This window comes from Bos indicus x Bos taurus, chromosome 18 (genome assembly GCF_003369695.1).
Source record: "Bos indicus x Bos taurus breed Angus x Brahman F1 hybrid chromosome 18, Bos_hybrid_MaternalHap_v2.0, whole genome shotgun sequence".
Lineage (NCBI taxonomy): Eukaryota > Metazoa > Chordata > Mammalia > Artiodactyla > Bovidae > Bos > Bos indicus x Bos taurus.
The window spans coordinates 39,383,799-39,671,343 of record NC_040093.1 but is presented as its reverse complement, the minus strand read 5'-3'; the positions used below and the strand labels follow the sequence as shown (position 1 = coordinate 39,671,343).

At 45.0% G+C, this 287,545-nt stretch overlaps 6 protein-coding genes, 3 non-coding genes and 1 pseudogene across 26 annotated transcripts in view; 4 read left to right on the top strand and 6 right to left on the bottom strand.

Annotated features, from left to right (window-relative positions):
* Positions 1 to 22,313: 22,313 nt before the first annotated feature.
* On the bottom strand, positions 22,314 to 22,414 carry LOC113876900 (annotated as a pseudogene).
* Positions 22,415 to 32,350: 9,936 nt separating this feature from the next.
* On the top strand, positions 32,351 to 39,030 carry GINS3 (GINS complex subunit 3). The gene is made up of 3 exons (XM_027516415.1): positions 32,351 to 32,880; positions 36,900 to 37,133; positions 37,521 to 39,030. Exons 1-3 carry the CDS (start codon positions 32,695 to 32,697, stop codon positions 37,749 to 37,751), a joined length of 651 nt encoding a protein of 216 aa, XP_027372216.1. The 5' UTR covers positions 32,351 to 32,694; the 3' UTR covers positions 37,752 to 39,030.
* Positions 39,031 to 89,734: 50,704 nt separating this feature from the next.
* NDRG4 (NDRG family member 4) lies at positions 89,735 to 132,506 on the top strand. Of its 6 annotated transcripts, none has more exons than XM_027516412.1 (16): positions 89,735 to 89,871; positions 109,028 to 109,122; positions 114,925 to 114,969; positions 122,652 to 122,757; positions 123,029 to 123,149; positions 123,238 to 123,300; positions 123,461 to 123,521; positions 124,828 to 124,914; positions 125,032 to 125,088; positions 125,456 to 125,559; positions 126,368 to 126,424; positions 126,527 to 126,578; positions 127,548 to 127,595; positions 127,763 to 127,798; positions 127,933 to 127,984; positions 130,391 to 132,506. In XM_027516412.1, exons 2-16 carry the CDS (start codon positions 109,051 to 109,053, stop codon positions 130,543 to 130,545), a joined length of 1,116 nt encoding a protein of 371 aa, XP_027372213.1. In that variant the 5' UTR covers positions 89,735 to 89,871; positions 109,028 to 109,050; the 3' UTR covers positions 130,546 to 132,506. The 6 variants fall into 6 exon arrangements, with proteins under 6 accessions (XP_027372213.1, XP_027372212.1, XP_027372210.1 ...); XM_027516411.1 differs by lacking the exon at positions 89,735 to 89,871 and adding an exon at positions 90,377 to 90,565; XM_027516409.1 differs by lacking the exon at positions 89,735 to 89,871 and adding an exon at positions 129,576 to 129,614.
* TRNAG-CCC lies at positions 96,617 to 96,689 on the top strand. Its single transcript has one exon. It is a non-coding gene; the product is annotated as a tRNA-Gly (tRNA).
* A 1,143-nt stretch (positions 132,507 to 133,649) lies between the features above and the next one.
* Positions 133,650 to 140,161, top strand: SETD6 (SET domain containing 6, protein lysine methyltransferase). 6 transcript variants are annotated; one of them, XM_027516403.1, is made up of 9 exons: positions 133,653 to 133,839; positions 134,043 to 134,135; positions 134,216 to 134,360; positions 134,434 to 134,575; positions 134,712 to 134,906; positions 135,027 to 135,147; positions 136,186 to 136,366; positions 136,481 to 136,623; positions 136,782 to 140,161. In XM_027516403.1, the coding sequence occupies exons 1-9, from the start codon at positions 133,813 to 133,815 to the stop codon at positions 137,085 to 137,087; spliced, it is 1,353 nt and encodes a 450-aa protein (XP_027372204.1). In that variant the 5' UTR covers positions 133,653 to 133,812; the 3' UTR covers positions 137,088 to 140,161. The 6 variants fall into 6 exon arrangements, with proteins under 6 accessions (XP_027372205.1, XP_027372204.1, XP_027372208.1 ...); XM_027516406.1 differs by having other exon boundaries at positions 133,733 to 133,839; positions 134,847 to 134,906; positions 136,782 to 138,499; XM_027516405.1 differs by lacking the exon at positions 135,027 to 135,147 and having other exon boundaries at positions 133,770 to 133,839; positions 133,997 to 134,135; positions 136,782 to 137,826.
* CNOT1 (CCR4-NOT transcription complex subunit 1) lies at positions 138,805 to 221,954 on the bottom strand. 6 transcript variants are annotated; one of them, XM_027516400.1, is made up of 49 exons: positions 221,832 to 221,948; positions 196,396 to 196,671; positions 190,044 to 190,151; positions 189,363 to 189,461; positions 188,949 to 189,017; positions 188,807 to 188,861; positions 188,137 to 188,340; positions 186,115 to 186,283; positions 184,980 to 185,106; positions 184,727 to 184,837; positions 182,008 to 182,178; positions 181,476 to 181,603; positions 179,058 to 179,298; positions 177,052 to 177,171; positions 176,186 to 176,308; positions 175,867 to 176,018; positions 171,140 to 171,290; positions 169,763 to 169,964; positions 168,613 to 168,759; positions 167,425 to 167,549; positions 166,721 to 167,007; positions 165,755 to 165,833; positions 163,437 to 163,667; positions 162,977 to 163,117; positions 161,494 to 161,673; positions 159,933 to 160,049; positions 159,493 to 159,603; positions 159,071 to 159,148; positions 158,715 to 158,892; positions 157,814 to 157,944; positions 156,896 to 157,192; positions 156,080 to 156,220; positions 155,880 to 155,984; positions 155,175 to 155,294; positions 153,673 to 153,864; positions 152,962 to 153,104; positions 152,500 to 152,608; positions 152,232 to 152,401; positions 151,358 to 151,589; positions 149,159 to 149,407; positions 148,047 to 148,210; positions 147,740 to 147,857; positions 146,514 to 146,615; positions 144,435 to 144,608; positions 143,450 to 143,599; positions 142,563 to 142,743; positions 140,834 to 140,966; positions 139,336 to 139,470; positions 138,805 to 139,159 (listed from the first exon to the last, which is right to left on the bottom strand). In XM_027516400.1, exons 2-49 carry the CDS (start codon positions 196,495 to 196,497, stop codon positions 139,081 to 139,083), a joined length of 7,131 nt encoding a protein of 2,376 aa, XP_027372201.1. In that variant the 5' UTR covers positions 196,498 to 196,671; positions 221,832 to 221,948; the 3' UTR covers positions 138,805 to 139,080. The 6 variants fall into 6 exon arrangements, with proteins under 6 accessions (XP_027372201.1, XP_027372198.1, XP_027372203.1 ...); XM_027516397.1 differs by having other exon boundaries at positions 138,814 to 139,159; positions 151,337 to 151,589; positions 221,832 to 221,954; XM_027516402.1 differs by having other exon boundaries at positions 138,814 to 139,159; positions 168,628 to 168,759; positions 221,832 to 221,934.
* Positions 160,837 to 160,975, bottom strand: LOC113876861. The gene has a single exon (XR_003506599.1). It is a non-coding gene; the product is annotated as a small nucleolar RNA SNORA46 (small nucleolar RNA).
* On the bottom strand, positions 170,720 to 170,855 carry LOC113876862. The gene has a single exon (XR_003506600.1). It is a non-coding gene; the product is annotated as a small nucleolar RNA SNORA50 (small nucleolar RNA).
* A 41,550-nt stretch (positions 221,955 to 263,504) lies between the features above and the next one.
* Positions 263,505 to 276,852, bottom strand: SLC38A7 (solute carrier family 38 member 7). Of its 3 annotated transcripts, none has more exons than XM_027516394.1 (11): positions 276,680 to 276,852; positions 274,486 to 274,910; positions 273,559 to 273,757; positions 273,186 to 273,330; positions 272,187 to 272,285; positions 271,045 to 271,102; positions 270,733 to 270,847; positions 269,258 to 269,405; positions 268,522 to 268,721; positions 267,622 to 267,676; positions 263,505 to 265,600 (listed from the first exon to the last, which is right to left on the bottom strand). In XM_027516394.1, exons 2-11 carry the CDS (start codon positions 274,753 to 274,755, stop codon positions 265,498 to 265,500), a joined length of 1,392 nt encoding a protein of 463 aa, XP_027372195.1. In that variant the 5' UTR covers positions 274,756 to 274,910; positions 276,680 to 276,852; the 3' UTR covers positions 263,505 to 265,497. The 3 variants fall into 3 exon arrangements, with proteins under 3 accessions (XP_027372195.1, XP_027372197.1, XP_027372196.1); XM_027516396.1 differs by having other exon boundaries at positions 274,747 to 274,910; positions 276,680 to 276,851; XM_027516395.1 differs by lacking the exon at positions 276,680 to 276,852 and adding an exon at positions 276,013 to 276,650.
* A 5,074-nt stretch (positions 276,853 to 281,926) lies between these two features.
* Positions 281,927 to 287,545, bottom strand: part of GOT2 (glutamic-oxaloacetic transaminase 2) — a 23,890-nt gene continuing 18,271 nt past the window's right edge. The window contains exons 8-10 of the mRNA XM_027516393.1: positions 287,468 to 287,545; positions 284,011 to 284,161; positions 281,927 to 283,157 (exon numbers count right to left, since the gene is read on the bottom strand). The exon at positions 287,468 to 287,545 is cut by the window's right edge and continues 88 nt beyond it. Coding sequence (XP_027372194.1) covers positions 283,035 to 283,157; positions 284,011 to 284,161; positions 287,468 to 287,545 — 352 coding nt within the window. The 3' untranslated portion in view covers positions 281,927 to 283,034. The remainder of the gene's footprint in view (positions 283,158 to 284,010; positions 284,162 to 287,467) is intronic.

Genomic DNA, 287,545 nt, shown 5'->3' with positions numbered 1-287,545 from the left:
ACCATGAACCCATCTAGGAATCTGTCTAGGTTTCTGAGTGGTTGATTCTTTCACCTACCTGAAGTAGAAACAGTCAATGCTACTTTAAAAATATTTTTTAATTAAAAAAATCTCATAGGACTTCCCTGGTGGTATAGCGGATAGGAACCTACCTGCCAATGCAGGGGACCCAGGTTTAATTCCTGGTCCGAGAGGATTCCACACGCCACAGGGAAACTAAGTCTGCACACCACAACTACTGAGCCCATGCGCTAGAGCACGTGCTCTGCAACAAGAGAAGCCACGGCAATGAGTAGTCCTCACACCGCAACTGGAGAGTACACTCCCGACACTGGTCATGGCTAGAGAAAGCCCAAGCCCAGCAACAAAGATGCAGCACTGTCAAAAATAAATAGTGTATTTAAAAATCTCATGTGATAACCTTAAACCAAGCACTCGGTTCTCAGGATAAACAGAAAGTCATTTCAGGAGCCTAAGACCAGGTTTATAGTTAGGGTGACCAAGGACATCACACAAACCACATGGAATTTTGATTTCCTCCCTTAAGAAGAGAGCGTATGGCTGTACTTGTTTTAACTAAGTCACAGGAATATTGCCAGGGATGACTGAGGAAACAATCACAAACACACTTTGAAACTGTTCAAAGGCTTCCCTGATGGCTCAGTGGGTAAGCAATCTGCCTGCAATGCAGGAGACACAGGAGATGTGCTTTCGATCCCTGGGTTGGGAAGATCCCCTGCAGAGGGAAATGGTAACCCGCTCCAGTATTCTTGCCTGAAAGCCTGGTGGGCTACAGTCCAATTTTGTGACCCACGAGGAATTGGACAGGACTGAGCAACTAAGCACACAAATGCTAAAAGATTAGCTTGCCTAGTGGTTTCTTTTACTTTACTTCATTATTGTTTATGTGTTTTTTCCCCTACTGGTGATCATTTCCTATTTTGGTGGCCCAGCATCAACTTCCCTCTTCTGCTCTTAACAGCAATTTGCCCCAAGGGCCACCCCTCCTTACTCTTAGTCCTGTGCTTTAGGGTACTAGACCCTGCCCTCCCGTCACTGAGGGGCCCTACAGCTGTGGGTGGGCTCTAGGGCAGAGATGAGGGTCCTTTCTTCTCTTTTCTTGCTGGACTTGGACCTGAAAGGGTGGGGCAGGGTGGGGAGCTGTGACCACTGCACCTCAACATGAGGCCTGAGAATGAAGTCAACTCCAGAGCAGAACAGAGCCAATCGACCAAGAGATGGAGGCCCGAGTGTCTCACTTTAAGGTCCCAAAGCCAGTTCCCCGGGGAGCTGCTCAGTTATGTCAGTGCATTCACTTTGTTTATGCCAGTTGGGGCTGGGTCTTCTGAAACAATAATAAGAATCCTAATTGATGAAATATTCACACAGCAACACACTTATACACAGCTTGGAACCTCACTGCCTCACATGAGGAGGTTAACTACATCAGCAGTCCCCAACCTTTTTGGTACTAGGGACTGGTTTTGTGGAAGATAATTTTTCCATGGACTGGGGGTCAGAGAGAGTTGACTTTGGGATGATTCAAACACAGTACATTTATTGTGCATTTTATTTCTGTAATTGTTACATCAGCTCCACCTCAGGTCAACAGGCATTAGATCCCAGGGGATGGGGACTCCTGAACTATGTCACAACTTAAACTGAGAGCTTCAGTTAGTCGTTGACTAGCCTGTGGATTCTGGGGCTAGTCTTGATTACTTCCAAATTAGAACCCATAAATCATGTCTAAAGTGCCTCGTTTCACTTCCACTTATGCTCTCAAGAAATCAGAGCAATACCGTTACCTGGGATTTTGAGAATTTCTTATCATAGGCGGTTGGCTGCTTTGTGGAGAGGATTATCTAGGTCCTGTATATTTCAGATTAATCGATGCATGATAGAATTAATGTGGTGATCATTTGAAATTGCTTGCTCAATAACTAAAAGGGGTCCTGACCATCGTCTCTCCAAAAAGCTGGAATATTGGTACAATTTTGGTTTCCACTGTAAAATGCCAAAAATGTAAGAGATAGGAAGAGGTCATAAAAGCATCACATAAGGTCAAGTTTAGGAATTATTAGACAAGATAAACTTTTTTTTTTAGGTTTCCAGTTGTTATCTTTTATCAGGGTGTAGTGGCTTTGCTATGTTGTGTTAGTCTCTGCTGTATAATGAAGTGAATCAGCCATATGTATACATATATCTTGGTTCTCCCTCCCACCCCACCTCCCAGTCCCACCCATCCAGATCTCCACAGAGCACTCAGCTCAGCTCCTTGTGCTGTACAGCAGCTTTCCACTAGCTCTCTGTTTTACACATGGTAGTGTATATATGTCAATCCCAATCTCCCAATTCATCCCACCCCTCTTCCCCAGGGGAAGTTTTTTAGTGTAACTTTTCAGAAATAATTTTGCTGGTAATACACTGAAGCTGTTGGGAACTCCTAGGACACCTTTCAGGGAAAGGAGGCATTTATCAATCCCATAACATCTACTATGATTCCTTGATTGGAAAAGTGTTGTTAGGGTGGAGCAGGGAAATGTCAACACTGTAGAGAACAGGATTTCTTAATTCCAAGGCTATAGACATTTGGGGCTAATAATTGTGGGCATGTGTGGAGGACTGTCCTATGCACTGGGCTCCCCAGGTGGCCCTAGTGGTAAAGAACCTGCCTGTCAATGCAGGAGATGTAAGAGATGTAGGGTCAGTCCCTGGGTTGGGAAGATCCCCTGGAGGAGGGCATGGCAACCCACTCCAGTATCTTGCCTGGATAATCCCCATGGACAGAGAAGCCTGGCAGGCTACAGTCCATAGGGTCGCACAGAGTCGGACATGACTGAAGTGACTTAGCACACATGCACGTCCTGCATTGTAGGCTGTTTGGCAGTGCCCCTAGCCTCTACTCACCAACACCAAAGGTTTCTCTGCCCCAGTGTGACAACCAGAAATGTCTCCAGACATGGCCAAGTGTTCTCAGGGGAGGGCAAACTATCCCTGTGTAAGGCTCCTGTTGTACAGATTCAGCCTCTGAAGCAGAACTGTCAGCAGGTTGAAACTGAGCTGGTTACAAACACTCAAGCTTGGGATACCATCTGGTACAGTCATTATGAAGATTAATGAAGACATTGTCTACTGTGGCCCATTTGGGAAATTCCAAAAAGTGAAATGTGGGCTGAAGGTCTGACAGTGGTTAAATAATCAGAATATAATATGCTTTGAGTGTTTATAAACTGTAAGCAATTTCAGTCCAGCGAAATTCCTTTAAATCATTATTGGAGGGTAAACTACCACTAGTTTTTCCAGTGGTCATGTATGGATGTGAGAGTTGGATTATAAAGAAAGCTGAGTGCCAAAGAATTGATGCTTTTGAACTGTGGTGTTGGAGAAGACTCTTGAGAGTCCCTTGAACTGCAAGGAGATCCAACCAGTCCATCCTGAAGGAAATCAGTCCTGAATATTAATTGGAAGGACTGATGTTGAAGCTGAAACTCCAATACTTTGGCCACCTGATGCGAAGAACTGACTCATTGGAAAAGACCCTGAGGCTGGGAAAGATTGAAGGCGGGAGGAGAAGGGGACGACAGAGGATGAGATGGTTGGATAGCATCACTGACTCAATGGATGTGAGTTTGAGTAAACTCCAGGAGTTGGTGATGGACAGGGAAGCCTGGTGTGCTGCAGTCCATGGGGTTGCAAAGAGTCAGACACAACTGAGTGACTGAACTAAACTGAACCACTACAGAACTGCAGAGTTTGTGTGATGACATGGATATGAGGTACCTAGAATAGTCAAATCCATAAAGACAGAAAGCAGAAGAGTGGTTGTCAGGGGTGGAGAGAAGTGGGAAACAGGGAGTAACTGTTTAATGAGTACAAGAGCTTCCATTTTTCAAGACAAAAGAGTTTTAGAGATGAGTTATACAGCCATGTGAATGTACTTAAAATTACTGAATTGTGCACTTAAAAAGGCTAAGGTGGTAAAGTTTGTTATGTATATTTTACTATAATAAAAAAAAAATTACAGGGACTTCCCTGGTAGTCCAGTGGTTAAGAATCCACCTGCCAATGCAGGGGACACAGGTTCAATCCACAGTCTGGGAAGATCCTATATACCCCAGAGTAACTAAGCCCATGTGCCACTACTACTGAGCCCATGCACTCTAGAGCCCAGGCTCCGCAACAAGAGAAGCCACCTCAGTGAGAAGCCCATGCACTGCAATGAAGAGTAGCTCCCGTTGGCCACAACTAGAGAAAGCCTGCATGCAGTAACAAAGACCCAGAGCAGACAAAAAATAAAATAAATAAATTAAAAAAAATTTTTTTAATTACAGAGTTCACCACATTTGTAGTGGAGAGAGAGTGGACATTCTCCACACTTTAAACTTCCCTCTTAGTTTTCCCAGGTTAATAAACCCACAGAAAGGCTTTGATTGGCCTGACTTTGGAAATGTCCATGTGTGGACCAATCAAAGGATGAGAAGATGGGGGTACCGTGTTATCCCAGACTGCAGATGAGCAGGAATGATCTATGAGCGTCTATGATCCAATTAACTCTAGCCAGGGTGTGGAATCTTTTATCCAAACCATATGGCTAAGTGGGCAGAGAAGCAATTCCAGAAAAGGGTGGGGAAGGGAGTTCAGGGCAGACAAAGCAATAACTGAATAGACTAGTAATCATTCAACCACCATAATTACGATCTAGCATTTTCTATCCTTCCTATTATCCTTGTTACCAAGTTGGTTACATACACATAGGGTTTGGGATGCCATCTGGTACAGTCATTACGAAGATTAATGAAGAGCCGCAGACTTCTGCAGTGGGAAACATAATCTATAAAAACTACATCTATGCTGAGTAAGAGCCTGCATTGCATAGCCCAGCAAGAGTCTGGGATTGACACAGTTGGCTTTCTTCACTGCCTTATCAATGAAGACACCAGGCATTAGAATGTCCAGGACAGAGGTGCACCATCAGCAGCTTTAAGTCCCCATTGTATGTAGATTTCCCCCGCTCTGGGAAACTGTAGGTCATTCAGTCATGTCTTTGCAACGCCATGGACTGTAGCCTGCCAGGCTCCTCTGTCTGTGGGATTTCCCAGGCAAGATTACTGGAGTGAATAGCCATTCATTTCTCCAGGGGATCTTCCCAACCCAGGGATGGAACCTGGGTCTCCTGTATTGCAGGCAGATTCTTTACCATCTGAGCCACCCAAACCTGAGTTTATAATCCAGTTCACCACTTGAAAGGGATAGAAGTTGCTTCACCTATGGGAGCCTCCATGTCCTTGTGAAAATTAAATCAGGCAGCCATGTAGAGCATCCATATCAGCCAGGCTTTGGAAGAACACAGATCAGTTCAGTTCAGTCGCTCAGTCATGTCTGATTCTCTGTGACCCCATGGACTGCAGCACACCAGGCCTCCGTGTCCATCGCCAGCTCCCAGCGTTTACTCAAACTCATGTCGATTGAGCTGGTGATGCCATCCGAGAACACAGATTTGGGCTGGTAATTGGGGCATGTCATGAAGGCATTGGCAGTGGGGAAGGTCAGACTCTCACCAGGCAGTGCCCCCCTGCCATGCCTCACAGAAACAATCGCCAGGCAGCCTGATGGAGACTGAAGGAGTCCATGGTAGGAAGAATGCAGCCCAACTCTGGGGACCAGATGATATTGCCTCCCCTCTGCTGTGGATGTTCCTTCATCTCGGCATCACTTGCTCCTCCCTCTTGATTCTCTTGCTCAGATCACTCTTCTGGGAGTTTGGCAGTTTCATATTTTGTATTTTGGTCTGTGATCATTTTGGGGGGAGCTAATTTTTAGGAAAGATGTCAGATTTCTGTCTGTTGTTGTTCAGTCTCTATGTTGTGTCTGACTCTTGGCGACCCCATGGACTGCAGCATGCCAGACTTCCTGGTCCTCCTCTGGTCTGTGTCTGCTGCTGCTGCTGCTAAGTCGTGTCAGTCGTGTCTGACTCTGTGCGACCCCATAGACGGCAGCCCACCAGGCTCCCCTGTCCCTGGGATTCTCCAGGCAAGAACACTGGAGTGAGTTGCCATTTCCTTCTCCAATGCATGAAAGTGACAAGTGAAAGTGAAGTCACTCAGTCGTGTCTGACTCTTATCGACCCCATGGACTGCAGCCTACCAGGCTCCTCTGTCCAAGGGATTTTCCAGGCAAGAGTACTGGAGTGGGGTGCCATCGCCTTCTCCGGTCTGTGTCTAGCATCAGGTTTTTCGAATGTGGATGTCCAGTTACTCCAGCACCATTTGTTAAAAAGACTCTCTTTGTGCCATTGTATTGTCTTTGTTCCTTTGTCAAAGACCAGTTGATTCTTTATATAGATTTATTTCTGGACTTTCTATTCTGTTCCATTGATCTGTCTCTTCTTTTGCCAATACCACACTGTCTTCATTACTGTAACTTTATATTAAGTCTTTAAATCAGGTAGCGTCAGTCCTCTACTTTATTCTTCTTCTTCAATATTTTGTCTGCTGTTATGGGTCTTTTGTCTCTCCATACAAACTTTAGAATCAGTTGATATCTACAAAATAACTTGCTGACATTTTGACTGATATTGTGTTCAATCTATAGATCAGGTTGGGAATAACTGATATCTTGATAATATTGAACTCCCTATCCACGAACATGAAACATCTACTTATTTAGATCTCCTCAAATCCTTTCATCAGAATTTTGTAGTTTTTCTCGTGTAGATCTTATATGTATTTTGTTATGTTTACATCTAAGTGAATCATGTCAACTGCAAACAGAGACAGTTTTATTTCTGCCAGGTCAGTATACCTTTTATCAACTTTTTTTGTCTTATTGCATTAGCTAAGATTTCCAGTATGACGCTGAAAGAGTATGCTAATCATTCTAGCTTTCTAGGCCAGTACATACAAATTTGCTTTATTCCTTTAAATGACTGCATAACAGGGACAGAGAATTTGGGGAGCAGTATCTAGGATTAAGAACCAGACCTCTTTTGATGTCCTTTAAAGTATGGAAGTGAATGTTGGAAGCCCTTTTAATTAACTTTGTTCACTGGGGTGTGTTTCTTTGAATGTCACACCAAGCTGAGATGGGCATTGGCAAAGATTTATTCAAGTTACATGAGAGAGAGCTTCAAAACCCTGGGGTGGAGGATAGACTCATGGAAGATAAGGTTTAAACTAGACAGAGAAAAAGAAATATCTCTGTGGAAAGAGAAGAAAAAAATGCAGCCAGGAAGAGAGACTATAAGTTAGTGTTGAAAGACAAGAGAAGTGCCAAGGAGATATTATACCAAGTACCAACGAGGAATGCTATCCTGAAATGCAAAAGCAAAAAAAACACCCAGAAGAATGGAGTGGTAGGTGATGCACTGCAGAGAAGCCAAACCAGGTAAGATCTGCAAAGGGTCCATTGGATCTAGGTGATTGTAGTGACATGGATGGTTGGAGAAGGAAATGGCAACCCACTCCAGTACTCTAGCCTGGAAAATCCCATGGACGGAGGAGCATGGTGGACTGCAGTCCATGGGGTTGCAAAGAGTCGGACACGACTGAGTGACTTCACATCACTTAGTGACATGGATGGAGCAGAAGCCAGAGAGTCAGGCTGTAGGAGGTGGAGAAGTACATGTGGAGCAAAAAGTGGGCATAACAGGGATAATACTATGCTTTTAAGAAATTTCACTCAAGATGAAAGGAGAGCAGTTAGGCAATGACTAAGAAGAAGTCACACGAGGCTGTGGGGATAATTTTGAACTCATATCACTGCTATATATAGAGATGAAAAAAATCAAAGTTCAGAGAGTCCTATTCAATTTTATAAAATAAACTCTGTCAAGTTAATGAGGCTTATATTAGTGAGTCAGACCCCATTAAAGCATATGTCACTGGCTGTTATAGGTACCCAGCCATGACTCAGAAATGCTGACACAGAGCCCCGTGGCATCAAATATTGCTAGGCATCGCATATGCATTGTCAAACAGTGATTTAAAAGTTTACATAGGGTAAGCAGCTGGCAGACCAGCCCAGAACTATGGAAGGTACATTTCCTTTTACAGAAACTTTGCTAACCTTTATTTTATGGGAAAATGCCTTGAGATCATAAAAGCTAAGTCATAGATACTGAAAAGTTGCAGCTTTCTTCATATTTAAGCCTCTTTAGGGATTCCCTTTAAAGGGCTACCATGATGGCTCAGACAGTAAAGATTCTGCCTGTAATGCAGGAGACCCAGGTTTGATCCCTGGGTCACGAAGATATCCTGGAGAAGGAAAGGCAACCCACTCCAGTATCCTTGCCTGGGAAATCCCATGGAACAGTGGAGCCTGGCAGACTACAGTCGCAAACTCAGACACGACTGAGTGACTAACATAACAACAGGGATAAAAATGTCCAAGAAATGTCTTGACTCAACTCCATAGACGCTTTTTTCTGAATCAGGTAATTAATCTTAAAAAAAAAAAAAAAAGATGGTAGACACCATGGTGGTCCATGGTTAAGAATCCTCCTGCCAATGCAGGGGACATGGGTTTGACCCATGGTCTGGGAAGATCCCATATGCCTGGGAGCAACTAAGCCCGCATGCCTAGAGCCTGTGCTTCGAAGCAAGAGAAGCCATTGCAATGAGAAGCCCCCATACCTCAACTAGAGAAAAGCCCATGTGCAGCAACAAAAACCCAGCACCGCCAAAAATAAATTAATGAATGAAAAAAAGATGCCAGTGTGGTATAGCGGTTAAGATCACAGGCAATGGACCCCAACAAACTTGCATTTGAACCCCAGTCAACCTTTTGTGAGTTGAGAGATCTTGAGCAAATTCAGTTCAGTTCAGTCGTTCAGTTGTCTCCGACTCTTTGTGACCCCATGAATTGCATCATGCCAGGCCTCCCTGTCCATCACCATCTCCCGGAGTTCACTCAAACTCATGTCCATCGAGTCGGTGATGCCATCCAGCGATCTCATCCTCTGTTGTCCTCTTCTCCTCCTGCTCCCAATCCCTCCCAGCATCAGGGTCTTTTCCAATGAGTCAACTCTTCGCATGAGGTAGCCAAAGTATTGGAGTTTCAGCTTTAGCATCAGTCCTTCCAATGAACACCCAGGACTGATCTCCTTTAGGATGGACTGGTTGGACCTCCTTGCAGTCCAAGGGACTCCCAAGAGTCTTCTCCAACACCACAGTTCAAAAGCATCAATTCTTCAGCACTCAGCCTTCTTCACAGTCCAATTCTCACATCCATACATGACCACTGGAAAACCATAGCCTTGACTAAATGGACCCTTGTTGGCAAAGTAATGTCTCTGCTTTTGAATATGCTATCTAGGTTGGTCATAACTTTCCTTCCAAGGAGTAAGCGTCTTTTAATTTCATGGCTGCAATCACCATCTGCAGTGATTTTGGAGCTCCCCAAAATAAAGTCTGACACTGTTTCCACTGTTTCCCCACCTATTTGCCATGAAGTGATGGGATCAGATGCCATGATCTTAGTTTTCTGAATGTTGAGCTTTAAGCCAACTTTTTTACTCTCCTCTTTCACTTTCATCAAGAGGCTCCTCAGTTCCTCTCCACTTTCTGCCATAAGGGTGGTGTCATCTGCATATCTGAGGTTATTGATACTTCTCCCGGCAATCTTGATCCCAGCTGTGCTTCTTCCAGCCCAGCGCTTCTCATGATGTACTCTGCATATAAGTTAAATAATCAGGGTGACAATATCCAGCCTTGATGTACTCCTGTTCCTATTTGGAACCAGTCTGTTCCATGTCCAGTTCTAACTGTTGCTTCCTGAGCTGCATATAGGTTTCTCAAGAGGCAGGTTGGTGGTCTGGTATTCCCATCTCTTTAAGAATTTACCACAGTTTATTGTGATCCATCGAAGAAGGCAATGGCACCCCACTCCAGTACTCTTGCCTGGAAAATCTCATGGATGGAGGAGCCTGGTGGGCTGCAGTCCATGGGGTTGCTAAGAGTCAGACATGGCTGAGCGACTTCACTTTCACTTTCCACTTTCATGCACTGGAGGAGGAAATGGCAACCCACTCCAGTATTCTTGCCTGGAGAATCCCAGGGATGGAGGAGCCTGGTGGGCTGCCGTCTCTGGGGTTGCACAGAATCGGACACGACTGAAGTGACTTAGCAGCAGCATTGTGATCCATAATTTGTAAAATGAGAAAAATTATAGTGCCTACACGGAGAGTTGTTATGCAGATCCAATAAGGGCAGGCAGATGCAGTATTATGGCACCTGGGAGGTGCTCAGTAAGAACGAGCCTCCACTCATTTCTCCGGGTCAGCAGGGTAGACACTGGTACAAAGAGAAGTGCAGGCACGAAAGGCCAAAGACAGTAAGGCTAGGAGAGGGTGTTGGAAGGAAACCAACAGGGAATGAGATAGGTAGGACGGGAGCAAGGTACATGGATCTTTTGTTGGCAAAAACAGTGAAATATCAAATAATATTGATATCAATATCAATATTGATATTGAAATATCAAATAGTATTGACTATCAAATAGTATTGAGATATATATATATATATATATATATATAAGTCTCTCCTGTGCTTTGCTAAACCTGTGGTGGAGATATTATCTGAGCTACTCCATCTGTCAGTATTAAGTGACAGAAACCCAACTTCAGGTGGCCTAAGTCAATACTGAAAGATACCCAATCATGTCACTGAAAGCCAGAAGGGATGGCTCTGGCATAGCTGGATCCAGCAGCTGAAGGAGGACCCAGCCTCACCTGCCCCACCTCTCAGCCCACCACTGTCTCTGCAAGCTCCCAGGTTAGTCAGGTGCTCCCCTCCCGGTGACCAGAGTTACCTTCACAGGATCTCTTGCCTGAAGAGCACACTTCTGGTCCCAGGATGGGTCTGGTTTGGTCACATACCCGTCTCTTTACCCCATCTCTATCGGGACTAGGAGGGAGGGAATTGTAGATATTCTGATTGGACAGTCTGAGTTCCATGACCACCCAGGTCAATGTGGCAGAAACTCCAAGGACTGAGAGTGGGGAAGGGCGGTTTCCTAAGGACAATTCAACAGCAAACAGATTCTGAGCTGGTAAAAACAACCCACGTCCTCTATCCTCTCTGTCCCAGAGGTTGGAAATACTTTCAAATGTTTTCAGTTTAGGAAATTAAGGGCTTTAATAAATTCTTGTACCTATTTTCTAAAGGCTCCAGTCCTCTGCAGCAGAGTTTTTCAAGCTAGTCATTGCTGACATTTTGAGACAGATAATTCATTGCTATAGTCAACATCCCTGGTCTCTACCCACCAGAAGCCAGTGGACTACATACCTTCTCCCTCCTGTTCTGGTGACCAGAATGGTCTCTAATTAGTAAATAGGCCTTGGGAAGCAAAAATCAACCCCTGTTGAGAGCTATGAAAGTGAAAGTGTTAGTCGCTCAGCCGTGTCCGACTCTTTGTGACCCCATGGACTATAGCCTGCCAGGTTCCTCTGTCCATGGGTTTCTCCAGGAAAGTATACTGTAGCAGGTTGGCATTTCCTTCTCCAGGGGATTTTCCTGACCCAGGGATTGAACCTAGGTCTCCTGCATTTCAGGCAGATTCTTAACCATCTGAGCTACCATGGAAGACCATTGAGAGTGATAGGCTCTGTGATTTCCCTGGGGTTTATTTTTATTATAATTATGCAGATAAAATTCAATTTTATCAAGTGATTCTAACTACAGAAGCTTTCTCAGTGAGTACAACTGGCATTTGGGAAGCTGGGGGAAGAAATCCTGTCCAAGCAGCTTGAGTGAAAGGAGGGTGTCATAAGAACAGAGTCATCATGTAAAAGAAGGCTCAATCTGAGAGCCTTCAAAGAGTCCCTCTCCACCCCACTCCCTCTTGTCAGTTTCTCTGTTTCTCCACTCTGGTGTCCAGTGCTGATGGCAGCTGCACTTTGTATCAAATACTGCAACAGTCAAGGGAGGAACCTGATTGATCCAGCCCATGAGTCATGCTCTGCTTGGATCAGGGGTCTGCCCATCCAATCAGCTGTATCCCAGGCTGGAGGAAGAGTAACATCCTATGTTTCAGAGCCTGTCTTTCCAACAGCAGGGGCTGTGACAGGGAATTCTCCACCTATGGGACTGCGGTTACAATGAGTGGGTGAATCAAAACACATCTACCATATGATGAAGGGCAGAGGGGAAAAGGTACCAAGCTGTAAGACATGGCTTGCCTAGCACTGACTCAGTTTTGTTTTTTAATTTTAAGAAAATTGCATCATGGTAAAAATATATATAACAAAATTTACCATTTTAACCAAATTTAGGTGTACAGTGGCATTAAGTACATTCTTTTTATTTTATATTTTTATTTGTATTTTTTTATTTCTTTTTTTTAAGTGCATTCTGTATACAACGTGTGCCTTAGTACATACTATGGCATTAAGTACCTTCACACTGTTGTACAACCATCAGCACCATCCATGTCCAGAACATTTTTATCTTCCTCAACTGAAACTCTGCACCCATCATGCAGCTCCCCTGTCCCCCAGTTCCTGGCCATCACCAGTTACCTTTCTATCTCTAAGTCTGACTGCTCTAGGGACCACGTATAAGTGGATCATACAGTATTTGTCCTTTCGTGACTGACTTAAATCACTACCCATAACTCCCTCAAGTTTCATCCATGTTGTAGCATATGTCAGAATTTCTTACTTTTGAAGGTTGAGTAATATTTCATTGTATGGACAGGCCACATTTTGTTTATTCATTTATTTGTCAGTGAACACTTGAATTGGTTCTATCTTTTGGCTGTTGAGGACAGGACTGGCTTAGTTGGGTTTGCTTTTATTTTTAAGGAAGTCTGATATTCTAGTCTTAAAATGGGTGGGGTGGGGGCTGAACATTTCCAATTTGATCTTATATTTTAGCATTAAATTGTGATTGCCATGTCAAAATCATCGAGATTATTCAGATCTATGGCAGGGCACTGACTAAAGAACACCAATAAAATTTTTACAGCTTTGTTGAGTATAAGCAATGGACAAAAATGTACATATTTGATGTAAATATTGTGAAGAGTGTGGATATATGCAAACATCCATGATTTATCACACTACAATTAAAGAAATAAACATACCTACCACCTCCAAAAGTTCCGTTGTATTCCTTTTCTTTGTGTGTGTGTGTGTTGAGAACACATCCCATCCTATTTGCCCTCAAAGTTTGAAGTGCCAAACACCATAATTATTAATTCTAGGCACTCTGTCATACTGTAGATCTCTAGAACTTATTCATCTTGTATAACTGTTTACTCATTGAACAAGTCCCTATGCCCCCCTCCCCCATCCCCTCGCAACCACCTTTCTATTTTCTGCTTCTGTACGTTTGACTATTTTAGATACTTCATGGAAGTGGGATGAAGCAGCAGTTGTCCTTCTGTGACTGACTTATTTCATTAGCATAGTGTTGTTGCAAATGGTAGGATTTCCTTAATACTGAATGATATTCCATCGTGCGTACACACCACATTTTCTCTGTCCATTCATCGGTTGGTGGACCTTTGGGTTGTCTCCATATCTTGAATAGAGTGAGGAATGCTGCAGTGAACATGGGCCTGCAGATTATCTCTTCAATATCCTGATTTCAGTTCTTTTGGATATGTCCCCAGAAGTGGGATTTCTAGATCATATGGTAGTTCTATATTTAATTTTTTGAGGAAGCTACACACTGTTTTGCAGTGGCTGCCCCATTTTGTATTCCCACCTGCAGTGCACAGGATTTCCAGTTTCTCCACATCCTTGCCAACACTTGTTATCTTTTATTTTTCTGATAATAGCCATCACAATAGGAGTGAGGCGAGAGCTCATTTGTGATTTTCGTTTGCATTTCCCTGATGGTTAGTGATGTTGAGCATCTTTGTGTGTACCCATTGACCACTTACATCAGTTCGTTAGAGAAATATCTGCTCAAGTCATTTGCCATTTTTTAATCAGTTTTTTTGTTGTTGTTGCTATTGAGTTGAATGACTTCTTATATAGTTTGAAAATTAGCCCCTTATCAGACATAAGGTCTGCAAATATTTTCTCCCATTCCAGAAATTGCCATTTAATTCTGTTGATCGTTTCCTTTGCTGTGTTGTCCTGAAGCTCTTTAGTTTGGTGTAGTACCATTTTTTGCTTCTTTTTTTTTTTTTTGGCCCAGATTTTTGGTGTCATATCCATGAAATGGCAAGGGACAGAGAGTCCTGGTGTGCTGCAGTCCGCTGGGTTGCAAAGAGTCGGACATAACTGGACATGGACAACATCCATGAGGTCATTCCCAAATCCAATGTCATGAAGCTTTTCCCTTATGTTTTCTTGTAGAAGTTTTACAGTTGCAGGTCTTATGTTTAAGTCTTTAATCTGGGACTGACTCAGTGTTCTTTTAAAAAACATTTATTTATTGATTTGGCTGCACCAGGTCTTATTTGTGGCACATAGGGTCTTTAGTTGTGGCATATGGGATCTAGTTCCCTGACCAGGGATTGAACCTGGGCCCCCCTCATTGGGAGTGCAGAGTCTTAGTCACTGGATCACCAAGGAAGTCCCAGGACTAATTCAGTTTTACACTGAAAATCGTGTGTCTCAAGAAACCCCCCCTGGAGAAACCAGGACAGTTGATCACCCTAGACGTGAACCCGGCTGGTGTATTGAAAGCTAAGACGTCAGCCGAAGCAGACAAGGGCACTACCACCAGTGATGCAAGATTTTGGTGTTCCGTGAAAGGTGGCTCTTCCTTCACAATCTCCAAGGACTGAGCAGGTTAAAGAGAGGTGGCTCTCAGAGGTCCCCAGTGGAGTGGCCAGTCCCAGTGACAGAATCCATGTCCATTGGAGACCCTGAAGGTGACTCTCCCACACTTAGGCTTTGCCTCAGCCTGGTCTTTTCATAAATTCCAAAGTGCCTTAAAGATCTAACTCCTGCAAAGCTGAGAGGGTTTTCCATTAACAAGAAACTTTACAAAAATCGTGAATTTTCAGTAAATCCGAGATCTGTTTCTTCCCTTGTGTTTTTGTGCATTACTTCTTAAACATGTGAGCTGCCAAAGTTATCGCTTTTCTATATATTTCTTTTCACACTGCATTGCTTGCAAGAAAACTGAATGCTCAGTTTCTGGCATTAAACACGTTTTTTTGGGATCACTGTCAGTGTAACCAACAAGGCTCATGTTTTTCACGGTCTGTAACGTGGCTTGTTGTTTGGTAAGAACAGGAACAGTAGGTTTTGGGGAGGTGTCATGTTCTATTTGCATTGGCTTCCCAACTGCTGAGTCCTGACAGATTTGAGCATCTTTTAGGTCTGAAACAGTTTTGATCTTTAGGTGGAGATGGGGGGAGGGAAAGATATTAAAAAAAAGTTATTGATCTGTTCATCATGGAAACAAGTTACATTTTTGTACTTTAAATCTCACCTGTGTGATACTGTCTTTTGTCCACTGCTAGGGTGAGATGCAGGATTTTTAAAGTGTGTTTTTATAGATGCTTCAGTTAAATTTTCTTGTTTTGCTCAATAAAAATCTGCATCTCCTAAGCAGAGGCTTCATCAACAGATACTAGGCAAATATGATCAACTGCCAGGGAGTTAAAAGAGCTCAGTAACCATGACACGATATTGATCGTAGTAAACTAAATAAACTGGCTCCGTTTCTAAAGGTCAAACAGCCCCACTAGCTTCATGGAAATGGACAGGAGTGGCATTTTCTGATCCAGCAGAAGCGTGGGCCTTCTTTATCTTCAGCACGCCCTCCAACTCAACATGTTAATACATAAGAACACCTACGTGGCTGGGTCTAAGGGTTGGTTTAAAATTTTAAATGATGTGTAATGATATTTCGGAAGATAAAAGCCTCCCCTGGGGCTGAGCCGTGGTGGCTTGAAGCCGCGTCTCAGGCTGTCTACACAGGCAGCAGCAGAATGTTGCAAAACGGTGCCCTGTCAGTACATGGGGAGCAGTGACACCCTTCCCTTCACACCCTCCCTGGATTTGTAAGTTAGGAGGTGCAGGTGGCCTTCTGGAGGGGGGTACAGGCTGCTGGCATGTGCCCAGCCACCATTTCCCCACTAAATCTGTTTATGGTATATAAAGTGATGGCTTATAAGTGCTCATCTTTGCTTTCATTACATAAAAAATATTTATTCAAATTTCACATTTGCTCTGGTTTTAAATTTCTTGAGGTTTTTAATGCAAAAGTAACACATGCACAGGTTTAAAATATCAAGCCATGCAAAGTTTTTATGATGGAAAGTAAGTCTCCCTTCTCCTCCCTTCAGCCTCCTAGTTTACCTTCCTAAGAAAACCAGTTATCAGTTTCACTAATATGCATATTTTATGAATAGGCAAAGACAAGCATATCTATAGATCGCAATCCTTTTTACAAAAATAGTATCATGCTACATACACTGTTCTGCATCTTGCTTTTTTAAATTAAACTTTTAAAGATAATTGTAGGTTCATATGCAATGATAAGAAATAATACAGAGAGATCCGTGTACCCTGAACCCAGTTTCCCTGAATGCTAACATCTTACAAAACTGTTATATAAAACCACAACTGGGATATTGACTGCGATAGATTCCATCCGCCTTATTCAGATTTCCTCACTTATACTCCTTTATGTGTATTTAGCTCCATACAATTTTATCACACATGTAGGTTTGTGTATCCAACATCACAGTCAAGATACAGAACAGCTCCATTACTCCAGGGATCTCTCATGTTGCTCTTTTTTTTTTTTTAATCTGGCCATGCTGGGTCTTTAGGTGCAGCATATGGGATCTAGCTCCCTGACCAGTGATTTAACCCAGGCCTCCTGTGTTGGGAGTGCAGAGTCTTAGCCACTGAGTCACCAGGGTAGTCCCTCATGTTGCTTTTTTTTTTTTTTTTTTTCCAGATTTACCTATTTATGGCTGCACTGGGTCTTCATTGCTGCACTCTGGCCTTCTCTAGTTGCGGTGAGCAGGGGCCGCCCTCTAGTTGTGGTATGCGGGCTTCTCATTTCTGGGGCCCTAGAGTGCAGGCTCAGGTACAGGCTTGGTGTCTCCATAGCATGTGGAATCTTCCCAGATCAGGATCAAAACTAAGTCCCCTCCATTGGCAGGTAGATTCTAAACCACTGGACCACCACATTGAATGAATAAAGCTGTTATGAACATTCACGTACAAGTTTCTTTTTTCACGACATTAAGTTTTCATTTTTCTTGGTAAATACCTAAGATTGCAATTTCTGGGTCAGATGGTAATTGTATGTTTAATTTGGTATCAGATCAGTTGCTCAGTCATGTCCGACTCTTTGCGACCCCATGAATCGCAGCACGCCAGGCCTCCCTGTCCATCACCAACTCCCGGAGTTCACTCAGACTCATGTCCATCGAGTCAGTGATGTCATCCAGCCATCTCATCTTCTGTCGTCCCCTTCTCCTGCCCCCAATCCCTCCCAGCATCAGAGTCTTTTCCAATGAGTCAACTCTTTGCATGAGGTGGCCAAAGTACTGGAGTTTCAGCTTTAGCATCATTCCTTCCAAAGAAATCCCAGGGCTGATCTCCTTCAGAATGGACTGGTTGGATCTCCTTGCAGTCCAAGGGACTCTCAAGAGTCTTCTCCAACATCACAGTTCAAAAGCAACAATGCTTCGGCGCTCAGCTTTCTTCACACTGGCCTTTAGTTGATTCTAATCTTTTGCTATGAAGAACGAGGCTTCAGTGAATATCCTTGTACGTGTCTTTTCATACACGTGTAGGATATTATATAAAAAGTTCTAGAAATAAAGTTATTACATTAAAAACATGTTCACTTTATATTTTGATAGTAGCTAAACTGCCCTCCAAAGTGGAGGATACTATCTAACACAGTGTCTTCCCAATTTTTTAAAATCTTTGTCAATTGGATAGGTGAAAAAAAGGATATCTTTTTGTTATAGTTGCTGAATTTTAAGATGAGGAGTTGAAATGTTGCTTAAAATAAAATCAAATTTATAAAACTGAAAATGATTCTCTAAAAATTAGAAGAGTATTTTGTTTTCATATGTCAGTTAGATAATATCACTTAAAAAAAAATTCAATCCAGGTCTCCAGGCTGTATTTTAAAAACAATATAGAGGGACTTCAGATGGTCAGGTGGTCAAGAATTCACCTTGCAATGCAGGGAATGCTGGTTTGATCCCTGGTCAGGGAACTACGATCCCATGTGCCTTGGAGCAACTAAAATAGCGCACTGCAACGAAAAGATCACACATGCTGCAACTAAGACCCAAGGCAGCCAAATAAATAAATAGATTTTTTTTAAAGCAATGTAGAAGTCATGACACATTTCATTCATGTATATTGAGAGAGCTTTAGTTGAGGTGTTTTAGCAAACAGTCACCAAATACCAGTCATGTCAATAAATAAAACCTTGACTTTCAAGGAGCTTGTGGTCTAGCAGATGAGGCCAAAGAATTTCACTGCAATACAGGAAGTATTAGCATAACTGTCTACAATGGATGCTACTTTATAGGACAGAGGGGAAAAGGAACTGACCTGAATCTGGAGGTTAGAGAAGGCTTTGTGCAGGAGAGAAGTTCTGATCTGAGATGCAAAGGAGAAGTAGAGACTAGCCAGGGGAAGACAGGTAGACTGGCATCTCAGCAGAGGGAATAATAGCATGGCAAAGACATTGAGGCATGAATGAACTTGAAAAGCGAGGAGAATACCAGAAACCCAGCATTTCTAGAGGGACAGGCCGAGGATACAGAAAACTGCTCAAATTTTACACACCCTTGTGATCAGCGCCCAGATTGAGAAAGAGAACATTACCAACATCCTGGGCCCTTAAGTTCCCTTTCAGTCACTACACCTTCAAAGGTAGCTATCCTGACTTCGGTTACTGTAGACTTGTGTTGTCTTTATTAAAATGTTAGAATACACCTTATTTAAATAGAATCATACAGCATGTACTCTTTGGTTTTATTTATTTCTTCTTTCACTTGGCATATTTCTGAGATTCATCCACATTGTCCTGTGTGACTGTGGTTTGTTCTTCTTGTGGGTGTATAGCATCCCATCTTATGTGTATATATTTATCTATTCATTCTCCTGTGGATGTATATTTGGGTAGTTTTCAGCTGGAGACCTCTATCAATAGTGCCTGCATATATCTTTGGATGAACATGAATATGGATTTCTTTTGGGAGAGGCGTAATTGAATCATAGGGTAGATATCCGTGGGCTTTAGCAGATACTGCCAAGAGTTTTCCAAAATGGTTGTACCATTTATGCTTCCACCAGTGGTCTATGAAGGAATTCCACTTGCTTCACAGTCTTGCCAACACTTTCTGTCCTTTTCATTTTAGCCATTCTGGTGGGTGGTATTGCATTTTGGGTTTAATTTGCATTTCCTTGATGACTAACGAAGTTGGGAACGTTTTCATAATTTCCCTTGATTTTTTTTCTCAGTTTTTTATTACAAAAATGTTCACATTCAGAAAAGTTAAAAGAATTGTATAACAGACACTCATATATTTAGTACCTAGATTCAAACAATTGTTAACCTTTTGCCATCTTTACTTTGTGTGCGCATGTGTGTTTAAGATTGTTTTGCTGATCCATTGGAAAGTAAGTTGCGATCAAAATGACACTTGATCCATAATTACTTCAGAAAGTATCTCCTAGAAATAAAGACACTTTCCTATATAACCACAATACCTTGATCATATCTAACAAAATTTACAGTAATTTCCTAAAAATATTATCTACTTGCCCCCAAAGTATTTGCCATTGAGTTTTTTGAGCCAGGAGCCAATCAAGGCTGACATTGTATTGGTTGCTGTAACCCTCTAAACAGACACACTGTCTTCTCCTGCACCCATTTCATTGACTTTTTTTTGGCTGTGCGAGGTCTTCATTGCTGCACCTGGTCTTTCTCTAGTTGCAGAGAGTGGGGCCTTCTCTCTAGTGTGGCGCTTGGGCTTCTCATTGTGGTGGTTTCTCTTGCAGAGCACAGGCTCTTGGCGCATGTGATTTCAGTGCTGAAATCACAGGGGCTCATTAGCTGTGGCTCGCAGGCCCTAGAGCAGTGCAGGCTTTGGTAGTTGTGGCGTACAGATTTAGTTACTCTGTGGCATGTGGAATCTTCCCAGACCAGGAATCAAACTCAGGTCCTCTGTGTCAACAGACCTATGCTTATCTACTGCACCACCACACTTTGGTGGCTTAAACCAGCTATTTTATATCTCACAAATTTAGGCAGGGCTCGGTCAAGTGATTCTTTGTTTTTCATGACATTGACAATAGTCAGTGGTGAAATTCACTTGGCAGATGTACTGGCTGGAGGATTGAAAGAGGGCTTTGCTCTCGTACCTGACACCTTGGTTGTGATGGCTGGAATGCTGCCTCCCAGCTAGGAATGCCCACCAGAGCATGTCCATGTAGCCTCTCTAACATGGTAGCCTCAGAGTAGTTTTCTTATGTAATGGCTCATGACTCTGAGAATGAGTGTTTTGGTGAACAGGACTTTGATCCTTTTATGACCTAGCCTCAGAAATCACATAAGCATCACTTTCATCAGACCCTGTTTTTTGAAGTAGTCACAAAGCCCACCCAGTTTCAAAGAATTTGAAGCTATGTTTTAAAAACCACCAAGGTCTGCCTTTGGCCACAAATGACAGATCTTCCTCAATTGATGATGACGTGGCATCCTGATAAAGCCATTATAAAGTGAAAATATCACAAGTTGAAAATGCATTGAATACACCACACTTACCCAACGTCATAGCTTAGCCTCACCTGCCTTACAAGTGCTCAGAAAGTGAAAGTGAAAGTCACTCAGTCGTGTCCGTCTCTTGGAGACTGCATGTTCTATACAGTCCATGGAATTCTCCAGGCCAGAATACTAGAGTGGGTAGTTTTTTCCTTCTCCAGGGGATCTTCCCAACCCAGGGATCGAACCCAGGTCTCCCGCATTGCAGGTGGATTCTTTACCAGCTGAGCCACAAGGGAAGCCCTAAGTGCTCAGAACACTTATATTATTCTATGGTTTGGCAAACTGATCTAACACAAAGGCTACTTTATAATAAAGTGCTGAATGTCTTGTGTAATTTATTGAATACTGAAAGTGAAAACAGAGTGGCTGTCTGAGTACAGACTGTTTGTAGGTGTATTTATTGTTCACCACCAATGATCGCCTGGCTGTCCGGGAGCTTCGGGCTTGCTGCCATTGCTCATCATCAAACGGAAGGATCGTACCACACACCACCAAGGCCAGGAAGAGATCAACTTTCAAAATTTGAAGAACAGTTCCTGATGAGTGCATATTGCACCACTGTAAAAAGTCAAAAATATTGAAATAGAACCATCGTAATTTGAAGACCATCTCTATCTGGCTTTCTCTCACATGCAGGATACACACACCCTTTTCCAAGCATTCTCCAAAGTCTCATCCTGTTATGATATCAGGTTCAGGCTCTTTGAGAGATGCCTTTTTAAAAATGTTATTGTATTTGTTTATTTATTTTTGGTTGCCCCGGGTCTTCACTGCTGGGCATGGACTTTTCTCCAGCTGCGGTGGTCAGGGACTACTCTGTGTTGCAGTGCATGGCTTCTCTTGGTGCAGGACACAGGCTCCAGGCACGCAGGCTTAGTAGTTGAGCTCCAGCGCTCTAGAGCATGGGCTCAGTCATTGTGGCACATGTGCTTAATTGACCCAATGCATGTGGAATCTTCTCTGACCAGGGATCAAACCCATGTCTCCTGCATTGGCAGGTAGATTCTTATCTACTGCACTACCAGGGAATACCAAGAGACGCCTCTTCTTTCCCTTGAGTTCCCTGTTGCAGCTGCTATTGGACCATCCTCTTAGAAGTCTTAGAAGCACTACTGTCTAGCTGAGAGGAGTGATGAGGCAGGCCCTTAAGATTCCTAGGGAGATTTTTGTATACTTGAAAAGGTTTTGAAGCATCATCTTAATTCTTTCTGAGGTCAGAAACTTCTGTCTTACAGTCCATGCACCTGATTCCCTATTTTACTCTTAGGAGGCTCCACGTTCTGATTCTGTCTACTTGTTTCCTCTTAATGTCGTTTTACTTTTTCTCAAACCCACCTCACTCACTTCCATATTTCTTGTAAGGTTGAATCTAGAGGCTTGATGGGATTCAGGTTAACTGTTTTGGCAAGAATACTTCGTAGGTGATTCGGCATACAACATGCTGCACGGCATCTGTAGACACACACTATCCGGTTATCCCGTCAACAGTGTGTTAGGTTTGATCACTTGCGTAGGTGGTGACCATCAGCTCTTTCCTTTGTAAAAATACATTGTCTTCTTTGTGATTAGCCTGTAATCTGTGGGGTGATACTATAAAAAAATATGTAATGCTTCACAGGTTCACTTTATCCTTGTGCAGGGGCCATGCTAATCTTTCTGATATTCTTCCAGTTTTACTCTGTGCTATGGAAGAAAGCGCTGATCTGGGTTTCATGCATACAGATGTCCCATCTCTTACCCCAGCACCTCCTCCGGTTCCAGGTGTCTGTTGACTGAGCTTAGAATATCCCCCAAATGTTCTAGTTTCTTTGGTAGTAGTTTTTTTTCCCCTATCCATGTTTAAGCTGTGTTTTTCTTTGCTCCAGTTTTTCTATCAATCTGATCCCATCTGCTTTCTATCTCATAGGAATTCATGTATAATCTGCTCTTCTGGTGGCACTCTTTATTGCTTTCCTATGTTTTTATGGGTTTCATGTAGGCACATGAAATACAGCAGGGATCCTTAAGAATGTGTGAGGCAGGAAATAGGAAGGGTGGTGTGTATGGCTGTGTTCAATCAGACATCTCCAGCTAATCTTCACTCTTGGAAACTGTATCATTGGGTAACAATGAGAAATTAGCTACAGATGGAGATGGAAACCAGCTTATTACTGCCTGGTATTAATCAAATTAGGCTTTCCAGGTGGTTCATTGGTAAAGAATCTACTTGCAGTGCAGGAGACACAGGCGATGTGGGTTTGATCCCTGGGTCAGGAAGATCCCATGGAAAAGGAAATGCAAACCACTCCAGTATTCCTGCCTGGAAAATCCTATGGACAGAGGAGCCTGGTGGGCTACAGTCCATGGGGTCGAAAACAGTTGGACATGAGGAACCCACCAGGCTCCTCTGTCCATGGGATTTTCCAGGCAAGAATACTGGAGTGGGTTGCCATTTCCTTTTCCAGAGAATCTTCCCGACCTAGGGATCAAACCCACATCTCTTACGCCTCCTGCACTGGCAGGCAGGTTCTTTACCAATGGTGCCACCTGGGGGAAGAGACCCTAATCCAATATGGCCAGTGTCCTTATAAGAAAGAAACACTGGGGATGTGCCTGCATAGAGGAAAAGCCATATGACGACATCATCTGCAACCAAGGAGAGAGGCCTCAGGAGAAACTAGCCCTGCTGACACCTTGGTCTTGGACTTTCAGCCTCCAGTACAGTGAGAACTTTTCTGTTGTTTAAGCCACTCAGTCTGTGGTATTTGGTTGTGGTTGTCTTAGCAAGCTAATACACAGATCATGGAAGACAGGTATGACTTAGCAAGGAGTTTAGAATTTATTCTATAACCCAGGGACTTATCTGGTAGTCCAATGGCTAACACTCCTCGATCCCAATGCAGGGAGCCGGGTTCAATCCCTGGTCAGGGAACTAGATCTCACATGCCACAACTAAAGATACTGCATGCTGCAGCTGAAGAAAAGAAAGATCCCGTGTGCCGCAACCAAGACCTGGCACAGCCAAATAATTTTTTTTTAAGAATTTATTCCAAAAACAATGGGGAGCTGCTTGGATTGTAATCAGGGGAGTAACAGGATCAACAGGATCAGATCTCTGGGGTAGAAAGATCACTGTGACTGAGTGCAAAGGAACTTTGGAAGAAGGAGAGAGAAGAGGCAGAGGAAACCTGGTCAGGAAGCATTCTGAGAGTACAGGTGAGAAGTGGTGAGGGATCGAATAAAGGCAACTTTATAGACAAAAGAATGAATAAAGGTAGACTCAGCAGAATCTATTGAAAGGTTGGATATAGGGATGTGAGAGGAGAAGTGATATTGAATTCTTCCCAGGGACCTAGATTGGGCAGTGATCGTGGTGGGTATTTGTTCTACTCCTCAGCTTTCCCTTCCCTAAAAGTGCCTAGATTATCATGCAGAAATTGGCCTTCAGTCTCCTCTGCTGTGCAGCCCATGTGCTTTAAGGAAACTGACCCCCTTCCAGCTTTAAAGGTGGGCCATGAGCGCCTGCATGAGTGCTCAGCTGTGTCTGACTCTTTGTGACCCCGTGGACTGTAGCCCGCAAGTCTCCTCTGCCCATGGGATTTCCTAGGCAAGAATACTGCCATTTCCTTCTCCAGGGCCTTGGTTGACTTACACTAATTAGCTTATTCCATTGCTCTCACAGTAGTTTGGGGTTCAGGGGTATGTGATCTAAACCTGCCAGTGAGAATGAATGTCAGAATTCTCTACTGAGACCCAGTGATCTCCTTGTTTTGGACAAAAATAAAGACCCTGCAGACCAGACTTAATTGGCAAACATTTTGTGACCCCAGGGGAATGATCCATAACTGGATGTGGCTATGTACAGAGCAAAGCAACCATTAGATTCTTAGTGACATCCTTAGGCTGTTGGACCAATCAACCATGAACTCTCTTAGACTCCAGTTTTGGAGTCTAGACTCCCTTCTCACTTAGGCCAGTTTGAACTGGATTTTCCTGTTATTTGTCATATGAAGATACAGGTCATTGGCAGATGGCAGAGCCATTAACCAGGATATGCAAGGCAAAAGGAGGGACAAGTTTGGAAGAAGAGAAGTTTGGTCCTGAACTTCCACAATCCCACATCTTTTTCTTTCTTTTTTTAAAATTGGAGTATAATTGATTTACAGTGTTGTGTTTCTGCTGTATAACAGTGTGAGTCAGCCATATGTATACATATATCCCTCCGTCTCGAGCCTTCCCTCTCCTCCATCCCCCACCTCTAGGTCATTCCAGAGCACTGAGCTGAGCTCCCTGTGTTATATAGCAGCTTCCCACTAGCTGTCCATTTCACACATGGTAGTATATACATGCCAATGCTATTCTCTCAATCCGTCCTTCCCTCTCCTTTTCCCGCTCCTTCCCACAAGTCCATTCTCTACATCCGTGTCTCTATTCCTGCCCTCCTAATCCCACATCTTTACTAGAAGTTGATCCTTGGGACTGGGGTGACCCCTCCTTGCATTTGTGTGTCTGCTGGAAAAGTCTTACTCACTCTTGAAGGCCCCCTTCTGATACCCCTTCCTCTGTAAAACCTTTGTAAACCCCTCTTCTGCCCAGGTCAGAATCCCCCCAGTCCTTCTGAACTTCTACATTTTGGACAGGGCTCTGTTGGTCTTCCCTGATGGCTCAGACGGTAGAGAATCTGCCTGCAAGGCAGGAGAGCCGGGTTTGATCCCTGGGTCAGGAAGATCCCCTGGAGATGGCAACCCATTCCAGTATTCTTGCCTGGAGGATCCCATGGACAGAGGACCCTGGTGGGCTACAGTCCATAGGGTCACTAAGAGTCGGACACGACTGGATGACTAACACCTTTCACTTTTTCTATCACTTTTATCATCTATCATTTTCTCCACTAGGCACCATTCTCCTTAACAGCCCAGAACATTTCATATCGGTCTATGCAGTCATGTCGGCAGCCCCAGGGCGTCTAATAGGCATCTGAACATCTTTTTAAAAAAATATTTATTTATTTATTTAGGGTTGTATTGGGTCTTTGTTGCTGTGCACAGGCTTTCTCGAGCTGTGGTTAGCAGGGCTACTCTCTGGTTGCGGTATACCGGCTTCTCACTGAGGTGGCTTCTGTTATTGTGAAGCACGGGCTCGAGGACATGCCAACTTTAGCAGTTGCAGCACACTGCCTTAGTTGCCCAGAGGTCTGTGGGATCTCCCCAGACCAGGGATTGAATCCACATCCCCTGCTTTGGCAGGTGGACTCCTAACTACTGGACCACCAGGGAAGTCCGACGTCTGAACCTCTTAGTGAATAAATGACAGCCGTACTTCTCCTTTATTCCCCTCAAACTAATGGACTTGCTTACCACTCCACTACCTTCGGACTGAGAAAAACTCTGGCTCTCAGATCATGAATTAAATTACATAATAAATTACCAGAAAAAGATAAATAGAAAGGAATGGGAGAAAAGGGTATTTTTGTGGGGCTGGGAACACAGAACAAGAAAAGTTGGATTAAATGAGTTACCTCTATTAGAATGATGTGATATCTGCTCCTTTGCCAAGTTAAGAGGGTGACATACACAAAGTCTCTGAATATATAAGATGGATTTACGATTTCTGCCGAAGATGGTGGGAAGAATCTAAAATTGGAGCTACCCACACAGAAGGTCGCATTATGCCCATCAATTTATTTTGATCTCATTGAAGGCGTTTTGAAGCAGTGCTCAAGAAATAGCTCAACCAAGAGAACATTTAAATTATGTAAAAATGAACTCCAGTGATTTAAATCCATTAACCTTATATAATAAGGTTTCAAACATAGTACTGTAATTTAGAAATTAAAAAAGTTTAAGAATTTGAACTCACAAGAGCTAAATTCTAGCAATGTTTGTAGGGGGAATTTGAAGAATAATCATTTATTATTTTCAAGTACATTTAGAAACTTGAATTGGGGAGGCAGGGAGCAAGTGTAGTCAAGCCTTGATCAAGGATGACAATAATGAATGATGATAGTTACTTAACAAATTTTATTGAGTGCTTGCTATGTACCAAGTATCGTTTGGGATGCTGAGGTTACAGCAACGGACAAATGTGCATGAATAATGATGATAAGGAGGATAGTTATTGAACCCTTACTATAGTCCAGGCCCTGAACTAAGTGCTCTTTGAAGACTGGCTCATTCATTCCAGTTACTATCATATATATCATCCCCATTTTACAGATGCAGGAGCTAAGCTTCTGCTAAATAACTCACCCAAGGTTCAAAGCCAGTTAAAGTGTTGGAAGTTGGACTCTACCCAGGCCTGTTGGATCCCAGAGTTACACACCAACTGAGCATTAATGGCTGCTAGGCGTGTCTCATAGGTAGGAAACTACGCCAAGCCATTTTAAATCTTCTCTACATTAAAAAAAAATAGCATTTATTTAATTTATTTGGCTGCTCCAGGTCTTAGTTTCAGCAGGTGAGATCTAGGTCCCTGACCAGGGATCCAACCCACACCCCCTGCAATGGCAGCTCTGAATCTTAGCCACTGGACCACCAGGGAAGTCCCTAAATCTTATCTACTCTCTACTTAAGCATTCACCAAACTTTAACAAAAGTATTAATAAGTGAGCAAAACCTGGTCAATGAGCTTCCACTGTGGCACTGGAATGACTGGAGCTCATGGATGTAGAAAGTTAGATGTGGCTGAACCAGTACGTCGGCAAAGTATATTTAACCACTTAAAGGCAGTGTTTTCAATGTTTCACGGCTACCCTCTATGACTGTTGTGATATCTGCACTTGCACTGCTTTTTATTTAAAACTGATTCATTATTTTCATCTCATATTTTAAAGCAGTGGTCCCCAATCTTTCTGGCACCAAGGACCAGTTTTGTGGAAGACAACTTTTCCACGGACTGGGGGGAGGGGGGTCGGGGAGCTGGGAAGTGGGGATGGTTTCGGGGTGATTCAAGTGCATTACATTCATTGTGCACTTTATTACTATTATTATTACATCAGCTCTGCCTCAGGTCATCAGACATTAGAGTCCAGAGGCTGGGGAAAATAATATCACTACTATAAATAAAGTTTATTTATTTTTAAAGGAAAATAATATCACTACTATAAAGTTATTTATATATAGATAATATATATATTGCTATATATATTTATATATATATCAATATATATATTTATATATAGCAATATATATTGCTATATATATATTTATATATATAGCAATAAATAATTAGGAAGTGCCTACCCTGGTGGTTCAGATGGTGAAGAATCTGCCTGCAATGTGGGAGACCTGGGTTCAATCCCAGGGTTAGGAAGATCCCCTGGAGGAGGGCATGGCAACCCACTCCAGTATTCTTTCCTGGAGAATCCCCACAGACAGAGGAGCCTGGTGGGCTCTAGTCCACGGGGTCGCAAAGAGTCAGACACGACTGAGCGACTAAGCACAGCACACAGCACACCATGCACTAAGCAGCAGGGATACACCAGTGAAAGGTACACCAGAAAGAATCCCTGCCCTCACTGATCTAAGCTTCTAGTAGGGGTGACAGTGAGCAAGGTAAGTAAGTAAAATATGCAAGATGTTACTGAGTGGTCAGTGCTAGGGAGGAAAAGGGAGGGGATACTGGGTGTCTGTGGAGGAGGTTTAAAATTGTAGGTAGGATGGCTAGGGAAGGCCTTGGTTACTTGGCTAGAGCTGCATTTATTCAAAGTGACTTTGGAGGTAACTCTAAATGGGACCAGCCATGTGGAAATATGAGAGAAAGGCGATCTAGGGACAAGGAACAGACAGGGCAAAGCCCTGAGGAATGAATGAGTGTGCCTGGGGTTTCAAGGAACAATAAGGAAGCCACTGGCAGAGCAAGACTAGATAGGAAGCTACGGAACAATCTAGGCAAGAGATGATGATGGCCTGAACCAGAGTGATAAGCAATGGTCAGATTCTAGAAATATTGTGAAGGCAGAGGCAGCATTCACTGATGGACCAGTAACAGGGTGTAAGTTCTGGCTAAGCAAGCAACTGGAAGGATGGTTTCCTTAACCACCCCTGTAGGTCCTCCCCAACCCACTACCCCCTGGATTTGGATTTCTATTACTTGCACCACAGCCTCCCCAACTCAAAGGAAGAAATTTAGAAAGCACTGGTATTCAGAAAACAACAACAACAACAACAACAACCAAAAAGTCTAAAAAGAAATACAAAAGATAAAGTACTGGTATTTAAAAAAAAAATTAAAGCTGCACATTGTTTTGCTTTATCTACAATCTGTGTAGGGATTTCCCTGGCTGCCCAGCGGTTAGGACTTCACTTCCAAAGCAGAGGATGCAGGTTTGATCCCTGGTTGGGGAGCTAAGATCCCATACAACTCTCAGCAAAAAAAAAAAAAAAGTCATAAACTAAAAACCAAACCAGAAGCAATATTGTAACAAATTAAGTAAAGACTTTAAAAATGGTCCATATCAAAAATAATTTTTTTTTAAAAGTCTGTGTATGTCACATAGTTCTACAATTCTCCAATCTTGAAATGATTACAGTAGAAAAATTACTCTGCTTTTCAGGGATTCAGCAGATACTTTTCAGAAGACTGAAATTCCATATATTGTAAATATACTGATTATATTTTGAATATTATAGGTATACTGAAATTCTGTTCGATGTAATTCTGGTACATAGACTGGTACTAAGAAACAGAAGCTTTCTTAGAGAAGAGAAGCATTGCTGGCTTTTAAAAGTGAAAGTGAAAGTCACTTAGTCGTGTCCAACTCTTTGTGACCCCATGGAGTCCATGGAATTCTCCAGGCCAGAATACTGGAGTGGGTAGCCTAGCCCCTCTCCAGGGGATCTTTCCAACCCAGGGATCAGACCCAGGTTTTCTGCATTGCAGGCGGATTCTTTACCAGCTGAGCCACAAGGGAAGCCGGCTCTTAAAATTTAGGCTACAAACAGATCTCTACTTGATAAAACTTGGTGCCACTTCTGTCAAAGAATTAATGCAACTGTTTAGCATCATAAGCTCAAACTTGCACTCATTTCACTTTTTGTGACTTATTCATTTATTAGTTGAAGGAGAAAACAGACTAAATGGAGGAAAAACATACAAACAATGAATAACAGTTTCACCATGAGCCGTGACATTAAACACTGTGGTATTTGAGTTTAGAGCCAATATTCTGGTCTCTTCACAAAAGTAATGCCTTTCTTTGGCACTGATAGATCATTAAGCATCCATCTCAACTGTTTCAATGTAAAAAATAGCTTACTATCTTTGTCAGCAAATAACCTGCCATACCTTCAATTAGACAAATTAACTTATATTTCTACCCCAAACTATATCCAGTGTCCTACATCCATTTCACCAGAGAAATTAAAAGTTTTGGCTAGTAACTCTGTTTATGGTGGTATTGGATAGTGTAGCAAACTGAACATTTAAAATATGATTTTTTAAAAAAGACTCTCATATAACTATCATAAAATAGATAACACTGGTTGTCCAGTGGTTAGGGCTCTGTGCTTCCACTGCCAAGGGCATGAGTTCAATCCCTGGTAGAAGAACTAAGATCCCTCAAGCTGTGTGGTGTGGACAAAAAAAAAAAAAAAAAGTAAAGAAAAAAGCTCTTAGGTAACGATCACAAAATACTGAACAGATAACTAAAAGTTCAAGGCTGGTTTTTCCACTGGGCTGTAGATCTGCCTGTTCAGCAGCTTCTGGACTCCGTAAGTGCAAACTCGAACTCATATTTTGCCTCAAACTGCCTGTGCTCTGTACAGCTATCAGTGTCACCTCCACCCACCTAGCTGACAAGTTAGAAACCTGGATTATCTCTGACCATCTCTGTCCTTCATTCCTGTGTCCAACTACTTGCCAGGTACTGCCCACTGTGTGTGCATGCTCCGTTGTGTCTGACTCTTTGCAGCCCCATGGGACTGTAGCCCACGCTGGGATAGAACCCACGTCTCCTGCATTGGCAGGCGAATTCTTTACCACTGTGATATCCAACACAGCTTCCCTGCATCTGACCTCTCCCTTCTTCACTGCCAGGATATGCTTTTTAAAGCCCAAATATATGTCCTTACTTGCTCAAAAGCCTTACTTTTTCTCCTGTTTCCTATGGAATAGCCTCTTAGAATAGCACTGAAGGCTATTCTACAGTCCACCCCCCCGCCCCCACTGCCTCTTGCTTGGATGATGCCCAGGGTTTAACTTCCATTGGTCACTGAATGATTGCACAGAATGGTCAACGCCACTGAAAGAAGTTTTATTACTCACAGTTCCCAAGAGAAAGGGGCACACATCAAGCCATGCAGGGCCACCTGGGGAAGCACTAGGTTTAGTCAGGAGGCTGAAGGAGGCCCAGACTTTAGGGTGGTCTCTATGGGAAGAAATAGGTGAGGTAGAGTAGATAAGTTTGAGCAAACTTGGGATTGGGTAGTTGGAATCAGGTTGGTCTCTAATTGTCCAGTATTTGGCCCTGGGGTGATTTAGGGAAGGGGAAATATTGGCTTGGTATGTGGGAGTTAGATAAAGGAAGTGGTTGGGATATGGGCTTTGGATCAGTTGCTTTGTCCATGGAAGGCAAGTTGTTTATTACTCCGGGAATTAGCTCATCCTCAAACGAACAGTTCTTCCCAGGGCCGCAAGGCCCTAAAATGTCATAGCCTCGTAAAGTGTAAAATAAAAAACACGATTAATATACATTCCTTTCCCATGAACCCCCTGTTCATAGCTCTAGTTGCCCCAGAAAATGTCCTTTATGAATAAGTTCTGTAGTGCCTCTTTCAACTCTTTGCCACCACCCAGAGCCCTGACTGAGTAACGCCCCCAAGTCTGGTACCATGTAACATGACCCCTCCTTGGTGCTCTCCCCCTGGACCAGTAATGGCCCTGGTCACAGGCAACCACTCTATAGAGAGGCTGGTCACCTGTGACCAGTGTGACCTGCCTGAAAGAGATGAATTGGGCCAATCAGATTTCCTCTTTTAAGGATTTAAAATGAGAGCCATAAAAAGAGATAGCAAATTGATGTTAAGATGAACTGGGAGGTTCTTAAGTAGCCTCAGGACCCTTGCAAACCATGTGGCTCTGTGTGTAAACCTTTCCTCCCACTGTAATCTATACCCACTCCAAAATACTACAAATAGTCCATAATAATGATCTGGGGCTAGTGCTAGAGTTCTGCTGTGTTTTGAATGTTTCTTTCAAGTACCAGCATTAACAGAGATTCACAGAGACTGACAAAATGTAAACTCAGACTGGATCAGGTCAGTGAGGGAGGGTGCAATGAAGCCCCCAAGTGTGTTGCAAAGTGTTTTAAATTTCATATAAACATTTAAAGGACCACGGTCTAGTGCAAATACATTTTGCAGCTTCAAAGCAATCTCCAGTTTTATTTAAAGTTCTCACCCCGGACTATGCTATGCTATGCTAAGTCACTTCAGTCGTGTCCGACTCTGTGTGACCCCAGAGATGGCAGCACACCAGGCTCCCCCGTCCCTGGGATTCTCCAGGCAAGAACACTGGAGTGGGTTGCCATTTCCTTCTCCAATGCATGAAAGTGAAAAGAGAAAGTGAAGTCGCTCAGTCGTGTCCGACTCTTAGCGACCCCATGGACTGCAGCCCACCAGGCTCCTCCAACCATGGGATTTTCCAGGCAAGTGTACTGGAGTGGGGTGCCATTGCCTTCTCCGTCTCACCCCGGACTACACTCCTGAAAAAAACACTTTGGGCGGAGCCAAGTACTGCTCCTCCTCCTCTGGGTCGCGCAGAACCAAATCCGCAGACTTTGTCGATTGCTTCTGTCTGGGCAGACCAGCCTGGATCGACTGCTCCTGTCTGGCCCGTCCGCGGGCGCGGGAAAAGAGCTTGAATCCGATCTGACTGCCGCAGCGACCTCCTCAACCTTCACAATCCTGACCAGCCTCAGCCGCCTCCTCCTTTTACATCTCTGACTCCCGGAGGTCTCCCGAATCACGAGAGTGGAAACGAAGACGCTCAAGCCGCCGCCATGTCCGAGGCTTATTTCCGGGTGGAGTCGGGTGCGCTGGGTCCTGAGGAGAATTTTCTTTCCTTGGACGACATTCTGATGTCCCACGAGAAGCTCTCGGTGCGCACGGAGATCCCCATGCCGCGCCTCGGCGCTTTCTTCCTAGACCGGAGCGGAGGGGCCGAGACTGACAATGCTATCCCGGAGGTAAGCCATCCCGTCTGGAAAGACTACAACTCCAAGTAGAACTTGCGGGCTTTGGGGCGCCGCGTAGCCGGGCGCGATGCCCTCTGGGATTTGTAGTTTTACAGTACAGGGAGGCCGAGCCGAACGCTGAGTCCTGTTCGCTGCGCGCCCCACTCCCACCCCCAAGCCTTCGCGACCCCTATGGAAACTAAATTTATACTGGGTCGTCAGGCTCCCTCCAACACGGATTTCTTTTTTGAAACTATCCAAATTCAGCAATGTGTTTTCACCCGATGTGTGTTGATGCTTAAGGATCGGCGCCTACGGACCAGGGTTCTGATTACTTTTTGCCTTAAAGCAAAACAACAGTTTTGGTTTCCGTAGAAGCAAATGATGTCTGGGAGCTGCAAATTGCTATATTCGTTCCTGAAATGATGATGGCATCAGCAACCAGTTCCTGAGAGCTTTTAGTGCTGGGATCTATTACCCCTTTAGTTCTTTAACAACGCTATAGTCCCATGTTGTTACACGTAAAGAAATTGAAGCCCAGATATGTTGAGTAACTTGGCCAGGGTGCTAGGGTCTTATTGTAAGTGGTGAGCTGGGATTCGAACTAAGAACTGCATGACTTCAAATTCGAGTTTGTCCCAGGAACATGGCTTGTAATGGTTCTTATTTTTAAATATTTATTTGGCTGCGTGGGGGTCTTAGTTGCCACATGCGAACCCTTAGTTTTGGCATGTGGGATCTGGTTCCCTGACCAGGGATGGAACCGGCCCCCGCCCCCTACCCGCATTGGGAGCTTGGAGTCTTAGCCACTAGACCACCAGGAAAGTCCCATAATGGTTATTTTTTAATTTCCTATTTAACCCAAGTTTTGTTTCAGTTCAGTTCAGTCGCTCAGTCGTGTCTGACTCTTTGCGACCCCATGAATTGCAGCACGCCAGGCCTCCCTGTCCATCACTAACTCCCGGAGTTCACTCAAACTCATGTCCATCGATTTGGTGATGCCATCCAGCCATCTCATCCTCTGTCATCCCCTTCTCCTCCTGCCCCCAATCCCTCTCAGCATCAGAGTCTTTTCCAGTGAGTCAACTCTTTGCATGAGGTGGCCAAAGTACTGGAGTTTCAGCTTTAGCATCATTCCTTCCAAAGAACACCCAGGACTGATCTCCTTTAGAATGGACTGGTTGGATCTCCTTGCAGTCCAAGGGACTCTCAAGAGTCTTCTCCAACACCACAGTTCAAAAGCATCAGTTCTTCGGCGCTCAGCTTTCTTCACATCTTCACATATGAGAGTCCAACTCTCACATCTATACATGACCACTGGAAAAACCATAGCCTTGACCAGACGGACCTTTGTTGGCAAAGTAATGTCTCTGCTTTTGAATATGTTATCTCGGTTGGTCATAACTTTCCTTCCAAGGAGTAAGTGTCTTTTAATTTCATGGCTGCAATCACCATGTGCAGTGATTTTGGAGCCCCCAAAAATAAAGTCTGGCACTGTTTCCACTGTTTCCCCATGAGGTTGAAGCCAACTTTTTCACTCTCCTCTTTCACTTTCATCAAGAGGCTTTTTTAGTTCCTCTTCACTTGGGCATTTTTGTTTGGTCTGTTTTGAGTTATTTTTATCAAAGTGAGACATATGCAAAGTTTAAAAAGCCAAATAATACCCAAAGATTTATAGAAAAAAATAGGAGGCCCTGCCTTGCTCTCCCTCATGTCCTTTCCATTTCCACAGGATCTGTCTCCTTTTTTCATAGTCTCTTCAAAATTCACCTCCATATTTCTAATTAATGTTCTTAAATTTATCTTGAGTTTTTAAACATTTAGACATTTTTTGACTTTCCATTAGAGTAGTCAATTAGTTGGTTCTCTTACACACTGATAAACAGAGGTGTACCGTCCATATTTTATTCATATTTCCTTCATTTTTACTAAATGTCCTTTTTCTGTTCCAGGTTCCCATCCAGGACACCAAAGTGCATTTAGTAATTGTGTGTCCTTAGGCTCCTCTTGGTTTTGACAGTTTATCGGACTTTCCTTGTTTTTAATGACCATGAATTCTGTGGAGTGCTGGCGAGGTATTTTGTTGAGAATATTCCTCATTTGGCATTTGTCTGTTGGTTTTCTCATGATTAGACTGTTTTGAGGCGGGAGACCATAGAGGTAAAGTGCCATTTTTACCACATCTTAACAAGGGTACATGCCATCAGCATGACTTGTATTGATAGGAACTTTGATCACTTGAGCTATGTGGGGTTTGTCAGGATTCTTCATTGTAAAGTTACTCTGTTTTGATTGTAAAGTTACTGTTCTCTCTGGAAGGAAGTCATTATGTACAGCTGTACTTAAGGAGAGGGGACTTATGGTCCCCTTCTTTGAGGGCATAATGTCTACATATACTATTTAGGATTCTTCTGCGTGGGAGATTTGTGTAGGAAGGTTTTTACTGACGTATTTCATTTCATTCATAGACACAGGGCTATCAGATTTTCTATTCTAGTTTTACTCTTGGTACATGGTTTTTTCGCCCTGGGAATTTGACTGTTTCACCTAAATTTTCAAATATAGTGGTATAGTGTTGTTCAAAATATCCTTTTACTATCTTTTAAACATCTGTACAACTATAGCTGTGTCCTGCTTTTTATTCTTGATATTGAGAAATTATGATCTCTTTCTTAAGTAGTCTTACTAGGAGTTTATCACTTGTAGCAGTCTTTTAAAAGAACTAAATAATGGCTCTGTCAGCTTTCTCATTTGTACCTTCATTTTTAGGTCATTTAGTTCTTATCTTAATTAGTTCTTTCCTTCTATTTTCTTTGGGCTTAATTTTCTTTGTTCTCTTGCATCCATTCACATTTTGAGATGGATACCTAGGTCATTGATTTTTCAGCTTTCTTTTTTACATTTTTAGCTGTGCTTTTCCTGTAGCTTTAACTACATTTCACAAGTTTTAATTTGATTTTCTAATTTTCACTGTGAATTCTTCTTTGACTCATGAATTATTGAGAAGACTGGTGCTTAGGTCCAAACATCTGGGGACTTTGCTACATACAGTTTGGATTTTGATTTCTGGCTTAGTTCCACAGTGGCCAAACAACATAGTCTGAATGATTTCAGTTTTCTGAAAGTTAGCATTTGCTGTAAACCGTAGCATAAGATAACCATTTGGTTTGTGCTTGAAAGGGCTTCCCTGTGGCTCAGTGGTAAAAATCCATGTGCCACGGCAAGAGACTCAGGTTCGATTCCTGGGCCAGGAAGATCCCCAGGAGAAGGAAATGGCACCCCATTCCAGTATTATTGCCTGGGAAATCCCATGGACAGAGGAGCCTGGCAGGCTACAGTCCACGGGGTCACAAAAGAGTTGAACATGACTTAGCAACTAAACAATAGCGATGTGCTTGAAAAGTTCGATATTATGAAGTCATGGTCTGCAGTACATAATATATATGTAAATTAGGTGAAGTTTTTATTTGTTTTGTTTAGATTGTCTATGTTGTTCTTGATTTTTTTGTTTGCTACTTCTCATTTACCAAAAACAGATATGTTAAAATCTCCCATGATGATTACGGATTTGTCATTTTTCCTTTTACTTCTGTTGATTTAGACAGATATTTCTATTTTTCTGATAGATTTAATGACCATTTTATTATCAAAGGTCCCTCTTTATCTCTAGTAATGCTTCTTTCTTTTGGTTACTGTTTGATAACATTTTTTCCATCCTTCTATTTTCTGTTGTCTGCAATTGGATAGTTTTTATTTACGTTAGTTAGGAAAACCTTCCCTTTGTGTCACATTTTTGTTCTTCACTCTGTTTTTGGTATATAAATGCTTTTTCTCTCTCCATTCCATCATGACATAAAACTTCAGCCCACACAGTTCATTTCTTAAGTCACAACTACATCTTCTGTGTTTGGCAGTCATTCCCCTAGAGAGAACAGGCAGTACTGATATTCATTCATTCTCTCAGGTCACGTGCATAGTAACACATTTACTACGTTACTTGTCTTTAAAACCTACAATGCTGTGTGATACAGGGCACAAAGCTTGAACTCCCTTTGTGGCTGGCAAAGGGACTGTTTGACAACAAGCGGCGGATCCTTTCAGTGGAACTTCCCAAGATCTACCAGGAGGGTTGGAGGACTGTGTTCAGTGCAGACGCCAACGTGGTGGACCTCCACAAAATGGGACCACATTTCTATGGGTTCGGCTCCCAGCTCCTGCATTTTGACAGTCCAGAGAATGCCGACATCTCCCATTCTCTCCTGCAGGCAAGTAATTGACATGAAAACCTATGGCATTGCACATGACTCAGGAGATAGCCGTGCCAGCCACCAGATGTTACTCTTACCCAGGGGAGTGTATGATTTATGCGATCAGTGTATTGTTATTCTAGGTCAGCCTACAGTTAGGCTGTGTTTGCCTATTATATATACATGTAACTATGACTTGTGTGCTGCTCTGCATATTTGCTTGCTAAAAGTTGGAACCAACAGGAAATCCTGGAAATAAGAAAGGGGTATAATGGTTCATCACAGGTGATAGGCAGAGGAGGCTCAAACCTCCTTCTGACTGAGTCCCAAACCAGATTCTTGCCTTTAAGTGTTCAGGGATTTTAAAAAAATGTATCTGATTTCTCTCTGGCACTTCTTCTTCAGACATTTGTTGGACGTTTCCGCCGCATCATGGATTCCTCCCAGAACGCTTACAATGAAGACACGTCAGCACTCGTGGCCCGACTAGATGAGATGGAGAGAGGCTTGTTTCAAACAGGGCAGAAAGGACTGAATGATTTTCAGTGCTGGGAGAAGGGGCAGGCATCTCAGCTCACAGCTTCCAACCTGGTTCAGAACTACGCAAAGAGAAAATTCACTGACATGGAAGACTGAAGGCCAGAAGAACACAGAATTTCTCCCTGTAGACTTATCCCTCCGTGCGTCCTTGATAGGAGCCAAGTTGACCTTGTAAAGGGCCAGAATCATGTCCCATCTTGTGGCTTATTCCCTGTAGCAGTGTCAGGAGTGGTATGATCTGGTGGGGAAATGACATGCTGGGGGTTGTCTCTGGCCCTCTGAGTCTTCCAGGACTGTCCTATCTGCTGACCCACAGCCTAGGCATCCTTAGCCCAGGAACCCACAGCCAAGGTCCTTGATAAAGAAGGATCATTAACACATCACAATAGAGTTAGAACCGGGATTCATTGTGCCTGGGAGTTTGGACAGCCTTCGATGTCCAGTTTCACCAGCTCCAAAGGATGGATACAAATGGACCTCCCCTGCCTGTTCGTAAGATGTCCTCTTGAGCTGAACTGCCTCATCTTCCTTGTGGTTGTACAAAGGACAGTACCCCTGGACATGCTGGCTCTCCTTGTAAGTATCTCCTGCCACCTTCCTATGGAGAATTACCCAGTTTCCAAAAACAATTGCCAAGAATAAGGAAGGAAAAGGGGAAAGGCCGATGAATGGCCTGGCTTTTACTAAAGAGAAGACATTGTTTTCCTTTTCTGTGATGAGGGCTTCATACACTGGACTTCACAGAACTCTACAGTCAGCCTAGACGGGAAATGGTTAAACAGCTTGTTTTTGCCTCTGAGATCCTCAGTTACTTCATGCCCTCCCTAGGAAAGCTGTCAGAGAGTCCTTTGGAATTGCAAAGTAGTTATTAAAGGGTGTTAACCAGCCCTTCTTACATTGAGATCAGGACTTCAGTGTTGCTGATTAAGAGCTCTGTTTGAGGAGCTTAGCATGGCAGACGTGAGTGGGCAAGAGACCTCGGTCGTGGTTTTTTCCTCTTCAAGAAATTTTGCAATATGATTATATAGTGGATTCCTGACCAGTTACCAAGAGTCTCTGTAAGCAACCACAAAACTCTTTCCTTGGAGATCAAGGAGGAAACCTCAGCAAGTAGGAAACAGCATCCCTGGGACCCACTGGACCTTTTGAAGGACAGTTACCTCCATGCCATGGCTCCGCTCCCAGCTTCCCACAGCCGGTGAAAATCACCTTTGTCAGTGGAAATCACAGTGGAATTTGGGTCTCCAGATTGTGCAGATGTCTAGATGCAAACTTAGAATGTCAGAAATGTTTTTTAAATGCCTGTTTTAAGATGGAACTGATGTTTTTAAAGGTTGATTTTGGTGCTAAATAAATGATCCACTTTGCACATGAATACGTTCTGTACGAGTGCTATTTCTGGAACTCGAGTACTACAGATGATCCGACAGAGCTCTCAGAGAATTTTGTCTTTGATCATACTTGACAGTAATGCCCAAATAAATCCATGTTTTAGCAACTGCTCTTTTGTTTGCACAATACTCATAAATATGAGAGACATTCCCTATAGGGATGGGCTGTGTCCTAGAGAAGAGGGACTTCCATTGATGTCACAGCATTCACATGTAGCCCAGGCCCCCAGAGATAATTCAGAGTCAGTGAGAAAAGCATATTATTTAATTTTTGAATTCACAGACAGCTTTGTTTGTAAAGTCAGTCCTAAGGCTGCTACCATTTTTTTTGCCACGCCACTCCGCATGTGGGATCCTAGTTCCCTGACCAGGGATCGAACCCTGGAGTTGTTGCTCAGTCTTTGACTACTGGACCACCAAGGAAGTCCCTGGTACCATTTTTTAATTTTATTAGAGACAATTTTTTGCTCAGAGGCCACATGTCAAGAATATGTGAGTACGCACATGCAAAATATATTTCATTTTAAATTCTGAACAAATTATATTGCAAGGAGCTTCTGAAGCCCCATCTCCAAATTACAGATTTGCCTTCAGTTCAGTTCAGTCGCTCAGTCGTGTCCGACTCTTTGCGACTCCGTGAATCGCAGCACGCCAGGCCTCCCTGTCTATCACCAACTCCTGGAGTTCACTCACTCACGTCCATCGAGTCAGTGATGCCATCCAGCCATCTCATCCTCTGTCGTCCCCTTCTCCTCCTGCCCCCAATCCCTCCCAGCATCAGGGTCTTTTCCAATGAGTCAACTCTTCACATGAGGTGGCCAAAGTACTGGAGTTTCAGCTTTAGCATCATTCCTTCCAAAGAAATCCTAGGGCTGATCTCCTTCAGAATGGACTAGTTGGATCTCCTTGCAGTCCAAGGGACTCTCAAGAGTCTTCTCCAACACCAGATTTACCTTCCAGGCTGTCAATTCCAAACCTTCTTCCCCACAACCAGCCCCTAAATCAGTGTCTTGGTGCCTTCAAAGAGGTGAATTTTTTAAGTCAACAAATTGGCTCAAATACCAAATAACTCTTAACAACTTATTGACTAGAGATATATTAATATGTCTTTTGTTACTCAAACATTATTGACTGGAGTGTTTCAATATTCACTTACAAAACAAATCGCTGACCACAGGCGTCAGTTTCTACAAAAATCCCCCAGTCAATAAAAATCAAGGGGGGATGTACACTCTTTCCTCTTAAAGGCTCTTTCCCCAGGTAATTGTGGCCTTAATTATATACAAAAGACCTCACCATCTTCAGGCTTTTCATTGAAGTACAAGCTGGGCTGCTGAGAGGAGTGGAGGCTTGGTCTCCTAGGTCAGTTCCTTGCACTCTCTTGACTTCTATGTTTTGGACAGCTCCAGCCTCAGTCCTTGGACCTCTCCTAACCATTCTGACTCCCTCCAGTGTCGTTTGTCAAGTTTTAAATACCACCTCCTATACACTGCTGCTGCTGCTGCTGTGTCGTGTCCAACTCTGTGACCCCATAGATGGCAGCCCACCAGGGTCCCCCGTCCCTGGGATTCTCCAGGCAAGAATACTGTACACTGATAACCCCCAAATTCCATCTCCGTCCAGACCTCCTTTAAACTCCAGACTTGCAGCTAACCACCTTGATATTCCCCTTCAACATCTGACCCCATGGTGGCTAGAACTGAAGCCCTGATCTTACTCTCAGTCTCTTCTTGTCCTCTCTGTCATCTCTGTTTCTGACCACTCCATCTTTCCCTACTGCTTATGACAAGAATACAGGAATCTTCCTTGGCCGTCTTTCTCTTACTGTCCTTATCCTTTGGGTCAACTTTCAAAACATTGGCAGAACCTGCCCACATCTTCCCCACCTCCACTCCTGTCTGGAATGGCTGTGGCCACCTTCCACCTGCCTCCCTGCATTATTCACCACCCCCACCCCTAGCCTTCAGATTCTTCTTACCAAAGCAGCCAGAGTGGTCTTGTTTAATCAGGGACTACCCTGGTGGTCCAGTGGTTGAGACTCCTCACTCCCAACGAGGGAGACCTGGGTTCAATCCCTGGGTTGGGAAGATTCCCTGGAGGAGGGCATGGCAACCCACTCCAGTGTTCTTGCCTGGAAAATCCCATGGACAGAGGAGCCTGGCGGGCTACAGTCCATGGGGTTGCAAGAGAGTCGGACATGACTGAGTGACTAAACAGCAGCAGTCAGGGAACTAAGATCCCCGCATGCCAGGGGGTACAGAGAGGAAAAAAAAAAAACACAAAGAAGCAATCAGAGCTTATTACTTCTCTACGCAAAACCCTCCCTTGTCAGGAAAAGGCCACTCTTGTCATCAGTTCAGTTCCATCGCTCAGTTGCCGACTCTTTGCAACCCCATGGACTGCAACACGCCAGGCCTCCCTGTCCATCACCAACTCCTGGAGCTTGCTCAAACTCATGTCCATTGAATCGGTGATACCATCCAACTATCTCATCCTCTGTCGTCCCCTTCTCCCACCCTCAATCTTTCCCAGCATCAGGGTCTTTTCAAATGTCAGCTCTTCACATCAGGTGGCCAAAGTATTGGAGTTTCAGCTTCAACATCAGTCCTTCCAATGAACACCCAGGACTGATCTTTAGGATGGAATGGTTGGATCTCCTTATAGTCCAAGGGACTCTCAACAGTCTTCTCCAACAGTTGAAAAGCATCAGTTCTCTGGCGCTCAGCTTTCTTTATAGTCCTACTCTCACATCCATACATGGCTATTGGAAAACCCATAGCCTTGACTAGACAGACCTTTGTTGGCAAAGTAATGTCTCTGCTTTTTAATATGTTGCCTAGATTGGTCATAACTTTTCTTCCAAGGAATAAGTATCTTTTAATTTCATGACTGCAACCAGTATCTGCAGTGATTTTGGAGACCAAAAAAATAAAGTCTGCCACTGTTTCCACTGTTTCTCCATCTATTTGCCATGAAGTGATGGGACTGGATGCCATGATCTTTGTTTTCTGAATGTTGAGCTTTAAGCCTACGTTTTCACTCTCCTCTTTCAGTTTCATCAAGAGGCTCTTTAGTTATTCTTCACTTTCTGCCATAAGGGTGGTGTCATCTGCATTTCTGAAGTTACTGATACTTCTCCTGCAAGTCTTAATTCCAGCTTGTGCTTCATCCAGCCCAGCATTTCTCATGATGTACTCTGCATATAAGTTAAATAAGCATGATGACAATATATAGACTTGACTTACTCCTTTTCCTATTTGGAACCAGTCTGTTGTTCCATGTCCAGTTCTAACTGTTGCTTCCTGACCTGCATACAGATTTCTCAGGAGGCAGGTCAGGTGGTATTCCCATCTCTTTCAGAATTTTCCACAGTTTATTGTGATCCATACAGTCAAAGGCTTTGGCATAGTCAATAAAGCAGAAATAGATGTTTTTCTGGAACTCTCTTGCTTTTTCAATGATCCAGTGGATGTTGGCAATTTGATCTCTGGTTCCTCTGCCTTTTCTAAAATCAGCTTGAACATCTGGAAGTTCACAGTTCACGTATTGTTGAAGCCTGGCTTGGAGAATTTTGAGCATTACTTTGCTAGTGTGTGAGATGAGTGTGATTGTGTGGTAGTTTGAGCATTCTTTGTCATTGCCTTTCTTTGGGATTGGAATGAAAACTGACCTTTTCTAGTCCTGTGGCCATTGCTGAGTTTTCCAAATTTGCTGGCATACTGAGTGCAGCACTTTCACAGCATCATCTTTCAGGATTTGAAATAGCTCAACTGGAATTCCATCACCTCCACTAGCTTTGTTTGTAGTGATGCTTCCTAAGGCCCACTTCACTTCGCATTCCAAGATGTCTGGCTCTAGGTGAGTGATCACACCATCGTGATTATCTGGGTTGTGAAGAGTTTTTTTGTACAGTTCTTCTGTGTATTCTTGCCACATCTTCTTAATATCTTCTGCTTCTGTTAGGTCCATACCATTTCTGTCCTTTATCGTGCCCATCTTTGCATGAAGTGTTCCCTTGGTATCTCTAATTTTCTTGAAGTGATCTCTAGTCTTTCCCATTCTATTGTTTTCCTCTATTTCTTTGCACCAATTAACAAGGAAGGCTTTCTTATCTCTCCTTGCTCTTATTTGGAACTCTGCATTCAAATGGGTATATCTTTCTTTTTCACCTTTGCTTTTTGCTTTTCTTCTTTTCACAGCTATTTGTAAGGCCTCCTCAGGCAGCCATTTTGCTCTTTTGCATTTCTTTTCCATGGGGATGGTCTTGATCCCTGCCTCCTGTACAATGTCAAGAACCTCCGTCCATAGTTCATCAGACACTCTATCAGATCTAGTCCCTTAAATCTATTTCTCACTTCCACTGTATAATCGTTAGGGATTTGATTTAAGTCATACCTGAATGGTCTAGTGGTTTTCCCTACTTTCTTCAATTTAACTCTCAATTTGGCAATAAGGAGTTCATGATCTGAGCCACAGTCAGCTCCCAGTCTTGTTTTTGCTGACTGTATAGAGCTTCTCCATCTTTGGCTGCAAAGAATATAATCAATCTGATTTCGGTGTTGACCATCTGGTGATGTCCATGTGTAGAGTCTTCTCTTGTGTTGTTGGAAGAGGGTGTTTGCTATGACCAGTGCGTTCTCTTGGCAAAACTCTATTAGCCTTTGCCCTGCTTCGCTCTGTGCTCCAAGGCCACATTTGCCCGTCACTCCAGGTGTTTCTTGACGTCCTACGCTTGTCATACTAGTACCATTTGTTAAAAGTCTGTCTTTACCCCAGTGGTTGGGTATTGAATTTTCTGCTTATTTAGCAGAAATAACTTGTTCCTCATTTTAAATAAAAATTTCACCATCTAAGAGATTTCTGAGCATTTTCGAGACCTTCTTTTTAATCTCTCAGCACCACTGAACCTCTGAACCACTGAACCTGAGAAGTTTCTGGAACCACTGTGTCTGACATAGTGAAACTGGAATGCAGAAATATGAGCCTCTCACTCAAGTTCATATAGAAGTTAGTCCCACTCTGAGTCTCTCTGTTATTTTCTGTTCCACCATCCTTCAAGAAATACGAGGAAAGCTTTTCATCTTTATGCTTGAGACAGACAATTGTGTTTAAGTAAAAATATTTTACACTGATCTTGGCAAAAGAAAATAATTGTGGAGGCCATACATGCATTTCTGAAAGTAGGTGTCTTTGTGTTCAAGAGAATAATCTATACTTGAAGTAACTTGTTGCACAAAATATAGGCTAGATGCTTAAACTGTGAGAATTACTCCAAGAACCTTAATTTCTTCTGGAAACCTGGCTTTCCCTAACTTTAATTAGTCCTTATCTTATGTAGGTAAACTGAAATTTTCAATATTGATTGCACATAGAAACAATTTTTAAAAGACAACTGAATGCCCTGAACCTAAAGAAAAGTGTCTACAATTTGGAATTCTCTTGCTAATTCTTGATAGTGGCATTTTGAATGAATAATAAATCTTCCATCATTAATGAGTAGTGAATAAAATATATAGGGAATCAAGAGCAAGTCTGAGAAAATATATAGCTACCCTCTAATGAGAGCAGATGATTAACACAGGTGACAGGCCCAGCCTGTCTTTGTTTGAGCTCATTTTGTTGGTTTTTCTAGGCTTCTGCCTTTCTGCCTCGCTAATTAAAGGAGACATGGTGCAAGGAGACACAGCCAGACACAGCTTGCTTGCCAAGCAGCCTTCCTCTAGGACACGAAACGAACCTTCTCCTTCCAGGCTGTGCTCTCCTGTTGCCTGCATTGTGAGCTAAAGGAAGGTATTCAGCTGGCCAGAAAATTTCTTCTGGTTTTTCCAAAGGATTGAATGGAAGCCCAATGCACAGGAGACCACATCCAGAAGCCAGATCCTATCTGTCAGAGATCAGAGTCAAGTCAGCTAAAGGGGCATCATTTCATTAAACGTTTTTATTTGAAAATAATTTCAGACTTATACAATAGTTGTAAAACTAATATAGAGAGTTCTTCTATATCCTTCACCCAGCTTTCCCTAACATCTTACACAATCGTGGTACATTTATCAAGTACATTAACTAAGTCACAGGCTTGTCAGATTTCACCAGACTTTATGTCCTTTTACTCTTCCAGAATCCAATCCAAGCTTCTACTTTGTATTTAGGGAGGAATATTTGTTTTTGATGTGGACCATTTTTACAATGTATATTTAATTTGTTACAATAATATTTCTGTTTTGTGGTTTTGGGTTTTTTTTTTGGCTGTGAGGCATGTGGGATCCTAGCTCCCCACCTGGGATCAAACCTGGCCTTGCTGCACTGAAAGACAAAGTCTTAATCAATGGGCCACCAGGGAGGTCCTGGGAGCAGTCATTTTTGAGAACAGTTTTGACAAATAAAACAGCATCAGACTCTTCCCTCTGTTAATTTCAGAAGGTAGGCTCATTGAAAAGACGTCTTTTCCTTGGGTGCATAACTGGAGCCAAGTAGGAGCCTAGCAGGGCTTGCTCAGGAGCAAACTGTCGGTGGGCTCCTCAAGAAGGGAGAGAGGATTTGCTTTTCACCTGAAATTTTCACTTTTCCCCCAGTCCTTGCATCTAATGGGAAACAGCCATTTTCATTTTACCTCAAGCTTTTCGCTTTCTGTCTGTGACAGCAGTAACTTGATTTTCTCCCCTTTCCATTCTGACACATACTCACTAATTTTCTTTGTGTCTAAATTAGTTTAAAATGAGCTTGGCTTTATACACCAACATTATTAACAAATGTCAGCACGGCTCTGAAAATAGTGGTTGGGACCTGCTGCTGTTTCAGAACCCATAAAGGGAGTGCAGAGAACCAGCTCATCCTTGCAGTCTTCTCCCACCTATGGCCAATTTAAAAGAAGGAAAAAAAATCCCAGAGGTTTATAGCTTTGTGACATTCTCTGCTCCTGTATCACCCTTGAGACAGAAGTTTTTTTTGATTCTCACATGATTTGCATGACTCTCTTTCTGGGCGACTAAAATTCTTCCCTGAAGATAGTTTATTTGGCTGCAGGAAAGCAGTACTGTGTGCTAAGTCAATGCAGCCATGCTAAGTCGATGCAGCCATGTCTGACTCTCTGTGACCCCATGGACTGTAGCCCACCAGGCTCCTCTGTCCATGGGATTCTCCAGGCAAGAATACTGGAGTGGGTTGCCATGCCCTCCTGCAGGGGATCTTCCTGACTCAGGGATCGAACCTGCAACTCTTAAGTCTCCTACATTGGCAGGCGGGTTCTTTACCACTAGCACCATCTGGGAAGCCTGTGAGGGGAAAAAGCAGGAAAGCAGATGAGGACCTAAAAGTTATAGATGTAGGTGCAGCAAACGAGACAGGTGAGAGAAAGATGGTGTGATTTGTTGAAAGAAATGTGTAGTGAGGAGGCATTTTTTGATGCTTGAAAAAAGAAACCAGTGGTCAAAAGCTACCATTGTTGGGGTCACTGGAGGGAGAGATGACAGCAGTTGTTCCCGGAGAGTGGCTTTATCTTAATGGGAACAAGAGGGCTTGGCGCTTGGCTATCTCTTAGGTTCAAGAGCAAAACATTTAAAAAACCTTTCAAAAGACGCTGTCATTTTCTAATTTAGCATCGTGTGTTCACGCATTTCTGCATCCAAGAGGACAGATAAAAATTAAGTAAAGTGCTTCTCTTCCAGTCACTGAGCAGTCCAGGAAGTGTTTTCTGAGGCTTTGAGCCAACTTAGCCCCTGATCAACATTTCAGAAGGTTCTACTGGCTGAATTTTCAGATTGTTTCAAAGATTTGCAGGGAGTGAAAGTGAAGCGTAAGTTGCTGAGTTGTGTCCAATTCTTTGCGACCCCATGAACTGTAGCCCACCAGGCATCTCTGTCCATGGGATTCTCCACACAAGAATACTGGAGTGGATTGCCATTCCCTTCTCCAGGGGCTCTTCCTGACCCAGGCAGATTCTTTACCATCTGAGCCACCAGGGAAACCCCAAAGCACATCATATAACACGATACACCACGTTTATATATAGTCAACAGTGAAAATCAGTGTTCTCCAATGTTTAAGGCATTTTATTTTTTAAATAAAAAAATTTTATTTATTTTTTAAAAATTGTATTTATTTATTTTGTTTATATTGTATGTATTTATTTTGTGTATATTGTATGTATTTGTTCTGACTGTTCTGGATCTTTGTTGCTATGTGGGCTTTTCTCTAGTTGTGGTGAGCAGGGGCTCCACTCTGGTTGCAGTACTTGGGATTCTCACTGCGGTGGCTTCTCTTGTTGCGGGGCATGGACTCCAGGACACCCGGGCTTCAGTAGTTGTGGCTCCCAGACTCTAGAACACAGGCTCATGGGCTTGGTTGCACACAGGCTTAGTTGCTCTGCAGCATGTGTGATCTTCCTGGATCAGGGATCAAACTGTGTGTCCTGCATTGGGAGGCGGATTCTTTACCACTGAAGCCCTGTAAGGCATCTTTAAAAGAAATCAATAAAAACTGGAAAAACCTCACTCCATTTCGAAAGACTGTTATTTCCACAGACCATTGTGATTTGAAAAGGCTTTTCTGCTGCTGTAAAGTCAAACAAAGAAACCATAGGGAAAAAAAAGTCTTGGCTTATCGTAGATGCATCTGTTGAGTCAAGCGTTTAGCTGAGTTACATGGAGGTGGATGAACTGCCTTGCTTAATTATGGCTCAAGCACATCCACCTCCTTCAATCTCATCCACACCACGTGGCAAGGTCCCTTGGGGACTCACGTGGTGAAATAAATCTCTCAGAAAAGAGCTTGTGTCTTCAGGCCTCCGAGATGGCCTTTAACCCAGGAAAGCCAAAGACAGAGAACTAATGTAGGGGTGACTTCGCACTATTATTCTCTGGGGGACCCCTTTGTTCAGTGATGCCACGCCTGTTCCCTTAGAAGTGTAATGGACAGTAAATGTCTCCTGGATGGCCTGCTCATTCCCTGTCTGATTCTTGCCAAAGTGCAAGAAGGTGCAAGCCAGTTTTGCCAGTTTGAGGGTGGCCTGGGAGCCAAGTCAGCCGCAGTTTACCCAGATCTCTCTCTCCTGTCCTTGGGATTGTTCTCTGTGCCTCTTCTCAACTCTTCTCCAGCCTCCAGTCTGGGTTTTGTGCCCAGGATTTGTTTTGGAGGCTTCAAAGACAGCGTCATGCCTGCCCCTTCCAAATTCTTCCCAGAATAAACAGATGGTGGAGGAATGGAGAGTTCTTATCATCTCCCTACACTGGTAGCTGCTACCCAGTGGTTTAGAGCTGATGGAGCCCATAAGGATTAACTGCTTTCCAGGCTGGTAAAATAACTCTTTATCATGTTACATTTAATACATGGAAAGGAATTTATGTAACATATCTTTAGATTATGAAGCGTTATAATAACAAGAACACACAGAAACTTCCAGGCACTAAAGTTCTAGAAAATTATCAATGCTTCTGGTTCCTTCTGCATGATTTCCTGCTGCCCCCACCCCCAGAGTTACCATGATCTTGGGTTTTATGTTTATTATCTCTTTAAAAACTGCTTTTCACCTGGGAGAGGAGCACTGACATATATACACTAGCACGTGCAGAACAGACCGCTAGCGGGCGGGAGCTCAGTTCGGCGCCCTGTGAGGACCTAGAGGGCGGATGGAGGCAGCGGGAGGGAGACACTGACAGCTGCTTCACTTCATTGTATGGAAGAAAGCAACACAACATTGCAAAGCAGTTATTCTCCAATAATAAGAAAGATTTTAGTGAAGTACGGTTGCCTTACAAAGTTGTGTTAGTTTCAGGTGTACAGTCCCTTTGTTTTATATATCTGATGAGTACGTTGTTTTGATTTGGTTTTGGACTCTGCAAAAATAATACCCTGCCACATGCGTGTTTCTTTCACTCAATTTTACATTTAAACTTCCACCCATGTTTTTGCAGTTCATTTTTACTGCTGAATGACTCTCTATTCTGGAAACATGCCATGATCTCTATAAGCATTCTCTCATTACTGGACATTTGGTCTGTTTCCAGTCCTTTTTTCTGTTATAGACATTGTCACTGTGCGTATTTGTGCTCATATCTGAATTATTTACTTAAGAATCTCTCTTGGGGAAGTTTCACCTGAAAGTTAAATTGCTGGCTTGTAAATTCTGTGAGTGCTCAAGTTCACAAGATGCTGCCAGAATGTACCAGATTACTCTCCCATCTGCTATGTATGAGTCCTCATCATCAGAGTTCTTAATTTTTGCCCAGTTAATGGGTATAAATTGATACCTCATAGTGATGCTGATTTGCGTTTTCCTGAGCACCAATGAGGTCGAGTATTTTATTGTATGTTCATGGACCATTCATGCTTCCTCTTCTGTGAAATTCCTTTTTATGCGTCTTACCCATTTTTCTATGAGGACATTTGTCTTTTTCTTACTGACCTATAGAAGTATTCTGAATAGGAATCGATTATCTGTGTTGTAAAATAAAAAAACTCCCAGTTTGTGGCTTGTCCTTTAATTTTCTTTGTGGTATCTTGAATAGAAAAGTTCTTAACCTACCTTTTTTTTTTTAATAGAAGAGAAAATGGGCACAAATAGGTAAGAGGAATTTTCAACATAAAAGTGTTACTGTAGAAGAATGACATTGGACCCTTACCTAAAACCAAATACAAAAATCAACTCAATATGGGTTAAAAATCGAAACATAAGAGTTTCAGTTTTGCAAGATAAGAAAGTTCTAGAGATCTGTTGCACTACAGTGTGAATACATATAACACTGTTGAACTGTACACTGAAAGTGGTTAAGATGGTACATTTTTATATTATTTTTTACCACAATTAAAAATTTTTAATGTTGTAGCTAATAATAGCTATTATTTATTGAGTGCTTACTCTGTGCCAGGCACTGCAACATCCACTTTATACACATTATCTTATTATCTCATTTACTCTTTACAACAACTCCGAGAGAGAAATTATTGTTTCCCCTCATTTTCCAGAGATAGAGACAGGCTCAGTGAGGTTAAACAACAAGGTCACACAGCAACAAGTGCTGAGCCTAGGGCTGGAACCCTGATCCAGGTGCTCCTGAAGGCAGATCTTTGCTGCTCCGCTGCACTGACCAGTAAGCAGCAAGAGCCCAGCCAGGAGCCGTGGACATCCTCTTCCCACCACACCACCAGCCATCTTTACTCTTCAGCACTGGTCCTTCCAACACAGCTTCCACACCATTACTCCTAAATACCTCCTTTGGGAACATTGGCCCAAGCTATGCCTACGTCATGTAACCATTATCTGCAATATAAATAGGACTCGTCTTTCTGTTTCAAAACACTGCTCATGTCATTGACAATTCATGCTCATTCCTGAGATACAAGTTACTATTTTTGAAGAGTTATTTTGTGTGGCATCTCGCCCCAGGGGCCCTTGGCCTGCTTAATCTGGTATCTTAATTGGCAGAACACAGTGCAGCCCTCTGGATTTGATTATGTGTCTAATCTGCAACTGTGGCTGTTCCCAAGCCTCCCCTTCCTCCCTCCATTCCCACCCCAACCCCTGGCTCAAAACGAAGTGCTGGGTGGCTGAGGGTTGGCCGGATGGCAGGCAGGTTTGCAGAAAGAAGAGCCCATGGGGCAAGACTGGCTGGTTTTCCAGCCACTTCCAGTGTGGATTTCACTGAGAACAGAAGCTAATCCCATTCCTTCACTTCTCCAAGGATGCTGTACCCCAGCGGTCCCTAACCTTTTTGTCACCAGGGACCGGTTTCATGGAAGACGGTTTTTCCGTGGACCAGGGTTCTCAGCATGATTCAGGCACATTGTAGTCATTGTGCACTTTATTTCCATGATTGTTACACTGGATTATATAATGAAATAATTATACAGTTCACCATAATGCAGAATCAGTGGGAGTCCTGATCTTGTTTTTCTGCAACTAGACAGTCCCATCTGGGGGTGAAGGGAGAGCACTGGGGAGCAGCTGTAAATACAGATGAAACTTTGCTCACCTCCTGCTGTGTGGCCCAGTTCCTAACAGACCATGGACCATTACCCATCTGGGGGTTGGGGACCCCTGCCCTACCCTGTGACTGCACCCAGTGTGGGGTCTACAGCGGGGAGAGGGATGTCACTCCTCCCTGCCCTTGTGGAGTTTACAATCTCAAGGGGAGTCAGATCTGATCAACACAGGATCTGTGATGTGAATTAAAGAGTGTTGGAAGGGGAACAGCTCAGGGGACCGTCTTTCAACTGTGTTCATAGAAGGCCTCTCTGAGTTAGGGTGGGAGTTGGCCAGGTGCAGAGCCCAAGAAAGAACATTCCAGGCAGTGAGGGTAGCAGGTGCCAAGGTCTTGGGGCAGGAAAAGGGGAGGGGTGGTCTATGGCTTAGGCTGTTCTGAGGAGAAGAGAGCAGGAACATGGAGGGCAAGGATGAGAATGACAGATAGGGAGGTGGGGAGAAGGAAACAGGGGCAGACCATCACAAACAGGAGGCCATACAAATTGCCTGAGAGCCAATGGCTGAAGCACCATCCCAAGGTTGGGAAAGGAGTGGAAGGGAGGTCCTGAAGCAGTGAGTCTCAGAGTGTGGCCCCCAGACCAACAGCATCGCACCACCTGTGAACTTGTTAGAAACGAAGGTTCTCAGGCCCCACCTCAGACCTACCACATCCCTGGGAGCACAAAGCACCAAGCTTGTGCCCAGTAGATGCTCCATTGATTGAATGGTTGAATTGCGAGCTGTCCACCTCCAGAATGTGCCCCTGTGTTAAAATGCAGAGTCCTGTGGTGGGGGCACACAGTTGCCAGCGGGTCGCATCCACCCTGGCATGGAATAAGGATGGGGCCTGGCTCACGTGGGTCTGACTGATTTCAAGGTGCAAAAGTAGAGACAGAAATGCATGTCTACAGTTCTGCCAAGTGAAACTTCACACTTGGCCTCCGTGTGCCCTGGGGTGGTGCTTCAGACTTTTACGAGGTGTGGAAGGAATTAATATTCATTGGAAGACTTTCAACTGGTCTTGAGTTATAAAAGTCAGCCAAAAAAAAAAAAAAAAAAACACCACAAAAACACAAAAAACACCCCACCATGTAGAAGGAAAATGATGTTATCAACCTCAGTTGACTTAAGACCAGCTGCAGAGGATGTAACCAAATTATCGGTTAAGGAAACTTACCTTGGGGGTGAGAGGGACCCCAAGACATCAGTCCCCCATAAACCCCCACCCAGGGTGCTTTTGGAAAGAAAGTTTTCTGCCTGAGCTCAGAACAGAATGCTCAGTGTTAATAAGCATCTCCTCCACAGTGCTGCAGAGCATCAGGCCAGGACACTTTAATTGCTCTGAGAGAAACAAGTTAATGGGGTTTTAATAAAAATACAACCCAAATAGGCATTGAGTCCCCAGTTTTCTGCAGCCAGGGTTTCAATTCCACAGGTGTTAGAGCTGGTCCCCTTTGTGCAGTGAGACCCTGTTGAGAATTACAGAAGGGAAATGGACTCATGCTTTCAATATTTTAAAAGTCCACAAAAAGCAGTTTGAGAACTCTTTTCATTATGGCCTGTTCTGTAGAGAAAAAACAGGTCAAATCAGGTCCCCAAACCACCATAGACATTAAAAGCTTGGGGGTGGGCGGTCTGGTACCAGTGTGGCCAGTGAAGACCATCAGCTGCTTCTCCAGCCGGTTCAAAGCTTTAGAAAGTAAAAAGGGTGCTGGTTTTTTGTTTTTTTTTGTTTTTTTTTTAATCTCATTAGTGGTTTAGGCAGGATCATTTAGTAATGAAAGGTCCAGGCCTTGGGCTGAAGTCACCGGGTTCAAATCCCACCTTGGCCACCTAAGAATGGCCTGGCTTGGGGACAAGTTGGGTACCTCTGTGCCTCATTTTCCTTATCTGTAAAATGGTGTTGCGATCGTATTGGTTTCACACGGTCTTGCGAGCACTAGATGCGTGGTCCGTAAAGTGCTCAGAGCAGCGCCTCGCCCATGGTGGTAGTGGTAGTAGTGTTAGTCGCTCAGTCGTGTCCGACTCTTTGCGGCCCCATGGACTATAGCCCTCCAGGCTCCTCTGTCCATGGGATTCTCCAGGAAAGAACAATAGAGTGGGTTGCCATGCCCTTCTCCAGGTTATCTTCCCGACCCAGGGATCAACCCTGGTGTCCTGCATTGCAGGCAGGTTCTTTACCATCTGAGCTATAGGGAAGCCCTTCGCCCATGGTCCTTGAAAAAAATAATGCTGGCTAGTGGGGCAGACTGGGGATCAAGCAGATGTGAGGATTTCAGACAGGCACAGTCCCAAGAAGCAGATACATAGGCTAATGAGATGGAGAGACTGGGATTCAGAGGGGTGGAGTGTAAGGAGTAGCTAGGTTCACAGAGGCAGTGAGAGCAGAGACCCCGGGGAAGGGCCAGGGTGGCTGGAACACAGTGGAAGAGGAGGAAGCAAGACGTGGTTGTAGCCGCAAGCGAGGGCCAGCTCCTACAAGGGCTCAGAGATCAGGACAAAGGTATTACTATAAAAGCAACGAGCAAATTCGGAAGCGAGCGAGCGAGCCGAGTTACCTTTTTAAAAGCTCAGAGACCGTTCTGGCTGTTGTGCAGGAAGAGACGGGGTCCCGGAGAGATGGCCTTTGGGAACCAGAAGACTTGTTAGGCAGCCACTGCGATCACGCAGGGAGAGACAAAGATGCCTAGACCAGCAGTGGGGATGAAAGAAGTGCAGGGAGCAGAGGACGCGGTGATGACGGATGGTGGGGGAGGGAGAGAGGTGCGGGTCCAGATGACATGCAGGTTTGTGGCCTCGGGAGAAACAGGTTTGGGCCAAGATGCTGTCATCTCACCTGGCTAACCATGCCGGCCGTGGCTCCTTCACCTTGTCACTGTGCCTTGTGCAAGTTTCTCGGGGCCGGCTGGGTGCAGTTTCCCACTTGGCTTTTGTCTCTTAATTTCCACACTGCTCCAAGACCTCACGATCGCTGCTCATGCTTAGGGCCTAAGAATGTGCTGTAGGACTGCTCCCCATTTACATAACCTTCTGCCCCTGGCCGGTGACTGAGCCTGTTTCTAATCCTGACAGTAACCAGGACCCTGGTCCTTCCTGAGGCTTCCTGGCAGCTTGGACTTGGAGCCTGTGAGCCAGCCCCATGGTGGGGTGCCAGAGAGCCGGAGGGGAGCATTTTGGAGTTTGGAAGCTTTTTAAATTTTATAACTGTTTCGTAGTTTTACTGTGTGCATTTTGTTTGGTTACATAAATAATATGTAAAAGATTCAGGCGATCCAGAACAGAACATAAAGTCCCTTCACCATCTCCTCCCCACCCAGCTCCCAGAGCCTCCCTGCGAGTCAGCATCATCAACAACAGGCGGCTTCCTTCCAGTCCCCTTCAGCACTTTCACACTCTTACACACATCTTTTATATATGTTGGACCTTATTATACATTCTGTTCTGTAAACTTCCTTTTATTATTTTGTCTGAGAGAGATCTAACTACTGTTTTCTTTTGTTAACAACTGTACAGTTTTTATAATATGGTGGTATTATATTTTATTGAATATTTTATTTACTCACCTTCTCTGAGGGTTTGGCTGTTTACTAATTTTCTCAGTAATGCTGCTGCGAATGTCATTAGGCTTACATTCGGGCTCACATGCAAGGATTTCTGTCAAACATTCCTGGAAATGGAATTGCTGGGTCAAAGGGCAAATACACTTAAAATTTTGAGAGCTACCTCTGAATTGTTTTTCCCAAAGCTGCCTTTTTCTTAAAAAAAAAAAAAAATTTTCCTTCGGTTACAAAAAGTAATTTGTGCTCTTGCAAAAAAATGTAAAGAATACAAATAAGACCAGAAAAGAAATTTTAACACACACATAATTCCAGCATCCTGGAATGACAGTTGTGAACATAAAATCTATTTATTTGAGTCTTTTTATAGTACTTATATGTACATATGGATTTTTAATGAAAATGTATTTATAATGTGTAGTCTTTTTAGAAGGAGAAGGCAATGGCACCCCACTCCAGTACTCTTGCCTGGAAAATCCCATGGACAGAGGTAGGCTGCAATCCATGAGGTCGCTAAGAGTCGGACACGACTGAGCGACTTCACTTTCACTTTTCACTTTCATGCATTGGAGAAGGAAATGGCAACCCACTCCATGTTCTTGCCTGGAGAATCCCAGGGACGGGGGAGCCTGGTGGGCTGCCGTCTACAGGGTTGCACAGAGTCGGACACGACTGAAGTGACTTAGCAGCAGCAGCAGCAGCGGTCTTTTTAGAAACCTGCTTTTGCCATATCTGACAAAAGTCTTTTTGAGTCTTTAAAGGGTGGGACTCTAGATTGCTAATGTGGTTTAGGGACAAGAGGAGGAAGGCTTATGTGGAAGGAAGGAAGCTAAGAAGAATTTTTTTTAAGACTATGCTAAATAGTTGATAACCCAAGTGGAGGATGTGTTCACTTGAACTATTTATGTAGAAGAATTATTCTGCACCCCCTGGTTCTTGGATGTATTTGAGAAGCTGATAAAGCCATCTTCTTCCCAGCCATGTGTATGATCACATAATTTGAATATATTTCTAGAGGTTCATGTCCCTTCTCTCCCCAGTGGGAAAAAAATACATTATCTACATCATCATTTTAAATGGTTGCGCTGACTGCCTCAATGTGGCTAGGGCACAGTTATATAAACATAGGTTGTTAAGAATATGGACTCTTGAGTCAGGCACACCCCATCAAATCCTGGCTCCATTGCATGCTCTTCAGTCCCTCTGCCTGTCCCCCTACATGTAAAATCCAGACAATAATAGGTGGGTTCTAGGGTTGTCGGGAGGTTTAAAGAGTTCATGTACAGAAAATGTTTAAAACAGAGTCTGGCACAGGGTAAGTGGTAATTAAATGTCAGCTCTTATTATTTCCAGAGTTTGGGTTTTGTAACATGTCTAACTCTCTTGTGATGGCTTCCCACGGATAAATTCCTAGATGTGGAATAGCTGCATGGAGGCATTAGTGTTATTTATGACATTTTGGATATATAATGCAGAACCCCTCTATAAAGATTTAGATCCAGTCATTATTCCAGGACTGGATTTCCATTGGTGAAATGGATGAAAATCTCTGCTTTGGTGGAGTTTACATTAGAAATGGGGTAGACAGTAAGCAAAATAAGGAAGTGACCTACTAGAAAGAGACAATTGCTATGGAGAAGAGGCAGGGGTTGCAATTCTGAAGGGACAGGAGGTCCAGGGGTTGAGGAACGTTCCAGACAGAGGACCTAAGTATGGAGGGCTTGGGGGGCAAAAATATGCCACGTTTGCCTGAGGGGAAGCCGGAAAAGAGGAGGGGGACCCAGAAGGGGACAGGGACACGTCATGGAGGGCCCATAGACTAAGTCAAACTACACTTTGGGAGCAGCTTTAATTCTGTTCAATGATCCGTCTAGAAAGGATGAAGTAGGTGTTCAAGGGAACACTTAGAATGAAACTTAGAATGAACACTTAGAATTGAAATTATGTCTTCCTTGTTCCAATGTGTGCTTAAGAGCACTAAAAGGAAAAGGCAACTCTCAACGTTTCTCTAAGAAAATCAGAGGTTCTTGTTTTCTGAGTAAAACATGTGAATGTCCCACATATTCAAGTCTAACCTTTTTTTTTTTCCTTCCTAGAACAGTGAGAACCAAGAATAAAATGAAAAGACTACAAGCTTGTTGTTTGTTCCTGGGCCGTGTTCCCAGGACAGTCTGTTTGCCAGGTGTGTGGTTTTGAGACCGTGTTTATCAGAGAATTTAGGTCTACAAGTCTCAGATGACCTTACCCAGGTTTGAGGGTTCTGAGCCCCCAGGCCTCCCCTGCTCCTGTTTTCCCTGCACCCCACGGCCACAAAGCATCAACCCCACAGACCCACGCAGAGGGCAGAGAGCCCAGCTCAGATGCTGGAAGTTAGAGCAAAGAAGTAGTGAACCACACGTTCTGCTTGGGGACGCCACAGCAGAAATAAGTGGCCTGGAATTCCTACTCACTTCCTCCAGCTGCAGAACCTCTGCTTCAGATAAACTAGGATGTTCTGGGGGCTTGGGAAGGACCAGACTAGGAGCTGAGATCGTTGTAAATGACGGGGTACGAATCTCAGTGTAGAATGGAGGCTGGTGGTCCCCTGCTGCCACATGGGGTCAAAGTTGAGCCCTGACAGGATGGCTGCTCCTCCTGTTTGGGCATCATCATCATCTTCCCCGACGCTCCCATTTGTGACTCCGCTTGTCGACAGCGTGTCGTTGATCGCCTCCTGCACACACCAGTTCCCACCCGAGGAGGGAGGGACGCTTTGCTCCACTTTTGGCTGAACGCCCACCAGCCTCGCCTGCTCCAAGTTAACACCCGTCACCCGGTTGCTTCTTTGTCTCTCTTCTCTCCCTTCCCTCCTTTCTTTCTCTTTTGCAGCTGGTACAATTTTATCATTATGCAGTGGGATTAGACCGAATAGATAACTTCTCCTGATTAAAATTAAACTGTACCTTAGTTTAATTTTTTAGCAGATTTCAACAAGCAGGTTTATTTATTTTTTCTTATGAGGCCCCTTTAACAAGCAAGTGTAAATGCTTGTTGAAAAAAAATAAAGCTATATGAAAACATCCAAAGAAGAAGGGCAACTCTTCACAGCTTTTACCTCCTGCTCTTCTTCTCCCGAGATACCTACTGTTAATATATCAATATTTTACTTTCCAGCTTAGACCTTTATTTTCACGTACATACCTATTCCACATATAATTTTTATACAGAAAGAAAGTATAAACTCCTGTTTAATTCTCATCTGTGTTTCAAGCTCCAGGAACATGATATTATTCATTCGCTAAGTTGTGTCCGACTCGGCAACCCCAGGGACTCAGGTTCACGTCCCTTGAGCCAGTGATGCCATCCAACCATCTCATCCTCTGTCGTCCCCTTCTCCTCCTGCCTTCAATCTTTCCCAGCATCAGGGTCTTTTTCAATGAATCAGCTGCTCGCATCAGGTGGCCAGTGTATTGGAGTTTCAGCTTCAGCATCAGTCCTTCAGTAAATATTCAGGGTTGATTTCCATTAGGATTGACTGATTTGATCTCCTTGCTGTCCAAGGGACCCTCAGGAGTCTTCTCAGCACCACAATTCGAAGGGACATGATAGGCATTGAAAATATTTGTTGAACAAATGAATTAAAAATTTCTGAAGTTTGTCTTTCACATTCAAAAATGCACCATGGACACCTTTCTGTGTTATCTAGCACATTCATTTTATGGCTACATAGTACTGTACACTTTTACTTTTCACTTTCATGCATTGGAGAAGGAAATGGCAACCCACTCCAGTGTTCTTGCCTGGAGAATCCCAGGGACGGGGGAGCCTGGTGGGCTGCCCTCTATGGGGTCGCACAGAGTCGGACACGACTGAAGCGACTTAGCAGCAGCAGCAGCAGTACTATACAGGGGCTTCCCTGGTGGCTCAGTGGTAAAGAACCCACCTGACAATGCAGGAGATGTGGGTTTAATCCCTGGGTCGGGAGGATCCCCTGGAGAAGGAAATGGCAACTGAACTCTAGTATTCTTGCCTGGGAAATCCCATGGACAGAGGAGCCTGGCGGGCTACAGTCCATGGGGTTGCAAGAGTCAGACGTGATTTAGCAACTAAGCAACAGTATTCTATAGAATGTCTGCACTGTTGTCAAACAGCCCTACGGGCGACTTTAGGCTTCTCTGCGCTTTCAGTATTTGACGTCCTTGCATCTACGTCCTCCCACATGCATGTATTTCTGAAGTCAGTTGTTGTAAATAAACAGAATAATGGTTTTCCAAAGAGGCCCACATCCTAATCCTCAGAACCTGTGAGTTTGTTTCCTTCTATGGAAGAAGGTCTTATAGGTGTGAGGCTCTTGAGATGAGGGGGCGGGGCTCATGAATAATCAGGTGTGTCCAATATAAGGCACCTTATAAGAGGGAGGCAGACGGTACGGAGTCAGAAGAGGAGGTGTGGAGCTGTGCTGAGAGAGCGAAGGGTGGGATGACGCCATTGCTGGAAGTCCTAAGCCAAAGTATGCCAACACCCTCCAGAATCTGGAAAAAGGTAAAGAAATGGGTTTTCCTGTAGAGCCTAGGGCTTCCCAGGTGGCCCAGTGGTAAAGGATCCGCCTGCCAGTGCAGGAGACGTGGGTTCAATCCCTGGGTCGGGAGGATCCCCTGGAGAAGGAAATGGCAACCCACTCCAATATTCTTGCCTGGAAAATCACATGGACAGAGGAGCATGGTGGGCTACAGTCCATGGGGTTGCAAAGAGTTGGACACGACTGAGCAACTGAGCTAGGGCCTCTGGAAGAAATACAGCCTTGCCTGCCCATTTTAGACTTTTGACCTCCAGAACTGTAAGATAATAAATTTGTGAAGTTTTTTCAATTATTTTATTGTGATAAAATACATGTAATATAAAATGTACTATCTTAACCATTTTTAAGTATACTGTTTGGTGGTATTAAATACATAATATTTAGTCAACACCATCCATCTGCTTAGCTCTTTTCATTTTGTAAATCAGAAACTCTAGATGTATTAAATGATAACTTGCCATTGCCCCCCAGACCCCGGCTACAAATCTTCTACTTTGTCTCTATGATTTTGGCTGCTCTAAATACCTCATAGTGGAATCATACGGTATTTGTCTTTTGTGGCTGGCATTTTTCACCTGGTGTAATGTTCTCAAGGTTCATCCATGTTGTTGCAAATGTCAGAATTCCCTTCTGACAAAGAGTCAGACACGGCTGAGCGACTAAGCACAGCACAACACGCATAGGTGGCGGGGTGGTGAAGGACCTCATTGACGATGTTATCAAAGTTGTGATGTTTGAATTCAACAAAAGGTTTACATAACAGATTTCAGAAGGAAATCTAGTCTGTTTTATTTTTGCTTTCAAAATATTTTTGGATTTTCCAGTTTGCCTTCTGCTACTGATTTCTAACTTTATCTCATTGTGGTCAGAGGAAATACTTTGTATGACAAGTTATCTTTTAAAATCCTATTGAGACTTTATTTTTGTGGTCCAACATATGGTCTAACCTGGGAAATATCCCTGTGTACATGAAAAGAATATGTATGCTGTTGGTGGGTAGAGTGTGCTATGTCATGTATTGTTGTTTTATCTATTTCCTTCTGTCTGCTTGCTCTTTTCATTATTTCTTTTCAGTTCTGTCCATTTTTGCTTCATTTATTCGATTGTCTGTCATTAGAAACGTAAATGTTTATAATTTACAGCAAAAGGACATATCGAACTTGTATTAAAATATAATGTCCTACTTTGTCTCTTGTAAATTTTTTTTGACTTAAAGTCTTTTGTCCAACGTTAGTATAGCCGCCCCTGCTCTCTTTTGGTTACTATTTGCGTGGAATATCTTTTTCTATTCTTTCTCTTTCAGTCCATACGTGCGCTTTGATCTAAAATGAACCTCTTGTGGAGAGACTGGCGTAGAGTTGGATCATGTGTTTTTATCCATTTTGCCAATACGTCTTTTGAATGGGGAGTTTAATCTGCTTACATTTAGGAGTAATTACTGGTAAGGAGAGACTTCTGTCATCTTATTTGTTTTCTGGGCATGTTTTTGAAGCTGTTTCCAGAAGAGATTAACAAAGAGATTAGAAGAAAATCAATAGTAGGCTGACTGAAAAAAGATCTGCCTTCACCAAAGTGGGCAGGCCTCATCCCATCTATGAAAGTTCTGAAGAGAACAAAAGGGCCAAGAAAGGGCAAATTATCTTCCTCTTCTTCAGCTGGGACATCCATCTTCTGCTGCCCTCAGAGATATCAGGGCTTCTGTTTCTTGCATCAGCAGCCCCTCACCCTCTGGGTCACAGGCCTTCAGCCTTTTACTGAATTATACCCATGGCCTTCCTAATTCTCCAGATGGCAGACCATGTAACTTCTCAGCCTCCATAACATGAGCTGACTCCTATAATAAATTTCATATATACAGGTGGCTCAGTGATAAAGAATCTGTCTGCTGGTGCTGGAGACACGGCTTTGATCCCTGGGTCAGGAAGAGCCCCTGGAGAAGGAAATGGTAACCCACTCCAGTATTCTTGCCTGGAAAATCCCATGGACAGAATAGACTGGTGGGTTACAGTCCATGAGGTTGCAAAGTATCGGATACGACTGAGTGACTGAGCATGCATGCACATTATATATATAAAAAGAGAGAGATCTATATAGAGACATTAATCTATATATATCATATTGGTTCTTTTTCTCTGGAGAACCCTAATACAGTATCCTAGTCTTTAATGTTTGTCTCTGTAAAGGGGGGAAACAGAAAATGAAAAGGGAAGAAGAAGGTACCAACCCTTTAACTCCCCCGGAAGTCACTTCCACTGGAGGGGCCACAGCAAGAACAATCTGATTAGAAGCAGCAATAGCCAATGGGAGCATGGATCTCTAGTATTTGGAGCAGGGTCCTTTTTTGCCTACCCTGGCTCCACAAGCTGTGTGCAAGCTGCTTCAGGAACATGTGCACAGCTGCCCATCATGGGGATGGGGGAACAGATAACTGCTATGCTCAGAGCTGAAAGTTACCAAAATGGACCATAATTTACTGTCCAAGCCTTTCCCTGGAAGTTGCAGTCCTTCAACAGACTCCAGAGTTCCAAAATACTTACATCAGATTCTTCTGGTACAATTGTCTAGGGCATATTTAGTCATGTCCGACCCTTTGCAACCCTGTGGACTGTAGCCTGCCAGGCTCCTCTGTCCATGGGATTCTCCAGGCAAGAATACTGGCGTGGGTTTCCAGTTCCTCCTCCATGGGATCGTCTCGACCCAGGGATTGAACCCGCATCTCCTGCATCTCCCTGAATTGGAAAGCGGATTTTTTACCCTGAGCCACCTGGGAAGCCTAATTGTCTAGCAAGGGAGACATATTCCCGGTGAGACGTATTCCTGGTGCTTCCCATCCCACCATCTTTCCAGAATCCTTTCGATCCATGTTCTTTTAAGCCACATAGTTCATAGTAATTTGTTACAGTAGCAGTAGAAATGAATTCAGCAAGAGCCCTAGAAATTGCTAGTTTGAATTATCAACTCATTTTCTCATTTACTGTCCCTCATATCCACATGGTTTCTATCCTGGTTGTGGCCCTCCAGACAATTCCCAGTGTGCCCGTGTTCCTCTCAAACTGTCAATCCCAGGATGACCCACTTCTCTAGACCCTGCCCATTGGTACAGAGTAAGCATTTTGTTAGATTTGATCCGTGTGTCTGGGACTCTCCTATTTAGCTCTGCTCATTAGCTAGAAATGAACTGAACATAAAGCTACCTCAGTTACATCTCTTCTGTCCTGTTCTCATGTCATTGGTTTGTTTTTGACCTTGGGACAGGATTCTTTCCTCCTCTCTAAACTTCATGTTGACTAACAGTGAAATATTAGCACCTCTAGCATCAAGTTACTGACTAGTTGCTTGTTGGCCATTTCAATTTCTTGTGCTTTTGGAGACTAGAAAGAGCAGGTAGATTTGGCCCCTTAATCTCCAAGAAAGCTAACGGAGGCAACATTATAAATAGTAGGTAAAAGCCTTCATATAAAAAATGGCTCAGCTTCAAGGCTTTAAATGCCTAAGATGTGATTTATAGGGGAAAATTCACCAGAGAGCCCAGCTCAGAGCAGGGGCTGAATTTATGTTGGGAATTTATTTTGTCATCAGCGCCAGAGTGGCCAGGCCAGCCAAATGTTGGCCCGGGTGCTGCAGGCCTCCTCCAGTGCCAGCAGAGAGGAGGTGCCCCTGGGAGCCGGAAGCCTGTGCACACCCATGTGACAGGCACCTCCTTTAGCCCCCTGGGGCCCTACCCAGTACTCAGCTGAGCAAACTCTCAAGGACTGACAATTCCTTGGCTCTTTATTGTCTGATTGAGGGTGGGTAGTCTACAAATTTAAGGGAAGTTAGAGTTTTGAGAGAGCCATTTCCATCCTGTCTTCTCTCTTTACAGAGACATCCGAGGGCTTCCCACGTGGCTCAGTGATAAAGAATCCGCCTGCCAATGCAGGAGACTTGGGTTCGATTCCTGAGTTGCGGAAGATCCCCTGGAGTAGGAAATGGCAACCCACTCCAGTATTCTTGCCTTGAGAATCCCGTGGACAGAGGAGCCTGCTGGGCTATTGTCCATGGGTTGCAGAAAGTCAGACACGATTGAGCACACACATAGGCAGCCAAGGCTAGTTTGTGTAGACTTCAGGTTCTGTCAGTTATGCTTTGGGGAATAGCCTCATGGAAGGGCTTTGTGGGTATTTTTCACTCTAGCCAATGGTGGATGCACTGGGCCAGACCAGGAAAAATGCGTGCAGACAGGCTCACACATACTCCCACTGGAAGCACTGCATCCTAGGGCGGCTGTAACCTAGTGCCATAAACTGGGTGAATTAAAACAATGGAAATGTCTCGTCTGTCAGTTTTGGAGGCTGGTGGTCTGGAGCCAAGGTGGCAGCAGGGCCACGTTCTCTCCACAAGCTCCAAGGAGGTCCTCCCTGCCCCTTCCAGCATGTGCAGGCTCCCGGCACTCCTGGTTGGCAGGTGCATCACCCCGGCCTCTGCCTCCATCTCTGCACGGCATTCTCCCTGTGCGTCCCCCCATCTCCTTCCCGCTGCATGTGTCCATCTCTGGGCCCAAACTGCCCCTCTTATAAGAACACCAGTCCTATTGCATCAGGACTTGATTACCTCTGCAAAGACCTTGTTTCCAATTAAAGTCACATCCACAGGTACCAGAGGTTAGGATGTCAATATCCCTTCTAGGGACACAATTCAGCTGTAATAGGAACCTTCTACTAGGAGACAGAAGGAAGTGGGTAACAAAGGTCCAGGGATGCTGGCTCCATTAGCCATTTCTAACTGAGATGTGAGGTCACCTGGACAGGCAACCCTCAACACTAGTATTCCTGGCTGACCCTGAGTCGGAGATCGTAGAAGGAAGGCCTGGTACAGGGCTGGGTCTCTGTACTGTCTTTTTAAAATTTTTTATTTATTTACGTATTTGTTTACTACACTGGGTCTTCATTGCTCGCCGTGGGCTTTCTCTGTTTACCGTGAGCAGGGACTATTCTCTAGTTGCAGTTTTCAGGCTTCTCAAGTGTGGTGGCTTCTCTTGTTGCAAAGCACGGGCTCCAGGCACACAGGCATCAGTAGTTGTGGGACATGGGCCTATCTGCCTCTCAGCACGTGGAATCTTCCCCCACCAGGGATTGAACCCTCATCCCCTGCATTAGCATGCAGATTCTTAACCCCTGGACCAGCAGGAAAGTCCCTGTACTGTCTTGAGAACCCTTCTCAGACTCCAACTTGCTTCCTTGACTCAGCAAAGCAAGGTCTGGAGTCCATCCATCACCTGGGATCCAGTTAGCAGTCGTTATGACTTACATTATTCTACCCTTCCAGAGTACTCCTTCTACCCCACACACAGCTCCCCTGAGAAGAGCTCTGGTTAATTCATATGATTTTTCTCCCTCTCGCTGCATTTCCAGCATGTCATGTGGCCTGTACAGAGCAGCAGCCAGGCAGCCCCTGACACACTAGCCCTTTAGCCTCATTCTCCTCGCAGATCTCTGCGGTGGAGAGTGAGGTGGCCCCATTCCTGGGCCTTGTCACCAGAGAAGCCGACGTGCTTGGGTGTTTTCTGGTTCTAAAACATTGCCAGTGACCCGCATGCTGTAATGCTCAATGAGACTCCTCACTTCAGTTAAGGCTTCCAGACACACCCAAATCCATCACCTGGTGCATACCAGGAACCATCGTGTCCTGTTAGCGTGGAACCACTCAGGCCCATCGGTTCCACAGGGGCAGCAGGGAGCTCCACTGCTTCACTCCAGGTTCTTGCATCCTTGACTGGAAACATTTTGCAAGCCCACTGTAGCATACCTAGAAAGCTACAGCAAGACTTTTCCATCAGGCAGCTCTAGAAATGCCACTTAGAGAACCATGGACTTCCCTGCAAGAGACGGGACTACAGGTCTTAAAAGTGTGAGTGTTGGACTTCCCTAGTGGCCTGGTGGTTAAGACTCCAGGCTCCCAATGCAGGGGGCACAGGCTCGATCTCTGATGGGGAAGATCTCACTGGCCATGAGGTGTAAGGGCCCCCCCATAATAGAGTGTGAGTGTTCCCCACTGTCCCAGGCCTGCTGGTGAGGGCCTTGACACTGCCCTTTCCATCTCCCTTTATACCCTCTATAGAGGGCACTGTCATTGCCCGACAAGTTCTGGGAGGTAGAAAGGGGCAGAACCATCCTAAAGGAACTCAGGTCAGTGGCCACATATTTGCAGCAGGTGCCAACCAGGGCGGCTGTGCCAACTCATCCATGCAATACACTGTGAGCCTCCTGGAGTTGGGCTCTGGCCACAGTGCAGAGGCCTGGAAGGGTGGGGCGGGCATGAGTGAATGAAAGAGGAGTTTTCTGGAAAGGAAAGTGCGTACCTCATGGAAGCTGTGTGTGGTTGTTTTTTTTTTTTTTTTTTTTTTTTTTTAACTTTACAATATTGTATTGGTTTTGCCATATATCAAAATGAATCCACCACAGGTACACATGTGTTCCCCATCCTGAACCCTCCTCCCTCCTCCCTCCCCATACCATCCCTCTGGGTCATCCCAGTGCACCAGCCCCAAGCATCCAGTATCGTGCATCGAACCTGGACTGGTGACTCGTTTCATATGTGATATTATACATGTTTCAATGCCATTCTCCCAAATCATCCCATCCTCTCCCTCTCCCACAGAGTCCATAAGACTGTTCTATACATCAGTGTCTCTTTTGCTGTCTCGTATACAGGGTTATCGTTACCATCTTTCTAAATTCCATATATGTGTGTTAGTATACTGTATTGGTGTTTTCCTTTCTGGCTTACTTCACTCTGTATAATAGGCTCCAGTTTCATCCACCTCATTAGAACTGATTCAAATGTATTCTTTTTAATGGCTGAGTAATACTCCATTGTGTATATGTACCACAGCTTTCTTATCCATTCATCTGCTGATGGACATCTAGGTTGCTTCCATGTCCTGGCTATTATAAACAGTGCTGCAATGAACATTGGGGTACACGTGTCTCTTTCCCTTCTGGTTTCCTCAGTGTGTATGCCTAGCAGTGGGATTGCTGGATCATAAGGCAGTTCTATTTCCAGTTTTTAAAGGAATCTCCACACTGTTCTCCATAGTGGCTGTACTAGTTTGCATTCCCACCAACAGTGTAAGAGGGTTCCCTTTTCTCCACATCCTCTCCAGCATTTATTGCTTGTAGACTTTTGGATCGCAGCCATTCTGACTGGTGTGAAATGGTACCTCATAGTGGTTTTGATTTGCATTTCTCTGATAATGAGTGATGTTGAGCATCTTTTCATGTGTTTGTTAGCCATCTGTATGTCTTCTTTGGAGAAATGTCTATTTAGTTCTTTGGCCCATTTTTTGATTGGGTCATTTATAAAAAAAATATTTATTTATATATTTATTTGGCCACTCTGGGTCTTAGTTGCAGCATGTGGGATTTAGTTCCTTGACTGAGGATTGAACCTGGGCCCCTTGGATTCTGGAGCGTGGATTCTTAGCCACCAGGGAAGTTCCAAGTTGTGTGCTATTGCAGAGGATGGTCACTAGACCGAAAGTGCCTGTGCCGTCTGTACCTGAATCCCCTTTGTGCTAAAAAAGGCATAAACACTTGGAACTTTGGTGGGCTGTGTTTCCTTGAGCCCCTGCCCCAGGAACAGACCACATGAGTGTCAGAACCTCAGTAGGGTTCTGTGTACTTTGCCTTCTCTAATCCTTACAATACCACCTGAGGTGCCAGTGGTATTATCATCCCTATTTTACAGATGAGGAAACCTAGGACCAGGCAGATTAGGAGACTGGTTTAAGGTCTCCCTTGACTGGTTTGTGCAGAGCTGGGACTTAGAGCCCTGGCCTGGACTTCCCAGTACTTCCCGCCTCCTTGGTGCTGTGTGCCCTGAGTCAGAATGACCCAGTCCAGATTTGGGAATCGGGTGCTCCAATGCCTAGAATTGGCCAGAGTTCTCAGAGCCCTAAATAGACCCCATTCCCAATGGGTCGTGCCGTGTGGCGACACCGAGTCTCCCTGCAGCCCAGGAAAAGCATCAACAGTGCCCATGGGGAGAGTCTGCAGGGCTGCCCAGTGACCCCCAACCCCGCGGGGAGAGCACAGAGCTGGCTGCCAGTCCTGCGGGGAAGGAAAGCCAGCCCAACCTGCTCCTGGCTCTATATTGTTGCACGGTCGCTCAGTTGTGTCCAACTCTTTGAGACCTCATGGACAGCAGCAGGCCAGGCTTCCCTGTCCTTCCCTGTCCACTATCTCCTGGAGTTTGCTCAAACTCATGTCCATTGAATTGGTGATGTCATCCAACCATCCATCTTCTCACCCCATTCTCCTTTTGCCTTCTATCTTTCCCAGCATCAGGGTCTTTTCCAATGAGTTGGCTCTTCACATCAGATGGCCAAAGTATTAGAGCTTCAGCGCCAGTCCTCCCAGTGAATATTCAAGATTGATTTCCTTTAGGATTGACTGGTTGGATCTCCTTGCAGTCCAAGGAATTCTCAAGAGTCTTCTCCAGCACCACAGTTCAGAAGCATCAATTCTTTGGTGCTCAGCCTTCTTTATGGGCTTTATGCCTTTCTCCGTTTAGCCTACAAACAGAGGGCACCCTCTGAACGTCCCAGGACTTCACTGGCCATGGGGGCCACAATGGCCAAGAGGAGGCAAAGCTGAGTGGGCCCTTCCCAGCAGGCTGTGGGTATGAGATTATAAATAAGTGACAGTTTCCATAGTTACTGTGCTGTCTGTTCTGAAGCAAGGGTGAATGAGGGTCAGGGCCCCAGAATCAGCACCAGGTTCAAGTCCTGGCTCCTCTACAGTTTTGCCTCGTGATCTCAGGCAAGTGAGCCAGCTGGCAAGACTCTGGCCTTGAACTCGTTTCACCCTCACGACTGCTTTCTCTCCAGACCAGCACCCACCCCTGCCCCCACCCCCAGCCAGCACATGAGTAGTGCCAGGACTCATGAGTGGTATGGTGTGAACTGGACCCCCTAGCACATCCTGTGAAGACAGGTCCAGAGTTTGGGGTTCAAGCAACCCATGGGGACGAAGAAATTCTCCAGACCAAGGGAACCCAGAGCCTGGGCTCCTGGCACTTTACCAGGGTGGCTGGAGAAGGGGCTGTACCAACCCACAGGGCTCCCCCTCCCTCTGCCATTCCCAGAACCTCTTTGTCACGTACTGCTGTATCTGCTGAACATCCACTCATCTGTCACGTGCTAAGAGGCAGCCACCCGGTCTCTGGCGTTTATTACCCAGCCTGAGCTAAGACAGTGCAGTGCCAGGCAGAGTGTGCGCCCAAAGCCTCTGGTTCATTTCCACCGTTAGGTTCAGAGCCAGGCAGCAGTCAGCCAGGGAGCTGCACCTGCCACCATCAGCTCTCCAGGCTGACGGCTGACCCTGCATTGGCTGGCTGCTTCCTCAGCTGAGGCCCCAGCTCATCTGCCACTTGGTACCAGACCTTCCACATGCAGTCCTGAGTTGGCGGGGTGTTTGTGCCAGGCCACTGTTCCCAAGGGCTTCCCAGGTGGCACTAGTGGTAAAGAACCCGCCTGCCAGTGCAGGAGACATAAAGAGACACAGGTTTGATCCCTGGGTCAGGAAGATCCCCTGGAGGAGGGTATGGCAACCCACTCCAGTATTCTTGCCTGGAGAATCCCTTGGACAGAGGAGCCTGGCGGGCTGCAGTCCATGGGGTCAGACATGACTTAAGCGATTTAGCACACACACACTGTTCCCATGTACCCTACTCCAAGAGAAACCTCTGCATGGCTCCCAGGTCCCTGAGATCTGACATATAAAAGCCTCTAGCCCCTCTCCCAGCCCAGCTGGAAGGGATGCATCAGGGACCCACAGGGTTTGCGAATGTGTACATGTGTGTTCACCACACAGTAAGCTGGCTTCTTTCCTGATGTTTCACTTCAGACTGAGGTTTGCTGCCAAAGAAGAGATGGGAGGGGCCACACATGAGAATAGGGGTCAATTTCTGGAGGATGAGAGGCCAGGCAAAGGGTACCCGTCCAGAGAAAGAGGATGTCCCAACAGGCAGGTATGCAGCATACAGCAACAGAAAATTCACTCAGTGCACAGGAATTAAATGCCTGCTGTTTTACAGGCACTGTGGGGAGCTCTGGGATACAGACTGGACGAAGACCAGGGGGTGCTTAGAAGTCAAGCTCTGGAATCAACCACCCCTGGTCCAACTCTGGCTCCTACATTTTTAGTATCTATATGAAGCCGAGAACATCTGTTTTTGTTTTTTTTTTCCTGCCAGCATCCATTCTCAGCCCCTCTGGTAACAATATCCCTGTGGTTCATGTTGTCCCAGAGAAGGTGACCTTAGGTCCAGTTCCTGGGGAAGAGTACGGGACTCCTCTCGCCCCAAGCTAGTCACTGCCTCCCACTCCTCTGGCCATGGCAGGAGCAGGTGGGTGACCAAGTCAGGGCCCTGGTTACAACCCTGAAAGTGAAAGTGTTAGTTGCTCAGTCTTGTCCATCTGTAGCCCACCAGGCTCCTCTGTCCATGGATTCTCCAGGCAGAAATACTGTAGTGGGTAGCCATTCCCTTCTCCAGGGGATCTTCCTGACACAGAGATCGAACCTGGGTCTCCTGCATTACAGGTGGATTCTTTACCATCTAAGCCACCAGGGAAGCCCATAGTCACAACTCTAGCTGACCATGAAACCAGACAAAGGTAGAGACCGGAAGTCCTATTTCCACCTGGCCACCAGACAGAGCCCAAAATTGAAGCAAACACAGAAGAAGCAAGAAGCAGAGATAGGGGGGAACCAAGGCCTGCTAGCACGTGAGTCCTTGGAGTTAGCCATGCCCGAAATAGCTGCATCCTTGCACCTCTCAGTTCAGTGAGTAAATTAATTACCTCTTTCCTTTTAACTTATTTTCATAAGCCAGTTTAAATTAGGTTTCTGTCGAGTGCAACTCCTCTAATACACAAACGTACCCAAAGCAATTCCAGATTTCTGAAAATGGAGAATGAACCAAGACAACAGTGTCTTCAGGTTGTACTTGGTTACACATGGCTGGTGAGGGGTTATGGATAAGGGGACAATCTATGGTTTGCGTGGGTGATTGTCTGATGTAGGCAGAAGCGCTTCTCATTTAAGTGGTTTGTGAGTACCAGATAAAGCCTAACCTTTTCCCCTTCTTTTTTGTGAGTGCCTCATAGGCAGATTGGTTATTCCTTGGGTACCCCAAGGGGTAAGACCTTCACCCCTTGCTCTAGGGACCTTGAGGTTAGAGGTTTTCAACTCCCTGCCCTGATAGCCTATGATGGCCACAGCTCCAGGCAGACTCACTGACCCTTAAGTGAGAGTGCTTTCAACTCAGCGACAGGATTCTTAGATCAAGAGAGGGCAAGGAAGAGTGGAGATATATATAGCTGATTCAGCTTTCCAGGTGGCTTAGTGGTAGAGTCCACCTGCCAGTTCAGGAGACATAGGTTTGATCCCTAAGTTGGGAAGATCCCCTGGAGAAGGGAATGGGAACCCACTCCAGTATTCTTGCCTGGAAAATCCCATGGACAGAGGAGCCTGGCGGGCTGCAGTCCATGGGGTTGCAAAAGAGTTGGACACGACTTAGCGACTAAACAATAGCTGATTCACTTTGCTGCACAGCAGAGACTAACACAACATGGTAAAGCAACTGAGCTCCATTTAAAAAACAAAGACATAAGGAAATGTCTTGATACATAGTGTTAATGACATGAGTAAATTCTCAGGTAATAATAAATGGGAACCCAGTTAACAATTTTAAAATATATTACACAAATAGGGCCAAGGAAAATAGAATAAAATATAAACTAAAAATTAAAAAGAGAGGGGGGCAAGGAAAGGCACATTTCTGGAGAGAAGGCCATCTGAGCAGGAGATGGAATTCTGAACCCATGTGGGGAGGGGCAGGGGGATCCTAGATCTCTGTCACCTCTGGCACACATAGGTGCTCAGTAAACTGGTTCTTCTGTAGATATGAATGAGTGAATGAGCAGACCTCACAGAGGGATGGAGTATAGAGATGGTTATTATACAGGAAATTTCCCAAGATGTCAAAAGACCTAGGGACATCACTTGTCAGAATGTGCCTCAGATTCATCAGATTTTTGCCACATTTGCATGCCACCTGACTGTTATTACTTAATATTTTTATTTTAAGTACCCCCCCCCCATTTTTAACTGAAATAAATATACCACTATGGCAAATACATGTACAATGAAGATGCAATGATTCTAAGCCAGAGGCTGTTCTCTTTGTTAAAAAGGATTAGCAAGAACTGGAGAGGTGTTAAAGACACCTGGCACCTAATAGAGACTTCCTCTTTGTACACTAAGCACGGAAAGGAAAGACTTACCATGAGATTTACTGCTCTTTAATTATTTATTAGGGTATTCACTCAAAATCATCATGTATATCGTCTATATCTCAGGAGATACCGGCATAGCTCAAGGATGTTATGAATTCAGTTCCAAACCACTGCAGTGAAGTGAATATTGCTGTAAAGTGAGTCACATGACTTTTTTAGTTTCCTAGTGCATATAAAAGTTATGTTTACAGTATCCTGTGGTCTCATATTTATTGTAATATTTCATGTAAATGTTTATTTAATGTTATAATATTGCAAAAATTACCTCTCTGCCCAACTTCACTTATTATGCTATTCTCTAGATATATCATGTTGCTGCAAATGGCAATATTCTATTCTTTTGATGGCTGAGTAATATTCCATTGTGTGTATGTGTGTGTCCACATCTTCTTCATCCATTCATATTCATGGATATTTCAGCTGTTTCCATGTCTTGGCTCTTGTGCACAGTGCTGCTGTGAACACTGGAGTGCATGAATCTTTCTGAATTAGAGTTTTCATCTTTTCTGGATATATGCCCAGGAGTGGGATTGCTGGATCATGTGGTAACTCTATTTTTAGCTTTTAGAGGAACCTCTAGACTGTTTTCCATAGTGCCCATGGCACTGATTTATATTCCCATCAGCCGTGTAGGAGAGTTCTCTTTTCTCCACCTCCTTTCCAGTATTTATTATGTGTAGACACGCCCTTTCCAGTAATTATTATGTCATAAAGTGTAGACTTCCCATTTCAACTTAGGTAATTACTTACATTAAATTCTCTCCGTTCAAATGTTTGATGTGGTTTCTGTCACCTACATGGACTTTCACAGATATACCATCGACCTGCCAGTTTAAGAGGCTAATACAATCATGCCACTTCTGTTTAAGACCTTTTCATAGTTCCCCATCCCCAACCAGATAAAATGCTTAGCTCATCATTCAAGACTCTTCAACGTCCAGCAAACACATATACGTACACACACTATATACCCTAAATTGTGGGCACAGCCAGTAGCTTGCTATTTCACAAACACAATTCTAGCTTTTCCACAACCACCACCCGAAGGAAACTTTGTACCTCCTCCTCTCTCTGCCTGAAATGTCTTCCTTCTCCTTCTGGAATGTCACCTGCTCCTCCAGGAAAATGTCTGTGTCAGTTACCTCCTCTGAGAAGCCTTCCTTGATTTTTCTCAGAGAAAAGAACGGCCTCTCCTGGGCTTCCCCAGTGTCCTCCCAGAGCACATACCCAACTGTGTGAGTGTGGACACCACTGCCTCCCCCAGATCAGGGGCTGCTCAAGGCCGGGGATCCATCCATGTTCTTCCCGATTCCTGTGAGCCTAGAACACTGTCTGACACTGAGCAAAACTCAATTCGTTTAAGGGATGCTCTCTTTTTTTTAAGATTTTATTTTTTAAAATTTATTTATTTTTATTTCTTTATGGCTGCACTGAGTCTTTGTTGCTGCATGGAGGCTTTCTCTAGTTGTGGCGAGTGGGGGCTACTCTCTAGTTGGGGTGCGCATGGCTCTCACTGTGGTCACTTCTCTTGTGGATCACAGGCTCTATGGCACCCAGGCTCGGCAGTTGCCGCTCATGGGCTTAGTTGTCCCGCAGCATGTGGGATCTTCCTAGGCCAGGGATTGAACCTGCATCCCCTGCATTGCAAAGCAGCATCTTTACCACTGAGCCACCAGGGAAGCCCTCAATTCACAATTGCTAAATGAAAGCGTAGAAACATATCTATCCTTCAGTTGATCTACAAATTTAAGTCAAATTATGCCCAAGGGTAAAGAAAAGTGGTGTCTAAGATATAACAAACGATAAAGTTAACATTTTAAAAACTCAAATCCCATCCCATCTTTTTAAAACACACACAAACACACAAATGTATGAATATAAGCGTTAACCTGGGTCTTGTTTTCTCTTTTTGTGCAGAGTTCTACTTATTTTCGGAGAGAGGTCTGCCTCTTGGAGTGACTTTAACAAATTCATGAAAAGTCATTTGACAAGTTTATAAAAGTTCACTTCACAGATTCATAAAAGCCAGACTTGCCTTGACATTCTGCCAGAAGGATCAGTTTCTTCTTCTTGAATGCATATTATTTTTAACGATACTAACTTTATTCTCATTTTATTATTAAAATTATATGTGCTTTTGTAAATTAAAAATAATGGGTAGTAAAACAGATGTAGACAGGTAAAGACAAAACTAGAAAGTCCCTTAAAATCCGCTACCCAGAAATAATCATTCTTCGCATTTGGTGAACAGAATGCACCAGTAAGAACCCACACTGCCTCTTTTAAAAATGATCCAGTACTTTAGATTTTTCTTTTCATGATTTCATGAAAAATCTAGAAGTCCTTCTGTCCTTCCGCCCAGTTGCTGAGCCAGGGCACACAGACAGTCAAGACCTGACCTTTGGGAAGCAGGTGCCCCAGTTACAAAACACAGGTCTCCCCTCTGAGATCCACAGAGTTGGTGTGAGCATGGATTCAAAGAGAAAAACAGCAGTGGGGAGATAGCTGAAGGGTAATGAAATGACAGTCCAGTGAACATGTTTCAAAAGCACATTCAATTTTGAAAGACAGAAATATTAAATTAGCAAAAGGGAACATGTTAGACCCAACAGAGCCAAGTTTCCGAATGTCTTTTTGAAATAATTAACTCCAGGCATAGGGAATCGGGTATATTCACTGCAAGTGGGAGATGACAGCGGGACCCAAAGCTGGAAGGTGGATCTGGAGACGGGTGTGTGGAGGAGAGCTTGGAGGAGCCCACTGGTTCCATTTTCAGGGTCCTAGGATGAAGGACCAGGAACTAGAAGGCAGGATTCTGGAAGGACTCATTGCAAGGGCGTCTGGAATGGCTCCTGGCAGGGTGCGTGCCCTCTCATTTCTCACAGTCAGCCACCTGCTTTGGAATCAAGGAAGCTCATTAAAGACACAGAGTCTTTGGTGCCTCTGAGCCTTCCTCACCAGGGTCCTGGGGTCAAGGCTCAGGGGCTTTGTGGGTCACAGGGTCTCCAGATGATTCTGAGATCTTCAACGAGTCACTCAGGACCTGGATGATTCGTTGTGAGCACTTAAAAGCATGGAGGAGAAGCAGAAATGCCGCAATCTGGTTTTATGTGAGAACATGTGCCAAAGCCTTAAATTCTGAGGAGGACGGAGAACGCTCAGTCCAAGGAGTGATTTGTTTTGTGTAATTTCCTGGAGTTTTCATTCTTATTCTCCAGAATTCCCTGATGCCAGGCAGGACATTAAGCAACTATTAACTTTAGTCGTTGCCCATTTTACAGACATGGAAACTGAAATGAAGGTGACTCAGCTGTTGCCTAGACACCGACCATTTGGGTCTGCAGACCTCTAGCCTCTCACTTCCCCCTCCCCAAGTGCCCTTCCTCTCAAGAGTTTGTGATCCAGACTTGTCCTTCTGGGACTTCCCTGGTAGTCCAGTGGCTAAGACTCCACGCTTCCACTGGAGAGGGTGAGAGTTCAATCCTTGGTCAGGGAACTAAGATCCCACATGCATAGCATGGCCAGAAAAAACTTGTCCTTCCCTGCTTAGAGGGAGGCAAGATAGGGCACCTGGTCAAAAGATGTTTATCAGCCATCCCTCAGGCCCTGTACTGATTGCCTCATCTAATCTTCCACTCAAGGAAGTAAGTTCAGTTCAGTCGCTCAGTCGTGCCCAACTCTTTGCAACCCCATGAATTGCAGCACGCCAGGCCTCCCTGACCATCACCAACTCCCGGAGTTCACTCAAACTCATGTCCATTGAGTTAGTGATGCCATCCAGCCATCTCATCCTCTGTCGTCCCCTTCTCCTCCTGCCCCCAATCCCTCCCAGCATCAGAGTCTTTTCCAATGAGTCAACTCTTTGCATGAGGTGGCCAAAGTATTGGAGTTTCAGCTTTAGCATCATTCCTTCCAATGAACACCCAGGACTGATCTCCTTTAGGATGGACTGGTTGGATCTCCTTGCAGTCCAAGGGACTCTCAAGAGTCTTCTCTAACACCACAGTTCAAAAGCATCAATTCTTCGGCGCTCAGCTTTCTTCACAGTCCAACTCTCACATCCATACATGACCACAGGAAAAACTATAGCCTGACTAGACAGACCTTTATTGGCAAAGTAATGTCTCTGCTTTTAAATATGCTATCTAGGTTGGTCATAACTTTCCTTCCAAGGAGTAAGCGTCTTTTAATTTCATGGCTGCAATCACCATCTGCAGTGATTTTGGAGCCCAAAAAAATAAAGTCTGACACTGTTTCCACTGTTTCCCCATCTATTTCCCATGAAGTGATGGGACCAGATGCCATGATCTTCGTTTTCTGAATGTTGAGCTTTAAGCCAACTTTTTCACTCTCCTCTTTCACTTTCATCAAGAGGCTTTTTAGTTCCTCTTCACTTTCTGCCATAAGGGTGGTGTCATCTGCATATCTGAGGTTATTGATGTTTCTCCCGGCAATCTTGATTCCAGATTGTGCTTCTTCCAGCCCAGAGTTTCTCATGATGTACTCTGCATAGAACTTAAATAAGCAGGGTGACAATATACAGCCTTGACGTACTCCCTTTCCTATTTGGACCCAGTCTGTTGTTCCATGTCCAGTTCTAACTGTTGCTTCCTGACCTGCATATAGGTTTCTCAAGAGGCAGGTCAGGTGGTCTGGTATTCCCATCTCTTTCAGAATTTTCCACAGTTTATTGTGATCCACACAGTCAAAGACTTTTGGCATAGTCAATAAAGCAGAAATAGATGTTTTTCTGGAACTCTCTTGCTTTTCCGACGATCCAGCGGATGTTGGCAATTTGATCTCTGGTTCCTCTGCCTTTTCTAAAACCAGTTTGAACATCTGGAAGTTCACGGTTCACATATTGCTGAAGCCTGGCTTGGAGAATTTTGAGCATTACTTTACTAGCATGTGAGATGAGGGCAATTGTGCAGTAGTTTGAGCATTCTTTGTCATTGCCTTTCTTCGGGATTGGAATGAAAACTGACCTTTTCCAGTCCTGTGGCCACTGCTGAGTTTTCCAAATTTGCTGGCATACTGAGTGCAGCACTTTCACAGGACCATCTTTCAGGATTTGAAATAGCTCAACTGGAATTCTACTACCTCCACTAGCTTTGTTCGTAGTGATGCTTTCTAAGGTCCACTTGACTTTACATTCCAGGATGTCTGGGTCTAGGTGAGTGATCACACCATCGTGATTATCTGGGTCATGAAGATCTTTTTTGTACAGTTCTTCTGTGTATTCTTGCCACCTCTTCTTAATAGCTTCTGCTTCTGTTAGGTCCATACCATTTCTGTCCTTTATCGAGCCCATCTTTGCATGAAATGTTCCCTTGGTATGTCTAGTTTTCTTGAAGAGATCTCTAGTCTTTCCCATTCTGTTGTTTCCCTCTATTTCTTTGCATTGATTGCTGAGGAAGGCTTTCTTATCTCTCCTTGCTATTCTTTGGAACTCTGCATTCAGATGCTTATATCCTTCCTTTTCTCCTTTGCTTTTCGCTTCTCTTCTTTTCACAGCTATTTGTAAGGCCTCCCCAGACAGCCATTTTGCTTTTTTGCATTTCTTTTCCATGGGGATGGTCTTGATCCCTGTCTCCTGTACAATGTCACAAACTTCCATCCATAGTTCATCAGGCACTTTTTCTATCAGATCTAGTCCCTTAAATCTATTTCTCACTTCCACTGTATAATCATAAGGGATTTGATTAAGTTCATACCTGAACGGTCTAGTGGTTTTCCCTACTTTCTTCAATGTAGTCTCAATTTGGCAATAAGGAGTTCATGATCTGAGCCACAGTCAGCTCCTAGTCTTGTTTTTGCTGACTGTATAGAGCTTCTCCATCTTTGGCTGCAAAGAATATAATCAATCTGATTTCAGTGTTGACCATCTGGTGATGTCCATGTATAGAGTCTTCTCTTGTGTTATTAGAAGAGGGTGTTTGCTATGACCAGTGCGTTCTCTTGGCAAAACTCTATTAGCCTTTGCCGTGCTTCATTCTGTATTCCAAGGCTAAATTTGCCTGTTGCCCCAGATGTTTCTTGACTTCCTACTTTCGCATTCCAGTCCCCTATAATGAAAAGGACATCTTTTTTGGGTGTTAGTTCTAAAAGGTCTTGTAGGTCTTCATAGAACCATTCAACTTCAGCTTCTTCAGCGTTACTGGTTGGGGCATAGGCTTAGATTACTATGATATTGAATGGTTTGCCTTGGAAATGAAAAGAGATCATTTTGTCATTTTTGAGATTGCATCCAAGTACTGCATTTCAGACTCTTTTGATGATCATGATGGCCACTCCATTTCTTCTAAGGGATTCCTGCCCACAGTAGTAGATATAATGGTCATCTGAGTTAAATTCACCCATTCCAGTCCATTTCAGTTCGCTGATTCCTAGAATGTCGACATTCACTCTTGCCATCTCCTGTTTGACCACTTCCAATTTGCCTTGATTCATGGACCTAACATTCCAAGTTCCTATGCAATATTGCTCTTTACAGCATCGGACTTTGCTTTTATCACCAGTCACATCCACAACTGGGTATTGTTTTTCCTTTGGCTCCATCTCTTCTTTCTTTCTGGAGTTATTTCTCCACTGATCTCCTGTAGCATATTGGGCACCTACTGACCTGGGGAGTTCCTCTTTCAGCATCCTATCATTTTGCCTTTTCACACTGTTCATGGGGTTCTCAAGGCAAGAATACTGAAGTGGTTTGCCATTCCCTTCTCCAGTGGACCACATTCTGTCGGACCTCTCCACCATGACCCGTCCTTCTTGGGTGGCCCCACGTGGCATGGCTTAGTTTCATTGAGTTAGACAAGGCTGTGGTCCTAGTGATTAGATTTACTAGTTTTCTGTGATTATGGTTTCAGTGTGTCTGCCCTCTGATGCCCTCTCACAACACCTACTGTCTTACTTGGGTTTCTCTTACCTTGGACTTGGGGTATCTCTTCACAGCTGCTCCAGCAAAGTGCAGCCGCTGCTCCTTACCTTGGACGAGGGGTATCTCCTCATGGCCACCCCTACTGACCTTGAACATGGAGCAGCTCCTCTCAGCCCTCCTGCACCCATGCAGCCACTCTCCTTGGATGTGGGGTAACTCCTCTCAGCTGCTGCCCCTGACCTTGAGCATGGGGTAGCTCCTCTAAAGTGAAGTGAAGTTGCTCAGTCGTGTCCGACTCTTAGCGACCCCATGGACTGCAACCTAACAGGCTCTTCCATCCATGGGATTTTCCAGGCAAGAGTACTGGAGGGGGGTGCCACTGAGGAGAAAGCAAATAAGGCACAGAGAGATTAAGCAACTTGTTCAAGGTCACATAGCTCTAAGGCTGTGGGCTCCAGGGGCCCTGGGGAGTTCTGTTCCCAACCTTGATGCTTCACCAAAGCACCGTTACCCAGTCCCCATGTTGACTTTGCTTGTGCCTTCAAGACCCAGAAGGGGCAACTGAAATGTGTTCAACTGTGAGCACTTAAACCCATGCCCCTTGCCCACCCCATACAGAACATACACTCATGCCCTCCTCTCATGACACGCATACACACAACATCCACCTATGCACACACACACTGGCGACTCAAGCTGGGGCTGTGATAAGGGGATGGTGAGCCTGGACTGTGTTGGCTGCCGATGCTTTGTTCAAAAAGCCAAGAGCTAGGTGAAAGCATCGACCGGCTGGGCAAAGAGGAAATTGCTCTCCTGGGTGGGAAGAGGGGACCAGCTGTGCCACACCCCAGGAGCCTGCCGAGACCCAAAGAGGCTGCAAAAGAGGAGGAGAGCAAGGAGAGAGGATGAGAGAGAGAGAGCTGCCCTTGGTCCTCTCCAGGGGACGCAGCGAGGTCACAGCCCTGGCAGGCAGCATCTGGGCGACTGCAGGAGGTAAGTAATGGGCCATAAATAATGCATCGGGTGAGGCGGGGGGCAGCTGGTAGGAGAGACTCTGGCTTTGGAGCCAAGGGACCCAGGAAGGAATCCCACCCTGGCTTTGAGTTGAGGGAGGCCGTGACCTCCCTCTCATGGGCTCTGTTTCCCCAAACCTAAGCCAGGGGCACTCATCATATGCCTGGCCACTGGGAGGAGGACAAGAGACAACAGGAAGAGGATGACTGAGAACAGAAAGGTAGGGTCCAAATGTTAGGCGGCGTTATTGCTCTTAGAATCATCATTCCATCCAGAGACAGTAGAGCCCAGTGGGGAGGAGCAGAGACCCTGGAGCCCCCCTGCCTTCGTTCAGCCCCAATTTCTGGCCCTGACTTTACCCTTCTAGGCTTCAGTTTCCTGATTGGTAAAACGGGGATAATGATGGCACCCATCACATGGAGTTGCTATGAGGGCTGAGTGGGTGAAGGATGCTCAGCACAGCAGAGAAGGACATAAGAGCTGGCTGTTTCCCGCCCCCCCTCCGGTGAATTGGCATCATCCTGGGACTTACACAGTGAGGCTGGTTATAGATGGAATGGTTGTGTCCCCCAAATTCATATATTGAAGTCCTAAGGCCTCCAGCCAATGCAATGGTATTAAGAGTTGGTGGCCTTTGGGAGGTGGCAAGGTTATGAGGGTGGGGTGTTCATAAATGGGATTAGCACACTTATGAAAGGATCCCAGAGGGCTCTCTCTACTCCACCCCCACCTCCCCACGTGAGGACACAGTGAGAAAACAGCTATTTGCCACCCAGAAGAGGGTCCTTGCCAGGACCTGACCATCCTGGCATTCTGATTTCAGACTTCCAGCCTCTAGATCTGTTTATTAAGCCACCCAGTTATGGTATTGTGTTATAGCAGCCTGAGCTGGTGAAGAGTTGGTGAAGTCGGGACCTGCCTGCAGAGGAAAAGATCCAGTGCGTGGCATCCCTTCTGCTTACGGAAGCAGCAGGTGGGCACCCGGAGATGACACCCTCAGTCCTCAGGCCATGGGCAGTTGTCCAGGATGCTGGCTTTACTGGCCGGCAGCACTGCTCACTCACACTCTGGGGCTCCCTTCCCCTAGAAAACCCTTCATGTCCTTCTCTGTGACCCCTCCTCCACTCAGCCTGCAGAGCCAATGGCTTGGTCTCAGGATCAAACTGTAACCCACATTCTTGTTGTTGTTCAGTTGCTAAGTCGTGTCTGACTCTGCAATCCCATGGACTCAGCACACCAGGCTTCCCTGTCCTTCACCATCTCCTAGAGCTTGCTCAAACTTATATACATCGAGTTGGTGATACCATCCAACCATTTCATCCTCTGCCACCACCACCTCCTCCTGCCCTTGATCTTTCCCAGCATCAGGATCTTTTCCAATAGGCCTCTGATGCAATATATCCAAAGTATACAAAAATCCTTTTTTCTTGTCTATCTTTCCTGATAGTGAAGTACATACAGTAATAATCCAATTCAGCTCAAGTCATTTAATAAGTGACCACTAAGTGTGATCCTCAGTGTCAGGCACTGGGCACCATACTGGTTTTTATTGCTGGTGTGAAAAATTACCATATTAGTGGCTTAAAAATCACACCAATTTTATTACAGGTTTGGAGGCCTGAAATGTGGAATGGATCTCCCAGGGCTAAAAGCAAGATGTTGGCAGGGCTGCATTCCTATTGGAGGCTCTAGAGGAGAATCCATTTCCTTGCTTTTTCCAGCTTCTGGCGACCATCTGCTTTCCTTGGCACGTGGCCCTTTCCTGCATCTTCAAAGGTAGCAATGCGGTCAAGCCAAGTCCTCATGCTGCCGTGTCTCTGGTTCCCTCCTGCCTCCCTCTCCCACTTTTAAGGTCCCATGTGATTATATTGGGTCCCCCCAGATAATCCAGGATAATCTCTCTACTATCAAGGCAGCAGATTAGCAACTTCATTTCATCTGCAACCTTCATTCCCCTATGCCAAGTCATGTAACATATTCACGGGCTCCAGGGAGGAGGACACGGATGTATTTGAGGGAAGGCATTTTTCTGCTAACCACAGATCATCCATGGTGTGCCAAGCACTGCATCAGTACTTTGCAAGCATTCACTCAATCACTCATGTATTCAACAAATACTGGTGGTGACTCCCACCTACTGAGCCCATCCTAAGTAGCCCAGTGCTGGGTGCTGAGGCTCAAGCACCAACAAGACACAAGCCCTGCCCTTGGGAAGCTCATAGTCCAGGGAAGAGATGGGCTGGCACACAGACATCCATTATACAGTGAAGCCAATGACTTCACTTCTCTGAACCTGTTTTTTCATTTGTAAAATCAAAAAACCAAGAGATGTATCTATCTCTCAAAATGTTGGGAGAATCAAATGAGATACTATATGTAGGTAATGCCTTTAGCACTGTACCTGGCACACAGTAAGGGCTTCCTAAATGGTAGACGATGATTAGTGGTATTATTATTGAGAATGTGATATGATGGGAGCACAGAGGAAGGGAACCAGGTGAAGTCTAAATTGACATCCCCCAGGGATGAGCAGGATTAGCCCAGGGAAGTTTAGGAAGTGGAAGGAAGGGGTCCCTGGGCAGACAGAATGCATGTGCAAAGGCCCTGGGGTGAGCAGGCCTCTCCATCCTCATGATGCCCCAACAGCCCATCAGATCTCTTCCTGCTGTGTACATGAGCTGTGTTCCTACTCCCAAAGTCCAGAAACCATAGGGACCCCTGGCTTATAAACACCCAGCTCCGAGGTGGCGGGATGTGTCATTGCACCCACTGTTCTCATCACAGGGATCCCACCCGCCCCCATATCTTGTGCCTGGGACCACAAAATTCATTGTCCTAAGAGCTACTAGTCAATGGGCCCCAGCTACGCCCTGGGCTGAGGGCTCTTTAGTCAGCAACTCTTGACTCCTTACTGCTATTTGTTAGACCTGTTTGAGAGAGGAGGAAACTCTGCAGGTTTGTGATCTTACCAAAGGCTGTCTGACTCCCCATCTCAAGGCCTGCTCAGGCCAACAGCCTAGGCTTTGATGGCTCAGCTCCATGCATGAAGGCTGGACTGTAAGGAGATGGATAGAAGATCTGGTCTACCCTAGAGTTGACCTAGGGGTGCCTGGAGTCTGGGCTAAGGGCCAGGGCAGGGACTGTTAGAAAGAACCGGCTCCTTTCTTTCCCAGGATAAGCTGTAACACCAGCAAGGCTCCAGATAAGAAAGGACAAATTGGCTTGGACACTTCAGGGAGGGTCCCAGACTGAGCCCTCCCACCCTCAGCAGAGCCTGTTCTTCTCCAAGAATAGGGACATCTGACCCAAGCTCACACAGAGCCAGGGGGAGCTTCCCAGTTCATCTGTTCCTTGACTGGGGACAAAACTGTGTGGATATAGAATAGCATGTATATCAGATTCCTGATGCACACTCGTGGCTCCTGGCCCTTCTCTCATCTGCAAAACTAACCATGTGGATTCCACTTATCTTCTCTTGGGGAGCGCTAGCCCCTATCATGCCAGGATGTCCAGACTACCTTCTTGCAGTTAAGCCTCCTTCCTTGTATGAAATCACAGTGAAAACAGATGACAGTTTGCATATGTAAGTGGCAAAATAAGTGATTGTCATCAATGCCGTAAGGGGTTAACTCCGCAGGCTTGGGTGCTCAAATCCTGTTCTTTCCCACAAAAGGACTGGCTCTTGGTGGTCTGGATGCCTGACAGGAGTGTTCCTGTGTGTCTAAGGCCTTGGGCCACACTGCAGGGTCTGATCAGACAGTGAATGCTCACAGTGTGACCTCTGGGGAAAGCCTGTGTGGCCCTGGGCCACACTGTGTCAGTTTCACTTCTGGGGCCCCGAGTAGCTCAGGTCAGTCACTTGGTGCTGTGTGCACCAATTAAAACCCTGCGCCCCGGGGCTCAGGCGCGCACCTCTGGTTGATACGCCACTTGTGATGTGACACACCAGTGCTGGAAGCATTGACCGTGCCTGTGTGTGACTCCTCTGAGAAGGACGCCTGGAAGCTTGTGCCTGGAGTCTCCCAGACTCTGCTCATGCACCTCTCTCTCTTTAGGGATTTGACCTGAGTCCTTTCACTGCAGTAAACGGTAACTATGAGGGAAGTGACGTTTCTGAGTTCCGTGAGTCCTTCTAGTAAATCAAGCTCGAGGGTCGTCTTGGGAACCCTCCGCACAGCATCCTGTGTCAGTTCCTCAGTTTCTATTTTCTGGGAACTTGGTTAGAACCTCTGACTCCACCCAACCCTGTTATCATGGTGCCGAGGACACTGTGGGAGCACTGGAGGAGGGCAGAATGCCCAGGGCGGCTCAGCCTAGGGGCTAACCCAGGTGTGGGGCGTGGCACCCCAGCTCATCCTACGGCTTTAGCTCAGGTCTGGGGTGGGGTCGGGACAATCACCCTGTAGAAAGTGGGCCATTCTCTCCAGAACTTCAGGACAGAGGCTTCTCCAGACTTGTCTGTCCTCTTTGGAAGGAGAATGGCTTAGCTGTCCTCCAAAGAGCAAGTTTTAGCTTTCTGTCTGCTTGCTGCAAATTGCTGTTTACCCAGGAGTTCCCTGGGATCCGTGGGGGAAGCTGTGCCTCCTCCCTGCCCTCTTTGTTCTCCCTTCCCACTGCAAGCAGGGTTGATCAGGCCCCTGAAGCTCATGATTGAGGCCAGCAGCAGAGTTAGGATCCAGGAAAGCTTGGAGAGCCACCCACCACCCACCAGGAGAGCTGTCTTTCCCTGGGGTGTTTCCCACCCTTCAGGGGAAACTAAAGCAGGGAACTCTTATTTCTGGTCCTTGTGACAAAGTGTAGACTTAAAAACATTAGTTCCTGAAACTGGGGCCAAATAGATCCCTCCAGGACTACCTGAACTTCTGTTTGTTTTTTTTTAAAGTTTTATTTGAAGTAATGATAGATTTACAGGAAGTTGCCAAAAAAAAGAAAAGAATTACAGAGAGGTCTTGTGTACCCTTAGCTCAGTTTCCCCCATTGGTAACAGCTTACAAGTACAAGATCAAAAAAAAATTAGGCTTTAAAATGAAATTAGCACAATTGGGAAGGTGGGATAATCACTCACTTTTCCCGGAGGATCCCCGAATGAACCTGCATAGGTACAAAGCCAATCAGGGCACCACAATACAGGTCTCCTGTCAAGGATAGAAGGGCTGACCTTGGCAGAGGTCAGAGAGGGCAGAGGTCAAGTAGCCAAGCAAAAGGAGGCTGCAGGGTGGCCTTAGGAGGTCATCCAAGAGATGTGAGCAAAGTAGCATCTTGGCATAAATTACTAGCAACAATGTTTCTAACTGAAAAATTGGAAGCATTCCTACATGCCCAATACTGTGGGACTAGCTCAGAAAATAATGCAGCACCCACACAGTAATGGGCTTCCCTTGTGGCTCAGGCGGTAAAGAATCCACCTGCAATGCGGGAGACTGGGTTTGATCCCTGGGTTGGGAAGATCCCCTGGAGAAGGGAAAGGCTACCCACTCCAGTATTCTGGCCTGGAGAATTCCATGGACTGTGTAGTCCCTGGGGTCACAAAGAGTCAGACATGACTGAGCGACTTTCACTTCACTTCACACAATAAAGACAGTGTAGCTCTTATAATTGCATTGCAGAAGAGTAATTTTATCAGGGTCAATGTTCATGATATACTGGCAAGTGAAAAAAGATAGAGTGGCAAAAATATATGCGGTATGATTCCTTGGAGAAAAAACACAAAGTGCTGAAGGACGCACCCCTCCCCACCCCTCCCCACCCCTCCCCAGTGTTAACATGTGAACGCTGGTCATCTTTAGGCAATGGAATTATGAGTGGTTTTAATTTTTTCCTCTGCACTGAGTGTTCTGCATTGAGCATAGATGACTTTTGGAATTTTAAAGATGTATTATCAGATCACCCCTTTGCTGGACTCGGCATATACTGGGGCTGCATATGTCTGGTAAAGCTTCCAGGGGAGATGGAGAGCACTCTCAGAGGGAACTGGTGGGTGCTCTGCTGTCCTCTGGGATGGGGGAGGACAGAGTAGGGTGTCTGGAGTTTCCTGGAGAGCAAAGGGTGGACCCTGCTGGGGGAGATGGGGGTCTTTCCATGTTATGGGGAAAAGGAGGTGGCGACATAGCCAGTGAGTAGTCCAGGGTGGCCCAGGAGCAGGAAGCAGATAATCTGGTGGCTGGTGAAATTCCAGAGTGCCTGAGAGCAGGCACTCACCGCTGCCCACTTGCTCATTTCAGCTTCCTTATCATCTGCTCATGCACACCCAGCCTTTTCCACGTCAATCCAGGAGCTCCTGATAGAGGGCAAGGCTGCAGCACGCTCAGCTCTGTGCCTCCCTGAGCTTATCACGGGGCCTGGCTGACCCAGTGTTGGATGGATGGATGGATTCAGGGATCATCTCTCCCAATCACCCCCTCTTCTATCTCCATCCTCTGACCTTCTGCCTCTCTGCAGGCTCAGATGCCTCTTCCTCCATGAAGCCCTTGCTGACCCCTCCAGGCCCCCACTGTACTGCACAGGAACCTCAACTGCACATGTCAGCAGAGTCTGCTCAGAACCCAGATTATGGGACTCTGAGCTGGCTTCCTCCATTGGTGCACAAACCTGAAAGTCAAGGTCAGTGCCTGATCTGCTCTGGTTTCTCCAGTGCACTCAGCACAGATCTTGGCACCAAAGAGGCACTCAGCCAAGCCTGTAAAAGAAGAGAAAGGATCCTCTCTTCTCTCCCTGAGGCCATCTGACTCATGATGACTGAGTAGGGAGGGTTAGTTGTGTGTGTTGGGGGGGACCATTTCTGCTCACCCTCCCCTTGCTAAGAGAGGAAGCTTCCATGGCCCCAGGCTCCTCTGCACCCCTGACCCCACCTGCTGGTTCTTTTCACTTGCTCCCAGTCATGGTCACGAGGGGACTGGAGAGGGATGGTGACTCAGCCCAATTCATCACCACAATGGAAAAACACAGTCACCTGTCCTCCTGGCAGCAGGACCAGAGCTGCCTCTGCATCTGGAAGGGCAGCGAGCCATACTGTCCTCAAGGTCCTTGTGTCTTTCACCTGCTGAAAAATCAAAGACTGAAGGATGTAGGAGCATCCTTGCCTGACACTGTAGATTGGCAGTGTGATATGACTTTCAGCGACCTAGGATAATGTGTTCCCTCCATGCCAGGCTCAGAGCTGAGGGCCCGTGTGCGTCATCTCACAGCAGTTTCATAACGAGTCCATCATTATCTGAAGTGGGCACTGGTCACTCTTGGCCAACAGCATCAGACATGCCCTTCCTATGAGGCAGGGTCCACCTCCCACTAGAGGAACTGAAAATACCTTTTCCCAGCCTCCCTTGCAGCTTTGACAGAATACGTGGTCCAGGCACTTCCAATCAGACATCCCATTCTTGTCTGTGAATTAGAATCTGGTAACATAAGAAAGCCAAGACCATAAGAACAATTCATCCTGGTGACAAAGCGGCCACAGCACCTCTGGCTTCAGAGGCAGCCATGGTCCTGATGCTAGTATCCCACATCCTGCCCAGGGGCGGTGCTGTGGTAGCATCTGTGGGGGGATGGCACCAATGCTTCAGGATTGGGCCTGCATCCTGAGATCCCCAGGGCTGCCCTCCATCCTTCTAACATAGCTCTGTTTTGCTTACACCAGACAGAGTAGGTTTCTAGTTCCTGCAACCACCCAGACTGATATCTTTGCTTGAGTTTCCAGATCAGGAAATGAAGGCCCAGAGAGATCTTCAGATAGGCTGGATCTTGTCTGCAGCTGAGGTGCAGGCAGTCTCTTCCCTGGTCTACAAATGGGAAAAAGGGAAGTCCAGAGAGGGCAGCAACTTTCGCAGCCTTTTTCACGTAATGAGGAGTGAGGCTTGAGGGACATGTCTTAGAGGCCCCCTGTCCCAGCCAACACCCTGGCCATCTGCCATGCCCTGCTTTCCTCTGTTAAAAACCCTGCCAGAGGCTTTCCTGGTGATCCCGTGGTTAAGAATCTGCCTTGCAGTGCAGGGGACACTGGTTTCATCCCTGGTCTGGGATGATCCCACATGCTGTAGAGCAACCAAGCCCAGGTGCCGCAACTCCTGAGCCCATGCTCCAGAGCCTGTGCTTTGCAGCAAGAGAAGCCACCGCAGTAAGAAGCTGCACACTACAACTAGAGAGTAGCCCCACTCGCCAAAACGAGAGAAAACCCATGTGCAGCACAGCCAATAAGTAAATAAAAATTAAAAAATATATATATATATATATATATCTAAAACTCTGCCACCCAACCTGCCTCCAAACACCATGCCTCCATCACAAGGATGAAGAAGAGCCCTGGAGAAAAAGGAATGGAGACCTTGTCCATCTACTGACTCAGCTGGGACTCCTCTGCCTAGAGTGACTGACTCCTCCAGAAGGGCTCAGAGCCCCGCTCCCTGCCTATACCTGAAGCAACTTTCCTTGATGCAATAGGCCCCGGTGAGGGCAGTGTTCATACAATCACATTGCTTCATCATCTGTTGAGTCGCTACATTTTCTTAGGACTTCATATCCTCAACCTGACCCCTTGAATGCCCACTTGGGGTTCATGGATTCTGAGCCAGGTGGGTTGTCCACATTACTTCAAGTCCCTGGCAGACAGCATTCTGCACAGAGACAGTTGAGTCACAGTGTCAAATCTGTTATCAGGCAGTCTTTTACATCCTCCCGGGGCCTGTTTCCCTCGGGAATTTGCCAGGGAATTTAGAACAGGCTAGGCCTCGTGAATTATGTTACTAGACCATCAGCAATCAGTTTTGTTCAGTGACTAGCTCTGAAATTATTGGAAAGGGTAGAATTCAGAAAAGCCTGAAAGAATCTCTAATACAATAATTACAGTTTTATCATCAGTAATCATAGGGACTATTTACTGAGCATTTCAACTGTGAGTCTGGCACTAGACTAAAGCATTCTATGCCATCAGTGAATTCTTAGGCACCCTCTGAGGTCAGCATCATCCCAGTTTCATAGAGTATGACATGAAGCCTCGGAGAGGATAAGTCACACAACCAGGAAACTGTAGAACCAGCCTGTGCTCTTAAGGACCAGCTCCAGACTTGGATCTATAGAACCAGCTTCCTGGGTGTTTTGGATGTAGAGGTTTACTCTCTCACCACCTCCCTTCAGCATCCCCTCTGCAAAGGAGGAAACTGAGAGGCAAGGATTTCCCCAAGGTGAGCCCCAGAGTTGTAAGGAGAACCCAAGCTTGCAGTCTATATACTGCACCCCAAGCAGGAATATGCACCCCATCTAGGGCCACCCAGTCTTACCAGCTTCCTAAACATTGGAGAGTGGGTTAACTCAAGATCATAGTAGCTTCCTCGGAAGGCTGGAGTTGAGGGAAAGCTAGGACTACAAACTAGTCCAGATAAAGATCCAGTGAAGGGGGAGAGACCTTGAAGAATCCCATTGACCTCTCAGCCTGAAACATCCCAGACTGCCCAGATGACCTGGTCCCACACAGTCACTGTGCCCCAGAAAGGCTGGAATCAGGAGGGGCAGAGCCCTGCCCAAAGTCAGTGGCAGAACCCGGGTAGAACCCTGGTCTCCAGGAGCCCTCCACTTGAACTGCCTCCCCCAAGTAAATTTTCTCAGGTCATCCCACTCCCTTCCTCCCTACAGTAGGACTCCATCCGGGGACGCTGGCGCTCCCTCTCTTGGGGTAACAGGTGAGAGCAAGGTCCCTGGGCCTGACCAGAGGGAGCGTGAGGACCAAAGGGGTCCCCAGGTTCCTACTGGCTCAGATGATGGAGGGTGAATGGCGGAGAGTAGGGACTTGGACACATTCTGTTAGGGGGGTGGGGAGGAAGCTCTGGGGGTAGGGAGGGGGAACCTGAGGGCCCCAAACACCTGTGCCTGGAGTTACTCCCGCATGAGTTTCCCCAAGGAAACCCTCAGGCTCTGCAAACAGGCGCCGACGACCCAAAGCCCGCTGAGCACCTGGCTTTTCCAGACACCCCAGGACTGTCCCCCGGCGGTTCCCAGCCAGCGACGGGGCGGGGGAGCGGGGTGCTGTCTCCTCCGGCTCCCGGGGAATCTAAACAAAGACTGGGGCAGAGACCGCTCCCTCCCTCGGGAGCTCGACGCGGCGCGGCGACCAGGGGACGGGAGGGGCGGGCGGGGCCTCCCACCGCGCTCGGCGCACTCGGAGCAGCGGGGACCCTTCCTCCGGGCGCCTGCAGGAGGTGAGGAACAGGCCGATCAAGCCGGGCTCTGCGCTGGGTTCGGGTGTCCCGGCGTCTAGCTCGCCGCGGGAGGCGGAAGCCACGCGCCCAGGAACCGCCTCCCGGGTCCAGCCCCCAGGCCCGGCGCAGCACCGGGACAAGCGCCCACCCTCCCCGCGCCCTCGTGGGCACGCCCCCCGCGGCGCACCGCCCCCGGCCCGGCCCCCGCCCGGCCCCCGCCCCCAGCAGCGGTGGCTCTGCGGAGGGGCCCCGGGTTGCCGGCACCTGCACCCGCGCGTTGGCGGCGGCGGCGAGGAGGCCTGGCTCCCCGCCTGCGCGTCTGTCTTGCTCGCGTCTCTCTAGGTGAGTCGGCAGAGCCCCGAGGCCCATCTCCCGCCACCCCCCGGCCACTGCAGCCGCGGCTGGCCCCCTGCCTCGGTGCAGCCCCCGCGCGCGACCCCGACCCGCGAGCCGGCCGCCTTGTCGCCGGGCCACACTTCGCCTAGGAGGGCGGCATCTCCTCCCCACCCCACTCCACCCCGCCAGGGCTCTTCCTCTTCGCCTTTCCGGCCCGACACGGGGACCACCCCCGTCTCCGCCAAGGCCAGGGCCCCGCCGCACCGCGCCCCCCCGCGCCTCCCCGATCGCAACATCGGGGGCGGCAGGGCCTTTTTGTAAGCGCGGCGGGCAGAGGGGCCCCCTCCCGCCGCCTCGCGGAGTGTCACCCGCGCCCACCCCGCGCTCTCTCTCCGCCTCCCGGAGTTCACCCGGACCAGGTGGCGGCGGGCGCCTTTTAGGGGTGCGCGGTCGTGCAATTGGTGGATTTTTTTAAACCTATTTGGAGGGGGGGAGCGCGGCATAGGGGGCGGCGAGAGCGCTCCCGGCTCCCGGCGGCTCCTCCTGCTCCGCTCCTCGCTCTCCTGCCGCTTCCCTCCTCGCCTCCCGCGCTCCTGTCCCCGGCTCCGCCGAGCGTACTCCCCTGACGCCGCAGCCGCGAGCCGGGCAGCGCCGGACGCCGAGATGAAGGTGCTGGGACACAAGATCGAGCTGCTGACAGGTACCGCCGGCCCTTCCCGGCCGCCGCCCCTCGGCGCGGCCTCGCCGCCCGCTACTTTCCGAGTTGGAGCAGGAGCCCGGCGCGGTGGCGGCGGCCAGGGCTTTGGGGTGTCTCGGGTTGGCGCAGGAGGAGAGGGTGCGGACACCAGCTAATTCCTACCTTGTGCGCTGCGGGTTCCTGTGCGGAGCCGGGCCCCGGGAGAGGACTTGGGGCGGTGCCCTGCCCGGCTTTGCTCTCTGAGTCTCCGCGGCCCGGCGTCGGGGTGGGTAGAGCGCTTGCTGCCGGGATGTGGTCGGGGGAGCGGCCCGCTGGAGTCAAGCTCTAGTCAGGTCTTCAGAAGAAGAAAGGGAGCTTGGAGCCCCTGCCCTTCTATCAGTGTCGCTCCGTTCCCCCCAAGAAAGGAGCTCCCTGGGCTCCAATAGACTTGGGGGCTGGCGAGGGAGGGGGCTCGGATTTCCGGCTCCCTGTGACAATCTGAGCAGCCCTCCCTGCGAGAAGTTACTCGCTGGGAGTAGAGGCCAGTGATCAGGAGAGTGGGGAGCCAGATTGGACCCTGATGACCAGGAAACTTCAGCCTTGGGCCCCTCTGAAGAAGTGCCAGCCACTCTGCTGGAAACCACATCCCGGGTACAGTGGCTGGAATCAAAAGAGGACACTGGGTCTGCTCTGGAGAGGAGGAAGGGGACGGGGCAAGGGGTCTGAAGGGTGCAGACAGTCTCCCAGACAGGAAGGGCTAACCCTACTGGTGGCTCCTGTGGTCTCCCCAGGGGAGAGGTGCAGAGACCTAGACAGGAGGATGCGGGCTGGGAACAGCAGGGAGGTCCAGATGCCCCCAGGTGCCCGGCTCTGGGGTGCTCAGTCAGTGTGTGTTGCAAAGACACATGGGTTCCAGAAAATATCCTCTGGTACCTGGGAGGTTCAGTCCCTTGCCTGGAGGACCTTGCCACCGGGTGCATGGGAACAGAGCGCAGAACAGAGGACAGGACAGGGAAGGGGGTTTGGTGTGGGGACACACTCAGGAAGCAGGTTGGAGCCTGAGGTGGGAGATGAGGGGAGAGGAGAGATTTGAGCATGTGGCAGCATTTGAAGTGCACCCTAAAAGACAGATTTTCTATTAATGGAGAGGGAGGTAGTGCTACAGGCTGAAGAATGGAGGGACCAGCACATGCAGAGGGCTTGGGATATGAGAGAGGCTTGAACCAAGCAGAGGCTGGAGGGCTGGAGTGTGTGGGATGGAGTGCGGGGGAGGGGATAGGTAAAGTTTGGTGTTGTAGGTATGGGTTCAAGTAACAGTGAGTCCCCCTTGGCTCAGGCCAGGCTCGTAGAGAAGAGGAGATGGGCGCTGTTCCTGGAGCATTGGGAACACTAACCAAGCGCTCAGAAGAGCAAGCTCTGAGCCCAGTTAGCCAACGGCTCCCGCCGGCCAGTTCCCTGCCAATTTTCTTTGTAGAACTCACCTGAGGCAGGCCAGTCCTCCTGACTTCAAAAGGAAGCACAGGTGGCTGGACTTGTTAATCCCCTGGAGGGAAAGTTTTCACCACCCCGTGGGTGGGTTTTTAGAGCTCCCCACGCAGGACAGAACTCCTGGATCCTTCTCCTTTAGCCCCAGAAGGGCCTGGAGGAGGAATATTGGTGGGAGACATGTGTGGGGGCTCTGGCGGGGCTCCAGGCTTTGGGGTCCCAATACAGTGTACCCTCATCCACTGGCTATATGGGTCAGGGCCCCTCCTCCCTCATTAGACAGACTTGCCCAGTTCTCACAGACTCTGTGCCCCTGGCCAGGCTGGAACAGGGCTCCCTTGGTCAGTCTTCAGTCCTGGGTCCCACTGCCATTTTCTCTCACCAGGCCCTGGGAGACAGGGCATGCCCCAGCTCCAGTGGTTTTTCCAGCTTTCCCTCTTTCTCCAACTCCCTCCCATCCTCTTCCTGGTCCCACCAATCTGGGTTCATATCCCAGCCCCTCTGCAGGCCAGCTGCATGACCTCAGACAGGTGGCTTAACCTCTCTGACTCCAGTTTTCTCATCTTAGAGGTGAAACTGTTGACCCCTGCCTCTATAAGCTGGGGTGAAGCTTGCTGAAATGGCACAGGAGACACTCCTGGCTGGGGCCTGGCCCCTGGTGGGCACCTCGTGGGCTTCATCTCCCCTCGGGTTCCTTGGTCTTAGCTGTCCCTGTGATGGAGAATCCACCTGCCCTGGCTGATTGGCCACTAGAAAGTCTGGATCTGCTTTCACCCACTTTATCCCTGTTCCATGCATCTGTGAAAATTTGACCTATCTGCTCCATTGGCCGATGAGCAGGTCACAGGTTGTGGCTGGTTTCTCGTAGTGGCATACAGCAAGCGCTCAATAATTGTTGACTGAGCCGGGCTCAGCAGCATCTCCAGGATAATTTCATAGAGGTCTCCAACTCCCTGCCCGCACATCAGCATTAGGAAATTATTTCACTGAACCTCTGTTCAACTCATGTTTATTGAGCTGTTTATAGTTTTCACATTCTCCCATTTTATTATTGTGATCATTTTACCAGTGAGGCCAGTCTCTGCCTCACATCATACGGCTGAGAAGAGGTGGTGCTTTGTTTCAAACCTGAGTCCTGAGCCCTGAGCCATCCTATGCGTTTCTAACTGCCTAGCTCTTCCGGGCCAGTCTCACAGCTGCTCTACCCTTCACTTTCCTCATCTGTGAAATGGGCTCGTCGTGGCACCGCCCACACAGTGGTGAGACTGTGTGTAAAACGTCAAGAGCAGCATCTGGCAGGTGGGCAGCGAGTGGGAGAGGTGGGGCTGTTGTCCCTAAGCTGTGTCCTGAGGTCTCCTCCCCTTCCCTCTGTGCTCCAGTCACCGGATCCCTTCTTCAGGGAATTTCCAGCTCCTTTCTTCCTCTGGGCTCTCCACACAATCCAGGCCTCCTGAGATGTGCATCTGGGGGACTCTGCTTCAGCCTTAGGTTCTCCGTCACTTGGGAAGGGGAGACATGATTTTCTAGGGTTGGGTCCTGCTGGTCTGACGTCCACAGCTCTGACACAAGGTAGGGAAAGCTAGTCCCCCTTACTTATGGGGCTGGAAGGATGCCCATGAATTGTTATGGGCAGCCCGAGCCTGTCTTTTTGTTTCAGCAAGAAGAGGAGGTGGTTCTTCACCCACGAACAATGCTTAGGCGGCCAGCACCTAGTTTCCAGACGCCCTTCCAGGGTGCTCCCGCACAGGGAGAGCAGGGATTCAAGAATCAGAGGGTGTGAATTTCAGAGTCTCCTCTCTGCTCTCAGCTCCTGAGCATATTCTTAATTTCTCCAAGCCTCCGTCTCTTTATCAATAAAATGGGAACAAAGGCCCTCCCTTGTTAGCATGGTAAGAAGGACCCAGGACTCTGTCCTGCCCACGCACAAGCTCTCTGCGGCTTCAGAGGACAGACTCTTGGTGCCTTTGTTTATTCTTTAGTGAGATGGGAAAAGTGGGACATTTGTCTGTTTGCTAGCAGGAAGGTGATGGTTTTTGTGCATTTGTTCTCCAGCAGTCTGTCTCTAGGAGGGTTCGGAGTCAGAGCTCTAAAATGGCAGATTTAAGGCTCTGAAAAATGGTCCCTTGGGAGCGTCAGTATTAGACGCTGGAAACTTTCAAAATATGCTTGATGTGTGATTAGAAAGCCAAACTTTGGCCAGTTCAGTCTGGAATTTTGGTATCATTTTAACGCGTGGAATGTGTATTTAAATAGTGTTAGATTGTGGGCAGATATAACTCTGACCCATATATTTATATGTGGGGGAAACTGAGGCATAGATTTACCACCCCCCCAAGACCCTGAATCCTCATTGCTAGCCCATCCATTTTAGTAAACTTCACTGCTTCACTCAGGTGCTGGAGTCAGGTGTGAAGGGACACGTGGGTTGCTGGACCAGCGGGGAGGGGAGCAGGTCCTTACACGGGGTGTGGGGAGATGGGCAAGCTGTTCCACTGGTGCAGCTTTATGAAGGGCAAGATGGCAGTGATGTATCAAAAGCTCAAAAATATGTATGGTCTGTGACTCAGCAGTTGAATTTTTAGGAACAAATAAAGATGTGTTCAGAGGTGTTTGTTCAAGGATGTTATCCCGTAGTTGCTTATAGAAAGGAAAGAAAAACAACTGGAGACAACCGCCTAACAGTAGGGGAGGCTAAATAAACAGGAGCACACTCACACCAGGCAACCTCAGGCAGCTGCGAATTAGGCTACCGAAAGTCACTTACCCACCTGAACAGATGTCTCCTGATATACATATAATAACGTGATGACAGCTCACACTTCTATGGCATTTGTCGTGTGCCAGGCACAGTCCAAAGCACTTTCTATATGTTAACGCATCATCATAACCACCCTATGAAATATGTGCTGTTATTTCCTCCTTTTAGACAGATGAGGAAACCAAAGCCCAGAGAAGTTAAATAACTTGCTTAAGGTCACACAGATGGCAAGTAACTGGCTGAAATTTCAACCAGGAGATCTGGCTCCAGAGTCCAAAAGATGTTTCAGAACAGTGTTTTTTGTTTTTAAATGTACAGATTAGCACTGGAAGTGAAAAGAGACAAGCAAAAATGTTAACAGTGGTTTCCTCTGGTTACTAGGATCATACGTGATTTTTTCTTTTTGCTCTTCTGACTTTTCTCAGTGAATGTGTATTGCATGACATTCAAGTTCTATTTTAAAAAATGAAAAATTAACAAATGCATAGGGGAACGTGCGAAGCTCTGGGGCTCTGATGAAACCAGAATTCCTGGGGGGATTCTAAAGGTGGTCTGAAGTCTGCTTTTGTGAAGAGGGTATGTTCTTGGAAAACTCTAGGGAGGAAGTGTCATTCACGGTAGATATTGAACTTGCCTTTCCATAAGTATAGGGAGGAGGAAGTCATTGTAGGCAAAGTGGATAACACACAGCTGGGGTGTGTGTGTGTGTACACACGTGCTAGGCTGAATTTTGGCCCCCAGATATATTATGATCCTAATTCCTACAAGGGCTTTCCTGATGGCTCAGCAGGTTAAGATGTAGGAGACACAGGTTCGATCCCTGGGTTAGGAAGATCCCCCTGGAGGAGGAAATGGCAATCCATTCTGGCATTCTTGCCTGGGAAATCCCATGGACCGAGGAGCCTGGTGGGTTACAGTCCATGGAGTTGAAGAGTCAGACACAACTGAGCGACTGAGCACACGCGCACACAGCTCTTGTTTGCAGTATGTGGGATCTTTACTTCTGGCATGTGAACTCTTAGTTGCAGCATGTGGAACCTAGTTCCCTGACCGGGGATCAAGCCTGGGCCCCCTGCATAGGGAGTGCAGTGCCTTCGCCAGTGGACCACCAGGGAAGTCCCAGTCCTCAGGTGCTTTAAACACCAAACCACACACGTACACTCCAACCAAAATGACCATACGTCTTTAGCCCCACATCCAATACCTTTGAGGACTGAGATGTTTTTTCAGTTCATGTTGGGGCAGGGGTGGGGAAAGCAGCATAGGCCCTGTGTGCCTGGTGATGCTCCAGTCCTGGGCAAGTGAGAATCCTGGCCTGTCCCACCCAAGCGCACACCTGCTCCTCGCCCATCAGGTGACAGCTCCGGGTTCAGACCCCGTCTCTGTGGTGATGGGTCCAGTCCACACCTCTCCCCTGAGGTGCAGACTCTAGAACCCCATTGGCAGCATCCCCTGGCTCGGGTCTAAGCCAACTGCCTGAGCTTTTCCCCCAACCCCACCCTCTTTTCCCCAAGGCCTTCTGGGCCCATAAACAGCAGCTCTTTCCCTCCAGTGGCTCAGGACAAACCCAGATCACCTTGGACTCTTCTCTGTCTCTCATTCCCCATATCTGATCCACCTGCAGCTCCCGCCAGCTCTACCCTCAGAACATACCCAGCCACCACCTCCACCCAGGCCTTCAGCATCTCTTTCCTGGATTACTGCAGCGACTGGTCTCCCTGCTCCCACCCTTATGCCCTAGGTCTGCTCCACACATAGCAGGAGAAGGGAGACTTTAACATGGAAATCCTATCACATCACCCTGCTGCTCAAAACCCTCCAAGGCAGAGACTTCCCTGGTGGTCCAGTGGGTAAGACTCTGCACTCCCAATGCAGGGGGCCTGGGTTCGATCCCTGGTCAGGGAACTAGATCCCATGTGCTGCAACTAAAAGCTCCCACATGCTGCAACTGAAGATTCTGCATGCTGCAACTTAAAAAAAAAAAAAGATCCCACATACTGCAACAAAGACCCCACTTGCCACAAGTAAGACCCAGTGCAGCCAAATAAATAATTTTTTAAAAACCAAAACCTCTAAGGTACCTCAGGAAAAGCCAGAGTTTTTCTAACAAAACTTCTAGATGAAATGTGATCTGATGCCTCCTCCACTCTTCACTCTTTGTCCTTACCCCTCCCTCCCCGCTCCCCTCGACTCACTCTGCTCCAGCCATGCTGGCTGCCTTCCTCGAATCCACCTGAAGCCACCAGGCAAACACCTGCCTCACGGCCTTAGCACTTGCTTTTCCTCTGCCCTGAGCACTCTCCTAGGCATCCACACAGCCCCCTCCCTCACCTCCTCCACGCCTTTGCTCTCATCACCTCCTCGGGGAGGCCCACTCTTACACTCTGTTTCAGATCACAGCCCCACGCTCCTCCCCCTACTGTGATGTTGCTTCCTGGTGCGCCCGGCATGTCTGGCACACCGGGTATTTACTTGGATTTGTTGATTGGAATTCTCCTGAAAGTTCCACAGATGTAGGGCTTCTTGTCTGTAATCATCGGTCTTTTATCTCCGGTGCCTGAAACAGTACCCGGCACATAGTAGGTCAGTATTTGGCGATTGAATGAATGAGTGAATAAATGAAGGATGTAGACCTGAGCCACTCGGCTGCCCTGAGAGTGTGATCATTCTGGTGCCATGCGGGCTGAGAGTGGGGCGGGGTGACATTTCCCCAACCAGGTACTGCTATGAGGAGAAATGGCCTGGGTTGAGCGGCACTGACACGCGGCCCCCTTCTGCAGACATTGTATGTGAGGCAGGGAGACCCTGGGAGCAGCTTGGGGTGGGTGATTTCCTGCCAGGTGTGTGTTGTTCCTCAAAACAGGAATACAAGAGGCAATTCAGAGGGGACGGGGGCTTTCTGGGAGAGAAATACCCAGTCAGAAAGCTGCTCCTTCAGGCTCTCTCTTTCCTGCAGACCACACTGCAGACCTGCGAGCTGGGGGAGACTTGTTGCCTTGTGTTACCCGCTTTGAATCTTGCACAAACATCCAGTATCTTTGTTTCCAGACGTTTGCCAAATTAGGCAAAGATACAGGAGTGAATCGAGGCACCTGTGTTCAAGAAACTTGAGAATTTGCGGCCCCAAGTGCCAGACTGAGAGCGTTTTAACTTTTGAATGTGGGTCATGGTTACCAGTGTTGACGCAGCTTCTGTGAGCCTGTGAGGGGTGGTCTGGAAGGGGCTGGCTTACTCTCTGAAGTGAGAATGCTGCCCGCTGCAAAGAGGGGTCTGCAGAATTTCCCTGTGTCCCCTCAGGCAGGCCCAGCCTGTTCCTTTTCTTTGGGTTCCTTTAGCATGTTAGGCTGGGATTCCAAGAAAAATGTCCCAAGTTTAAATTAGCTTCGGTGGTATGTGACAGAAAGCCAAGGATAATAATAATAGATTAAACAGCAGAACAGAAATACACTCACAGACATAGAAAACAAATTTATGGCTACCAAAGGTGAAAGAGGGAGGAGGGATAAATTAGGAATTTGGGATTAACAGATACACACTACTCTAAAATAGATAAACAAGGACCTACTGTATAGCACAGGGAACCATATTCAATATCTTGTAATAACCTGTAACAGAAAAGAATCTGAAATATATGTGTAATATATAAAATATATATATATAACTGAGTCATTGCTCAATGCCTGAAACTAACACAACATTGTAAATCAAATATACCTCAATTAAAATATGGATAAAAGAAGATAAAGGATATTTCCCTCTTTTATAAGCAGAGTCTAGAGCTAGGCCATCCAGAACCATGGCTTCATGATTCTCAGGAACTTAGACGCTATCTATAGTGGTACTCTACCACCTTTAGTATCCAGCCTCAGGGTCCAAAATGGCTGTTCAAGTTCCCACCATCACATCTGTATTCCAGTCAGCAAAAAGAAGGAAGGGCTGAAGAATGGCATGTCTCCTCCCTTTAAGACCACTATCCCAAAGTCACATGGTTCCACTTACATCTAACTGGCTGATTGTTGTCATAAATAGGCTTTATTCCCTTGTCTACCTACTCATCTAAAATTTGGGGATCTAGTATTAAGAGTATCAAGGGGAGAACAGATACTGGGGGACAATTAACAGTCTCTGTCGCGGTGGACTTTTTCCTGGCTCCATACACAAGCTGCTTACATGGAATATATTATTGGGATTCCCATTCTGTCTGCAGCTTGGTCTGAAGGTTGGAGGTTTGTTTAATGTCTGGAACCGTGTTGTGTACAGAAACAGAGTTCACACATAGGTGCTGTGCCTCAATGGAAGAAAATTTTATAAAAGAGCTATGTTATGGCAACTCTCAGATGCACCTTTTTTTCATAACATCTCTGACATATATCCTCTCTTGGTGAGGTGGGCACCAGGACCACTGTTTTGCCATCATGGTACACCAGAAGGTGTAGTCTGGTGAGAAATCCTGGAGGTGGTAGCGGAGCCCTCTTGGGAAATGCTGTACCAGCGACATTCCTGATATCAGAGGAGCTGGGACTCCATGGAAAAGCATAGCCAGCCACAACCTCAAGACAGAGTGGGACTTCCCTGGTGGTCTAGTGGTTAAGAATCCACTTACCAATGCAGAGGATGCAGGTTCAATCCCTGGTCAGGGAAGATTCCACATGCCGTGGAGCAGCTAAACCCAGCAGAGCTACTGAAGCCAGCAAACTCTAGAGCCTGTGCTCCACAACAAGAGAAGCCGCTGAAATGAGACACCCTCACACTGCAGCTAGAGACTAGCCCCCTTAGAGAAAGCCCTCTTGCAGCAACAAAGACCCAGGCAGCCAAAAAAAGAGAGAGAGCAATTCAGAAACATTGGATCCTGAATGTGAAGAAGTTTTAGGAAGAACTGATGCAGTTTATTTCACTTCTATTTTTTTTTCACTTCTATTTCTTTTTAAGAATTTACAAGCATTGTACAGCAACTATACTTCAAATTTTTTTATTTTTTTAAAAAATTTGTTTATTTTAATTGAAGGTTCATTACTTTATAATATTGTAGTGGTTTTTGCCATACATTGACATGAATCAGCCATGGTTGTATATGTGTCCCCTATCCTGAATCCCCCTCCGACCTTGCTCCCCATCCCATCCCTCAGGGTCATCCCAGTGCACCAGCTTTGAGTGCCCTGTTTCATGCATCAAACTTGGACTGATGATCTATTTCACATATGGTAATATACATGTTTCAATGCTATTCTCTCAGATCATCCTACCCTCGTCTTCTCCCACGAGTCCAAAAATCTGTTCTTTATATCTATGTCTCTTTTGCAGTCTCACATATAGGGTTATCATTACCATCTTTCTAAATTCCACATATATGTGTTAATATAATGTATTGGTGTTTTCCTTTCTGACTCACTCCGTATAATAGGCTCCAGTTTCGTTCACCTCATTAGCACTGATTCAAATGCATTCTTTTTAATAGCTGAGTAATATTCCATTGTTATACTTCAGTTTTTTAAAAAAAGAACTTATAAGAGTAATAGATGTGGGTCTAAGTCTATAAGAATAAAATATTTTAAAAAATTAATTACCAAAAGTTCTGAATGATAGGAACTCATTATGTTAGTGACAGTTCTGCAGTTACTTTGTGTGTATAGTAGGAATGAGCAAATAAAAATATTGCGGATAATTATAGCCAGGTTTCTCACTGTGGAAGAAAAACAATTACAAATAATGAAAGGAGGGAAGTTAGAATAAACTGGTGTTGAATTGGAATTAGAGATGTCAGTATAAATTCCAGATTTTTAATAGATATACAGATACATACATAGATAGAGAAAAGTGTGTGTGTGAGGCAGAAAAAATAAAAGATGAGTTTGGAGTAAATTAGAAGCTACTAAAAAATAAAAAAGACAGCGAATGGTGAAAGGACCCAAGAGCCAACTTAACTCCCAATGGCCAAATCTGGCGCAATCAGAACAATAAAATAATAATGGAAATGGATTATAACCCATAGAATAAAATAAGTAATTGAATAAATCAGTGAATGGAGAAGAAAAGACAACTCTGTGTCTTCCAGGAGAAATCCGATTAATAAATGTAGAAGGGGTGATGGAAATAGAAAACGATCATCAAGCAAATACCACTGTAATAACTGTAGGCAAGCCTCATCCATAGTTGTTAAAATTAGTGGGCAGAAAGTATGATGAGAAACAAGATGTCTGCATAGTCTCAAAGGATCTTCCCACAAGATACATGTTAGTTACAAAGGGAAAAACAGTAACTTTACACTGGAGAAACCCGGCAGAACCTGAGTCAGGGGATCAAGCTTAAGGTTCCCCAGTAATGAGACAGACTGACATCTTGTACCCCATGAAATGACGCAGTGACAAGGGCACATCTCTTCTGCTGTCTTCTTGCGAAAAATACAAAACCTCGGTCTAATCATAAAAAAAAAAGAGAGAGACAAACCCAGACTGAGGGACAGTCTACAGATTTTAACTACTCAGTGTTTCTCGGGTGTCAGCATCATAAAAGACAGACTGAGGAACTGTCCCTGAATGGAGGGACCGTGCCGCGACTAAGGGCAGTGTGGCATCCTGGACGCGGAGGCTGCTGGAAAACGTGAAATTCAGTGACCGGTACAGATTGTATCACCGGATTATATCAGTATTTTCCTTCCTGGTTTCTCTAATTGTTTAAGGTTCTGTAGCACGGTGACATTCTAGAGGAAGCCGAATGAGGAGTATGTAGGAAGTTTCTGTGCTTTTTTTTCTGTGATTTTTCTGTAAATCTGAAATTATTTCAAAATAAAAAGTTAAAATGTAGGGGGCAGTATTAATTTCATCAATAATGGGTTTTTTTTTTCCTTCTTTTCTATTGATTCATAAAATGTTAGTGTCAGCTCTAATTGATGGTATCTTAGATTTGATAAGATCTGCTCTGTAGAATCGGAGAAGGCAATGGCACCCCGCTCCAGTACTCTTGCTTGGAAAATCCCATGGACGGAGGAGCCTGGTAGGCTCCAGTCCATGGGGTCGCTAAGAGTCAGACACGACTGAGCGACTTCACTTTCACCTTTCACTTTCATGCATTGGAGAAGGAAATGGCAACCCACTCAGGTGTTCTTGCCTAGAGAATCCCAGGGATGGCTGAGCCTGGCGGGCTGCCGTCTATGGGGTCGCACAGAGTCGGACATGACTGAAGCGACTTAGCAGCAGCAGCAGCAGCTCTGTAGAATAAAAGTCTCCTTTTAGACTCTTCCAAATACATATTCTTCCTCTGAAATGAGCATTGTTATAGTTACCCTGATTCATTCGAGGACATTTTTTCTTTTTTAATTTGCAAATAAAAGTACCTGTTCCATGCATGTATTTTTCACATAAATGGGCTTATTTATTTATACTTATTATTCTGTGCCATGCCCTTTTCTCTTACCTGCGTATTTTAGAATGCCTTCCTTATCTGTTTGAGTGGACCTGCCTCATTTTTTAAATAGCTGTGTGATGCTCAGGGGTATAGATGTGCCAGGGTTTGTTTAACCATTCTCCTGACATTTATTTTCCTTGTGATGATTCTTTTCACTTTTTTTCCTATTCCAAAGAGCGCTGCAGAGTGCACCCCTGTGCAGAGCCTCTTAGTGTTTTTCTTCAGGATAAATACCTAGAAACGGAATTATTGAGAGAGATTTGCATTTTCCCCACAACCTCATTGACACTGAATGTTACCAATCATTTAATACGTTAGAGTCTGAACAAAGAATCATTCATTCATTCATTTCATGTCATTCAACAAACACACATCGTGTCAGAAAATATTAACAATTTATTTTCATTATTATTGCTGTTGTCATTGTTGTGGGCATGTGATGGGGAAAGGCATTTCAGGCAGAGGGAAGAGCATGCACAGAAGCACGTGCTTCCTGCAGGAATAATGGGCCGACTGAGTCAGCTGGGGTCTTTAGCTGAGTGTCGGCATCCAAATATGGCTGCCTTCAGCACAGTGGGAGTGTGTGTGTGTGTGTGTGTGTGTGTGTGTGTGTGTGTGTTGGCAGGGTGGCGGTGGTTGTGGAGAGATAGGAATTCACGGGCCCAAATCAAGGAAGAAGCAGGAGACATAGTCTAGGTCAAATTTGGCATAAAGCAGGGGGCTGTAATGGGAGAGGAGATGGAGGCTGGGCCAGAACACAAGATCATGTTCCCTGCAGCCTCCTGTTAAGCCATCTACCCCAGGGAAACAGAATCTGTGTAGAGCAGGGTTTGTTTTTCTTTATGGGGTGTGGGGGTGGGCAGTCGGCCACAGTGCAGCCTGTGGGATCTAAGTGCCCTGACCAGGAATTGAACCTGGGGCCCTGGCAGTGAGAGCACTGAGTCCTGAGCCACTGGACCACCAGGGGATTCCCTAGAGTCGGGTTTAAGAGCACGGGCTCTGGGGTTCCTCCCTGGATGCGCCACAGGGGACTTGCACCAGTCACACCCTCCGTGCGCCTGTTCTTGCCTCACCTGTGAGATGGGGATGCTGAGGGAAGGTCTGTCTCCATCCCAGGCCCGCCACCAGCGCTGTCCCAGCCCTCTGAGGTCTGCATCCAGACGGTGAGAGTGATATGAGGGGCCAGCTACTCGGACAGCTCTCAACCCTCTACACAATGCAGCTGGAAGCAAAGTTCCTGAGTTCTGGGTCCCTGAGTTCTGGGACTTCTTTTCAAACCACAGTGCTGGCGTGGTGTGGGTAGATGGAAGGGCATCAGGTGCCCAGGCTTGAACGTGAGTCTGATCCTGCCCTAAGCGACCTCGTTCTCAATCTGTGGCACAGACCCTTCCCCAGGGTGGAGCTGCCCAGGTCAGACTGGCTCTGCTCCTTGTTCCATTTGCTCAAGGCTCTTCTCGTAACGGGACGTCATAACTAGGACTTTCAGGAGTGCACCAACCACAGGGTGCCTTGGACCAAGACCCTGACCATGACCTGCCAGAGACCCCCTCCCTCCAATGATTGAAAAAACAAGACAGTCCTACCCCTTTTATAGTTTGGTTTCTCCCTGTCCCACAGGATCTGGTTCACCTGCATACGCTAACTTCACCCTGTTGGTGTCTGGCCTTCCTTCTCCTTCAGCTCTTGTGTTTCTCAGGGGGGCAGCTCAAGGCGTTTTGGGGTGGGGAGCGATGCTTCACTGTGCAGCGGTATCCCCAGGCAGCCTTCCTTGCCTCTGACTCCTAACCACTGTAGGTGCCCCCGGTTGCTGCTGCTGCTGCTGCTGCTGCTGCTAAGTCGCTTCAGTCGTGTCCGCCTCCTGGCAACCCCATGGACTGCAGCCTACCAGGCTCCTCTGTCCGTGGGATTTGCCAGGCAAGAGTACTGGAGTAGGTTGCCATTGCCTTCTCCTCCCGGTTGCTGAGACAAGCTCAAATCCCTGCATGTATTTCCAGATGCCCCTACTACTGACCGAGCTGGGCTTCTACTCAACGATGGCTTTATTCCATAGGATGCGTAACTGCCACTGATCAGTTTAATTGAAGCATTTATTGAATAGTTTCGGGGCTTCCCAGGTGGCTCAGTGGTAAAGAACTCACCTAGCTAATGTAGGAGATACGGGTTCAATCCCCGAGTCGGGGAGATCCCCTGGAGAAGGAAATGGCAAACCACTCCAGTATTCTTGCCTGGGAAATCCCATGGACAGAGGAGCCTGGTGGGCTCCAGTAGTCCACGGGGTCACAAACAGCTGGACATGACTGAGTGATTACACACCAACTACACACCTCAGGAACGATCATAGTAATCATTTACATTTTTAACCCTGTTAAGTCTGAGCGTTCACATGGGCCAGGTCTCAGCACAGAATCACATTTAAAGAAGCACAAAATCAGCAACCAAAAGTAATAGAAAAGAAATGCAATTCCTTTTAAAGAATTCACCCACCTTCACTCTGCTCTAGGGCCCCTTTCCGTCACCCAGCCAAAGAGCCCTTGCTTTCTCTCCCTCACCCCTTTCCTGTCCTTTTATTGCAAACATCAGCAGAGCCTCCCTGCCAGCAGGTATGACTTTCCTTAAACAGGAGACAAGAGAAAAAGAAAATCCTCCAAGTAGGCAGAAGAAAGTTAGGAGGACCCCAATCAACCCTGTGATTTTTGTCCCATCCAAATGGGTATAGAAATCTATTTTAAAAGCATGTTTCTCAGACTCACAGATTTAGAGAATAAACTTATAGTTCCTGGGGTAAGGGGAAGACTGTGGGGAAGGGATAGGGAGTTTGGGATGGACCTGTATACACTGCTACATTTAAAATGGATAAGCAACTAGGACCCACTGTATAGCACAGGGAACTCTGCTCAATGTTATGTGGAAGCCTGGATGGGAGGAGAGTTTGGGAGAGAATGGATACACGTGTATGTATGGCTGGGTCCCTTTGCTGTTCACCTGTAATTATCACAACATTGTTAATTGGCTATACCCAGTACAGAAAAAAAAAGTTTAAAAAAATAAATAAAAGAACACCTGGTACATAGTAAAAATACTAAAAATAAATTACAAAAACACATTTCTGTCTGTTGTCTTTGTTGTACCTCAAAGCTTTCTGAGGTGGGCAAAGGGAGGCTACCACTCCCATTTTGCAGATAAGCAATCCTGTTAGTGGCCTGCTCAAAATAAAGCTAGGCAGTGAGTGAGACAGAAGAGATTCCAGGGACTGCGGACCTAACCACTGAGAAGCTGAGGGCTGGAATTCATCCCAGGCCCATTTGTTTCTAACACTCTGTGTTGCCTTTAGGGACTTGGGGATTAAGAGGAGGGGAAAGACAGAGTGAAAAGGCCCATCGCTATGGCTCCAAGACCCCCTCCCCCCGGGCACCTCCCACCCCACCTGCTCTGTGCCCCCTGACTCTGTACAGACCTGACTCAGGCTTCCTTGTGGGACTTGATAGGAACCTCACTCTTTTCTGAAAGCTTTTTTCCAGCTTTATTGAGATACCAAAGTTGACATATAACATTGTATAATAAGTTTAAGGTATACAATGTATTGATTTGATAGGAATCTCATTTTCTTGTAACATTATCTAGCTGCCTTCTTTTAATTTTTGAAAATTATTTACTTCTTGGCTATGCTGGGTCTTTGTTGCTGCTCTGGGCAGTGCAGTGAGCAGGGGGCTACTCTCCAGTGGCAGTGCCTGGGCTTCTCATTGCGATGGCTTCTCTTGCCGTGGAGCACGGGCTCTAGAGAGCTCAGGCTTCAGCAGCTGTGGCTCGCTGGCTCTAGAGCACAGGCTCAATAGTTGTGGCTCATGGGTTTAGTAGCTCTGTGGCATGTGGGATCTTCCTGGATCAGGGATTGAACCCACGTCTCCTGTACTGACAGGCAGATTCTTTACCACTGAGCCACCAGGGAAGCCCTGCTTTTTCCCTCCCAATCACAACTCTCTTAGGAAGGAACTTGTCTGCCACCACCACCTGGGAAGAATGCCTGCTGTGGCCTCTGTTCTGGAGCCCCACACCACCACCCGCTGGGCCCTGGGCGGTCCCTGTTTTCCTGGGGCTGAGACATCCCCGGTTCTCTGGAGTATGAGGTTTCTCTTTGCAGCCCCCTTCCCCACCACCCCCTCCCTCACAGGCCATCTGTCCCTGCACTGCCCACTCTCAGCCCTTTTAATAGCACCGTCCTTGGGGAGGATGGGTCTCCAGGGTGGTTTCGTAACAGACCTGGGTGAGGGCGGGGCCATTCCAGTCCTGCCAAGGCATTTAATTGAGTCGGGTATTCAGGGAGGCTGGAAGCTAAAGACTCCCTAATGGGGAAGAGACTTCCAGGGTGGGGGCCCTTCTTTCAGCTCCCCACCGGATGGAGGGATGAATGTGCACACATCAGAAAGAATGGAAGAGAAAGTGGGGGAGGGGAGAGAGGACGCCGCTCTAAAAATACAGCCCATGTGCATTGTGTTAGCCGGTTTCCCTGGAAACCACTGGGAACAGAGAGCTCCAGGGTGGCACAAGGTGCGGGGACCTGGGCGCCTAGGCGGGCAGGGGCCTTCCTGCCTGGTCTCTTCATGCTGGGGACCAGGCTCTGCCAGGGGTGGCGGCACAGAGCTGGATTAACCTTCCAGCAGGCCTGGGTGGCCAGCAGTTCCCAGCCCAGCCTCAGCGCATCTCAACCCCAGACTAGACTGAGGTGGGGACCACAACGCAATCACAAGGCACCATCTTGATAGCATTCTGAGGGCCAATGCTTCCTGCTTCTGACAGGATGGAAGGAAGCCCAGGGGAGGTCTGGAGCTGCAACCTGGTCTCAGGACTGCCCACAGGAAATGGGTTCCAGTTGAGGTCCTTGGGTCCAGGCAACCACTGTGCCCACTCCCCGTCACTAGGGCCTCTATAGGGAGAAGCCAAAGGAGCAGGGGTGGGCAAGGATGGGGGGCACCTTCTTAACCAACCAGCTAGTGGGATGGTCAGCCTTTCAGGGCAGAAAGGAAAGTCTGAGGGCTTCACCTTTAAGATAGATTGATAACAGAATTGGGAAGGAAGGAGAGAGGGGAGGGAGGGAGGCTGGGAAGAAGAATAGGGAACGTCCTTCCAGGACAGACAGTGTTACAGCACCAGCATGGGGCTGGATGAGGAATTTCCAGGCCTGGCCCCATCTGGGCTTGGAACTTCTCTGAGCTTTGGTTATCTCATCACATTTCCCATCAGCGTGAAATCTAACAACACAGGAAAGTGCCTTGGGAGCCGTGGAGTGCTTTGCCAGAATAAAGAATTGTTAATGATCTTCAGGGAGTCTTTCTTAATGGTTTTTTTTTCTCCCTGATTTCAGACTCTAGGTGCTAGTTTTCTGTCCTTCATTCTGGGATAATACCTGTTAACTTTATAAAAAGCCTTCCAGGCTTTTTTCTGTGTGTGTGAAACTATTCATATTTCTCGTAATTTTGATAATATTGTATGTTTTACAACTTCTTTTTAAAAACCTATTACAACACAAGCATTTTCTCACGTTATTAAATAATCTTACAAGTTATTGTCTTCCCTATTTGTGGACATTTGGCTTCTTTTAGTTTAGTTTTGTTTTTTTTTTCCCCTATTATAAACGGCACTGGGGTGAGCTTTCTTAGAGATAAATCATTAGATGCTAGTTTCCCTAAGGAAAGCATATGGTTTCCTTAGGAAATTTCTCCCAGGGAGAGGACTGCTGAGTCCAAGAGTAAGAACCTTTTAAATGATTCTAATTCAGTTCTGTAAAGCTGCCCTTCAGAAAGATGGATCAATTTATACACTCACAAGCAGTGTAAGAAAAGTGCCCGTTTTGGTGCATCTTTGCCGGCACTGCAAAGTATGCCAATTCCATTAGCAAAAAATATATATATATCTATATCTTTGATGTCTAGTACGCTTTCATATTCCCCCCTGTATTTATTGGCTAATTGTAATTCTTTTATGAGTTCTCAGCTCATATTCCTGCCTAGTGTTTCTCTTGGTGAATTCTTATTTATGCCATCCTACAGTCCCAGCGAAGAATGGTGGTGCCAGACTAGACGGATTGTGGGGTCTTGGCAACCCTTTCTGTCTGCCTTCCCCCAAACACTGGATCCTCCAGACACACACATGTGCACAGATGACCCTTCCTCCCCTGGGGTTCAGAGGCCCAGAGTCTCCCCAGAACCTGCAGCCATTAGGCCTGGGCCCCTCCGCCTGGTTGTGGTTGAGGGGTCACAGTCTCACCCCTCCCTGCTGGTGGTGTGTCGTGACTGGCACCCCTTCCTTCAGTGTCACACTGCCAGCCCCCTCCTCTCTCAGAGGCCCCCTCACCCAGGCTTGTCCTAAGCACTGAGCTCAGCTCAGTTCCGTGTCCTCCAGACCCCACTGTCCACTTCTGACCACCGGGGGCTTCCCCACACGTATCCCCCTGCTTCTTAATAAATGGAATTCACTTGAAATTGTTTCAAGGGTCATGGTATATGGTGTCGCTCTGTTTTTCCTTTCTTTTTTCTTCTTTCCCTTCCTCCCTTCTTTTCTTCCCTTTTCGCCCCTTCTTCCTTTTTTGCCCCTTCTTCCTTTCGTCGGGGGCTTGGGGGAACATGTTTTAAAAACAAATAATGTAATGACCTCCCCTGAGCCTTGCTGCCCCGGTGAAGCGCTGAGCTGGGCCTGCTCTTGGGGACCGCGATCCGGGGATGGAGCGGAGCGGGCGGGTGGTGCCTGATGCCCCTGTCCCAGTGCGGGATGGCGCTGTCCTCTCCGCCGGGCTGAGACGTCCCCGCCGCACCAGGCCCTAACCCCGCGTCCTCGCCCTCTCTTCACAGGGCTCCTGCTGCACGACGTGACCATGGCCGGCCTGCAGGAGCTGCGATTCCCCGAGGAGAAACCACTGCTCCGGGGCCAGGACGCCGCGGAGCTGGTGAGTAGTCGCGCCTTCGCGGTCCTGGGGGCGGAGGGCGCCACCTCGTGGCTAAGAAGGAAACTGCGCGCCTTTTCTCTGGTCTGACGGATGGCAAGCAGCTGACCGTCCATCCTTCTAGTCTGGCAGATGGCAAGGAGCTGACCCTCCGAACCGCGACGCGAGCCAAGGGCCAGGAATCCTCAGGCCAACCTGGGAAGCCTTGTCCCTGCCGGGAGAGAGTTCCGCGCGGGCTGAGCGCCCACGCAACTAACATCCAGCCAGCCTCGCTGGGGCTTTGGCTGTCTTTGAGGCAGGGAGGCTCTTTAGAAGAGTTATTCTCATTTCAGTGATGAGAGAACTGAGGCACAGAAAGGTTAACTCACTTGGCCAGGGTCACACAGTTATCAGGGAGTGAGGTTCTGAGCAGCCTTTGGACCCCAACAGGGTCCCCGCTGGCCAGGGCTGCCTCCAGCAGCAGAACCACACTTCCCCCCTCACTCAACCCTTTCAGGTCTGCAGCTTCTCTTTTTTCCTCACAAGCCTTTGAGATAGGTGGGCAGGTATTACCAGCAGAGCCCCAAGGAGCAGTGGGCCCAAGGCATTGGAGATTGTTATTTTACCTGAAAGGGCCCTCATCAGGACCCCAGACATCAGATTCCAGAATTAATTCTGCCCACACTTTCTAGTAATGGTCACTTCCAGCATGGCTTCCCTTTCCCTCCTTGCAAGGAAAACCTGGGGGTCCACTGCTCATGGAATTCTGGGGCAACAGCCGCAGCTGTCTGCTGGTTATGCTGCCAGGCTCCCTCACTTCACAGATGGGAAAGCCGGGAACCCAGTCCCCGGGTGCTCAGCACACCCCCTTTCTGCCCTGCCCCCACCTCCCACAGCCTCCCTCCAGAAGGTGAGCCCCAGAGCTGCTGAGCACCGCATGTGGGGTCAGAGTGGCTGTGCAGGGCCCAGGGGGCCAGCCACATGAGGTTGGCAGTCCTGGTCCAGAGAAGGGCACATTTTTAAAATTTTATTTTTAATTGGAGGATACTTGCTTTACAATGTTGGGTTGGTTTCTGCCATACAACATGAATGGGCCATAAATATACATGTATTCCCTCCCTCCCTCCCCCTTGAGTCTCCCTCCCTCCCCCCATGCCTGGGTGCAAGCTCAGTCACTCAGTCGTGTCTAACTCTATGGACTGGAGCCCTCCAGGTTCTTCTGTCCTTGGGATTTCCCAAGCAAGAATACTGGCGTGGGTTGCCATTTCCCACTCCATGAGATCTTCCTGACCCAGGGATCGAACTGCATCTCTTGAATCTCCTGCATTGGCAGGCAGATTCTTTACACAGTGCCACCTGGGAAACTCTCCTGCCTCCCCCACCCCCATCTCTAAGACAGAACCTTGAGTTAACTTTTAAGGCCTGATTACCTGAGGGCAGCCCCCAGCAATGGTCAGGAAACACTGGTGAGCTGGACACTGTAGACTTTTTTTTAAATTCATTTATTTTTAATTGAAGGATAATTGCTCTACAGTATTGAGTTGGTTTCTGCCAAACATCAACATGAATCAGCCATAGGTATACATATGTCCCCTCCCTCTTGAACCTTCCACCCACCTCCCTCCCCATCCCACCCCTCTAGGTTGTAAGAGCCCTGGTTTGAGTTTGCTGAGTCCTACAGCAAATTCCCATTGGCTGTCTATTTGACATGGGCTTCGGTGGTGGCTCAGACAGTAAAGAATCTGCCCGCAATGCGGGAGACCTGGGTTCGATCCCTGGGTTGGGAAGATCCCCTGGAGGAGGCCATGGCAAACCACTCCAGTATTCTCGCCTGGAGAACCCCATGGACAGAGGAGTCTGGTGGGCTACAGTCCATGGAGTCTCAAAGAGTCAGACACAACTGAGCGACTAAGCACACTCATCTATTTTACACATAGTAATGTATGTTTCCATGTTACTCTCTCCACACATTCCACCCTCTCCTGGACACTGTAGACTCTTGACTCTGATCCTACTCCCTCCCTGTTCCAATCCCCCATCATCTCCTCTGGGTGCTCCATGCCAGGATGGATGTGCATCTATCTGTGTGTGGCAGAGAGAGCTGAGGGCACCTTGACCTCACATGTTCTCTTCCACCCTTCCCCTTGGCAGGGCACCCCAAGAGATGCCCCCTCATCCCTTCCTTCTGCTTGGAGAAGCCGCCCCACTGGTCTCCCTACTCTGTCCACCTTTTAAAGTCCACCATGTCCTTCCTGGCATTCTAATATGCTCCATTCCCTTGTTCCAGCCCTTGGTGAGTCCTGCCCTTGGGCTTGGTAAGTCACCCTTGAATCCTAATTATAAATTTCCCTTTTTGCTTAGACCGACAAGATTTGATTTCTATTACTGGCCACCATCCCTCCCCAGGCCTGTTTTTAACTATTTTTCTTGGCTTTGGTAAGGGACTCGGATAAATTTATCCTTTTTTGCATACACCAAAAAATAAATAAGACATACCCTCACTCTCCACATTGTTGCCCAGCGGCTGCCATTGCTCTCAGAGTTACAGCCACAGTCCTTCCCTGGGACCAGCATATGCTCTGCACCAACCCCCAACCTCCGCCGACCCCACTCCTCTCCTGTCTCATGGGCTCACTGTTCTTCCCTGACCCAGCTAATCATCTTCCCAGCTGTTCCCTCTGCCTGGGATATTCTGGCTGCAGAATTTGCAGAGCAGGCCCTTCATTTTATTTGGGCTCTGCTCAAATGCCCCCTCCTCAGAAAGGCCTTCTCTGACCACGAGGTCTAATACTGACCCCCCTGCACACCCTCCAGGCCTGGCCGTAGCACTCGCCACTCTCAGGCCCTGCCCTGCAGGCTCCTGGGGCAGAGACCCTGTCTGTTTTGTTCCCTGATTCCCCCAGTTCCCAGCACAGCACCTGATACCCAGTAGGTGTTCAGTAAAGACTTGGGCCAGGTGGAAGCTATAGACTGTGATGTGGTTCAGAAGAAAGAAGTTTTCCAGAAGTCTCTGTAAAGTCCTCCTGCCCCCAAACAGCCTGTCCTTCAAGGCATGCAGGCAGAGACCGGCCTTCTTGTGAGGGCACGACGGCGGCTCTCAGGGACCCCTGCACCCATCACCAGGGCTCAGGGGGGGGGCTGCCTGCTGACACAGGGTGTGCAGCTGTTGGTGGTATGGAGAGATGAGGGCACCGTGGCCTCACACATTCTATGCGTCTCTCCCACCCCTCGCCTTGGCAGGACATGCAGCAGATGCCCCACACCCCTTCTCTGCCCAGCCTGGCCTGGCACCTTGCTGCCCCTCCCTTCCCTTGTCAGAACCCCTCTGACCAGCCCCCAGGCTCTGCCTTCTTTCTGCTGCCCTTGGTGTCTTCTCTCATCCCAACTGGACCTGAATATGCCTGTACCCCCAACCCCTCCCGCCCACAAGGGCCCGCATCTCTGTTCTCCTCTGAGACTGCGAATCCCCAGCTCAGTTTCTCCCCTTTCTGCAGTGGACCTGGTCACCAGTCACATCTGCTTATGAGTGGCCCCAACCCACCGCCCCCAGACCCGCCTCTGTGCTCCCAGTGTGGCCTTCCCAGGTTTCAGTGGCAGCTGGTGCAGTCCTGCCTGCCTTTGCTTTTGGCCTGTTTCCCAGGCAGTCACACCCACAGAGTCCCCCGTCCAGCTACACAGGATGATAGTACCTGTCCCCTGTCCTTTTGCACTTTTTAAAATCTTTCGCCACCTGCGAGGTCTACTGAGGAGTGAATGCGTCCATGTGATCACCCACCATCCCTCCACCATTTGAGACTCTGAAGTCGTTGCTTGCTGTGTCTGGGGCTCCGTGCCTACATTCCCCCACCTGGATCTCCTTAGGCTGCTCCTGGGCCTCCTTGCCTCGCCCCATCTGGGCCCTCTCTCCCACCTGTCTTCCTCGAAATGTTCATGTGGTTCCTCCCAGCCTCCGGCATCTCCAGATTGGCTTGTGTTATTCCTGCTGTTTCTTGGTTTGGGGTCCTGCCCCTCCCCTTGAAAATCTCCTGCATGCATCTCTTCCCCTGCCTACCCCCCTTCCCCGGGCCAGGTCTTCTGGTGACAAAATTCGTGAATATCCAGCCTCCTCCCTTTCCCCCAGGGCCCCGCCCCCTCCTTCGGAGGGTCCAGGAGTGGCTGCCTCCGTGTTCTCCTCCCCTCCCCATGCAGAGAAAGCCCCCCCCCCCCCGCACTGGCCCTGGGGGAACCAGGAGGGGGAGGATGGCCGTTGTTGATGTCACCTGAGACAGATGAAAGCCTCTTGGCCTCCTTTTTGGTGTGAGAGCCTCTAGTCCTGTCTGATTCTGTCTGCCACGCCTCCCACTCCAGCTGCCAGAATGCAGATGGATGGACTTCGCGTTCTGAGAGGGAAACATCAGCATCGCTGGTTTTCGCTCTTTCCCTCCCATCCCTGTGATGCGGGCCCATTTTCCTTCTTGTTGCGCTTGGTGGCCCTGCCCTTCTCTTGCTGTCCTCCCGTGACATCCTGGTTCTAGTCTGTCTCCTTTGTCCACATGGTTACCCAGCAGCCTCTGTAGCACCCAGAGCCCAGTGCAGGGGTGCCAGGACAGAATGACTGCTCTCCATGCCCTTGGTCAATCCTCATGGACACTGAGGCTTGGAGGCTAAGCCACCTGCCCACAGCAAGCAGAGGGGAGCAGCAAGTGTTCTCAACAGACACGAGAGAAGGCAGAGCAGAGGCCACAGATCTCCGCTCTTCCTGGATATGTGGGATCCCACCCTCCATGAGGTTTCCTTCCCCAGATAGAGTCCCAGAGAGGGTGCAGATTGTCCAGGGGCCTCCAGGCTGCATCAAGGAGAGCCTGGCAACTTAGACGCCGAGGGTTTGGGCTCCCACTCCTCCGCTCTCCATCTCCACCACCTTTTAAGCAGTGGGTATATCTAAACCTTGCTCCCCTCCTTGTGACGTCAGACTTGTTCACCCAGGTCTGTTTGTGTTGGAGGAGCCTGGTCCATGCCAGGCTTTATGCTGAGAGCCGAGCCAGACACGGTCCACACCCTCTGGGTACCTACAATCCAGTGGGAAGAATAGGTACCAATCAGATGGGCACACCATCAGCAGAAATGAGCCGAAAAGCCAACCTTTGAGAGGTGGGTCTGAAAAGATGGGGGCAGCTATGGCACGGGCCCAGGCAGCGCCTTCGTGCGGGTCAGAAAAGCCCACTTCTCCCTCAGGGTGTGGGGCTTGGCTTCCCCATCCTCACGGTGGGTGTGACAGTCAGGCCCTCATCCCCCAGCCCCTGAGCTTGTGCCCTGATGGTCGACCTTGAAAACCATCCGAGGGGCCAATGGGCAGAGTGATGAACAGCAAGAATTTGGGGTCAGAGATTGTTCCATCACTTTCTCACCATGTGATTCAGCCTCTCTGAGCCTCAGCCTTCTCACCTGCAAAGTGGAAATCTTCACATTTTAAATTAATAGGTAAAAAAACACTAGGAGGTAAAAATCCATGTGTGTAGCCGCTCGTAGCTTCATCTGTCACATATTTAATGGCTTGAAACCTGGTGTGTGGAAAGCCCTGGGTCACTTTTGTTCACATTAAGATAGACTAGGGAGGGACTTCCCTGGCGGTTTAATGGTTAAGACTCTACGCTTCCACCACAAGGCATGTGGGTTCAATCCCTGGCCTAGGAACTAAGATCCTGCATGCTGTAAGGCTCAGCCAAAAAAAAAAAAAGATGGGAACAGCAAGTGATACTGCTCAAGGAAGAGCCCCTCCTGGTCACCCTTCCCTGCCCGGCCAGCCTGGCCCTAACGAGCCACCCTTCTCTGTTTGCCTTCCTGTAGGAGAACTCTGACTCCTTCCTCTTGGCTGTGGACACAGACTGGAAGGTAGGTCCCCACTCAGCTTCCCCAGATAGGGGACCGACTGCTGGCTGGCCCCTCCCTGACCCAGCCTGTTTCAGATGAGGGTCACAGCCCTTCCGAGGGCCCCCAGCCTGAAGCCACAGGGACTGGGCACCTGGCAGCCTTCAGAACCACCCCTACTGCTCACAGCAGCTTTGCCTGGCACCCTGCCCCATGGAGAAATGCCCCCTCCCTCCCTGAGCAGGACAGGGGAAGGAGGGGAGGTCTGGGGGAGTGAGGATGCTGTCATCTGAATCAGCACTTTCCTCCTATGAAAGCCAGACTGATGCTCCGAATAGCTCTTGTTTCCATGGCAGCAGTTGCCCGGGACAACCATGTCCTCTTCAGTTTGATGCCAGATTCCCTGGGAAAACTGAAATCAGTCTTTGTGTTTATTCCTCCACGTGATGATTTCTGATTTCGCTCACTTGGCCCGCCATTTCTCCCCTGTGAGTCCCAACGTGGCCATTTATCTCTGGGTCTCAGAGAACGCGCGATAGACAGAATGGGAGCCTCACGAGGTTCCACGGCCCCCATTGGCCATTAAAACCTATTGACCAAAGTCAGACCTTTCTGGGACCTTCCTCCTGGCTGGCGGGAACTAGCCCTCAGGCCACCATCCAATTTAGGTCAGTCTCCCAGCCCCATGCCAGCCTCAGCCTCGTGGTCTGGACGCAGGGGTGACGTGGGAGGTGGAGCGGCCTGCAGGCTCCTCCCCCAGGAGCACGGCTCTGCAGCGAGGATCTGAGGATGTGGATCTGAGCCAGGCTTTGGACCCTGGGTCACGTGCCCCTTCAAGGACACAGCGGAGGCATCAGAAAATGCCTGGGCACGTGTTCCTGTCCACTGGGAACTCTAACTCCAATCACAAAGGCCTCTGCTGCTGGGGAAGACAGGATGGGAACTGGGGGAGTGGGGACCCAGGAGCCAGTGGCAGGGGAGGGAGCCTAGGCCACAAGGTAGCCTAGGCCAGCCAGAGTGCCCTTTGTCCTCCTTGCTCCAAGAGAGGGCTGAGGAGTGTGAACACACAGCCCCTTTTCTGTGCAAGGGACTACTGAAATAAAATCCAGGGCAACGAGCTGCTGCCTGACCCTGAATGGGACTCCTCGGATGCCAGTGGTGCTGCCAGCCCCCAAAACACACACACCCTGGGAGGCGGATTGGGGGGTGAAAGGTGATAGAATCCTGGGGTGCTCTACACCCATATACCAGGCCCAGGCCAGGTGGGTCACCCCATATGTGTGAGACCCTGGTTCTCAAGATCTTTGCTTGGTAGACCGCAGCATGTATTAAAAAGCACCTTACTCTCTGCTCTGGTTACTCCACACAGGTTGCTTTTTGTTAAGTAAAGCAGCCGCCAGGATGGTCCGTATCTGGGCCAAGGCCTGGCAAGGATTTTATCCTGTTCAGTCCCTGGCCTCAGGGGGCCCAGCTAGTGGGGGAGGCGGAAGGACCTGGTCCAAGTTGTGACCCTGCCACGTAACCACCAGCACAGCTCACTACCTCATTCGTAGTAGCCAAACCCTGGCAGGTTTGACCTCCAGGTCAAACTTGGAGGTCAAATTTGAGGCAGCTCAGACCCCGGGTGTTTGTAGGCTTGATGATGGTGCCCTCGTCCCTGGGCTGACTGTGACTAGTGGCCACCGGAGCCAGACTGCCTCCGTGCAGCCCCTGGCTCTGAGCCCTCTGGCTGTGTGATGTTGGGCAGGTTACAGGACCTCTCTGTGCTTCATTTTCCTTGCTTGTAAAGTGGATGTTCAGAGGACAAAATAAGGTAACATAGCAAAGCTTTTAGATGGGAGTCTGGCCCGCTAAAGAACTAAGGCCGTAAGCATTTACAACTCTTAATAATGTGACCTCATGGGACTTCGCTGGTGGTCCATTGGTTACGATTCCACCTTCCAGTGCAGGGGGCTGGAGTTCAGTCCCTGGTCAGGGAACTAAGGTCCCACATGCCTCGGGGTGTGGCCAAAAGTTTTAAAAATAATAAAAGATAATAATAACGTGAGGTACCGGTAAGCTCCACTGCTTCCTCGCTGAGTAGGAGAATTTACTTCGCTGTGCTTCAGATTCTTCATCCTTTCTCATATATGATATTGTGAAAATTATGTATTATCCTTGGCATCTCCTTATGCAAGCAGCTACTCTGCTGTTCTCCCATTTAAGATATGACAGCTCAGAGGAGTTAACTGACTTGCCAGAGGTCACACAGCAGAGACTAGCAGGGTTTGGCTCCCAGGACCTGAGCTTGCCTTGTTCAGCCCCAACAACTGTATAACCTCCAGGGAAGAGACCCACAGTTCGGAGAAGCACACAGATTACCGCATTTCTCCCCTGGGCAGACGTGGGGTTGGGTCTGTAGTGAGGTATGTAGATTTTTATCATCCTCCTAGGAGCTCTGTGAGGAAGGCGCAATTCTTGTTTGATAGTTGAAGAGACTAAGGCACAGAGGAGTGGAAAAATCTTGTCCAAGGTCACCCAGCTAGTGGGTGGGAAGGTTGAGACTTCGACGCAAGTCTGGGGATTTGAAGCCATTGAGCTGAGCAGAATCAGGGGGTCATGGCTTGCAGTGGCTAGTATCCGAGGTCACCTAGGCCCAAGGGTGGAGAAGGCCACTCAGAGGTTCAGGTGGGCATTAGGTTGGATGGGGATCGTGGAACAGGGAACGTGGGCAGGACGTGAGGGGCTGGGGGACACCCATTCCAGGTCCTGGCTGCCCTTGGAGTGCACAGGCCCCCGCACTCTGCAGCAGGCCCACATGGCGAGAGGTCAGAAAGGGGCAGAGAAGTTATTGACGCTCCCCCTCCACCAGGCAGAGGACGTGGCCGGGAATAGCATAGAGGGTGGGTGCTGACCAGGTCACCAGGCACCCAGAGATGGGGAGGTGACCGCCTTCCCCCAGGGCAGCCGGCCAGCATGCACGGCTGTCCATAAAAGCTGGGGCGAGTGGCAGGTTCCTTCACCAAAGCGACAGAATGGGGGCACAGGCGCCCGCCCCCCGCCCCCTCTCTGTTGCTCCTGCTCCTCTCAGTCCTTGGGCTCCCTCCTCTGCACCCCTCCCTGGCCTATTTCCTCTCCTCCTCTATTCTCCTTTGCCTCCTGCTTCTCATCTGAGTACCCTGCCTGCCTGTCTCCAGCCAGCTCCTCACCCACATCCTGAGCCACATAACCCCCAGCACCTGTCCTGCTCCCCAGAGACTTTAGAGCCAAGCCCCAGGCTGGGTGACCCCAGAAAAGAAGGCTGGGTGTGGCTATGGGGAGACGGGGTGTGCACGTGGACAAGCTGCCCTGCCCCCATTCCACCTCGTCTCTCTCCAGGGGGACTCTGGCCTGGGTGCAGGATGAGGGTGCTGGAGGACAGAGCTGGTGTATGCCCACCACATCCCTGGTCTGGAAATCTCTCCAGGCCCCCTGGCCCCAGAACCCTCATTTCCCGTCCCCAGCGGGCAGGCACTGGGCATCCATGTACGCAGATTGGGGACTGCCCAAGGGGAAACCCTGGGGGTGGAGGAGGAACAGCTTCCTGGAGTAGGGTCCCAGCCCAGGTTGCCGCAGGCAGCAGTGACTCCCCACACCTCTCCAGGTGAAGGGATCCAGGCCTTCCTGATGTGGAGGCTGGGCTTGGGAGCCACTCAGGCTCTCCCTGCTCCCAGGGTATGGGTCAAGAGCTGTGCTGTCTAGGGCACCCTGGACTGCTCTGCTGTGAGAGGCTAATCAGTACCTGCCACCGGGCACACCTGTACATGTGGCCTCTAGTCTTTCTGGGACCCGGTGTGCAGCTGCGGTTCCGAGCCTCTGTGCAGTGGGGCGGGGCGGGGGCGGGGGAGGTGAGTGGGTTGCAGGAGCTGGGGACCATCCTGACTGATGTGTTGCTGGGGGTGGGAGGAGCAGAAGCCGGGGTGACCGAGGACCTTGGAAGCCAATCGGAACCAAGATTTGTCTCCTGAAAGCCAATCCAAGAGCAGGGGCTCCGGGTGAGCGAGTGGCTGCTCACAAACCCCGCAGGGAGGAGGGGCCAGTCCAGGCCGGGCAGCTCCTCATATAAATGGCCCGTGAGCTGGGGCCCCACCATAGAGCCGCTGGTCTCCCACCTGCGCAGACGTCCAGTCTCCCTCTGGACTCGGGTGACTCAGGCCTTTGTTTGCCCTTCCTGGTCGAGGCGGGTGGCCTCCCTCGGCAAGATGCCGGAGTGCTGGGATGGGGTGAGTGAGGACTCAGGGGACCGCGAGGTCCGCGGGGAGGCGGGGGCATGCTCTGCCTCTGTCCGGCGGTGCTTCTGCCTTCAATTGGCGCACCCTGGGGGTCACAAGGCAAGATCAGCGGGTCCCAGGCTTCCTGGTGACCCTGGTCCGCTGCGTGGTTGGGAGGAAATGTTGGTGGGTCCGCGGGGGAGGACGGGGGAAGACTGAAATCTCTGCGGAAATCGAAAAGGGCTGTGACTTGTCTGTCAGCCCGTGTGGATGGGTGTGCGGGATGTGTATCCCACTGACAGTGTGCCCTCTGCCTGGCACGTCCCAGCTCTGCCTGGCGCCTGTGACCCCTTCAACCCTGCAGAAGCTGTTCTCTGAGGCGTCTGGGGTCCGTACCTGCAGGTGTCTGACCTCCTGACCCTGCGGGGGTTGTCATGGTTGTTTGGGGGGGACTGCATGCAGAAGCAAAGAAGTCTGGGTTGTGTGTGGTTTTAACTGGGCCGTCAGGCTGGGGTCCCTGCAGGTGAGGAGCTGAGAAGGGGGTCTCTGTGCTTTGTTTTCTGGGCATAGGAGGGCAATGCTGGGGCGATGAGCCAGCAGTGTAAGGACCTGGAGGGGCGGGGTGGGGAGGGGGCGGGGGGAGGGTGGGGAAACAGGACACCTCCTCCCTGGGGCAGCAGGTGCCCTGAATACGTGCAGTTCTAACTCTAAGAAGGAGAGGCAGGGGCAGACCCACCCCTGTACTCCCCGGCCTGCCCTGAGGGGTCCAATAGCCATGGGGCCACCCCTGACACCCGCACCCAAGCAGCGACGTCAGTGCCTCCGCGCCGCTGCAGACTCAGTCCTCTGAATTATTGATGCGGTTGACGGGAAGAATCCAACCAGCCCCACACGTGCTCGTCTTGAAGCCCGAGTCGGAGGGCTCCCCCCGCCACTCCCCGCCCCAGCCCTCAAGGTCACGGATGAGGGGAGCGGGACAGGCAGAGAGAGGACATCAGAGCCCCCTCCCGGACTGCCGCAGTGCCTGGCGCTGGCGCCCACCTGGAGGCGGGACGAGCTCTGACGTCACCGGGAGCCAATGAAAGCCCTCGGCCCTGGGGGTTGGGGGGCTCCGAGTGCGTCCGCCTGCGGCCCTCGGGACGCCCCTCTTGGGGACATCTGGCCTCTATCAGGATGAACTGGATCTGAAGTTCTGGTTCAGAGCGGGTGCAGGGAGGTCGGCGGAGGGTTCCGCCAAGGTCACTGGGCAACCAGGCCGGCGCCCACGACGGCGCGCTCAGCTCCCCACTTCCCGTCCCCTGGGAGCTGAGCCTTAGTGGGGCAAGCGCCACGCCGAGTCTCGCTGACCCGGGGTGATGGGGGTGGGTGAGGGCGGGGATGGGGACCCAGGCGATCACACCGAGACTGGGAGGGGGCAGGCGCCCCCTCACACACACACTTAGGGGAGGTGGAGAGCTGGGAAGACCCCTTCTTGGCCCTCACTTGTGCTCTGCAGGGCTAGAGCTGACCCCACTGCCGCAGGCAGCGCATTGCAGCTCTAGTGCCATGGGGGCCCTCTCCTGCCCCAGCCCCCACCCTCTATAGCACCGAGCGTCCTTCCTGCCCCCATTCCTTGCCCTTCACAGAACTGAGCTCCTCCTGCCCACCCACCCTACCCCGTAGCATTCATAGCACTGTGCACCTCTCCTGCCCCCATCACGCCCTCCATAGCAGCCTGGGTCTTTCCTGCCCCAGCCCCTATCCTCCATTGCACCGGCCTCCTTCCTGCCCTGCTCCCTGCCCTTCATAGAACTGAGCTCCTCCCAGCCCCCTCCATAGCACCGTGCACCCTCCTGCCCCCTACCCCGCCCTCCAGAGCCAAGAGAGCATGGCCGGAGGTTGGGGGGGGGGGGGGGACTGGGCAGGGCCCCCCAGCAGGGATAGGCAGCTATGGGGAGGGGTCTGCTCAGAAGTCTCTGGGGTGGAGCTGGATCTCTTCCTCAGAAATAGCAGCCTGAGAGAGGCACCCCCAAGGCCCACCCTGCCTGCCCTCTCTGAGCTTGACCTTGGGCAAGTCAGTGCTCCTTGGCCAGCCTCAGTTTCCTCCTCTGTGAGTAAACAGAAAGTATATGAAAAGTGTCTGGTCAGTGGTCATTGAGCAGGAAGTGCTAGTGAGGAAGGACAGGCCAGGGCCCTGCAGAGGCTGCTGTGGACCCCAGAAGTGTGGCTCCCGGGGTGTGGTCTTGGGCCCCAGGGTTGGCACCACCAGTCCTTCCCTTTTGGAGACGGGACCAGGCAGTGGTCCTCTGAGCCTAGACCCAAGAAGGCCGGTCACCTAAGGCTCCCCTTTCTTGTCGGAGGCAGAAACTTTGGTTCTCTCTGAATATGAGTGTCCTGGCATCCTCCACGTAAAAGGTGGGGAAAAGTACTCCTTCAACCTGGCACACAGTAGGTGCTCAGTCACATGGTGATTCTCCTTGACCTCAGCCTGACCTCCAACTCCCCAGAAGGGACCACCCACCTCTTGCAGTCCCCAAGACTCTCCCTGGGAGGGCAGGGCAGTTTATTCAGCGTTGACAGACCTTCTGGGAGTCTGCCCGTGAGTGGCCAAGAGGGACCAATTCCCAGAAAGACCAGCCAGCATGGCTCAGGGGATGCGCCCACCCACGGCAGCCCCCTTTCTGGGGCCAGGTATCAGCTCATCTAGTTCTCTCTGAACCCCCATGAGATGGCTCAGAAAGAGGTGGTTGAAGCACAGAGAAGTGTGTGCCTCACTCAGAGTCACACAGTAAGGGGCAGAGCGGTTCCTGAACCTGCAGCACTCAGCTCCTGCTTCCTGAAGGACTGATGACCTCGAGCAGCAAACCCAAGGGGGTGGACCCAGGAGGAGCCCAGAGCCGCCACTGCAGAAGGCCTTTGGGGGAGGGGATGGTGTCGAGCCTGGCCCTGCCCGAGGGAGGCCTTGGGGATCTGAGAGAGGCAGGAGCGAGAGCCTGGGGGTGGAAACAGGGACAGCTGTGGGGATGGGCAGCTGGACTGGCTGGCATGGGGTCTTCACCGTGGATTCTAGGTGGGCTGCAGCCCTTTTGCAGGGTTCTGAGTCCAGGGGGATCATGATGAGGGCAGGACTCGGTGGGGATGGCAGAGCTGACCCAGAGGGCTGCAGTGAGATGAGGAAAAATGGGCCTCACTGGACCCTGGAGGGCTGAGTGCAGCCGGGCTGGGCCGCCCCGCTGGCTGGTTTGCGAAGGAGACAAGAATGTTCACGTGCAGCCCAGTTTATGTTGCCCCTGTGCTGAACACCCGTGAGGAAGGATGTGCCCTCTGGTCTGTCCTCTCCGGGGGCAGCTGGGGGTGATGAGAAGGGGATGCCCACCCTATGGGGGGAGGGGTGAAGGTCCCACCATAGGCCCAGCAGCCCCCAGGCTGCTCCCCAGCCTCGTTTCCCAGAAGAGCCAGGAGTTGCCCAGAGGGTCCAGCGCGGTCTCTCCTCTCCAGGAACATGACATTGAGACGCCTTATGGCCTTCTGCACGTGGTGATCCGGGGCTCTCCCAAGGGCAACCGCCCAGCTATCCTTACCTACCATGACGTGGGGCTCAACCGTAAGTGTGCCCTCCTCTGCCTCAGGTCTGCCGGAATAGTGAGGCCCCCTCCCTCCCCACAGGGCTGTGTGGATCCCCACTCACGCTTAGCTCTGTGCCTCCAGCCATGTGGGTCTCAGTTTCCCCGCTGAACCATGAGGCTGATCATCACCTCTGTCTCAACCTCCCTCCCAGCATCCACGGGCCTCATGGGCCTCCCCATCCCCCCCATCCCTTCCGCAACTTCCCCAGTTCCTTGGCTCAGCCAGAGCTGAGAGCTGTGTCTTTGCAGACAAGCTGTGCTTCAATACCTTCTTCAATTTTGAGGACATGCAGGAGATCACCAAGCACTTCGTGGTGTGCCACGTGGACGCCCCTGGTCAGCAGGTGGGGGCGTCACAGTTTCCTCAGGGGTAGGTACCAAGAGAACCCTGCTCCCAGCTTTCTCTAGGCCCTCCTACCTCCAGCTGCTCCGGACCTGACTTCCTGCTTCACCTGCAGGTACCAGTTCCCTTCCATGGAGCAGCTGGCTGCCATGCTCCCCAGTGTGGTACAGCACTTTGGGTGAGTCCCTGCCCAGTCCCCCACCCCCACCCCGGAGGTGCCCACCACTGCCACAGAGCCAGCAGCTTCCAGCTGAGGGCTCAGGGCTGTGGCTGGGTCTGCTCTGGATGGCCATCACGGGAAAAGAAACCCCTAGAGTGACCAGCATGCTCTCTGTCAGGTTCAAGTACGTGATTGGCATCGGAGTGGGAGCCGGAGCCTATGTGCTGGCCAAGTTTGCAGTAAGTCTACCCACCACCGCCCCCCCAGGCCCAGCAAATCCCAGGACTGGTCCCCCCAGGGGGTAACCCTGCAGGAACTTTCTGTGTTCTTTCTTCCTCTCCTCCTCCCTCTACTTCCTCTTCACTTAGAAAAGTCCTTTTTTCTTTCCTCCAAGGAAATTAAGAAAAAAAAGTTAATTTTTTCATACATTTCCTTAAAACACTATAGTCTGTAAGTTGCTCAAACCATTATCCAAAACCAACAAGCTATACAACTAATTAGCCGCTAAGTAAGGATTATCTTAATTCCTCATTCACTAATTAGAGTAATACTTAAACATGAATCATTTTTTAATGAAAAGTTACTCTTATGTTAAGTTTTGAGATTTAAAAAAGTCAGATATCAGAAACATCATGTCAGGCAGGAGGAGCCCACAAGCTTTCCATCTCTAAAAAGAAAACCTTAATTTTTAGGAATCAAAGTATTTCTTTCTTCAAAACAAAGAATAAAACAAAAAAACTGACCAAGAATTTTCAACTCCAGTTTCGACTGCAGTACTTAACCACCTTGTTGACTGTCAGTCATTCCCTGCCACCCCAGACAACCTTGACATGACCGCAGTATGTATATATTACCATTTTCTCCTAAACACGGGCAGTCAGTCGAACAGAAAACTCCAGTCTCTTTTACAATATCTAAACACAGAACAGGCTTTGGAAAGCTCAGTTTCTTCACATCACTAGGGCTTTTTCTATGAAAGCAAAGAAACAATATTTTATTGAAGATGCTTAGTCCTCAGTGTTGGAATAGTAACCTCTTCAAGTGAAAGTCGCTCAGTCATGTCCGACTCTTTGCGACCCCATGGGCTATATAGTCCATGGAATTCTCCAGACCAGAATACTGGAGTGGGTAGCCTTTCCCTTCTCCAGGGCATCTTCTCGACCCAGGAATAGAATTGGAGTCTCCTGCATTGCAGGCTGATTCTTTACCAACTGAGCTATGAGGGAACCTCTTCAAAGATATATTTAAAAGCTGAAAAACTGTGATATAGGCATAGATTCCAAATAAAAGGATTGTGAAAAGTTCCAGGTGGAGAGGAGGATGAGCAGGGCTGGAAGGGGCGCAAGTTCTCAGCTGAAGGCACTTGGTCATCGATTGCACCTTGGAAGCCCTTACAGAACACGTCCTCCTCTTCAGACCCTTACCACCCTCTACCGCCCACGAGACAGGCAGGGCTGGAATTTTACAGTCGGCTTTCTAGGTGGAAAGACTGGGGCTCCCTGGACCCCGTCCCGCCCTTCAAGCCCTGTCTCCCTGTCACGGCAGCTCATCTTCCCCGACCTGGTGGAGGGGCTGGTGCTGATGAACATCGACCCCAACGGCAAAGGCTGGATCGACTGGGCGGCCACCAAGGTGAGCGCGGTCCACCTGGAGGGGGGCGGAGCAGGGGGGGCGGGGCGGAGCCGGGGCCAGGGCAGAGCCGGGGGTCTTGAGAGGCGTCTCTTAAACTGGCCTCTGCCCGGCCCGCAGCTCTCCGGCCTGACCAGCACTTTACCCGACACGGTGCTATCCCACCTCTTCAGCCAGGTAAGGGTGTGCGGGACGACCTCATGCAGGAGTGGGGTGGCCGGGCTAGGAACCTCCCGAAGAGCCTGGTTGCCGGGGGTGGGGCGGGGAGCGGTAGTGGATGTAGCATCTGAGCTGAGCTGCCGCACCCCTGCCCTGCGGTGAGCCAGGAGACTGCGGCACCGAGGACTGGGAGGGGTTCCCTCGCCTCTGAAAGTCATGGGCTCCCCACGACAGTCTTGCTGTCTCCCTCTCCCCACCATCACTGGGGGTGGGGCAAGGGCTGCTCTGCGATGCCCACTCTGACGTCCCTGTCTGTGGCTTCCCTCCATGGATGCCGCTCACCGCCCCCTTCCCCTCCTCCCGTCCGCCGTCCCCCGGGACCCAGGAGGAGCTGGTGAGCAACACAGAGTTGGTGCAGAGCTACCGGCAGCAGATCTCGAACGTGGTGAACCAGGCCAACCTGCAGCTCTTCTGGAACATGTACAACAGGTGTGGGCGGCGGCGGGGGGGCCAGATGGCAGCACCAAGACTGAAGGGCTCACATAGCTGGGGGATCCCTGATTCAGCCGTCCGAGGGAGGAGCAGGTCGCTGGCCGGCTGGCAGAAGAGCAGACTGTGGAACCTCCGATAGGGGTGACCTCTTGCCCAGGGTCACACCCTTGGAGGGGCAGAGGGCGAGCAGGGCTTGTCCGCTCCTCCTCCACCCCTGGCATTGCTGGCAGGAGCAGCGGGGGATGTGGGCGCCACCCCTGCCCCCACCACCCTGAGCCTCAGTGCTGACAGCCCAAAGTGGAGAGGAGGGGGGATGAAGTGCTCGATGGATCCCCTTGGGGTTAGTCCTGCAGGGGAGTATCCTGCAGCTCCCGCTGGCATGTCCTTCCTTCTCTTTTTTCCTACAAATATTTCTTGAGCCCCTGTTGTGTGTGTGGTGCTGGAGAAACACTGGGGAGGGAGAGGAGCCCCAGCCTGCCTCCCTCTAAGGCCCGGACTCCCAGCACAATGGTGGTCACAGCCCGTGATGACAGCCAAATGTGAGGGCCCACCTGGCATGAGCTGGGGAGTCTGGGATCTCCCCATTTCACCAATGGCATCCGTGAGGATCTGTCTCACAGTCGAGACACCAGAGCATGAGCCCCAAGTCTGGGACTAGCCCGGCACCTGGAGGGATGTTGGGCCGTAATTGCCATGTGGAGGGATTGGGTGTGGCTGAAATATAGCAGGTCAGGCTCAGGGACACGCTCCAACACCCCGCCCCGGGATCCCGTCCTGGGCTGCCCGCCTCTGCCTCCCCTTGCAGCCGCAGAGACCTAGACATTAGCCGGCCTGGGACAGTGCCCAACGCCAAGACACTCCGGTGAGTGGCCCTCCCCCTCCAGCCTACCTGGCCCTTGCACACACTGCCCCCCACCTTGCTCCGGTGCCCAGGCCAGACGGCCCTCTTCCTCTGTGCCTGCAGCTGCCCCGTGATGCTGGTGGTCGGGGATAACGCACCTGCCGAGGATGGTGTGGTGAGTGAGGATCGTGTCCTTGTGCAGGTGGGAGGCAAGGGTAAAGGGGTCACTTGCTCCTAGTCCGCAAGGCCAATCCTTGACCCAGCCCCGGGAAGCCTCGGGGTGGACACTGGCTGCTGGGCTCCTCATCCCACTTCCCCCCATCTTGCCATGCACTTCTGCCTGGAGTGACCCCATCCTTCAGGTGGGGGAAGCCTGGAGACAGGAGGGCCCTGGGGCCAGGACCAGGCCACTGATTCCCTCTGCCCACCCCACAGCAGTGCAGCCCCTCTGCAGTCTCGACCCATTTTAGGCCCAGAGACTAAGATCTCTCTTTTCTCTAAAATCTGATTCATTGGTTATGAAATAATCTGTGAGCACAGGAGCACATACCCCCGTTACATTTGGGACCGTGTGTCACCTCTCCTGTTGGAACTCTGACAGCCTGGGGGTGCGTGTCCCCCTTAGCACAGAACGCCGGGGCTCAGGAATGCCCAGGGAAGCCCCCCTGCCCAGTGCGCACCCAGACTACTGCGCACTCCCTGTGCCTGAGGGCCGGGGGAGCGGGGGTGGGGCTGTGCCTGCTGTCTTAACCCAGGCAGGGCCACAGCTTCCGAGGCTTCAGGTCTCCTGCTGACCTTTGGCTCTCCCCCACCTTGACCCCTGACTCCTGGGGTCCCTAAGTGCTTTCCAGCTTCTCCTGCAGAGGTGGCCCTGGCTCCCTGTGAGGACTGGGCCCAGCCCCCACCCCACCAGCAGTGGTGAGTGGAACAGAGGGTCTCAGGCCCTCAGGAAGCCGCTTCCAGATCCCCAGGGCCTTGACCTCTCCGAAGGTGCCCAGGGAGGTGCTGGCTGGCCTGCGTCTGCCCCCTGCACTCCCTCCCTGTCTCCCAGCCCTGAGGAGAGAAGCTGCCTTAGCACCTGGGGCAGGGGGCGCCCCTGACACCCTCAGGTGCCTCACATGCTGAAGCTGCTCCTTGTCCCCAGGTTGAGTGCAACTCCAAACTGGATCCAACCACCACGACCTTCCTGAAGGTGAGGCCTCCCCCTCCCCACCACGGGCCCCCCCAAAGGGAGGGGTCCCAGCCAAGGCGGGAGCAGGATGATGTGTCTGATCAGAGGACCTGCCTAGGTTTGCAAGGGACAGGCAAAGTGTGGTGGGAGGTGGCCTCTGTTCAGTTCACCCCCTCTTTTCCCTGCAGATGGCAGATTCTGGGGGTCTCCCCCAGGTCACACAGGTGAGACTCTTGGCCCTCCTTCCATCCCCTACCTGGCCCAGGGTGGGCGGGACCTCCCCAGGGTGGGCGGGACCTCCCCCCTCCCCCAATCCCAGGCCGCCAATCAGACCCTGTGCCTGTCCCTTGCCCTGCAGCCCGGGAAGCTGACTGAAGCCTTCAAATACTTCCTGCAAGGCATGGGCTACAGTAAGTGTACTACCCCCCCACACCCCCACTGACTAGGGAGCAGGCAGCAGGTGGGGGCTCTGAGCATGAGTCCTTTTCCAGGGCCAGATGCTGTGCCTGCGGACTTCTAGGGCATCTTCGCCTAGGCTGTAAAGTCGGTGATCCCAGGCTGACCCCTGCCCTCCCGTGCCCTTGGAGAGGGAGGCTTTGGGGCACTGTTTTCATGGCAGGGCTGGGCCTGTTGGGTGGCGGGGTTCTTCTCCCAGCCCTGGGGGACCCAGGCCTGGAGCTGAATCCTGCCGGGGAAGCCTGCCTGGGGGGTGAATCATCCACACCATGCCCCCAGCTGGGCCTCCAGCACCCGAGAAGGGCTGGGAAGGTGCTGGATGGTGAGAGGGGCAGCAGAGAAGCGGGCTTGGAGTCTGGGAACTGGGGAAGGCACGGGAGGCCATCTGGGTGTGAGGAGAGCTGAAAGCAGCCAAGCCTGGGGGCAGCAGACCTGAAGACCCCGAGGTCATAGGGGCCGTGGGGTGGGTGGAACCGGCTCCCTACCACCTCCAGCTTCCCCTCGTGCAGGGGTGAGACCCTGCTCGTGAGCCTCTCCCGCATGCACACACAGCCCTTCAGTGACACAGGCGTATCCCTGAGTTCCTTCCATCTCCCCCTTATGCCTGGCTCTCCTCCTAGAAGCAGACTTCCTCTCCCTGAATTTGTTTTCTTCCCCCTCGACTTCAGTCTCTGGAGCTTGTGTCTCCTTGGGAGGACAGGCCTATAGGGAAAGACCGGGGGAGTCCAGCCAGGAATCGAACTCCCGGCCTCCAGGGGACCGGGCCCCCCTGCAGCCTGTCTGGGGACAAGCGGGGCAACGAGAGGCCAAGCCCCACAGTGAGACCCGGCGGGGACACAGAGCCCCGGAGGTGCCTGGAGAACACGGCTGGGACGGGTGGGTAAGTGGTGCTTGTCAGGGCCAGGACCTGTTCTCTGGGCCCTGGCAGGAATACCACCAGGCAGCTCAAGACCTGGGAAGACTTGAGAGATCATACAGGCCTCTGTCCAGGGCTTCCCAGGCAGCTCAGTGGGGAAAAAATCCGCTGCCAATGCAGGAGACCTGGGTCCGATCCCTGGGTCGGGAAGATCCCCTGGAGGAGGATATGGCAACTCGCTCCAGTATTCTTGCCTGGAGAATGCCATGGACGGGGAGCCTGGCGGGCTACGGTCCACAGGATCACAAAGAATCGGACACGACTGAGCACGCATGCATGGGCCTCTATCCACGAGGATACTGAGCCCACTGGAGTGGTGAGGGTGCGGGGACACGTTATAGTCCTCAAAGGCCTTGTCGGCAGAGCCCCCAGGACTGCAGCCCGGGCTGGAGAAGCAGAGGCGGATGAGTGCCCCACCCTGCTCTCTGGGCTCCTCGGGGCAGACTGACATCAGTGGCTCCTTCTGGGGGTGCAGGAGGGGGCCCCTGAGGCTCCGGCCCTGCCCCCAGCCTCTCTGTACCCTCCTCTCCTCTCCGGCCCATCTCAACGCCCGGGCCTCGCCCAACCTCCTCTTCACCCGTGTTCTGTGTCTCCCCTACCCCGCCCCCTGGCTCTGTCTTCTCTCTTAGTTGCATACTTGAAGGACCGAAGGCTGAGTGGAGGAGCAGGTAGCCCCGCAGCCCCTCCCCTGATGCATGGATCCCCCCGCCCGCCTCCGGCGCCCTGGGCCCCCTGCTCCTCCCTCTATGCAGTGCTGCAGCCAAGCCGCATCTTGCTGTGGAAACTTCTTGTGCCGCTTTTCCGTGGGCTCTATCCCGGTTAGGGCTCCGGAGTGGCCGGGCTTCAGACCAGTCATGCTTCTAGGTTCCCTGGGGCCCCGTGGCTTCCAGAGCCCTGGCAGTTGGGGCCAGAACCTCTCAGAGGTGTCAGGGGCAAGCCACGCCTGAGCTGGACAGGTGGCCGGTGGAGGTCAGAAAGGAAGCATTTGCTCCCTGAGAGTTTATCTCACTTGTGTGACTCTCTGAATAATGGACTGAGGGCCGTCTGAGGCTACCACACCTTGCCCTTCTTTACAGAACTGATCTCCCCCCTCCCGGCCCCACTGTCTTCTTGAGGGAAGCAGAATTAGAAAGAATGCCCCATCCTTCCCCGGGCTTAAGGACTCCTGGTTGGTCGTCAGCTGCTGCCCCGTTGGGGCCACAGCTCTGGCCCGCTCTTGTGAGGAGGGTCCTGCTGGCCCCTGTGGCCCCCAGCCCTTGGGCGCACTCCCTGTCACTGGCGTTGCATGACCGTAGAGCCCTGGCTGCGGATGGGCCTCCGAGCCTTCGTCGGAAGAATGGGTCTTGCTGGCCGCTTTGCTTGCGTAAATCCTTCTCCCTTCTCCCACGTGCCCGTGCCCGCCCTGCTGGCCGGTCCTCACCCCCGGTACCCTCTCTGTCCACAGTGCCCTCAGCCAGCATGACTCGTCTTGCCCGCTCTCGCACAGCATCCCTCACCAGCGCCAACTCGGTGGACGGCAGCCGCCCGCAGGCCTGCACCCACTCGGAGAGCAGCGAGGGGCTGGGCCAGGTCAACCACACCATGGAGGTGTCCTGTTGAAGCCCCGGTCCCACGAAGACGCCCACTCGCCCCCTCACCCGCATTGATGTCCCACGGCCACCCTCTTGCGGCTCATTTCCCCTTTAGTTTATTTTTGTGAGGGCGAAGGGGAGGAAATGGGGTTACTTCTCTTTTGTTTAAAAAGAAGAGGGGATCTGTCTAGATGCTGCAGCAGAACAGTCTCCAGATGGTTTGAGGGGCTCACTCCTCCCCACCTCATTCCCCTCACGAACCTCGTTAACTTGGCTGACTCAGTCCCTCTCTTCTGACTCCCCAAGGCCCAGGCACAGTAAAGGCACTGTTCCAGGGAGGGAAGGGAATTAGCTCAGGAAAGACTCAGAGTCCTCCTCTGACCAGGATCCAGGATAACATCCTGGGTCAAAGCATGGGTTGACCCCTGGGCCAGGCAGGTTTGAAGATGGGGAGGAGGTTTTGAGGTGGTGGGTTCTGGGCCAGCAGGAACACGGGGTCCAGCTCGAGCGCTGGAGTGAGAACCAGGAGCCAGCCCCTTTCCCCCAGCAGCCCCAACACCGAGCACGTCTGTGTCTGGTCTTAGCACCTATGACAATCGTCTGAACAGCAGCCACAAGGGGGCGCTACTACCAGGCAGCAGTTTTGCGGGTGCTCTCCTGGCAAGCCTGGTGTTGTAGGGCCAGGCAGGGGCTGAACGGGGCTGCTTTGCCTGAGGAAGACAGAACACGGAGGACCTGGAGGGCAGGAACCCCACAGACTGTCCCTTCCAGCCCCACCCTCGGCCACCTCCTGGCCCTGGCCCATTGCTGAGCCAAGGCCCTGAGGCAGAACGTCACCTGGTCCTCTGCCTCCATAGGGAGCTGACGGGCTGAGGTTAAAGGCTGGGACAGCCTTTGAGTGTTGGGTGCACTTCTGAGAACTTCGTGGTGACTGCTTTTGGAAGCCTGCAGACAGTGGCAGCTCAGAGTTCCTATAGAGTTCCCTCAGAGACCCCCCTTTTTGCCCCTAGGTTCCATGGAAGACAACTCAGTCAGCAGCAGCGTGGCCAAGGTCATTAGAAATGTTTCTAGACAGAGTTCTCGTCAAGCTATGCCAGCGTTTCATGTAGGCATCACTGAGCAAGCTCATGTGGAGAAAACTGGTCCGAGGTGTCCCACATCACCATCCTAGCCAGGTGGAGGAGGCCTAAGCTGGGGCTTGCTGGGTCCAGGGGTGGGAGGTAATGTTTCCTGAAGTGAACAAGGGCCAGGCAGAAGAGCAAAGCTCCCCACACACCCCAGCCCCTTCCTGTCACCTGAAGCGCAGCACTGTGCCATATACTCCCTATCCACCCACCTTACCAGGTAGAATCTCCGGGCCCAGAAACCAGAAGCCATTCGTCTCTGAGCCTAAATCAATTGCCATAAGCCCCCAAATGAGCAAAGAGAAGAGGGCAATGAAAAATGCAGGACTGTGGAGGGGGGTGGGTGCGTGTGGGGCTGAGGGGACTCCTGCACCCACATTTCCTCTGCACACGTCTCCCCTTTTATACTCTTAAGCCATGACTCTAGACTGCTCTAGAGCCCAGTGGAGTGTTAGTCTGCCCCCAGTTCTGTTCACTCACGTGCTTCCTCGGAATATCGAATGTGACTGTTTGAAAAGCTGGTAGAATTAATCCCTTATTGTAGATAGCGCTGTGAAACTTGGATTTCTTTTCTGTGTTCTTTCAGATGAGATATCTATAAATATCTATACATTATATATATATATGTATATTGGGTACCCCCACGTGTGGCTTTCCACCGGAGGTTGTGTCTTCTTTGGTCAACGTGAACTTTTAATGGAATTTATTATTTTCCTCTCTGTACAAAGTGAAGAGCCTACTCTTGTGTATTCTGGTGGCTGATGTCGTGAGACTTTGAGATGACAAAATGTAAAACAAAACCCCTTGTCAACGTAGAAAGAGTGAACTGTGCTGAAAAACTAATAAAGTAATAAGAAAAATTTGAGTATGGTGATGCTATGCCCATCGTGGGAAGCTTTGAAAGTATAAGCTGGTGAGGCTGGTGCTTCCTGGGTTTTAGGTGGGGTTGAACGTTTAGAGTGAAGACAGGCATTTCCATCCATCTCTGTATTTCCAGATCTTGTCTCATTCCACAAGGTAGATATTAATTATCCTAGTTTCACAGCTGAGAAAACTGAATTTGCCCTAATAAGAGACCAAAGTGGGAGCTGACCTTGGCAGTAATTGACTTCAAAACCCAGATCTGTAATCTCTGTATTCGCTGCCTTTAATTTCTTAAATTTAACGACATGCTATTTCCCCGTGTTTAACCACCATTTCCGATTCATTCACTATCCTGCTGTTTGTCAGCTACTAAAGAACCAAGTAAATAAAAGCAAACCCCTCCTACTCTGCAGAAACAAGACAGGGTCTGTTCTAGTTTGGGGAGCCCCGCCCACTCTCCACGAAACTGCGCAAACCGCTCTATTCGCGCTCCCAGCCGACCTCTCGCGAGGCCTTCCCTTCGCATCCAGAAACCAAATTTTGCACTTCAACCCGGCTTCTACCTCTGCTGTCAGAGACCTACGCGGGAAAGCATTGTGCCTGGCTCAGACCACGCTCAAGGCGGCAAAAGGACACGCCTTCATGCACCCAACCGCACGTTTTCTAAACCCAGCTGCGGACACTTGGCCTCAAAGATGTTTTCAGCCGGAATGATATCAGTTCAGTTCAGTCACCCAGTCGTGTCCGTCTCTTTGCGACCCCATGGACTGCAGCACGTCAAGCCTCCCTGTCCATAGCCAACTCCCGGAGCCTACTCAAACCCATGTCCATTGAGTCGGTGATGCTATCCAACCATCTCATCCTCTGTCGTCCCCTTCTCCTCCCGCCTTCAATCTTTCCCAGCATCAGGGTCTTTTCCAATGAGTCAGTTCTTCGCATCAGGTGGCCAAAGTATTGGAGTTTCAGCTTCAACATCAGTCCTTCCAATGAATATTCAGGAATGATTTCCTTTAGGATGGACTGGTTGGATCTCCTTGCTGTCCAAGGGACTCTCAAGAGTCTTCTCCAGCACCACAGTTCAAAAGCTCCTGCTGCTGCTGCTGCTGCTGCTGCTGCTGCTGTGTCGCTTCAGTCGTGTCCGATTCTGTGCTGAGTGCAAATGACTGCTTGTCTTCCAAGCGAAGGCGAAATGAAAGTCACGTTGTCCGGGGCGGGGACATAGGCCCCGCCCTCGAAAGCCCGGCCCCCCGGACGCCGGAAGCGCCGGTGCGGGTCTACAGACGCCTGAGGCTCCGCGCCCTCGGACCATGGCGACCCAGGCAAAGCGCCGGCGGGTAAGTTACGGCGGGCGGCGCGGGTGCACCCCTCTCCACCGCGCCACGCCACTCTCTCGCGCGCCGCTCCCGCCGCGGGTCATTCGCCGCTCTTCGCGTCCCCTCCCCAACCCCGGGCCTTCCTCCGCGCGCGCGCCCCCTTCTTCTCCGCCCCCAGCGAGCTCTCCCGGGCGGGGCCGCGCCACTGCGCTTGCCTGTCTTAGGTGGCCGGGCCTGCGGGCAGCGACGACGACCCGGCCCCGGTGGCCAGCTTCCTGAGCTGGTGCCAGCGGGTGGGACTGGAGCTGAGTCCCAAGGTGAGAGGGGGACTGGGGGAGGTGGGTGCAGCGGGGAAGCGGGCGCGGGCCAGCTCTGAGGGGCCATTCTCTCTGCTCAGGTGGCGGTGAGCCGGCAGGGCACGGTGGCCGGCTACGGCATGGTGGCCCGGGAGAGCGTGCAGCCCGGGGAACTGCTGTTCGCGGTGCCGCGGGCCGCGCTCCTGTCGCAGCACACCTGCTCCATCAGCGGTGTGCTGGAACGAGGTGGGCACGCCGACAGGGGTGGAGAGACGCCGAGTTGGGCCCGCGGGGTCCCTAATCTTCGTGTCTCCCCCAGAGCGAGGCGCGCTGCAGAGCCAGTCGGGCTGGGTGCCGCTGCTGCTGGCGCTACTCCACGAGATGCAGGCCCCGGCCTCGCCCTGGAGCCCCTACTTTGCGCTCTGGCCCGAGCTGGGCCGCTTGCAGCACCCCATGTTCTGGTGAGAGCCGTAGAAGGGGCTGGGGAACGCCAACACCGTACGTAGCCTGGCTCGAACCGCTTGCCCTTGGGACACGGGTGCCAAGCGCTAGTCTCGGTAGATTGGGTGAAGAACCCGGGTGGGGGTGTCACTGCAGGCCAGAGGAGGAGCGCCGGCGATTGCTGCAGGGCACAGGCGTACCCGAGGCCGTGGAGAAGGATTTGGTCAACATCCGCAGCGAGTATTATTCCATTGTGCTGCCCTTCATGGACGCCCACCCCGATCTTTTCAGCCCCAGGGTCCGATCTCTGGAACTCTACCGCCAGCTCGTGGCTCTTGTGATGGCCTACAGGTCAGTGAGTAGAGCCTTGCACAGGACTCTCTTCTTTAGAACTCTGTTGAGTGACCAGAAGGGAAAGAACAGTGAGCCCCACCCCAACACTGGGCTTTAGCCAAGTTCTCTCTGTGGCAGCTTTCAGGAACCACTGGAGGAAGAGGAGGATGAAAAGGAGCCAAACTCCCCTTTGATGGTGCCTGCTGCAGACATACTAAACCATTTAGCCAATCACAATGCCAATCTAGAATACTCTCCAGTGAGTGGATCCCTCCCAGTTCTTGTTTCTGTGCCTTGATGCTTGGGCATTTGAATCGAACCAATGTCTTCTTCATGCTGGCCTGGCAGTTGAGCCAAATGGGCTCAGTTCTCCTCATACTAGAAATCAGTAGGTGAAATTAGTTCCTCTGCTATGTACTTTGCTTGCATATTACAGTGAAGTTCTTTGAACACAAATTAAAGCCCTCAAAGAAAGTTGGGGTTATCCTCTGCTAAACCTGTGCCATTGTTTTGGTGCTTTAGGTCTGTTCTGTGCAGTGCCAGTGAGCTGAGATTGTGTCAGGGCCCTGTGGACAACAATCTGCAACAGCCATAGCGTCAGTACTTTTCAGAAGAGGGGATGTTCCTAAGAAAGGGTTTAAGATGATACCAGGACTGTGTTTATATCTGTTCTATTTGCTAAGTGGAAAGTTGCAAGAAAAGATGTAAGTTTATGGAGTTAAAAATTAGGAAATGGCTGTTATTTTTAAAACCTTGTCTCTATTTGCTGTTCCTACTTTGATCTGGGTTGAGTTTTTTGTTGGCTTTTTTTGCAGAGCTGTGCATATCTTAGTTACCCAACCAGGGATTGAGTCCTAACCTCTAAACCACCAGTGAATTTCCTTTGATCTGGGTTTTTTTTGGCTGCACTGTGAGGCACATGGGATCTTAGTTCCCCAAGCAGGGATGGAACCCACACCTCGCTGCAGTGGAAGCTTGGGGTCTTAACCACCAAGACCACCCGGAGGTCCTCCTTAATTCATTTTTTAAAGCTAGCAGCTTTTTGAAGTGCTTGAGATGACTGAGCAGAAGTTTCACCTACTAAAGCATTGGGCTGTTTAGACTTTTGTAAGCCTCAAATGTTTTATTCTACAGCACAGGATCTTAACTAAAAGTAGAATGTTGGTAGGTATAGCATCAGCCTCATTGCTGAACTATAACTGTTGGTGGGAACTATACTTTCCTAGGAAGTGAAGTCATCTTCTTAGGGGTGGCCTGGAAAGGGCTTGACCCCAGCTTCTGAACCCTTCCACCCCAGACTTGTCTTCGGATGGTGGCCATTCAGCCCATTCCTAAAGGCCATGAGATCTTCAACACTTACGGGCAAATGGCTAACTGGCAACTGATTCACATGTATGGTTTTGCTGAACCGTATCCCGACAACACGAATGACACAGCTGACATTCAGATGGTGACTGTTCGTGAAGCCGCGTTACAGGGTGAGTGGTTAACTCAGACACCAGTGTGTGTCTATCCTGCCCCCTTTTTGTGGACTAAGGAGAAATGAGGTTTTGGGTTTACCAAGACTTTCACACCAGTACTTCTATCTATAGGGACAAAAGTTGAAGCTGAAAGGCTCCTACTCTATGAACGCTGGGATTTCTTATGCAAATTGGAGATGGTAGGGGAAGAGGGAGCCTTTGTGATTGGGCGTGAAGAGGTACTGACTGAAGAGGAACTGGCCACTACACTCAAGGTACATGCTCAAAATGAGTATTTAGAGCTAGATGAGAAGAAAGGTGGCCTGGACAGAGTACACTTAAATGCTGCCAGGATAGGCCAGCTTCTCTGAATCAGTTTCAGAAACATGCAAGTATTACATCCTACTTTAAAGGGCCCCATGGTTGCTTCTAGGTACTGTGCATGCCTGCTGAGGAGTTCAGAGAGTTTAAAGACCAGAATGGATGGGAAGATGATAAAAGTGAAGAAGACAGCCTGACAATCACAGATATCCCCAAACTCAAAGCATCATGGAGACAGCTTCTTCGGGACAGTGTTTTGTTGACCCTGCAAACCTATGCCACAGACTTAAAAACTGAGCAAGATTTACTCAGCAATAAGGAGGTCTATGCGGCACTTAGCTGGAGGGAACAGCAAGCCTTACAGGTGCGTTATGGTCAGAAGATGATTCTACACCGGCTGTTGGAGCTGACACGTTAGCAGGCTCCCTTCTGCCTGAAGGAGTATCCCGAAGAGGAACTTCATGCTAAGCTAGTATGCACTGATACTTGGAAAGAAGTAAAATTTGGATCTTTTGCTTTGTGTTTTGTACTAATACCAAAAGGAAAAGTAGCGAAATTAACAAAATAGGATGTACGCCAAGGTAAGAGTGACATGCTGAAGGATTGGGAGCAGTAGACTTGTGAATTGCTGCTGTTACTAACACTGATAAACTTTATAGCTGTTTTGTTATCGAGTTTGAACCAAAGCAGAAATGTGATAGTGATACATTTTGTTGTAGTCTCGACTGAGAGGCGTCACTTTCACTTTTCACTTTCATGCATTGGAGAAGGAAACAGCAACCCACTCCAGTGTTCTTGCCTGGAGAATCCCAGGGATGGGGGAGCCTGGTGGGCTGCAGTCTATGGGGTTGCACAGAGTCGGACACGGCTGAAGCGACTTAGCAGCAGCATTTAATAACATGGAGTTTGAAAGTAGACCTGGTAGGTCTTGAGCAACCACTTTCCCTTTTTTAAAAAAATGTTCCTGTTGGAGGATTTAGTAAGCTATGTTACTGGAACTCTGAGCAGTTATTTTAATTCCTTAGCAGCCTAAGATACCAGTGACATACAAGCCCCCATGTAAGATTTCTATTTATCTTGTATATATTTCAAGTGGGATAAATATAAAATATGTACCTACTCCTATTCCTTTTCTTTTAAAAATTATATCAAAACGCCATGAGGGTCTATTTTTTTAAACTGGCATTTTGAATTTAACCACAGAAACCTGGTGCAGTTAACTTTGAGAAAGGAAAAGGAAAACACTACACAGAAATCACTTCCTTGTTTAAAGATGCTACATTGGTAGTGGAAAAACCTAGCATTCAGCAGAAGTTGGTGTTGCCCAATGGGAAGGCTGGGTGGTCCACGTTCCTTCTCACCACCAGCACTGGCTGCTACTGAGAAAGGCACAGTGGACTCGTGTGTCATAACTTTAATGTGTGACTACAGTATGCATACACATAGAAGAAGTAGGGAGGCTAAAGCCAGGAACTAGAAAGGCTACAAAATACAACACATGGACCAATATACTTGCAAAACATTCAAAATCCTTACAAAAGGGGCTGTATTGGTCCTTTTGACTTTGTTGTTGAACTCAGCCTGTATGGCCATTCATTGGGATAATGGGGAAGGGCAATTCCTACTATTTGGCTCCTTTCTGCACAATTTACAAGTTACTATAATGAGAGATGGGGGAGCTTTAGGCCTGGTTTGGCTTCCCTTTATAAAAAGTGTCTCACAGGGCCCAAGAGGGTGTGTTCTCCAGCAGCAAAGAGAAAATGATGCTCTCCCAGCAGCAAGCTGTAGATGTGGGGAAGAGGTAAAATAAAAAACCCATGGGATCTCAAATGTGAACTCTGCACATGTTCCTAGCATACCAGATTCTACACATCCACATTTTTAAAAAACAACTTGGTGATTTTCAAGGTCCCTGTCCATACTTTTTAAAAAAAGTTACACAATATTTAAACTGGCTTTCTTGCTATTCTTTGGGACACCTGGAATGTCAGAAGACATGGCGCTATGCCCCGTCCCCATCCCATCCCACCCCACCCCCAGACAAGTGCATGGCATCAGCAGCTCCTTCCATTATAAATTGGGCAGGTACCAGTTTACCTACTTGCCTTGAACACATTTTGCACAAACCCAAGAAGTTTCAGACAAAGGTTTTCTCTTTCATATATTTACACAAGTTCAAAATGATATTCACAGCATCTTCTAAATTTTGGCCAAGAGTCAAAAAAATGCATTTAAACTTTGGAACGTGTCCACATAGACAGGTAGCTGACCCAAACAGTAATTGGGGCAGATACCCAAGAACCAAAGGGCCGGGAAAGTCAGGAAGAGCTGAAAGGATCTTCAGCCAGTTTATGAACTTGGTACAGTGGGACCTCCAGGCAGACACATTTACAACAGAGATGTGGTTCCATCTAACTGGCACCTGTCCCTTCCATTACTTGCTGAGCCTGCTTTTGTCCCATGCAGCACTGTGCGACGGACTGGAATAACCTGAAGAATGAAGACAAGTACAAGCTGGTGAGAAAAATTCAGGCCTGACCAAACCTTGTGTCTTACTAATTTTGGCTACTACTCCCTTCTTAATCACCCACCCAAGCTGAAGCCATCAAATGATTATTTCTCCTGTCTTAAGACTGAAACAATGAAAACAATTACTTTTGACTCACTTTTCAATTTCTGGGGCACAGTGTACAAATTCATGGTTCCAGAATTTAAATGCTGGATTTTTAATCAGCTCAATGAAGGTAATAAGAAGACCCCAAGGATGTGGCCTATTTACAATCAACCGTTCCAAAAGAACCCTGGAGGATGGAAGAAAAAGTTCATCAATGCACAGGAAAACACCAGATCATGACCACTTCTCTATTAGCTTTAGAAAAGGAAGGTGGATATACAGAAGTTAGCATAAATAGATCCTAGAATTACATAAAGTAGATTTGAACCCCACCTCTTCCCATTACTGAGCCTAGAAAACTAAGGTAATAGATAATAGATTACATGGCACAGAGAATACACTTAAAGAATAAATACTCAAATAGGAAGTAAGGATTTTAATGCTACTAGTACACATGTAAACTGGGGGGGATGATTCTTCTGAATGGCAGTCAGTATTGGCTTAAATATTTACATTCTTTGACCTAACCAACTGTACTTCTAAATTTATCCTAAAGACGTAAATAAAGCACAGCAACAAAGACATGAGTACAAGGATGTTCACTGATGCTTTATATGTAATCACAAAAAGGACTTGTCATCTAAACATCTAATAATACTAATTAATTTTTAGTATATAAAACTAAGGAATATTAATACCTAGAAGCTAATAATATGTGAAGGGGCAAGTTTAAGAAGTCTGGTCCAGTTCTTTAAGTTTGCCTGTATATCTCTCACTAGGATGTTCCCATTTCCTAATTTGCAAATGCTGTATATAGTCCAAGCAATCTGTAATAGATTCCTAACTATTGTTAGTAAAACACAAGTATGATCCTGTTATTTCTCCTGCTTAAAACCTTACTACCTACAGGTAATGAAGACAAGTTTAAGCTCTTTAACCTGGCCTTTGAAAGGCCTGATGCTTCAGGACTCAGGTTAAATATGCTGACAACACCACTTGGGAAAAATCCCTAATCTATAAAAGTACTGGCACCTTGTGTTGACAACTACTTTTTGGTTTTAACAATGATTAGTAATTCTGTTTGTGTGTGGGGGGGTTTTTTGGTGCCCATCAGACTATTTCAGGAGGGCAGGAACCAAGTCCTTTTGTTCAGAACTATTTAACACATGGGCTTCCAAGGTGGTTCAATAGTAAAGAATCTGCCTGCCTGTGCAGATGCAAGAGATGTGGGCTCTATTCTTGGGTAGGGAAGATCTCTTGGAGAAGGAAAGGCTATCCACTCCAGTATTCTTGTCTGGAGAAGCCCAGTACTTGTCCAGTGTTCTTGTCTGGACTTGTCCAGTTCTTGTCCAGGACTTCTGCTTTGTCTGGACAAAGCAGCCTGGTGGGCTACAGTCCATAGGGTCTCAAAGAATCAGACACGCCTGAACACACATGCATTTAACACAGATACTCGGTGAACACGGAATCCATAGGAAAAACACTCAGAAGTCATAATAAAAGGGAAGAGGTTCCATTTAGAAACTCCGAAAAACAGACTTCTGTCTTACCTTGTGATCTGTTCTTGAATAGCTTCAGTGTTGGCCTCTGCAAAAAGGTACAGCATGGTGCAGCTGAAGTAGTGAGTGTGGCTATTTGGGTACCGCAGCTGATTTGCAATTGCATTCAAGAAGAGATACCGACCTAGAAATTAAGACAGTTTAGCGAGAATTTGTTCTTCAAAGGCTGAATCATTCTGACTGGCTAGGGTTTGGATTTCTGATAAAGTCTGTCATGTTATCCTTTGTTTCAACCAGTGGGACTTGGACCCCCAAAGAGTTTTCATTTCTGTGGGTTTTTACTTCACTATTTTCCACATTAAAAATTTTTTTAGTTGAAAACTATTTTTGAGAACTATTGCATAGTAATATAACATGTAAATATAAAATTTAAGTATTTCCCCCCCAAAAAACTTTATTATTATATAGAGTGTCAGTGTTTTACATTCTGTTGGATTCTCATTTCTGCCCTTTTGTTCAGTCTGTTTCCAGTATGGTATTTCATTCATGTAGCCTCTGGAAACCTTCACTGTACACTAGTAACAAAATGAGTGGAAAAACGCAAATGTTTCATCATGAAAATAGTTTTGACCTCACAGTCCCTCTATAAGGGGTTTACTTTGGGGATAACCCACCAAGGGTTCCCAGTCTCTACTCTGAAGCTAGCCTCATCTTAACTGGATTTGGTTGTCTGTGTCTGCTTGGTATTACTCACAGTGAGCTTCAACACTGCCTTGGAGACTACCCTCTTTTTTTGCTGTTGGGTTCTGGATGCAGTGGTATTTACCTGTGTTAAATCTTGATTTTTAAGCTGTCTCAGACCCGCCCCCCCCTCCCCCTGCCACAAATATGCAAGTAGTATATACTTAAAATTGGAGAAGGCAGTGGCACCCCACTCCAGTACTCTTGCCTGGAAAATTCCATGGACGGAGAAGCCTGGTAGGCTGCAGTCCATGAGGTCACTAAGAGTTGGACACGACTGACTGACTTCACTTTGACTTTTCACTTTCGTGCATTAGAGAAGGAAATGGCAACCCACTCCAGTGTTCTTGCCTGGAGAATCCCAGGGACGGGGGAGCCTGGTGGGCTGCCGTCTGTGGGGTCGCACAGAGTCGGACACGACTGACGCGACTTAGCAGTAGCAGCAACATATACTTAAAATTAGCCTCTCAAGGATCCATAGCGGAAAAAGCCAAGACAAGCAGGACAAGTAGGTTGGTCACCACCTACTTGGGTCTCTATTACAATGAATACAGACCAAAAGATGTAGTTTAAGCACGTGAGATAACCTACACCAGAAATTATAATGTGAACATTTTGCAAAGCAGGTAGGGGGAGTCCTATTCATTAATCTTTCTTTACACATGGAATATGTAACATACTGCCTGGCAAAGAGGCACCAATAATGCTGGAACAAAAAGCAGGCTAGCAAAACAAGTGAGCCTATCTTTAGAGAGGCTAGTAAAAAAAAATGTTTATTTTTACACTAAAAAAACCAAAACAATACACTCGTATATACTGAAATATTAACTGATGTGGTAAGGATTCTGGATGGTTTTTTACCCCCTTTACGCTTTTCTGTGTTTTCTGCATTGAGCAGATACTACTGAATTAAATAATCAGCCAGACCTATAATCATATTGACAGAACATTCTCTGTTGTGGCTTAAAGTATTTTTAGGACCAGACTATGACCAAATACACAGAAAACTTGACTCTGAGAACTGGCTGGCTTCACTCACCTTCAGTGTCCAAATCCACAGCCAGGTTCTGGAAGATGTCCATGTGAGCTGAGTGCGTGATGGTGCTCATTGAAGGTGTGCTGCCCTTGTTGTGGATGTGTGCAATGGCCTGAGTCCCTACATAGAGCACCAGTGCATTAATGAGCTGGAGGTTGTAGCGATTACCAGGCTCATTGGATACCTAAGTGAACAAAACAGAAAGCTCCTGACTTACTCGCACCGATAGTGATTTAAGCATTGATTTAGGCACCGACAGTTCTAAGAATCCTTTTTATGACTTTCAGAGAAAAGCTGAACTGCTCCCAATATTCTCTGTGACTTAAATTTTAGAAATCTGCTTTGATTTTGTATGGTTATGTAACAAATACACAGATGCTCAAAGATAGTGTGTCAATAAAAGAGGTATGATTTCCCTTGGGACACTAAAGCTTTAACAGTTACCAGCACAAAAATAAAGTTTATAAAGTCAAAATATGCATTATCTCACTTATTTAAAAAAAAAAAATTGAAGAGGGAAAAAGATGTGGTTTCTTGGTATGGGAAGACCGGAAAAATAATATAGCCTCAATCATTTTCTATACAGCAAACTGAATCAGAATCCAATTTAGAAGTCTTATTAGAGTATGGGAGCGATTATCAGCAATCTATTCTTACGGAAAACCAGTCCATTCCCTGGCTGCCTCTTCCAAGATTATGCTATAGATGTATAGGATGAATATATGTACTTATGCTAAAATGTATAATATAATCTCATCTAACCATTAAAAATGACAATGTGCTTTAAAACCTTTAAAGCATGTTGAAATGAGACCATGCACAGGACTAACTATGCATATAAAGTATTTTCTATAAAGACACAACCAAGAGTTTCAGTCAAACCAATTAACCTGTAGGTTGCTGCGCAGATCAGACAGGAAAGTGACAGGTGATCGAGTTTTAAGATAGGAATCCAAATCCTTTTTGAATTGAGGTGGCATCACTCCAGTAAAATTGGTGAGAATCCGGGGAGCGATGTTAATTTCACTCAACATATCCACCTGCCACAAACAAATACAAGAATCACAATCAGAAGCATTTGTAGGGCCTTAATAGCAAACTGTCTCTATGTTAGAAAGTTGTTTATATAAAATTTTGTCTTGAAGAGTACTCAATCGTTTAAAAACATTTTACTGAAATACAGCAATTTATAATGTGTTAATTTCTGCTGCACAGCAAAATGTTATTAATTAGAAGAAACAGATTACTCAAAGGTACCTATATACAAAATGATAGTAATTTCTCATTCTATACTATTTTATCCTTCTTAAAATAAGGCACAATAGGTATCTTGTAGAAGTCTAGTTTAAAATACAGAATGAGACTCTTTGCTCACCAAGAGCCCTACTCTTTGAAAAGATATCCCAGCAAAGTAAGACATCATATTCTCTACTTTAATAAAACTTACAGTAGCCATGTAAGGGGTGGTATGATCTTAAAACAGTCCCTTCTTTTGACAGTTTAAACAAAATGCAAATACACACCTATGAAATATGGCATTACTAGTGTCTATTCTGCAATGCTCTGCCACTAGTGGGGCCACCCAACAAATGACTGGCCCAATACCTAGGTTGAGGTTCTGTAAATACAGCTAAATTTAATAAAAAAACTGAAAACAGCAACTAGACAAATACTGTGAACCAATATCCAGAAGCAGTCAGTCTCATACTTTATCAGGTTTAATAACATAACTGCTTCCCCCCAAAGAGCAACGTTATCTAACAGGTAACTTGTAGGTATGTGTGTTCTGGGGGCAGCATATACCTCTCTCAGCAGAGAAAGGACTAAAATACTAACAAACAACTTTCTTTTCCTTAAAACTATTTAGAACTTTACCTTCAGATTAGGAGTGAATGGGTCTGGGAGCCTCATGTTTCTTGGGAAGGCACTCAGGATCAGATTTCTTAGCTGGATACAATTAGGTGGGATCACGTCACAAAATCCATAATGGTAATCACAAAGGAACTCAGGAAAATCATGCAAAAGAACCAGCAGCACCCTTAAAGTGCCCTATTTTTCAAAAACAAGAAAAACATTGGTTGTTTCCACATTAAGAAAACAAGAGTAACATTTTTACTATTATAAATTTAACTGAAGGGAGGGAAAAAAAGGCAAAACTAGGTATCCAGAGTTTATAAAAAATACAACTTACCAAAACCCAAACAAAAAAGAAAATCTGAATAGCCCTTTATAATAAAGAAGTTAAATATTTGTTAAAACTCTTTCCTCAAAGAGGAAGAGGCTTTACTTTGGCTGGCTTTACTGCCAAATCCTTACAAATATTTAAGGAAAAATTAACACTATTCACAATCTTAATACAAAAAGATTATTTTCCAACCCCTTCAATAAAAGTAGCATAACTTTGATCCCAAAATGACATGAAAACTAAAAACAAAAAAAAATCCTAAATAGTAGAAATGGAAATCAGTGATACATCACAACCAAATGATCCACAAATGAATGCAATGGCAGTTTAAGAATCTGAAAATTAATGGACTAATAACACTGATAAAAAAACACATGACTTTGAGTTCAAGAAAGCATCCAATAAAATTCAACACTCATTTTAATGATTTTTAAAACTATCAGCAAATTATGATTAAAAGGGCATTTCCTTAACCAGAAAATGGTACCTACAAAACTACAGATTTATAAAAACATTATACAATTTCACAAAAACATCAATATCTGGAACATAAGTCTAAGGGAAGTAAAATTAAAGACCTAACAACTAAATGGAGATACACATGGGTTGAAAGGTTCGATATTATTAAGGCATCTATTTTCTCCAAGTTGATCTACATATTCAGTGAAATCTCAATCTAAATCCCAGAAAGTTTTATAAGTAAAGCTAATTGCAAAGTTTTATGGAACTGCAAATGATACAGAATAGCCAAAATAGTGTTACAAGAGAGCAGTTGAAGAACATTCTGCTCTACCTGAGTACTCTACCTTTACAGTAAGTCTTACCATCAAGACCTTTTGATACTGGGCTAAAAGCAGATCAACAGGTAAACTAGGGAGATGCCCATACACAGTCAACTAGATCATACAGGTACTAAACAACTGAACAAGAAATGAAGAACTTTAAAACTGTTGGTGAAAAGCCTTACATACCTATTAAGCTGGAGGGTATAAGGAAGGGGAGAAAATGACCTTCATCATTCACAAAATTAAGTTTGCTTTCTGAATGTAAATGTAAAAGCCAGAATTAATGGTTTTTTGAGTAGGGGGCAGGCACGTGCAGAACAGAATGAATTTAAGATTAGCAAATATTTCTTACCCAAGACACAAAAAGCAACGTACAATAAAAGAAGAAAACAGGTCAGTTTAACTACACTGAATTTAAAGCATCTACCCCTCAAAAAACACATTACTTTTAAGGGAGTGAAAATGCAAGCTACAGGAATAGGAGATGTCTGAATATACATCATCAAACGGCTTACATCCAGAATACATAAGAATCCTTGTTTAAAAAGAAGAAAAACACAGATAATCCCAAAGGGATATGAGCACAAGGCTGAAGAGGTATATCATCAAAGGCAGATACCCAACTGGCCAATCTACACACAAAAATCTTATTAAGAAATCAAGGAAATGCAAACTAAATCCACAATGAGATCCTTCTGCACAACTGCTAAAATGAAAAACAGACAATTTCAAGTATGTTAAATATGGGGAGAAACAGTCTAATGCAATTCTGGAAGAGTTAACTGGTGCACACATTGATATATGAACATCAAGCACTGGTTATACAAATTATGTTCAATTTTTGCACTTTTCTGAATATGTGTTATACTTTAAAAGCTTAATTAAACAACATTAGGCCTCATATACTGCCAGTTGAAGTATTTTTCAAGTGTTTTAAACTGCTAGGTTTTAATTATTCTGATTTTACAATTTCAAATTAATTACCTTGTAGAGGATTTGCATAGGTTTGGTGAGTTCCACATTTCTAAGGAAAGGCGCTAAATATTTGAATAAATCAATCAGTAACTGTGCATACATAGGCCATCCCTGAAAGAAACATATGGGTAATAATTACACTCAGTTGCTGTCCCGCCACCAAAAAGGTTGCCCAAGCAGCTACGCTGTTGACTATTATTTTCTTCATAAACCTCTCTTAAAGACTGACTAGCACAAAAAAGGAGTAAGCAAAATAATGCAGATAATGGGAAATGATATTTGAAACAAACTGGCTCCAGAAATTCCAGGATATTTAGGTCCTTCTGCCTGCACCAAATAGGGTAAGGGTGTTTCAGACAGAACACAAAACACCCAGCCAACTAAGAAACTCACATCTGTTAATTTCTTCAAGTCCTGGATCTCAACTATTTATTTTTCCCACGTTCAATTCCTCAACTCTTAGCAAATAACCTCATCCAATTTACAACATGAATCCTTTATTTTCACCCAAATTTGGCCTGCTTACCATATTCCAATTATACCAATTATGTGCACTTTGGGTAGATTTTATTCAGTACTGTTCTTCCTCCTGGAATGCACTTATTCACCGAATACCAAATCCATTTAAGGATTATTTCACTTTTTTTTTTTTTTTTTAAACCAAACATAGTAGTCACATTTGTCTTCTGATCTGAAGGGTCAATCAAAGGTACTTCCTTACACTCATCTGCCACTTAATTGCAAGATGAGAGAGAAATGTTCTCATAACTGTGTTTATTCACAATTATACTAAAAACTCTTATCTCAAATTTTATCTTAATTCTTCAACTACAGTAGAGACCAGTGGTCCTCAACTCTGAATGTATGAGTCTTTAGTATTTAGAGTGAGAACTTGTAAAAGTGGCAGGTTCCCGAGTTCCATTACTCAAGAGTTTTATATAACTGTCTACAGAGGTGCTTTAGGGTCTCAACATTTTTTGGAAAATGCCTTACAAGGCTGACGTAAGGTGACTCATGACAACTTGGAGAAGCCATATGCTAATCATTGAGGAATGGCTTTCAGGCAGAGGCGGTCAAGTACCTGTTATGCCTCTCCCCATGACCTGACTCTACATTAAATGTAAGGACCCCCAACTAAGCCTGAAAGAAGTACAGTGACCACTGAATGACTAAGAGTGCTAGTTAGTCCCAGGTAGTTACAGTCTTCATCTGTAGGAGATAAACTGCAGCCACACCTTCTGCTGTGGCGTGTGTGCCAGCATTCTTGCAATAAATATCCGATGGGAGATCAGTTCAAGCCAAGCATACACAAAGCCAGGAGCTTTGGTAGGCCTCAAAATGTGGAATGTGTTGCTGAAAGAAGAAAACCTTAGTCAGAAGCACAGTCCAACTTAAAGTTAAAAAAAAAAAAAAAAAAAAAAGACTGTAAGATAATATGCAAGCTGCATTGTAAATCAACATGCTTCTAACCCAGAGTTCTTCTCAAATTTTATGACACTAAAACAGCAATCCTTAACATTATTACTTTCAATAATAACTCACCAGAAAGCTGTAAGTGTCTGGAAATTAATGGTTTCCAACACATGCTCAGGTGCATTGAGTTCCAAGAGCAGCATGATAAAAATTCGGTGGTAGGGAAGTTGCTGAAATTCACTTTGCCGAACATCATGATCCTGTAGGAGAACTCCCACTACTATACCGAGGACCTATAGAGCACATAGATTATACAGCATGTAAATCATGAAGACAATTCATTTACCACTCTCTAGTCATGCTTCATACCTTTCATTCTTATGCCTCACATGGAAGTAAATATAAAATTATATACTGGAAGCCAAAGGGACCACACGTTGGTTTGATCTGTCCTGTACTTTTATATGTTTTCTCTGAATTTCCATAACCATGGACCAGACATGTACACTCTCCACAAATTTTTCTAAAGCTCTAGAAGTCAGCATGGTACATATTTTATCCTGTTTACACAACCAACCTAATCTTTCTGGTCTGACATAAAGCTTACAGGAGGCAAATGATGCATACTTCTCTTGGCATTTAGGAGATGGGAGGTCAGATATGCTCTTAGGTTGCAGAAACACTGCAGAACTATCCTGCACTCCACTTGATTTCACCACTGAAGAGTAGGGGACGTGAAACCCATTTGTAACTATCCAAGACCAAAGTCTAAGTTCATTTTTGCACTATCTTAACATTCAAATTACCAGGAATTCCACTGCAGAAATCAAAGAAAAACTCTGTTCCTTTTCAGAAAATCAAAGACAACTGCAATGTCACTCATGGTATCTGAGTTGTCAATCTTATGTTATCAAAGGAGATGTCTAGTCATCCCATTCACAGTAACTCTGTACTTGGGGGCAAATCTTATACTACCCTAAGTATCTTCTAATGTAGTCATTACCAAACAGTAACACACTGAAAATACCTTATACCGTTTTGCTCTGAGACAGGGTGTCTTTCAGTTAAGGCACCACACTCCTCTTCTAAAATTCGGTTATTATGTTTACTTATTATCTATGAATTTAATTTCTGGACAGAAAGGGGGATATTACAAAATGTTTTGAGGGCCCTGTAGGGTTGAGAACCACTGATGCAGACTTCAAGTGTGCAAAAGTCTAAGGCAAGAAAGGATTTCAGACCTTATTCAGCAGATTAATCTTTGTGACAGTGTTGGTGGCCTCCCCTGAGTGCTTTACTAGCAGTGCAATGAGTCGGACAAAGGCATCCAGGTTGTGATAGCACTTGGCTCGGATCATGGTGGGATTAGCAGCAGGATTGTGCTGCTGCTCTGCCTGAGCACGGTAACTGATTTCAACACACATTTCAGTACACAGACGAAAGAACCTTGTTATGAGGTCATCAGTCTTCAGGATTCCTTGCTGGTGCATCTACCAAGGGAACAAAAACATTAGAAGGCAGGATGAGATAACACACATGGATAAACGTTTAATTTTCATGCCAAGAAGTATTCTCTCGTTTAATCCTGTTGTCACATTTCTAACTGTTACTTTGTAAAACAGCAGAACCCATGACAGAATTCCATCAACTTTGATGGAAAATGAAAAAGAATAACAGGGCAATTTTAAACAAGCAGTCCATAGCCAATAATTTCAAAAGTTAACTATGCAAGTTAAACCACCTTTGTAGTAACCCATTAAGTCATACTAAGACATTCTGGTCAATGTGTATTTCCCCCAAGTAAGAGATTAAGTTACATATACTTTACTTCCTTACAAAATTTAAGATAATTTCTTCCATCTGACTTAACCAAAAACAACAAAATTTTTGAAACTCCAACTAGTTGTACTAGGAAAATCAAATAATAATTTATACAATAAGTAGGTACCAAATTTTAGCTCACAGATCATACCCAGCTATTTTAATGTAAATTAAGATAAAGTGAAAAGGGTAAGTTTATTTAAAAGAAAGGATAAGTAAAAATTTTATGACATAATCTGGAAGTTAAGCAGGGAAGTTATTTGGCTAGTACAAAAGAAGAAAAAGAAGACAATGTAAAAACATTAAGGCTGCAGAGGGAGGTCAGTGCTTACTAAGCAATGAAACCAAGCCCAGAAAGAAAACTTGTTTTAAAAAGTTTCCAAGATAATGGTCAAGTTAACTGTCCCTTGATAAATAATTAACACAGCTGAATTGACATTAATACACTAGGCAAAACAGATGGCTTGCAAAGTTACTTCTGTACAATGAAATCTAAAAAACTAAGTGGGGAGAAGAAATGAGGACAGACTGCTATGATCAAGAGGGAGCCTAAGAGGAGAAAAGAATTCTCAAAAAGATTCAAAAGCACAGAAAAATATAATACATTATCTTTTTCAAATGAAGAGAAGAAACAAGAGCATATAAGCCAAGAGGAAGAGCTGAGACAGGTGCCACATCCATACCCATGAAATATCAATGATCACAAAAACCAATTGATTTCAAATTCCTCCATCCAAATTGGAAATCAAGCTCTAAGTATGCAGTAGCAGCTTTTCAATAGGGTATGTTTGATAATTCCTTGGTTTCTTTTAAGGGAGAAACTTAACTTATTATGATTTAACAACAACAAAAAAAATCACCTTGAAAAGTAAATCCAATTCCTAACAACTTCTAAAATTCAAACCAGCTCTTCCATATTCAATTGTCATTCAAATGAAAGATAATTTGTATCTTTCTTTGGTGGCACACCTAAGCTTTGGTCTCAGTTTGAAGAAATACAATTGTCAAAATGCAGAAATAAGCTATTTTAGGAGATAGCTAAGCTAATTAATTTAGAAAGATAAAAAGCACTACCATTTAAATGCTTAAGTTTTGCTGTTATATTTTCAATTTTCTATTTTTTTGTTTTTTGGCTGTGTCTCGCAGCTTGCAGGATCTCAGTTCCCTAGCCAGGGACTGAACTCGAGTCACCAAAGTGAAAGCACCAAATCCTAACCACGAGACCACCAGGGGACTCCTTATTTTACTTTTAAACATGGGCTGTTACAGAACTTTACTTAGCCCATAATCTCATCCCTGCTGATAATCAAGCTGGTAAAATTACTATATACATCTGGCAATTTTATTATTCATTATCTGGTCCACTGTATTCTGTAGCTGTGACAACTGAAATCAGATAAAAAGTACTAAAGGGGATAGCAAATGCTGACTTTACTGCTTAGTGACCAATGATGAGAAAATAAACAGTATCAATTTAACTGAGTAATGATGAAGACATTTTTGGTTTACATGAGTATGGAGGTAACTGACCACAGGTACATAATACTGAACTTTAATAATGGAGGCATCACACCCTACTTATGTTGAATAAAAAGCACCTTTCTTTCCAAAAGCTCTACCTGTCCAACAAACGCAGAGAAAGCTTTGGTACTGTCACGACCAGCTGCTGCTGAATGGTAGAGATTCACCCATTCCCTCAGAAGATACTCTGCCTTCTCCCTCAGGCCTGGAGGATCATCATACTCTGAGGCTTGAGAGATCCCAGAATGCATCATAAAGTTAGGGCCTCCATGAGCACGATCAATCATTGCTTCATAGTTGGATCGCACTACTTCCATCAGTTGGGGCAATCTAGTACAATAAATCCAGAATGAAAATCAGTCCACTCATGGTTGTGATTTCAAAGACATACAGTTGGAAATTTGCTTATTAAATAGAAACCACAAGAGTGATGATCATTTACCATTCCCATGATTAAACAAAACTATCCTCGGTTTTCTTTGTTATCTGTTTACCCATGAGGACAAAATGTGCAAATGACTGACTTCAGTTAAGTCACTTCTTGACCAAAAAACGCCCAATGAAAGGGAGCTGATGTCCGTGGTCAAAAAATTATTCACTGCATGCCCACTATGTGCCATGCTTTGTGTTACTTAATTCTCAACAGCTATTTAAGGTATTATTTCCATTTTATATAAGAAACAAACGTAGGGAGGATAAGTCAACTTGTCTAAAATCAGATTTTAAGCAGCTGAGCCAGGCCTTCAACAGAGGACTCTGACACCAAACCTAGTGCTGTATGTACTGGTCTGCAGCAAGAGGGCTTGGCAGCAGTTAGTTAAGCTTTCATATTTCAAGGGACAATATTAGGCCTCACCAAAGCTTACCATATGTTGTAGGTAAAGCTGTTATGTAACGGTAACGTTAGTAAGTCTACACACTCATTTCTAAAACTGCGGAATGCACAACAACCCCAAAACATTTCCTTCTCACCCTTCAGGAGCATTGCCTCTGGAGTGAGCATTAATCCTCATGAGGGTTTCAATGGTGTGGAACAGATCTGCCTCAGTAACATGGGCAACACTCCTTTCATCCACCAGCAGTATTTTTACCAATTGCATAGCAAATGCCACAGCCATGTAGTTTAAACCATTCTCCATTGACTGGCAACACAGAAAGCACAATGTAAGAAAGACAGCACTGACAGCAAACACACTTCCCAACTACCAGAGTCTCTTTTCCCGCTTAATTCTTTCCATACCTGAGCAAGGTGAAGATCATACTGTTGCATGTTGACCAAATGATTGCGAATTAGCAACTCCACTGCCTCCACATTATATTTGTATTCATCCCGACACTCAATTAGGCACCTAGGAAAGGCAGTATTCCTTTATTCATAAAGGCTCACCCATGCTGTGGATCAGGTGAAATAAAGGGCCCACTTCATTCAATGTTAACTTATTCCAAATTAAGGATGTCTTGAGTACCAACTGAAAATCAGTGTATCAGTTTCCAAGATTTAAAATAACCAGTAACTAAGGAGAACAGATAACCCAGTGTTAAAAGTTTTGCTAAGTCTCGAAAACAAAGCATTCCATTTAAGACATATAATTCTCACTACTGAAAATTAGAAATTCCGTATGTTTGAATTTTATAAACAGGGCCATGTGGTAATGTGAGAAGGCAGTTGAATAAATATTACTCTTCTAAGACAGGGACTGACCTTGTGATCTGTTTGTTACACCATGGAGACCCATATGCCCGGCCATCTTGAAGAGCTTTCAAGACCAAGAGGTGGCACTCTCTGTAGCGAAGAAGGAGGTCAGCATCAGCACCACTGGTGGCATCCAGTAAGCCCTCTACAGCCTATTGAAGGAAAAAAGCATTCATTCAGATTCATGGAAAATACAATACTCAGCCCAATAATCAAAGCCAATAACCAAACCTTGATACAAAGTACAATGTATCTTCTAAGGCCTCAGTGAAGAATCTCTCCCCACACACCAAAACCCTTTCCACTTGCCTCACACACACCCTCTCCCAGTTCCTTCCAGTTTATACTTACTACATTCCTCACTGTCAGAAAAGGCTTCACTGTCCCAGCAGAGCCAAAACCCATTGTGGCCCCACACCCTGCCCCCCACCAGTACTTAGATCAACTGTCCCTCAAAACCTAAGGGAATATCTTTTAAAGTTTCTTAAATAATCATAATTCCTGAAAATCTTACCTTTATAGGGAAAAAAAGACTTCGCACTTTAAAATTTATAACTATTTGTAACACTCTATTCTGGAGAAAACCACCTGCTTACTACAAAACAGAACCTACTTTATATTAATTTTTAAAAATCTTAACCATAAAGTAGATAATGATGCAGGTCACCAGATGTATACAAACTCAGCGTCTTCTAAAACAAACAGATTAAGAACACTAACCTTCTGGAGCAATCCAAGAGCAGCAATGGCATCTCGAGAGTTCCGTGATAATACTACAACCTCCAGAAGACTTCTGAGGGCCTGAGCTTGGGGGTTCATGGCCAAAGTTGGCGGGATAGCGTGAAGATGCTGCTCCAGTTCTGTAATACACTTATCATAAATCTGAGCTACATCATCTGTTGCCCAAGCTTGCTGTTTTGAGAAAACAACCAAAGGGGGTGGAGGGGGGAGGCGTGGAATTAAAAGACTTTTCACTGGCACAAGCAGCAATTTAAAAGTATGTTTACTACCCGTAATTTCTTTTCATCAAAAACATGGAAGGGCTCTTTCATTTCCCTTCCTGAACTATTTCGTGTTGATGCTGTTAGGTGGGGCAGTGCAAAATAAGCCCTGGCATGGGGTGGGGGTTTTACTTGACAGTGGAAAGCTTTGCAAACACCAGTACAAACAAGTGATAAAAGACGGCATGATAAACAATGAGACAGGCTGAGGGCAGCACCCCCTGTAGCATGTAATAATCTCTTTGCAGCCTATGAAAGTAAGTAATTCAAGCCATGGAAAATATAGTTTTCAGTCCAACTGTTAAAACTCAGTAAGAGAATAAGAACACAGCATCATTTCTGTGCTATTCCTATCAAACATGTACTACCTGAATCTATTCATGAGAACATACTGTACAAACCCAAATCAGGTCATTCCACTAAACCATGGGCCTGTAATCAAAGTGTCAAGGCCATGGAAGACGAAAAAAGGAGCTAGGCTAGATTGACTTGGGGGAAAAATTTTAAATATGTCAACTAAATGAAATGCGGTTCTTTTTTGGGGGGTGGATTTGGGGAACACAGCTTGTGAGACCTTAGTTCCCTGACAGGAAACCAAACCCGGGCCCCTGCAGTGGTAGTGAGGCGTCCTACCCTATCCGCTGGACCACTAGGGAATTCTCTGAAGTGTGTGATTCTGATTTAGATTCTTTTACTATAAAAAGACCATATTAGGACACTTTGTAAACTTGAATGAGGTCTGAGGATTAGATGACATTGATGTATCAGTGTTGACTCTGATTTCAGTGGTTTTACTATGGTCACGTAGAATGTCTCTGTAAGGAAACACAGACTAAAGGATACAAGAGTGACTGGGACATCAAGGTCAGCACCTATGTTCAAATGGTTCAGAAGAAAATGTTTCCCCCTCACATTTTCAACTTTTATAACATTTCAAATTTTTAGAAAATCTTTTTACAAAGAACAGGGCAAACCATGAGGTCACCAAGTAAATTCCTTTAGTATGTCAAACATGAAGGTTAAATCAACCTCGTGAATTAAAAAAATTCCCAAATGCCATGCTGATGTGATACAAAGGGTAGCTACACTCCACAATGCAACAGCTGTGGGTAATTTTTTTTCCTTGTAACTTAAGCTCCTGGGCACAAGTGACAGATTAACTGACAGAAACATTCAAATTAAACTGTAAATTCCTCAATTTAATCCAAGACAAGTACTTACCTTCATGGGCTGGGCTAAAAATCCTGTGGGCTGACTTAAATCATTTGTAGGCAAGAAGCCAGGCACATTGCGTGCAAACTCTTCATAAACAGCCAGCTGCTTTGGGTCCACACCACCAACCTTGGAAGAAGAAAACCTGTTTTAACAGGATCCTCTTCACAATCAAGGGAAACCTTTTTATCAAAGTGGAAACTCTGCATGGGAGTAAGCACCAGGGTTTTGAGAAGGGACACAGGAGTCTTTACAACATTTAACACACGACTGAATAGGCATGCATGTATGCACACACAGTTCAGAGTTTCCTATTTTCCCTGAGACCTGTCAGAGTCACCCTCATTTATACTTTTTCCACTGGCAAATGCCTCAAGTAGGACCATGCAGCCAGTGCAATTCCCCAATGGAGCTGTAAAATTGCTAAGATTTCTCAACATTGTCTTCTCACCAACAAGCAACTAGCAATAAAAACTCAAGTATCAGAAGGGAAGACCAAGCTCAGAAACAAAAACTAGAAGGCATATGAACATGTAACAGCAGCACTTCAACAACAGGGGGAGGGGATACATCTAAGCTATTTCTGTGTCTTCCCCACAGGCAGCCTTTAAGAGAAATCACATGATTTCTCAGAAACAGAATTTAACCCCTATCTTAGTCCTCAGAAAGAAAACAAAGACAGGGCAGAGAGAGAGAGACAGCCCCAAGTCTCACTTTCAGCCTGATTTGCTCTGGCATCCGCTCAGCTTGGTATGTTAACACAACAGGATCACAATACCTTCGCCCTTCTTGCCTAGCATGTTTTCTCAGCTCAAATTCCTGCAAACAAACAAAAAAATCACTGAGGTTCTTGTTATGAGGCACTTTCTTAAATGGAAAAACAAATACTTAAAAGGCAAATGCTAAACACTTACAGTTGCTAATCTCTTGTCCATCTCAGGGCCTGCTTTTTCTACTGCAGTCTTCTGAATAAAACAGCAAGCTAATTCACAATTGTCCTGAGCTAATTGAGCAGCTGCCTGATCCATCATTTCCCTTTGTTGTGGGCTTGCAGTCTATTGGGAGGAGAAGAGACAGAAAAAAATTTAAAGTTTTCTGTGGGTAGACAAAACAGATAGATGGGATACTAGAAAATGCAATGTTTGGGCAAATTAATTTTAGAAGTTCCAACTCTACTTATGACTTATTAGCTGTGACCATGAAGTAATCTAACAATCATCTTCAAGATGATACACTACTCAACTGAAACATCTTACCAGGTTGTTATGAAGATGGTGAACACTATGAAAGCAATAAAGCAGTACACAAAGGTATTACTAACCATGACATCTGAGACCCCAAATGAGTGAGTGAGTTATCTGAAGAGACTATGTGCTTATGTATATGTGCACGCATGCGTAGTCACTTTAAACTGTTTTGTACTGTCCTACTCCAAAGTGCTTTAAATCTAAATTCTTCATGGTAAACAGAATCAAGAGTGTTAACTTAGGCAGTTTTCAAAAAATCCTTCATTTCTTTAAACCAGTAAGTATCTACTACTTGCCAAATACTACTGAGGATAAAATAAACAAAAATAAACACCACCTCATAGAATTGACAAATCTAAGAGGAAGACATCAAACACATATGGTGACTATTAAGAGTACGTGGAATGCTCACTGCTACAAGCAAAGAACAATGGCTTTGTAAGCAGTAATGAGTTTTATACTACAAGAAAATAGTAAACTTACACGAAGGGCTGAGGCAAAACTGTTTTTCAGGTTGGTTGATATGCTCATGAGTAAAGGTTCCCTGCAAGTAATCATAGCCATTCCAGCTGTCAAGTTCCGCATCATGTGATGAGCTGCTATTCGCATTCGAGATTCCTCAGAATCCAGGGCAAAATCTTTCCTGACTATTTGCTCACAAGTAGTCATGGCAATCTTAATTGATCGATCCACCACAGGATGGACCAGCTCCTGGACAGCCCGTTCGATTGCTTGGCGCACACACTGCTTCAGCTGTGGATGGGCCTGAAACAAGGGAATCTAGGGAGGAAAAAAGAAGTCAACAATTTGTTTAAATAAAACAACCAAATTTCTATCAGTAATCACGCCCTTGTCTTTGAATTACTTCCAAATTAACCATGAACTACCCATTTCTACTTTAAATAATGAAAAGCTCAGAAACTGGAAAGCTGGGCTCCAAGGAGGGCACAGTAATCACTGTATCTTGTGATACATGATTACACATCAAGTTTAATGGGCAAACTGTTCATTACTAGATGCTTAAAGACACTACCCTGGTTAGTCAAAATTTGTGGCTTGAGTACTCCTAAAGAAAGTAACTTCTTTAGTACCATGGGGAAATGCAAAAATAATCAAGATAATAGAAAAAAAGGCTTTCTACAAAAACTATTATTTTCAAAATAGCAAGCATTTTATTAAAAAAAAATTACATTGAAATCTTTTTCTTTACTTGAAAGACTATTTATGGGTATTTACTGAATTTTTAAGAAACTTAAAAAATATTCATGATGAACTTATACTACACATAGCAATTCCTACTCTCTGCAACAAAAGCCTACAACTTAGGAATCCACATAGGAAGTAAAAAAGGGAAGGGAAATTTAACCAGTTGACCTCGTCACAAAGTAACAGTTTACTTACTGTTGGGTTTAGAGTAATGTGTGGTGCCAGGCCTGCGAGGGAATAGACATTGATGTCATGGTAACTGTACTGTGGCTGTGGTGGAACAGTGGCTGTACAGGTGGTGCTGGTAGCTGGTGTTGTAGAAGTTGCTAAATGTAGAGAAAAAATAAAAGCTAATGAAAGAAGCACACTTCCTGACTTTACTATAAAATTAGCAGGGCATCATGTGGTTTTAATCTAACTAAACTGACTGAATGGGGATGGGGAGGGGTGGCACAGGTCACATTTTTCCCACCCTGAATTATCACAATCTAAACAAAGCATGTAAGACTCAGTCACTGGCCATGCACCTGGGCACAGGAATGAATTGAGGGGTCTTGCCACATTAGCTGGCCCAAACCTTGTCCCATTATTCTATATATAATGTATATCAATTTTGAACCTATTCTGTTTCTAGTTTTACCTGGGGATTCTTGAGGGCTGAGAAAAAAGAAAAGCTGGTTTATTGTAACCACACCTCCTAAAGCTCCCAGTCCTCTTAATGCAGGTTAAATAACCCACTCGCCTAATGGGTTGAGCCAATCTGGCCATCCCCAAATTTGAAGAATAACACAGGTCTTCATGCCAGTGCACTTCTTTCTCTAAGACCTCAAACAATGTAACAGTCTGGCTGAGGGGGAATATGAGGAACAACTGATTAATGATATTAGTTACGAATACCACAGATAGAATTACCAGATACACTAAGACAATGCCTAGACATTACTAACATTCCCTTAAAAATTTAGAAGGCTCACCAGAAAGTACACAAAACTGCAACCCCACTTTACACAGAAAATTACAACTTGCTATACGCATGCATGCGAATGTACCACTGAAGAAAACGTATGATAAATAGAGGGTTAATTATCACACTTACTTGTGGTTGTGATAGGAGGGAGCTCCTCTGGCTGCTTGACATCTTTCTTTGGAGCAGAGAGTTGCTCATCTAAGTTCTTCAGGCGATCTTTATCCTTTAGGAGGTTTCCAGGTTTTAGCTCATTGATGTCTAATGCAAGATTCTTACAGAGGACCTCAATTTCAAACTTCAAGTTTAACTGTGTAATTCCAATATTCAATGAGAATATTAAAAATGAATATTCAGCGTCATAATAACAGACAGTATTCTCACCCATTTGTCATAGTGCTCCCCCCACTAAAAACCCTCTTTTTCCTGTAAATTTTAATAATGTAAAGGAAGACAGTGTTCCTAAGGATAAAGAGCAACAAACTTACCTTTAAGTCATGTTCTTGATGTAGCTCAGCTAATACATTCATAATAGCCATTGTCCAGGGGTTGGGTGGCCTAAAAACCTGAAGAAAACCATTATGTTAAGCTTGCCCCAAACTCACTCTTTAATATGTATTATCTAAAACAGTTAAGCACTCACACCCATGTGGCCATAATAAAATCCCTAGCCTTCCCACAAATCATATTTCAGAAAAACACCAAAACCCAAAGCCACCCATTAAAGTGAGTCCTGTATACTACTGAGCCTCTCAATTTGGAAATCCCAAGCTTCCCTGAGGAAAACTAACTGATCTAGCTCTATGTTGCTAAGAACTGAGGATATAGCCTCTTGACCTTCTGCCAAAACAAATGACCTCTCATTAGATGACTCAAATAAGTCTTCAATAAAATATTAAAATTTACTCACCACACTACGAATGCTAGATTCTAAGACTTTGGCAACAAAGGGCACTACATAGAGCAACTCTTGCTGTCCTTTAACATAAGCCTCTAGCAGCAAAGATTTTACATCCAAGTCCTAGAAAAACAAACACATTTTTAAAATGCTGGGAATATATTAGAAAATTCCTTATTCAATATCCCCAATTATACTCTGCCAAACTCATCCCCAAAATTGGAATCAATAATTGACCCTCACCTTATGAAAAGCCAAGGGGTAACAATCATACCTTTTGTTTATCTTGCTAAACATTGTAAGGCCATGGGCATGCAATTAGGGATTCAAAACATGGGCCAAACCTTCACAGATACCGCGGCAAAACAGCCCCAATTAAAGTCAAGATTTTTAGATAGACTATGCTGTATGAACATTCTCAAGTTTTACATGAGCCTTTGGTTAAAACTTACAGTGTGTAAGATGGGTTTATTTTTAGCTAGTGTAATCATTCCTAGCCAATGTCCCAAGTTCTTCAGCAAAGACCGATCAGAGAAATTGGCTGCAGCTTTATCAGAGGTCAGGAGTACCTGAAACAGTGTATGATTAAGAAAGGTATGAAAATGAGCTTATAAAAAAACATTCTCAACTAAATGTTTAAGAATTCCATTATTCTACATTAAAAACAAGCTATCAATACTGAGAACATGCCCCAAGGTAGATCCTGTCCACGTATCACTGCAATATTTTGTTGTGTTCAGTGACATTTTTACCTTCAAACGTCTTTACATTTAAAAAAAGTAAAAAAATTTACAAAACTAAATTTTACAGAAGGTAAAAAATATAAAATACATCATACTGACGTGAAGTAACACCACGTATCGTATATGGTCCCACAGCAAAGTATTTTAAAACTGAAAATTTTAGCTAGGTTTGAAGCAGCGACCCAACTGCAAATCTGTTTTGAAGAGCTAAATTCAATTCAAATGAAGACTACAGCTATGATCTTTAAGTTCTTCCCAGACAGCAGGCATTCTAAGGAGTATAAGAAGATTGCAGTGCTCTGTTGTGATCTTTAGCATTATCTTTGGAAACAACTAAGATAACCTTCTGGAATACACTGTAATATTGCTTACACACTTTGAGAAGACCTAATCCATTTCATCAATTCTCTACTTTTAACTTTCTTAAGGGAGACAGAACCAACACTCCAGTGTCTTGCATACACTCATACACTCATTTCCTACATAATACTTTTTATGGCTATTAGTTTAAATTTATACTTTTGTTTAAAAGAAAGAATCTTTTGATCCAAATCATGTGGAGATTTTCGTATCCCAACAATCCCTGCTATCAAATGACAAAGGCTGGATTTAGTTATGTTCCTTAACTCCATACAGCAACAGCAGAATGGCACAAAGTCAGCTGTGCAATAGAAAGGAGCCAGGAATTCTTTTGCACTACAGCGTAACCAAGAATAGGGAAAATTCCTATTCACAGGTTTAAATATAGTGCTGGTTCCTAAGCCAATATCCCAAGTTATTCAGCAAAGAATGTTTTCAGCTATATGCTGGTTCATGCTGTTTTCTTTAAAAATTATTCTTCCTAAGAAAAATACTTAAGATATTATAGAACAAGCATTAGCCCATTAGGAAACGTTTGACCTTAAACTTCTGAGAATCTTAAATGGCTATTTTACAACACTGAAGAATCTTGAGCTATCTGGCATTTAAGACATAAATGATGGTATGGTATAGAATGATGAAAACGAGTATGTCTATACGACTAAATTCTTCATGAAAACTTAGCCCTGTATTTGAAACAATGCCTAAAGCAACTTGCATAAATACTGTAACAAATACAACATACAAGAGAAAACAATACCCTCTAATTCCACCTGTGAAATCAAATATTTCCAAACTAAAAACAGTAGTAAAAAGAAATACAAAGGTCTGACAGAAAACAAAATTCTGTAAAGCAATTATCCTTCAATTAAAAAATAAATTAAAAAAAAAAACACACAAGAACACTTACTTTGATGTTTCTATAGGTCTCATTCAGAACCATCTTATTAAACTCAGGATTCTTCAGCGTGTCAAGGAAGTTAGAATACAGGCTGTGAAAGTTTGGCTCAATACTGACTCTCTTCATAACCAGGTACTGTGAAACCCAAGGCATAAATTCTTCCTTCACAGTTTCCTTTAGTTCTTCAACCTAGCCAACCATTACAACATGGGAAGTATTCAATTAAAAGATGATAAAATACAGTTTTATGTTTCGTTTCTGTGAACATGACTACAGTGTATGCTGCTGCTGCTGCTAAGTCGCTTCAGTTGTGTCCGACTCTGTGCGACCCCACAGACGGCAGCCCACCAGGCTCCCCCGTCCCTGGGATTCTCCAGGCAAGAACACTGGAGTGGGTTGCCATTTCCTTCTCCAATGCATGAAAGTGAAAAGTGAAAGTGAAGTCACTCAGTCGTGTCCGACCCTCAGTGACCCCACGGACTGCAGCCTTCCAGGCTCCTCCTTCCATGGGATTTCCCAGGCAAGAGTACTGGAGTGAGGTGCCACTGCAACATGCTACATCTCCCCAATTTTACACAGTTGCTATCAAGTACAGTATATTCAAGTCCATGTAAGTATAGAGTCAATCATCTCTTAAGCTGGGTAATTAGAACTGAAACATCTATGGTCACTTTAAGCTTTAAAATTGCAAAATATGTAGTCCCTCATCCCCATCTTACTTACTCTCCATTTGAACAAAAGAAGATAAATTACTAATCTACAACTTGTTATTAATAAGCCTGATGCCAGAACTATGTTTTTCTACATTTCTATCTCTAGGAATTATTTGCAAAGTTTGAAACTCTTCTTCCAAAAAGCATGCAAAATGCTTCAAAATTTTCCCCCAATCAATTATGGTGAGAGTCTCAAAGACAGTACTTGCATTATAAATTACATTTCAAACCCTTTTGTTTAGGCTAATTAGTATTGACGAAAACAGACATTTCCAAGTATCATCTTAGCACATAATCTTGTAAGGCAAGCATCAATTCTTTTCACAAGCTGTTAATGATCTCTGGGAGGATGTGAATTGTTACTACAAATACAAATGAAATTCCCATCATGAAATCATTTTCAAGTTTACTTCAAAAAGCCTGTAACTCACTGCAAAACAATACTATTTGGGACTTCCCTGGAAGTTCAGTGGTTAAGAGGCTGCACTTCCACTGCAGGGAGTGTGAGTTTGGTTCGATCCCTGGTCAGGAAACTAAGATCCCACATGTCATGCCATGTGGCCAAAATTAATAAATAAATAAATAAAATCAGTGCTATTTAACATCTACAGAATCTACAACCACTAGTTGTATATCCAAGTTCCCTTCATTTTGATTCTATTATCTTCACCTTTAAAGATTAAAAAGGGTAGAGAATATCAAATGTAAATCCCCCAATCCATCAAGAAAAACAACAGAGAACATTTGTAGTGATACATAAACTATTACTTCAGACTCACCTTTTGTGTCATATTTGACTGGGAAAGGTTGTTGAAGATAAAAGCAATTTTCTCCTGGATATTTTCTGGGGGCTCTACGATTCTCTCAGTTTGATCTGTGGCCACAAGCAATGTATCTATATTTGTTGTATTAATAGAAGGCTAAAGAAATAAAATACATAAAATTAACAAACTGAAATCCTTACTACACAAATCCTAGGGGTGGGGTATGTACACAGATTCCTTTAGTATATAAAATACATATGGTATGTACAACTGTGCACTTGAAGTGCTGGCAAGAACATGTACTGAACTATTCATAGGGGCTACATGTGGGAAATCAGGGTGGTAAAGGGAGAAATGCTGATCTTTCATGCTTTATTAATAGGCATGTGTTATTTATAATAAAGTACATGCTCACTATTGGATATATTGCAATGTAACAACAAATACAACAAAGAAAGAAGATAGACCTACTTACTGGCACATCTTTCTTAAAGCTGACTCCAGTTGGCCTGGTGACTGTAACCGTTTTAGCAACAGTGGTGGTTGTTGAGGTGGTTACCATAGTGCTAACCTGGCCAGCAAGGGGAGCTTTTGCTGGAACCTGGGCCTGGGCCTGGGCTTGAGCCAGTGCAATACTTCCAGGGGTTGTGATAGAGCCCTGCATTTTCACAGGAGGATCTCTAGATTGCTGTCCATACTCAATATACTAAAGGGGTAGAGAAAGAGAAAAACACATTAAATAAGAATTCTTAACAGAAACTGAAATACTTGAATTAAACTCCCCTCACTTCTGAGAGACTGGAAATCATATCAGAGCACTCTTTTGGTTCATCTATCTCCCTTATATCTTGCCCCATTCTGGTGAATATTCCCATATGTGTAATATGTAAGTGGATACCACGAACTTCTGAAGAAATAAAACTAAAATGTTACTATGCTTAAGTATTTATAAGAGAACCAGTTAACAAGTTTTAAAAAGGTAGCCACAAATGCTTACCTATAAATTTCCTTAAATTCCTTCACATAAATAAACTTAAAGGTTCTAAAATTTATATAATAAACTGATTTCTATTGGATGCTAATGAAAAAAACCACAGCCTAAAAAACACTGCAGCGTGAGTTCTCTCTCAGTAAAGCTAATAGCACAAAACAAGAACAGTTTACACCACCTAGCCAACTGAAGGGTAAGCAATGTTCTAGGATAAGTTTCATCCCTCTCCTCCACATTTCCCAGTCCAAAAAAATTCCTTCTCCCACACAAATTAGAAGACTGACACAGCCTTCCCGATACTATTACCAACAGCTTGTTCCCGATCAAAAACTAGAACCTGTGTATATATACCATAACTTTATTCAAAAAAGGAGACATTTTCAAGAAGGAAAAATATAGCCCTTTAAACTGAAATATAAGCAATGACTTCTCCCCCCTTCTCTGGGTAATAAGTGTGTTACAGTGGGAGCTCAGGACCAGTCAGTGTGACCGTTTTCGTACCACCTCCCTCATTCTTGCTCTCTAGTCTTTCAAGGTCCCAGATCTGAATTTCAAGCTCATCTGATTGCAGCAGCCTCTTACTTCCCATCCCAGCTTTTCAAACTCTGTTTTCTTGCCGAGTTTTCAGTGCCATAATTTTGGCATAGCACTCCAAAACCCCTCAATAGGGATCAATATACTCCTGCCTCCCATGCTATGGTTTCTGAGGCTAAACCATCATAATGACTCTGTACTCCTACAAACAAACCCAGCGGAATGAGGTAGAAAGTGCTGGATTAAACTACAATACAGAATTAAAATCAGTTCAAATTCTGATCTGATTTCTTAAAATATGATCTTATAAAGGAGTTCATCTGCTTTGTACTGAAAAAAGTAAAATAAAGTTAACAGAGATTAATCAACTTTCTTTTCTTGTTCTCTGTAAGCTGACTTTGACCAAAGGTAAGATCAAAGTATGAATATTTAGTAATCATGTGAAATCAACCATTAAAGAAATATATACAAATTTCAAGAATAGTCACATAACATGGTTTAAAATATTCTCTAGGTCCATTTCCTTACGGACTGTCTCCTTTTTAACCCTGAAGGAATCTAAACCGATAGTTTAAGAAGGCTGTATTTTTAAGAAACACTGATCTAAAGAAATATATACAAATTTCAAGAATAGTCACATAACATGGTTTAAAATATTCTCTAGGTCCATTTCCTTACGGACTGTCTCCTTTTTAACCCTGAAGGAATCTAAACCGATAGTTTAAGAAGGCTGTATTTTTAAGAAACACTGATCTAAAAACTTGTATATGCAATGGGTTTGGGGAATTTCCTGGCGGTCCAGTGGTTACTGGGCGCTTTCACTGTCACGGGCCAGGTTCAATCCCTAGTCAGGGAACTAAGATCCCACAAGCCACAGAGCAGCCCCCCAAAACCAAACCAAAACAAACAAAAAACCTAAACACCAACAACAGAAAGAAATAGCTTTGATTCACATTAACATCTAAATCAGAGGAAAAACTTATATTTTTAGACTCAGGCAGGGATTCTTGGTTAACAGTGAAAGATTTCTTCTCCTTGATAGAATTAGTAGGCTAAAAGAACTAGCAAAAGCCTTTTATCAAATCAAGCAAAACCGCTGCTTACAAAATATAAAATTCCTATTTTTTCAAGGTTAAGCTACAAAACAAGCAACAAATAATATGTATACCTATGTCAGAACAATCATTAGGCAATCTTAATGCCATTGCCAATAAATCCAAACTTAAACAGATAAACCCTTCAATTACTTAGGTACTGAAAATACTTACCTCCTGTAAATGATGTGGAAATTGCATAAAGTGACTGATCGAAGCCAAGTGCTGACAATACTGGGGATAGTCCTTCAATCTGTCAACAAAAACATTTATTCATTTGCCATTTCATGTAAGAACAGAGGCAGTACAATTTCAAATCTTCAAAAGCTAATCTAGGCCATTTCTCCCATTTCTACCTTTGAAATAAATACCTTATTTGAAGAGAATGCCAAAAGGAAAAACAAAGAAGAGAGGGAAAATGTGAACTTCATCCTTTCTGTATCAAAAAAAAACTTGTTTTTTAAACAAGTTTAAGTAAAACTTTGTTTTACTTAAGATTACAATGAGCCACTAAAACTACTATCTTTCCAGCTAGCTGAATTCCAAATGTTCATCAAAAGGTGAAGAGAAAACCAGTTTGCTAATGAACCCATACAATAGAATACTATTCTGCAATAAAAAGAAACTGAAACATGCAGTAACATAGGTAAATCTTGGAGGCATCATGCTCAGTGTAAGAAGTCAAACTCATATACATTGTGTAGGACTCCATTTAGATAACACCCTGGAAAAACCAGACAAATCCAATCAGGGATTGCCAGAGGTTAGATGTGCAGGAAAGTTAACTACAAAGGGGAAGTAAGGGAACTTTTGGGGGGTGACGAAAATATTCAGTTATTTTGACTGTGGTGGTGGTGGTGGTGGTTACACAACTGTTTGAATTTCAAAGACCTATTAACCTAAAATACTGACTATCATGTATTATAAAGTATAGTTCAGTAAACAAAAAAAAATTGCTACATTTTTCCAACCACTTGTTTGGTAAATATAACAAACTGTTTTCACTTCTTCCTTTTATTTCATACAGTCATTAAGGTTAGTTAATACACATATAAGGCATAGAAGAATTAGCTGAAAAGTAAGCTACTGTTTCTTCTTTTATTAAAAGAGAGAACCTTCACAGCAAACCTATCCACTCACCTATTTTTAAATCTATCTAGTGCAGCAATCCCAAAATAATACATTTTGGATCCAAAAGGCTTGCGTAAGGCTTCAAGAACGTATCGCAGGGCCAAACCTAGTGCCATATAAGTGACCAGTCCTTTTTCGATTATTCCACCAAACAGGCAGGCTGTTATATGTAACTCTTTATCAGGGTATTGGGGGAAGAACCGATATTCTTCGAACAAGTTCCTTAGCATACAGTTAAATACTTCTCGTTCCCTCTTTATGGTAGAATCTTTAAATCTCTGTAGCATTTCTAATACCTGGAAAAAGCAAGACAAAAATCATATATACATAAAGGAAACCATTATTAAGAAAGTGAAGTAAAAGTTGCTGAGTCATGTCCAACTCTCTGTGACCCCAAGGATATACAGTCCATGGAATTCTCCAGGCCAGAATACTGGGGTGGATAGCCTTTCCCTTCTCCAGGGGATCTTTCGGACCCAGGAATCAAACCGGGGTCTCCTGCATTGCAGGCAGATTCTTTACCAGCTGAGCTACCAGGGAATGCACTCCTCAAATACTCTTAATTGTTAAGCAGAATATTTAACAATAAACTGAGCTTGAGATAAATATTAAAGAGACATATCAAAACACTTGGTGTTATATTTCACTTTGAAAGGGGCATTTATTTAAGATTTACCTAAACCATAAAGAATTAGATCATTCTAGACACTCACCTCATCAACAGACATGGTTGGATGTGGTGGGTGATTATATATTCTCTGGAAATAGCTGTTTGCTTCATCATCTATCTCTTTACTAAAGTGCTGATTTGCCTCTGGCCACACCTGAGACAAGTCCGCTGTTAAAAACAGAAAAGCAAACAGTGGGCATTTAGGCTCTTCCTTTACTCCCCCACATTAAGCACACAGAGCCAGAGAGACCAATATAGTTTGAATTTTAAGAGGGGGAAAAAAAAAAAAACAAAAAACCTAAAATGACGTGTTAAAGAGGTGAAGTTTCAATATTCAACTGCTCTAAGGACACAAGAGATTTTAACAAAACTGCCTTACAACCACAGTTCTATCTCAGTACTTTATATAAGGACTTTTCACACCATGAAAGTTCACTAGGTTCAAATTTATAATGCACTTACCCTCAACACAACCTCATTCAAGGTTACTTTATCACCTTTTACATGTAAGAATTCCCAATGCATATGCATGACACATTGAAAGAAAACACAAAGCATGCTACAAAACATAACATTCAGACAAGCCTTTCACACTAACATTTTCAAATCAGTCTGTATACTTTCAAACCTTGGATAATGAATATTTAGTCCCAATGACAAGGATATTTATAAGTCAATGATACATACATACAAAGAAGACTCCTCTGACTTTTAAATACCTTACTAAAGGAGATTAAAAGTTTAAAATTTGATTTTTTTCACATATATGGCAATAATTATGTGTACTTCTAAATCATAAAGCTATAACATTAAAATATAGTTATTTACTTTATAAACGGGCAAAACTCAAACAGAAATCTGAGATTTTCCTGGCTGCTCCTGATTTAAAAAACAAAAAAGGTTTATATACATAGATTTAAACTACTGAGCCTTTTTTTACTTTGCTCCTTACTCCTCGGATAACACCTTGAAGAATGCCACCTCTTAACTGTCACCTTGTTCTGACAATCCAGGATGAAAGGTGGAATACCACCTCAAATTTTTGTTTTAAAAATTTAAATTCATGATACTCCCACCCATCTAGGAGGCGTGTCAACATAATGGCCTTTTAACAGCATATTAAGACAAAGTCAATGTTTTTGTCCATGTATCTCTGGGGACAACAAATTGGACATGTAAGTTATATATGTATCAGTCACACTTCACAATCACAGACAACACTACCACTTACAAGGTTTCATCTTACTCTGCTGGAATGTAGGCTGGTTCAGTCCAGAGGTGCCCAGTTTCCTCTGTACAAAAGGATCGCTATTCACTGCAGGGAGTCCAAGAGCCCCAGTTCCTATACCAGTCAGGCTGCCTGTGCCAAGACCACCTACTAGAAAGAATGAAGGCAGCCAAAAGTCTTATCATTACTCATCTTCTTGACTTTATCAAAGACAAATTCTTAATTAAAAAGTCATGGTCTTTTGTTAACTCAGTTGCAACTAGGTTACAGAGTTATTACACTGCAGGGAGTCCAAGAGCCCCAGTTTCTATACCAGTCAGGCTGCCATGAAATTCTCCAGGCCAGAAAACTGGAGTGGGTAGCCTTTCCCTTCTCCAGGGGATCTTCCCAACCTAGGGATCGAACCCAGGTCTCCTGCCTTGCAGGCAGGTTCTTTACCAGCTGAGCCACCAGGAAAGCCCAGAATATTGTGGGTAGCCTATCCCTTTTCCAGCAGATCTTCCTGACCCAGGAATCGAACCAGGGTCTCCTGCACTGCTGGCAGATTCTTTACCAAATGAGCTATCAGGGAAGCCCGTTATTACAACATTTCACTAATTAGGTTTTAGTATTCTAAACTTATACTCTGGCAATAAAAGGTGCAAACAGCTTAGGAGAAACATGTTGGTACTACGGGGGAAAATGTAAACTTTACTTCCACGTTAAAAGCCAAAATATGTGGGAAAGTTCTAGTGCTTTCCTATCATTTTCAAGGTAGATGCAAAAAGGCAGGACATATACCTGAATCTGATGTATGAAACATTTCACCTTTATTATACGAAGGTTGGGTAATTTATAAAGCTATGAGTTTTGATCTAAGCCTAAGTTCTTTAGAATGTGATTAACGAACTTGTTACTGTTTATAGTATCATGTGGTAATAGAATCCTTACTGAATAACTCAACTAAAAAATTTATAAGTATAAATATCCTCATTACAATTTGACTAAATTAATGTAATAATGTTTTTCTCTTCCCAGCTCTGGATGTGAAAACAACTTTCACAATTTAGTTTAAGCACTTTTCCTTTATCACAGTGACTCAGAACACCTTACATGCACTAAGGCATGATGAAACTTACAGATAATCTGTACCCCTCCCCACCACTCCTCTTACCTGGAAGCTGTGATGAAAGTCCTCCAATACCACTGAATGCAGTTGTCTGATTTGGGGTTGAAAGGGGTGGAAATGCTTTTGCTGGTGACTGTGGGGTACTGAATGCAGAACCCAAATTTGGAGGAAAGCCCTGCATACTCTGGGTGTGAGGGGCAGCTGAACCACCTATACTAAGAGATGCCATTCCAGCAAGAGGGTCAATCTAAAGAAAAACATTATAAAAACGTATTAAACACACTTCAAGCAAAGGCAGATAAATGACACAGGTAAAGCAATCTTTAGCAATAGCTCTTCAAATGCTTAATAAACTGCAAAACATGATGATGCTTAATCCCCAAACCAAGTGTACCAGTCATTTTTCTTAATATATCACAACTATATCACAGGATCTGTGATACAGCAGGTTTAAAGAGCCCCTGCCAAAGAACCAGAGCCACAATATAAGGGCTATAAAACTTCAAGAATAACATTTCAGATGAAGTTCTCTGAAGCTGTACTACTAAACATTTAGTAGTGACATGGGGGCGATCCTTATAATTTCCAATAGGCCCCTTTAATATAAACAAATCTCAATTAAATTAACTTTTAATACAATAAAAGCATTAGAAATTAGAAATCTAGTCAAAACAAATCTTGTCAAACTTTGAGAATCTTGGGGTTGGAGGAGATCAGCTCTAATTTAAAAAACAAAAAACAAGGTATACTATTCATACCAAAAGATTTTATAAAATATCTAATAACTACACTTCTAAACTTCTTAGTTTGTGACATTATTTCAGACTTCTGTGACTATAGAAAATAATATATGATATGCCTTTTATAAAGTGGTCACTGAAGTGGTTCCCTAAGTGCTCTTTCTTAAAATAAACCCCAACCTGCCATTCAATGCAGCTGAAAATAGAAGCGGAATATGTTGCTCCCAGAGAGAAGGGGGTGGTTGGTGTCAGGGAGTAACTTAAATGTACCTTGTTTTTAAAAGAGCAGTTCAGTTGAGAGCTGAAGAGCCCCAGTTATAACAAGTCCTTATGCTCTAGCACTGTTGCTTGGCCCGTGAAGCTACAAACAAGACACATCAGGTTCAAAGGCAGTGCTTATTTCTCAAGTCTGTTATTCTTATTTTAAAAAGAAGCCCTTACCATATACCTAAGTTGTTTTGTATCTTTCCTCTCATAGTCTGTTTAATGATTCAAATCTATTCTCAACCACAATGCCTATTTACAGATCTCCTTTAAGTGGATACTAGACATGCAGTTATCTAAAATGTAATAAATTCAGACAAAAATCTCCTTTGAGTAGACTATTAATGATGATGCAGAAGTTTATTCTATTTCAAATCTATGACCAAATGGAGATGTACCAAATGTAGTGTTCATTTACCTGAACGGGAGAAATGGCGTCCAAGCTGCTAGCACTAGGAGGGCGTCCTTTTGGCATAACTCCCGGTGGTGGCTGCCTGGCCTTGTTCATAACGTTACTGCAATTGGCCACCATGGTGAGGATGGTTTCTGATAACTCCTGAGAAACACTCCTGGAGAGACACGAAAAGAGAAAAATATCATTAATTATTCCCTAGAACACCTAAACAAACAAATCTGGATTTCTAATAAATAGAAAACTTGCTGGAACCTATGGCTCAATTTCCACCATATCCCATGTCTCTCTATCTGTTATTAATCACCAGGATTTTCTGAGCACTGCCTTTCTTGTGAAAATATTTTTTAATAACTCTGAAATTAACAAGCCTTGGGTACACTGCTGCCCATATATTTTGAAATACCGCTCTAAGAAACATTCCATATCCTCAACTACTTCATCAAAAATTATGCACAAAAGTGGATAAAAGTTATCACAGTAAACAGATAAACAATCTTTAGACAAGGTTTTCAGTCAAAAATAAGACATTAATTTAAGTATAGATAAAAATGCCATACATGTAGTCAGTAACTGTATTAGGCAAGCATGTAAAAAACTGACTTCTAAAATGTGAAATAGGCTATACGTTTGACAGGAAAATCCACCTTCCTATCACAGGGTGCTATTGTCTCCTAAAACTGTGGAACCCCTTGCACTCATAAATGCTATGCAAACTTCCTACTGTCTTAGACCTTACCCTCTAAATTCTTAATCATACTGTTGACTCTAAAAAGTAAAAGCAGTCATTCAGACAAGAAAGTTGTTTCTGAGGGGAGGGAGAGGACAGATTAGGATATTTAAAGTACCAAGTAAAACTCTACATTAAACAGTTCAGAGAATTCTCTGGAGGACCAGTGGTTAAGACTCTGAGCTTCCACTTCAGGGATTGTAGGTTCAATCCCTGGTCAGGGAACTAACATCCCACATGTCATGAGGCACAGCCAAAACAAATAAATTATCTTGCAGATAAGCACAAAACTATGGGGAAATAGACCAACTGCCTCTGGTTATAATAAATGGAGAACTTGCTATGGAGAAAAATTTTATAGCACCTAGCAAAACTGCATATGCCATTTCCCTTTAACCTAACAATTCCACTTCTAGTGGGCCCAAATATACACTGGCAAAGACGATGGATGCAAAATGCTATTCATTGCAACATTATTTGTGATATATAGTGAAAAACAAACTGAATATTCACAAATAGGTACTAGTTCACTAAGGCACAAAACATCTATTTAGTAGAGTGCTGCTGCTACTGCTGCTAAGTCGCTTCAGTCGTGTCTGACCTTGTGCGACCCCACAGACGGCAGCCCACCAGGCTCCACCATCCCTGGGATTCTCTAGGCAAGAACACTGGAGTGGGTTGCCATTTCCTTCTCCAATGCATGAAAGTGAAAAGTGAAAGGGAAGTTGCTCAGTCATGTCCGACTCTTAGCAACCCCATGGACTGCAGCCTACCAGGCTCCTCCATCCATGGGATTTTCCAGGCAAGAGTACTGGAGTAGGGTGCCTTCTCCAAAACAAACAAACAAACAAAAAAACACCCCTTTAAATTAAAAGGAAAACCGTTTCAAAGACTTCTATGCCATGGGTTAATGGCTACAAGTAATAGACAATAATTATCATATTATATTCAACACAAAATGCCTTCAATTGTAAGCCACAGCATTATTTTACATGCTCTACAAAATTAACTGGGTTAATCCTAATTGTAAGAGGTCACCAATGAGATGAATCATCATTTCAGAGATGTTACAATATTAAAACTGTGTAACTTATGATTGATAAAAATGGTTAATTAAAATATTATTCCTTGCTATTGCAGAACTTGCCATAGCTGACAAAATTCCAAACTTAAAGAGACCAGAGTACTAGAAGGAACTCCCATAAATGCTTCACTCACCAATTAGCTACATTTTGCCCTATTTAACCATTTTTTCTATAATATCCACTTCTCTCCAAAACATTTTAGATTAGATACATCATGTATCTTTTATCTCTAAATACTTTATAACCTGTTTTCTAAGAACAAGGTCATTTTCTTACATAACCTTGTAGAACAATAATCATGAAATCCAACGCAAGTTGGGCAAGGATAAAATAAAATAGGCCAAATTCAAATTACATCAATTATTCCCATAATGTCCTCAATGCTCTTTTCCCCCACTTGGATCAGAATCCATTGCACTGAGTTGTCACATCTCTTCTGTTTCTTTAAACTGTCAAGAATTCATCAACTTTTATTTCTCTTTTCTTAAACTTGATTTTTTTACAAAGTAGAAGCCAGTTTTTTGTTTTTATACAATGTCCCCTTGATTTGTGTTTGTCTGCTACTTTGTATTTTGCTGACAGCGAGATTACCACATAACGTACACAACGTTCTCAATGGGTTTTATCATGAGGCACGTGTAGAATGGAGCTGGTGACCTCCTGATCAATAAATTAATGTCGTAAATGTCAGATCCAGCCTTCTCTACTGAAATGTTACTACTTTTCCCCTTTGAGAATCACACAGGTATTCATTTTACTATGCTTCAGAAATTACAAAAAAGAATATATAGGACAGAACAAAAGTGAGGACGGTGGAGTAAAGACCTCTAAATATTCTCTCCTCCATAAAACCAACTAGAACACTAGCCAAAAAAAGGTAGGAGTTGATTTTTCCAAAACTCTAGAAATGAACCAAAAGGCTTTACAACAGTCAAGGGAAGGAATTCCCTGTCAGTGCAGGAATTAAGACTTCTTGCTTTCATTTTACTGCTGGAGCCAGGGATCAATCCCAGGTAGAGCAGCACAGAGTGGCCAAGAAAAAAAAAAACATGAGGGGAATTTTTCTTCCAGAAAGATGATTACTTCTTGGTAACAACAGCAAGCTTCATGACGTCTTAATTTGCCCAACTCAGAATTAAAACACAATCACAGTGAAAACCAGCAAGCAACCTGACAACCACCAGATCAAGAGGGCTCAGAACTGGGCTGAAACATCTTCCAAGTTCATTCTCAAAGAAATAATCATTATTTCACCTATCTGAGGATTCCCTGTGAGACCACAATGGCCGGGTTGTCTATACTGGACCTAAGAACTGACCCAGGGCAAACAGACTCTTCCTCATGGTTATTTGCAGAAAACATTTTAAAGGTCACTGTTTTAACTTCCTGAATGCCTAAGGTAGAAGATAACAGTCTGACGAAACAACAGGCTAACCAAAAGTTCAAAAGGAAAACTTCAGATGATTCCCATGGGTGGAAATCTGAAAAACTCTCACATTTCCCCAGGAATCTAGAAGGTATGAGGTGTGTGTAGGGTTGTGCTAGCATCTAAAGCTGTGCCACTGCCATGAAAGATCTAAGAAAGCCCAAGTTCTTAGGTTCAAGCCCAAGTTCACCTCAAGCCAACCTTCAGGTTCTGACTAAGAAGCAAGTGAATACCACAGTGGACTTGTCAAGAGACCAACTTAGGGTTAAAGATATGCCTGGACACAGCACATAGAATCACCAGGTGAAGAATAGCTTACTGATTTCAGAGTTTAGTTTAACAAAACCTCCAATCTTAGCTAACCACAAAGCTTATCCAGAGATATCAGTGACCAAAGAGGACAAAGAATACAGATATTACTGAATTCGTTCAGAAAAGAGCATTAACAAAACAAAAAACCCTTGAGTGGGTTTTCGAGAATTGTGATTTCGAGAATTGCCATATTAAACTTTCCAGCTTTCAACCACAAATAGGACATGCAACACACACACATATAACCAAACTAACTAGAAACAGAGGTAAGGAAACTCCCTTCAATGTGAAACGTAACTATAAAACCCATAACTAACATTATAGCTAATGGTCAAACACTGGATACTTTCCTCCTAAATCAGGAACAAGATAAGGTTGTCTGTTCTCACCACGTCTATTCAACTTTAGACTGGAGGTTCAAACAAGAACAATTAGACCAAAAAAAACAATCCAACTCTCTATTCAGATACCATGACTTGTATCAAATATCCAGCAAAAAGCACGACTAAGGCAATGCAAACATCACTGAAAGAAATTAGAGAAAACTAAAGAAATGGGAAGATATCCTAGATTTGTTAACTGGAAGACTTAATACTATTAAAATGGCACTATCCCCCGAGGTGATCTAAAGATTGAACATAATCCTTATCAAAATCCCACTGAGCTATGTAATTTCTCTGCAGAAATGGACAAGCTGACCCTAAAATTCTTATGAAAATTAAGGAACCCAGAATGACCGAAACAATTTTGGAGAAGTAGAAAGCAAAGTTAGAGAACTCACACTTCAATTTAAAAGTTTACTTAAAAGTGAAAGTTATCAAGACAATGTGGTACTGGCATAAGGACAGGCATATAGATCAATGGAATAGAACTAAGAGCCCAGAATAAACTCATATTATGTGCAACTGATTTTTCAGAAGATAGTCCCAAATGGAAAGACCAGTTTCTTCAACAAACAAATCAACTATTCACATGTAAAACCATGCATTTAGGATCCTATCTCACACCACATATTAAAAAATTAACTCAAACAGAGCTCATACTTCAGTAGTATAGTACTTTGGACTTAAAACCCACTGGATTACTTTAAATGCTGTTGTATTTAATCATTCAAACCCTCTTCCTCAAATCAATAATTATCCACACAATCCAGTTCCAGTATTAAATATACTCTTCTTACCCTGCACAAGCTTGTAAACAGGCCAACATTGTCGCGAGGGTTTCTGGAGGAAGTTGAGCACTTTTAGGCTGATCTTTCTCTGGGGCAAGTCCCCCCAAAATAGAAGGACACCGTCTCTTTAAAAAAGTCATACAAGCCTGGATAAAAGGCTCCTGAAAAAGAGAAAGTCTTTCAGTGTATTTGAAACTCATCATTAACTGATTTCAGACTAAGCACTACAACTCAACTCCAGAATATAGTAATAACATTTTGCCATTTTCTTCAGTTATCTTGACCATCAAAACTTAAAAGAAGTAATAAACGGACAAATCCCACTTACTCCATGCTCTCGAATTTTATCTGTGAGCCATTTGTCAAGTTTGAGGTATTCACGACGTGAAGCAAGTGCAGCAAGGTCAATAACAAAGGCAAATGGAGTACCATTTAGCAGCATTGACAAAGCCTAAAGAAAAAGAATATTAGAAACTACGAGTCAAGCAATTGAGTGACTTTTCTGTCCTATTTTCTGTTTCCAGTTTTTATTTTCACAAACAAGTCTAAATAAAATATTGCTAATATTTTCTTAATCATAATTTTTTAAACAAAACAGCTTAGTGTATATCAATGGTAACACTTGTCCCTAACTATACGATCACATTTCAAAGACAAACACATGACTTTACCTTCACAATAAACTTTACCCTGTGTTTTTTCAAATAAACCTAAAGCAAAGCAAAACACAAAGCATGAAAAATTATCTTTATCTGTTAAAAAAAAAAAAATCTAAACTCAGGCTTCCTCTAAGTACAACTACACCACCAGTACTGTGTACATCAAATCAAAGACATCAAGAATCAGACTATTTGTCAAAAGAATCCGTTAATGCTAATGAAATCTGTAGAAAAGTCGATAGCCAATCAGTTTCTCCAAAAATTGTATCTCACAGATTACATCTAAGAAGATGTCAGTATCACTTATTTTAAAACAGCCCTTTAAATATCATAGAAGACCAAACAAAACTCAGTGAAATGTAAATGAAAACATTTTTACACTTCTAAAGAACCACTCTTCTTCCAACCTCTTTCTACCTATAAGGAAAAACTAAATCTCATCCATTCTAGCTTAGAGTTACATGTGACTTATTCCTAAGACACTTGGAATTTTTATCATCAATAAATAAAGCGTTCTCTGTCCCTTCAAACTCACCTTCAAGTCCTGGGCCACATCAAGTATTCGAGACAACTTGGCCTGGTCATACTGCTCCCCTCGCATGTACCATTCTGCCATTGCATGCATGATAAGTTGGCGGATTGAGGGAGACTGTCCCTAAGAAAAGAAAAAAGGGAGTTAAATAGCAATACTACTACTAACCATTTTGATACGTTGTTGCAACTGCTATTACAAACGCTGATTTCACCTGTACTCATGTAAAATTGAGCTGTATCAGTGCAAATGATAAAGCATTGATTACAGTGACTTGTGTGTTGTGGGGGGAGGGGTGTTATTTCCACATCTTCCAAATGATGCCTACCCATAAACCCTTAGGTCATATACTCACTACAACAAATCTGTCCTATAAAACACTTTCAAAGACAATATATGATGTGAACATGAGGGTGCATCAAATTTACATGATCCCTTAAATTCAATTACATATTACTGGCCTATAAAGACAAAACAGTGTTCAGCAGAAAACAGCCTGTCTTTGCAGTTGAATGGTAATTTAGCTAATGTCTCTCAGAGAAGCAACAGCAATCTAAATCTACTATCTAAACCACTTTCCAGTAACTGTCTCAGAGTGACAGAAAGCCCAAGTGAGACACGTATCTAATCAGGAATGGTGATGCATGTCCCTTCACTGTGCCCTCTCTCACAGATTTATTGAGAAAAGTCTAAGAAGGCCTACGCTTCAAACTTCTGGTTAAATGTTTGATAAACACTTTGTAAACTCTTATCTATCATGTGATTTCAGTCTCCAGCAATGCAGGTGGCCCGAGGAAAGGAATGGAACCAAGGCTAATGTTTTCCAAGTTTTATCTGGTATATAACGAATAATAGCAGGAATATCTTAAAGAGGGGAAATTGGTATAAAGGGGAAAACAACTGCTTTTTCTTAAAGCCTCTACATATATCTGCATTTAAAATGCAGGCTACTGGGGAGGAGGGGAAGATCAATGGACAGAAGAGTATTTACTTGTCAAATGCATCCTACAAAATTGGGTGGGGGGGCACAAGGGCTTGAAAACTCAGCAGGAACCAAAATAAAAATTTTTTTTTAAATTTTATTTTATTTTTAAACTTTACAAATTGTATTAGTTTTGCCAAATATCAAAATGAATCCGCCACAGGTATACATGTGTTCCCCATCCTGAACCTTCCTCCCTCCTCCCTCCCCATACCATCCCTCTGGGTTGTCCCAGTGCATTAGCACCAAGCATCCAGTATCGTGCATCGAACCTGGACTGGCAACTCGTTTCATATATGATATTATACATGTTTCAATGCCATTCTCCCAAATCTTCCCACCCTCTCCCTCTGCAACAGAGTCCATAAGACTGTTCTATACATCAGTGTCTCTTTTGCTGTCTCGTACACAGGGTTATTGTTAGCATCTTTCTAAATGCTGGATTTAAAGTACAATTATGTCAATTCAATTGATCTGTGATATTCTCTCATTTGCTATTAAGAAGTAAAATGAGAACCTTCTGTTTCTATTAAGCTCTGTACTGGTACCCTAGCGATACAGTTTTCATAATACTGAATTTTTTTTAAATTGTCTAGCCTCCTTGCTCTTTCAAGTTTTATACTTAATACCTACATGATGCTAAAAGATAAAATAAATTTTATGGAAGTGTGACTTTCTCAGAGTGTCAGGATTCCAAGGTTGACAATTTCTCTAGTTGAACATCATCAAAAGAATGTCTATTATGCAGAAATAGAATTACAGATGTAGGAAACTAACACAGTTATGGGGGGTGGGGATTGGGAACGACATATACACACTACTATGTACAAAAGAGAGATAACTAAATAAGAACCTACTGTACAGCAAAGGAAGCTCTACTCAACACTCTGAAATGGCATGTATGGAACAGAATCTGAAAGAATGAATATGTGTACGTATAACACTCACTTTGCTGTACACCCAAAACACAAATCAACAAAAAAGTTTTAATGTTGATTATTAAGACAAAGAAATGGTCGTATCTTACCTGTCCATGCCATGCATAGTGCAAAATTATAGCTGAGTTAGGGTGGTTTCCAAGGAAAATTGGCATCAGAGTGGAGATGAGTTCGTGGCGCAAGGTGTGCCAGGAGGTGTTGATTTGTAATAAGGCCAATACCAGCATGTCTGGACAGTGTTTGATAGGGAAGCTGAAGAGCTGTTTGACTTGCTCATATTGCCCTACCTCTGCGAGCCTTAGCAGAGATTCAATCAAATCCAAGCTCTTCCTAACAAGAATGGAAATAAGATAATCTGTCAGTGAAAATCTAAGGACACAAAATCCATTTTCCAAATAAATGATACCAGCTATCAAGACAAAACCAAGTTGCTGTCATCTTTAGTATTTGAAAAATATTTAAATTGGTGCTGATTCATCTCAAATATATAATGCTGGCATGCTTTCAAACTAACTTTAAAAGCCGTCCAAATTAACAAAATAAGTGATGAAGGAGTAGACGTGACTGACCATTTGCATAACCACGGACCTCCTCACCATGAAAAACTTTTTGTGATTAGAGTGAAAAGTAAAAATATCAGAGTTTACAAACAGTCAAAAATTCAATAAAACATAAACACAACAAACATTCTACATAAAAATACAGCCTGACTCACACAACACTGCAAATCAACTGTATTTCAATTTAAAAAGAAAGCCCAGCCAGAACACTTACTTTGGTAACACAGTTTTAACTTACGTGCCCCCTCTGATGTCTATACAAGTTCAGAAGTAATCAATACCTCCTATGAATTGGAAGCTAAATGTGGTTGGCTTCAGCCAAGCCTCAAATCTTACTAATCCTAGTCCATAAAAACTATGGGATAGAGATCAAATTAAACACCATGAGGAAATAGATACCCTATATCATAGGGAAGACTACAGGATGCTATTTTTCCATTAAATCAATGGTCAAGAATTATATTAAAAAAAAAAAAAAAGGAGGAAGACTCATAGAATGAAAGAAACTATGTACTTAGACCTTGTGTGGACTCCCAATCATACAAAGTGTTATAAACCATTTTTGAGACAATTAGGGAAACCTGAATATACAGCTGTATCAAGGAGTTATTAAATATATAATGACATTTCAGTTTTATAAATTGGAAAGAGGTTTTTATCTGTTAAAATGAAGAAACACTACCATACACATTAATCTTAACAGGAAGGGAAAAAAAAAAAAAAATCAACCAACCCAGCAGATCCAACACTGGCTACCACCTGGACATCTGGGGAATCGATACACTTTAGAACAGACCACTGCTTCAGAACAGGGATCAGCAAACAACATTCACAGGCCCAATCTCACACTGCCTAATTTTTGTAAATACTGTTTTGCTGGAATAGAGTCACACTCACTTTTATACTGTGCTACAATTTAAGAGTTAAGTAGTTGCACAGAGACCATCTGGCCTGCAAAGCCACATATTAAACCCTTTACAGGGAAAATTTACCATCCTTTGTCTTGTAAGATGATGTCAATAGGGCTTTGTGCGTGCGTGCATGCTAAGTAGCTTCAGTCGTGTCTGACTCTGTGTGACCCTATGGACTGTAGCCTGCCAGGGTCCTCTGTCCATGGGGATTCTCCAGGCAAGAATACTGGAGTGGATTGCCATTTCCTACTCCAGGGGATCTTCCCAACCCAGGGATTGAACCCACATCTCTTAAGTCTCCTGTATTCTCCGGAGGGTTCTTTACTACTGGTGCCACCTGGGAAGCCCAATAGGGCTTTATACTGACCTAAAACGAACAGCCACAACACGTCCTCCTCCCTCCCCCTCCCCCCAAACACTAACTGTTCATGTTGAAAAAGTGTCCCAGTAGAGTATGGTTGAAAAAAATGGAAAAAACATTATAAAGTAGATGTCTTTGAGGACCAAAGCAGCCCATGGCCACTCCCTATAGCCATGAGTGTATTTTAATAGTAATGCACATCCATCCCTCAGAGAGGAATGACTTAAGTTTCACGAGAAACCAACTCAGCCAGTCAGATTTTCCCTCAGAAATTTGGAATTGAAACTCAGAGAAAATAGATAATTAACTTAAAGTTTGAGATTTCATGAGTTGGCCACTTTGAGCCACTTACAAAAGCAAGCAAGCAAAATCTACAGAGAAAAGAAAGGGATTTAACCCTAATAGAGAAGTGCAAATCTCCTTCTAACGTGTCTGATAGTTTCAGAAAATATACAATGGCAGATATTACAAGAAGAAAGATGTGTCTAGTGATAAGGGGACTAAATAGAGATTTTCACCCAAGAACACCCTACTATATAAAATTTAGGGTAAGCAGGCTTGCTAAAAATACTATTTCATTTAAACCTTTAACTATGTAGTTGGCTAACTATTAATCTTATATTTCAAAAAAGTAGAAGTGATCCTTTCAAGAAAAGCTAGATGAAGAGTGTTTACCATGTGGCAATTTCTCGATTGTCATCCTCTGGTGGTGCTTTCAGAATATCAGTGGCAACAGTATGACAGGGATAGTCGGCAAAACAGAAGATCTCTGGATTTATAAGGGAATGCTGAATGAAGGAGAGCTGGAAAAAGAGAAAAAAGTCCTTACTACCATAAATGACTGTGGATGTTAAAAAACTGAAACATTTTAACAAAGCAATTTCAACCTTAAGGTTATCAGAAATTTCCCTTTAAAATCTTAATTATTTGATCTTTCAAAACCACAGGTAATTCAGACAAAATAAGGTGCATGATGACCCTGGAGACAAACATCCTTAAAATACTGGGAAATCAGATGGATTGCTACACTTCAGCTGAGTCTGGTATTAAACTATAATAATGTTTCTTCAAAATTCACGGGAGTCTCTGCTTTTCTGAGCAATGCAAAACAAATTCTATTTTAAAACAATATTTTAATCAAAGGATAGATGTCACTATGTTAGTTGTTATTTTGTGTCTCTTCTATAGCTAAACACTATTCACTTACCTGGCCTTCTGCGTGTTTCCAAGGTCTGTATATGAGATCTACAGGGAACACTTCCATACCCAGACCCCTTTGAATGCCATAGACTACATTATGAAGTCCTTTACTATCACGAATTTGAAACCCAGGATGGTCCAGTTCATAAGTTACTTCCTTGAAATTCAAACTCGGGTTCTAAAAAAGAAAAGCACTTCAAAGTTTAAAGAACAAAAGTGCACATATTTTGATTGCTTTATCCAAAGAGTCACATTAAATCTTTAGTTCAATCAAGATGGTAATAGTCTAATTATAGACACAAAATCATCTAAATCTTTCCGGCATTACCAAAAAGTCTTAGAAGAGGTATATTCCTTTTTAAAAAAATTTTTATTTTTATTTTGGCTGTGCTGGGTCTTCATTGTACCACATGGGCTTAGCTGCCCCGCAGCATATGGGATCTTAGTTTAGTGACCAGGGATCGAATCTGTATCTCCAGCACTGCAAGGCAGATTCTTAACCCGTGGACCACCAGGGGAGTCTCAGAAAAGCAAATTCTTAATATTCAAAATAAACCAGCTCTACTAGTAAGTAACTCCAATCTTTCAGCAAGCAACTCCAACCTTTCAGCTCATGATATACTTCTGAATATATATGAGGACATAATGGGGAAATCTCTCTTCCTCTACTTTAGTGCAATGAACACGCCCATCCCGATAATGCCTCTTCTTTACAGTAAGACTTCATTACTTTGGAACAAAGTGGCAAAGATAAACCAATTATCCCAAATGTCAATCTTAAAGATCTCCCCTAAAAGTATCTCAATGTATGTATCAGGAAAAGTGATCTAAATTCTTTATGACAAAAAGACTAAAAATACTCTATTCAAAAATGTTTTATGAAAAGGTATTCATAAAAGCAGTATGAGATTCCTTAAAGAAACACAAAGCACAGGAAACAACTTTAGAAGATCATTTACCAAACACTCTGCACCAAGCAATAAGAATATTTTGTGCTTGGGACTTCTCTGGTGTCCCAAGTGGGTGTCCCAGTGGTTAAGACTTTGAGCTCCCAATGTCAGGGGCACAAGCTGGATCCCTGGGTGGGAGACTAAGATCCTGCATGCCACATCGTGTGGCCAAAATGGAAAAAAAAAGAATATTTTGTGCTTGAAAGGGAAAAAAAAAAAGGATGTGCATACTTCAAAATTAAATCTCCAACCAAAACATCATATCCAATTTAGTTTTGCTTTAAGGTGACTTCTCTGAAGACTTGCTTTGTATACAGTACAAAGAGTAAACCTCAGTTGGGGTATTCACTCTAAGGCAACAATAGCATTCAGAGGTGAGATTTTTTTCTACAGTTTGTTTCAAGGACTGAATGTGACAGAACAGAATCATAAATATACTATTAAATAGCATTCCTAGAAAGAGGTTAAGTTTGGAAAGTCCACAGGTATGCCCCTATGGTTTCCTCCTTCCATCTTGGGTAGTAAAAAAAAAAAACCAAACAAACAAATTATTAACCCAATGTATGTCTGAAATTGTCCTCTGCTCCCTGTCTACAAAAAAATATACAGAAACTCAAATACATGAGAAGAAAAAGGAAGAGGAAAATATTACTAATTCAACTATTCAAATCCACACTGAAGGTATTTAATTTATAGCCTTTGCACTCTGAAATCAAAACAACATAGGTTCAGATAACATGGAACACTGTCCTTGTCTACAATAAAAAAAAAAAAAAAAAAGAGTATCATCAATAAGGCAATAAACTACTGAGATGAAACAGAGAGAAAAGCATGTTTTCATTTTATAGACAACCACAGGTTAAGAACAAATTAATAACTGGTTATCCATAAGTGATAAAACTGTGATTTTATTTTGCTTTTCTTTCATTTCACTTTCCAAATTTTCCGCCATGATCATGTTATTTTTTAATAGGTTTGAACACCATAAATCCATCTACTATTAAAATAAAAGGAAAACCCTTTGATGTTAAGGTCATAAAGAGAATGGTATGATTCCCTGTTATTCAGTTCTGTCTCTAAGTTACATATGTGGAAAACTAAAACTGAAATATAGGACAGACAAATGACCTGACACCTTACCAAGAATGTTATGTGTGTGTATGTAGTCGTTAGCCTCATATGTAGTTCCCTGACATTTTATGAACAAGCCTGGAATATTACACCTTGATCTTGACTCCACACTCCTTTTTAATAACTAGAAGTTTTACCCTTGTATTTAACATTTCAACATTTTAGGAGAGGTACTTTTTATTTGGGAGCCAATTATTTAGCTTATGGATATTCCAGAAGTAGAACTAGTAAGAGATGTACTGATTTTTATTATTCCTATCCACCATAAACAAAGTTGGCAGGGTTTTTGTACACCTTCCAGAAAACATTCAGACTTTCTTTCTCCTCAATAATTCTTCATATAATCATTATTTTGTAACAAATTCATCCTTCCCCAAAAACCACACACTAACTGCCAGCCAATCATCTCATCAGTGTGATTCAGAACTGCATAGCAACAATTCATTATGAACAAAGCCAGAGTTTGACTATGTGCTATTTCCAGTACATAATTACTTCTGATGTTTCATTACATTTAAGCCAATGAAGTCAGAAATTACAAAACAGTGCAGCCCTCATTCAGCTAGGCACTTTACTCATTAAAATTTTCATTCTCTGGGCTATACCTTACTAATATCATAAATATACGACATTACATGTACTCACCAGTTCTTTGAGAACATCGATCAAGACTTCTACATTCCATGTGTGTGCCTGTGCTCCATCACTTTTATCTTTCCCATCACTCCAGATTCCACTGCCAGGAGCAGAGATACTCTGTAGGAGTAAAAAATGAATTAAACAAAGCCAACTACTGCATGTGTTCAGCTCGGGTTGATAGAACAATCATACTGACTTAATAAAATAAAAAGGGTAGGACATTAATTCACTTTGTAAAATAGTTGATTGCCACACTTACCTGTAATGGAATTCCGTCTGTTAATCCTGAATGAGTTCGAGCCATCATTCCTAAAACCCTTGCAACCTGGGCAGCTGTGACCTCCCGAACACCAAACTGCATGATTATATTGCGACATTCTTCAATACTGAAACAAAAATTTAACTTCAGAAAAATAGCACCCTCAACACCAAGGTTAAGAAACACTCATATGAGTCTTTGAGTGAAATCACTAGTTTTACTAACATAGAGTAATACACTTCATTTCTTCTTACTTTCACATAGCAAGTAATGGAAAAAATGCCCAGTTAAGAAAAAAGTTTAAAATACTGATTAAAGAAGGAAATATGAATTAAGAGTAGTATTTTTCAAAAAGAAACAAAATTATCCTCCTCAATCTTTGAATATCAGTATTTTAAAGAATAACTTGATTTATACCAATCAAGGGTTATTCTGATATGTACAAAGCCTTGAAAATGTACTTTTTTTCACTTTGCATCAACAGAAGTTTTATGCCAGACACATATATACACATAAGAAATACACTTTCAAACTAAGTGGAAATGTGATTTGAGTTTTAAAAATATTAAATGTTACACTTAAAGTCAAACTAAAGCACATAAATGCCCTTAATAATATATTCTCAGAAGAAACATTAATAATCCACTGTTTAATAGTCTTAAGTGCTACCATTAGGGTAAGCAATTTCCTCTGATGCCCCTGGCAAGTGGGGAAAATATTTGAAAGGCAGGGTATGAAAGGCTAGAAAAGGAAGACTGTAAAAATCAAGGCACAGTGAGGAAACTGAGGGTGGGAGGAGGCAGAAGCAAATCAGGCATGCTGGATGGGACACGATCCCATTAACACTTGCTGCAATGCCCTTTCTCTCTCAAAAGCTAAAAATGCATAACATGCCAACTAGGCTAGGAACCCCTGTCTGTAAATGTGAGCAATTAGGGGGGATGGATAAGTAGAAATTTAGCCACCAAAACACTAATAGGTGGCAGCAAAACTAATATGTGGAAGATTGAATTTAGAAGCAAAATTCTTGAGAGGCAAAGATAACACATCAAGGAATCATCAGGAACTTGCTTTAAAAAATGACATTGTACTTGTCCTAAGAGTAATCAGAGGTTTAAAATGCCTTCCTACCAACCTTGCACAAAAGCCATAGCCCACTTCTTGCATAAAATCAGCCAAAGAGCTCTCCATCATGGTTTTAGCTACCCCTCCGGAATCAGGCAGGATTCTGTCCATTAGAATGTCCCGTTTTTCAGGGTATAAAAGTGGTGCAAGCACCACAGGACAGCGTTCCTGGGGAAAATCTGAGAAAAGGAAGAAGATACTTATAACTGCTATATTGATTAAAAACGAACTGTCCTCTTTAACTCTCTAAAAGTCCCTCAAACCTGAGTCTTTGACAAGTTCATACTCAAAGCAAAGTTTATTCAGTTTATTCAGCTAGCCCAGTCCAAACTATGACTTCAACACCAATTCTAAAATTTGAATGTTCCTTTGTCATATATAATGGTCATGAGTATATTTTTAATTCTTTTAGATCCCATTATCCATTGACATTGACTAAGTCACACCCTATCAGTTCAGTTCAGTTCAGTCGTGTCCGACTCTTTGCGACCCCACGAACCACAGCACACCAGGCCTCCCTGTCCATCACCAACTCCTGGAGTCCACCCAAACCTATGTCCATTCAGTCGGTGATGCCACCCAACCATCTCATCCTCTGTCATCCTCCTCTCCTGCCCTCAATCTTTCCCAGCATCAGGGTCTTTTCAAATGAGTCAGCTCTTCACATCAGGTGGCCAAAGTATTGGAGTTTCAGCTTCAAGACAGTCCTTCCAATGAACACCCAGGACTGATCTCCTTTAGGATGGACTGGTTGGATCTCCTTGCAGTCCAAGGGACTCTAATTCTTCAGTGCTCAGCTTTCTTTATAGTCCAACTCTCATACCCATACATGACCACTGGAAAAACCATAGCCTTGACTAGACAGACCTTTGTTGGCAAAGTAAATGTCTCTGCTTTTCAATATGCTGTCTAGGTTGGTTGTAAGTTCCCTTTCAAGGAGTAAACATCTTTTAATTTCATGGCTGCAATCACCATCTGCAGTGATTTTGGAGCCCAGAAAAATAAAGTCAGCCACTGTTTCCCCATCTATTTGCCATGAAGTGATGGGACCAGATGCCATGATCTTCGTTTTCTGAATGTTGAGCTTTAAGCCAACTTTTTCACTCTCCTCTTTCACTTTCATCAAGAGGCTCCTCAGTTCCTCTCCACTTTCTGCCATAAGGGTGGTGTCATCTGCATATCTGAGGTTATTGATATTTCTCCCAGCAATCTTGATTCCAGCTTGTGCTTCTTCCAGCCCAGCGTTTCTCATGATGTACTCTGCATATAAGTTAAATAAGCAGGGTGACAATATACAGCCTTGACGTACTCCTTTTCCTATTTGGAAGCAGTCTGTTGTTCCTATATATCACTATATAGTTCACACCCTATATATCACTCTAAAATGTCACACAGCGCTATCAATTCCCATGCAAGGAAGGCATCAGAAACAACTGGTACATCCATGTCTTTTCATTTCACTGACAAGTGGAAAACTTCCTATTACTGAGAAAGTTAATGCAGTTTAAAATTATATAAATTTTAATATAATTATATAAACATTAAGAAAACAATAATAACAGTGAAAATGGATAGTGGCTAGTCCACTATAAGATTTGTTTTAAAGATCTCTGAAAGGAAGATGGCAATAACAGAACCAGGAGTTATCTTAGCACAACAATGCCAACAGCCGAAGAGGTAAAGTCGGTATATCAAAAGTGATCAACTTATTTCAACCAAAAAGAACATGCCACAATACCATAGTCTCTGTATCCCATAAAAGGGAAAAATCTGACCACATGGAAATACACCAAGTCCAAACTGAGATGGCACTTAGATAACAAGATTGTCAGTGAAGTGCTCTTCGCATTATACTGTTTCTATAACGAGGCTTTTGTCACTAAAATACTCTCTTCCTTCTCAAAGATTATCAACTTAACAGAAAGGTAAATCGCTGTCTTCATTTGTATTCTAAAATCCCTTTGCCATGTATATTCATCCAAAAAAACCATCTTTTGTCTCATCTTTTATAGGCTACAGACAGTCTTTTTACCTCTGCGCAGCGTCTTAAGAAAAGCGTCTATCTGTTCCTGTCCAACTCCAAAGGCTCCCTTCTGCCCAAAGAGGAGATGGGACAGGAGGAGGTGTAGGACCTCTATTGCTATATCTTGGAAGCCACCTTCCTGATTTCCACTGACGTCTGCGTCAATGTAAGAACGCAGAAGATCTGGAAGCTTCTGTTTGATAAACTGGGCAGCTAGAAGGGTAAACAAACAAACAAACAAACAAAACAAGTTATTTTTGCACCACAACAGGTCAGAAGTCACATACCATCAAAATGTAGATAGATGACCATCATTCTCATTCACCAACTCACCCTTCACCCTCTGTATTTTCACAGCTCTAGCTGGCAGACATAAAATAAAAGACCAATTGCCAAGGGCTTGGTGAGGGGGTAGAGAATTTTTGGACAGGTACAGAGCTTCAGTTTTTTAGAACAAAGAAGTTTCAGACATCCATTACATAACAATGTGAACAGTTAACACTAATGAATTATACATTTGAAAATGGTTATGAAGGCAGATTTTAATGTGTTTTTACTATATACACACACACATAAAGGAGATCAAACAAAAATAATCATACTCTCTAAACTAAGTTCAAGATTCAGAAATCCACAGATTTTAAAGACTCTAACCTCACTACAGGAAAGAAGAACTTACCAAAACCTCTGAGATCTGTGCTGGAAGAATTCAAGAGGGCAAGGCCAAAAATTACCTGAAAGAAGAAGGGTCAGATTGACCAAAGAGTACAAATAGTTGCTTTATTTCTAATTCTGTCTATCTCTTTTCTTAAATCACTTACCTCTTGTACTTTGCTTAACTTGAGAACTTTACTCAGCTGGGCAAATAAGTGGGGTGCAGGCTTTAAACTCTGAAACAAACCAAACTTTATTTTAAAATAGGAACATACAATTTTCAGATCCATAAAAGCATCTGTTCACCCAATTACGGTGCTGCATAGGAGTGACAAATCTGTACTGAGGCTAGCAACAGTTGTGGAACTGTGTTCTGACAAGCTTAAGCCTTGATATGACCTGGTTTTATTAAGATTCTAATTATTATCAAACTACCTTGACTTTTTTAGAAAGCTATAAAACCCTCCAAAGTAAGTATTTGAAGTTTTTTAATTAAAATATGATATGAGATCAAGGATTAAGGCTTTTTTACAACATCTAATAAGATATCACATCTTAGGGCTACTAAAAGGAATACCAACCTTCTGATAGTGCAATGGATTATCAATGGCATAGGACAGCGTCGAGATAAAATTTGGCTTCGTAATCAGTGACGCACACTCCTGAATCAGAAACTGAGTCTTTAAAAATAAAAAATAAAATTTCATTAGCACTCAGTCATTATCTTGCATAAACAGAAACAGTGTTGCTCAGAACATTAAAGGGTAACCTGATACTGTATACTGTTCCTACATTATCAAAATCAGCTCTTTAAAAATCCCACTGAAACTACCAAAGTCTATTAACAAGAAGTGTTACCAAAACCTCTGTAGGACAGAGTCCATTGACAAGGTCACCATAATATCATGTAATATCATGACAAACTGCTCCCAAATTGAGAATCAAGCCATAGAACTCAATCTAGGACAAGAGATCTTTCTGCCTGACTTACTTGTCAAGCAGGACTGCCCTACAGTCCCGCTTCCTTCAGGCAGGTCTCATTCCCAGTTCTCTAAGCCTGAATTGTGAAGCTATAATGGTCTGCAGCCAGGCAAGACAAGAGAAGGACAAGAAAAGGAGAAGTCCCTCTATCTTTAAGCCATTCAGCTAAGATTATTTCTGGATCCTATTTGTATGTGAGATCTGCTATGCAACTAGGCCCAAAATGCAACTCAGGGAACAATCAGATCTAAGTGAATATATACTGTGTAAGCCCCAAATACCTGATGAAAATCTTTGCCACTACTTTTACCATCGCCACTGAAATCCACATGCGAAAATAGGCAGCGTAATAAATGCCTGTCTGCCTCAGGACCGTGCCGATTCACAATCTAAAAAGACCAAAAATACGAGTTTGTAGTCAAAACTGAGTGATTTTTTTTTTTAATTCACCTCTAGGACAACATCCCAAATTACTTAACTGTTCATTCTGGAATAAGAGTTCTAGGAATTGAGATGGAGGTGCCAATATTTTGTGATTAAATATTTTTAAAATGCTCCCTACAGGCACTAGCAAGAAGGAAAGAAAAACAAAAACTACCAGGAATTAGCCCCACCTAATTGTGTTCTCTGATTCCCCTCTATATCAAAAGCATCAAACAGCACAAATGACACACTGAAGTTGTAAGGCAACAAGTTTATAACAAACTGCACTCGTGGGAGCCTCATTTTTTCTGTCCATTGTTGTTTTTACCCTAAAGAGTATAACCTAAAATCTAACACAACTGCGATTTTTATAATAATAGCCCACATGGAAAAGCCCTAAAGGAACTGATCTAATTATTAGTACTGGCCCTGAGCTTCTGGCTGTTGCTCAAATTTACCAATGCTATTCCCTATAACTAAAAAACTCCAGATATCTACAAATTGGTTTGTCTTCTCACCTCCTTTAGGTTTCTGCTCTAAAGTCACTTCATCAGTGAGAGGTTTCCTAATTACCCTCCCTAAAACAGCAATATGACCTGCCATCATCACCCCTCACCCTGCTTTACTTCTCTCCATGGTACTTACCATCACCAGATAATTTTCTATTTTCTACATCTCACTAGACTATAAGTGAGAACTGGGAATTTATATATCTGTGTTCATGTCATATCTAGTCAAGAAAAGAGCTTCAGTTCAGTTCAGTCGCTCAGTTGTGTCCGACTCTTTGCGACCCAATGAATCACAGCACACCAGGCCTCCCTGTCCATCACAAACTCCCGGAGTTCACTCAGACTCACGTCCATCGAGTCGGTGATGCCATCCAGCCATTTCATCCTCTGTTGTCCCCTTCTCCTCCTCCCCCTAATCCCTCCCAGCATCAGAGTCTTTTCCAATGAGTCAACTCTTACGCATGAGGTGGCCAAAGTACTGGAGTTTCAGCTTTAGCATCATTCCTTCCAAAGAACACCCAGGACTGATCTCCTTTAGAATGGACTGGTTGGATCTCCTTGCAGTCCAAGGGACTCTCAAGAGTCTTCTCCAACACCACAATTCAAAATCATCAATTCTTTGGCACTCAGCTTTCTTCACAGTCCAACTCTCACATCCATACACGACTACTGGAAAAACCATAGCCTTGACTAGACAGACCTTTGTTGGCAAAGTAATGTCTCTGCTTTTCAATATGCTATCTAGGTTGGTCATAACTTTCCTTCCAAGGAGTAGTGAAAAGTGAAAGTGAAGTCATGTCTAACTCTTTGCGACCCCATGGACCATAACCTACCAGGCTCTTCTGTCCATGGGATTCTCCAGGCAAGAGTACTGGAGTGGGTTGCCATTTCCTTCTCCAGGGGATCCTCCCAACCCAGCGATCGAACCTGGGTCTCCCACATTGCAGGCAGACGCTTTACCATCTGAGCCACCAGGGAAGCCAAGGAGTAAGCGTCTTTTAATTTCATGGCTGCAATCACCATCTGCAGTGGACACTGTTTCCACTGTTTCCCCATCTATTTCCCATGAAGTGATGGGACCGGATGCCATGGTCTTCGTTTTCTGAATGTTGAGCTTTAACCCAACTTTTTCACTCTCCTCTTTCACTTTCATCAAGAGGCTTTTGAGTTCCTCTTCACTTTCTGCCATAAGGGTGTGTCATCTGCATATCTGAGGTGATTGAAAAGAGCTTAGCACAATGTATATGTAGAGTAATCATCTGTCTATTAAACAGCACATTAACAGACTCCATGAGCCAAAAGATTCGTTCTGGGTTTTTAGTATATTATCTGTATGAATGCTTTGGATTACTTTTTAAAAAACAGTGCACCTATTCAAACAGTTTAACATATTAAAAAGAACATGAAAAATTTTTGCGGGAGACATAAAAGATTACTTTTAACACAAAAGACATAATTGTCAAACTCCTAAGTAAAAGATGGTGGAGCTAAGACTACTTTTTCCCTATTCTAGCCTCTCATATTAAAAAAAAAAAAAAAACTTCAGTGACTTCTTTGGTCATCCAGTGGTTTAAGAATCTGCCTACCAATGCAGGGGACATAAGCTCAATACCTGGTCCAAGAAGATCCCACATGTCACGGACCAACTGATACCATGTGCCACAACTACTGAAGCCTGTGCACCTAGAGCTTGTGCTCTGCAACAAGAGAAGACACCACAGTGGGAAGCCAGGACACCACCACTAGAGAAATTCCACACAGCAACAAAGGCTCAAGGAAGGAAGGAGGCAATTTTTTTTTTTTTTTAATTTAAAATAGGGTCAAAGGACTTGGAAGCTGATAAGAATAAGCTTTCAGTGGCCAAAGAGGATAATGGATGAATATCAAGAATACTTTCAATGGCTTCAAACACATCAAATATGTTAAAAAATACGCAGATTTCTAATATTAAAAAACCATTCATTGGTCTTATTTGGAGGCTAGGAAACAAGTCATTTTGAAAACTGGCAAACAGAATCAAGCCCTTCCTCTATATAAATCATACTTCAGGCAACCAGACAATTACAGGTGGTAAGGGCAAGTTTCCATTTACAGAACTATTTCAACTAATAAAAAATGCTAACAATTAGAATGTTACCACTTTGCAATCCTTAACAATCAATGAATCCAGTCAATGAACAAAGCCTGACAAAAATCACAAAAATAGAGACTAGACATTATGAACTCCTAATTAAATAAAGTATACACTGCCACCCATAAAACTGTCCTAAGGGAGAAAAAAATCTTAATCTGATTAAGCTCCCAAATTTAATTATCAATTTATAGCAAAGTAAAGAACATGTAAAATACCACCCTGGGAATGTAATCAGCAATATTCAGACAGTGGATAACTACCGGACAATCTGATTTCTTTAACAAAATAACTGCAAGGGTTGGGGGGTTGGGGAGGGAAGAAGGATAAAACACAGATTTTAAGAGATTTAATAAAAATGCAACAAACTATGGGGCAGAAGTCCTGACTCAAGTCAACAGTTTTTACCTTTTTTTAAATGAGGCAAACTGAAAAAATGCTAATGTTAACTGGATATTTGATGCTTAAGAACTATTCTGCCAGGGGCAAGGGTTTGGAGGAGGACTGGGAATTTGAGAGTAGCAGGTGCAAACTACTGTACAGAATGGATAAACACATCCTACTGGATAAACATCCTATTCTACAACAAAAAGAATTATATTCAGTATCCTGAATAATGAAATAATATATAAAATAATGAAAAAGAATACAAAAAATAATATACATACACATAACTGAATCACTCTGCTGTACACCAGAAACTAACCAACACTGTAAATCAACTATACTCTAATAACATTAAAAAAAAAAAAAGTTACTGAGCATTTTAAAAAAAGATGTGATAATGGTATTGAGATTAGGTTTATGGTAAGACATAAATGAAATTATGCCTGGGATCTGCTTTAAAACAACTGAAGAGAATGGGTTAGATGAAACAAGACTGGTTATGAAACCAGTCTGGTTTCAAATGAAACCAGATGACAGATTCATGGGGGTTCTATTATACCTACTCATGTGTGACTGAGATCATCTTTAATAAAATCTTAAACTGCAATTTTATTATTACATTTTATGGATGAAATAATTGAAATTTTAATAAAATTTTTAAATTTATTGAGACTATCATTTAAAGAACAGTATAAAATGTTTTTATAATAAAAATACTTTTAATGCAAACCAAAAATTACTCAAGTATTAAAAAGCTGAGTAGGAAAACCAGGCTTGATTTTATTTTTCTATATTTTACTTACATAGTACCTTTTTAAATATTTACGAATTTGTTTGTTTATTTGGCAGCACCGGGTCTTAGCAGCAGCTTGGGGGATCTTTGATCTTTAATTGTAGCATATGGGAGCTAGTTCCCTGACCAGGAATCAAACCAGGGGAATCAAACCAGGGCCCCCTGAGTTGGGAGTGTGGAGTCTTAGCCAATGGACCACCAGGAAAGTCCTCATATTTTCTTTAATAATGACAACAAATATTTTCAAAGAAAATAACAACTATAGGAGTTACTCTCTAAAGAACATCATAAAACCCTGACTAAGGGGGCAAATTAAATTCTCAAGTTGCTTTTTCACCTATAGCATAGTAATACTAGCCAGCTCATTCACATTTAGGGATTTCAGACATCTAAAGAAAATCTGATAAATATTCCTTCTTCCTACTTGTCAGCAGAAGAAAGAACAAAAGGAACACAATTCCAGTCAACCTATTTAAGCCACAACAAGTGAAAAGTGTTAGTCACTCAGTTGTGTCCAACTCTTTGTGACTCCATGGACTATAGCCCACCAGGCTCCTCAGTTCATGGAATTCTCCAGGCAAGAATACTGGAGAAGATCCCTTCTCCAGGGGATCTTCCCAACCCAGGGACTGAACAAGGGTCTCCTGCACTGCAGGCAGATTCTTTACTGTCTGAGCCACGAGTTCAGTTCAGGTCGGTTCAGTCGCTCAGTTGTGTCCAACTCTTTGTGACCCCATGAATCACAGCACACCAGGCCTCCCTGTCCATCACCAACTCCTGGAGTTCACTCAGACTCACGTCCATCGAGTCTGTGATGCCATCCAGCCATCTCATCCCCTGTCGTCCCCTTCTCCTCCTGCCCCCAATCCCTCCCAGCATCAGGGTCTTTTCCAATGAGTCAACTCTTCGCATGAGGTGGCCAAAGTACTGGAGTTTCAGCTTTAGCATCATTCAGTGAGCCACGAGGGAAGCCCCTAAATATTTATAAAAATAAATACTAGGCAGCTTAGAACTGCAGTAAGCCTTTACCTATCACCAAAGGAAATCCAGAGTCAAGAACTAGAACCCTATTCCCATCCCAGTTCTAAATTTCTTACCATTCTCAAAGTTAAGAGAGGGGGCTATCTGCAAAGGTACCAGTGAGGCCACACTTGTATAAAGAAAATCTGTACACACTGAAAACCTCAGCCCAAGGCTAAAACCAAACATTCTAACATCGACGTTCAAAATTAATTACTAAATAATTTATTCCTTCTTTCATTTCAATTCAAATGCACTTGAACACTAAAGGTTAGGTATAGGAGACAGAGACTAAAGGACAGTCCCACACCTTGAGGTCTTTGGAGTAGAGAAGACGATCAAACCAATTATAATATACTATTAAGTTGACCACATAGAGCCTTGCTGGGGGAAATCCAGGCAGTGCCACCATATTTCCCACTTCAAGGTGAAGTTGTAGGTGCCCCTGCAATTGGCTCCTTCCGTGTTCGTCTAAGCTGCAATTGTATTACTCAAGAACACATGTCTTTCTGAGGCAGCCCTCAAACAACAAGATGGATATAAAGGCCAAGCCATCTGGGCCCCCCAGAGGACCACTGTGATATCCACTCCAGTTCTCCCTGTGGAGCTGGCCAAGATTTTTACTGAGTTTCCACCACAGTTCTCCTGAATTACCATATGACCAAGCAATTCCATTCTTCGGTATATACTCTCAAAATTTAAAATAAACATCCACCCAAAACTTGTAAATGAATGTTGATAGCCACAATATCTACAACAGCCAAAAAGTGGAACCAAACCTAAATATCCAGATGCATGCTTCGACATGAATTAACCTTGAAAACTTACGCTAGTGAAAGAAGGCAGAAACAAAATGCCTCATATGGTATGATTCCATTTATATGAAATGTTTAGAAAGACAAACCCATGGAGGCACAAAGTAGGTTAGTGGTTGCCAGTGGCTGGAGGGAGGGAGAAATGGAAAGCAACTGCTAATGGATTCAGGTGTTTCCTCTTCAGGTGATGCGAACATTCTCAAGTTAGATGGCGACAGCCAAACAACTTTATTAATATACTAAAAACGAGCCAATTTTACATTTTAAAAGGATCAGTTTTATAGTTTGTGAAGTATATCTCACTTTAAGACAGAAAAGAAAACGGGACCGACTAAAATGAAACAGATCAGATTTCCTAAATTTTATAGAAAAATCAAAATCTGTGAATCCTAAAATTTAGAAAAAAGCAATGAAGTAAGATCTCGTCTATATATTAAGCTGAAATCACTAGAAATAAGAGGCATTTTTCATGCAGCATACCCACATAAATTTCCAATTTTCTTCACTGTATACTCATTCCTTTAATGATGCTTGTTTTCTCACTAGTTTACTTACATGCTGTATTTCCTGCTGGCTGGCTCGGTAGTTTTTCTTGGTTAAATTGTCCACCAGGTAGCTGATTTGAGACAAGGCCAGCGAGAGCGAGTCAAGATTCATTGCTGGTTGGGGCGGAAGCAGGCGGCCGAGCCCGGCGCAAAATCACCATTATTCCCCTTTAGTCACCTCAGAGGCAGGTTAATGCTTTCTTTGTAATCAGCCTGTATCTGGTGTCCGTACAGTGTCTTCAGTTCTTTTTTACCAGGAGTCTTACTCTGTTCTGAAACATGGCACCTGTTTAGAATAAAAAAAATTTTAATTAGCTAATTTTTTATTAGGATTAAAAGAGGTTAAATAACTCTCCATCTTAAGACCTGAAATACAACCAAGGACCTTTTAAAAAATTATGTCGTCTCAACCATTACTGATAAAAAAAATGCCAAGTTTGAAAAATTAGGTAGGGGCAGTATAAAAAGAAAATACATCCATCCTCTTCATAAAAGATTGTATTTTTCGCAAGATGTCCTATAACATGAGGCTTCTCCTGTAACAATTTCAATGATAATTTACACTACATCCTTTAGAAGCCACAAGGAAGTATTACCCTAAAATTAGGGCTTGTGGAAAGAAACATTCATCTGACATTCTCAATCCCTCTTCCCACACTGTCTACAACTTATTTAAAAGATTCCATTTATTCACCTTACTACTTATGTATTGCTTCAGAATCAGACAGTAGTTTGGTTTTAAAGCTGTATTTTAGGATATATGTTTCAGTATTTGAACAGCTGACTTAAAATTAAGGACCCCAGAACCCAAATTCCTTCCTGTACTGTTCAAACTTCTCAGTAACAGAATTTAGAAAGGAAAAAGCAGCAATATAGCTAAAATGACAGGATGCTTATCATTTTATTAATTCCAACCACCTGCTGAGTCAGGAACTATTCTATATTACAACACATACAGGACTATTCTGTATCACAACACATACACCGCCCCCCCGCCAAGTTTTTAAGAATTCACCAAGTACCACTGCTGACACAAGAATCTTTGAATGCAAGGAGCTGAGCTTATCCACAGCTTCATAATCAGAAATCTGCTCATAACTTCATTACCATCAGGACTTACTACATAAGGTAAAGGAAATTCATGAAGATTAAAAACCCCCTTGGTAAGGGCATTTAAACCTTTAATAACTTCTTAACAATGTAGAAAGACTACCCTGCTTTGTTCTGTTTTGTTTCTACCTATGTTATTCTTCTCTACATCTTCCTGGGGAGAAAAAAAAACAGTAAGAGAATCTTGGGGATGTGGCAAGGCATTTTTGTCTATTCTAAAGTAATACCATGCTGCTGCTACTGCTAAGTCGCTTCAGTCGTGTCCAACTCTGTGCGACCCCATAGACGGAAGCCCACCAGGCTCCCCCGTCCCTGGGATTCTCCCGGCAAGAACACTGGAGTGGGTTGCCATTTCCTTCTCCAATGCGTGAAAGTGAAAAGTGAAAGTGAAGTCCCTCAGTCCTGTCCGACTCTTAGTGACCCCATGGACTGCAGACCACCAGGCTCCTCAGTCCATGGGATTCTCCAGGCAAGAGTAGTGGAGTGGGGTGCCATTGCCTTCTCTGAAAGTAATACCATATAAGAAGTCGAAGATAAACTGATAATATCTATCCATTATATGTAACTAACATGCTTGCTATAAATTCTTAGAGCAAGTTGTTTCCTTCATAGTATGATGATGGCATATTTCACCAAGATTGTTAACATTATTAACTGGTACAACCTTTTCTGAAACTCAAATTGGCAATTATTGTAGAAAGTGATTTTTGCATTACTCCAGAAACTATAATTCCACCATTAAGACTGTATCTTTTGATGTATATTACCTCAAGAACTCAAGGGAAACAGATTTTCAGTGAAATACTGTGTATCATAGCAAATAGAAAGTAGAGCAAAAAGTAACTGCTTAAATATGAAGAAATACAAGAAATAAATTATGGTATATTGAAACAAGGCAGCTGTTAAACAGAAATGAAGCAAAACTGTGCAGGAAAGACACTTATTAAGACCAAAAAAGGGACACAGATGGGAATTCCCTGGCAGGCCAGTGGTTAGGACTCTCACTGCCTAGGCCCAGGTTTCATCCCAGGGAACTAAGGGAACTTAGATCAGGGAACTAAGATCCTGCAGGTGGGGGTGAGGACATAGGAATTTTTGTTGAGTAAGTATTTAATAACTACCTCTGCGTAAGAAGGTAAAGTGTGGAAGACTGCCCTTTGTATCTTTAGTTTCTAACATTGTTTTCCCACAAGTATATATTTTATTTTCCACCTTTCTTTTTCAAAGAAAAGTTTAAAGAAAAGGGGGGGAAACCCATCAGAAGGGTAGATAAGTTTAGAATAAGTAGATTACTTGAGATTTTTGGTAAAATATCAGCCAAAGAAACTAGAGGAAAAATGAACAGAGCTACACATATATACCACTGGTTGTTTCAAGAATCTTCACATCCAAGCTAAACCAGGCAGCTTATATACAAGTCATTTCCAGAAAAAAAAAAGTCCAAGAAACCACTCAATACCCTCCCAAGTTCAAAATAAAAACTCAAAGTCAGAAATCCTTGGCTAAGATGCCTTCAGATAACATTATCACCAGAACTGTGTGAATAAAAGGGGTCAAAAGAAGACCTCTTTATTAAAAATCTAAAATGCTCATTTTGGGGGATTTCTCTGGCAATTCAGTGGTTAGGACCTATCACTTTCACTGCCGTGGTCCCAGTACCAATCCCTGGTCAGGGAACTAAAGGTCTTGCAAGCTGCGTAGTACAGCCAAATAATAACAACAGTAAAATAAAATGCTTGTTTTTAGTGGCAAGTATAAGTCAAAGTATTTTTAATTTTTATAAGTTGTGTTCAGTTAAAACTGTATTATTCAAGGTCTTTCCTGGTGGTGTAGTGGTTAAGAATAATCTGCCTCCCAATGCAGGGGACACACGTTCAATCCCTGGTCAGAGAACTAAGATCCCACACGCCACGGGGCAACTAAGCCCTCAAGCCACAACTAGAGAGCCTGCACGCCTCAACTACCAAGACCTCACGCTCTGGAGCCTGTGCTCCGCAACAAGAGAAGAAGCCCTTAAGCTGCAATGCAAACCCAGAAGAGCCAAAAAACCCCCCAAATTTGTATTATTCAAAGTATATTATTCATATGAACAGTAGTTACTTTACAATATATTGTTGTTTAGTTGCTAAGTCATGTCCAACTCTTTTTGTGACCCCATGGACAGAAGCCCACCCAGCTCCATGGGATTTCCCAGGCAAGACAGTTGGAGCAGGTTGCCATTTCCTACTCCAGAGGATCTTCCCAATCCAGGGATCAAACCATCGTCTCTCTCTGTGTCTCCTATTTTGGCAGGCGGATTCTTTACCCCTAGTGCCACTTGGAAAGCAGGTTTACCTGTGGTACAGCACAAATCCAGCAAAGTAAGTGTTCACTGACCTTCCAATAAAATGAATTCCTGCTTGCTTTGGCACTTCAAACTATATCTTCTCTACCGACATGAACTCCATAACAAGGGTTACAACTTTTTCGCATTAACATCTAAAGACTACGAAGGAGGGAGTTCCCTGGCAGTCCAAGGGTTAGGACTTGGTGCTTTCACTGCCGGAGGCCAGGGTTCAATCCTTGGAACTAAGATCCCGAAGCTGCAAGGCGTGGCAAAAAAAAAAAAAAAGAACTGCAAAGGATAAAAATACTAGTCTAACACACTTTTCAACAAGTCAATCTTCATTACATAAGCAAGTTAATGCATTAAACTAATGCCCAATTAAGCCCTCACTTTATGAGATCTATTAGTAGGGTGACAACATAATTTATTAACCAAACTAGGATGCTTCCGAAAATAAAGGGGTACCATTAACAATTTACACCAAGACAACAGGTATAAACTAGGACATGTGATCACCTTAGCCATCTAGAAGCCTTAGACAAACTGATCTGTCTCTCCAAGATCCACTTCTGTTAATCTGTTTCTAAAATGCCATGTCACTGGTCTCTTACTTAGTCTCCTTTACCAGCCCTTCCTCTTCTGACCTCACAGTACTGCAATCTGTGGACTTCTCTACATTCACTTTCTTGATATACTTCAGTCTTACAAGTGTTAGAAACTACATATAGCAATAACTTCTATAAATTCTATCTCCAACCCAAATTTCTCTCATATATCTAAAACTGTATTATTTAATTTCCTAATGACACCTCAACTACAACGTGTTCAAAAATGAGCCCCTGGGATTTCCCTGGCAGTCCAGTGGTTAAGACTCCGTGCTTCCAGTGCAAGGGACATGGGCTCGATCCCTGTACCTGTTTTCCCCATCTCAGTTGATACCAACTCCATCTTTAAGTTACTCAGGCCAAATTCTTAGATTTCCCATTCACCGTAATCAGTCAAAAAATTCTTTTGGCTCTACAGAATCTATTCATTTCTCACCACAGCTATAACCAAGAATCATCATCTCTCTCTGGGATTACTATGTTAACCTCCGAACTAGTCTCCCTGTTTGCACCCTTGCTCCACACCAGTCTATTCTCAACAAGACAAAAAGACTTTCCAAATATAAAACACTAAGGTCATCCTGTGCTCAAAACCCTCCAATGACTCAGAATGGAAGCCTGAGCCCTTACAATGGCCTATGAATAAACACAGCTTGAGGGAACCTAGCCACTGGTGCTGTTCTAGCCTTCTTCTTCACTCCCCTCTGCTCAGTTCCCTTTAGCTACAGTGGCCTCCTGGCTGCTTCTCCAGCATACTCCTACCTTAGATTCCTCTGCCTGGAACCATCTTCTTCCAGATGCCAATATGGCTAACTACTTCAAGTCTACACAAATGTCACCTTCTCAGTGAGTATTACCCTGTCTAAATTGCAAACCGCACCCCCCCCCCAACCAGTCTTTTTTCTTTCCACATTGTATCACCAAACATGGGTAACATATTTGCCTATCTCTTCATATAAAAGTTCCATGAAAGCAGTGATCATAATTATCTACTGTTCATCAATTTATTACAAGCACTACATGGCCCATACAAGGAGTTCACTGCGTATCTGAAAAACTATAAACTGAAGCTTAGGATTTTGCACTTATATTCCGACTCTACCAAAAGGTATGACAATCCACTGAAATTTTCCTAGTCAGAAGTACAATCACATGAGAGTAAATGATAGATAATTTTTAATTTAACTGCCTCAGTAGCTGCCCTATCAAGTTGTTAAGACCCTTCCAATTAACCTTTAGCATCATAATGTGTATATAAATTGGGTCACAATGTCTTTATAGGCCATCTTTATTGAAATAGATAAGTGCAAAACAATAAAGTGTCTTTCAAAAGCTTTCCATCAAAATGTTTTGATGTTAAATTATTTCAAGATCACTAAATCTGAGATTCTAAGATACTCCTCAACTGTAACGGATCTGTGGCCCAGGAGCATTTCATGTGCATACGCAGTGCCTAGTTTTGGTCTCCATATATATCAGGGATTCAAATTGCTAAATAATTACTAACTTCAGGGACTTCTCCAGTGGTGCAGTGGCTAAGACTCCAAACTCCCAATGCAGGGGGCCCAAGTTCAATCCTTGGTCAGGGAACTAGATCTCATATGCCACAATTAACAGTTTGCAGGCCTCAAGTAAGAGTTTGAATGTTGCAACTAAAAAAGATCCCAAATGCCACAACTAGAAGATTCACATGCTGCAACAAAGACTGTAGATCCCACATGTTGCCAACTAAGACTGGGTACAGCCAAATAAACAGCAAAGTAATTTTTAAAAAATCTACCAAGGACAAAAGAAATCTACCAAGGATATGGCTATGTAAAGATTAAAACGGCAACTTTGGAAGACAAAGACTGTTTAAGTCTATTCTTGGTACTTTTCCTAATATTAAAGATATTAGAAACAATATATGTATATATTCAGTTCAGCTCAGTTCAGTCGCTCAGTTGTGTCCCAACTCTTTGTGACCCCATGAATTGTTGCAAGGCCTGCCTGTCCATCACCAACTCCCGGAGTTCACTCAAACTTACGTCCATCGAGTCAGTGATGCCATCCATCCATCTCATCCTCTGTCGTCCCCTTCTCCTCCTGCCCCCAATCCCTCCCAGCATCAGGGTCTTTTCCAATGAGTCAACTCTTCACATGAGGTGGCCAAAGTACTGGAGTTTCAGCTTTAGCATCATTCCTTCCGAAGAACATCCAGGACTGATCTCCTTTAGAATGGACTGGTTGGATCTCCTTGCAGTCCAAGGGACTCTCAAGAGTCTTCTCCAACACCACAGTTCAAAAGCATCAATTCTTCAGCGCTCAGCTTTCTTCACAGTCCAACTCTCACATCCATACATGACCACTGGAAAAACCATAGCCTTGACTAAACGGACCTTTGTTGGCAAAGTAATGTCTCTGCTTTTCAATATGCTATCTAGGTTGGTCATAACTTTCCTTCCAAGGAGTAAGCATCTTTTAATTTCATGGCTGCAATCACCATCTGCAGTGATTTTGGAGCCCCCTTCCTCCCCCTCAAAATAAAGTCTGACACTGTTTCCACTGTTTCCCCATCTATTTCCCATGAAGTGATGGGACCAGATGCCATGATCTTCATTTTCTGAATGTTGAGCTTTAAGCCAACTTTTTCACTCTCCTCTTTCACTTTCATCAAGAGGCTTTTTAGTTCCTCTTTACTTTCTGCCATAAGGGTGGTGTCATCTGCATATCTGAGGTTATTGATATTTCTCCCAGCAATCTTGATTCCAGCTTGTGCTTCTTCCAGCCCAGCGTTTCTCATGATGTACTCTGCATAGAAGTTAAATAAGCAGGGTGACAGCATACAGCCTTGACGTACTCCTTTTCCTATTTGGACCCAGTCTGCTGTTCCATGTCCAGTTCTAACTGTTGCTTCCTCACCTGCATATAGGTTTCTCAAGAGGCAGGTCAGGTGGTCTGGTATTCCCATCTCTTTCAGAATTTTCCAGTTTATTGTGATTCACACAGTCAAAGGCTTTGGCATAGTCAATAAAGCAGAAATAGATGTTTTTCTGGAACTCTCTTGCTTTTTCCATGATCCAGCAGATGTTGGCAATTTGATCTCTGGTTCCTCTGCCTTTTCTAAAACCAGCTTGAACATCTGGAAGTTCGCAGTTCACATATTGCTGAAGCCTGGCTTGGAGAATTTTGAGCATTACTTTGCTAGCATGTGAGATGAGTGCAATTGTGCGGTAGTTTGAGCATTTTGACATTGCCTTTCTTTGAGATTGGAATGAAAACTGACCTTTTCCAGTCCTGTGGCCACTGCTGAGTTTTCCAAATTTGCTGGCATATTGAGTGCAGCACTTTCACAGCATCATCTTTCAGGATTTGAAATAGCTCAACTGGAATTCCATCACCTCTACTAGCTTTGTTCGTAGTGATGCTTTCTAAGGTCCACTTGACTTCAGATTCCAGGATGTTTGGCTCTAGGTGAGTAATCACACCATGGTGATTATCTGAGTCATGAAGCTCTTTTTTGTACAGTTCTTGTGTGTATTCTTGCCACCTCTTCTTAATATCTTCTGCTTGTGTTAGGTCCATACCATTTCTGCCCTTTATCGAGCCCATCTTTGCATGAAATGTTCCCTTGGTATCTCTGATTTTCTTGAAGAGATCCCTAGTCTTTCCCATTCTGTCGTTTTCCTCTATTTCTTTGCATTGATCACTGAGGAAGGCTTTCTTATCTCTTCTTGCTATTCTTTGGAACATATGTATATATATTGCTCAAAGTATATATGTATATTGTCTCTAGTATCTTTTACACACACACACACATATATAGCAGTAAAAGGATTAGCTACCTACATCCAATGGAATCCCACCCTACATGTGAACTAGACATTTAAAATGTAGTTTTGCTATAAACATCCACTACACAGTGCAGAATGAAGAAAAGCTTATAAAATGGTACGTAGAAGTCCAACTTATATAAAATTATTTCACATTTTAAATGAAAAACACTACACAATATTAAAAATTATTTGCTGAACATCCAATCTAAGGAATACCAGGCAGTTGTGGTTTACAGTTAATCCTTTAAGTGTTAACATAAAAGAATATTCATGACACTGAGTGAAAAGCTGCAATACTCTGAATAGCATGATGCCATCACATAAACACATCTATGTTTACATGTGCAGAGAAAACAAGCTATAGATTAACAGAGATTACAGAGAGGCTTTCATTTAAAATTCCATTTTTTTTAAGTCCACTAAGAAATCTATACACGTCACACATGTAACATAACATATACACAGTATTATTCACTGCAATATTTATCCTAGCAAAGGAACGGTCATGAGTTGGTGACTGGAGAACAAACATCTCGGATAATGTACAAAGTATTCTACTCTTTGTTTAAAGCTTTAATTTCTATAAATGCTACTTTTTACTTTGTATATATGCACACATAAACACAGTTGCTTTTTTTTTTTTTTTGCAAAAAATACATGGATGGATCAGCCATTAACTAATAAAAAGCTACCTACACTGGAGTGGGTGAGAAGTGGGTAGTAGACACAGGAATCAGAACAAAAATTCACTGATTATACCTTTTATATGGTTTTGACTTCTGAACCATTATTTACATCTTTGATATTTAATAAGAAAAAAACAAAAAGCATAAATGAACCCGAGTATCAAGCTGATAATAAAGAACACAGTAAAAACAAATACTTCAACTAACACAGTATCCTGAACATTCTTGATGTAGAGTGGGATATATTTTTAAGGACAGAAAGAAACCAAAGAAATCTGACTCAACAGGTTTACTTTTAGCAGTAATATTTTACTGCAATTCTAAGCTACATTTATATATTACTGGACACAGCAAATAAATGAATAGGCATCCAGAATCAGTGCAGATCAATGTAGTAAAGACCAAAGTTTAGTTTGACAGAAAACACCAAAATTCTATAAAGGAATTATCCTTCAATTAAAAAATATATTTTTAAAAAAGATAAAAGTTTAAAAAACCTGAAACATTTTATTTGAAATATAAGTATCAACAGGAACTCATTTGAAAAATTTCTGGGACTTCCATGGTGACCCAGTGGTTGAAGACTCTATTCTCCCAACAAAGGGGGGCCCAGGTTCAATCCTTGGTCAGGAAACTAGGCCCCACATGCTGCAAACTGAACCCAGTGCTACTAGGTCTTCACCAAGACCCACACGCCACTAAGACCTAGTGCAGCCAAATAAACAAAAATGTCCTGAGTCTAATAAAATATATTAGAGTGAACAACAAAAACTATAAGACTTTGTTGAAAGCAAGCATCAGAAAAATAATAGTAATAAATACAGGAAGGAAAGTGTTCCTTAACACTGTTAAAATGTCCATGCAACCCAAAGCGATCAATAAATTCAACATAATATCAAAATTCCAATGGCCTTTTCCATAGGAAAAAAAAATTCTAAATTTGTATGTAACCAAAGGATCTTGAATAGCCAAGGCAATTATAAAAAAGAACAAAATCAGGCCACAACAAACTTAAAAGCTTCAGTATAACAAAAGAATAAAATGAAAAGACAACCTATAGAATGGAGAAATATTTGCAAACCATGTATCAAGAGGTTAATATCCAAAGTTTATAAAGAACTCATACAATTCAGTAAGAAAAACAAATATGACTTAAAAAAAATATTTAAGCTGCGGGAATTCTTTGTTGCATCATCTAAAATCTAGTTTCCCAACCATGGATTGAACCCCCCACCCCTGCACTGGGAGCTCTGAGTCTCAGCCACTGGACCACCAGGTTAAGTCCCAAATCTGATTTTAAAATGAGCAAAGGAACTAAGTGGACAAAGAAGACACCAAAACAGCTAGCCAACATTAAAAGTGCTAAACATCACTAATCCTTGTGGGAAATGCAAATTGAAACCAGGGTATCATCTCACATCTATAAGGATGGCTATCAACAGTAAGACAAGAGGAGTTAGCAAGGATGTGGAGAAAAGAGAAGCCCTATATACTGCTGTTGGAATTATAAACTTGTTCAGTCACTATGGAGAACGTAGAGGTTCCTCAAGATATTAATAAAACAACCATACAATCCAACAATCCCACTTGCATATACATCCAAAAGTAATGAAAACAGGTTATTAAAGAGATATTTGTACTCCTGTATTTACTGCAGCATTATTCACAATAGCCAATACGGAAATAACGTAAGTTTTTGTCAATGGACGAACATATGAAGATGCAGTACATACAATGGATCCTTGAAAGACACAGGCTTGAACTGAGTGGGTCCACCAAACGAAGGTTTCACAAAGGTTTTTATGCTAAATATGTACTATGGCACTGTATGATCTGTGGCTGGATGCCAAACTGCACATACTGACACCAACTACAAAGTTATACATGGGAATTCATGCCCCTAATTCCATATCATTCAAGGGTCAACTCTGTATACAATGGAATTCTCTTCAGCCATGAGGGGGAAAAATATCCTGCCATTTGTCCCAATGTGGTTGGGTCTGAGAACATTATGCTAAGTGAGATAAGTCAAAGACTATGACTTCCCTTCTATGTGGAATCTTTAAAAAAAAAAAAACTACCATCAAACTTATACAGACAACTGATAACTGACCGATGGTTGCCAGAGGTGTATGCATTAAGTATGTGAAGGTGGTTAAAGGTACAAGCTTCCAGTTATAAAGTTTAAGTCCTGGGGATGTAATATACAACATGCTGACTATAGTGATTAATAGAATAAATCTGAGAAGTCAGGAAAAAAGGGAAAAAACAGATTTAACAACTATGTGTAATAATAAACATTTAGACTTGTGATCATTTTGAAATATATGCAAATTTCAAATCATTTTGATGTATGCCTGTAACTATTGAGTATAACTCAATAAAAAATAAGTTAAAATGTTAAAAAATCAAACTTGAAAAAACATAGTGGAATGGTGGTTACCCAGGGGGTGAGGGAATGTATGTTTAAAAGGTACATACTTGCAACTAGCAAATAAGTCCTAGGGATCTAATACACAGTACAGTGATTATGGACAACAAAACTGTATAATAAACATTAAATTTATTAAGACAGTAATTGTTCTCACCGTAAGAAATAATTGTATGATGTTGACAGATGTATTAGCTAACATTACAAAGGCAATCATATTACATTATAAATGTATCAAACCAACATATTATACACCTTAAACTTACAATGTTATGTATCAATTCTGTCTCAATTTTTTAAAAGCCCTAGAAACAATGATACCCCAGAAGCAAGGAACTCATCTAACTTCTGGATCTTGGTTTCTAAATACTAAGAAGAATCAAGATTCCTTGGAGACATGACTAATTCCAGGATTTTTAAACAAGGAAGACGCAAGGTGAATTTGGATCATCCTGTGACAAAAACGGGAAACACTCACAAGTTTCAGGGGGATAATGTCAGAAAGACACAAGAGCCAATTAAAAGGACTGTTACTAATGCTAGGTCTATTTGACCACCAGAAGGGACTTATGAACAATGTTTCTATAATCTACCCCAAATGCCACATCACTTAGAAATGCTTGAGGGAACAGAACATGGAACACACATTTCTGAATCCACACTGGTGATCAAATTTACTTTTGGCAGCCACAAATTTCTTTCTATGAATTCTAAGTTCTTCATGTGTGCAGATGAAAATAAAATCCAAACAGTTAAGCATTCTAACATAGTTATAAGATTAAATGAAAATGTGTTATCTAACCTGTAATTGCAGTACGCTACTATGGGTAAAAGTTCCTTCCAATAAATCACAGGGTAAAAAAAAATTGCCTATGACCGTAACACAGGGAATGAGAATTCCTGAATCCATTATCACCCTTAAAGAGGAAGGAGAAGATGTACCTCGTACAGAAAGGTGCTGGCTAACAAATTTTAAAAGTATAAAAGATTAAGTTGCCATTTTGTAATATCCCTGCCCAGTATAAAAACCAATTCAGGCAAGAATCACCAATAATACAGGGCTTCCCCAGTGGCTCAGCAATAAAGCATTTGCCTGCAATGCAGGACGCGGGTTCTACCCCTGGGTCAGGAAAATCCCAGAGAAGAAAATGGCAAACACTCCAGTATTCTTACCCAGAAAATCCCATGGACAGAGGAGCCTGGCAAGCTATATAGTCCATGGGGTTGCAAAGAGTCGGACACAACTGATCATGTACACATCATATGCCAGAAAGTCTTAATTTGTAGGAGATGCATGCTGAAACATTTATGATCAAATACTTCAGTAAAAATATAGAAATGTAGAGAAAATAAACATGGCAGAATGTTAACTTGAATCTAGGAAGACGTTACAGGGTTGTTCACTGTACTATTCTTTTTTCTGTACATGTGAAAGAATTTTTCTTAACAAAACCGGGGATGGGTGCATGTATTACCTTCATAATTATAAGCAGGAATTACCAGCACATGATGAGATTTCCAAAAATTGACTTTGTACTCAAGTTGTATTTAAATTTTTATAAGTATATGGTAATTTTTACAAAGTAAAAAATTCAAGGTAAGTTTAAGCAATTATTTTTAAAAATTCAAAATTTAAAGCCATTAAGACCATTAATTACATGTAACGAAAGGGTAAATGACCTTGAATAAGTGACTGAACATATATGCTTCCCCCCATTTGTAAAATTAGGCCTCAGCTATAGTGTGTGTGTGTGTGTATCTGCAGTACTCAAAATGCTGATTCCTAGGGCTTCCCTGGTAGCTCAGTGGTAAAGAATCTGCCTGCCAATGATGCACAAGATATGGGTTCAATCCCTGAATCGGGGAGATCCCACCTGTCAAGGAACAATTAAGTCCATTTGCCACAACTATTGAGCCAGTGCTCTGTCTCTCCAGTAGCTAGCGCAGTTGTGTTCGACTCCTTGTGGACTACAGGCTCCTCTGACCATGGAATTTTCCAGGCAAGAATACTGGAGTGGGTTGCCATTTCCTCCTCCAGAGGATCTTCCCAACCCAGGGATGGAAACCCCATCTATACTTGCAAGTGGATTCTTTACCACTGCACCTCCTGGGAATCTCTCAGCTATACCAAAGCTTTCCCAAAAGGGTTTATCTTTAAGGGGTAGAAGGTATAGCAGAGATAAGGATCTCCTAAGCCCTCATGGGAACAACAGAAGGTACCCATCACAAGCACAGTAGATGATGCTCTTTCACCTCAACATCACCTTTAACAGCTAGCTGAAAAGTAAGCAACTGTCAATCTTTTCGGTGGAGCTGCTGGGGAAGTTTACATACCACATGCCAAGAAGGGTAAACAGGCAGACGAAGTTGTGACTGACTGGTCTCCGTGATGATATGGTAAAGCTGAGTCATTGGCTCCTGACAGGAGCAACTGAAACCCTTAAATCTCTTGTCTTCTCTGTTCAAATGGCATTCAAGACAGTTGCAATGCTGCTATGCACACAAATTCTCAAACTAAGGTTACATCTTTATACTTTTACATCATTATTTTTAATGTTGGGCTCAAAATACATTCACATTTTTCTAAAAGTCAGTACTAAATAAAAAGGACAAGCCTTTATCTTTAAGCACTTCAATTTAAAGTTTTTGAATGTCTTGAAAAAAATGCTCTGAATGTATCATATATTTATGTAAAAGTGAAACTTCTTGCTCAAGATGACTGTCAATAATTTGGGGATTATTAAAGTATGTGTAGCTCTTTCAAGCATAAAACTAACATAAATCTTACTACAGAAACAAGATCAAGTTCATTAAACTTTGAAAATATTTTTAATTGGAAAGTTTCACTATTATTATTCCTTATTTTATCAGGATTATACAAAATGTCAAATGATTCTTTTGCAGTTTACTCCACTATACTATACCATAAGAATCATCTTCTAGAGATGGCCTGTACCTTCCTTTAATTCACAGTTGAGCCTAACCATATACCATGTGCATACTTTAGATGCTACAGAAAACACAAAAATAAACACTGACCTCAAGGGGCTTAGCAGAATACAGAATTTACTGCAATGCTTGCAACAAGGCAATTGTATATAAGGAGTGGGGGGGGGGGGGAACAGTATTTAAAATGCTGATTCCTGGAGCTTCCCTGGTGGCTCAGTGGTAAAGAATCTGCCTACCAATGCAGGAGACATCCCTGATTCGGAAAGATCCCACATGTTGAGAAACAAGTAAGTCCACTTGCCACAGCTACTGAGCCTGTGCTCTAAAGCCCGGGAACTGCAACTACTGAGCCCACGTGCCACAACGGAAGCCCACATCCCCCAGAGCCTACGCTCCACGGAAGAGAAGCCACCACAATAAGAGAAGCCATCACAATGAAAAGACTGCACACCACAACTAGAGAATAGCTCGCACATCAAGGAAGACACAGCACAGCCAAAAAAAAAATAAAATTCTTTTCTAAAAAGCTGATTCCTGGGAATTCCCTAGCAGTCCAGTGGTTAGGACTCCAAGATTTCACTGCTGTGGGCCCAGGTTCAGTCCCTAATCAGGGAACTAAGATCATGCAAGCTGCATGGCATGGCCAAAAATGATGATTCCTAAACGTCACCTTACACCAAGAGTCAAAATCTTCGGGGAAAGAGAACAGAACGCTGCATTTTAAACTCTGGAGATGGGTTTTTGTGGATTTTAAAGTTACAAAACCACCGATTTTACAAATAGCTCTGGGATTAGTTTAAGAAAAGTATAACTTGACACAGTCTGTTGTTGTAACATAAGGAAAGTCCCTCCCACTGATTCCTTTTTTGGCTAGAGCAGAGACATCTTTGTAAAGGTAATTTGGTTATTCATAGCAGAGGCCAGCAACCTGCATAGTATCACCTAACTTGCTTGCTCTAGGTTTAAATATGGTATCAATAGGTACTTTGAGAAGCCCCCCTAAAAAAGCCAAACAGACTAGGCCCAAGGCTATCAGGTTTACTGAACCCCCAACTTCCATTATTAAAAACACACAGAATTCTCAGATATTCTCTACTAACACCAAAGTCTGACCTTGAAAATTCTTCTCTAAGTCTTTTTTTTTTTTTTAGGCTCTGCCTGTGATAGGCTTTTTTAATTGGAGGATAACTGCTTTACAATATTGTGTTAGTTTCTGCCATATATCAACATTAATCAGTCATAGACACATATATGTCCCCTCGCTCTTGAACCCCCATCCCACCCCTCCAGTTTGTCACAGAGCACCAGTTAGCATCATTCGGCAAATTCCCACTGGCTATTTTACATATGGTAGCTGACTCATTAGAAAAGACCCTGATGCTGAGAAAGACTGAAGGCAGAAGAAGGGGACGACAGAAGACAAGACGGTCGGATGGCATCATCAACTCAATGGACATGAGTTTGAGCAGGCTCCAGGAGATGACGGAGGACAGGGAGGCCTGGCATGCAGCAGTCCATGGGGTGGCAGACAATCCCACACGACTGAACAACAAAGGTTTGTTTCAATGTTACTCTTTCAATTGTCCCTCCCTCTCCTTTCCTGACTGTGTCTACAAGTCTGTTTTCTTTACTAAGTCTTTAAAAGTAGCATTCTGACTAAAAGAGGCTGAGTTGAGCCTTCTTTTCTCATTCCCAACATGTTCTACAACTGCACAGTTCAATATGGCAGCTATGAACATGTGGCTACTGAAATGTGACTAGTGACCAAAAGGCTCAATTTCTAAAATATTACTTAATTTTAACTCATCTTAGTGCAAAATTAAGGACTTCCCTGGCAGTCCACTGGTTAAAATTATGCACTTCAAATGCAGGGGGCTCAAGTTCAACCCCTGGTTGGGAAACTAAGTTCCCCTGTGCCACACTAAGCTGCATGTGGGTAGTGCTACCATACTGGACAAAGCTGTAAAGTGCTATGGCCCATATAAATCAGAGTAAGTATCTACTCTTGCATCCAGAAGCAACCAATACTAATTTTCCCCGATGTCCCACTTTTCACTTTGGTTTCCTTAAAAGAGCTCACTTCATGATCAACTAAACCCCTGTTGTTGTTCAGTCGCTAAGTTGAGTCTAGCTCTTCTCGATTCCATGTCCTGTAGCCTGCCAGGCTCTTCTGTGCAATGGATTTTCCCAGCAAGAATACTGGAGTTGCCATTTCCTTCTGCAGGGGATCTTCCCGACCCAGGGATCAAACCCGCCCTAACTTAAAATATATATCCTGATGTTTAATATTTCTCCAGTAGGCAGGGACTCTAAATTTACTGTGTACAGCTCCAAGTCATTCATCCAAAATGTTGGCTCACTTATTAAAATTCTAGTTATAATTACTGTGTACATAATAGGATAACTTACAGAAGCATAATCACAACAAATACTTTAATAATTAGAATTAATCTAAGCATTTTACCTACAGCTGACCCTTAAACAAGGGTTTGAATTGAGAGGGTCCTCTTATATGTGGATTTTTGTTCAATAAATACATACTGCAGTACCACATCCAAAGTTGGTTGAACCTACAGATAAAAAGAGCCAACAGTAAAACTGCCCATTAGTTGTTTATTGCAATGGGGTTGGTGCCTCAACTCTCACATTGTTCAACGGTCAACTATGTCATTTTATCTAAACCTGGTAACTTGTTGAGAAAGGTATTATCCCAACTTTAAAGAGAAATAGCTGAACTTGCAGCTACTAAGTAGAAGAATTATGACACAGTTATAATAGGGCAGGAGATACAGGATTTAAAAAACACAACTTGTATTATAACTTCCAAATAAGTATTTTAAAGAATCTAATTGTTTTAATGCCATTTCCTGATATAAGTATCACCAATCTTAAAGAAAGTGATGAAAAATAAGAGCTTCAGCATATGCCGCACAGTGTGGCCAAAAAGTAAAAAAGTAGGATAACTAAATTTGAATTTCAGATAAATAATAATACATCATAAAAAAAAAAAAAAAAGAGAGCTTTAGGCCCCTAAGCCCCCCTATCTCTGCACTTTGTCTTTTAATTGATTCCTTCTTCACCCAGGAAATGACCAACTCTTTAAAAAACTTACTCAGAACTGCCTGGGATCCACCAAAAGGGCACTGGTTAAGCAAATCAAAAAATGGAATATTATGTAACACTAAAAAAAAAAGAGGAGCTACCTAGAAAGACTGGAAATATCTATTAGGGGATAAAAGCAAGCTACATGTGTGTATATGTCCTTATATGCGGACTATCTAGAAGAATACAAACAGTAACCATACATGAAAAGTCAGACGAAGGAAGCTAAGATGGGAATTAACCTTTTGGAGAACATAGGCAAAACACTCTCCGACATACAGCACAGCAGGATCCTCTATGACCCACCTCCCAGAATATTGGAAATAAAAGCAAAAATAAACAAATGGGACCTAATTAAACTTAAAAGCTTCTGCACAACAAAGGAAACTATTAGCAAGGTGAAAAGGCAGCCTTCAGAATGGGAGAAAATAATAGCAAATGAAGCAACGGACAAACAACTAATCTCAAAAATATACAAGCAACTCCTACAGCTCAACTCCAGAAAAATAAATGACCCAATCAAAAAATGGGCCAAAGAACTAAATAGACATTTCTCCAAAGACGACATACAGATGGCTAACAAACACATGAAAAGATGCTCAACATCACTCATTATCAGAGAAATGCAAATCAAAACCACTATGAGGTACCATTTCACGCCAGTCAGAATGGCTTCGATCCAAAAGTCTACAAGCAATAAATGCTGGAGAGGATGTGGAGAAAAGGGAACCCTCTTACACTGTTGGTGGGAATGCAAACTAGTACAGCCACTATGGAGAACAGTGTGGAGATTCCTTTAAAAACTGGAAATAGAACTGCCTTATGATCCAGCAATCCCACTGCCGGGCATACACACTGAGGAAACCAGAAGGGAAAGAGACACGTGTACCCCAATGCTCATCGCAGCACTGTTTGTAATAGCCAGGACATGGAAGCAACCTAGATGTCCATCAGCAGATGAATGGATAAGAAAGCAGTGGTACATATACACAATGGAGTATTACTCAGCCATTAAAAAGAATACATTTGAATCAGTTCTAATGAGGTGGATGAAACTGGAGCCTATTATACAGAGTGAAGTAAGCCAGAAAGAAAAACACCAATACAGTATACTAACGCATATATATGGAATTTAGAAAGATGGTAACAATAACCCTGTGTACGAGACAGCAAAAGAGACACTAATGTATAGAACAGTCTTATGGACTCTGTAGGAGAGGGAGAGGGTGGGAAGATTTGGGAGCATGGCATTGAAACATGTATACTATCATGTATGAAACGAGTCGCCAGTCCAGGTTCAATGCACGATACTGGATGCTTGGGGCTGGTGCACTGGGATGACCCAGAGGGGTGGTATGGGAAGGGAGGAGGGAGGAGGGTTCAGGATGGGGAACACATGTATACCTGTGGCGGATTCATTTCGATATTTGGCAAAACTAATACAATATTGTAAAGTTTAAAAATAAAATAAAATTAAAAATTGTTAGAGTAAAAATAAAATAAAATAAAATTTCCCTGAAAAAAAAAAATTAATTTTCAAAAACAAAAGGTCAATAAAAGTTTATTGCATATTCCAAGATTCTCTATACAGAAATCCCAATCTACAGAGGTCTGAACCTCATTCCCTGTGCAGAAAAGAGTTAATTTAACAGAGAAGGCCTGAGACTGCTTCTCCTTAGGAAGACTTGCCAGGTTGGCTCTTTGCTGTTGTCAGTACTTGGATTTTGAGAGAATTCCCATTCCCAGAATGAGGCTCACTGTGCCTAAACTGTACCCAAAAAAGTGGCTTATACTGAACAGCTGTTTTCCCTCTGGGAATCGAATTTTTCTATGTGGTAGGCAGAAGGTGCCTTCATGACCAACCGAGGCACTGAGTCTCTACGAGCTTCCTTGCCAGCCAACATTTCATACACATGTGTTGTCACAAGTGCTAGAGGAATTAAGTGAGTCCTGCGTGACTCCCACTGGGAGAGGCTCAGGCACAGGAGAACAAGCCCTAGTTTTCTTTGACTGTTGTTTAACCACTAAGTTGTGTCCGACTCTTTTCCAACCTCAAAGACTGTACGCCGGCAGGCTCCTCTGTCCATGGGATTTCCCAGGCAAGAATACTGGAATGGGTCACCATTTCCTTCTCCAGGGAATATTCCTGATCCAGGGATGAAATCTGCATATCCTGCATTGGCAGGTGGACTCAGCATGTTTGCTTTCCTGATTTTGCTTTGTATTCTTGTAATAAATCACAGCCCTGAGTAGAGCCATATGCCAAGTCCTGTGAGTACTTCTACAAAATTACTGTACACCCACCTCCCAACACATTCATTCTGTTACTAGCCAAGAAGAAATGCCTTCTGAAGGTAAGTGGACTCAATTTGTGGGTCTCTTCTCTAGAATGTGCAGAATCCATTTGAGAATTTTACATTTTATCATAAAGACAATTCTGGAAGCTATTTGGATTGGCTGAGATACATGAAAGACATGGAGGTCAACTGTAACTGAAGTAAACTTAGTGAGGGAGAGAGTAAGTTGGCAGGGGGAAGGTGGAATATTTGAGAAGGTACAGGGCAGGGCTAATGATGAAAGGACTTTCTTTGGCTTTTACTAAAGACAGATGGAGAATCAATTAACAGTTTGAACGGAAGACACGACCTTAGTTTTAAAACTGTAAGAATCACTCTAGATGATGAGAATAAACCAAAGGGGAGCCAAGGGTAGAAAGCAAAGTAGATAATAGCACATTAAGAGAATTAGTGACTAAAACCCAAACACAGAAGAACTCTAAAAAGCTATACACATATCCCAAAACTAGGTCAGTATATTAAAGCAATTTATCATACCAACATTTTGTAGTTGCCAAAGTCCTTGAGGGCTTACTGATTGGGAAAAGACAAAAATCAAAATGAAATACTTTCAAGGAATTTTTAAATTTTACCTTTGGACAGACAATCTCAACTGCTGTAACCTCTAGCATAACTGTTTGAAAAGGGAAGAGGATTATTCCTAAAATACTCATGCCATAATAGTGACTATTTATACATGGTATACATATCTCTTCATTACCTAAAGAACAAAGAGCACCAGCATAAATAATTCAAATTGTGGACACCCCCAAATTATGTATTTCCAGGCTTAGAAAGATTTAGTGTAAAACTTTCTTAGAACCCACCTGGCAAGGAATAAGGAAATATTCAAGGGTATAAGAGTCGACAGGTAATAAATTGGTTTGAAATGAAAGCTCTGCCAAGGATAAAAACAAATTGATCAAGAGCTGACTTACTTCATAACTATGTCACTTCAAATATGCCAATTTTACTCAAGGCAATGGAACCTTAATACTAACTCAAAAAACATTTAATAGCCTTGTGTGGATAGCTTCGCAATTTTATTTATTTTATGGCCACACAGCACATGGGATCTTAGTTTCCCAACCAGAGACTGAACCAGCACTTCCTGAAGTAGAAGCATAAAGTCTCAACCACTGGACCACCAGGAAAGTCTCTTCACACTTTTAATAGAATACAATCCATATATCAGCATATGCTATGCTATGCTATGTCAAGTCGCTTCAGTCGTGTCCAACTCTGCGACCCCACAGACAGCAGCCCACCAGGCTCCGCCATCCCTGGGATTCTCCAGGCAAGAATACTGGAGTGGGTTGCCATTTCCTTCTCCAATGCATGAAAGAGAAAAGTGAAAGTGAAGTCATTCAGTCGTGTCCGACTTTTAGCGACCCCATGGACTGCAGCCTACCAGGCTCCTCTGTCCATGGGATTTTCCAGGCAAGAGTACTGGAGTGGGGTGCCATTGCCTTCTCCAATATATATATCAGCATACTTTAAACAACTGTTAGTGTTAGCAAAAAACAATTTATTTATAAAAATGGAAAAAGTGAAAAGATCTCAAAAAGCATGCTTACTCCAAAATCAGAAAAGAATCAGTTCTTGATCTGAAACCAAATATTCAGAAGCATCTTCCCAGTAACATGTGCAAAATTACAAAGCTATGCCATATATTTAAGACTGCTAAAAAAATTAGAGAACTCTTCTTAGAGCTATACCTTAAAACTCTAACTACACCAAGAGAAAACTTACTCAAATATCTGTCACAATTCAATTTACAGTGAAGAACATTTAAAAATTTATGTAAAAAAAAAATTTTTTTAAAGCTGCTCATCCTTTGAAGGCCTCAAAAGAAATGCAAGTTTATTACACTGAAGTTCAATAATGCCTACTTTCAATAACTGTAAGAGAAAAGACTATCTTTCTGTCATACTTGAGTTTTATATTTTTCACACTGAAGAGATGAAAAACTCAAATCTTGTATCTTGTCCTCCAAAAATTAGTGGTTGATCATAGATTATCCTCACCTTTTTGATGAACGATCAAAGTCTTCCTTGTACTTTAGCAGTATGGCAAGACAGAACCAACAGTAGGCCAGAGTAGGAAAACCTGGTCTAACACTAATCTAAGGAAGTCACTTCAATTTCCTGGGCTTCAATTTTCTAAACATACCATTAATTCTGTATGACTAGATTTCAAAGTTTAACTTTCCAAAAGACGTCAAGTGAATTGTAAGTATATATAGCTTGAAGAGAAACAGCCTGTGCCCTCAAAGAACAAAAACCAGGGTGTATGGTTTTCCAAGAACGCCGTGTTCCGTGTTCTATAAATCTACCCAAGTGTAACAAATGGAAGCATTATTCAATTACAACTCAGGACAACTGTATGTGTTTGGAGAATGAGAGACTCCTTACCTACTACAAAGTAGGATAGAAAACTTACAAATCAATATATGGTACAGGTAAGTGAAACTAGCCAAGAGGAAGAAGAAATTAATTTGCTTAGGGAAATCAGGGAAAAGATTATAGACGGTACATGTGAATACAAATTGGAATGGTAATATTTTGTTAACTACAGATGATGAAACTCCAGACAATAGGGGCACCACTCTGCAACAATCTTTTAACTACACCATATTAGTAACTTTGCTATGAGTACAGAGGAATCAATACTTACACAGTGATAGGTCAAGGTACTGAAAAACTTGAGTACAGAATGCCTAGATTCAAACCAATGACTTGGTAGACAATTTGTCATTAATATAAAGAACTAACTGTATTCCTGGAATCATTTACATTTTCATGTATTATTTATGTAATAAAGAAATCCAATAAAAGATACTGGAGATCAGTTAGAAAGATAATGAAAAAATGACAGGGTCTGAAACAAAGAAGGAACTACTCTGATTATGAGTTCACAAAAAAAATAACAGTAACGCTGCATTTCAAACCTAAGAGCTCTAAATCCAAGGTGACAAACTTTCAAACTAATTATCTAAAAGGGGAAGTGTTGAGCTCTTAATATGAAGCTTAAGAGCAATAAAATGGTATCTTTCAAAATAATGCTTTCACTTTACATTTCATATAATTAGTCCACCACCACAAAACAAAAACACAAAAACCCACAAGAACAAAACCTACACCTCCACCGCAGACACTTCAACATATCCTTCAACATTCTAATTTAGCCTAGAGGCAGAAATGCATTTTTTTTTCCCAGAAATGCATTTCTCAAACCTATACTCCATACTCCCAAAGGCTGTATTTCCTTCAAATCTCAACACAGGATTTCAAATTAAGTCTACATATCTACTGACTTCTCAAATGAGTTTTTCAATGAATAATTTTATTCGCTTTGCTACATTCTTGCAAATACATGAATGAAAAGTACCTTAAAATTAACTATTGTGTACATAAAGGATGCAAAGGTTTTGAGCCCATTTTAGCTTTGAAATATGCTTCTTAAAAATTGTAAGCAAATAGGAAAGGAACTGCAGGATCTTTCTTTATATAAGGTCTTAAAATAAGACTCAGTAGGATGCCATTTTGAAACTTCCCAGCAGGAAGTTCAGTTTGGACAGAGGGCCAGTTAAATGCTTTGACCAATATTTTTTAAATGACTTACAAGTTAGTTTTGCTCTCTTACCAAAAAAAAAAAAAAAAAACCAAGTTTATGACTGGTATTGCTGCTGCTGCTGCTAAGTCGCTTCAGTCGTGTCCGACCCTGTGTGACCCCAGAGACGGCAGCCCAGCAGGCTCCCCCATCCCTGGGATTCTCCGGGGAAGAACACTGGAGTGGGTTGCCATTTCCTTCTATAATACATGAAAGTGAAAAGTGAAAGTGAAGCCGCTCAGTTGTGTCAGACTCTTAGCGACCCCATGGACTGCAGCCCACCAGGCTCCTCCGTCCATGGGATTCTCCAGGCAAGAGTGGGGTGCCATTGCCTTCTCTAAATTTTGTTAGTTCAAGAATCATAAACATCTTACCAAAAATAAGTATCTTGAAACATCTGGGCATCCAATTTACTGTAGACAAATTCTCTTCCATAGTATTGAGTAACAAAGATTTGTTACATGGTAGAATGAAATAAAGATTCAAGTTCATAAATTCATAAACTTAAGTTGGTTAAAAAGAAACTTCTCATAACTAGATCAGGATCTAACCAAAAACATACTTGGAAAAAGCAACACTCAAGGATAATTTGCTATTAGTCTTTAAGCATGTTGTCAAGAAATAAGCATTTCCTCTTCTGTCCTCCGAGTTTTTTTTCTTTTTAAATGACTTAAACCAAAGTTAGGAGATTACAGTACTTAGCAGACAAGATCCATATTAAAGAGACCAGTACTTAAAACCCCAGCAGAAATCTAAGAGACTATATTTCTCTCTGGCTAAGCCAGAGATCCATTTGAGTTAGGAACCAAAAGCATTTCATTTCTGTTTCACAATAATGCCAGAAAAGGGTGCCTTAAAACTGCTAAAATTACAATCTTAGGCAAGAAAGGGTAAGATGTTGTTATTGATGGTCAAATTTCTGCCTTGTTTCCACGGAAGGAATTGGGACCCTTCACTTGTTGAAAAGGGACCAACTCTCCAAACAAGTTTTATTAGCATGCTACCATTTCAAAGCACAACTAGATGCCTACGTTATGCATCATTGGCTCATTTTCTTCTTAGACAAGGTAACAATTTGGAATGTCCTAAAACAGGATAATTTAAACTGTTACCAAATATCTTATTGAGAGCTAAAATACTACACTGCCAAATCTCTGGAAGGATAGACATGACAACCTGAGGATATTAAACCCAAATACTTCTACACAAACAAGTTTGTTCTTAATCTGTTTGACCTACTTCCTGATTTTGTATTTGTCCAATCATTTTTCCATCCGTGTATCCCTACTATCAAACGGACTGTTGCGAGGCAAACACTCAGAATTTTCTCCGCCAAAAGTAATCAACTATACTCACTCAATTATTAACTGTTAAACTCCCCAAGGCAATTGAGTTACAGAGAAATAAAAAGGGAGACTAAGAGTTAATACTTTCAGGAAATAAATACTTTTAAGAGTCCTAAAATATGTGATGTCTGAGTGACTTCAAAGGGAAAAGCTTTCTGCTCAAAGTTTATTTTAAACACATCTCCAAACCCACAGACATCAAGCATTAAAGTTTAATCCTAGGAAGGGTACTCATCTGTGGGAACCCAGTTGGGTGAAATCTGCAGAGGGGGTGGGACTGAAAAAGAACATTTGTGCTTTTGGCCTTATGTAACCCCCCTGGAGACCCATAGTATCTCTCACTGAGGCCTCCCAAATGCTCAGCTCACTAGGAGGGCACTTCTCCTGGGCGAGTAGCACCGCTACTACAGAACAGACACTGAGCCAGGTGGGTGGGGGCCGACTTTGGAGACTGACTGAGCGCCCGGGCGCGCGAGTGGAACAAAACCTGTGGCAAGAAGTAATGAGGCAGTGCTCGCTCCCGCCCGCCCCTCCCACCGGCGGACACCCGAAACACTCGGGGTTTGACAACGTGCTGGGGGGCGGGGGAAGGGGACAGGCAACTCCAGGTCCACCGAGAGGAACCCGGAGTCGGCAACTACTCCGAACACAGGCACCTCGCCCCCCACCCCACTCCCCCCACCCCCCCCGCCCTGGAGCTAGGCCTCCGAGGCCGAAGCCCGCAGCACCCATCCGGCAGTTGAGGAGCTCGTGGAGTCTGCAAAGGGTGCAGTCCGCGCGAAGCGAGGCCCCAGCCGCCCCAAGTGCCGCCAACGCCGCCCTCAGAGCCGCCAGGCCCGGGCAAGGGGGGGCCAATCCCGGGTCTCATTCCGCGCCCTGCCCTCGGTTTCGTAGAGCTTTCACCAAGCCCTCTTCTCTTCAGGAGCCGAAGACTCCGCGGGCCGAGGGGAAAGAGTCCGCCCTCTCTCACCTCGCCACTTCTCCGTCCCGACTGCCCCTCACACCTCGGAGCCCCGGGAAACGCTCCCAGTGGCCCCGGGACCATCCCCGTTCCTTCCCGCACCGGCACCCGCGTTCCGTAGCTGACACCGCCCGCCGGCCTCGGCACCCGACCCCAGCCCACCACACCTCAAGCGGCTCCGGCGGCGCTGGACACAGGAAACTCCTGGGTCCCCGACTCCGGCTTTCCTAGACCCCCTCTTCGGTTAACTCCGCTTGTTTCTCTACAAAATGGCGCCGGAGGTCGCGCGCTCACGTCGCGGCCTTTCCCCTCCCCGTTCTCATTTCATCATTTGCTGCCCGCCCGAGGAGGGATGGACCCAGCACCAGCCAATGATCGCACCCCGCCTGTGGCTCCCGCCCAATCACCGACAGGTGCCCGCGGATTTAAACCAATCACACACTATCACTTGCAGAAGTCAAGGAAGAAACCAGGCTCCTGCTAGCAACTACCAATCCAGACTCCTACTTCGCGGGCTTTGGCCAATTGCCGTTCACCAGTCCCCAGGGACCGGAGTCGGCGCTCTCGCGCCTGCGCTCGAGGCGAGGGCCAATGGGGAGAAGCAGATAACTTCGATTTGGGGCTTCACGGACTTCCCACCTGCCCTCGAGGTCCTCGATCAATTGGGGTCTGGTAAAGCCTCTGAGAAACAATAAATAAAGGAGGGGGCCCTTAAGCCCTCTCCACCTTGTGAGGTAACTACTCTGAGTTAGAGTGAAAAACAGCCTTCCAGTACTCGCCTTCCTCTTTCGAAGTGTCAAGCGTCCGGTAGACCACGGGGATTCCCAATCTTAAACATTCCCGTCCTCCCCCGCGTCTCTTTGGCGGGGAACGCCGGTTACGAGAAAGCTACAAGCAAGCCAGGCTCTAACTAGAGCTCTAGCGCTTTGCATCCTGGGATGTGTAGTCCTCCCCCTCTGCCCATTCCTGTCGCAAAAGTAGTGCGAGTTCCTTCCTCATTTACGGCGCCCCAGGAAGAGCAATGCATTCTGGAGAACGTAGTCCCGTTTGGTACTCTCATGCTCCCGTCAGGAGAACTTTCCCGTCTAGTTCTGCCTCTGGAAGAAGGCACTCCTTACGAAGAAATAGGAAACTCTTGGGTTCTTTGTTTGGCTTAGTCCCTGTTAGTGGTAGCAGAAGGAATACTTATGCCCTTTGCTGTCAGGAGAAAAAAATATAGAAACATCTTTTTTAACATTTTGTGGTTAAAAAAAAAAGATTTTGTGGTCACCTGTATCCAGCTCAGGGGTGGGAGAAGTAAGAAGAAAGTGTTGACTGGTGGCTTTTTTACTTTTTGAAAACACGTATCGTTGTCATCCACGTCTTGGGGCTACGCGGAGTTGTCTCCTAGCCATCTCTCCTACTATCTTTTGTGTCTAAAAATAGTTAAAAAAAAAAAAAAGTTGTGGTAAAGCCTGTGGCCTTCTGAGATGTCCCACACTCTGTGGAGTATGTTTCTAAGTCCATATCTTACCTTAAAAAAAAAAGTGGTAAAAACGCTTAACAAAATTTACGTTTTTATGTGTATTGCATGTTGTTGTTCAGTATTGCATAGTAGTGTTAAAATTTTATGCATATTGCTGTGCAGTGGATCTCTAGAAGTTTTTCATCTTGCAAAACTGAAGCTGTGTACCGGTCAAACAACTCCTCATCTCCTCCCTCCAGTCCTTGACAGCCACCCTTCTGTTTTCTAAGAGTTTGACTACTTTAGATACCTCTTTTAGGTGGACTCATGCAGAATTTGTCTTTTTGTGACTGACTGATTTCTCTAACCTCCTAAAAACACTTTTTGACACCTGCCTTGGTTGGACACCAACTCTTGCAGCAAACTTTTACTGAGTATCTGGTGGTTTCAAATACCTGTAGGATACCCAAGGACCCCATGTACAATAAGCACAAGGGTTGCTTCAGTCTTTTTCATAGCTGTATTCCAGCACTTAGCACAGTGCCTGGCACTTGATAGACACGTGAGCAAATAAATGTTGAAAAATCATGCAATGGAGAATTGGATTTAAAACATTATCATGTTAGTGATAGAAGACTCCTTAAACAGACCAATGAGCGAGTGAAGTCGCTCAGTCGTGTCCGACTCTTTGCAACCCCATGGACTGCAGCCCACCAGGTTCCTCCATCCATGGAATTTTCTAGGCAAGAGTACTGGAGTGGGTTGCCATTTCCTTCTCCAGGGGATCTTCCCAACCCAGGGATCAAACCCGGGTCTGCCGCATTGTGGGCAGACGCTTTACTGTCTGAGCCACCAGGGAATCAAGGATTAGAATATAAGTCCTTCCTATACCTTGTTGCTGTATAAAATTGCTGGAACCTCAATGGATAGCAGAATTTTAGGCAGAGTTATCAAAACTGAAAATGCATAGACCCATTGATCCAGTATCTAATAATTTATTCCACAGGTGAATATTGAAAATTTGTACAGAGATGGATGTTTAAAGATATTAATTGATGGGGTTAATGAGGTCCTAAAAGGTTAGACACAATAGAAAAGAAGACAAATAAGAGTATGGAATACCACAAAGCTTTTTAAAACTATAAGTCTGTAGGTACTAATATGGAATGATTCAAAGATTTATTGTTAATCGTTAGGTGCAGAATTAGAAAAACAAAACCAAAAATGGATAGCATAATCAGTGTGTTACCATTTGTGTAGGAGAAGTGAACTATATTTGTATTTACCTATAAATAAATGTATAAAAAGATTTGAAAATATATGCCATTTCCCCCAGCCGACATCAGTGGTTATCCCTGGGTAGGGAGTGGAATGAGGAAGAGTAAAGGGAGCTTTTGCTTTTTGTTTTGTTTTCAGTCAGTCAGTTCCGTGGCTCAGTCCTGTCTGACTCTTTGCAACCCTATGGACTATAGCATGCCAGGCTTTCCTGTTCCTCACCAACTCCCAGAGCCTACTCAAACTCATGTCCATCGCGTCGGTGATGCCATCCAACCATCTCATCCTCTGTCGTCCCCTTCTTCACCCACCTTCAATTTTTCCCAGCATCAGGGTCTCTCCCAATGAGTCGGTTCTCTGCATCAGATGGCCAAAGTATTGGAGTTTCGCTTGAAAATCAGTCTTTGCAATGAATATTCAGGACTGATGTCCTTTAGGATTGACTGGTTGGATCTCCTTACAGTCCAAGGGACTCTCAAGAGTCTTTTCCAACACCACAGTTCAAAAGCATCAATTCTTCGGCACTCAGCTTTCTTTATAGTCCAACTCTCATATCCATACACGACTACTGGAAAAACCATAGCTTTGACAAGATTGACTTTTGTTTTGTTTTATTACCATACTATTCGAACTTTTGAAAAGAGGATGTATTCATGTTTCATTTGTATAATTTAAAATATTTTTTTTAAAAGATACCTGTAGAGGTCAGCTATCTCAGATCAATACTGTAATTCTACAACTAGAATTGTAGTTGGTCTTAGACATAAATCTCCTAAAGTAAAGTAAGTTGAATGAAATAAAGCTAAGTTACCTTTCCCCACTTCAGCTTATCTTTACCCTAAGGCTGCTCTGGGAGACCCTTCTGTCCACTCCCAACCCCTCCCTCCCACCCCCAAACTCACAGCCCCAGCTGCACCAACACTACTCCTAGGAGTTGACTTGCTTTGGGGACTTAGCCTAGTACCTGAAAGGACTCCCACAATAAATAGCTTGGAAATCAAAGGTCTTCAACTGTGTGTTATCATGAATTCTGGGTGGCTTCTATACTCACTAGAAAGGAGAGAGATGCATAGAATGTTTTCCAATTGGAAGGGTTAGTGGAGATCACCTGGTGTACTTTTTTCATTTTATTGAAAGACATAGTTGGAAGTCATGCCCAGACAAAGTAGTTTACTAGAGACCTTCACAAAGAATTGAATCAACTTGTAACTCAGCAATTATGTGTTCTGGGGTTCAAACATATTTAGAAACACGATATTTTTACCAGATGTTAATTACTCACCTGGCCTCTTTGCTCAGCCTTCTTCCAATCCTTCACCCCCCAATTAATTGTGCATCCCAGACTCTGGAAGAACTATACAAACTCTTTTAATTGTTTCTTAAAATAGCCTAGAGAGGAATATGTAAGTGCTAGGAAACAAAAGCCTTATTGAATTGGCTTGGGGTGGAGGCAAAAATACTTAGAAGACAAAGGACTTTGAGACTTTGAGGTCTGCAGAAAACTGTGTTATAAAAATGTTTGGAGGTGCTTAAAGTAATGCTCAAAATTCTCCAAGCCAGGCTTCAGCAATACGTGAACCGTGAACTTTCTGATGTTCAAGCTGGTTTTAGGAAAGGCAGAGGAACCAGAGATCAAATTGCCAACATCTGCTGGATCATGGAAAAAGCAAGAGAGTTCCAGAAAAACATCTATTTCTGCTTTATTGACTATGCCAAAGCCTTTGACTGTGTGGATCACAGTAAACTGGAAAATTCTGAAAGAGATGGGAATACCAGACCACCTGACCTGCCTCTTGAGAAACGTGTATGCAGGTCAGGAAGCAACAGTTAGAACTGGACATGGAACAACAGACTGGTTCCGAATAGGAAAAGGAGTACCTCAGGGCTGTATATTGTCACCCTGCTTATTTAACTTCTATGTAGAGTACATCATGAGAAATGCTGGATGGAAGAAGCACAAGCTGGAATCAAGATTGCCGGGAGAAATATCAATAACCTCAGATATGCAGATGACACCATATGGCAGAAAGTGAAGAGGAACTCAGAAGCCTCTTGATGAAAGTGAAAGAGGAGAGTGAAAAAGTTGGCTTAAAGCTCAACATTCAGAAAATGAAGATCATGACATCTGGTCCCATCACTTTAGGGGAAATAGATGGGGAAACATGGAGACAGTGTCAGACTTCATTTTGGGGGGCTCCAAAATCACTGCAGATGGTGATTGCAGCCATGAAATTAAAGACGCTTACTCCTTGGAAGAAAAGTTATGACCAACCTAGATAGCATATTCAAAAGCAGAGACATTACTTTGCCAGGAAAGGTCTGTCTAGTCAAGGCTGTGGTTTTTCCAGTGGTCATGTATGGATGTGAGAGTTGGACTGTGAAGAAAGCTGAGTGCCAAAGAATTGATGCTTTTGAACTGTGGTGTTGGAGAAGACCCTTGAGAGTCCCTTGGACTGCAAAGAGATCCAACCAGTCCATTCTAAAGGAGATCAGCCCTGCGTGTTCTTTGGAAGGACTGATGCTAAAGCTGAAACTCCAGTACTTTGGCCACCTCATGTGAAGAGTTGACTCATTGGAAAAGACCCTGATGCTGGGAGGGATTGGGGGCAGGAGGAGAAGGGGACGACAGAGGATGAGATAGCTGGATGGCATCACCGACTCGATGGACGTGAGTCTGAGTGAACTCTGGGAGTTGGTAATGGACAGGGAGGCCTGGCGTGCTGTGATTCATGGGGTCGCAAAGAGTCGGACAGGACTGAGCAACTGAGCTGAACTGAAAGAGGAGATACAAGACCTTTTTATTCCATGTTCTTGTTTTTCAGTCCCATTTATCAGAGAGTCAGTAACCTCAACTCACAGTAGTTTTGACTGTCTTATCCAAAACAACTCATTGACAGCCTAAGTCTGAATTCTGATCTCCTTCCAGTCCATCACCACTGCCTAGCTCCAAAACCTTCTGGCTCCCTGGACACCCAAGCTTTGATATGAATTTGGTGACTCTACCCTGATGCGGGATGAACAAGGAGGCATGTTCTATGAAGACCATTGAGGAATTCAAAAATCCAGTCCCTAAGCCGGACTGTGCCCTTAACTTTCTGTGTAACCTTGGGAAAGTCACTTCCCCTCCCTGTACTTCTTTTTCCCCCTTCATTATTCTGAGGATATTGGGCGTGACCCCAATACTTGAGGATACTTGGTGTGATTGTGTTCTGTGGACCCCTAGGAAGGCAAGGCGGAGAAGGCGATGGCACCCCACTCCAGTACTCTTGCCTGGAAAACCCCATGGATGGAGGAGCCTGGTGGGCTGCCATCTATGGGGTCGCACAGAGTCAGACATGACTGAAGCAACTTAGCAGCAGCAGCTGCAGCAGGAAGGCAAGGACTTAATGTGGGGTCCTGGAATTCTTATGTGCACATAGGTTTATTAACTAATAATATATCAAGTACTATACTCTAAAGGCAATGGCATCCCACTCCAGTACTCTTGCCTGGAAAATCCCATGGACAGAGGAGCCTGGTAGGCTGCAGTCCATGGGGTCGCAAAGAGTCGGACACAACTGAGCGACTTCACTTTCACTTTCCACTTTCATGCACTGGAGAAGGAAATGGCAACCCACTCCAGTGTTCTTGCCTGGAGAATCCCAGGGGCAGGGAGCCTGGTGGGCTGCCATCTATGGGGTTGCACAGAGTCAGACACGACTGAAGCAACTTAGTAGTAGTAATAGTATACTCTAAAGGTAAAATTTTACATGCTTTATCTCATCCATACCTCAAGACCCTGTAGGATAGGGACCCCATTTTACAGATCATAAAACTGAGGCTTAGGGAGGTGAATCACTCGCCCAAGATCACATACCTAGTCAATGGCAAAGCATGCCTTGCAGCCCAAGCTCTCTGACTTCAGGGCGTACATTCCCAGTTATCGCCCTCTAAGCCTTCACTTGGAAACCGCCGTGCCTAGGTGATCTCCCAACTGTCATGTTCAGTGATCCAGGAATGACCAGACAGTTTCCAAGCCAAAAAAATGTGATGCATCATCTGACAGGGGTATTATAAATTAGTGACACAGGTTCTGAAAATACTTCAATGAGTTTGGAGTTTTCCAGTTAAGTTTACATTTGAATTTTTAGATCCTCTCCTTAACAGAGGATTCTGTCCAAAGACTGTGTAGAAACTTTTGACTTTTTTTTTTTTTAAGATTGTTTATCCCTCTGTCTCTTTTCATGAGTGAACAGGGAAGAAGCTAAGAGAGGAAAGGAAAAGCTGTGAAGCATTTCCTCTGGTTCATGGTTAGTTTATGGTTAGTTTAGCAATGAGTGAATGCTTGCAAACAAGTGGAGCAGGTCTGAGAAACCTGCCTTGGGCTGTAGACAGATGAGTGGACTTTAGGACTATCGATGGAATAATTCTGAGCTGGGCAGAGTCTGTGTGACTCTGCCCTAATTTTCTATGTTCTCCCTGATTACAGACCTGACGTTTGAAACGATTGCCTGAAACCTGCACCATTAGTCTGAGCTCTTCATCCTCTGCCCATCTGGGCCCCTGCCTTCACAGATAGTTCTCCTTTAGTTCTACAAACTTCTCTGTGCACTGTCTCAATCCCTCTGCCCCTAGCTTATACTTAACATCATTTACCTAGCACCCATCTCTACTGTCATCTTAAAAAAATAAACTTACACGATATCCTGAACTGAAGTGGGGAGGGGGCAAGAAGTTGAATATTGTCTTCCAAATTCCCCTTTTGAGGGGTGCCAAGCCACCCCTCCCAGGTGGCCCAGTGGGAAAGACTGCCTGCCAATGGAGAAGACTTGAGTTCAATCCCTGAGTCAGGAAGATCCCCTGGAGGAGGAAATGACAATGCATTCCAGTATTCTTGCCAGGAAAAATTTCATGGACAGAGGAGCCTGGTGGGCTACAGTCCATGGGATCACAAAGAGTCAGACACAATTGAGCACGCATGCAGGCCTCACAGCTTGTAGGATGTTAGTTCCCCAACCAGGGATTGAGCCCTGGTCAATCAGCTGAATCCTGGGCCAGAACAGTTCAACATCCCCCTCCCCGACCAGGGCAGAACCCTCATTTCTTCAACAGATAATCGTGGATTAAACATCTGCTAAAGTGTCTGCCTACAATGCGGGAGACCCGGGTTCAATCCCTGGGTTGGGAAGATCTCCTGGAGAAGGAAATGGCAACCCACTCCAGCATTCTTGCCTGGAGAATCCCATGGACAGAGAAGCCTGGTAGGCTACAGTCCATGGGGTCGCAAAGAGTCGGACACAACTGAGCAACTTCACTTCACTTCACTTCACCTCTGTTCTGCTCAGAACCCAATAGGCACTTCAGGCACCTGTGCAAGTTAATGTTGCTCATTATCCTCTGGTCAAACTAGTCGAGAAGCCAACTGTCAGAACAAAGGATTACAAAAGCGATCAATGTTAACAAATGGGGAACACAGGGAGTTTGGGAGAAACCTGCAACCTAGTCTAGGGATTCAAAGACTCTCTAAGGACATGAATGGCATCGGGGTACTCTAGACAGAGTGGCAGTACCTTCCAGCAAAGAGCTAAGCCTCAAAGAGATGACTGCTGGCATTTTTGAGGAATTAAAAGAACGGAAAGGTTGGAGCCTAGAGAAGCAGCCAGAGGCTGGCTTAAGCCTCTGTGGTCAGCCCGTTATCCTAAGGGCTCTTGGATGGAACAGCTGATGTGCTAATATTTGCATTGTTTGAAGGTCAGACTGGCTGTGGCATGGAGAAAGGATTGGTGTCAAGCAAGAGACGTAGCTGGGAGACTAACCAGGAGGCCACACAGAAATCCAGGGGAGGCGGGAGTGGAGGGAAGTGGGGCCACCACAGATGTGGGAGCTCAAAGCACCAGGCTTTGGCAACTAATCGAATGTGAAAGGTGAGAGGGCAAAGGGAAGGATTGTCTGCTCCTGGGTACTTCCCCCGCCCCTGCCCCCGCAACCCCATCCCATAAAGCAGGGAGACTGGAGGAGCAGGTTTGGGGGCAGAGATAGTGAGTTCAATTTAAAAGTGCATATGTTTCACACAAGTGGAGTGGCCCCCTTGGGCTAAAGCCCGAGGCGACTGAGAGCTGGAACTGCTGATGGAGACTTGAGTCACTGACCAGCTGGTGGCCCTGGGGGAGCCTTCAGAGAGCAGAGGCCCTGGGGCCCTGAGAAGAGCTACACTCAGAACCCTGGTTGAGGAGGGAAGAGTCGTTAGCTTGCTGGGAAATAGACCAGCCCAGGAGGCCTGAGGACTGCTGGAGGCTGAATGCAGTCACCCTAGCCAGAGGACAGAGGGACTCAATGTTTTAGAGCAGCCAAGCAGGGAAGAGATTGACAAGGCCTTGGGCAGTGTGATAGGGCTATGTGACCTTGGAGAGAGCCTTTTCTGTGTATGGAGAGAGGGGACCTTAAACCAGAAGGGATTAGGCTGCCAGGAGAGCTGTAGGTGGAGGGGAAGGGAGGGTTTGTTTTTAAGATAGAGATTAAGGCACATTTCTATCACAAGATAGAGATTAGGGCACATGGGGACCATCCCCATGGAAAAGAAATGCAAAAAAGCAAAATGGCTATCTGGGGAGGACTTACAAATAGCTGTGAAAAGAAGAGAAGCGAAAAGCAAAGGAGAAAAGGAAAGATATGAAGCATCTGAATGCAGAGTTCCAAAGAATAGCAAGGAGAGATAAGAAAGCCTTCCTCAGCGATCAATGCAAAGAAATAGAGGAAAACAACAGAATGGGAAAGACTAGAGATCTCTTCAAGAAAATTAGAGATACCAAGGGAATATTTCATGCAAAGATGGGCTCGATAAAGGACAGAAATGGTATGGACCTAACACAAGCAGAAGATATTAAGAAGAGGTGGCAAGAATACACAGAAGAACTGTACAAAAAAGATCTTCATGACCAAGATAATCACCATGGTGTGATTACTCACCTAGAGCCAGACATCTTGGAATGTGAAGTCAAGTGGGCCTTAGAAAGCATCACTACGAACAAAGCTAGTGGAGGTGATGGAATTCCAGTTGAGCTATTTCAAATCCTGAAAGATGATGCTGTGAAAGTGCTGCACTCAATATGCCAGCAAATTTGGAAAACTCAGCAGTGGCCACAGGACTGGAAAAGGTCAGTTTTCATTCCAATCCCAAAGAAAGGCAATGCCAAAGAATGCTCAGACTCCCGCACAATTGCACTCATGTCACACGCTAGTAAAGTAATGCTCAAAATTCTCCAACCAGGCTTCAGCAATATGTGAACCGTGAACTTCCAGATGTTCAAGCTGGTTTTAGAAAAGGCAGAGGAACCAGAGATCAAATTGCCAACATCTGCTGGAAAAAGCAACATCATGGTAAAAGCAAGAGAGTTCCAAAAAAACACATCTATTTCTGCTTTATTGACTATGCCAAAGCCTTTGACTGTGTGGATCACAGTAAACTGGAAAATTCTGAAAGAGATGGGAATACCAGACCACCTGACCTGCCTCTTGAGAAACGTGTATGCAGGTCAGGAAGCAACAGTTAGAACTGGACATGGAACAACAGACTGGTTCCGAATAGGACAAGGAGTACCTCAGGGCTGTATATTGTCACCCTGCTTATTTAACTTCTATGCAGAGTACATCATGAGAAACGCTGGGCTGGAAGAAGCACAATCTGGAATCAAGATTGCCGGGAGAAACATCAATAACCTCAGATATGCAGATGACACCACCCTTATGGCAGAAAGTGAAGAGGAACTAAAAAGCCTCTTGATGAAAGTGAAAGAGGAGAGTAAAAAAGTTGGCTTAAAGCTCAACATTCAGAAAATGAAGATCATGACATCTGGTCCCATCACTTCATGGGAAATAGATGGGGAAACCGTGGAAACAGTGTCAGATTTTTTTTTTTTTGGGGGGGGGGGCTCCAAAATCACTGCAGATAGTGACTGCAGCCATGAAATTAAAAGACGCTTACTCCTTGAAAGGAAAGTTATGACCAACCTAGATAGCATATTCAAAAGCAGAGACATTACTTTGCCAACAAAGGTCTGTCTAGTCAAGGCTATGGTTTTTCCAATGGTCATGTATGGATGTGAGAGTTGGACTGTGAAGAAGGCTGAGCGCCAAAGAATTGATGCTTTTGAACTGTGGTGTTGGAGAAGACTCTTGAGAGTCCCTTGGACTGCAAGGAGATCCAACCAGTCCATCCTAAAGGAGATCAGTCCTGGGTGTTCTTTGGAAGGACTGGTGCTAAAGCTGAAACTCCAATACTTTGGCCATTTCATGCGAAGAGTTGACTCATTGGAAAAGACTCTGATGCTGGGAGGGATTGGGGGCAGGAGGATAAGGGGTCGACAGAGGATGAGATGGCTGGATGGCATCACCGACTCGATGGACGTGAGTTTGAGTGAACTCTGGGAGTTGGTGATGGACAGGGAGGCCTGGGGTGCTGCGATTCAGGGGGTCGCAAAGAGTTGGACACGACTGAGCAACTGAATTGAACTGAACTGAAAGTCCTTGGAGTTCAGTCTTAGCAGTTTTAGATAGCTGGAGGGACCGTTTTTTGGAAATACTCGGGCTTTGATGTTCTCCAGCCCTCCTCCTCTTCCTTCTTCTCCTGGGGGTTCTTCTCCAAAGCAGAATGTGTCCAGCAACAGCCCCCATGGGAAGCAACTCTTCCTCTGGCTGCTAAGTTTGGGAAGAAGAAAAGAACAACCACCCCACTGCCACTCCCACCCAGACCACCCCAGAGTCCACCCTTCTCCTGGGGTATCATGTCCTCACTGGCTGCCTTGGGGCCTCCATGCACATCGCCCTCCCCAAGAAGTTGTAAGCCGGGTCAGTGTCCCCCTTATAGACAAGGGCTCAGAGGTCATCCTGCAGCAGTTCTCAGGGGAGAGGGGTGGTATCTGGGTGCGGCAGGGAGAAGCAGCCGAAGGTGTCCAGACAACCCATGTCTACGCTGGGACACAGGGAAACTGGGAACTGGAGTTCCTGAGCCCCTTTTCAGCCTCGCCTCTTTTTTAAAAAAGAAATATGTATTTGTTTATTTTTGGAACCCTTTGTTGTGGCCCTCTGGCTTCTCTAGTTGCAGCTCGTGTGCTTAGTTGCCCCAGAGTATGCGGGACCTTAGGTCCTCATCTAAGGACTGAGCCTGCGTCCACTGCATTGGAAGGCAGAGTCTAAACCAGTGGGCTGCCAAGGAAGCCCCAACCTCGCCTCTTAATCAGCGAAAAGTTGCTCCTCGATATGGGCCTATCCACTCTCCCAGGATAACGATTCCTTCCCACACCTCTTCCTGGACTTTCGGACTGCACCTCCATCCCATCTGATTCCGACTGTGGCAGGTGCCTCTGCATCATCCATCTTTTCTTTCTACAAGTATTTGAGTCTTTACTGTGTTCCAGTCACTGACACAAGTGCTGGGATCCTAACAGTGAGCAAACAGCCTGCCCTCACCTACACCTGAGTGCTGCTATCTCTGCCCTGGACTAGTGCCGGAAACAGGATTCAATTCCTGGGTCAGGAAGATCCCCTGGAGAAGGAAATGGCAACCCACTCCAGTGTTCTTGCCTGAAGAATTCCATGGAGAGAGGAGCCTGGAGGGCTACTGTCCGTAGGGTCACAAGGAGTCAGACACGACTGAGTGAGTAACACACACACACACACATGTCTGCCCTACCTCTCCCCAAGAAGGCCCTGTAATCCTGGGAGGTCACATCCACACTCTCATGCCTCTACCAGGAGCTGCTAGATCTCCTCAGGCTTACCTGCACAGTTCCCAGGCAGGGAGGGAGTTGGGGATGTGTCTCAGCTCCATGGTTGAAACACAGGTATGTGGTGTGGCCTGGAGACATTCAGGTAGCCCAGAGATGGGGCCATTAGGAGACTGGAGGCAGAGTATGGAAGGGATTAGGGGTTGAAAGCCTCAACTATTCCCTCCCACCATCCCATTTTCCATGCCAGTCCCCCCAAAACTTGGTGAGCCTCATAGAGATGCTATTTTGGGATCCCACAAACTCTTCCCATGTTCTAAGCCCCTGAGCCCCTACTATGATTCTGCTCATCCCTTTCCCCTTCTCTTGACTTCAGAATCCTCTCCTATAAAACAGAAGAATTGACCCAGGTGATCTCAAAGTCCTTTCTCTCTGGAACTTTTCTGGCTTCCACAGCAGCCTCTGGTCCTCCCTGTACCCCAAATAGGAATTGTCAGGGAAAGTTGCCTGAAGAAGGCTGGATAGAGAGAGGAGGGGCAGCCAGGCTACTTTGCCTGCCTTCCACTCTCACCATCACCACATGATAGTCCCAAGAAGTAAGGATTCCAAGGATACACCTGTCCCGGTCAGGGGAACCTGGGGAAGTGCTGCATGTCCCCATTCCCACCATCCTGAGCATCCCACATCCTGATCTCTTTCAGCTCAGACCATGCTGTCTGCAGTCCAAGGTTGCCCTAGGTAAACTTGCACTGGGATGTTGTCTCTCCTAAGTTTCAGTTCCTTCATCTGTGAAGTGGGGTCACCATAATACCTACTGTGGAGGTTCTTTAGAGAGTTACATGATCTGATGAAGTATGTAAAATACTCAGTGCCTAGCACAGAGACACTTCATTTATTCAGTCATGGATTCAACAAATAGTTTTTGGATTTTTTTTTTTTTTCCTTTTGGTTGTGCTGGGTCTTAGTTGCGGCACACAGAATCTTTTAGTTGTGACATACAGGGTCTAGTTCCCTGACCTGGGAGTCAACCTGGGCCCCTGCTTTGGGAGCACGGAGTCTTAACCGCTGGACCACTGGGAAAGCCCCAACAAATAGTTTTTAAGTGCCTCTTATGTGTCAGGTGTTGAGACTATAGCAGCAAAAAAAGCAAATTCTTTCAGTCATTGATCTTGATTTTAAACAGGGGGTTGTGATAAACAATAATACTAAAGACATCATGTGAGGCAGTATAAATGCTACAAAAAGTAATGAAGCAGAACAAGGTGCTAGAGTGACAGAGGAGGGGGTTAGGGAGATGGACAGGTCTGTTTGTTTAGGGAGACCTCTCTGATAAAGGATCTGAGCAGAGCCCCAAAAGAAGTGAGGGAGGGAACCATGCAGACATCTTGTGGCAGAGGGTTCCAAGCAGGAGACCAGAAAGTATAAAGTCCCTGAGGCTGAAGGGTGGTGAGTCTGCCACTGGGGCTGAGCACTGGGAGAGGAGGAGTAGCAGAAGATGAGGTCAGATGGGAACCGGAATCATGGGACCCTGTCATCCATGGTGAGGACTGTGGCTTTCGTTCTAGTAAGACGAGAAAGCCATACATAGATTTTGAGCTGAGGATGATGTGAACTGACCTTAGTTCTAAAACCTTATTGCAGGAAGAGAAAACTACAGGAGAGCAAAGGGGCAGGGAGCAGCAGCAATCTCCAGATTAGAAGGATGTAATAATCCAGGCAAGACATGATGGTGGATTACACTAGTTGCAAAAGTGGAGAGAAGCATTACCCGTAATAATTATCTCCAGACTACAGGGCACAGCCCTCACCATCCCCCGTCCCAAGTTTGTTGTTGTTGTTGTTCAGTCGCTAAGTCGTGTCCGACTCCTTGCGACCCCCTGGACTGCAGCGCTCCAGGCTTCCCTGTCCTTCACTGGCTCCCGGAGTTTGCTCAGACTCATGACCATTGAGTCGATGATGCCATCCAACTATCTCACCCTCTGTTGCCTCCTTCTCCACCTGCCCTCAATCTTTCCCATCCCACCTCGCCAACCAGTTACTCAGGTGGCCCTTTGACCTGGTATATATATATATATATATATTTTAGTTAGGAGCAGCTTTAAAAATGTTCTTTATTTATTTGGCTGCATCGGGTCTCAGTGGCATCGTGCAGGCTCTCCATCACGTCGTGTGAGCTCAGAGACTCTCCAGTTGTGCTGCTCTCAGCAGTTTCAGCTGGGCTTAGCTGCTCCATGGCATATGGGACCCTAGTTCCCTAACCAGAGATCAAACCCCTGTCCCCTGTGTTGCAAGGCAGGTTCTCGGCCACTGGACCACCCGGGAAGTCTTGACCTGGTATCTTCAGAAGAGGTTGCCCTTGTCAGCAAGCATAAGACCCCTGGTGGCCATGTGCCCCCCAGCAGGGTGAGCAGAGGTTGCAGATGTTGAGGGCAATGCCCTGAGTCATGCCATAAGCTTCCAGAACTTGCAGAGAGGAACCAGTCCAAGGGCTTTCCAGGGTCGAGGGTAAAAACACAGGTTGCTGGCCTTTCAGGCACACTGTATTGACTTTGATACCTAACATGATGAAACCAGTCAGCAAAGCATGAAGGACCGGAGCTGTGCCCCCTGGTCTCTTGGATGGGCAGCAGTCTTGGCGCTGACCCAGGGAGACACATCCGTGCCATATGACGGGGAGCTGAGGGCACTGCTGCTTCCTTTCTCGTGGGAGAGAACCACCAAGTGCCAGCCGGCTCCACCAAGTCAGCGGGGTGGATTATGCTCTAGAGTAGCAGTCCCCAACCTCCAGGCCACAGACCGGAACCTTCTGTCACATCAGCACCGGCATTAGATTAGGAATAAAGTGCAGTATAAACGTAATGCACTTGAAGCATTCGGAAATCATCCCCTCCGCCACCCGCTCAATGGAAGAATTGTCTTCCGTGAAACCACTCCCTGGTGCCAAAAAGGTTAGGGACCGTTGCTCTAGAGGCCAGGATTAGCAATTGATTTTTTTTTTTAAGTTTGGCCTGTTTAGATAGGGTCAAAGGCTCTGTGGTCCTCTTATCTTCTCCATTCGTAGTCCTCGTGGCATTCCACTATCTTCGTGTGAGCACGCATAGCAGGAATTTTGCAAGGCTGCATGGCAGGCAAACTCCTTGGCAGAAATCTGGGGTTCAATTGCTCAGTAAACACTCCTGAAATGCTCATCCTCATTTGCAAATCAAAATTTCGTGAGCCAGAATAGCTCCCCGTGTACAGTAACCCTTTGTCAAGGGTCAAAGGAAGGGGTGAGGCATGTTCCATTTGGGGTTCTGGCAATGGCTAATCAGAACCTTGAGGGCTGGGACTTCCCAGGTGGTCCAGTGGCTTAGGCTCCACACTCCAAATGCAGGAGGCCCAGGTTCAATCCCTGGTTAGGGAACTAGAGCCTCCATGCCACAGCTACAAGTTTGCATGCTGCAGTTAAAAGATCCTGTATGTCCTGTATGCCAGAACTAACACCTGGCACAGCCAAATAAATAAATACTTAAAAAAAAAAAAAGGGCCTTGAGGGACAAGCACCAGCCCAGGGAGCAGAGGCAGAAATGCTGCTCTGGGAAGGTCCTCCCCTCAGTGTTGTCATCTTTCCCAGTGAGATCTCCTGCTGCATATTTGGCTTAAAAAATCATAGCGTGCTAAAGCTTGCACTCAGATTTGCATCATTTGCGTTCAGATACGCACACCCTCTTGGGAGGAAGAGACTAGAGTGGTGTGACAGCAAATACTGCAGGAGCAACAGGGGACAGTCCTGTCTCCTGAGGGAGAGTAAATGTTATCTGATGTGGATCGGGGCCTATCTGCTGGCTGTTTGCTAAACCCTATGTAGGTTTCTTCTGGATTAGGGCAGGGTAGGGGGCAGAGGTAGAGGCCCTCTGGGAGGCCACATAGCCCAGAGGACAAACTTGGCCTTTAGACACAAAATATCCTGAATTCTAGTGCACACTCTGCTTATTACTGGCTGGAAGGCCTTGTTTGTTTTTCTGCAAGATGGGGAGGAAATATTGCCTGAATTTTTAATGAGGACAGTATATTGTATTTACAATTGAAAAGCAAAAAGAGACAAGATGTTTTTAGATTTTATTTTTACATATTTAAATTTTTTTCTGGTTTATTGAGATACAATTGACATATAACATTGTATTAGTTTAAGGTATACACCATAATGATTGGACATACGTATATATTGCAAAATGACTACCACATTGTTGCTGTTCAGTCTCTCAGTCGTGTCTGACTCTTTTCGACCCCATGGACTGCAGCATGCCAGGCTTCCTGTTCTTCACCATCTCCTGGAAGTTTGTTCAAGGAAAAGTGAAAAGTGAAGTTGCTCAGTCGTGTCCGACTCTTTGCGATCCCATGGACTGTAGCCTATCAGGCTCTTACACCCATGGGATTTTCCAGGCAAGAGTGCTGGAGTGGATTGCCATTTCCTTCTCCAGGGGATCTTCCCGACCCAGGAATCAAACCCAGGTCTCCCGCATTGCGGGCAGATGCTTTACCGTCTGAGCCACCAGGGAAGCCTAAGTTTGTTCAAACTCACGTCCAGTTGAGTCAGTGATGCCATCCAACCATCTCATCCTCTATTTTCCCCTTCTCCTGCCTTCAATCTTCCCCAGCATCAGGGCCTTTTCCAATGAGTTAGCTCTTCACATCAGGTGGCCAAAGTATTGGAGCTTCAGCTTCAGCTTCAGCTTTAGTCCTTCCAGTGAATATTCAGGGTTGATTTCCTTTAGGATTGACTGGTTTGATCTCCTTGCTGTACAAGGGACTCTCAAGAGTCCTCTCCAGCACCACAGTTCAAAGGCATCACTTATTGTGACTACCACAATAAGTTTAGTTACTGTCCATCGCCTCTTATAGTTACATTTTTTTTTCTTGTGATGAGAGTTTTTAAGATCTACTCTCCTAGCAACTTTCAAATATACAGTAACAGTATTATTCACTAGTGTCTTCATGCTGAATTACATCCCCAGAACTTATTTATCTTATAACTGGAAGTTTGAACCTTTTGACCATTTTCAGAAATTTCCCCACCCTCCAGAAATAAGACTTTAAGAATTTACATATTTATTTATTTGACTATGCCGGGTCTTAGTTGCAGCACTTGGGATACTCTGCTGAGCACAAACTCTCTGTAGGTGCAGCCCACGGGCTTTAGTAGTTGCTCCTTGGCATGTGGACTCTTAGTTCCCCAACCAGGGAGTAAACCCGAGTTCCCTGCATTGCAAGGTGGATTCTTAACCACCAGACCATCAGAAAGTCCCCAGAAATAAGAATTTTTAAATCACCACGTGAGTCCCACCAATCTGCCTGCCTCACAGGGTTGTAAACTGACTTGGGAGCATGCACTGTGTGTGTCAGGACAGCTCTGCACACTGGGGTTCTGAGCTCCTCTTTTCCTTTACTCTCCCACCAGCTGAGGAGGAAGGAGGTGTCCTGTTTCCAGCCCTCATGGAAGAGAGGGGGACTCACGGCGCTGAAGCAGTTGTCCTCTGTGGTGTACCTGCAGAGCTGTAGTAGGTGTTGGGGGAAGGCCTGAGGTTGTGGGCTGAGACCTGGAATCAGGCAGTGAGGGTGTGGCCACCTGGGCTCACCTCCACTCCCATGGCAGTTATCCCATTGCCTGCCGTGTTAATTACCTCTGATCAATGTGAACTGGCCTGCCTGGTGGCATCACCTGCCTCTGACCTATGGATGGCAGAGAGCCAGCTGCCTCAAAAGTAGGCATGCCAAGGAAGGAAACAGGACTTACTCATTGCCAATGAGCCCAGGGTAGTAACCATACTCTATCAGGGCATCATCACTCAGCTGGTAGTTGCTCATTTCCTTTCCCATGCTGAAGCCCAGACACCAGAAGACACCAATAAGTGCTGAGAAGTCCCTCCTGATGGTAACAGTGATAATGGCTGAGCTTGAGCACTAGGCCCTGCTCTGAGCCCTGTATATTCATTGTCACTGAATATGTTTATTCACTGTAATCCTGTGAAGCAAGTACTATTTTGTGTATCCCCACTTTACATATAAGCAAACTGAGGCACAGAGAGGCTAAAGAGCTTGCTCACCACCATATAGCCAGTCAGTGTCAGAGCCAGGGTTCAAACCCAGCTTAGTGCCATCTCCAGGTCTCTATTCTTAATGCCTCATGCACGAATAACACAGAACCCTACTCAGTTATCTTAGAGCAACTGACTTCTCTCAGATTAACCTTATGTATACTCAGCTATCTTAGAGCAGCTGACTTCTCTCAGATTAACCTTATGTATAGATGGGAAACAGGCCAAGGGGATAGGACTCAAGGTCAGAGATTGATCTCTGTCTTCCAGATATATCCCAAATCTTTCCATTCATCTCCACCTCCAGTGCTCTCATTCTGGTCCATGTGTCACCGTCATCTCTGCCTGGATCACTGCAACAGGTCCTACTGGGTCCCTTCCTTCTGCTTTCCCTCCATCCCCTGCAATCCAGCCTCCTTCTAAAACCCCTCCAGTGGCTTCCTGCTTCTGCTGCTGCTCAGTCGCTCTGTTGTGTCTGACTCTCTGCGGCCCCATGGACTGTAACCTGCCAGGCTCCTCTGTCCTTGGAATTTTCTGGGCAAGAATACTGGAGTAGGTTGCCATTTCCTCCCCCCAGGGATCTTCCAACCCAGGGATCAAACCCAACCAGGGATCTAACCTGTGTCTCTTGTGTCTCCTGCATTGGCAGGTGGATTCTTTACCATTAGTGCCTCCTGGGAAGCCTGTTCCAATGACTTCTTAGAGAATTCTTACTATGGCTTACAAGGCCCCCAGGTTCCTGTTCATCTCCCCAGTAGCACTTTACCATGTGCTCCTATTCATTCTCCTCTATCCACAGTGGCTTTCTTTCTACCTGTGCTTTTATGCCTCAGTCTTGCATTTGTTTTTCTCTTCTGTCTGGACCACTTTTCTTGAGGCTTTTCTCTTGGCTTTCTGTCACTTAACTCATCTGTCTCCTTCTCAGGAAGTTTTTCCAACTATGATGTCTAAAGCAGTCCTTAGCAGCCCTTAACATTCTCTGAAATGACCTGGTTTATATGTGTGTACATTGATTGTCTATTTTCCCCCCACCTAGAAGGCAGAGACTGTCTTGGTCACCACCATATCCCAGTCTGTGTCAGACTGGGTGCTCAAAGAATATTTGAAGAGTGAAGGACAAGATAAAGATTATTGGGCAGTGTTGGCATTTGGCTCCTGTTCAGCCATCCAGAGACCTGAGACTCACCTTGAAGTTGCTGGAAAATGCATCCTTGAAAAGTTGTGCACTCGGGGTGGGGGGGATGTATATATCCCGATCCCCGCCAAGCACTGTGTGTGTGCTTAGCTGCTCGGTCGTGTCCAACTTTTGCAACCCCATAGACTATAGCCCGCCAGGCTCCTCTGTCCATGGGATTCTCCAGGCAAGAATACTGGAGTGGGTTGCCATTTCCTTCTCCAGGGGATCTTCCCGACCCAGGAATCGAACCAGGGTTTCCTGCATTGTAGGCAGACTCTTTACCGACTAAGCTACAAGGGAGGCCCCATATACCCCCATCAGTTCAGTTCAGTTTAGTTCAGTTGCTCAGTCGTGTCTGACTCTTTGAGACCCCATGAATTGCAGCACGCCAGGCCTCCCTGTCCATGACCAACTCCTAGAGTTTACCCGAACTCATGTGCATCGAGTCGGTGATGCCATCCAGCCATCTCATCCTCTGTTGTCCCCTTCTCCTCCTGCCCCCAATTCCTCCCAGCATCAGAGTCTTTTCCAATGAGTCAACTCTTTGCATGAGGTGGCCAAAGTATTGGAGTTTCAGGATTTTTCTCCAAAGACATATAAGTCCTGGCTGGAACTTTTCAAATCCACAGCAGCGGGGATTCATGTAGAGGGATTTGTCAGCATTCCCTCTATAGGGAGGAGGGAGATATGTAGGTGTCCTTCGGGTGGCAGGCGCAAAGGGCACTCACTAGGCTGAATGCAGGGGTTGTGGGCCTTTTGCCAGTGCCTCCTAACCAGATGGAAGCCAGGGAGGGGCGTAGGTGGCTGCTCCAGCCTGGGAGTAGGTGGCTCCAGGGTATCCCCCAGGTTGGTATCACAAGGGAGGCGAGGGAAGCCCTCTGTCTTCCAGCCTCTCCAACCTTCCCTGGAGAGAATCCTTCCACCACCTAAGCGACAGAGAGTATTCCCATTTCAGGCCAAACTTTACTATGGAGCTTCTTCCTGAACCTCAAAACTGCCCCTGGCTTGTCCTGTTCTTTTATGGATAGATAATTTGTCTGCCAGCTATTGTACTAAGTACTCTATAGGAATTGTCTCCTTATTCCTCACAGCAGCCTTTGAAGTACGTGTTTTTTTTTTTTTTTTTTTTTCTGGTTCTGTTATACAGCTTATGGAATCCTAGTTCCCTCCTGATGAGGGACTGAACCCAGGCCCTTGACAGTGAAAGCAAAGAGTCATAACCACTGGACTGTCAGGGAATTCCCATGAAGTAGGTTCTTTTATTATTCCCACTTCTTAGATGAAAAAACTGAGGCCCAACCAGGTTTATTTACCCAAAGCCATATAACTAGTATATGGCAGAGCTCACATTTGAACTAGTCAGTTTCCATGGCACATATATGCTAAACTTCTCCTAAATGATCTATATCTTCACAATACTAATATTATTTTCCACTTCACAGAGACCTGCAGAGAGAGGTTAAATAGAAAGAGGTTAAGTAATTTGCCCAAGTTCCCACAGCTGGGAGGTGGTCTTATCATAGCATATGAACTGAGTCTGCAACTTAAAAAAAAAAAAAAAATATATATATATATATATATTTATTTATTTGGCTGTGATGGGTCTTAGGTCTTAGTTGTGGCATATAGGATCTAGTTCCCTAACCAGGAATTGAGCCTGTGTCTGCTGCATTGGCAGAGAAGGCAATGGCACCCCACTCCAGTACTCTTGCCTGGAAAATCCCATGGACGGAGGAGCCTCGTGGGCTGCAGTCCATGGGGTCGCTAAGAGTTGGATATGACTGATCGACTGCACTTTCACTTTTCACTTTCATGCATTGGAGAAGGCAATGGCAACCCACTCCAGTGTTCTTGCCTGGAGAATCCCAGGGACGGCGGAGCCTGGTGGGCTGCAGTCCATGGGGTCGCTAAGAATCGGACACAACTGAGCGAGTTCACTTTCACTTTTCACTTTCATGCATTGGAGAAGGAAATGGCAACCCACTCCAGTGTTCTTGCCTGGAGAATCCCAGGGACGGGGGAGCCTGGTGGGCTGCCGTCTATGGGGTCGCACAGAGTTGGACACAACTGAAGTAACTTAGCGGCAGCAGCAGCAGCTGCTGCATTGGGAGCTCAGAGTCTTAGCCCCTGGGACACCAGGGAAGTCCTTGACCCTGCAGCTTTTAGTAATGTTCAGGATGGTTTGCTTTCCATGGAATGTTATTCATCTGATCCTAAAAAGTCCATAAGAAAATACATGGTTCAGAATCCTGGGATTCAGAGAGGGGGAGTGACTGGCCCAAAGTGACACCAACTACAACTCATGCCCCGTGAACCTAAGTCCAGTGTTCTTTCCACCACACGGAGCTGCTGTCACCAGTTACTCTCCCAGAGTTTCGGCTCTGAAGGCCTGAATCTAATTATCCAACCCTCCAACCCTCCAACCCTCCAACCCTCCAACCCTCCAACCCTCCACCCTGCACTAGGTGGAGCAGGGCTCCTTAGGGAAACTCACTATAGCTCTGACTTAGATCATCAAGGAAAAAGCAGACCAGATGGCCTTTATTCCTCCTGCCCCACCCCAACACAGCTCCCAGGAAGCCCCTGCCTCACCCAGCAGGGCCCACCTCAGCCAGAATTCCCTGCATGGGGCTCCAGCGCAGACCATTCAGCCAGGGCACCAGACAGTTGGACAAGGGGTTCTCCTGGGACTCCCCAAGCCTGCAGGAGAAAGAGAAAGGGGTCCTCCGGCACCATGTCCCAGGGTTTCCAGGCAGGCCAGCTTCATGGGCGTGTTACCTGTGCAGTCGCATGGTCTGATATTTAGAAGGTCCCCACTCTTGGTTGACGGCTCAGCTGTCACTGTCTTGAATTCTTAATAACTTTTCAGCAAGGACTCCACAAATGATGTGGCAGATCCTGTGGCCAAGAAGCAGCCCAGCTGCTTGAAAGTGGACCTCCCTACCTTTCCCCTCCTCCTACAGAAGCCCTGTGTTGGGGTGGAAAATTACTGGCTTCTCTTTTTTTTCTGGGGTTCTCACTGAAGGCTCAGGCTGCTCCAGTTCTTGTGGCTAATTCCTGGCCTGGCTTCAGCCCCGTCAGCCATATGTGATGGGTTAGGGTTTGGGAGGTGTCTGCAGCACAGTTAGTGGCAAATTCCAGCTGGACCCACAGAAGTCAGAAGGACCTCAGCAGTCATGTGCTTCAGCCCTCCCACTGTAGAGGAAGAGAACCTGAGACCCAGAGAGGCGTCTGTTTAGACTAACAGTGACTCTTCTCTTACTGTCTGTACCCTGCTGAGGGCAGGCAACCAGTGAAAAGAAGGAGCACTCATTTAGCATTGGTCTGGGCCTTGGAAGTCTTCTATCATTTTTCATGCCCAGTCGAACTGGGGCAGAAAGTTCCCTTAAAATGACAAAAAAAATAAAAAGAGGGACAAGATTTTTAAAAAGAAAGAAAAAATTAAAACCCCAATCTGACTGCCCAGCAGAGCACCTTGGCAGGACACATTTGGAATGCCCTGCCAGGCTTCCCAGGTGGTGGGTGGTAAAGAATCCACCTGCCAGTGCAGGAGACTCAGGAGATGTGGGTTTGATCCCTGAGTCAGGAAGATCCCCTGGAGTAGGAAATGGCAACCCACTCCAGTATTCTGTCTGAAGAATCCCATGGACAGAGGAGCCTGGTGGGCTACAGTCCATTGGGTAGCAAAGAGTTGGGCACGAGTGAGCAACTGTGCACACGCTCAGGTCCTAGCTACCACACCTGCTGTGCACTCACCTTGGCCCAGACCCAGTTCGGAAGACTTTCCAACACTGAGCTCAATCAATCTACCCAACAAACCTGTCAGATGCTATTTTTTTTGGTTTGTTTCTTACTGTTTTTTTTTGGGGGGGGGGGCGGGGCTGGGCCACTTGGCAGAGAGGATGCTAGCTCCCAGATCAGGGACTGAACCCATGCTCCCTGCAGTGGAAGAAAGGAGTCTTAAGCACTGGACAGCCGGGGAAGTCCCAGATGCTATTTTTGTTTCCACTTTGCAGATGTAGAAATTCAGACTCAGAAAGGTACAGTGCCTCTCCAGGTATTTCTTAGGCAGTGCTTTTAAAGTTCACCTATCAAATGAGATAATGCCTGGGATGTGTTGAATACAATGCTAAGTGCATAGTAAATGCTCAATAAAGGGCAATGTAGGATCAAGACTCAGACTCAGACCCATCCAATTCCAGTCCCCTCTGCTCTATTCCAAGGATCTAGGTTCTCCTAGTGTCCCAGCCCTGCTCAGTTCAAACTTGATTGATCTGAACTCAGCTAGCCAGAGTTTCGGCTTCCCTGGTGGCTCAGTGGTGAAGAATCTGCCTGCCAATGCAGGAGACGTGGATTTGATCCCTTGGTTGGGAAGATTCTTTCGAGAAGGAAATGGCAATCCACTCCAGTATTCTTGCCTGGGAAATCCCATGGACAGAGGAGCCTGGTGGGCTACAGTCCATGGGGTCACAAAGAGTGGGACATGACTTAGCGACCAAACACCACCACCACCCAGAGCTCACAATTAGGTTGATTTTTTTCCCCTGAGCTTCCTACTCAAAATTGTAAAACAAACAAACAAACAAAAAGCAAATCCACAGGAAACAGACCAGGATTCAGAATTTAGTCTATGAAGGCAATTTCTCAGGAATATTCTCTAGTTAATACCTACTCCAGCCAGCTATCTGCACCTCTCTGTCCTCAAGCCTCGACAGGGGGTGACACATCATAGATGCTTAAAAACAGCTTGTGGAGGAAGGAAGAAGGAAGTAAAGAAGCTCTCTGCCAGACCTTTTTTCCCCAAAGAAAGATTCAGTTGTATTGTATTTATGAGGTATTCTTTGCTAAAGAGGAAAGCATTCCTAACACATTTTGGAATTGTTAATCTTAAACATCAAGGATATATAGGTTAGGGATATACAGGTTAATCAGGAATTCAGTTAAGCAGAAAGATGGGTCACTGGTTGTGGTTACTTGTTGTTGTTCATTGCTCAGTTGTGTCTGACTCTGCAACCCCGTGGGCTGCAGTTGCCAGGCTTCCCCTTGTCTTTCACTGTCTCCTGAAGTTTGCTCAGACTTACGTCCATTGAGTCGGTGATACCATCTAACCATCTCATCCTCTGTTGCCCTCTTCTCCTCTTGCCTTCAATCTTTCCCAGCATCAGGGTCTTTTCTAATGAGTCAGCTCTTCACATCAGGTGGCCAAAGTATTGGAGCTTCAGCTTTAGCATCAGTCCTTCCAATGGTATTCAGGGTTGACTTCCTTTAGGATTGACTGGTTTGATCTCCTTGCAGTCCAAAGGACTCTCAAGAATCTTCTCCAACACTTCAGTTCACCAGCATCAATTCCTTAGTGCTCGGCCTTCTTTATGGTCAACTCTGGTTACTTGAGGTCCAGCGTAATATCACAGCACCCAGAAGCCTCCTTTATACTAATATGCATGGTGCCCCCCAGGCATGGCTCAGAAGAAGGTACGGTCAGCTTCTCCTTGGCCTTCTGTTAACCATAAGCAGCCAGACAAGCCTGGAGAATGTTGGGGTCTGAGAACAGCCAAAGTTAATGGTGAAGCCAGGAGGCTACATCCATCTCGATTTACTCCCTACACTGCCCTGGCTAGTATTCCTGGCCAGTCCCATTCCCTCTGTCAGCTTGAGCTTCTGGGCAGAGGCTGGTAGGACAGCTGGCTCCAGTGCTGGCTCCTGCTCAGCCACTGGCATTCCAGAACCTCAGGACAGATGCTGGGTCACAGGGTAGTGCCTGGGCGGGCAGGGATTGGCTGATTTGGTTCAAGGATCATTGCAGGGCTCCAAAACCCAGATATCCCCAAGTGCCAGGCAGGAAACATACATGCAAGAAGCTTCGGGGTTGCTACTGTACTGAACTGGAAAGCAGGCGCCTACCCAGCTCTAGCTGGTGGTTTCCAGACAGGATTGAACACAGTGTTACTAGACGTGGTAGTTTCTCAGAGAAGCTCAACATCCAGATTTCTGTCTTTGCTCTTGTGTTAGTTTCTGCTGTACAGCAAAATGAATCAGCCCATGTATATAAATATATATACCCTCTTTCTTGGATTTCCTTCCCATTTAGGTAACCACAGAGCATTAAGTAGAGTTCCCTGTGCTCTACAGTAGGTTCTCATTAGTTATTAATTCTTCTTCCTTTTTTTCTTTCCTTCTTTCCCCCCTCACTCTCTTCCTTTTTTCTCTTTCTTTCTTTTCTTTCTTCTCCTTCTCCTCCTCCTTCCTTTTAAATGATAAGCACACAGGGCTTCTATTGACAACCCCTGTGATAAGGAACTGAGGAGGGAAAGGCTGAGGACAAGATAATCTTCCAGAGCTGGGAGGGACCACAGAATCAATCTCACTGAGAATAAACAAGTGGCCTGTGGACGCATCCTCTCATTCCTCCATCCTCAGCTTTGGTCATCAGGAGTCAAGCCCTGGGGACATCATCTAGTCTTAGTTGGCCCCTATTCCAACCACTGTCCCTCCAGGAGATGAAGCTGGTCACATTCCCAGCAAGAGCCTCTTTCTCCAAGATGACCCTTCAAAAGACACCTCAGTGAGTATGAAGGGTGAGTTCTAGCTAATAAGATGTCAGTGAAATAACATAACCCAAGTCCTCTTTTCCAAGGAGATCTTGCTGTTTAGAGACTTGAGGTGAACTCTTGTAAGTGAAGAATTCTATCCTAATTTATTTAAATTATTCTGTGGGAGTTCCCTGGTTGCCTATTGGTTTGGATTCTGGGTTTTCACTGCTATGGCCCAGGTTCAATCCCCAGTCAGGAAACTGAGATCCTGTAAACCATGGGGCAAAAAACAAACAAACAAACAAAAAACAAAGGTACCCTCTGATGCCAAATGTGACCTCTTAAAAAGGATAACAGTAATAAAACATTTATTTATTCCTTATTATAGGCAAAGCACTTTTTATAAATTAGATATAATTTTTGCAACAACCCTTTGAGCTAAGTATTTATGTATATTTTTCCAGAGTATGTGGTAGATAAAGATGGCCACAAATGTCACTTCTCTCTTGGCGGGGTGGGCCTAGCTTCCCCCAGTTGAATCTGGTGACCAGTTATGGATTGGGGTTCCCATGACTCCCACTTCAGAGGTTAATTGATTGCTACAATAACATACAGAGCCCAGGGAAACATTTAGTTACATTTGCTGGTTTATTGTAAAGGATATTATAAGATACAGGGCTTCCCTGGTGGTTTGGTGGTAAAGAATCTGCCTGCCAATGCAGGAGATAAGAATTCGATCCCTAATCCGGGAAGATCCCACATGTCTCGGGAGCAACTAAGCCTGTGCACCAGAATTATTGAGCCTGTGTTCTAGAGCCTGGGAGCTGCAACTATCGAAGCCTGCTCACCCTATAGCCTGTGCTCGGAAACAAGAGAAGCTGTTGCAATGAGAAGCCCATGCACTTTAGCTAGAGAGCAGCCCCCACTCTCCACAGCTAGAGAAAAGTCTGAGGAGCAACGAAGACCCTGCATAGCCAAAAATTTAGCCAAAATTAAATACATAAAACTGTAAAGGATATTTTAAGATACAGAAGAATGGCTAGGATGAAGAGGTACATAGGGTGAGGTCCAGAAGGGTCCTGAGTACAGGAGCTTCTGTTCCCATGGAGTTAGGATGTACCACCCTCCTGGCATGTGGATGTGTTCACCAGCCCAGAACTTCTGCCAGCCATGGACTTTTAGGATTTCTGTGGAGGCTTCACACATAGGCCTGAGTGATCATTAACTCAGTCTCCAGCTCTTCTCCTCTTGCCAGAGTTTGAGGGGGCGGGGCTGAAAGTTCCAATCTTTTAATCATGGCCTGGTCTTTCTGGTGACCTGCTCCAATCCTTCAGTTATCCAAGAGCACACCAATCATTGCCCAGGAAATTCCAAGGGATTTAGTAGTTCTGTGCAGGAATCAGGGTCAAAGACCAAACATCATAACAAAAGATGCTCCAAAGTGCCCTTATCATTTAGGAAATTACAAACGTTTCAGGAGCTCTGTGCCAGAAATGGGGCAGAGACCAATACATGTATTTTTTAAAAATTATTATTTCACAAGTTGTACTGTTGTCTAAGAATGGAGAGGCTGACAAGCAGTCTTTGCCACAACAAATATTGTAATCCATAGATAAGGAAATCAAGGCCCAGATAGTTTAACTAATTGCCTAAGGCCTCATTAGAAGCAGCAAAGCTAGAATTCCAACATGGCCTCTGCTGCTGCTGCTGCTAAGTCGCTTCAGTCGTGTCCGACTCTGTGTGACCCCATAGACGGCAGCCCACCAGGCTCCCCCGTCCCTGGGATTCTCCAGGCAGAACACTGGAGTGGGTTGCCATTTCCTTCTCCAATGAAATGCAGTGAAAAGTGAAAGTGCAGTCGCTCAGTCGTATCCGATTCTTAGCGACCCCATGGACTGCAGCTTACCATGCTCCTCCGTCCATGGGATTTTCCTGGCAAGAGTACTGGCGTACTGGAGGGGTGCCTATAATAGATATCAATTTTTTCTTCTCTTATTTAAAGAAAATGTTTTATGATCACTTTTAACAAGCACTTCTGAAACTGCTTCTCTGGTGGCTCAGATGGTAGAGAATCTGCCTGTAATGCGGGAGACTTGGGTTCATTCCCTGGATCAGGAAGATTCCTTGGAGAAGGGAATGGTAACCCACTCAGTATTCTTGCCTGGAGGATCCCACGAACAGAGGAGCCTGGCAGGGTACAGTCCATGGGGTCACAAAGAGTTGGACACAACTGAGCGACTAACACTTCGGCTTTCTGAAATTGTGCAACTTAGACTGGGACTTGAATCCACAGGCTGGGATGCAAACCCAACCGATATCCAGATTGGGACTTGAACCAATGGTCTTTTAACTGAGATTGTACACCTGGTCTCAGGACTTAATGAAGCTCAGGTTCTTTGATGTCTTGTCACAGGAAGAATCCAGTGAGAGACAAAGTGATAGGTAAGAAGTGGATTTATGTAGAGAAACACACTCCGCAGATAGAATGTGGGCCATCTAAGGAGAGAGTGGCACCAGGGTATGGGGTTGTCAGTTTATATAGGGGTGGGTGATTTCATAGGCTAATGAGAGGAAGGAGTATTACAGCTATTTTGGGAAAAGTGAAAGTGTAGTCACTCAGTCGTGTCCCACTCTTTGAGACCCCATGGACTGTAGCCCGCCAGGCTCCTCTGTCCATGGAATTCTTCAGGCAAGAATGCTAGAGTGGGTTGTCATTCCCTTCTCCAGGGGATCTTCCTGATCCAGGGATCGAACCCAGGTCTCCCACATTATAGGCAGATTCTTTACCATCTAAGTCACCAGGGGAGTGGTGGGGATTTCCAGTAATTGGGCCACCACCCACTTTTTGAGCTTTGAAACTGTTATGGCGCCTGTGGGTATGTCATTACTTGCTGATGTGTTACAGTGGTCATGTACAGAAGCTCAAGGTCTAGTGGAAGTCCACTCATCTGCCACCTTGGACCTTGTTCAGTCACTCAGTTGTGTCCGACTCCTTGTGACCTCATGGACTGAAGCAAGCCAGGCTTCCCTGTCCTTTACCATCTCCCAGAGCTTGCTCAAACTCATGTCCATTGAGTAGGTGATACCATCCAGCCATCTCATCCTCTGTTGCCCCCTTCTCCTCCTGCCCTCAATCTTTCCTGGCATTGGGGTCTTTTCCAGTGAGTTGGCTGTTTGCAACAGGTGGCCAAGTATTGGAGCTTCAGCTTCAGCATCAGTCCCTCCAATGAATATTCAGGATTGATTTCCTTTAGGATTGACTGATTTGATCTCCTTGCTGTCCAAGGGGCTCTCAAGAGTCTTCTTCAGCACCACAATTCGAAAGCATCAGTTCTTCAGTGCTCAACCTTTGTTATGATCCAACTCTCACACCTGTACATGACTATTGGAAAAACCATAGCTTTGACTATACAGACCTTTGTTGGCAAAGTGATATCTCTGTTTTTTTAATATACTGTCTAGGTTGATCATAGCTTTTCTTCCAAGGAGCAAGCGTCTTTTAATTTCATGGCTGCAGTCACTGTCCACAGTGATTTTGGAGCTAAAGAAAATAAAATCTGCCACCGTTTCCACTTTTTCCCCATCTATTTGCCAGGAAGTGATAGGACCAGATGCCATGATCTTAGTTTTTTGAATGTTGAGTTTTCAGGCAGCTTTTTCACTCTTCTCTTTTCACCCTCATCAAGAGGCTCTTTAGTTCCTCTTTGCTTTCTGCCCTTAGACTGGTATCTTGGGCCTATTTGGTTTTAATCACTTTATGTCATGGGCTTCCCAAGCGGCGTAGTGATAAAGAATCTGCCTGCCAAGAGGAGACACAAGAGACGTGGGTTTGATCCCTGGGTTAGGAACCCACTTCAGTATTCTTGCTTGGGAAAATACCATGGAGAGAGGAGACTGGCAGGCTACAGTCCATGGGGTCGCAAAGAGTCGGACATGACTGAGTGACTAAGTACACACACAGCTTCTGTCAGGTCCTTAGGCTGCTGCTGCTGCGAAGTCCTTCAGTTGTGTTCAACTCTTTTCGACTCTAAGGACTGTAGCCTGCCAGGCTCCTCTATCCATAGGATTCTCCAGGCAAGAATACAGCCCTCTTCCAGGGGATTTTCCCTACCCAGGGATTGAACCCATATCTCTGAAGTCTCCTGTATTGGCAGGTGGGTTCTTTATCACTGGCGCCACCTGGGAAGCCCTATCCTCAGGCTATGTCATTCTTGTTTTTTTTCACTTGACTGCATTGGGTCTTAGTTGCAGCACATGGGATCTTCTTTTCGTCACATGGGATCTTTTGCTGTGGAGCATGGACTCTTTGGTTGAAGCACAGGCTTCAGTGGTTGCGGCACTTGGGCTTAGTTGCTCCGCAGCATGTCGGATCTCAGTTCCCCAACCAGCGAGTGAAGCCGAGTCCCCTGCATTTCAAGGCGGATTCTTAATCACCAAGCCACCAGGGAAGTCCCTGTCATTCTTGTAAAGGTTGTGACTGGACCCCTTCCCTCCTGTTTCAGTTCTGCTGTAGTCAGTTCTGCTGCTGTTATTTTAATTCATTCTTTCTTCCAGTTTTATTGAGATATAATTGATACACAGCACTCTGTAAGTTTAAGGTGTACAGCATAACGAAATGATTACCACAATAAGTTTAGTGAACATCTGTCACCTCATATAGATACAAAATAAAAGAAATAGAAAAAAAAGTTTCTTGTGATGAAAAGTCTTAGGATTTACTCTTCTAACAACTTTCATAGATAACATGCAGTAGTATTAATTATATATATTATACTGTACATTACACGCCTAATACTGATTCATCTTATAACTAGAAGTTTGTACCTTTTGGACTAATTTCATCAAACTCCCCCACCTCTGGTAACTACAAATCTGATCTCTTTTTCTATGATTTGGTTTGTTTGTTTTTTGAAGTATAATTGACCTACATTTTATTACTTCCTAGTATACAATACTGTGATTTGATATTTCTCTACATTTCAAAGGGCTTCCCTGGTAGCTCAGCTGTTAAAGAATTTGCCTGCAGTACAGGAGACCACAGTTCGATTCTTGGGTCAGGAAGATCTCCTGGAGAAGGGACAAGCTACCCACTCCAGTATTCATGAGCTTCCCTGGTGGCAAAGATCATAAAGAATTCACCTGCAGTGTGGCAGACCTGGGTTCGATCCTTGGATCGGGAATATCCCCTGGAGAAGAGAATGTCAACCCACTCCAGTATTCTTGCCTGAAGAACTCCCATGGACAAAGGAATCTGGCGGATTACAGTCCATGGGGTTGCAGAGTCAGACACGACTGAGCAACTAAGCACACATACATTTCAAAATGATCACTATGATAAATCTAGTTACCATCTTTCACCATACAAGATATTATATAATTACTGGCTGTGTCCCCCACGCTGTACATTCCATACTCATGATTCATTTATTTTGTAACCGGAAGTTTGTACCTCTTAATCTCCCTCATCTGTTTTTCTCATCTCCCCACCCTACTCCTCTGGCATCCGCCTGTTAGTTCTTTGTATCTATGACTCTGTGTACATTCTGTTGTGGTGGTGGTGTTTGTTTTTTAAGATTTCACAAATAATTGAAATAATTGTCTTTGTCTGACTTATATCTCATTTACTATAATATCCTCTGGGTCCATCTATATTGTCCCAAATGGCAAGATTTCATTCTTTTTTTATGACTGAAAAATAGTTCACTGTGTATAATCAGTCACTCTAAAAATTATATATATATATATATATATACATATACATGTATATATATATGTATATATATATATGTATATATATACACACCAGCTTCCCTACTGGCTTAGATGGTAAAGAGTCCACCTGCAATGCAGGAGACCTGGGTTTGATCCTTGGGTTAGGAAGATCCCCTGGAGAAGGGAATGGCAACTCACTACAGTGTTCTTGCCTGGAGAATCCCCTGCACAGAGGAGCCTGGCGGTTTACATTCCATGGATACAACTGAGCGACTAACACATATATGTACACCACATCTTATCCATTCGTCTATCACTGAGCACTTACGTTGCTTCTATACCTTGGCTATTGTAAGTATAAAAATGATTTTAAGTTTAAAGCATCAAAACAAAACAGGACTTCCCTGGTGGTCCAGTAGGTAAGACTCTCTGCTTCTACTGCAGGGAGCACAGTTTCCATTCCTGGTCGGGAAAGAGTACTGCATCCGCGTGGTGTGGCCAAAAACAACAACAACAACAACAAAACAACTAGTCATGCATCTTGTTTTATAAAAGCCAGTCCTGGGACTTCCCTGGTGGTCCAGTGACTGGGACTCCACTCTTCCAATGCAGGGGACCTGGATTGGCTTCCTGGTTAGGAAACTAAATCCCACAGGCCACAACTAAAGATCCCACACACCACAGCTAAGATCAGAGATCCTGCATGCCGCAACTAAGACCAGGCACAGCCACATTTTTTTTTTTTAAAGAAAATCCAGTGGTAATAAAAAGCTCATATGAAATGCCAGCAGTCCTTTGTCCTAACTTTGCCCACCTCCAGCTTGCTGTGTTGCCTACATTTATCTCTTTTAAGCTGTTTCTTTTGGCATTTATCTCAGTATTTAAATGGCAACCCACTCCAGTATTCTTGCCTGGAGAATCCCATGGACGGAGGAGCCTGGTGGGCTACAGTCCATGGGGTCGCAAAGAGTTGGACATGACTGAGCGACTTCACTTTCACTTTTAAGATAATGTGCTTATATTGTTATTTCGTGATTTAAAAACTAAAAGCAGTAATTATTGATAAAAGATTTAGCTTTCTTACTCCTGCACCTTGAAGTCCTTTCCTCCCCTTTTAAAATGAAGTTATGTCACAATACAGCCCATAAGGTTAAATAATCAGTATGGACATTATTGAGTATGCAAATATCATTCACTGCTGTGCTTAGCAGTTTACTTTGATTACCTTTTGTGTAAATCTTGCTTGTTTTTCCTGTGATTAATAATGGCCATATTTTCCCATTTGCTTTGTCACATGCATACTTACCCAAATGCTCCAACAGATCTGTCAGTAATTATTCCAAACGCTTAGACAAGTCAGATAACCTCTTAGGTTTATGTCTCCCTGGAGACTTTCCTTTGCTAGTGCTCCATATTCTTGCTCCAACTGAACTGGCCACATTCTGGTCAGTTCCCCAGCTGTCTTTTGAAAACCTCTTGGTTGTTCTTCTGAGATTGATTCTTGGTTTCCTAGATGCTCTGCTTTCCACTTCCTTGCTTTACAGCTTTATTTTGCTGAAACATATTCTCCAGTGACTTTCTGAGAAAGGTAAAACAGGATGTACATTTATTTACCCTTTATTTATCTGGGAATATTTTTATTTCAGCCTCATACTTGATTGAAAGTTTGGTTGCACATGAAATCTAGGTTGAAAGTTTTCACTCAAAAATTGTGAAGGCAAAAAAAAAAAAAAAAAAAAAATGAAGGCATTGGAAATCCCCTGACTGTTCAGTGGTTAAAACTTTGCACTTCCACTTGGAGGGGGCGGGATGTAGTACATCCCACATGCTGTGTGGTGCAGTCAAAAAATTAATTAATTTTTCAAAAATATAAAAAATTATGAAAACATTGATGTGTTATCTTCTAGCCTGCAGTGATGCCAAGAAGTATGACATCCCTACACCCCCCCTCCACCATCTCAGAAAATCTTTATGGTTTTCTCTCTATTTCTAGTGTGCAGCTGTTAAAATTCAATTCACTGGTTCAAATATTGAGATTCATGTCTTTGTTTGCAAAATTTTCTTGAGTTATTTCTTTGATAATATCTCTTTTTCTCTGCTCCACTACTTCCTGTCCCTGCCCATTTTCTCTGTTCTCTATTTCTGGAATTCCTGTTAGTCAGATGTTGTAGCTGAGTTGAAACTTAATTTTCTTATCTCTTTTTTTCCATCTCTTTGTCAATGAAGCTGCTGAGCCTTAACCACTGGGTGCAGGGGTCCAGCCCCGGCTGATCCAGGGTATTCGAAGGGGAGACGGCTTCAGCGAGGATCAGGATACAATAGCTTCAATTAGACATTAATTAGAGATGTAAAGAGTAATAGAATGAGGATAGCTCAGTAGGAAAATTCAGTGGAGAAAAGAGGCTGAGTAGCTTGGTTTACGCGGGAGACCAATAAAACTTCAAGACAAGAAGTTTGCATCACTTACGTAGGCCTCAGGCGTCCTTCTGTTCTCCCGAAGGACAGGAGACACTGAGGCCTCCCCGTTCGGATCTTAGAAGCCCAGGCATAATTAGTAAGCATGGCGTGTTCTGCACTCCAGATGGAGACTCAGCCAGAGTGAGAGAGAGAGAGACATGGGGAGACCAGTCTTTCGAGGAACTGATTCCAATTCTTTATTTTCCAGAGTCTGTTTTTATACACTGAGATGTTATACAAAAGTCACGTGGGGACAGCAGTCCTGACTTTTATTAAAGTCAGGTGCTTCATACAAATGTATACAGAGGTCTTAGGGGTGTTACATCATCTTCTGGCCAGGGGGCCTGCTGACAATTTATGACCCTCTCCTTGTGACAGTGGTCAGTCAACCAGAACACTTTTTTCTCCAAGGGTGATTATTCTTAAAACAGACGCCACCCAAATAAAGTTACATTCCTATAGGGTAAGGGTGTAGTGGGTTTTAGTTAAGGAAAGAATTTACTTAGCCTAAGGTCTAATGTGATTTATATAAAAGGTTAATACTTATTTCTTCTATATATTCATTAATGTGTGTAAGGGCAGGGGATGTGGAGTCTTAGCAACAAACATTGGGTCAACGAATGAAAAACCCTTCACCAATACAATTTCTAATCAGCCCACTATACTTATACTAATGGTTTTCTAACTTTTCTAAGGAGCCTGTTTTTAGAAGGTTTAAAGCATCTTGTGCCTTTCACGGTTGGGAGGCTGTGAGCAATCACATGTGGCCGGACAAGCCTGTCAGGCAGGCTAGAGAACCTTCAGAGGAGTTTGTAGGTTGAAACACTCCTATCACGCCCAGGAATTATTATTAACTGGAGCTCTAAGTTAACTCCTTCTCCGAAAGAGGTGGTGGGGGACAGCCCCCCGTAAAGTCAGAGGTGTAGGGGAGAGCACAAAAGAGTAAAGTAGGCAGGCTCTGGTTATGGGGGTAGATGCTCGAGGATTTCCAGGGGGACTCCTGAGGCTCGATTTGTGTATGTCAAGCCTCCTTCCTCATGACCTTTGCCATGGGCGGAGTGCCTCACGCCGGCCCCCAACAACTGGGCAGCCAGGGAATTCTCTCCATCTCTTTGTCTTTTCAGGAGATTCTCTTAACTATCTTTAACTCTTCTTTTGATTTATTTTAAATTTGGCAATCATATTTTTAATTTTTAGGTGCTAGTTTTCTTTTTGTCCATTTTTCAAAGTACTCTTCTGGCTTTATAGTTGTGATATCTGCTTTATTTAATTGCCCTTCTCTTGGGAATCCCCTGATGGTCCAGTGGTGAGGACTCTGAACTTCCACTGCAGGGGGCCTGGGTTCTACCCCTGGGGATCCCACAAGCCAAGCCAAATAGCATGTCCCCCACCCCCACCCCAAAAAATTCCCTTCTCTCTAAATAACTCCTTTTAACAGTTCTTTGAAGGCAAGTCTACTGGCAACAGAGTCCCTCAATTTTTGTCTGAGAAAGTATTTCTTCACTTTTGAAGGACCATTTTACAGAATATAGAATTCTAGGTTTCTCTTAACATTTAAAATATTTCACTCAACTCTCTTTATGTTTGCATTGTTTCAGAGAAGTCAGATGTGTAGTACACTATTGAACAACATGGCTTTGAACTGTGAAGGTGTATATATAGTGGATTTTTTTCAGTAGTAAATACTACTACACTGCATGATCTGCAGTTGGTAGATGAGAACTGTGGGTATAGAGGGCCAACTATAAATTATATAGAAATTTTCAAGTATGTTGAGGGTCAGAACCTTTAACTCCCATATTGTTCAAGGGTCAACTGTAAATCTTTTTTTTTTTTGCCATACCTGTTGGCTTGCAGGATCTTGGTTTCCCATCCAAGAATTGAAGCCAGGGCCGGGCAGTGAAAGTGCAGTCCTAACCACTAGACTGCAGGGAAGTCCTGGGAATTCTCTGTAATTCTTCTTTTTTTTTTTTTGTGAGGGGGGGGGATAGAGGAGGAAGGCAGGTTTTTAATTTTTTGTTATTTTAAAATATGTATTTATTTTTGGTTGCACTGGGTCTTCGTTGCTGCACATGGGCTTTCTCTAGCTGTGATGAACAGGGGCTGCTCCTCGTTGTGGTGCACAGGCTTCTCATTGTGGTGGCTTCTGTGGTTTCAGAGCACAGGCTTTAGACACGTGGTCTTCAGTAGTTGGGGCACATATGCTCTATAGTTGTGGCTTGAGGTCTCTGGAGCTCGGGCTCAGTAGTTTTGGTGCCGGGGCTTAGTTGTTCCACAGCATGTGGAATCTTCCCAGACCAGAGATTGAATCCGTGTCCCCTGCATTGGCAGGCAGATTCCTATCCACTGTACCACTGGGGAAGTCCTGTAATTCTTAACTTTTGCTTTTCTGTAAGTACAGTGTTTTCTCCCTCTGGCTTCTTTCAGAATTTTTTTCTTTTTTTTTTTTTTTTTGTATTTTTGAAAATGATATGACTTGGTGTCAAACTTTTTGTCATTTATCCTGCTTGGTGTTCTCTGAACTTCCTGAATGAGTCATTAGTTAATTCAGTTCAGTTCAGTCAGTCAGTCGTGTCTGACTCTTTGTGACCCCATGGACTGCAGTAACACCAGGCTTCCCTGTCCATCACCAACTCCCGGAGCTTGCTCAAACTCATGTCCACTGAGTGGTGATGCCACCCAACCATCTCATCTTCTGTCATCCACTTCTCCTTAGAGGATTGATTAGGTGCCTAAAATTAATTTGGGGGAATTTCTGTCATTATTACTTCAAATATTTTTCTGTTCCTTTCTCTCTTCTTGTTCTGATATTCCTATTCTGCATACATTACTACTTTTGGCTTTCTACAGTTCTTGGATTTTATTTTTTTAAGTTTTTTTTTCTTTTCAGTTTTGGAGGTTTCTATTGAGATATCCCAAAGCTCAGAGATTCTTTCCTGAATTGTATCTAATCTATACTGTGTGTTTGTTTCTGTTGCTAAGTTGTGTCCAAGTCTTGCAACACCATGGACTGTACCCCACCAGGCTCCTGCGTCCACAGGATTTCCCAGGCAAGAATACTGGAGTGGGTTGCCATTTCCTTCTCCAGGGGATCTTCCCAACCCAGGGATCAAACCCAAGTCTTCTGCATTGCAGTGAATTCTTTACCACTCAGCCACTGGGAACCCCCCTATATAGTATAGGCCTATCAAAAGCATTCTGCATTTCTCTTAAAGTGTTTTTTTTCTTCTGTAATCTCTAGCATTTCTTTTTGGTTCTTTCTTAGAATTTCCATCTCTCTGCTTACATTGCCCATCTCTCTCTTCCTGCAGGTTGTCTGCTTTATCCGTGAGGGCCCTTAGTATTTTAATCGTAGTTGTTTAAAATTCCTGCTCTGATAATTCTAACACCCCTGCCATATCTGAGTCTAGCTCTGATACTCTGTCTCTCCAAACTGTATTTTTTGCCTTTTAGTATATGCTGTATTTTAAAAAGAATTTGTGGTTGTACTGGGTCTTCACTGTTGTGTGAGGGCTTTCTTTAGTTGGGGCAAGCGGAGGCTACTCCCTAGTTGTCATGGCTTCTCTCGTGCAGCGTGGGCTCCAGAGTACACAGGCTTCAGTGGTTGCAGCATATGGGCTCAGTAGTTGTAGCACTCGGGCTTAGTTGCTTCATGGTATGTGGGAATCCTCCTGGATCAGGGATCAAACCTATGTCCCTTGCATTAGCAGGCAGAGTCTTAATCACTGGACCACCAGCAAAGCCCTCTTATAATTTTTTTTTGATAGACATAATGTACTAGGTAAAAGGAATTGCTGTAAGTAGGCCTTTAGTAATGAGGTTGCATGGTATAAGGGGAGGGGAAGTGTCTGTAGTCCTATGGTTGGATCACATACTCTTAGCCTGTGTGCTTCTGGACTGCGAACGCCTTATGTTTCTCAGCTCTCTGTCCAGTCCCCCTTAGGTGGGACACAGTGGCTAGAGTGGGATGAAATTGTGTGTTTCCCTTCCCTTAGGTCTGTTGCTGCTGCTACTGCTGCTAAGTCGCTTCAGTCGTGTCCGACTCTGTGCGACCCCATAGACAGCAGCCCACCAGGCTCCCCCATAGGCTCTGATAAAATCCCAGTAGGTTAGGCTCTGGTTAAATTTTAAGTGTCTCCCCAGGGCATATCTTTGTTAACAAGAACAGAATGCTCTAGCAATTTCAGAATGGTTCTTTTTACTCTTATCTGCTAGAAGCATGATGGATTTCTTTCTGATGTTTACTATGAGAACTTGGTAGAACTTCAGGTAAAAAGTCTCAAAGTATGCCTCCTTCTCCCAAAAGGACTGGGCTCCTTGGTGTTTTTCTCCCTCTGATTTGTCTGCATTGAACCTCCAGAAATTCATCAATTACAGTTTAGGTTCCCTTACTCTGGCACTGACTCCCACAGAGGTTTCTGCTTGTGGGTTTCTGCTCTGTATTTGTGTCTCTCTTCAATTTGAGGGGCAGGGGTGTGCCTTATAGTCTGATGTATCTTACACATTTTAGAAGAATTGACTCTTTGGTTTGTTCAGCTTTTTACTTGTTAGGATGGACTACCACTTCCAAACTTCTTAAATGCTGGACTCTAGGAAACACATCAATTAAATCTTTTCTTTTTTTCAATTTCATTTTTAATGGAAGAATATCCAAATAGATGAATCATGTGCCTATTCCTCTCCCCTCTCACCCCACCTCTCAGGAAACATAAAGTATTTGGAGGACAGGGTGTCTGCCTTCTTCCTTCTTCCTGGCTGCATTATCTCTGGCCTTCCTCCATATCAACTGAAAAATTTTTCATCATGTCACAGCAGTGAATTACCAAATCTGGATTTGTAATATTGAATCTACATCTAGCACATGTACCTACATAATTAGATTATTTGACTGGTCTGATTCCCCCACTAGGCCATGATCTAGAAGTGGCCCTGCCCCAGTAGAGGGACATCATTCAGAAATGCTAGGCTGCAGATCACTAGGAACCTGAGGGACTCAAGGGACTGGAGCGTCCTCTGAAGCCATAGGCGCCTCTCTTTTACAGGCTGAAATTATACAAAGGTGCCCTCTACTGACGAAAGGGTGGAACTGTAGTTACACGCCATGCGCCCCCCTGCCCTGCTCTTTCCAGTATGAGTAAATGACCAACATGATCCCTGCTCTCTACCAGGCACTTCACATATATTATACCATGTGTCCTTGGATTTTTAATATTTTCATCTACAAGATGGGCACCATAACTCCTACTTCATAGTTGAGGAAAGTGGGGTTCCTAGAAGTGAACTGATTTCCTGAGTTCCCAGTGTAAAGCGGTATTGCTCAGGTCTAAGCGAGCTCTGTCTGAAGCCAAAGCCTTTGCTTTGTCTACCAGTCCCCTGATACTCAAAGTGCGGTCCAAGGGCCAGCATGGGCAAAACTGGGAGCATTTACAATGCAGACTGAAGCCCCACACCAGATCCACTGCATCAGAATCTGTATCCTAAGGAGATAAAACATTTTTAAGTACATTAAAGTTTGAGAAATATCCTGACTCCCAGGAAGTGTTAGGGGCAACTTGGCATGTGGCCTCCTGAGGAGAAACTGAGTTTTCACATTTCTTCTGTAAATGTGGATTTCTGGTCATAAAGCACTTTTCATTTTTTCATGTACTTTCTTGGCACTGGCTCTCCTTTATCCTGGGAGGTAAATAAGGTCAGTGATGATCAGTCCCACATTAGAGATATGGAAACAGAAGCTCAGAGATGGAAAGTGACTTGCCCAGAGCCACTGGCCAGCTGACATCCCACCACTTGATGTGGTTTGGCTGGAGGGTAAGCCAGCGGTTCCAGGATCTGATGTTGGTGCTAGCATGAGGGTTGGAAGTTCCTAAGCTTGCGTTCTGGGGTCAGAAGTCACCAGGCCAAGAACCCTTTGCTCACTTGTTCATTCATGGACGGCAAGAGGGCTGTCTGGCTCCAGTATTACTTCCTGTGTGTCCTTGGGTAAACCATGTAACATCTCTTAGCTTTTACTTCTGCATAGAAGTATGATGTGAATGATTCAAGTGCTAGCACAAAGTAGGAAATCAGCAAGTGTTAGCTGATGTTCATTCATTCACGCAACTATTGAACACTTGCTAAGTGTGTTCCAGGCACTGGCTCAGATAACTGACAGGTAAGGGAGATGTGCCTACCCCCATGGAATTTACAGTCTAATGGGGAAGGAAGACAGACACTGATTAAGTACTTACAAGTCTTGGCTACAATGGATGAATGGATGAATTTGGCTATTTATTTGCCTATAGCCTAGATGTAAGCTTTTCTTCCCTCTGTTTACTCAGAGAAAGTGAAACCACCCTCAAGCTCTTGGCCCACTAAGCAAGTGTGGAGCGTGGCCCAAAGCTGTCCCACCTGTGTCGTCTTTTTATTTGGCTGCATAGCATGTGAAATCTTAGTTCCCTGACCAGGGACTGAACCCATGCCTCCTGCAGTGGAAGCTTGGAGTCTTAGACACTGGACCACAGGGGAGTCCCCCACCTGTCTAGTCTTGCATCATGTTTCCTCCTTGGAGAGAGTCCTCATCTCCACCTGGAGGGAAGGATCTTTGCAAAATAGCTGAGCATGGATAGAGAGTGTGAGAGGTAGAGTGTGTGGAAGGTGAGCTGGTTAGACTTTTAAGGGGCAGCCATTGATGACTGAAGCCATCCCAGAATTCTCTGCTCTCCTCTGTGACTCCCCCACACCCTGGCCATGCTCCACCAACAATACCCACTTTCCAATTCCTCAAACCACCATGTTCCTCCCATCTTTGCAAATGCATTTCCCATGGCCTGCAAAGGTCTCCCCACCTCTTCACTTAGTTCATTCCTACACATCCTTCAGAGGCCAGCTCATATGTCACTTCCCTTAGGAAACCTTCCTTGACTCTCCAGAGAAGCACCAGACCCCCAAATGTAACATTCTGTATTTTCCCTTCTTGGCATGTATCACAACTTGTGTGTTTATATTTGTGATGACTTGCTAAGCAAAGGGAGAGCAGAGCTGGTGTGTTTTGCCAAGTATCTTCTCCCCAGCACTTGAGCACGGTGTCTGGCTCCTCAACTGGGACAACGGGGCCTGCTCTCAACACCAGCCTCTGAAAGGACAAAGCGGGGATGCTCAGGAGTTTGAAGCTCACCCCAAAACTTGAGGTTGGTGGGGGGACATACAACACAGAGGCCCATGTGTGCCTGCACAGGAGGGGGTGAGCCAAGGCAGAGTCCCAAGTCAGCGGGGAAAGGCTGATGGGATGTGGAAGAAGGCAGAGGTGTCTAGAACCATTTGAGGTTTCTTGCTCGGTAAAGGGAGTGCAGTGGGCCCATTCTCAACTCAAGGGTCATAGATAGTGAAGCCAAAAGTGGCTTGCCACATCCCAGCCCCTACCGCCCACCCAAGTCCGTCTTCCTTCTGCCAGTGGCCTGGACTGTCCCCGGTGTCAGACACAGATCACGCAGCTCAGCAGCACAAGTCCCTTTTTATTAACCATCCTTTCCGGTCTGAATGTGCACAAGTAAAAAAGAAACAGTAAAATGCCCAGGCAGGGAGGGCAGGGGAAGGCGCTCCTGAGGTTATTAGGCCAGATTCCAGCTCATTTCCCCCTTGCAGACCCCCACCCGTGATTGAAATGCAACATGAGGCGGCAGTACAGCCCTGCTGATGTCCATCCTCCCAACCTTGTCCATATGCGTGCTGGCAGGGCCTGGTGCTGTGTAGCAGGCTGAGAGAAGATGGCCACGTGGGCCTGGCCCTGGGGGAGCCCAGAGGGGATGTGAAGAGGGGCAAGTCACCCAGGCTGGGGCTGAGCAGAAGTCTATGTGGCTCCAGCCAGCCTCTGCTTCTGGTATCTCCCTGCCCTGAGCACATGGGTCCCTCTCACCCCTACTTCTCCATTCAGAGGTTCTGGGCAGGAAGAGCCAGGGAAAATGCTGAGTGTTCCAGGCAGAGAAAGCCTGATTCGGTGCCTGGGGTTGGCCTGAGTAGCCAAAGTGTTCAAAATATGAAGGCGGAGAGTATCTCTCCTCACCTCGCGTGGGGCACAACCTAGCTATGTCCTAATGTGACTGACAGGCCTCTGAGGCCAGGCTTGGTGGACACGTGGAGCTGAGGAAGTGGACAAGGGAGGGTTTGGTCCACCCCACTACCATACTTAGGAGAGCAGGAGAGACTGAGCTCCATAGGAAAATGGGGTGGGGGAGAAGAGGTGATGGGGGAAAGGAGCAGACAAGATCCAGACTGGAAGGGAAACTTCTAGGCCAGCATGACTACACTCAAATGTTGTCCAGACAATGACATGTCAGCTGCCTTTTTTGTCTTGTCTCCGGGTACCAGGCTGGGGTTGACATGGAGGGCAGGGAGAAGAGAAGCAGCCATTGAAAGTGAAGATACCAGACACAGTCACCTTGATCCTCACGAGCCCAGCCCACGTGGCATTTCCAGCCTGCTCCATCACCCATTCTTGGGCCTTTGTCCCATTTTTTTTTCCTGGTCACACCTCGCAGTACGTGGGATCTTAGTTCCCTGACAGGGATTGCACCTGTGCCCCCTACACTGCAAGCAGAGTCTTAACTACTGGACCACCAGGGACGTCCCAACTCTTGTTGCTTTGAAAAGAGGGGCCCACCTGGAATCTAAGAGAGAAAGCAGACTCCCCACCGTGGGGTGAGTTCAGGGAGTACTCACAGCACCGTGGCACGGGGTGGCTCCTGGCTCCTGGCTCAGAGCTGGGCTGGCACCGTTTGTAAACATTAGACTTGGTGATGTCTGGGATGGAGGAGCAGAGGGATGTCTGGACCACAGGTCTGGGTAAAGAGGCAGGGCGAGACCCCAAAAGCCTTGGGAAATGTCAATCAGCCATGGGCAAGGGGGCTCTCGGGCTCTCCACGGGCCCAGGAGGCAGTGGACAGGCATCCATCTACCTGCCTTGGTGCACTCATTTGCTTTCAGGCTACCTCTGGGACTTGCGGGAGGAAGCCGCTGGTGGCTGGGCTGCCGACACACGGGAGCAGGTGCTGAGTCCCGGGGTGATGAGCAGAGCCTCTACTCAGGACAGGCTTCTCTGTGGAGGAGAGGACCTCTCGGTGCACACTCTTTCTCCAGAGGCAAGTCAGGCTGAGTTCTTTCTTTGGAGACCTACCAACACTCTTTACCCATGGCGTCCAGGCATGGAGAAGTCGAGAAGTGGAGGAGGGGAGGAGGTTCTCCTGTGGCATGAGACTTCCTCCTACCATCCATGGCACTGCCAGGATGGGGGAGCAGGAAGGGAGCTGAGTTGGAACTGTCCACGGGGGTGGGGTCTGATTTCACCCCAGAACTGTTTCTGGAAAAGGATGTGTGGATGTCATCCCACCAGTGGAGGGGAATGATGCCGGGCCCAGGGTGGTCCTGAAGCTCTATGAGATGGGTTCCTGGGTCTAACAACAAAGGCCAAGAATTCTCTGGGAGGCAGTGGTTACGCCAAAAGATCCACAAAAATGGCGTTGGCTGTGGTCTGGCCAAAGATGAAGGCTCCCAGTGTGACCAAGAGGACTCCGTAACTGACCATCGCCCACCAGCTGTAGAGCAGAGGGTGAGAGAGGGGGCCTGGTCAGTCAACCACTCATGACGTTGCAGACTCTCATATATATATAAATGTATGTACTAAGTCACTTCAGTCGTGTCTGAAGTCATGACTCTTTGTGACCCTAAGGACTGTAGCCAACCATGCTCCTCTGTCCCTGGGATTCTCCAGGCAAGAATATTGGAGTGGGTTGCCATGTATCAGTTAATTACTGTAATTACTTATACCACTTCTCCTGTGGGTAGAGCACTTCCTACTTCTCAACAGCTTTCACACAAAGGTTTATGGGGCTGGGTGTATGACTCCTAGACCATGGGTAAGGAGACCAAGACCTAATGCGATTAGCTGACTGGTCACAGGAGACCAAGGGCAGGACCAGAATTAGAATGTATGTCTCCTGATGGGAAAGATGGTCAGGAAAAAGCAAGTCACACGAAGTGATCCATTTTATTAAAAAATAAGTCAAAAGCATCTGCAAACTTATGTGTGTCAAAAACAGCTGCAGGCTTATAACTGGATTTTTTTTTTTTTTTTAGGCCTTACCACACGGCATATGGGATCTTAGTTCCCCGATTCCCCATTCCCCCTGTATTGGAAGAACAGAGTCTTAACCAGTGGACTGCCAGGGAAGTCCCCACAATAATTTTCTGTTTGTTTGTTTTTAAAGCATGCAACCTGGTCATAACCTCTCTACCATTCAGGAACATGTACATATTAAAAACAATGCAGTGTTTTGCAAAATGTGGCCTGTACATACAATGAATATTATTCGGCCTTAAAAACAAAGGACATTGTGACTCAAGTTACAACACACAGACCTTGAGGACATTATGCTAAGTGAAAGAAGCCAGGTACAAAAAAAAACAAATACAATTCCAGTTACAGGAAGTACCTAGAAGAGTCAGATTCACACAGAAAATAGAATGCTGGTTGCCAGGGGCTGGGGCGAAGGGGAACAAGGAGTGACTGTTTAATGGGTACAGAGTTTCAGTTTAGGATGATGCAAAAGTTCTGGAGATGGCTGGTGGTTACACAAAAATATGAACGGAATTAATAACTACTGAACACTTTAAAAAGGTAAAATTTTTTTAAATATAGTGTTTTGTTTTCAATAGACTAAGAAATATTGAAAAGGCCTCTATGTACTGTGCTGGCAGGGATATGGGGAACAGGGCACTTTCATTCACTGCTGCTGGGACTCGGACTGGTACTGCCTCTTGAGAGGGTAATTTGAACCCACGTTCCAAAGTGAAAAGGGGCATGCCTTGTGATAAAGCAACTTCCTTCTAAGAATCGATGACACTAAGATCCTTGAACAGGTGTGCCAAGGTGTATGTGCACAAGTGTGTTCACATTCAGGACACATTCAAACAACAGACTCTACAGCCACTGAAAAAGGAAGCAGTCGATCTTGTGTGGACAGAGAGTGATCTCCAAGATACATGGTTAAGTGAAAAAAAGCAGGGGTAGGAAAGTGTGTCTGGATTGAAATAATCTTTGGGAAAAAACCTAACCAGACACAAAAACCCATGTGTCTGTGTATACACACGCATCACTTTGTGTACACAGACATCCGTGCACACATAGCAACAGTCTACAAGGGCACAGGCCACGCTCATGACATGAGCTCTCTCAGGAGAAGGGAGAGGGCGGTGGGGAAGGAGGGACTTCCACGTTTTTCTCTAAAGTCCTTCAGAAGTGTTTGAACTGTTACAACTAACACGTTACTCATTTTAAAAGAAGTATTTTAAGGAACTTCCCCGGTGGTCCAGTGGCTAAGACTCCATGCTCCCAAAGCAGGGGGCCTGGGTTCGATCCCTGGTCAGGGAACTTGATCTCACATGCTGCAACTAAGACCCAGCAGAGCCAAACAAATAAATAAATATATATTTTTTAAACAGTATTTTAGAAACTCCTATTTTCAAAGTACACAGGTCTCCTGATTCCGACCAGTTTAAAGGGTACCTCCCCGTCCAGCACCTCCCCCAGAGGCCCACAGGCTGGGCCCTGCTTTACCTGGCTGGCTTGACTTCCTCCATCTCAGAGAGTTTGGCTTGAATGAGGCACAACCCTGGAAGAGAAGAGGTGGCCCTGAGAGCTTGGCTGGGTTCCCCCCATAACCGGCCAGCCTCCACCTTTGCCAGGAGACAGGGGAGGTGGACAGAGAAAGGCCTGTGTTTCCTCCTCCACATTTTCCATCTCTGCCTCCACTCTGCACCCAGCTGGAAGCCTGGCAACTGGGCTCCCAGGAGAGGTCCTTGGGTGGCACATAAGACCTCAAGCTAAAGGGGCAGCACTGGGAGGCGACTTTGTGGTGCCCTCGCTGCAGGGCTTTCCCAATGCACTTCTGAGCAGGTGTGGCCCCCTTGCTCCAGGCCAAGTGGCAAGGGCCTTCCAGCTGGCCTCTTGGGTAGAAATAAGCTGGGTATAGGCAGAACTCGTGACTGGGCAGACAGGACAGTTTCCCAGGGATCCGGTGGCAGACTGTCTGAAACTCAAGTCTCCCAACCTCCGTGTCAGGGTGCCACTGCCAGACCCTAATTACCCTGTCGTGGGCTGACCCAGCCAGATCCCTGACAGTCATGGAGGAACAGGTTCTTGAAATAAGAGTTAAGACTATATAGACTGTGGATCTGGACAGACTTCAGTTTGAAAAGATTCTATTCTTCTTTAGTTGAGTTTGTTAACCTCTAGGGAAGTTTGTTACTCTCTCTGAACCTCACACCTCCTCATGGGTAAAATGGAGATGACAATTACACCTTCTCTGTAGGAGGTGATGCTCAAACAGGGGTTCCCACAGAGCCTGAAGGTGATTGATAAATGCTGGTGATTATTCTCCCCCGCAGGTGAGCAAGACAGGAGCTGAGGCCAGGAGGGTCTGGGAGTGAGTGCTGTGGGGACACCGGGGGTCCACACCTGGGAAGACAAAGATGAAGCAGGCGGCCAGGCCTCCGATGACTGAGATGACCTTGCCGATGTCAGGGATGAAGAGCGCCAGCAGCAAGGTGAGCAGGAACCAGACCAGCGTCTGCAGCACTCGCCGCCGCCGCTCCCGGCCCACGTCCTCCTCCACCGGCATGCCCTGGTAGCGCAGCCACAGGCCTTCGATCACCGCCCTGCCCACACAGAGAGGGGCTCAGAGGCGTACCTGCTGACAGAGCCCCCACACTCCAGCCATGGAGCCAGACCCCCAACTGGATGGACGGTAGGTAAGACAATCCCTGGGCCTCAGTCTCCTCTTCTGCGAAATGGGTCTAGTGGCATTCTTCTCAGGGTTGCCATGGGGACCGGATGGGATGGTGAATGTGAAAGACTGAGTGCCTTGCCTGGTCCAGAGTTTGCACACCCCATGGGAACTGATTCCACTAGACTCCTGGAAAGGGAGGGTCTGGGGTATCCAGAAGACAGGGTGTTCAGGAAGGGACCTGGATTAGAGGTTCTCAGAGCACTCACAGGTTGTCCTGGTGACTCTGCCCCCCAAGACCAGGCTGGGGGTGCTTGCAGGGCCATCCTAGGCATTGACTGTTTCCTATGGGCTTCAATGTCTCTCTCTATAAAATGGATGTTTCACAAGGCCCAAGGCCGTGTTCAAAGGGCATCCAGGGGCCCTGGTGAGAAGCACCACCTTCAAGGGGTGGGGCGGAGGGCTCACCGTCCGCAGAAGTGCAGGATGGGGTAGGAGGTGAGCACACTCAGGATGATGAAGGCACGGGCCACAGCCACAGCCATGTCTTCTGACGGGTAGGACAGGAGCACGTCAGGGTCCACGGCGTCTCCAAAGGTCAGGAAGCCGCAGATACCTGAGGGCGGGGACGAGAGGGCTGGGTCAGAGCGACCCTGGGAGGGTTAGGGAGAGGGACAATCCCTTGCTCAGTCCAGCAGCAGATGGGGAGGTGACAGACCAGCCCTGGAGGCTAAAACTGAGGCTTAGAAGGGTGTCGGGGCTGGGCTCAGAAGCCCTCTTCCCTGACTTCTCACATTCCCCACACCCACACTGTTAACCTCTTTAATCTTGAACTCCCCCAGCAGTTCCTGTCTCAGAGCTTCTGCATTAACTTCTGTCTGCCCATCTCCTCATCATTCAGGTCTCAGCTCAGAGGTCCCTCCTCATCCACAGTGACCCCCGACCCCAGGCACTCTCTCGACATCACCTTGTTCTCTTTTCTTCACAGTGTTCCTCTGAGGTTGTTTTTTTTCCCCCACTTGTTTATCATCTGTCTCCCTCAACTAGTAAAAACATGAACTCCAGGAGAACAGGGGCTCTGCCTATTTGCCTCCCTTGTTCTTGGCTCCCTATTCCTGGCTGTATCTGCAGAGGCTAGTACAGAGCTGGTCCTGAGACCCATCTGTGGGAGCAATCACTGGGCCATTCTTCTTGGTCTCCCAGTCCTGCTCCCTCATCCACACCATTCTCCACACAATACGCAGAGCCAACCCTTCTCCGAGCCACACCCCTGCTGAAAACGCTTCCTCTCCGGCTCCCACCAGTCCTCAAGGGTCTGGCTGTGCTCCCCGTTTGGTGCTGCTGCCCACCACCCACCCCCACAGCTTGTTCCACAGACCTTCTTCTGTCCTGGCCTCAGGGACTCTGCATTTTCTCGTTCCTCTGTCTAGAATGCTTTCCCCCTGGGCTCTTCAGATTCTAGCTCCTTATCATGGTTTGGGCTTCCCCAGATGCCATCTCCTCTGAGGGGAGCCGTCTTTGATCCGCCCCCTAAAGCCAGCCCCACTCACATCTTCCCTGGTTCGCTGTTACTGTGGCACGCATCTGGATTTCCTTACTGATTGCCGGTTTCTGCTATAAGACTGTCTCTCCGAATAGACTGTCAATTTCATGCAAAGCAGGACCAGACCTCTCTCTGTCTATGGCATCCCCTCCATGCTGAGAACGTTCCTGGGACTGACTGACTAGGCACCCACTGACAGCTGCTGAATGAATACATGCATGCATCTCTCATTTGGGCGGGAGGAGCCCCAAGGAACCCCAAGTTCAAGCCAACGCCAACGGAAGTATTTGACGTGCTGGGAATGCAGGGTTAAGCCCAGGAAATCCTGGGCCAGAGGACTTGGGGATGAAAATGGAGAGTGGGAGCCCTCTAAGCCTGGCCCTCAGAGGGGAGCACTCACCTGTGCCCATGTAGACAGCGAGGGCGATGACCATGGCAGCTGTCACCACGCCGCCCCAGGTCTTCACCTCGGGCTGCCGCATGCTGTTGAAGACGGGTACGCTGCTCACGTGACACTGTCAGGGTGAAGGGCAGGGTCAGGGTGTGCAAGTGACCTCATCCCAAGGACAAAGGGCAAAGTCCTGGGACTCCCACTCAGCTCCCCCTTCCAGGACCACCCTCACCACCACCCTGCCCGTCCCACCGATAATGTAGATTCCATCCCAGGATGGGGAGTGAGCTAAGGGAACAAAAGGGACCTTGAAACTGCCACCTGAAATCCGAAGCAGATGGTGGGCATGGCATTGAACACGGCTATCCAGGAAGCTGGCCTGCGGACAGACACACAAGATGCTGCTGCCCGTGAAGCCCTCAGAGTCCCCAACTGCCCCACGCCTTTACTCTTCAGTCAGCCCCCCACAGCCCCCACCAGCCAGCGACACACATTCCCCCCACACAAGGGTGGAGTGGAGAGGACACACTTCACAGGTCAGTAAACTGAGGCTCTGGAAGGCCCTCCTGGGACTCAAATCCAGAAGTTCTGGTTCTTGCACTTGGGCTTCTGCTTCTCTGGTTTGTTCCTTTCAAGAAAAAGGAAACCAAACTTCCTCTCAGTGGTAAAAAATACACCTTGCCTGCCAATGCAGGAGACATGGGTTTGATCCCTGGTCCAGGAAGAGCCCATATTTTGAGGAGCAATTAAGCCTTGGAGCCACAACTGTTGAGCCCACATGCTGCCACTACTGAAGCCTGAGGCTGTGCTCCGCGACAAGACAACAGAGAAGCCACTGTAAGAGAAGCCTGTGTGCCGCAACTAGCGAGTAGTGCCCACCTGCCACAACTAGAGAAAAGCTCTAGAGGCAACGAAGACCCAGCACAACCAAAAATAAATTAATTAATTTAAAAAAGTTTTAAAGCTTTAAAAAAAAAAGAAACCTTTTTTTAAAAAAAAAATGAGAAAATTGATTCATTTTCACAAAGAAGATACAGGTAAGCACATGTTGAAAAAACGTGCAGTTCCACCTTGGCAGGATCTATAACCCAAGGCCTAGTCTCACACTGGCTCATTTGTTGTACGTCAATGGCAAAGTGGCCCTCATCTCTGGTTCTTACTCTTCTCTCCAGTAAAAGGAGATCAGGACCTCTTGTCTCCTTCCTACAATGACCAATGAGTCAAACCCCTAATGAGCCTTGGGATTTTTTTTTTTTAATGTATTTATTTGGCTGTGCCAGGTCTTAGTCATTAGACGTGGTATTTAGCTCTCTGACCAGGGGCCCCCTGCATTGGGGGCAGGGAGTCTCAGCCACTGGACCACCAGGGAAGTCTCCTGTGTGGCTTTTTGATGCCTGACCTAATACCTCCTGGGGCCCAAGTGCAGCTTCTACCCTATGTGCCTCCTGGGGGCCCTCACTCACCTGTTCAGGATGTCTGCTGGGGTCATCTCTTTATCAGGCCAGATGTATTTGATGATGATGATGGCAGTGACATACCAGGTACCCACGACGCTCAGGAAGCTGCCAGAAAGGATGAATTAAGCCTCCTCCTCCCTAGTCCCAGCTGCCTCTTCTTCGATTCTATCCCCAGGGACATCCATCCTTCACCTTAGTGACCAAAAGTGTCTAAGGAACCAACTGGCAGATCATTCCAAACAAAGACTTAAGAAATGCATGAGAAATAAATTTCAAAGAAACAAGCCACAGTTAGGAAGCCAAGAGGGGACCAGACTGACATGTGTGGCCACTGGGAAATAAGGTGGTTCAGCTCCATAGCTCAGAGACTGCAGCAGGGGGCGCTGGGCTTCAGAGCACATCTGCTACTTCAATCAGAGCAGCCCAGGTATGGCCAGAGCTGCAAGCAGGGCCTTTGAGAAGCAGGAAAGGCTGGAGGGAGAAGGCTCCAAGGCACTAATACCAGAAAGTCAACATTAAAGAGAACCTTGGAGACACTGAGCATGACCCCTTCAATTAAGGATCACAGCAAACAGGTTAGAATCCCTGTTTTTCAGACTCTGAGCCAAGAAGCTAGTCCCTTCCCTTCACACTGAGCTGCATGGAAAATGCTGTGAAGCTAACAATTCCAAATGATCAAAAAATCTCATGCTTTGTGAGAAAGACAAGGCCCAGGCCAGGAGAGGCCTTCACATTCAGGATTACTATCCGTCCCTTCTTGGACAAGGACATTTGGAACTGATGCTCCCACTGATGCAAAGAGCCACTGTCTCCCTAGTTGCTGACACAGAAGGAACGTCTTCTGCTAGAACCTCTGCAAGCCCTGTTCTGTCTCTGCCTTGCCCCCTCTTTCTGCCCCGGAGGCAAGGTGGCATGGAGGAGAGGGGTTCCCCTGCTGCCCTTGGGTCTCTGACTGCCTGTGACCAGAACTGCTGTCCAGCGCAGGCTGGGGTGGGGCCTCCAAACCTGGCATATTTCTGGAAGCCGATCTCCCTGGGGATGGAGAGGGGCAGGATGAAGAGGAAGGCAGTGAGGCTGATGGTGAACTTGCGGTCTGTGTACCAGGGGCTGCCGCCGGGCCCCTCAGGCTCCTTTGCCATCACAGCTATAACTGCAGAGGGAGGAAGGAGGGACGGTGATGCCAGGCTCCCGCAGGGTATGGTCCTCCACCTCTGCTGGGATCTCCAACTGTCTCATGGGCCCAGCAGCCAGCAGGGAGGATTCCCAGATGAATGCCGGGCCCGGGCCTTGGGTGGGTATTCCAGGCTCTTCCCCGCCCACTGCAGGATCCCCAGGGCCAGGCGGGAGGGATGAGGTAGATACTGAGGGGGGACCTCACTCTTGTCCTGCTGGTCCCCGATGATGATGAGGAAGGCGATGCAGGTCCCGAAAGTGTAGGTGGCAATGGCGACCTCACACAGCACGCCTGTCAGCTTGCCACACACAGCCCACACCACCTCCTGGTAGGTCCTCTCATTGCTGGCCTGGGAGCAGTAGGCCAGGATGACGAGGCCACTGATGATGAAAACCAGCATGGCCTGCAGGCAGGGTGGAGCAAGAGTGTATGGGAAAGGCCTGGCAGCAAAGAGCAGCCTGGTTTTGCTCAGCGTTTACTGGCCTGGTGCCCAAAGTCCATTTGGCAAATGAGCCTTATTCTGCAGGGTAATTTTAATAGATTACTGGAATCGGCATTTTCCTTAAAGACAAAAAGTTTTGAGGAAAATTTCAAACATCGCTCAAATCTCAAATTCAAAAATCATCAATTCAGGGACTTCCTTGGTGGGGCAGTGGTTAGGACTCCATGCTGCCAATGCAGGGAGGGCAGGTTCAATCCCTGGTGGGCAACTAATATCCCACATGCTGTGTGGTGTGGCCAAAAGATTAAAAACAAAAAAATCATCAATTCAAGACCAGTCTTGTTTCATCTCTTCCCTCTCCCACTCTGGATTATGTTGAAGAAAATACAAATTTCATCAGCAAATATTTCAACATGCAGTTCTAAAAGGTGTGGGCCCGCTTTTTAAACGTAACCACATAACTATTAAATACGCAACTGATGTCTGAAATTCCCTAATTGCTAAGAACGCTTCTCATCTGGCCTCAAAGGAAAGAATGCTACAGTAGTTTAATAATGTCAGCCATGTGTGGCAGAGGGGAGAGTGATTAGCATGTGTCACTGACCACTCCCGATCCAGAGCCCCCCTTTTGAGGCCAGGAGCCCAGACCCACCACTCTGCATTTCTGCCTGCCAGGCCCCCTCACTCACCATCTGCAATGTGATGCCGGCTGCCACGCCCCCGGCAGTGCTGAAGGCTGCCGGGAAGTTGAGTAGCCCCGCGCCCAGGCAGGCATTGACAACGATGAAGATGGCTCCAAGTGTGGAAGTGGTGCCTCCGCCCACACCCCCAGGAGGGGCCTCCCCCTCACTCTTGGGGGCTATGTCCACAGAGGGACTCTGCAGCAGACGGGCACGCTCCCCAGAGTCTGTGCTTAAACCCCATTCGCCAAGGTCTCTGTTGATGCTGACCTGGGCCATGGCCCCTGGAGTCCTGTTCCCGCAGGGTCTGTGGGTTCTGTCTCACGGCCTCATCCACTGGGGAACTGAGGGAACACACCTTCAGCTGGAAGGGTGGCCCCAGCCTGTGTGGGGCTGTTATCCTAGGAGGCCTGTGGATTCCGGCTCTCCTAAACCTAGATGGGAAAGGCAGGTATACTGTTATCCCAAGATAACGACTTTCCCAAGATCAGATGGCTGAGATCCAAACCCAGGTGTGCTAGTGTGTGGATCACTGCACTGGGTGCCACAGCGTAATGGCAGAGACAGAAAGGTGTCAGACGCAACTCCTGCCTGCTTCAGGCTCACGGACTGATCAGGTAAGTAAGACACAAACCCAGAAGAGAGGGGTACCGACATGTCAGCACTAGAGGCCATGCGTGCATCAAGCAGGAGTGTCATGCACATATCTTATCTCATTCATTCCTTAGATTACAGTGGTCATAAGGTTCAGAGAGATCAAATCACTCATTCAGGATCACACAGTAGCAAGCTGCAGAGGAAGATTGAGATCCAAATCTGTCTGGCTTCCCAACTGGTTTCTATACCGCAGGGTCTGAAGAACAATCCTCACCTAGAACTGTGGGTACTTCAGTTTCTCACACCCAGCATACCTCCCTCCTGCCCAGAGTCTCAATGCTGTGGAGCTTTCAAAGCCCTTCAAAATTTCAGTGAGGATTTAAATTCTCTTCTCCCACATGACTGACCTCACCACTGCCCATCACAGATGCATTCCATCTCATGCCCCCAACACACAGGGGGGTCTAAAATGTCTACTGAGGCCTCTTGGGTGGTCTGATTCTTGCCATGGCTCCTCCTGTGATGGCTGAACAAAGTTGGGAGCTGTAAACTTATCACACAGAAAAGGGGGCGTTTGGGTACTCTCAGACATGTCACCAAGCATGCAAGCAAGGGACACAGCTCCAGGGAAAATATCTCCCTGCTGGCTTCAAATCCAGAAAGATCAGTCAGATGCCACAGGGCTTTCTCTTATGCAACTTGCCACCCAGCCAGCAACTCAGCAAAAAATCAAAGCAGTGAATGAGTACTGGAGGCACTTTTGGTCTCAGGCTTCCAGTGTAGCTCCAGAGAGAACCATGTAAAGCAGGTGCTCCCCACGCTGTGAGACCTCGCCCTCCATCCTGCTCACCTCTCAGACACAAGAGGTCTCTGCACTGCTCCGGAATCTCTTAGCCTCCCCTCCCCTCAAATTACTCTGCTCCATGGTCCCCAGCTTACCTGCTCTTTCCACCCTTCTGGCTTTGGTGGACAGAGAGCTATGGGCTATTCCTTATGGCGCCTTCTTCCCCAAACTCTGAGATCTGATTCTCCTCACTTCCCTGTCTGCCTTCAATTTTTTCTTTCTCAAACTTCACCAGTGCTGGTCAACAGAGTGAAGGGAAGTGAGACTCTCTGACTTAACTCACAGAGTGAAGCAACAGCTCAGTTAGGGAAACAGACCCACGGAGGGAGAGAGGCTTATGTCCCAGAGGCTCGTTGGCAGAGTCAGAACTAGCAGCTTAATGCCCACGCCCTCAGGCCAGAGCTGTAACCACTGCAGTAGGCCCCTGAGAGCCCAACGAGAGTAAGTACCCAGGCCAGCCTGGGGCCGAATCCCAGAAATACGAGGGGTGGGCTGCATTGGAAAATGGGCCACGGCCCACCCGGGACAGAGAGTGGGCTGCTGTGTGGTAAACTGTGGAGGGGGTTCCGGGGCTCGACAGGTGGAGACCAGGTAGGGACAGGCCGGGATAAGGTGCGGCAAGGGCCGGCTGACCCCGAGCGGGCGTGGTACAGAGGATGACAGGTTGCAGAGCCCTGCAGCGAGTGAGTAGGGTTCTGCCGCGGTGGGGCCCTTGGGGACCCAGATTCCACCCTCCACCAACCTGTACCTCCTTCCACCTACCTGCGGTCTTTCTAGCCCCGGCCGGTAGTGTAGACACGTGAGCAGCGATCACATGACCGCCGGGGCCGGGGCGGACCGTGGGGCACGCTGGGAGTTGTAGTCTTCTGGGGGCGTCAGTGTTAGACTGTTGTTCAGTCACCAAGTCGTGTCCGACTCTTTCCGACCCCGGTGTAGTTCAGCACGCCAGGCCTCCCTGTCCCTCACTAACTTCAGGAGTTTGCCCAAGTGCATGTTCATTGCATCGGTGAGGCCGTCCAGCCATCTCATCTTCTGACGCCCTCTTTTCCTTCTGCCCTCGATCTTTTCCAGCATCAGGGACTTTTCCAATGAGTCTACCAGCTCTCTAATCCTCATCCCAAAAGCTTTGCCCTCGGTATTTCCCAGCACCAGGGACTTTTCCAATGAGTCTGCCAGCTCTCTAATCCTCATCCTGAAAGCACTGCCCCAAACTACTCCCGGTACCCTGTCCGCCCGTATTTATCCCGTTACCTTTGGTCCCGGGTCCCTTGGCCAAAGCACACACTTCTGCTTCCTTTTAGGAAGAGCTGTGGGAGGTTTGGTATCTTTGCCAGTCCCGGTGCCCCGTGGGCCCTGGCTGTTGGGCTTCATTGTCCTTGTTTCCCTTCTTGCCGTCACACCCACGGACAGGGACTCAGGATAGCGAGGGGTCATCTGTACCTCCTTGAGCTGTGGCTGGCCTGAGGGTTGTTCATATTAATAGTTATAACCCCAGAGCCTGGATTCTACAACTGAGAATCTGAGGCATTGGTGTCACTCAAATAAATAAATATTTGTTGAACCAAGCAATCAGTGTCCAGAGCCCTGGCTTCTGTTTCTGGCTGTGTGCCACTTGAAAGTTGCCACATAACCTTTGGCTTTCCAACGGTCTCATCTATATTACCTCCTCTCCACGCACCAAAGGTCCTTGCTGGTGAGATTCTGTGTCCTGTTTACCTGGTTTCCCTCAATGGTGACATTTTGCACAATTACAGCACCATATCACAACCAGGATACTGACATTGACTTGATCCACTGATCATGTTCCATTTCCTCAGTCACATTTATAGTTATTTTTGGTGTATATTTAGTTCGATACAACTTAATCATGTGCGGAGTTTACAAATCTACATATACCACATTCAAGATTCTGAATATTTCATTCATCACAGGGATCCCTCCTGTTGCCCTTTTATTAACATAACCACACTCACCTCCCTCCAGCAAGGCTACCCCCTTCTGCAACTCCTCTCAATTACTCATCCATGGCAGTCAACTCCATTTCTAAAAGGTTCTGATTTCAAAAAATGTTCTATAAATAGGATCATAAAGTCTGTAAATTTTTAGGATTGACTATTTTTATCCAGCATAATTGCTGGAAGACTCATGCAAGTATATGTTTTGTTACCGAGTAACAATATTCCATGGTCTGTGCAGTTTGTGCAACTAATCACTTTTGGAGGACATCTGAGCTGTTTTCAGGTTTTTTAAAACAAAAATGATTTTGTTGTGATTTATGAATTTTCCCACAGAATTCATACTTTCAGTGCCCAGTACAGTGGTTTTTAGTGTATTCAGAGTTTTGCTCATTACCACTACCTAATATCAGTTCAGTTCAGTTCAGTTGCTCAGTCGTGTCTGACTCTTTGCGATCCCATGGACTGTAGCACGCCAGGCCTCCCTGTCCATCACCAACTCCTGGAGTTCACTCAGACTCACGTCCATCGAGTCAGTGATGCCATCCAGCCATCTCATCCTCTGTCGTCCCCTTCTCCTCCTGCCCCCAATCCCTCCCAGCATCAGAGTCTTTTCCAATGAGTCAACTATTAGCATGAGGTGGACAAAGTACTGGAGTTTCAGCTTTAGCATCAGTCCTTCCAAAGAAACCCCAGGGCTGATCTCCTTCAGAATGGACTGGTTGGATCTCCTTGCAGTCCAAGGGACTCTCAAGAGTCTTCTCCAACACCACAGTTCAAAAGCATCAATTCTTCAGCACTCAGCCTTCTTCACAGTCCAACTCTCACATCCATACATGACCACTGGAAAAACCATAGGCTTGTCTAGACGGACCTTTGTTGGCAAAGTAATGTCTCTGCTTTTCAATATGCTATCTAGGTTGGTCATAACTTTTCTTCCAAGGAGTAGGCGTCTTTTAATTTCATGGCTGCAGTCACCATCTGCAGTGATTTTGGAGCCCCCCCGCCCCCCACCAAAAAAAATAAAGTCTGACACTGTTTCCACTGTTTCCCCATCTATTTCCCATGAAGTGATGGGACCAGATGCCATGATCTTCGTTTTCTGAATGTTGAGCTTTAAGCCAACTTTTTCACTCTTCACTTTCACTTTCATCAAGAGGCTTTTTAGTTCCTCTTCACTGTCTTCCGTAAGGGTGGTGTCATCTGCATATCTGAGGTTATTGATATTTCTCCTGGAAATCTTGATTCCAGCTTGTGCTTCTTCCAGCCCAGCGTTTCTCATGATGTACTCTGCATATAAGTTAAATAAGCAGGGTGACAATATACAGCCTTGACGTACTCCTTTTCCTATTTGGAACCAGACCTAATATCAGAACATTGTTATCACTCACTCCCAAAACCCTGCAACCATTAGCAGCCATTCTCCATTCCTCCCTCTCCCAAGCCCCTGGCAACCACTAATCTACTTTGTGCCCTACATGAACTGTTTTCAAGATTCATTCATATTGAAGCATATTTTAGTACTTTATTCCTTTTTATTGCTGAGTATTATTACATGTACGTATGTGTATGGCTATATCAAATTTTGCTTATTCATTCGGCAGTTGATTGGACATTTATGGTTTCCATTTTTTGGCTCTTATGAATAATGCCACAGTGACCATTCAGGTACATGTTTTTGTATGCGCGTTTTATTTATTTTGTATACACAGAAGTAGACTTGCTGGGTCAAATGGAAACAACGTCTAACCTTTTGAGGAATTGCCAGCCTGTTTTCCACAGCAATTGCCCCATTTTACATTCTGACCAGCAGATGTATAAACGTTCTGTAACTATAACTGCATGTGTGCTCCGTCGTGTCCAACTCTTGGCAACTCTGTGAACTACAGTCAGCCAGGCGCCTCTGTCCATGGGACTTTCCAGGCAAGAATAATGGAGTGGGCTGCTATTTCCTACTCCAGGGGATCTTCCCAAACCAGGGATCGAGCTAGCGTCTCTCGTGTCTCCTGCACTGGCAGTGGATGCTTTACCACTGATGCCTGGGAGGTCCATAACGGTTCGTTTCTCTATTTCCATGAAAACCCTTGCTATTGTCTGATTAGAACCATCCTAATGGGTGTGAAGTGATTCTCATTGTGGTTTTGAGTTGCATTTCCCTGATGACTCATGTTAGCATCTTTTCATGTGGCTATTAGCTATTAGTATGTCTTCTCTGAAGAAGTGTCTATTCAGACCTTTTCCTGTTATTTTTTATTGAGTTGTAAGATTCCTTTATATATTCTTGATATAAATCCCTTGTCAATTATGTGATTTACAACACTATTCCCAACATGTTTATAAGACTTTAAAAAAAAAGTTGGTCTTTCAGTTATTAGATAGAAATGAGCCATTAATTTCTATTAAAATGTTTCCAATCAACATACTCCAATAAAAACTAATTAAAAAAATTTCAACAGCCTAGGAGTAAGGAAAAAATTCTCAAAAACAAAATTCTCAAGTTGGTTGAATGAGCTGGACTTTGGTTGTTTAGAGGTAAGAAGGGCAGTTTGGTCTAATAGCACCCAATGGCTGGCCCATGGGTCAGCTGTATCTCCGCATCACCTAGAAAGTTTATTATTATTATTAAAAAAACAAATTCCAAGCCTTACCTCAGACATACTGAGCCAGAATGCCCAGAGGTAAGACCAGGGAATCAATATTTTAAAAATCCAGATTTGAGAACTATTTTGCCTTAAATTATAGTGAAACAAAGGCATGACTTCTCTTTCTGGGCAGGCAAACCACCTCCTCTATCAAGTGGAAGAACATTAACATCTTAGACTCTAGCAGGAAGCAAGGAAAAGGTTGATGGCAAACAGACTGAACTGTCAGAAAAACATCAGGTTCACACCCTGCATGACTTTTTCGTGAGGAATAGGACTTAGTCCAGGGTGAGCTGGAAATGCATGTGTTTAAAAATAACAAGGTTGGCTGCGTGGTAAAGTTCCTTTTCCAGCTGAGGTCTTGATGGCCAACTTTCAACCACTTTGGCTCCAGACAGGGCGACTTTAAGCAGTTTCTTCTATGATAGGCAGTCAGCTCCTTTACATAGCCGCTGACTAATCCGTTGCCTGTTTACCCATTTAAGATACCTTCCCAAAGACATGCAGTGAGTCAGTCCATTCACTTGACCCTTCATCACCTGGGGATATCCATTAGCAACAGGAACACGCAGAGCCAAGAAGCGGGAATGAGCCCATTATGCACTGTGTCTCTCAGAGAGTGAGGAGATGCAAGGGGGAAGGACCAAGGTGAGCCCGTTTTCCCCTCCTAACTATAATCAAAACTCTGTGGATGGGCTCTGGGCCTGACCCCTGCTCCACTGCCTGTCCGTCCAGAGCTGTCCTGTTGTGAATGGCTCCTGGCATGAAGTATAAGGTGACAGGAAAACCTTGGGATGTTTGCTGATGGAGTACGTGACTTTATGGTAGAGGCTGGTGATCTAGTTTGCATCTTGCTTATAAGTCATTAAAAAAAAAGAATTAGTTGCCAGCTTTTAAGCATCAATAGACCTCCTTAAAAAAAAAAAATCAGGATTTCCATTTTATTTGAAAAAATGAAGACCTGCAACCCTGGGTTTTTGTTTTCACAGTACCTGTCAATTACTTCTCTATGTCTCACTCTGAGGACGTTGGCTGGTCACCAATAAGCATTTCACGTCAAGTTCACATTACTTTTTTACTTTACATGTACTATTTATTTACATTACCTACTTGAATCCTGTAGACATCTGAAGTTGCCACTTCCCCGTCATCTCATCACTGCCTATATCCAGAGGATTTTGAGGTACTCCACTTACTTGTTCCCCCAAGGTCCAAACGATTATACCCACATTTTCAACATTATTGGACTGGATATAAGGAATGACACCTAGGATGTGGCTTTAGTTTACATTCGAAACAGCTAAAACATCTCTTGGGTTATGGTCACCTGGACACAATTCTAGATTCCGGGGATATATACCCACTCATACCTTTTCATCCCATTAAGGAAAAAAGATAACATGGTAGACAGGTTGGGTCTACAGTAACTTTATTGTAACAGAGAAACCAGGCTGCAACAAGTCTACATGATTAGAGCAAATGGTGGTTTTCTTTCCAGAGGGTGAAGCCTGAGCCCAGCTGGCAGCACACAAGGGTTAAAACTGAAGCCCAGAGTATCCTCTTTCCCGGTTCTACCCTGCACGGCCTGACTCCTGATGAGATGACTGACTGCACAACCACACTGCACAAAGGGACGAGGGCCAGCTGGGCAGAGGCAACGTCCCCACGTTGAAGAGGATGCCAAAATAAAGCGGTTTACCTACTCTCTGCTATTCTTTGCCAAGAAAAGCGAGGGTATTGGGATGAGCAGTAAATAATGTTCTTCGTTCTTCAAATAAATAAATCCTATGGGATGGGATTGATGGTCACTCAGGAAGTAGGACAGGACGAATATCTGGGCTAGTTACAGATCTCTGGGCCCGAGGAAAGGAACAGCAGTGATTAGGGAGAAAAGAGGAACATTAAAATCCTGCAGGTACTGGAAAGAAAAGCCTTCTTTCTCTTTTCCCTAAATAAGATGGGAAAGAGCATCTTTTATTTTCTCCCACTACAGTGGTAGCAGACTCGCTGTAAAACATGATTTCCATAATACAGTTTGTTGACAAGTTGCTCAGTCACGGGAGGACAAACATGAGGCTGACTGCTAATGTTAGAACTTCATCTTTTCATAAAGCCTCTAACAGGTGCTGTTTTCAGGCTGGTTCTACAGAGAAACCCGTGACACCAAAAGGTATTTCACTTAAAGCTTCTGAAATATTGAAATGGTGTGACTGACAGGGTTTTTTTTTTTTTTTTTTTTGGGCTTTCTCGTACATGTAAACTCTGGTGGAAAAACTGGAAATAAAGGATGAGTTTGGTTTACAGCCACAAAGTTCCCGACACCAGTCACAGGTGCCTCCGCCCTATTTCACTGCACGTTCTTTTCTGAGAAACACATTCAATCGCTGAGTTTTAAAGTACTGTGGTTGGAAAAAAAAGATCCGCTTACCACCATCCACCCTCCCTCTTCCTCCATGTGGATTTCATAACAGCAGAGGCTGAAGACAGGAAGGTTGTCTCTGTTCCTGCTGACCAGGGGAATTACTTGGTGACCTGGTGAATGGCGTGAGCAAGGTATGCCACGTTGCCTGAGGTGACCCCTGCCACAGAGATGCGGCCATCCTTTGTCATGTAGATGGAGAACTCCTTGGTCAGCCGCTCCACCTGCAGAGAGGAGAGTGTGTGGGTGCTTCCTGGTTGAGGGGGGTGGTCTCCCCAGCCCTGGCACAGCACAACTAGCCAATGTTTAGAACAGAAAAAAAATAACAGAAGCTCTGTTTTCTCATTTAAACCCATTCCTAGAGTTTGGTGTGTTAGCTTAAAACAAAAGAAGAATAAATAGCTATCTTAAAGTAGGATGTTGAATTCTGAGGTAGGGAAAGGTGAAAAAAAATCTTAGATTCAGCATTTCTAGAAAAATGGATCCAGAATCTAGCTATGGAATAGCTACTTCTCCTATCAATATTCAGGCTCTTGCTTGTTCTGGAATCTTTTGAGAAACAGTGCTGGTCATAAAAATGACCAAGGCAAGCTCTGTTCTTCAGAAGTTTATAACCTCACAGAGTAAACAGATAGGTAAAGTACTAACAAAAGATAAATGACTAACAAAGAATAAGATGAAATGAATGCTTCTTCCTAGAGTAATCCTCGGAGAAGGCAATGGCACCGCACTCCAGTACTCTTGCCTGGAAAATCCCATGGATGCAGGAGCCTGGTAGGCTGCAGTCCATGGGGGTCACTAAAAGTCGGACACGACTAAGCGACTTCACTTTCACTTTTCACTTTCCTGCATTGGAGAAGGAAATGGCAACCCACTCCAGAGTTCTTGCCTGGAGAATCCCAGGGATGGGGGAGCCTGGTGGGCTGCCGTCTATGGGGTCGCACAGAGTCGGACACGACTGACGTGACTTAGCAGCAGCAGCAGCAGAGTAATCCTAAATACACAGGTGACCTGAGGAATTCTGGTTTGCAAGGACTGATCAGTTAGTCAGTGGGAGAGGAACGGGAGTCTACCCACCTGTTCAGGCTTTAGGCCTGTGTAACAAAACATGCCGATCTGGTCAATGATGTGCTGCCAGTTGTGGGAGGAGCCCTCCTTCTTGAGGTTGGACACCAGCTGTGTCCGCATGCTGATGATGCGGTCGGCCATGCCCTTCACTTCGTGCAACCTGTAAAAAAAAATCCCCCAAGATGTAGCTCAGTTCTGGCCAAGCCCTGACAGATAAGCCAGCTCTCAGTGCTTTTATTAATACCTCCCTTGAGTACTCCCCAAGGGTGCCTCAATTCTCTGTTCTTGACCAAATCCTTGTCTGGGAAGAAAGCTATTTGATAGCTTTCTGCTTTATATCAGAAACACTATGATCAGGCAACTAAAATAGTTGACATAATGGAGTTATTAAGGAAAATGAACAGAGTGCCTTTCTACTTACCAGATGGATACTGCCCAATTTATGAATTATTTAATAAAGCCAATTAGATTTTCAAATTAAAAAAACAAAAGAAGAATGAATAAATCATTCTAAAACTTACGAGGGCTAAGGCTCTCCATCTTTTATGCAGGGGCAAAACCTTCAAATTAAACAGTAAAATATTACCTTATTCTTTAACATGGATGGAGGAAACATTGCCACCTTCACAGTTCAGTGTGCTGTGAAATGGCCATGTGCCCAGCCATGTCTAAGTGCTGAGGAGAAGGGCAGGGCTGAGACCTGGCCCTTGCCTTTAAAGGCTCGCCACCTGCGGCCGGGGCACACCTGTAAACAACCCACTATGGAACAAAGCAGGACAAGCCATGAACCAATAGGTGCTGCGTTAAGACAGCCTTTGGAAGAGAGGGCTAATTCCATCTGGGGGAGCAAAGAAAGCAGTCCTCTGGATTCAAGACACAGTCTCCCCCTTCCTCAGGATCTACCCTTTTTTTCCATTCCTGTGGAGCTCTGGGCAATTCTTGTGGGCTCCTACCAGCTAGATGACTGTGAAGAATTTACCTCCTTGTTCTCATGGGTTCACTTTTCCAAACCATCTCTCTATGATAGTGTCATGCAGAGTTAGAACAGAGGTTACAGGTTACCAACCAAAGGTCAAATAAGAGTCTTAGTCGTGACTTATCTGACCCAGTTAAAGATTCCTAAATTTGGCACCTGCACATAAAGATGTAGATTTGCAGCCTCTCTTAAAAAACAAGAAGCTGGCAGCATTGCATTGGCAGTGCGATTATTGGCTGGAGCTGGAACCCCTGGCCCCACTAAGGATGGCATTTGATTTTAAATTTCCTGTAGTCCTATTCATCCAGTTCCACTCACTTTGAGCCTGGGCCCTAAAGGCACTACTGAGTACACAAAATGGCTAGATGCAGGGCCACCTCAGCAACCACTGCTTCCAAGGGTCACATCCATGATCCTTGTTGTCCACAGAATGAAGATCTGGCTTCTTACAATATCAGAGTACTTCCTGATCTGCTCCTTCCCAGCTTCGCTGCCCTTTCCATCCTCCTTACACTCAGTGTTTCTGCCACAAAACTCACTTGCCACGTTCAAAGCACATCCTGCGCCTGTGCTGATCCTCATGCACATCTCTCCCTCCAAGTTTCCTTTCGCCTCCCTTCGGAAAAGAGCTCCCTCTCTCCTCAAGGCACAGTCAAATGATGCTGTCTGCATCACATCCTTCCTCATTTCCCACTAATCAATAGCTCTTCCTTTACTCAGCATTTATCCTATCTGTCTTGTATCAATGCTATACATGTTATCTCTCTCACTAGATTATAAACTCCCCAAAGGGACAGACATCTTAGTCACCTAGCACAGTATCTCTGTCATCTTTGTACACTGCTACTGCTGCTACTGCTAAGTCACTTCAGTCGTGTCCGACTCTGTGCAACCCCAGAGACGGCAGCCCACCAGGCTCCCCCGTCCCTGGGATTCTCCAGGCAAGAACACTGGAGTGGGTTGCCATTTCCTTCTCCAATCACTACAGACTTCAAAATGAATATTGAAATGCACACGTTAAAAGAAAATAAACATCTTGATAACCATTAAGGACCATGGAAATCTTTTTTAAAAACCACTTAAAAATTAAGAAAAAAGGTTATAATTCTTTGTGACAAAAACAAACCAACCCTACACATATATATCTAATATATACACACATATAATAAATATATAGACATATTATTAATGTTACAATAGGAATAATAACAGGCAAAGGGAAAAACAAAATCTGGGTTATAGTGACTTGCCCAAATTTTCTGAAATGTAATCACACAATAATTTTGTAAAGGAAAAAAATAAAATTCTAATTTAAAAAGTAGTTGATTTTTTAGTAAGCCTAGCATATATCTGAAATATCCTGAACCAGACTCTATTTACCCTCAGTGTTCACAGGATTAATTTAAGGTAGAAAAAATAGTTCTCACATGATGTCCAGGTGAGCTGAGGATGAAGTTTCTTACAGACTTAGTTCTTCTATCCCATTAGCTGCTTAGGGATCTACCTCTCAGCTAATCAGCTATACAGGATAAACTCTTACATAACAAATCACATCTTCCAAGACTCTGAATTATATAGAGCAAGGTTTGGTAAGCTTTCTCTAAAGGGCTAGACCATAAATATATTAGGTTCTGTGGGCTGTATAACCCTCTGTCACAACTATTGAACTCTGCTGTTGTGATATGAGAGCATCCATACAAATTCATCAAGAAGAGGGTAGGGCTGTGTGCCAATAAAATGTTATTTATTAGAATTGCGGCAGCCTAGATTTGATCTGTAGAACATAGTTTGCCAACCCCTGATCTACAGCAATGTTTTCTAAACTGTGGCCATGACCCATTAGTAGGTCATAAACTCAATACAGTTGGGGGCAACTGGCATTTAAAAAAAAATTGGAGTATAGCTCAGGAAGACCAAATCCTGAGTTTTGAAAGCTGTGTGTGTGTGTGTGTGTATACACACACGTATATAGTATATATATGTATATAGTTTCAGTTATATATTCATACATACATAGGTGATGATGTAAGATATAAGTTTTATGTGGATTGTGATTAAAAAAGTCTTTTTTTTCTGAATAACACTAATTTAGAGCCCAGGTGCCAAGAGATTCAGATAGTATAGATAATATAAAACATGCAGAAACACCAATTCAATGCTTGCTATTATTAGGATAAAAACAAAAGATATAACATTCGGAAGAAAGTTTTCCTACATAAGACACTTCAGTTTAGGAGAAGGCAGGTTTTACTCAACATGGAGATAATGGACTACAGAGAACTGCTGTTTCTGAATTAGGCCTGTCTCTTACAGGGGAAAACCAATTTATTTGTTCAAAAGTGCTGACAAAATGCATACTCCTCTCTCCTTCCCCTTCCACCTGTGGAAGCTGAGTGATAACTGCATGTCCCTATAAGCCAAGTATAAGGGAGCTTTGAAGGATCAGTGGTGGGAAAGGCAGATGGCTGGGGAGGTGCAAATCGCCTTTACCATTGTTTCCGCAAATCCGGGCTGGTGAGAATAGTGGAGGCAATCCGGGCCCCATTGATAGGGGGGTTGGAATACATG

Excerpts from the sequence above, each read along its gene's own strand:
- GINS3 (XM_027516415.1), top strand. The coding sequence starts at position 32,695 with ATGTCCGAGGCTTATTTCCGGGTGGAGTCGGGTGCGCTGGGTCCTGAG. Across the intron at positions 32,881-36,899 it reads CTGACAATGCTATCCCGGAG|GGCACAAAGCTTGAACTCCC; the intron begins GTAAGCCATCCC and ends TGTGTGATACAG. Across the intron at positions 37,134-37,520 it reads TCTCCCATTCTCTCCTGCAG|ACATTTGTTGGACGTTTCCG; the intron begins GCAAGTAATTGA and ends CTTCTTCTTCAG.
- NDRG4 (XM_027516411.1), top strand. The coding sequence starts at position 90,529 with ATGAAGGTGCTGGGACACAAGATCGAGCTGCTGACAG. Across the intron at positions 123,522-124,827 it reads ATGTGCTGGCCAAGTTTGCA|CTCATCTTCCCCGACCTGGT; the intron begins GTAAGTCTACCC and ends CTGTCACGGCAG. Across the intron at positions 127,596-127,762 it reads CCACCACGACCTTCCTGAAG|ATGGCAGATTCTGGGGGTCT; the intron begins GTGAGGCCTCCC and ends TTTTCCCTGCAG.
- SETD6 (XM_027516403.1), top strand. The coding sequence starts at position 133,813 with ATGGCGACCCAGGCAAAGCGCCGGCGG. Across the intron at positions 134,136-134,215 it reads GACTGGAGCTGAGTCCCAAG|GTGGCGGTGAGCCGGCAGGG; the intron begins GTGAGAGGGGGA and ends CTCTCTGCTCAG. Across the intron at positions 134,907-135,026 it reads GCTCTTGTGATGGCCTACAG|CTTTCAGGAACCACTGGAGG; the intron begins GTCAGTGAGTAG and ends TCTCTGTGGCAG.
- CNOT1 (XM_027516397.1), bottom strand. The coding sequence starts at position 196,497 with ATGAATCTTGACTCGCTCTCGCTGGCCTTGTCTCAAATCAGCTACCTG. Across the intron at positions 148,211-149,158 it reads AGATTAATCTGCTGAATAAG|GTCCTCGGTATAGTAGTGGG; the intron begins GTCTGAAATCCT and ends TGTGCTCTATAG. Across the intron at positions 144,609-146,513 it reads CTATGCAAATCCTCTACAAG|GGCACTTTAAGGGTGCTGCT; the intron begins GTAATTAATTTG and ends TTTGAAAAATAG.
- SLC38A7 (XM_027516394.1), bottom strand. The coding sequence starts at position 274,755 with ATGGCCCAGGTCAGCATCAACAGAGACCTTGGCGAATGGGGTTTAAGC. Across the intron at positions 269,406-270,732 it reads CGCTGTCTACATGGGCACAG|GTATCTGCGGCTTCCTGACC; the intron begins GTGAGTGCTCCC and ends CCCCGCCCTCAG. Across the intron at positions 265,601-267,621 it reads GAGGAAGTCAAGCCAGCCAG|CTGGTGGGCGATGGTCAGTT; the intron begins GTAAAGCAGGGC and ends TCTGCTCTACAG.